General features: G+C 44.1%; 3 protein-coding genes across 6 annotated transcripts; 2 read left to right on the top strand and 1 right to left on the bottom strand.

Annotated features, from left to right (window-relative positions):
* Window positions 1–20,200: 20,200 nt before the first annotated feature.
* Window positions 20,201–38,031, top strand: ADSL (adenylosuccinate lyase). The gene is made up of 13 exons (XM_080810185.1): window positions 20,201–20,429; window positions 24,505–24,708; window positions 26,364–26,408; window positions 27,428–27,507; window positions 30,816–30,987; window positions 31,198–31,244; window positions 31,935–32,025; window positions 32,451–32,520; window positions 32,662–32,809; window positions 34,082–34,172; window positions 34,974–35,063; window positions 35,564–35,740; window positions 37,435–38,031. Exons 1-13 carry the CDS (start codon window positions 20,259–20,261, stop codon window positions 37,519–37,521), a joined length of 1,473 nt encoding a protein of 490 aa, XP_080666311.1. The 5' UTR covers window positions 20,201–20,258; the 3' UTR covers window positions 37,522–38,031.
* Window positions 38,032–53,613: 15,582 nt separating this feature from the next.
* On the top strand, window positions 53,614–97,690 carry SGSM3 (small G protein signaling modulator 3). 2 transcript variants are annotated; one of them, XM_080810319.1, is made up of 22 exons: window positions 53,614–53,736; window positions 87,967–88,086; window positions 88,563–88,648; window positions 89,115–89,181; window positions 91,078–91,286; window positions 91,391–91,498; window positions 92,128–92,271; window positions 92,523–92,718; window positions 93,100–93,245; window positions 93,496–93,720; window positions 94,106–94,160; window positions 94,370–94,497; window positions 94,610–94,765; window positions 94,905–94,959; window positions 95,145–95,194; window positions 95,331–95,483; window positions 95,640–95,710; window positions 95,823–95,871; window positions 95,949–96,034; window positions 96,579–96,701; window positions 96,817–96,877; window positions 97,121–97,690. In XM_080810319.1, the coding sequence occupies exons 2-22, from the start codon at window positions 88,080–88,082 to the stop codon at window positions 97,199–97,201; spliced, it is 2,256 nt and encodes a 751-aa protein (XP_080666445.1). In that variant the 5' UTR covers window positions 53,614–53,736; window positions 87,967–88,079; the 3' UTR covers window positions 97,202–97,690. The 2 variants fall into 2 exon arrangements, with proteins under 2 accessions (XP_080666445.1, XP_080666446.1); XM_080810320.1 differs by having other exon boundaries at window positions 53,621–53,736; window positions 96,669–96,701; window positions 97,121–97,689.
* A 127-nt stretch (window positions 97,691–97,817) lies between these two features.
* On the bottom strand, window positions 97,818–217,650 carry MRTFA (myocardin related transcription factor A; the record flags this gene model as incomplete). 3 transcript variants are annotated; one of them, XM_080811269.1, is made up of 13 exons in its annotated part: window positions 97,818–99,328; window positions 102,562–102,622; window positions 102,944–103,105; window positions 103,963–104,967; window positions 106,061–106,232; window positions 106,427–106,680; window positions 108,245–108,376; window positions 108,850–109,025; window positions 112,441–112,602; window positions 113,491–113,566; window positions 115,982–116,037; window positions 139,483–139,548; window positions 217,463–217,650. In XM_080811269.1, 12 exons carry the CDS (start codon window positions 139,487–139,489, stop codon window positions 98,814–98,816), a joined length of 2,778 nt encoding a protein of 925 aa, XP_080667395.1. In that variant the 3' UTR covers window positions 97,818–98,813. The 3 variants fall into 3 exon arrangements, with proteins under 3 accessions (XP_080667395.1, XP_080667396.1, XP_080667397.1); XM_080811270.1 differs by having other exon boundaries at window positions 97,827–99,328; window positions 102,953–103,105; XM_080811271.1 differs by lacking the exon at window positions 217,463–217,650 and adding an exon at window positions 158,705–158,912 and having other exon boundaries at window positions 97,827–99,328; window positions 102,953–103,105.
* Between the last annotated feature and the right edge of the window lie 34,146 nt (window positions 217,651–251,796).

Here is a 251,796-nt window from a genome sequence, read left to right as displayed (position 1 = left end):
TATGCCGGTAACGTGCTAGCACTTGGTGTGGACATCCCAGTCTGCATTATACTGTTTAACATAAAGTGCCGACATTCTGTACCAGCAAATACCTGCCCATTCCAACCCTTGGTGGGAGCAGACCTCTACTGTCCTCCGTAACTTGCTGCTAGTGAGGACAAGGGAGTTTTTCTTTCTTCAGCATCTTCAGTGAAGGATACAACAATGCCTAATGTATTTGACTTTTAGCTTGTGTCTGTGTGTAGGTGGGTGGGTGGGTGTGTATAGGAAAAGGCAAAAACGAATTATTTGCAATTGAAGTGGTTTTAGGAGGCAAAGAATGGGAATTCTGTAGTCCTCTGGCTTACCCCGTTGATTGTAAACCTAGCCTCAGAAGAGATTGACATGCATAATTCAAGTGAGCGTTGGCTCATCTAAGTCTTTATGCGCCCTTTGTGGGTAGGTGGTCAGACTTGAGTCTCCAGCCTTGGTTCGGTCCCATTGGATGCCTTGTAGAAAGCTAACTGCGCCCTCTTCCTGCTCTCTGGTTGTCATCACCACCACCGTGCCCCTTCCACCCCTGCCCATGTACAAACGTCTCCTTCCGGGCCCCTCCGCCTGCTCTCTGTGTGTGAGGGAAACCCTGTGGTGTGTGGTGATGTCCAGGTGGAGAGTGGCTGTGTTTAGCCATCTACAGGAGACGAAATCTTAGTGGCCCTGGGCCAGGAGCATGTCCTGAGGCCCCCCCACGAGCCCGTGGCGACCCTGTCCACTGCCATGGTTCCCTGCCATGTCCCGCCCCTGCCTCCCTCCTGCCTGCTGGTTCCTAGGCCTGCACTATGGGTTAGTTGGGTTCCTTACGATACTACGGTGAAAGCCGGGTGCTAGAGCCCCTCTTGTTTACAAGACATAATGAGGGATTTGAAATATGTAAAAATAAACACGAGAAGCTCAAATGTTCTTCCATCTTAAGCTTAAAGGGAAAAAATTAAAAACTTAAAAAAAAAAAGACCAAAAAGTGCGTATATATATACATATAAATATATATTTTAGATGAAGACTAACTCTGGGAGCATTTAACAGTGTTTTTTGTTTTTGTTTTTAACATTTATTTTCCTGCTTTAAAATTTGCAAGCATTCTCAGGAATTCTAGGGTAGGAAGCCAGTTTTTTGAAGATGGTTTATTTAACCGTATCTTATCCTAGATAGACGGCTGTTTCTTTCCTGTTAATAAACTTTTACAAGTTCCTGAAACTTCAAAAAGTTTAAACAATTTTTACTTAAAAAAATGTAAAAAGAAAAGTCTCCAAACATTATTGTCATACTGGGGATCACACATTTTAAAACACATAGAAAGAAATATTTTTTAAAAATTATGAATTTAGCAGCAACAGGTCAATTCGTTACCTTAAAAAATATGGGAGAAGGATTAGCTTTCTAAGAGCTTTATCACGGATTTATTTGAAATTGTGTGTCATTTAGTGGGAGTGTTTGGTTTGTATAAATGGGAATGCCATGACTTTTTTCCTTTCCATTTAAGAGTGAACTGACATCTCCCCTAAAGATTCTTTTGTTTTTTTTTTAAGGGAACCCTTCTCCCTGTCCCTCAAACCCCAGCAACAAAAGAAAGAAAGAAAGATAGAAAGAACAACTTAGAAAAACAGAAGTAAACTCTAATCTGTAAAATAGTACGGTTGGATTGCTGAGAATCTGTGTAAAGAGCTAGGAAATATAGGTTAATAATTTTTGGAACAAATTTTAAACATAGGCATTACTAGAGGAAAATATCTATGGACTGTTCTGTTAATGAAGAATGTCTGTCTTACCTCCCTGCTTGTTATGGGAGAAGGAGAAGATAAGCAGAATCTAATGAGGAACAAGTGATTTTACTTTTTTAGCTCCCAGCTACTGTTGTGCTCATTTTAATTGCTGTTTTGAAGATCTGCTGCTTAATTATCCCCATCCCTCAGCTGGAGATGTGGAGTATTTCCTTTCAGTTTTTCCTGATGTTGAATTCTCCTTTTGTATTCCCTCCTGGGGCCAGGGGTCAGAATTCCCAAGCATGACCATAGCTTCTTTTAAACATCTAAGCTTCCCAGTGGGAAAGAAACTCCAGCTCGACAGGTAATGGGAGTGGGTGGGGTAGCTGCCTGCAATTTCTCTAAAACCACTTTAGTGCCTTCGTACATACACCCAGACATCCTAAGCAGGGGGAGCTCGTGTGTATGTGCATGTGGTCCAGTCACTCCGCAGGCATTACCTACGCTTGCCCATTAAGGAAATCGGAGTGGTTCTGGACAGGCCCCAAAGGCAGTGGGCTAAATTTAAAATAAATAAACAGAAGTCAAGGAAGTTAAATACGCTTTCATGTCTGGATAACGCAGAATGCCAAGATCCTTCCTTGTGTTATTGCCCTCATTACTGTGCACTGACTTCTCCAGGTGTGTCATTGTGACAACTGCATACAGTGATTTTAAAGTCGGTTTGTGTTGGGCCAGTAGAACCCTCCACCACCACCCTCACCCCATATCTTTCGTCAACTTGCTGGAAGCTTTGCTTTATTGGTTGGCAGTGACCTAAGAACAGGATATAGTGAGGATATAATGGAAGAGAAAAACTTTTCTTTCCATGGTATTCTTTGGCAAGAGCCATGTCTGCTGAGAGGTTAGATTAACTTCCATAAGACTTAAAAAATTCGGTGGGAGTGGCCTCTCTCCACCACATTCTGGCATGTGTGCAGAGGTTTGCTGGTCACCTCTCCTTACATAGATTTATTTTATAAACACTTTGATCATGTAAATTTGAGCTTTCCAATTTTTACTAGTTTCCTTTATTTTTTTAAACACTTGGTTACTAGTGGCTGGAGGTGCCCATCTTTCAGACATCACAAACTTGGTTTCGGTCTACCACATGAGTAGCCAAAAGGAAAAAGCACTCGTGGGGAAGATGTCTTCCATCAGACTGGAGACCTCTACTGGCAATTGAAATCCAGTGCCATGACCTAATTTTAGGTGTTTAAAAAAACAAAAACAAAAACAAAAAAAAACAAAACACAAAAAAAACACACAAAAAAACACAAAATACAAAAAAAACAAAGTTCAGATCTCCGAGACACTGTGAAGAAATGGATGGCCCATATGGCATCTCTGATCCCTCCATACCTAGCCTTGACCTTTTCCATTCACGACATGCACAGAAGTTAACTTAGCAGTGCTACATGTTAAGGTTCCAAACCAAATTCTTTCACCAGTGTCCCCCAGTAAATCAATATTATCCATTGATTGCCATTCGATCAGTTTTACTTAGAGCAGCTTAATTTTCTAATCATATGGCTCCTGTTCTAAGAACTTTCCCAACTCTTCTGATATGAATGTAGCATGAATTAGCAATTGGTTCTTCCAAGTTCCTGTGAGTTGAATGTGGTATCTGAGATACGCAAAAAAAAAAAAAGAAAGAAAAGAAATTCCTACCTAAGAATTTGGAAGAGCTTTTATTAATATATCTAGCAGAAACTAGCATTTCACAGGCTATTGACTTGCTGCAAATATTCACTTGAATTTTTGCCATGGGGGCGGCAGTTTTTGTAAGGTTAACAGCCAGATTCCATATCGACCTCAGATGCTGTGTACTTTTTAATTTTATTTTTTTATAGTTTGCCATCTTGACTCTTCTCTTAAACAAAATGAAGATGTCTCTGTGCTGAGCAAAACGCTTGAGCCAAGCCTGTTTTCCTCTGCAGTATAAACAAGATGTTTTCGGCAGACTTGACTGTAATAACCATCTCTAAGATTAGGGAACAATTGAGTCTTTATGTAGGACAGGTCCCCTTCTACCCCTCCTCAGAGTTCAAATTCAGTATGTAACACGTTGTAGGATTATTGCTTGGATTCTGGGTTTTTTTCTTTTGTTTTAGCTATCTATAAGGTCTTTTACTAGGAGTAGAGGTACATTTTCAGCTGGTTGAAAAAAAAATCGAACTTTTTCTTCTCCAGCATTTTTGCCAAGTTTTGTCAATCTTCATGCCTGTGCGTTAACTCCGCATCTTAGCGTTGCTGCAAAAAGAAATCTTATTCTTGAGTTGCTTCCCTTCCTGTGAGTGTCCAGCTCGGTCTGCATGTGATGGTGCAGATGAAAATATTCCAGCCTCTGTGTCTGCGGTGAATTCTCAATCTGTAGACCTCAGAACCCATTCAGAAAGTAGGATGTCCTCCCCCTCTGCTGCACGCTGCACCACACCCTCTTAGCTTTCTTACCTGCAAGTGCAGGGTGTCCACACAGTCTAGAAACAGACAAGTATACATAATGTTATCAAGAACATCATCAATCTATTAAAAAAAAAACCCACATAGAATGTTCTCTGTGTTTCCAGAGTTAGTGCGTACCCTGTAATAAGCTCTGTAGGTTTACGGCCAGTGCCAAAAGTGTGTGTAATTTCCAGAGATGGTCCCTGCTTATTAATGATAGTGTTGTTTTCCTGACCCTGAATTAGACAGAAGAGGTACTGGCATCACATTCTTTAGATTTAAAATAATTATCAACTTCAAGAACTTATAAACATAGTAATAACCTAATAAAAATAGAACACTGACCCTCCCTGCCCTGCCTACAACACCTCCCTGCGCTGCCTGTGCCACCAAAGGAAAGAGGCCGTGAACATTCACAGGATAGCGGAGGCAACACTGGTCAGGAAACAGAACTACTCCCCACTGGCAGGGCATTCCTGCTGTCCTTAGGTGCGTGGTCACTAGGACTAGATCAGAAGGAATTACCAAGTATTCTAACATGTGAGTGGTTTCTAAATGGTCAGTCTCTTGTAGTATCCTCCTACCACCACCACTTAAAAAAAAAAAAGGCGAAAATGACAGAAGCTGCCAGTGTTCGCCACGCAGAATTTAGATAGTTCTTGTCAGTTAGCCACACAACTTGTTTTTTAACAAGACGCTCTGCACATCAGGAGGATTGGTACCACCCTGGCCGATGGGTCTCTGTCGGACCCATCATGGGGTCGTCATTGTGACAAATGCTTGTTTTATCCATGGGAGAGGAAAGGTCAGATGAAGGCAAGAACTGTTCTGTTTTAAATAAAAAAGAATTAGTGTTTCCCCAAAGCACTTTGTGCCTCGGTTGAGTTTTCCCAGTATCAGTCCTCACCTCCCAAGCCCCAGGCCCATCCAGAGTCAAGGTTAATACGTTGAGACTGTCTTTACAAAAAGAGAAATTCCTCTTTACTGCTAATGGAAACAGCAAAAGAAAAATTGTGAAGGTAGTTTACAGTATCATTGTAGCAGAGATGTGAAACAAAGTGCTTTTCTTTCCCTTCTCCCCTGCCTTCTGGGACCTCCCTGGGAATCAGGCACGCCTTCTCCCTGGGCTCCCGACAGGTGTGCAAGGTTCTCGGAGGGCTGGGTGGTAGGAGGTCACTGGGGGTGAGCTGGAGCAGCCTTACTGCGGTGCGGGACTAGCCTTACAGCAGAGCTTTATGGAAAGGAAGAGAGAGAGAGTCTTATCCTAAATGTGTTCACCAAAAATGAACAAGGGGAGGGGGAGGGGTCTTTATACAAAACAAAGCAAAAACCTTTGGAATCCTCCCAGAAGTTACGTACCTTTTAAAGGTAGTATCGTTTCTCACCAAGTGATGCATTCAGCATGACACTTCTTGCCAGAAATTTCAGGATAAGTTGGGATAAATGTATTTAAAACACCACCCCTACCCCCTCCCTTTTAATTTTGTCCAAGGAATTAATTACTTAAGTGTAGTATTTCTGAATGTGCCTTTGTGAGTACAGAGACCGTCTGTTTTAGGAAGAAGCTATCCGTGAGGATGAAACAGAGAGGCGGTCAGCGTAGTCTTTTGGGAAGTCAGCGATTCTCCCGGCGGTCCCCAGGGGCAGCTCTGGAGTTTCCATTAGCATCAATATTGCACAGTGTAGAGTTGTGTGGAAGACATCCTGGGGCTCGGGAGGGAGAACGAGGTGATGGTGCACAGCGACAGAGACCCAGGGTCGTCCAAGCGTGCAGGTCGAATTTATCTGCAGAACCTAGTTTCCTTCGTGCGTATATGTGTGTGTGCGAGCGCGCGCGCGTGTGTGGCTGTGCCTCTCTGAGTTTTTGTGTTTCTGTAAGCACTGGAGAAATACGGTGATGTTCGTGACCCATTCATGCATGTCAAGAAGGCGTTTTCTAGCTTCTGCCGTGTGCGGGGCGGGCAGCACCTGTTCCCCCTCTGAGTCTGTCCTGAGAAGGCAGTTACTTTCCTCGCATCCTCTGGCTGTTTATGCGAACAGGGTATTACACGCAAGGAAAAAGCTTCTGAAAGAATAAGATGGAAATGTTTGAGAAAGAAAAGAGAAAAGTCTGAAGTCATATTTTATTTCTTCCGAACTATTATAGTTAAGCATAGAAATCTGCAGTGTCTCTTCATTTGTTTTTGTGTTTGTTTTCAACGATTACACCTCTTCTCCCCATGCCCTCTCTTCTAAAGAAACCGCAGGTGAATGCTAAGGGCCATTTCCATGATTCCTCAGAACTCCCCAAAGAGGGAAACAATCCCTCCCGCAAGATTCCTTCAGCTTCATTCAGGAGACAAAGGGAGGAGAGATGCGGCTTTCTGTGCTTCTCTCTCATTCCTCTCTAATGGCCTTGAAATGTATTATTATGCAAATGTGAATTTTGATACTGAATTTAAGAAGAGGTTGTTGGATTTTTTTTCTTTTTTCAAAAAAAAAAAAAGGTCCCATATGTGGTCATCATTGCTTCTTTATTTTGTAACGTGAATTGTAACTATGCATTCTGCAAAAGGGGGGGGGAGGGCAGAAAGGGGAAGGAAGTAGCTTTGCATCCTTGTTCTACGGTTTCTGTGTCCATGGTATCCCCACGTCCTGGCGGGGAAGGGGAGTGAGAGCGAGAAGCAGTGGAGTCTGTACAGTGAGGTAGAAGGAGGCCTGGAGTCCTCCCTGGAGTCCTCCCTGGAGTCCTCCCCGCCGTCCAGGGGCGGGTGGGGGGTGGCAGGGGGGCGTGGAGCCTGCGGTTCCTGCCAGCTGCTGTGGTACCAGATTCTCCGCCCCAGCCGTGCAGTGTTAGCCCAGGGCGACAGGGGGCCCCCAAGGCCCTAGTGTTCTCTGGGACAAAGTACTCATCCTTTCCTGAATTCAGAACCCTTTCAAGCTCAGGAAACCGTGCCTCCCTCGTGCTGACCTTCAAGTGGATCTTTCTGTGGGATTTCCAGAACAACTCCTCCTGCTCCTCCTCCTCGCTCCTTTTAATTTTTCTTTTCTTCTTCTGTCATCCTTTTCCAGTGAGCTTATTTATAAGGAAACTGCCCTGCTCCGTGGGGAAGGGGACTGTTGCAGGCAGAAAGAACTCTCTTCCTCACCCCTACCCCTACCGCACGTCATCTCTCTGCGTCCTTGCATTCATTCCGCAGAGAGCTAGTGAGCGGCGAGGTGCGGGCCACGGGACCGCCCACGGCCTCCCCTTGTCCTGACAGAATTCCCTTGTTGATTCTGGCCTGTGGTGGATCCTGGCGCCCGCCTCGCTCTGGTCTAGGCCTTGTTTGCAGCCTACAGTATCGTCAGCCACAGATCGTTCTGCCCATTCTCAGTGTTTCCACGCAAGCAGTTCTTGTCGTCGATGTTCACAGTACTGTAACGAGTAACAGACTTGATCGCAGTCTCCTCGTGCCCGTGCAGGGCTGCCCAGGCACGATCTTATCAGGGTTCCAATCTGTTAGATTGCCTTTAGACAAAAAAAAAAAAAAAACAAAACAAGAAAAAAAAATCCTGACGTTTCAACTGTCTAACACAAAACGATACCTCGAGGTACATTTCTCCTGCAATGTAGACCCCTCACCCCTCCCTCTCCTTTTCTGACATCAGTGGGTTATCCTTTTTGAAATATGAATGTGTAAATAGTAAGATAACTTTTACAATTTTTTTCTTTGCTGTGAAAGTAGCCCTAAAATATGATATTTTTCCTTTTTTTTTTTTTTTAAGCCATCTGAAGTTCCAGATCTCCTTTCATGCTTAAGAAAAGAAAGCAGAACAGGTCAGGGGGAGCAGGCGTGCATTTGCGGGGGGGTGGTCTCTCCATTGCCTCCCACGCACAGTGCCAGCCGACCCGAGCCTAAACCCTGTTTCAGAGAGATGCCATCTACTCCAGATCTAGTTCCAGGGTGGGGCAGTGGCTGAATTTCTCTCTTCCAGAAGATCCATCCCCTCCAGGCACTCCAGGATGTTTTTTAACCTGAGACCTTGAGCTCTCAACCTTTCTTGCTTCACCTGCAGGCTCACTTTTTGAGTCCTGGAGTAGCATTCTGTAGTTCACAAAGGGCCTTACTCCTGGCATTTCAATCTGGCACTGTGGAATTCACAGGCTCGTCACTTTGCAGTGCTCTAGAAATGTATTGATGTCTTACCGAGAAGGAAGTTCATCTGAGACATGCAAACCACCTTCCTGAAAGGTGTGGGCCCCCTCAGGCATTTCTCTGAATGCCTCCCTACCTGAGGCTTGACGCTGACAGGATGGAGAAGTTAATAACGTTTTATCAAATGCTGCTTGTAGGATCTGTCAGCTACCGCTCTCCGGGATTTGGCCGCTCACGAGGCAGGGTCACAGTTTTGAACAGCTTCTTCACCAACACCTCTTTCCCTCCCCACCCCCATCTTGAAGATCAACCCTGTATCTGTCTAGAGGCCCTTTTTAGTTTGAGCCCCCGACCTTGTATAGTGACGACTTCCTTTGAAGGAAAGAAGCTTGAGAATAAATGCACATCTGCTAATTCACCGCCCACCTTCTGATTTGGGGCGCTGACCACCTTAGGATTTTATTTCTCTTGTTTGTTTGAAAGGTCCCTTTTCTGTCCGTCTCCTTCCTCTCATCCCCTGTAAGTTCTTCCTGCCCTCACGTCCATCCACGATGCTCCCAAAGGGCTTTGCTGATCTCTGCACTTCTTTCCTGGGACCCTCCCCCACCACCACCCTTTGCACACACCAGTGACCAAAGTGTGTCCAGTGATCTCACAGAAGTCATCAAAAATGGTGCCTGCACCACGAATGTGCTCACAGAGACACGTGCACAAGATTCTGCACCCTTGGCCTTAACCTCTGTATGACTTAAGGTGCAGGAACATTTTTAACAGGTTATTTAAAAAAAAAATCCTTCTGGGAGGGAAAAGCAGACGAAACAGCTCGATTGTGCCCACTCCTAACTCTACTATTTGCCTACAATTTCATTCTGTGCCCACCCAACCCATCCCTGTTTCGAGTAACCAAAAAGAGACAACAAAAGCAACCTGAGGAGAGGTTTCTGTACTATTTTATCTTTCTCCATTTAGCTGGAGATATAAATGCTGCTTTGGGTTCCATAATCCTAGGGGCTATGTTTACATAGTAAAATATATCCTACCAAATCAGGAAACAAGCATGGGGATCTCTGCAGTGAGAGAGAGCTAATGAGGTCACCGATGGTGAACAAGAGAAGTGAGGGGATCCGGTGGGAGGGGGACACGGGGAGAGGAGACGGAGAAGTGCTCCCCTCCTCCTTTCTCCGCCCTTGACTTCTCTCCTTGCCCCCTTTGAACAGAAGGCACAGGGAAGGGCATCAGAGAGAGGCTGGAGTTTTAAAAGGCAGCTTTCCAACTTTGCACACAAACAGGTTCACAGGAAGGTACAGCAAAAAATCTTCTCATCTGAAACACTCAGCAGAAACAAAGCCTCCCAACCCGACTCCACAGCCGCACATAGTGACGCTCTCTGCAAGTTACCTAGAAGTGTTTGGTTTTCTTATACTTGAAATAGCTTTGACGATGTTACTTTGGCGGCTTTCTTTTCTCTCTTCTGTTGGGCGACAGAGGAAGCGGACGATGGGATTCAAGGAAGTGTGAGGGGAGAAAAGGGAGGATATGGCATTGTCTTTGTGTGTGTGTTTCCTTAAACATGTAGAGGTTTAATCAAACTCCCATGTGTTGAAATTGCTCCTCATGTTACTGGTTTTACATGGACACAGAAACTAGGCACTTTAGAGGTGCACTTGCATGGCAGGCTGGGCCCCCCTTTTCTCTGTTTTATTTTACTTTTTTTAGTATAGTGGTACTTAAAATCACTGGTTCACTTAAAGAAAAAACAAACAATAAAATGTTAAACTCTACTAATGTACAAATAAGCTGAAAAGTTGCATTTTATGTGTATTTTTCGCCATAGCAGGTACTGTATTTCTCATGCTGGATTTAAAAAAAAAACAAAAAACAAAAAGAAAAAAACAAAAAAAAATCTCAAAAACCAACAAAAAAAAAAACTAAAGGGTGGTGTTTATTGGATTGTGACAGGTTGCGTACTGAGGAACTAAGTCGCCGTCATTTCATTAAAACTGAGAGATGATGTAATGCATATGTAAGAGTTTTCTGAAGGGTTTTTTTGGGCTTTTAAACAGCTTATTTTTGTTTTGTTTAGTTTTTTATTTTATTTTATTTTGGAAAGATATGATTGTATTATGTGCAACTCAGTTGCTTACATTATAACTACAAAATATTTTTGGGTTCCTGGAAAAAAAAAAAAAGAAAAAAGACTAATAAATGTGTTTGGCTGCTAAGCATCGATTGTGGTTTCCTGTTTTATTCCGCTGATTTAATTGGCTTGTTTGTGGAAGGTTTAGATTTTGTTTCTTCTTCTCTAGCCCTCGCTGCTCCACACACACGGAAGCTCCCCGAAAGTCAGCATCTGAACTGGGCCTCCATGGTGTCTGTCCTGGCTGTTGGGGTGGTCAGCGTGGCGGGTGGGCGGTGGCCCCGGCTCCCCGCTGCCTGCCTCCCCCGCTGCGGGGTCCACAGTCTCTAAAAGAAACTGATGTTCTCCTTCTGCCTCTTGTTGTTGTCCTGTTGAATCCCTACTTGCCTTTGGAGTGAGAGCCACGAGAGCGGAGAGAAGCGCCCGGTGGAGGCCGTGGCCGAGAACCTGCCCGCCGATGCCCGGCCCCGGCAGCCTCTTACCCATGCTTAGCTGCTCAGACAGAGACCTGGTAGACATGTGGCCCCGAAGCGCCTCTAGAATGGCAAAGGGGAGGAACGGAAGGAAACGAGCATTTTCTGATTCCCAGGTACTGTTGTCTGACTTAATTCTCAGGATGCTTTGCCAAACAGATGGCAGCGGACCTGTTTCGTGAGGAGACCGGCTCAGAAGAACTTAAATGAGCTGCTGATAGCGCTGATCGGCTGCTTACCGTAGACCGGGCGCTGCTCACAGAGCCCCGTAACGTACACTCACTCGCTTACCTGACCCTCGTCTCAGTCACTGGTGAAACCATTCCAGGATCCCAAAGTGACCGTGCCAAAACGCCCTCTGCGGGAAACCCCTGGGTCTCTGAGAAAGTGTTCTTAAGCGAGTCTGCTGTAGGAAGCAGTAGGCCACACACCTTCCAGTTCTTGTGTTGTAAAATACGTCAGCGCTGGGAAATGGGAGAAGAGGTGAAGGAGATGACCGAGAACATCCCCAGGGCCCGCCTGGTCCAAGCAAGTGCTGTCCTCCGCGGAGATCTCCGAAGACCTGTATTGCCAAGGACTTGGTTTTGAATCTGGGGTATTTTAGGAATGCATCGATGGCGAAGGGTGGGGATGGGGTTGGAGAAGGAGAGGTAGTGGTTAAGACTCATTGTCCGAATCAGCCTTCCTCACCCCTGTAAGGCCTGCCATCACCTTAGGCGACTCCAAGTGTCCACATGGAGAATCGCCCTAACAGCCCAGGCTGCTGCATTCCTTCCTCCAGGCCAACCCAGCCACACACTCCCATAGTCACCCCACATCGCTCCCCTCCACAATCACAAATTTCAGCATCCTTGACTTTGCCCTCGTGTCTTCCCAACTAGTTCTCTCTCCTCTCTGTTTTAAAACTCATCGGCCTCTCCTTCCTCTTTCCTAAACAGGTGAGGTTTTATAGCCCATCATTTCAATAACGTGATTGCAGAGTCCTTTAAATTCCCTTGCCGCTCCTGTGTTGACACCCACGTGACAAAATCCCCACTTCGGAAACCCTACTCTCTATTTTCTGCCAGTACCCAAGAGCAGCATTGCTCAGAAAAAAGAAAAAAAAAAGTCACAATGGGGCAAATAAGGACTCCTGTCAGTCTGTAACCAGCCAGCAGTGAGACCCTGATGCACGGAGAAAGAAAACGAGAGGTGTCAGAAAACCCCCTAAATCCCTGCTTGCCCCCTGCAAGTGCTGCTTCCTCTGGTGTGTGGGACCCTTTCCCTTGCAGCCCCCTTGGATACGTTTGACTCTCCATCATCCGTTCTCTCTTCACGTGTTTGGCTGGGAGCCCTGGCCAGTTGGCCGGCTCAGTCAAGTCCGTGCCATTGTAGACACCCTCCTGTGGGCCCCCGTTCCGGCTTCTGCCCCCCACCCCCAGCTGCTGTCCCATGTTCCTTCTGGAGAAACTTTCCTCCTCCTCCTCCTCCTGGGTCTCTGCCTCTAATGTTCCCCTAAGGTCACTAACAACCTCCCTAGTCCAGCCATTTACCTCTTGATACCACAGCCCCTGGATTTCCTTCTGTGCCCTAATATGTTCTTTACCTCCTCCATCTCTCCCAGCCTCTGTTGCCTTGGCCAAGAAATGTTGGATTTCATCAGTGCTCAACCCCAGCGTTCTCTGTGCCAAAATCCTAGATGGTGTCCTCCTGATGGGCTGCCTTTCTTAGTCTCCTTTTTCCTCTGAGCTCTAAATTTTAAATTTTGGAATGCCCCGGGCTCAGGCCCAGTGCTGAATTTTGCTCTCTAGTCACATTGCTCCTCCTAGATGAGATCAGCCTGCCCGGTGTTTTAAAATACAACACGTGTCCCCATCCTGCCCAAATTCTACCTCCAGCCTTGGCCTTTCTAATGTCCTGTCTATCCACTGACACAATCAACATTATCGACAGCCAAGTCTAATGGACAAATCCCTCCACCTTCCTGGTCAAATCTGCTTTCCTGGTCTTAACCATCTCCGTAAATGGCACCACTGTTCACCTAATGGTTCAAACTCAAAGCTGCTTCACACCCCTGATTCAGCCATCAGGAAGCCCTTCAGCTGTACGTTAAACGTCCCCATGTGGTCCCCATCTCCCCACAAGCAACTTGGGTCCAGCTACCACTGCAGGAGGCCCTCCCCACCGCCCTTCCTCCCCTCACGCCCACCCCAGACTTCTCTGTTGGTTTATGTCACTACCCTCCAGGGCTTTCTCCTGAAAGTTAAAATCCAAACTCTATATCATGGTCCACAAAACCCATACTCGGTCTCATTCTCTGCGATTCTCAATCTCAATCTTACAGGACCCTTGTCAGCTTTCCTTTCTCTCAGTCACACCAGACTTCCATGCCCACCTCAAGGCATCGTATTTATTTTTCCACTGCCTGGAATGCTCTGGTCCCTGCGTCATTGTGTGATCTGTGGTCAAATGTGAGGTCTTAGCCTGCTTATCCTATCAAAAATAGATGTCACTGGGGCGCTTTCAACTGGTTCAGTTGATCTTGGGGTCATAAGTTTGAGCCTCACCTTGGGTGTAGAGATTACCTAAATAAATAGACTTAAAAAAATAAAAAATAGTTGTCACCCCCTCCATACTCACCCTAAGTTACTCTGTGCTCTTGTCCTGCTATATTTTCTTCCAAGAACTTAGCACTTTCCAAAATTGTCTTGTTTATTCTTTAACATCATCTCCCTCACTGGAATGTAAGCACTGCACAAAAGGCAGAATTCTTGTTTTTTTTTCTTTTTGAAATTAAGTAGGCTCCATACCCAACTTGTGGCTTGACTCAACGACCCTAAGACCCAGAGATGGAGTTCTATGCCAGGCAGGCACCCCAAAGCAGAATTTTTTCCTGTGTTGCTCATCAGCTTCAAGGCCTAAAACACCTATGGTTTTAATTACCATCTATGTGCTAATGACCACTAAATTTATATTTCCAGCGTTTACCATTGGCCTCCAGACCTGGATGTTCAACATTTCTTTTTTTTTTTTTTTTTAAAGATTTTATTTATTTATTTGACAGAGATCACAAGTAGGCAGAGAGGCAGGCAGAGAGAGAGAGGAGAAAGCAGGCTCCCCGCTGAGCAGAGAGCCTGATGCAGGGCTCCTCTCAGGACTCTCGGATCATGACCTGAGCCTAAGGCAGATGCAGGAGTCCCAAAGGCACCCAGGAGGCACCCAGGAGTCCCAAAACACCTAGATAACAGCACTGTTAACACATCGATGACAGAAGTCCGTCCTGCCTGCAGCCCCTCCTCCCTACCCCATGGTATGTGGCATTATTATCCATGCAGTGATAAAACCTAGAGACCCAGAAGCATCCGTGACTCCGCCCTGTCCCATACACCCCAGAACTAATCGGTCACTAAGATGGATTGAGTGTACCTTTTAATCTCTTCCCATTCTTTAATTCTTCTGCACGCACTTCTCTTATCCAAGCTAGATTACCCATACCCCTAGGTCTTAGCTAGTCTACGGCATTAGCCCAACTGGCTTCTCGTGTCATTCACCCCAGTTTCCCTGCCCCTGATCCATTCCATACATAGCCAATGGGATATTTTCAAAACACAAATCTGATTAAGTCACCCTCTGTCATTAAAACCTTTCAATGATTTTCCATGGGTTAGAATAAAACCTCCAAATATCCTTGTTTCCAACAAGGATCTCCTGGTCTGGCTTCCATCTACTTCTCCAAATTTACCTCCTCCTCTCACCTTTGTCCTCTCCACTGCAGCCTCATCAGCTGACCCCTGTATCCCAATGCCTAGTACAATGCCTGGCACACAGTATGCACCATTGTGGAATGAATGATCCTAATGGGTAACAGGACATTACATGAATAATTTGTTTAAGAAAGAAGGACAGAGGGGCACCTGGCTGGCTCACTCGGTAGAGCATGCAACTCTTGATCTCAGGGTTGTGAGTTCAAGCCCTATGTTGAGTGTCGAGCCCACTTAGAATAAAAAAAAAAAAATTTTTTTTAATGTAAGACTCCCGGAGCGCCTGGGTGGCTCAGTGGGTTAGGCCTCTGCCCTCGGCTCGGGTCATGGTCTCGGGGTCCTGGGATCGAGCCCCACATCAGGTGCTCTGCTCGGAGGGGAGCCTGCTTCCTCCTCTCTCTCTGCCTGCCTCTCCGCCTATTTGTGATCTCTCTCTCTTTGTCAAATAAATAAATAAAATCTTTAAAAGAAAAAAAAAAGGTGGGGTGCTTGGGTGGCTCAGTGGGTTAAAACCTCTGCTTTCAGCTCAGGTCATGATCCCAGGGTCCTGGGATGGAGCCCCGCATTGGGCTCTCTGTTCAGCGGGGAGCCTGCTTTCTCCTCTCTCTCTGCCTGCTTCTCTGCCTGCTTGTGATCTCCTTCCGTCAAATAAATAAAATCTTAAAAAAAAAAAAAAAAAAGAAAAAGGTAAGACTCCCAATCTAGAGATGTTGATTTAGGTAGCCATGACAACTAGCTGGAGGTGGCTTTTTTTTTTTTAAATTTTTTTTATTTATTTGACAGAGAGAGAGAAATCACAAGTAGGCAGAGGGGCAGGCAGAGAGGGGGAAGCAGGCTCCCTGCCAAGCAGAGAGCCAGATACGGGGCTCGATCCCAGGACCCTGAGATCATGACCTGAGCTGAAGGCAGAGGCTTAACCCACTGAGCTACCCAGGCATCCCTGGAAGTGACCTTTGAAGATCAAGAACCAAAGCTCTGGAGAACCTGCAGACTCAGAAGGCAAGCCTTGCGGATGTGCAACCCGTTTCCAGTGGGCAGAAAGGTGGGTTAAGTCTTGCAGAAACTCCCACTGCTTCCTTTTCCAGAAGTGAGAAGGGGAAATGTTAGCGAAGAAAGAGCAGTCAGAAAGGGAGGGGAATCAGTACAGTTCTGTTTTCAAAGCAGGAGGGAGGGAGGGCTTGTCAAAATTGCTAAGCACTTCAGTCTACCAGGAGGGGTGATTTAATATAGGAAACAAGAATAATTGTTGGACTCGAAAATGAAACTGACATAAAGACGTACATTAGGAAAAGAAAAAAAGGTGGCTCCAGTTCTTTCCCTGCTTATTTCATTCCGTGCATGTCCCCCCAGCACACAGATTTTATTAGTGATCCTTTATTTTTTTTAGTATTTTATTTATTTGACAGAGAGAGACACAGAGAGGGAACACAAGCAGGGAGAGTGGGAGAGGGAGAAGGAGGCTCCCCGCTGAGCAGGGAGCCCAATGTGGGGCTCAATCACAGGACCCCAGGATCATGACCTGAGCCAAAGGCAGATGCCTAACAACTGAGCCATCAGGTGCCCCTAGTGATTCTTTAAAAAACAAAAAACAACTAATATGTAACACACAGTGTTACATGTTATTACATATTACATATATGTAACCACATATTAGTGGTTCTTCATGCAAATATAGGCAAACGAATATATTATGGGCAAGGGCCTTTTGATGTGTTTATTACAGGAAGTTCTCAGTGATGAATGAGTGTGGTTTGGAGGAAACCAGAGGGCAGAGGTTATATGAGAGTGCTAAGGAATAAAGTGGGCAGCGGAGCACATTTGTTCAATACAGGCGGATGCTGGACGGTGAGTGATCTAGGGAGTCAGCTTCTATTCTTGCCTTTGCTGGTCAGTCACTGTCCACCTGGGGATCATCAGCCACCTCCGGCATGGGGGAAGGCCCAGGTCCTGAAAGGTTAAACAATGGCAAATCACACCGGTGCCAGGAATGGTTGGTGAAGACACAGCCAGAAAGAGAGGTTCCCGTGTTAAAGAAGGAACAGGGCAAGTGGAAATGTTTCTATGGTGGGAGAGACCTGTGTTTCTTTCTTTTTTTTTTTTTTTTAATCACAAGAAGGGAGGATGAACTAGAGGGATAAAAGATTTGACATCAAGTAATTGAAAGAGCAAGATCCTGTCCTGAATGAGGATCTAGAAGAACTGGTGACAGAAACTCCTATGTTGAGGGGGGGCAAAGTGAGAGCAGAGTGAAGCAAAGGCAAGAGAGAGAGCTGGAAGACGGAGGGGACACTTGAGTTTGCAACAGTCACAGTGGAAAGTGAGAACAGGACACTCGTCACTGCACATCAAACCAGTGACAGCACTGCCATACTCTACAAAGAGCGGGAATTGTCCCAGAATTGTCTGCCCTCACCCCCAACACCGAGCCTCGGCAGCTCCAGAAGGGACGCAGAAGACTTGAGTGATGAGCCCAGGTAACTGATGGGCCCTCGGACGGCCAAGGTATTCGGGAATTAGTGCTTCGGTCAATTCTGGCTGCTAATTCTGAGGTCCAGGTGGAGGCACGAAGGATCCGTGGAATGGGGACATGGAAGAGATGTGAGAGGCGGGGAAAGAGGAAGTGTAATGTCAGGATCTAACTTGAATCTTGCCTACTGTGGGCCTTGTTTCTCTCTCTCTGCTAGACTCCTTTGGGCAGCATTCATTCATTCATCCAGTAGACATTTACTGAGCACCCATACTGTGCTAGATAGATCCTGTGCTAGGTTCCAGGGACATAGTGACTGAGATGTCATGATCTCTGATCATGATGAGATGACATCTCTGCCCCCACCAAGTCTGCCATCAGTGGGAAAGGCAAAAACACTGAACTCTGGGGACACCTGGGTGACTCAGTAAAGTGTCCGCCTTTGGCTCAGGTCATGATCCCAGGGACCTGGGATCAAGTCCCACATGGGGCTCCTTGCTCAGCAGGGAGTCTGCTTCTCTCTCTGCCTGCTGCACCCCTGCTTGTGCTCTCTCTCTCTGACAAATAAATAAATAAAAGCTTTAAAAAAACAAAACCAAAACACTGAGCTCTGGTGAGAGTTATGAGAAGCCTATAAGAAGCCAGGAGGTCAGGGCGCCTGGGTGGCTCAGTCATTCAGCGTCTGCCTTCAGCTCAGGTCATGATTCCAGGGTCCTGGGATCAGGCCCCGCAGCATCAGGCTCCTTGCTCAGCTCCTTGCTTAGCCTGCTTCTCCCTCTCCCACTCCCCCTGCTTGTGTTCTCTCTCTTGCTCTGTCTCTCTCTGTCAAATAAATAAGTATTTAAGAACAACAACAAAAAGAAGCCAGGAGGTCATTTGTCATCTAGGAGATACCACAGGTGTGGCCCATAGGGTTTTGAGTGAATCCATGAATAAATGAAAGCAGAAATGGAAAGGTGACAGAAAAAGGAACTATTGTCAAAAGTTAAGATCTTGAAGCCTTGAGACCTAATCCACAACTTTTTTTTTTCTAAAGTAAGTTCTACACCTGGTGGGGCTTGAACTCACGACCCTGAGATCAAGGGTCGCATGACTGGGCCAGCCGGGCACCCCTAATCAGCAACTTTTAATATCCCTGGAGTATCATGGTTACCGACAAAGGGGAGGTCACCTCAGCAAACAAGCTGGGACTTCAAAATGGAATTCCCCTGGGAGGTCTCCTTCTACTGAGGAACTCGGAAATAGGTTATTTCAAAGCAGCATAGTGCCTGCTACTGCAGCATGAAGGAAGGTGTGCACTTGGAGCTGCTAAGAACCAAGTTTCTGGAGCCTCTCTGCCTGCATTTAATGCCTAGCCTTCCCCCCCTCCACATAAACACTCTCTAGAGGCTCGACCTGCCCACGCCTTTGTTTTGCCACCTGCAAAATGGGGATCGTAACAATGGCTGGCATTTACTGAACACTTACTCTGTGCATTGAGACAAGAACTTTATTTGGGTCTCAGAACCCTGAGATCATGACCTCAGCTGAAACCAAGAGTCTCATGCACTTGACTGACTGATCCATCCCGGTGTTCCTAAGATTTTATTTTCAAGTAAGTTCTATACCCAATGTAGGACTTGAATTTAACACCCTGAGATCAAGAGTTGCATACTCCAACTGAGCCAGCTAGATTAAATGAGATTGAGTGTAAAAACCTACTGCCTGTAGGTAAGAAAAACTTACTAAGACCTCCACAAATGTTAGAGGTTGGTTTGTTTGTTTTTAAGATTTTGTTATTTATTTATTTATGACAGAGCGAGCGAGCGAGAGAGGGAACACAAGCACAAGGGAGCTGGAGAGGGAGAAGCAGGCTCCAGGGCTTGATTCCAGGACGCTGGGATCATGACCTGAGTTGAAGGCAAACTCTTAAGGACTGAGCCACTCAGGCGCCACAGTGTTCGAGGTTTCTATTATTATTGGCCAACCAGAGGAAAGAGTGGGATCATTAGGCAACATTTTCTGGACTGAGCCTTAAGCAGAAGGTTGTGAAGAAAAGAGAGAGAGGTGCTCCAGACTGTGAGGAAATGCCTTTACCAGGGGTTGACAGGGCGTGGTGTGTGCTGGAAACCATACAGCACAGTGGCTAAGCGTGAAGAATCTGAAGTGGGGTGGCTCCACTTACTAGCTGGGTGGCCCTCAGCAAGTCACTCGGCTTCTGGAGTCTCCGCTCCAGCACTGGCCGAGATGCATTCTTACTGCAGTTTCGTGCAAGGGGCTCACTTGGATGTCAACAAATGCTGATTTCACCTGGTCATCATTTCTCCTCGGAACTGCGCTGGTGCCAGACAGGCAGTGGCAGTGAAGCCGGGCTGGGCGGCGGCTATAATGAATAACAGCCAACACAGGAGCATCTGCGTGGCTCAGCCAGTTGAGCGTGGGCTCTTGATTTCGGGTCAGGTCCGGATCTCAGGGTCCTCGGATCGAGCCCCCCATCCGGCTCGCGCTTCGCGGGGAGTCTTCCTGAGATTCGCTTTGTCCCTCCACCTGCTCGTGCGCTCTCTCTCATTCTCTCTAAAATAAATAAATATTTTTTTTAAATAATAGCAAAACACATAGAGGGTTTTTTTTTTAAAGATTTTTATTTATTTATTTGACAGACAGAGATCACAAGTAGGCAGAGAAGCAGGCAGAGAGAGAGAGAAGGAAGCCGACTCCGGGCTGAGCAGAGAGCCCGATGCGGGGCTCGATCCCAGGACCCTGGGATCACGACCTGAGTTGAAGGCAGAGGCTTTAACCCTCTGAGCCACCCAGGCGCCCCTCACGGTAGTCTTAAAGGCAGGTATTAGTGTACCTTTTTTCAAATGGGGACACTGAGGCACAGAGTGGCTAAGCAACCAGTGAAACGCTAATCACGTTCCTTGTCCACGAAGAGACACCCGCCAAACCTCACCGGCAAGCAGCCCAAGCCCGGCAACCACGCGCGCCGGCGTCTCCCGGAACCCCGCCGGGACGGGACCACGTGGAGGAGGTCCCGCCCCGAATGGAGGAAGTCCCGCCCCCGGACTTCCGCTCCAGCCCTCGCTGGCCCTCCCTTACCTAGTAGGGTCTCCCGGTCGGGATGGCGGAGAGCGGCGACCGCGGCGGGCCGCAGGCGTCCTGCGGGTACGACAGCTACCGCTCGCCCCTTGCCTCCCGCTACGCCAGCCCGGAGATGTGCTTCGTGTTTAGCGACAGGTACAAATTCCGGACCTGGAGGCAGCTCTGGCTGTGGCTGGCGGAGGCCGAGCAGGTAACGGGCCACGGGGATAGGGGCCGGGCTGGGAGAGGCGGGCCCGCTCCGGCACGTGCGCGGCTCGGCGCCGGGCCTAGCCCCTGGGGGCAGCTGCCCCGCTATTTTCGGCCGAGTGTCCCTTTCCTGAGGCGCTATGGCCCGAGGAAGGTCAGGGCAGGAGGCCCAGGAGCGACACCTGTTGCCTCCCTAGTTTAGACTCACGGAGGGTTAGAGACGCGGAGGCGGCGGCGAGAAGTGCACGCTGTGGTTTTAAGGATTTGTCTTGGCCATTCCTGCTGGAATACTCCGCTGACCACGGACACTGAGCGCTCCTTACGTGCTTGTGTGCTGTTCTCATTTCTTCACACATCTTTTCCCGTTTAACTCGCAAAGACTTCGCAAACGAGGTGGTGCTTTTTCCACGTTATATGTGGAAATGCCACATGATATGGGCGAAATCAAGCCTCAGTGATAGCCAAGCGCGTTATTGGCTCCTAACCATTAATAGCGGAACCGGGATGTTAACTTGGGTTCAGTGCAGAGCCTGAGCACTCAGCCACTTTGTCTTCCACGGTGCCTCGATGGAGTTAGGGACAGGAGTGTCACTACAAAATTCGTATTTCCTAGGCCGCTATTTCCCGTCCACTCGGCTGCGTTTTGCCTTTCTAAGGAGGAAGAATCGGGGTAGGGGATTATTAGATGGGATTTCTGGTGTCTTTTTTTAAGAGCTGCATATAAAGCTGTTCACCTCAGCGCTTTCAGAAATAGCTCCAGAGAGGCCTTCCCAGAGGAGTTGAAGGAAGCTGAAGGTGATCCAGAGAGCTATAAAGTTTCGGAGGAAAATGCCACAACAGGCAAGATGGCAGTGCCTTCTCGAAGGGCATCAGTAAATTTGGAAACAATCTGAGCACGTGCCTGGGACCAAGGTATAGCGGAACTCCCCAAGCAGAAAACTCACTAGATTTTCCACTCCCCCTTCATTGTGCTCAAGAAAATTAAGTGACATGATAATAGAAGACACATTTATTATGTGTACTGTGTGCCAGGCACTGTCCTAAGACCTTGCGTATTAATGGCTCATTAACCCTCAGAACAATCCTGTATGGTAAGTACTATTTTACAGATGTTTGACAGATGACAGAATGGAGCACAGAAAGACTTCATCAACTATTGGCTCAGATGACAGTAATGGGTAGAAAAGGACATTAATAGGGTGTTGTGATTTATCATGTACTGGCATGTACTCTTTTCTCTTTCATATGATACTCCATTATGTAGATGAGGGCAGTGGCATTCAAAAACGCCAGGATCACCATAAGTAGGAAATGTCTTCTAGCTGGAATTGAAATGTAGAGTCATCTGAATATGCATTCAGATTTCAGATTCAGATGATGCATTTCCTCTGCCGAGTCAGCGCATTGCCTGAAATGCATACACTTCTGGTATAATCTGAGTTTGGAATATGTTAGCGTGTCGAAATTAGCATAAACTCCATAGTAATTTTAGTAGCTAAGAAGAAGATTGAATAAGAGATCCGGAGGAATGCAGAAAAGCAGGGGTGGGGAATGAATTTCAACAATATGTGTTGCTTGGGGGCAGGAAGCAGTTCGGCCACACTGCCCCCTGCTGCTTTGCTTTGGGAGAAGACCTGAGATATTCTCTGTTGTCATAAAGCTTGGCCCCTATGGCTACCTGAGCTATCGAAATTTGGCTAGTGTGACTGAGGAACTGAATTTTTACCTTTTAATTTCAATCAATTTAAATGTAAATAGCCATATCTGGCAAGTAGCTACCGTCTTAAACAAGATATGCCTTCGATGCACCAACCTCCCCTGGGTCAAGGCTTGAGAGTTTCAAGACAGGTTTGAGTGAATTTCACCAGTCTGTGTATTCAGCACTTGAATACAGGATTCTGAGCTGCCTGTGGGCTGCAAGCTGTTTTTCGCCAGCCCAGTTTTTCCAGTGATGAATGAATGTAAGATGTTTATGTGTTTATTTTCTCAATAACTTCCTGTAGTGGTTTTCAGTTTTACTGAGTTTGCTGTATGTAATTTGTTGGCAAAACCACTTGCAACATTCTTAATTCTCATTTCTCTAAGTAAATCCATCTGGGTCAAATGTAAAGTTTTGGCCTGGATCCCTCACTTTGGGCACTTACAGGCCAAGCACTAAGGGGTAAGCAATAAAGACAACAAACTCTCCTCTTATGGAGTATACATTCTAGGGGGAGGGACAGGCTAATGCATTTGTAAAAGTGTCATGTGGTGTTAAGTGCTGTAGATAAATTTAGGTAAAAGGGGTAGTTGAGGGGCGCCTGGGTGGCTCAGTGGGTTAAAGCCTCTGCCTTCAGCTCGGGTCATGATCCCAGGGTCCTGGGATCGAGCCCCGCATCAGGCTCTCTGCTCAGTATGGAGCCTGCTTCCTCCTCTCTCTCTGCCTCCCTCTCTGCCTACTTGTGATCTGTCTGTCAAATAAATAAATAAAATCTTAAAAAAAGGGGGGGGGATAGTTGAATGACGTATAAGAAGGATGTTTCATTTTGGACTTGGGAAAGACCTCTTTGAGGAGATGACATTTGAGCCCAAAGACCAAAACATGTGAGCCAGGCAGAGAGAACAAAGATCAGCATGTATTGTTACGTATTTTGGCATTTACTTAGAATGTAATTTACATTATTTAAGAAAATCATGCCCTCGGGTGCCTGGGTGACTCAGTGGGTTAAGTGTCTTTCTTCCACTCAGGTCAGGATCCCAGGGTCCTGGCTCATTGGGGAGTCTGCTTCTCCCTATGCCCCCCGCCCCCACTTGCTGGAGGGCGTAAGCTCTCTCTTTCTCTCAAAAATAAAATTTTTGGGGGGACGCCTGGGTGGCTCAGTTGGTTGAGCAGCTGCCTTCGGCTCAGGTCATGATCCCAGTGTCCTGGGATCGAGTCCCACATCGGGCTCCTTGCTTGGCGGGGAGCCTGCTTCTCCCTCTGCCTCTGCCTGTGCTCGCTCTCTCTCTCTCTCCCTCTCTCTCTGACAAATAAATAAAATCTTTAAAAAAATTTTTTTTTTTTTTTTTTTTTTTTTTTAAATCATGCCCTCCAAGGAGTCTGGGTGGCTCAGTTGGTCAAGCATCTAACACCTGGTTTTGGCTTGGTGGTGATCTCAGGGTATGGGATCAAGCCTTGCGTGGTGCTTCCCACTCCAGGAAGTCTGCTTGGGATTCTTTTTTTTATTTTTTAAGATTTTATTTATTTATTTGACAGATCACAAGTAGGCAGAGAGGCAGAGAGAGAGAGCTAGGGAAGCAGGCCCCCCTCTGAGCAGAGAGCCCGGTGCAGGGCTCAATCCCAGGACCCTGGGATCATGACCTGAGCTGAAGACAGGCTTTAACCCACTGGGCCACCCAGGTGCCCCTAAGCTTGGGATTCTTTCTCCCTCTGACCCTCCCCGTGTGTATGCATGTTCCCCCCATAAATAAATACAATTTTTTTTTAAGATTTTATGTTTTTGAAAGAGTGAGCAAGAGAGAGCGAGCGAGCGCGAGAGCAAGCGCATGTGCATGAGCATGAGCAGAGGGAGGGAGAGAAGTAGACTCCCTTGCTAAGCAGGGAGCCGGATGCAGTTCTTGATCCTCGGACTCTGGTATCCTGACCTAAGCTGAAGGCAGTAGCTTAACTGACAGAGCCACCCAGGTGCCCCATAAATAAATAAAATCTTGAAAAAGAAAACATGCCCTCCTCCCCATGTGCTTTTCGTTGCCCCAAATTTTTTTATTTTTTTCTAAAGATTTATTGATTTATTTTCGAGAGAGTATGTGTGAGAGAGGAAGGGGTAGGGGCCAAAGGGAGAGGGAGACAAGCAGACACCCCGCTGAGCAGGGAGTCTGTGGCAGGGCTCCCTCCCAAGACCTTGAGGTCATGACCTGAGCTGAAATCAAGAGCCCGCATGGCTCAACCAACTGAGCCACCCAGATACCCACCCCAAATTTGAATTTAAGAATTGGGAGGTGGAGCCTAAATGCTAAGATGAACCATTTTTTTTTCTCGGTGTCACTTCAAGTCGTTGTGACATTTGCGGTTATTTTATTTTGTTTTGCCTGTTCTGCAGACATTGGGTTTGCCTATCACAGATGAACAAATCCAGGAGATGAGGTCAAACCTGGACAACATCGACTTCAAGATGGCAGCTGAGGAAGAGAAGCAGTTGCGACATGATGTGATGGCTCACGTGCACACGTTTGGCCACTGCTGCCCAAAAGCTGCAGCCATAATCCATCTTGGCGCCACCTCCTGCTACGTTGGAGACAATACAGTAGGAGCCTCTGTTTTGTTTCCACTTAGGATTTATGAATTTTATGTGATTTTTGTCTAATTTTAGGAAGTGATTCCATAGATCATTAGCTTTAGGGGTATCATAAACTTGGGAATTTTCTGCTTTTGTTATCCTTCCAGTCATAATTATAAGCCCCTAATGACTTCCATAATATAAGACTGGCAAATACAGTTTATGCATTGGTTGGCTGGATGTAAGTCAAGGTCTTAGTGTTTTAGTGGCAAGGTAATTGTCCAGAGGGGTTTTCTTTCCAAAGTCCTTTATAACTCTTTGTTGTAACTTCTGGGGGGAAAAGAAAGGTTTGCATTAGGATTCTTTCACAAAACACTTAATTGGCAGACTAGCCTATCGTCAAACATGAAAAAGTAATACCACGTTTTCTTAAGAGTTCACTAGGCGCTTGTCCGTATTCTGACCACTTCATATGTCTTACTTCATTTATTCTTCACAACCATAAGAGAGGTGCTTTCATCTCCATTTTTCGACGGCTTCTTGAGGTGTAGTTTACATACCATAAGTTTCCCCATCTCAAATGTGCAGTTCAGTGAGTTTTAGTAAATTGTTACAGTTCAGCCTTTGCTGCAGTCCGGTTTTATGGCACATCATCACTCTAAGGAGTTCTTACGCCTGTTGGCAGTCAGTCCGCACTCCTGTTCTCCAGCCCAAACAACTGTTGACCTGCTTTCTTTCTCTGTAGTTTTGCCTTTCCTGGTAATGTCCTATAAATGGGATCAGAATGAGTAGTCTTTTGGATCTGGCTTTATGATTCCTGTCTCTACGGATGAGGACACTTAGGTTGAAGAACTTGCCTCATGTCACACCGCTAGAAAGGTTACAAGCCCGGGGAGAATGGCTCCAAAGCTGTGCTCTGGATCACACTTTGCTGGGGGGACCAGAAGTTCCATTCCAGATACTCCTTCCAAGTCAGAAAGAAACCACTGATTTTTAAGTTGCCCCAAATACTCATAGTCTCAAGTGGTACGTAATTAAAGGCATCTGTGTGTAATTGGTGACTCAAGTAATGGAAGAACAACAATCCCTTCACTTGGAATATACTTTATTTTTTTATTTTTTACATGTACCCAGTGTGTAGTTGGGCTCAGCAGTTACTGTCTCATGTGAGTTGGCCTGAAATGCATCTCCTATTTCCCTCCCGACAGCTTCAAATTTCCTAAACCTTGATATTCTGGTTCGTGTCTTTTTGTTGTCGTTAGCAGTGGTAGATGTGGACAAAGGAGGGGAAACCAATGGAATGTTCCCCCTGAAAGCTTCTCCGAGACTCAGGCATTTCTCTTTGGGAGCTCGGTGACCTGGACATCTTCACAGTATTCAGGATGGAAGTTTGCCCCGTGGCTATTTTCCAGTCATTTTAGATACCGTGTACACTGGCCTTTGGGGGTATAAGGGTTTTGTTCCTTGGAGATCGCAGAAGTACTGCTCTCCAGGTTGATGTGCTTTTAAAACAGTAACCTGAAAAGAACAACTTCTGTTAGGATCTTCTGGTTTACACCGAGGGTAGCTAATAGTGAGCTAGGTGGCTAGCTGAGAAGCCCCGCTGTGAGGGCTAAAAGGGGTTATGTAATATTGTTTGGGCCAAGCTATTTAATGTGAGACCACTGCATTTTCCTTTGCAGGACCTGATTATTCTTAGAAACGCATTTGACCTCCTTTTGCCAAAGGTAAGGAATTGGCAGCAGTTTCCTGTCAGCCCTGGTTTCCCCAAGATAGGACGTGGCACCACTTTCAAATAAATCAACACAATGTGAATGTAAATAGGTTGTTTTTTACTCAGGCGAACGATCCTGTATCTGATCTGTAGAACTAATTGTCTCTTTGGGTTAAAATGTTCTAAGCAAATGTTTTTTAAAACATAGCCTTTAAAAATAAAATAAATAGATAAATAAATAAATAAATAAATAAATAAAGAAAAGAAAACATAGCCTTTTAGGAGCACTGGGGTGGCTCAGTGGGTTAAGCATCTGCCTCGACTCAGGTCATGATCTCATAAGAGTCCTGGGATCAAACCCCCTGTGGGCTTCCTGCTCAGCTCGAGCCTGCTTCTCCCTCTCCCTCTGCTGCTCCCTCTGATTATGTTCCCTCTCTCACTGTGTCTCTCTCTGTCAGATAAGTAAAATCTTTTAAAAATAATGAAAATAAAACATAGCCTTTTAAATGAAGGAAGTTAACCACCTGCTTGTTGTTGGAATATGTGGGTCAGATTTGTGATTTTATCCTGTTTTTTCTGCATGAGCACATAAGTGGTCTTTAAATTGTGCAGAAAAAGTTCATGACTCTAGGTAGTCAACTCAATTTTCTTTTTTTTTTAAAGATTTTATTTATTTATTTGACAGATAGAGATCGCAAGTAGGCAGAGAGGCAGGCAGAGAGAGAGGAGGAAGCAGGCTCCCCGCTGAGCAGAGAGCCTGATGCGGGGCCCGATCCCAGGACCCTGAGATCATGACCCGAGCCGGAGGCAGAGGCTGTAACCCACTGAGCCACCCAGGTGCCCCAGTCAACTCAATTTTCAAATAGTGGTTGCTTTGAACTCATGAAGGCACTTTGGGATACAAAGATGAAAAGATATGCCTCTGCCTTCCACAGGCTGGAGATCTAATTTTATATTGTCTAAAAGTTTAGCTCCTGATTATGTAACGAGCTCACAGTGAACTCATTCTTCTCTACGTGGTCTTTCTTACAGCTTGCTAGAGTGATCTCTCGGCTTGCTGACTTTGCTAAGGAACGAGCTGATCTTCCCACCTTAGGTTTCACACATTTCCAGTAAGTGATATGATTACTTCTTGGGACTTGGGCTAGTTTGTGTGCATTTGGCTTTCATTTCTTTCTTCAGTTTCCCTTCTCCATGGAAGCCTGGGGGTGAAGAATCTCAAAACATAGTTCAGCAGATAACTTGGGATGCTTATGAGGAATGAACCTTGTCCCTACCATAAAAGCTAGATTCTTAAGAGTTCATTGGGGGAACACTGGGAAATCTGGATCAAGAGCCGTAGAAAATATTCATGCTCCTTGATTTAGTAATTCCATTTTTAAGACTCTAGCCCAAGGAAGTAATCTAAATTATGCAAAAAGCCTTATGTACATAACAAAGATCTTTGTTAAACTGTTGGTTTGGGTAGTAAGCATTGGAAATAATCTAAATGTCCAGAATAAGAGAATAATTCAACAAGGTATAGTATATAGTATATTGATAGGCTAGAATAATACACAGCCATTAAAATGATGCTTGTAAGTCTAATACCATGGAAATATGCTTAGGTTAATGTTGTAGAATAAAGACAGTGTATAAATTGTATAAAGATTGGAAGAAAATACACCAAGATATAAATCCTGATTTTTCTCGTTTGTGGCATAATAGGATAATTACATTTTCCCCCTATATTTTGTTTTTTTTTAAGCGTGCACATATTTTTATGATTATCAACTAAAATCCTTTTCAGAAGCAGACAATGTCATTTTTGGAATGCTAGTAGCGAACTTCTAATGATGACATTCCAGTAGTGGCGTGTTAGCATTTGCCTTACATTTTGGTGGGGTATCCAGTGGCAACAAGGATATCATCTCTTATAACTTAGGAGAGGCTGTTGAGTTTAATCTTTTCGAAGTTCAGGTCTGCATTTCTCGGTAGCAGAAAGCTGAGGGAATTGTCATGAGGAGTCCGTGTGTAGTATGTGGGGTGGCCATGACGAACTTGGCCTTCTGTCGGCTCCTGGGCTTTACCTGACTTGCAGCTCCTCTTCTGCTCCTGTGAGTAGTGGAGAGTGTCCGAGAACGCGTGCATCCCGGTGTTCCTGTGCGCGGAGTGTGATGAGGGCACCTGCTGCCCCAGTTAGCAGCATTAGGCGCTCATAAAAGTGCTGGTGCGTAGGTCAGTTCCTGCACTTACAACGCAGCAGCTCTGGGGCACCTGGCCAGCTCAGTCAGTCGAGCACGTGACTCTCGATCTCAGGGTTGTGAGTTAAAGCCCCATGTTGCACATGAAGCCTACTTAAAAGGGGAGGAGTGGGGCGCCTGAGTGGCCCAGTGGGTTAAAGCCTCTGCCTTCAGCTCAGGTCATGATCTCAGGGTCCTGGGATTGAGCCCCACATTGGGCTCTCTGCTCAGTGGTGAGCCTGCTTCCGCCTCTCTCTCTGCCTCCCTCTTTGCCAACTTGTGATCTCTGTCTGTCAAATAAATACATAAAAATCTTTAAAAAAATAAAAAGTGGGGGGTGCCTGGGTGGCTCAGTCAGTTAAGCGGCTGACTTGGTTTTGGTTTAGGTCATGATGTCAGGGTCCTGGGAGCCAGCCCTGCATTGGGCTCCCTGCTCTCTCTTCCCTTCCTCTCAAATAAATAGATTTTTAAAAAGGGGGGAAAGTGAAGCAGCTTTATTTTTTTTAAAGATTTTATTTATTTATTTGACAGAGATCACAAGTAGGCAGAGAGGCAGGCAGAGAGAGAGGAGGAAGCAGACTCCCTGCCGAGCAGAGAGCCTGATGCAGGGCTTGATCCCAGGACCCTGGGATCATGACCTGAGCCGAAGGCAGAGGCTTTAACCCACTGAGCCACCCAGGCACCCCAGGAAGCAGCTTTATTGAGATAAAATTCACCCTTTTTAAGTCTGCAATTAATTATGTGGGTTTTTTTTTTTAAAGATTTATTGATTTTAGAGAAAGAGCATGAGCCAGGGGAGGTGCAGAGGGAATGGGAGAGACACTCTCAAACAGACTCCCTGCTGAGCACAGAGCCTGATGCAGGGCTTAATCCCATGACCTGAGATCACGACCTGAGCCGAAATCAAGAGTTGGATGCCCAACTGATGGAGCCGCCCAGGCGCCCCTAATGTGTGTTTTTTAGTGCATTTACAGAATTACATAGTCACCAGTACATAATTTCAGAATATTTGTATCACCGCTCAAAAAAACCCATACCCACTTAGCAGTCACTCCTATTACCCCCCTTAACTATCCCCTGGCAGTCACGATCTATTTTTCTGTCTATGGATCTCCTGCTTCTGGATGTTTTATTTAAATAGAGTCACGCAGTATTCCTCTTATTATGACTGGCTTTGTTCGCTTAATGTTTTCAGGGCTCATCCGTATTGTAGCATGTAGAGTGCTTTGTCTCTCTTTGTAGCCGAAGTGGTGGCTATACCAGATTTTGTTTGTCCATTCTTCCACTGATAGACATTTGAGTTGTTTCTACTTTGTGGCTGTGATGCGCAATGCTGCCATGAACAGATCCAAGCAAAGCCATCCGTTTTTCCTTGTAGCAATAATCTGCTAGCGAGAGTTAGCTAGAAAACACCGTGAGATTAATGGGGGACATACTGTGGCTCATGGTTTGCCTTCATGGTGCCAGCTGTTCATGTCATCAGCCTGATGGTTGGAAGAAAAAATCCATCTGGGATGAGCTAGACCATCTATTAGAACTCCAGCCTTAGACTGATTTAGACTTAGGATGGGGAGCAAAGCCCTCAGCTGTTACATTAGAGTCCGTTGGTTATATGTGTTTCAGGGCTGTTCTCCACAGCATGGCTAGCTCCTCATCAGACCTTGTCTCACAGAGGCCTGCCTTTGTTGACAGTCTAGAGTAGCATTCTCCAATGTCCTCCTTATTTTATGTTTTCACATTTCTGACCAAAAATCAGTAGTTACTTTGTTTGCTTGTTTATACCACAGTGTGAGCTCCATTGGACAGGAACGTTTTTTATGTTGTTTGCTGTATTTTCAAAACCAAGAACACATTGGATATTTGGCAAGTGTTTGTTACATGAGTCTACTTGACTTGCCAAAGTCTGGGAACAAACAAAACAGACATTGTGCCTGCCCTTCTATTGCCTCTTGATGATAAAGAACTATGTTAGAAGACCTTTAGTTACATAATCATTGAATATTTATAAATGACATTGAATTTCCTTAACCTTATTTACTCAAACTTCTTAGCTCTGGTTTTGTCTACACCGTTTTCTCTATCTCTTCCTTTCTTACTCTTTCCAGGGATAGCAGTAATTGTTCAAAAAAGGAATGAAGCTTTTATGAAGTAAGTCCTTGGTTTGAGACTTCTGTATGTCCTTCTTGGGTCATTTTCAGGCCTGCTCAGCTGACCACAGTTGGGAAACGTTGCTGTCTTTGGATTCAGGACCTTTGCATGGATCTCCAGAACTTGAAGCGGGTCCGAGATGACCTGCGCTTTCGGGGAGTGAAGGGCACCACTGGCACTCAGGCCAGCTTCCTGCAGCTCTTCGAGGGAGATGACCAGAAGGTATTCTGAGAGCAACTGGGGGACATGGAAACTCAGTGGTGAGAACACCAGAAACAAAGCTGACCTCCAGGATGAGAGGAGGATTGATCTTGGGATGAGTGGAGTCTTTGGACCAGAAGGAGTACCAAGGGTTGAAACCTGGGCAGGATGTTGAGATGTTCTCATACTGGTCACAGCTGGATTTCTACAGGGAGGTCTTTTTCTTCCAAGGTAGAGCAGCTTGACAAGATGGTGACAGAAAAGGCAGGATTTAAAAGGTAGGTAAATGGGAAAAGTGTTGGCTTCCCTATTCCCTGTTAAGTGGTGAAGGGCCTGTGTTCAGTGTACCTCTTGATTTGACCCTAATTTTTTCTTCCTTCGTTCTTCTGCCCATTTCCTTTTATCTCTGGCCTGGGTTTTTATTTTCTTATAGTCTAGATTCTACTTTTTTATAGTCTATAAGGAAAAAGGAACGTGTTTACTTCTGAGATTTTTAGAATAGTCTCACCCACATTGAGGTCCTCCTGTGGGTTCATCTAAATCTGACCATTTCCACTGAGGGCCCCCAGGCTTCACCATGGCTGCTCGTTCCACGCATTTCCATCAGGTTATGACAAGACACGGGTACCCCAGGCCCACACTTCCTCCTCGGCCTGTGTGTTAGGAAAAAGGGTGGAAGAACAGTTTGTTTCAGAAGCATATTATCAGAGAGGTCGTGGGGGCTCAGTAGGACTTAGTATACCAGTGAGACCAAGCTTTGGCTTAAAGTCTGTTTTTGCTCATTTGTTTGAAACAGTCACATTTTGAAAAAACACTTTTTTCCCCCAGATTTTATTTGTAAGTAACCTCCACACCCAGTGTGGGGCTCGAAAAACAACCCTGAGATCAAGAGTTGCATGCTCTGCCCACTGAGCCAGCCAGGTGCTCCTGGAATATTTCACTTATGATTCTTTTCCATTTATTTCTAGGGCTTTCATCATCACAGGGCAGACCTACACACGGAAACTGGATATTGAGGTGCTGTCTGTGCTGGCTAGCTTGGGGGCATCTGTGCACAAGGTGAGTGGTAGAGGCAGTTTGTGGGAGTGGGGCTGAGAGCTTTGCACACCACAGAGAGATGGAATTGGCCTCAGACTTCTGTCTAGAATTACCTCTCAAGAGATGTCAAACTTCATTTTCACTCTCTGGGGTCTGCAGGTGACAGCTCTTAAATTAAGGTGTGTTGCAAGACGGGACCAGCTCCAGCGTTCTCATTAAAGCTCGTCTTGCCTTGTCTGTCTTGCTGTTGTTCGGCAGCGGTCCACACCGTGTTTGCGTGCTCCCTTCCTTGCGATCCGTGCTCCTCGGGAGCCAGGAGTCTGAGCGAGATCTTCTCCAGGAGCTCTTGGAGAGGTCGTGCTCACCTCCTTCATCAGTCTAGCCCCTGCTCCCAGAGTCCTGCGCACCAGCAGTGTGGGACGATGCCCGTGGCCCTTTCCCCCCAGATTTGTACCGACATACGACTCCTGGCAAACCTCAAGGAGATGGAGGAACCCTTCGAAAAACAGCAGATTGGTGAGTATCCTGGGAAGATGTGGGAGCGCCGCAGAGATGCTGGGCGGCCGGTGGGCATGTGTTAATAGCTCACCCAGCAGTGTGCTCGGGCACTCGCTGTCCTCTGAAGTCTCTGACTTTGCTTCTCCTTGTACGTGGCAGGCTCAAGTGCGATGCCATACAAGCGGAACCCTATGCGCTCAGAGCGGTGCTGCAGCCTTGCCCGTCACCTGATGACCCTTATCATGGACCCACTGCAGACGGCATCTGTGCAGTGGTTTGAGCGCACGCTGGATGATAGTGCCAATCGGTCAGTAGAAGGGGGGGTGCCGTGTACAGCAAGTTGGGGGAAGGACCAGCAGAGGAGCCTGAAGGATGTTTTGAGCATCTGTGCATTTTCTCCGTGTCGCCACAGAGCCTGGAGGGGTCTCCTTGTCCCCACAGATCCTGAAAGGGTCTAGCAGGGAGGCAAGAACACAGAACAGTGTGATGCATGTTAGGATCGTGTGTGTACAAGATAATCTCTGTGGGAGCTAAGATGGGGGAGTAGTGGTGGAGGAGTCAGGGAAGGCTTCACAAAGGAGGTGATGTTCTAAGACTCAAGAAATACAGACTTTTTTTTGAGATTTTATTTATGTATTTGAGGGAAAGTGAGAGAGCACAAGCAGATGGAGGGGCAGAGGGAGAAGCAGGCTCCCTGCTGAGCAAGGGTCCGACTCAGGGCTCGATCCAAGGACCCTGGGATCATGACCTGAGCCAAAGGCAGACGCTTCAACAACTGAGGCAGTCAGGCGCCCCATACTGTACTTTTTTAAAGTAGTTTCACATGACTCTGGTTTGCTTGCATTGTACTAGGATCTGAAAAAAAAAAAAATACATAGTTAAAGCTAACTCTCTGGGATCTGTGTGTAATCCAGGGAATAAGACATTGATGGAAATAAAACGTGTGAGCTCATTCAGAAGTCAGCCGTTGCATACTTCTCACCAAGGTGTGACCTAATCAGATGTGCCCGCTCAAACACCCTGTAACAGTTTGGAGAATCGGATGTAAGGGGACATGGATCTGGTCAGAACACGTTAGGAGACTACTTTAAAAAAATCCACGTGCACACTGGCACAGTGGCTGTGTGATCAGAGAGGAGAAGGGTATGGGTCCAAAATCGGGGGCAGATTGGCTGACCTTGGTGGCAGAGGAGTGAGAATTAAGATCATGGTGCGGTGCTAGTGCCATTTACTGAGCAGGAGCCACAGGGAGAAGAAGAGTGGGTGTGACATGTGAGCAGGAAGCAGTGGAAAAGTGGCTGAGTGCAGTTCGGGGTTTGAGGTGCCTACAGATCCACCAGGTGGAGCTCTCCAGTGGGGTGTCTGATTGGCATGGAAGCAGGTGGCCTGGACAAGGGGCGATAGATTGCAGGGTCATCAGGATATATGGGGTAGCTGAAGTCACGAGATTAAACGAAGTTGTCCAAGTAGTACATGTGGCGTGACAAGTCAGTGAGGCAGCTTCTTGGGACACACCCTACGTTTCACTCAAGTTAGTATTTGTTTAAAGAGATAACTGAATTGGCTGTTTGTTTTCCAGACGTATCTGTTTGGCTGAGGCATTTCTCACTGCAGATACGATACTGAATACGCTGCAGAACATTTCTGAAGGATTGGTGGTGTACCCTAAAGTAAGAAGCCTCCATTAAACAGCAAAATGTTTGGCGGGGGGTGGGGGTTGAATTGTGGGAGGGGGAGTGTAATCTCTTCCTGCTCTGGAGTGAAATGTTTGGGGAGCTGCATCCTGGTCCAACCTGAGCACATTCCAAAGGTTATGACGTAAACTCTAGAGAACTAACCCTGGGATCCACAGACATGTTTATAGAAGAGAGAAAAGGAACTCCTTTGGCTTACACTGTTGATGAGCATGAATCATCAGCTGTGGCGTGACTGGCAGAGCAGACGATTTCCTTTGCCTGTTTTTAAGTACCTGAGGCAGATGGGTTCGTTTCCGTTACATACTTGGCTCTTCAGGTTGGGCATAGAAATTTCAACAAAGTTCCAGTTTCAGAAATCTTTCCAATGAAGCAATTTTTAAAAATTTATTTAAATCAGTATTCCTTTAAAAAATCAGAATAATAACTTCGAGGAGGGTAGCAGGGATGGGAAGGATGGGGTGGCTGGGCGATGGACATTGGGGAGGGTAGGTGAAGTGGCGAGCGCTGTGAACTGTGTAAGACTGGTGAATCACAGACCTGTACCCCTGAAATAAATAATATATTATATGTTAATAAATATTAATAATAATACTTTGGATTAGAAACAAAACTGAAAAATACAGTATTGATGAAAATGATCCATTCTACTCTCTGTCTTCACAAATAACGATAGTTCACGTCCTTGTGTGTGTTTTGCTGGTCACTTGGATCTCTTACTGTGTGTGTGCGACTTTGTAGCTTTGAGCCATCTTAGGCCTGCATTCATTCTTCTAGGTAATTGAACGACGCATTCGGCAAGAGCTGCCTTTCATGGCCACAGAGAACATCATCATGGCCATGGTGAAAGCTGGGGGCAACCGCCAGGTTTGTTGATCCCTTTTGGTTCTGGCTGAGTGGAAAGTGCACCTTTAGTCCTGTTCTCCCTTAAGGAGATTGAAAACATTTCTGGTAGTGGTACAGAGCAGTAACCGTATTCTGCCATAGAACAGGCTTGTCTCTGGAAAGTGATTGTGGTGAACTTGGGTTGTTAAAAGTGAATCACTTAGTCACCTGTGGAAAAGGTCCACTCCTAGTGAAGGAGTTAGGTCTGAATTTCCAAACAGGAAATGGTGGGGAGTGGGCAGGACAGAAGAGCACACAGTTCGTGAGGCTTTAGAGGAGGGAGTGCAAGTTGGGCATTTACTTCAGGTTCAGCCTAGGATAAGGGTCAAGATCTTGGAGTCAGACTATGAGGGGAACCACCTCAGCCTAGAAGGGCTTTGTGTACCAGCCACAGACAGCATGGATGTGATGTTGGATGACTTCTTAAGATGTTCAGATGCCCTCTTAGTAAATGAGCCAACAATACCTCACTGTCTCCCCAGGACTGCCATGAGAAAATCAGAGTGCTTTCCCAGCAGGCAGCTGCTGTGGTCAAGCAGGAAGGGGGTGACAATGACCTCATAGAGCGAATCCAGGCCGATGCCTACTTCAGTCCCATTCACTCCCAGTTGGACCATCTACTGGATCCTTCTTCGTTTACAGGTCGTGCATCCCAACAGGTAAACACCGGAACACTTCCATAGCGCTGTAAGCCTCCCCAAATGCCCTCTTTTTAAAAAGTTTTTATTTTTTATTTTTTTAAAGATTTTTATTTATTTATTTTGAGAGAGAGAGAGAGAGACAGAGTGAGAGAGAGCATGAGAGGGGAGGTCAGAGGGAGAAGCAGACTCCCCATGGAGCTGCGAGCCCGATGTGGGACTCAATCCCAGGACTCCGGGACCATGACCTGAGCCGAAGGCAGTTGCTCAACCAACTGAGCCACCCAGGCGCCCAAAAGTTTTTATTTATTTATTTATTTTTTGAAAGAGCCTGTGCAAGTGGGGGCTAGGGCGCTGGGGGAGGGGCAGAGGAAGAGGGAACGTCTTAGGCTCCACACCCAGCATGAAGCCCAACACAGGGCGTGATCTCACGACCCTGAAATCATGATCTGAACTCAAATCAAGAGTTGGATGCTTAACCAAGCCATCCACGTGCCCCCCAGATGCCCTCTTTTTACACTGCTGGGCTACAGAACCTAGAATACTGTCTTCAATGTTTCTACTTTTATAAGAGGTATGATGAGAATGAGGCTAGTCAGAAAGCATTCAGAGCAGGCTAATGTGATGATTTGGTTGTTTTGAACTATCTTAAGTATTTCTCCCTGTGATTTCTCTGAATTCTGGTCTGGAGCATGTGGTATAATGGACAAAGTTTGGGTTTTACCTTCAGGCAGATCCGTCAGGTTCGTTCCTGACTTCTGGCTTTCACTGGCTGACAGGATAAGGATACATATCTCACAGGCTGGTGGTTACATGGATTAAAAGGCCTAGCACAGTGCTTAGTGCATAGTAAGTATTCAGTAAATATCATTTTCCCTCTTGGTCTTTTAGAGACTACAAGAGCTAATTCAAAAAGATGTATGAGTGTGGACTAGGTGCTGAGTATGCATTCGGATACTGTGCTTCATTCCGGGGGTCAAAACTTGGTGGGGAAGTCTTATAAAGAGGTCATTATAACACTGAGGCGTGCCTACAGGATTTGCGGGAAGCACATCCTTTGGGATCACAAAGGAGAAATAGAACAGCTCGAAAATAGGAGAGGTCCGGAAAGGCTTCCTGGAAGACTTGACATCTGAGTTGAATCTTAGGGACAAGTAGGAACTGGCATATGACATAGTTCAACGTGGGAGAGAAACTACAATCATTTGAGTGTTGCTGGAGCAGCAGGTGCCCAGAAATAGTTACAGGCTTTCAAGTTGGAAGACAGACTGGAGGCAGGAGACCAGCAAGGAAGCTTCCACAGGCGGCCACGCAGTAGATGACGAGGGCGTTGAGCCAAGGTGGTGGTGGTAGATACAGATAAGGGGAGAGATTGCAGGGCCGGTTAGGAAGTTAGTCATTTGGCAGCTGGTTGAATGAGGAGGAAAGAAGCAGTGATGATTTTAGCTTGGGGAACTGGGGGGGGCAATGGGGAGACCAACGGAAAGAACAGGCTGGTCTGCTTTGTGGGGACGCACATGGGGGCCGGGTGGGTTGAGCTGCCTCGGTCTAGGGCCAGATTTCTGACAGGTGGTTGAGAAAAATGGAAGTTCAGTGGTGGAGTAAGAGCTTTATCAAATTATTTCTCAGTGATATAAACGGACATTGAAAAAAGCGTTATCAAATTTACATCTTGACATTTTCTTTTGTCTTACATTTGCTTTCCTTTTTGGCAGGTGCAGAGATTCTTAGAAGAGGAGGTATATCCCCTGCTGAAACCATATGAAAGTGTAATGAAGGTGAAAGCAGAATTATGTCTGTAGCGTTGGAAAAAATTAAACAAGAAGTCGTTGGCTTCATTAACTTTTATTGCCGAGTCTTGGAAAATGTTATTCTGATGCCTTATTTTACCTTTTACCCGTTGCCTTAAATTGATATGGCGCTTTTTTTCCTTGCATGGTGCCTTCAAATTCTCAAGGTTTACAAAGCAGAAGTAAATCATGTTGGGGTGCCTGGGTGGCTCAGCTGGTTAAGCATCTGACTCTTGTTGATTTTGGTTCAGGTCGTGATCTCAGGGTTGTGAGATCGAGCCCCACATGAGGCTCAGTGCTGGGTGTGGAGCCTGCTTAAGATTCTCCTTTTCCGGGGCACCTGGGTGGCTCAGTGGGTTAAAGCCTCTGCCTTCGGCTCAGGTCATGATCTCAGGGTCCTGGGATCGAGCCCCGCATGGGGCTCTCTGCTCAGCAGGGAGCCTGCTTCCCCTTCTCTCTCTGCCTGCCTCTCTGTCTACTTGTGATCTCTCTCTCTCTGCCAAATAAATAAATAAAATCTTTAAAAAAAAAAAAAAAAAGATTCTCCTTTTCCCTCAGCCCCTCCCCTCCTCTCCCTGCTTTCCCTCTCTCTTAAGAAAAAATTATGTTGAATCAGACTCTTGTTTTCTACAGCAGCACAGCCTGTAGTTCATAGTTCGCTCTGTTTTTTCAGGCATGTTGTCCAGCTAGCCTAGTCTGTTTCACATGCACACTTGATCATGAGCAAGTAAGCAAACTTCTGGTCCTCTCTTCTGAAGGTAAATTTGATCTACGTCTAGCAAAGTAACCTGGACCCTGATTCAGTATGATTGGATACCTTTGGTATCCGGTTACGTTTTGCCAGAATATGTAATGAAAGTCAGAGGTACAGTGAACTTTCAGGTTTACTCGCCTGACCTTGTACCCAGGCTGACTTCATCTTTTGGTAAAACTTACATATCAGAGAAATGCTAATTAGGTCTATTGATTTCATCAGGGCTTTTGACAGTCTTTAATCCTGGTTATACAGATCGATAGGTGATTGAACCAGCTGTAGCCAAAGAAGATCATTAGGAGCTGCCCCCCACCTGGAGGGGGAGCACTGGTATTAGTCTGCAGACCTCCATTTGTAGCCCTGTCCAATTCCACGTATGGTTTCAGCATAGATGAAAATGAAGAAAGTGTTTTTATCAGATTTGCGGATAACACAAAAGTAGGACAGTTAACCAATACATGTATTTGGTAAGATAACTAAAATTTTATCCAACCTGAAGTAGATTGAAATGATGTTGCCAAAACTAAGAAGAAAAAATTAAGATAAATGTAAGTAAATTCAGCTTAAACTCCACTGTAGTCTTAACTGTTCTACACCTGTGGCATTATGTTCTAGTTTTTTTGTTTGTTTATTTTGTTTTTAACATACAATGTATTACTTGTTTCAGGGATACAGGTCTGTGATTCATCAGCCTTAACCAATTCGCAGCGCTTACCACACAGCACGTACCCTCCCAGTGTCCATCACCCAGCCACCCCATCCCTCCCACCCACTCCCCTCCAGCAACCCTCAGATCGTTTCCTGAGATTAAGAGTCTTTTAGGGTTTGTCTCCCTCTCTGGTTTCGTCTCATTTCATTTTCCCTCCTTTCCCTTATGATCCTCTGTCTTGTTTCTCAAATTCTTCACATCAGTGAAATCATATGATAATTGTCTTTCTCTGATTGACTTATTTCGCTTAGCATAATTCCCTCTAATTCTATCCATTTTGTTGTAAATGGCAAGGTTTTATGGGTGTAGTTTTTTATGGCTGCATAATATTCCATTGTGTGTATATGTGTGTATATATACACACACACACACATACATACCATATCCTTATCCATTCATCTGTTGATGGACATCTAGGCCCTTTCCATAGTTTGGCTATTGTGGACATTGCTGCTATAAACATTCAGGTGCATGTGCCCCTTCGGATCACTACATTTGTATCTTTGGGGTAAATACCCAGTAGTGCAATTGCTGGGTCATAGGGTAGCTCTGTTTTCAACTTTTTGAGGAACCTCCATACTGCTTTCCAGAGAGGCTGTATCAGCTTGCATTCCCCACAACAGTGTAGGAGGGTTCTCCTTTCTCCGCATCCTCACCAACATCTTTCGTTCCCCGACTTGTTAATTTTAGCCATTCTCACTGGTGTGAGGTGGTAAATATCTCATTGTGGTTTTGATTTGTATTTCCCTGATGCCAAGTGATGTTGACCAATTTTTCATGGGTCTCTTGGCCATTCGGATATCTTCTTTGCAGTAATGTCTGTTCATGTCTTCTGCCCATTTCTTGATTGGATTATTTGTTCTTTGGATGTTGAGTTTGATAAGTTCTTTATAGATTTTGGATACTGGCCCTTTATCTGATATGTCATTTGCAAATATCTTCTCCCATTCTGTTGGTTGTCTTTGGTTTTTTGACTGTTTCCTTTGCTGTGCAAAAGCTTTTTATTTTGATGAAGTCCCCATAGTTCATTTTTGCCCTTGCTTCCTTTGCCTTTGGCAATGTTTCTAGGAAGACGTTGCTGTGGCTGAGGTCGAAGAGGTTGCCTGTGTTCTCCTCAAGGATTTGGATGGATTCCTTTCTGACATTGAGGTCTTTCATCCATTTTGAGTCTATTTTTGTGTGTGGTGTAAGGAAATGGTCCAATTTCATTCTTCTGCATGTGGCTGTCCAATTTTCCCAACACCATTTGTTGAAGAGACTGTCTTTTTTTCCATTGGACATTGTTTTCTGCTTTGTCAAAGATTGTTGACCATAGAGTTGAGGGTCCATTTCTGGGCTCTGTATTCTGTTCCATTGATCTGTATCTGTTTTTGTGCCAGTACCATACTGTCTTGATGATGACAGCTTTGTAACAGAGCTCGAAGTCTGGCATTGTGATGCCACCAGCTTTGGTTTTCTTTTTCAACAGTCCTCTGGGTATTTGGGATGTTTTCTGGTTCCATACAAATTTTAGGATTATTTGTTCCATTTCTTTGAAAAAAGTTGATGGTCTTTCGATAAGGATTGCATTAAATGTGTAGATTGCTCTAGGTTACATAAACATTTTCACAGTATTTGTTCTTCTAATCCATGAGCATGGAATTTTTTCCATTTCTTTGTGTCTTCCTCAATTTCTTTCATGAGTACTTTATAGTTTTCTGAGTATAGATTCTTTGCCTCTTTGGTTAGATTTATTCCTAGGTATCTTATGGTATTGGGTACAATTGTAAATGAGATCGACTCCTTAATTTCTCTTTCTTCTGTCTTGTTGTTGGTGTATAGAAATGCAACTGATTTCTGTGCATTGATTTTATATCCTGACATCTTACTGAATTCCTGTATGAGTTCTAGCGGTTTTGGGATGGAGTCTTTTGGGTTTTCCACATAAAGTATCATATCATCTGCAAAGAGTGAGAATTTGATTTCTTGTCAGTTCAGATGTCTTTTATTTCTTTTTGTTGTCTGATTGCTGAGGCTAGGACTTCTAATAATATGTTGAATAACAGTGGTGATAGTGGGCATCCCTGCTGTGTTCCTGACTTTAGAGGAAAAGCTCTCAGTTTTTCCCCTTGAGAATGATCACTGTGGGTTTTTCATAGATGGCTTTGATGTTATTGAGGTATGTACCCTCTATCCCTACACTGTGAAGAGTTTTGATCAAGAAAGAATACTGTCTGGGGTGCCTTGGTGGCTCAGTGGGTTAAAGCCTCTGCCTTCGGCTCAGGTCGTGATCCCGGGATCCTGGTATCCGAGCCCCGCATCAGGCTCTCTGTTCGGCAGGGAGCCTGCTTCCCTTCCTCTCTCTCTGCCTGCCTCTCTGCCTACTTGTGATCTCTGTTAAATAAATAAAATCTTTAAAAAAAGAGAGGGAGAAAGAATGCTGTACTTTGTCAGATGCTTTTTCTGCATCTATTGAGAGTATCATATGGTTCTTGTTCTGTCTCTTATTAATATATTGTATCACATTGATTGATTTGCGGATGTTGAACCAACCTTAAAGCCCAGGAATAAATCCCACTTGGTGGTGGTGAATAATCCTTTTAATGTACTGTTGGATCCTGTTAGCTAGTATTTTGGTGACAATTTTTGCATCTGTGTTCATCAGGGATATTGGTCTGTAATTTTTTTTTTTTTTTTTAATTTGACAGACAGAGATCACAAGTAGGCAGAGAAGCAGGCAGAGAGAGAGGGGGAAGCAGGCTCCCTGCCGAGCAGAGAGCCTGATGCGGGGCTCGATCCCAGGACCCTGGGATCATGACCTGAGCTGAAGGCAGAGGCTTTAACCTACTGAGCCACCCAGGCGCCCTGTAATTTTTTTTTTTTTAAGGTTTTATTTATTTGACACAGAAAGTACAAGCAGGGAGAGCAGCAGGCAGAGGGAAAGGGAGACACAGGCTCCCCACTGAACAGGAAGCTCAATGAGGAGCTCGATCCCAGGCCCAGGGATCATGACTCAAGCCGATGGCAGACTCCCAACCGACTGAGCCGCCCACATGCCCCTGTAATTCTCCTTTTTGATGGGGTCTTTGTCTGGTTTTGGGATCAGGTAATGCTGGCCTCATAAAATGAGTTTGGAAATTTTCCTTCCATTTCTATTTTTTGGAACAGTTTCAGGACAATACGTATTAATTCTTCTTTAAATGTTTGATAGAATTCCCTTGGAAACCCATCTGGCCCGGGCTTTTGTTGGGAGATTTTAGAGGACTGCTTCAACTTCCTTACTGGTTATCAGTCTGTTCAGGTTTTCTATTTCTTCCTGGTACAGTTTTGGTACTTTATATGTCTCTAGGAATGCATCCATTTCTTCCAGATTGTCTCGTTTGCTGCCATATAGTTACTCATAATATGTTCTTATAATTGTATTTCTTTGGTGTTGGTTGTGATCTCTTCTCTTTCATTCATGATTTTAATTTGGGTCCTTTCTCTTTTGCCAGGGGTTTATCAATCTTACTGGTTCTTTGAAAGAACCAGCTCCTAGTTTCATTAATCTGTTCTACTGTTCTTTTGGTTTCTGTTTCATTTTTTCTGCTCTGATCTTTATTATTTCTCTTCTGCTGGGTTTAGGCTTTATTTGCTGTTCTTTACCTCCTTTAGGTGTAGGCTTAGGTTGTGTATTTGACACCTTTCTTGTTTCTTGAGAAAGGCTTGTATACTTGCTATATACTTTCCTCTTAGGACTGCATTTGCTGCATCCTAAAGATTTTGAACAGTTGTGTTTTCAGTTTCATTTGTTCCCATGAATTTTTTAAATTCTTCTTTAATTTTCTGGTTGACCCATTCATTCTTAAGTAGGATGCTCTTTAGCCTCCATGTATTTGAGTTCTTTCCAACTTTCCTCTTGTGATTGAGTTCTAGTTTCAAAGCATTGTGGGCTGAAAATATGCAGGGAATCATCACAGTCTTTTGGTACCAGCTGAGACCTGATTTATGGTTCAGGATGTGATCTATTCTGGAGAATGCTCCAGGTACACTAGAGAAAAATGTGTATCCTGTTGCTTTGGGATGGAATGTTGTGAATATATCTGTGATGTCCATCTGGTCCAATGTGTCATTTAAAGCCTATAACTTGTTGATCTTTTGCTTAGATGATCTGTCCATTTCAGTGAGGGGGTACTAAGGTCCCTTCCTATTACTGTAGTATTATCGATGTGTTTCTTTGATTTTGTTATTAACTGGCTTATTAACTGGCTTATGTAATTGGCTGCTCCCATGTTGGGGGCATAGGTATTTTAAATTGTTAGATCTTTTTGTTGGACAGACCCTTTTAAGTATGATATAGTGTCCTTCCTCATCTCTTATTATAGTCTTTGGTTTAAAATCTAATTGTCTGATACAAGGATTACCACCCCAGCTTTCTTTTGCTATCTATTAGCATGGTAAATGGTTTTCCACCTCCTCACTTTAAATCTGGAGGTGTCTTTGGGTCTAAAATGAGTCTCTTGCAGACAGCATATCAATGGGTCTTATTTTTTTTTATCTATTCTGATACCCTGTGTCTTTTGATTGGGGCATTTAGCCCATTTACTCTCTGGGTAACTATTGAAAGATACAAATTTAGTGCCACTGTATTGTCTGTAAGGTGAGTGTTACTGTATGTTGTGTCTGTTCCTTTCTGTTCTATGTTAGGCTCTCTCTTTGGTTAGAGGATCCCTTTCAATATTTCCTATAGGGATGGTTTGGTGTTTACAAATTCTTTCAATTTTTGTTTGTCCTGGAAGCTTTTTCTCTCTCTCTGTTTTCAATGACAGCCTAGCTGGATACAGTATTCTTGGCTGCGTATTTTTCCCATTTAGTGCTCTGAATAGATCATGCCAGTCCTTTCTGGCCTGCCAGGTCTCTGTGGATAGGTCTACTACCAGTCTTATGTTTCTACCATTATAGGTTACAGACCTCTTGTCCCAAGCTGCTTCCAGGATTTTCTCTTTGTCTCTGAGACTTAAAAGGTTTACTGTTAGGGACGCCTGGGTGGCTCAGTTGGTTAAGCGGCTGCCTTTGGCTCAGGTCATGATCCCAGCGTACTGGGATCGAGTCCCACATCGGGCTCCTTGCTCAGCAGGGAGCCTGCTTCTCCCTCTGCCTCTGCCTACCACTCTGTCTGCCTGTGCTCGCTCACTCTCTCTCTCTAACAAATAAATAAATAAATAAAATTTAAAAGAAAATAAAAAAAAAAGTTTACTGTTAAATGAAGGGGTATTGATCTATTTTTATTGATTTTTTAAAAAAGATTTTGTTTATTTATTTGAAAGAGAGAGACACAGCGAGAGAGGTAATACAAGCAGGGGAATTGAGCGGGAGAAGCAGGCTTCCCGCTGAGCAAGGAGCCTGATGTGGGGCTTGATCCCAGGACCCTGGGATCATGACCTGAGCTGAAGGCAGACACTTAACGACTGAACCACCCAGGTACCCCTGTTTTTATTGATTTTGAGCGGGGATTCTCTGTGCCTCCAGGATTTGATGCCTGTTTCCTTCCCCCAGTTAGGGAAGTTCTCTGCTATAATTTGCTCCAATATACTTTCTGCCCCCCCCCTTTCTTCTTCTTCTTCTTCTGGTATCCCAATTATTTCCAAATACTATTCTAATATTGTTTTGTCTTACATTATCACTTATCTCTTGAATTCTTCCCTCGTGATCCAGAGTGATTTATCTCTCTTTTTCTCAGCTTCTTTGTTCTCCATCATTTGGTCTTCTATATCACTAATTCTCTCCTCTGCCTTATTTATCCTAGCCATTAGAGCCTCCATTTTTTATTGCACCTCATTAATAGCCTTTTTGATTTCAACTTGGTTAGATTTTAGTTCTTTCATTTCTCCAGAAAGGGTTTCTCTGGTATTGTCTATGCTTTTTTCAAGCCCAGCTAGTAACTTTATAATCCTCATTCTGAACTCTAGTTCCGACATCTTACTAATGTCTGTATTCATTAGGTCCCTGGCAGTTGATACTGCCTCTTGTTCTTTTTTTTGAGGTGAGTTTTTCTGTTTTGTCATTTTGTCCAGAGAAGAAGAGATGAATGAGAGAACAAAATGCTAAAAGGGCAACAATGACCCCAGAAAAATATGCACCAAACGAATAAGAAGAGACCCCAAACTAGGGGAAAAAGAAAAAAGAATATGGTCAGGCTGGTGAACAGAACAGAGCCCACCCTAGATTTTGGGTATATTTTGGTCTGTTAGAAGAACATGTCTCCCAAAATCTTAAAGAAAGAAAAACATATATATGCAAATGCAAAAATAAGGGTAAATATGATGAAGGGATGGAATATGACTGTAAAGATGGAAATTAAAATAGATTTTTAAAAAAGAATTGATAAGAAATTGGTTGAAAAAAAGAAAAAAGGAAGAAGAGAATGTGTTCAAGTGGGAGACTAGAACAAAGCCGTACAGTAGATTTTGGGTATATTTTGGTCTGTTAGAAGAAACCATCCCAAATTTTAAAGAAAGAACATACATATACAAAAAACAAGGTTAAATACAATGAAGGGATAAAATATGACTGTAAAAGTGAAGATTAAAAAAGATTTTTAAAAAGGAATTGATAAGATGTTGGTTGAAAAGGGAAAGAAGAAAAATTCAAAAAAATAGGAAAAAAAATGAAGAAAATTTAAAATTAAAAAAATTAACTTTGAAAGACTAAAGAATCATGGGGGAAAAGCCATGAATTCTACGTGCTATATTCCCTGAACACTGGAGTTTTGCAGTTTTCATTGACTGGTAAACTTGGTCTTGGCTGGATGTTCTTGCTGATCTTCTGGGGGAGGGGCCTGTTACTGTGATTTTCAAATATCTTTGCCCGAGGTGGAATTGCACCGCCCTTGCCAGGGGCCAGGCTAAGCAATCTGCCCGGGTTCACCCTGGGGAGCTTTTGTTCCCTGAGCGCTTTCCACAGAGCTTTGGAGGACGGAAATGAAGATGGCGGCCTCCCAGTCTGTGGCCCCGGAGGAGCCGAGAGCTTGGAGCCCCCTGTTCAGTGCATTCTCAGAGAGAAGCAGTCACTCACGCCTGTCTCCCTGTCTCCGGCTGTACTCCGAGCTCACCCAGCCTGTGACTGAGCCTGTGACCGAGCATTTCTGTCTCTGGAACACGACTCTGTTTGGAGTCTCCAACCCAGCAGATTTCTGTGGTGTGCTCCCACGCCGCTCCTCCTGGGGGGAGGAAGGTGAGTCTCCCCAGATCTGCCACTTGTGGGGTCCCTGCTTGAAGAGTAGTGGCCGAACTGGGCTGCAGGTCACGGTTTATGACAGCCCCGAGCTGAGAGCCACGCCTCAGCTCTGCCTCTGCAGCCCGCTTCCCTGCTTTGATACCTGGGAGCTCTGCCACCCTCAGGTACCCCTGGTCCTTCTGTGACCCCTTCACTGTCCCTGCAAGGGCTCACCCCCTGCTTAGCCACTGGAGCGACGTCCCTCAGCAGAGCAGATTTCTAAAAGTTCTGATTTTGTGCTCTGCTGCTCTGTCACTTGCCAGGAGCCAGCTGACAGAGGCTGCCTCCCCCCGCAGTCTGTCTTCCCTGTATCACCTCAGATTCACTTCTCTGCACATCCTCCCTTCCAGAAGGTGGTCGCTTTTTTGTTCATAGAGTTGCTGCTGTTCTTTCCTTTGATCTCCTATTGGGTTTGTAGGTGTTCAGAATGGTTGGTAACTATCTGGTTGAATTCCTGGGACCAGACGAAATTTAGGCCTCCCACTCCTCTCCCGTCTTGCTCCATTATGTTCCATTTTGGAAAGCCAGGCTGAGGAACAGAGATAAACTAGAGAGCCAGCCTCCAAAGGAGACCTTGTCCTGTGTTGTGCTGTGAGGAGTGGTAAAGGAGTGTTAGGGCACTCGATCCTATAGGAGAAAACCTATCAGTGCTTCAAATACCACTTGGAAGAAGAAGAGTGACTTAAGTAGCTGTTGCCCCAAGAGACACAATTATTTTTCAAAGACTATTTATTTGACAGAGAGAACAAGCACAGGAAGCGGAGGCAGAGGGAGAAGCAGGCTCCCTGCAGAGGAAGGAGCCTGATGTGGGATTCGATCCCAAGACCCTGGGCTCATGACCTGCGCGGAAGGCATATGCTTGACCAACTGAGCCACCCAGGCAGACCCCAAGAGACACAATTGAGACCCACATCCACTGTTGAGAGTCAGGCCGATTTGGGCCCATACAGTGAAGCTGTTCTGAGGTAGTGATTCTCCCTCTGCCCTACCTCATTCTTTCTCTTCAGTTCAGTCAGAAGCCAAACTGCCTAGTTGTCAGGAATGGGAATGTTGAGAGGAAAGAGGCTGAGTTGACTCCAGCCATATACAGTCAAAGGTAGTCCGGAGTAAAGAGCTCAAGTTATTAGAAGGGAGAATAGGAGACAATCCTTGAAACCAGATTCTAAATGCAGTTCAATGTGGTAAGCAAGCTTGGAGCCATAGAAGGTCTCAACTCTTTCAGAAACAGTTTATTATTATTCTCTTGTTTTTTTTAAAGATTTTTTATTTATTTGACAGCACAAGAAGGCCCAGCGGCAGCCAGAGGGAGAGGGAGTGGGAGAAGCAGGCTCTCCACTGAGCAGGGAGCCCGGTGCGGGACTTGATCTGACCTAGCCGAAGGCCGCCACTTAACCAGCTGAGCCACCCAGGTGCCCCTCTTGTGTGAATCTTGAGGGGACGTTTGAAACTGCTAGGTCTGGTGCAAGGAATTAACTCACTGGGCTCTACTTCTGTCTCTAGTCTGGGTCACCTAAGAGGAAGTGGCTTCTGTCGATGTGTCTTTAATCTGAGAATTTAGGTTATACACCAGACACACGGGATACTGCGTACCATGGATTTTACTTAAATTTTCTCACAGAAAAATAAGGAAGTAAGGTGACAGTCTTGTGATGATTGTTAGACCTCTGATCTTTAGTAATTGATGATTTGGCTGCTTTTTCTTCCTGGGCAGTTTCAGTGGGTTTATTGTGTCTTCTTTCCTTTTCTAGTCTCTTTTGCGTTTATATGAACATACTTAAGTTATACTATCAAATGTAATTTTGTTATCTGCTCTTATTTTCCCATTTAACATTAAAAGTTTTTAAAAAAATGTTTTTAAGTAATCTCTGTGCTCAGCATGGGGCTCAAACTTAGGACTCTTAAGATGAGTCACATGCTCCACTGACTGGGCCAGTCGGGCCCCCTGCCCCCCATTTAACATTAATTAAGGGCATTTGGGTGGGCCTGCAGGTTGGCTGAGAAGAGAACACTCAGGGCTTCTCAAAATTAGATTGAATTCAGTTAACCAGTGATCTGAACTCCAGGATCTAAATCATGTAGAAATCAGGATCTGGGCAGCTGTGGGGTAACCAGCTTCTGTTCAGCTGCAGTCAGATACCCGGTACTTAACTGCTCTATTCCCCTGGCTGCCGGTAGATTTCATCTGATAACCCGGAGAGTCTCATGTCCTTAAGTGGAAGCACAGAGGGTAAGTGCCTCCAGAGTGGTGATGTAAATCCTGGATGGATGTGAGGACTAGCTGGCTGAAGTTGTGTAGCATAGGGTCTGACATTTTTGATGAAGGTACTCGGGAAATGATTCTCCTTTCTGAGCCTGGGAGAGTTCACCAGCCAGGCAGGGAGCAGGTTAAAATTTGAGGAGGAGGCTGTTGTTTGGTTTGCCTGCCATGGAAGAGAGTACATTCTGAACTTGAACCAACCAAAGAATGGGGAATGAGTCAACATAAAAAAATAGGAAAAAGCTGGGGCACCTGGCTGATTCAGTTGGTGGAGCATGGGACTCGTAATCCCGGGGTCATGAGTTCAAGCCCCATGTTGGCATAGCACTTACTTAAAGAGAGAGAAAGTAGAAAAGATAATAATAAAGTTATATAATGAAATACTGTGTGGTTTCTTGGGTGATGAGTTTAAGGTGGTTTTAATTTTCTTTTAAGTTTTGTGTATTTTTTCAAGGTTTTTTTTCTTTTTAAGATTTTTATTTATGAGCACAAGTGGAGGGAGGGGCAGAGGGAGAAGCAGACTCCCCACTGAGCAGGGAGCCCGACATGGACCTTGATCTCAGGACCCTGGGATCATAGCCTGGGGCAAAGACAGACACTTAACCAACTGAACTACTGAGGTGCCCCCTTTTTCATTTTTTTTTTTAAGACTTTATTTGTTTGTCAGAGAGAGAGCACAGGCAGGCAGAGTGGCAGCAGAGGCAGAGGGAGAAGCAGGCTCCCTGCTAAGCAAGGAGCCTGATGTGGGACTTGATCCCAGGACGCTGGGATCATGACCTGAGCCGAAGGCAGCCGCCCAACCAACCCAGCCACCCAGGCGTCCCAGAATATTTTTATATTGTAAAGATAATACAAAGTTTCCATATACCCCACACTTGATGTTCCTTATTAACGTCTTGCATTAGTATGGTACAGTCATCACAGTTAATGAACCAATATTAATATGTTATCAAAAAAGTCCTTAAGTTTTTAGCTAATGTCCTTTTTTTGTTCTAAAATTCCCATTTAGAACAAATTACATTTAGTCATAATAGCATTTTTAAGTGCTGGGATTCGTATATATTGCTTACAAGCTATATTCTTTATCAGAGGTGTGGTCTAATGGACACAAATTTTAGCTCAAATTTAGCTTATCTGGAACATAACCAGAAGTCAAGACAGAATTTGGGGAGCATGACTGACCCGAGTGTTTCTATCCATGAATGATCTAGCCTTTCATTGCTGTGGCTCTATGGTCCTGAGAAGTTTAAAACCATGAGATAATGTCATACCTCTCCCACGGCTTTAAACACTAATTGTTTAAATTAGTAGTTTTCCTTTAAACTTCAAAAAGCTGTAATTAGGGTAATGCCAATTGTAGAGCACAGGCCAGGTGTACTTAAAATTATTAAAGCAGGGGCACCTGGCTGGCTCAGTCAGCGGAACAAGTGACTCTTGTGATCTCAGGGTTGTGAGTTTGAGCCCCAAGTTGGGGGTAGAGGTAACTTTAAATCTTTTAAAAAAGCAAAATAGAGGGGCACCTGGGTGGCTCAGTGGGTTAAGGCCTCTGCCTTCAGCTCAGGTCATGATCCCAGGGTCCTGGGATCGAGCCCCACATCGGGCTCTCTGCTCAGCAGCGAGCCTGCTTCCCTCTCTCTCTCTGCCTACTTATGATCTCTGTCTGTCAAATAAATAAAATCTTTAAAAAAACAAAACAAAAACCAAAATTTAGGACACCTGGGTGGCTCAGTGGGTTGAGCCTCTGCCTTCCGCTTGGGTAGTGATCCCAGGGTCCTGGGATCAAGCCCTGCATCGGGCTCTCTGCTCAGCAGGGAGCCTGGCTCCCCTTCTCTCTCTGCCTGCCTCTCTGCCTACTTGTGATCTGTCAAATAAATAAAAAAAAATCTTTTAAAAAAACAACCAAAAAGCAAAATACATGAAGCAGAAATGCAAACATAAAGAGCAGATCTCAGAGGGGTCCATTCCGTAGTTCCTAAATAAGTTGCTCATTTCTTTCAAGAAAGGGGTTAAATCATACCTTACACTTAGAAAGCATTTCTTTAGTGATAACCTGGAGGAACTAGGTATTTACAAGGTATTTTTATTCTGTTCCAGATGTCATACTTTAAGACTCATTAGAGGGACGCCTGGGTGGCTCAGTTGGTTAGACGGCTGCCTTCGGTTCAGGTCATGATCCCAGAGTCCTGGGATCGAGTCCGCATCAGGCTCCCAGCTCCACGGGGAGTCTGCTTCTCCCTCTGACCTTCTTGCTCATGCTCGCTCTCACTGTCTCTCTCTCAAATAAATAAATAAATAAAATCTTAAAAAAAAAAAAAAAAGATTTGTTAGGAGGAGAGAAGGAGACAGTCCTCAAACAGACTCCCTCACAGAGCGTGGATCCTCATGGGCTCCATTCCAGAGATCATGATCTGAATCAAAATTAAGAGTCAGCTGCTTGACCAACTGAGCTACCCAGGCGCCCCCAGATTTCATGGTTTAACACGTTTTCTTTTTCAGCACTCTGCTGTGTACTGGGAGTACAGTGGTGAATGTCAGTCTGCCCTCCTGGAGCTTATGGAGCTAAGTGCTGAACGGCACCTCAGTAGTGGGACATACACTGTTTAACATCTGAACACATGTAAAGTTCATTAAAGCACCACTGAGAAAGGCGCTTTTGAAATGTAACTTCAACAGATCCACACTGCTTCCCTTGGTTTTTATCACCTTGTAAGCCTCCCTTCGTCATGATGCAGATACTGCTTTTCCCACCAGCCTGGTGCCTGGCAGAATTCCTTCAATATACTTGGCTCTATCCACTCTTCCCGTGGCACAAATTGAGAAGGGCTTTGCTTTGAGTGGCTTCCTAGGAAGCTTTTAAGACTGGCATTTTTCTTTTTTGTTGTCTGACTAATGGAGGTGAAATGTGTCTATAGAATTCTCATACAGCACTTACAAATAAGAAAGTTTCATAGAACCTTTAGGTCATCTACCAGTTTTTAAAAGCAAGTACTGGTTTTCTATCTCCTGTGGCTGTTGGACGTACCTAGTATTTTTTTTTTTTTTAAATTATCTCTACACCCAGTGTGGGGCTCGAACTCACTACCCTCTGCAGAATGAGCCAGCCAGGTGCCCCTGGCCTACCCAGTATTGATCTTTGATAAATGTTCCACTGGAATGCCAGGGGGGAGGGCTGGAAGCTTTATTTGGCAAGTGTTGACAAGTCCTTAGTTCCTTTTTTTTTTTTTTTTTAAAGATTTTATTTATTTATTTGAGAGAGAGACAGAGAGAGAGAGCATGAGAGGCGAGAAGGTCAGAGGGAGAAGCAGACTCCCCATGGAGCTGGGAGCCTGATGCGGGACTCGATCCCTGGACTCCGGGACTGTGACCTGAGCTGAAGGTAGTTGCTTAACCAACTGAGCCACCCAGGCGCCCAAGTCCTTAGTTCCTTATTAAGTGTGTAGGGAAGGTTAGCAAAAATGAAATGCTAATGACTTATTGCAAAAACCTGAGGGGCCCATGCTGAAGCTAGCGTTACTTAACCATTGAGTTTTGACACCTCAGCTGGCGTGACAACTGTCTCAAGAAATTGTGTTCTCCCATAAAGATAAACTTAAGAAACATAGCCCCTGCAACAGTTGTGAGATGAGAAAAAAGGATGTTACATTAAAAAGGATGGAATTCATTGCTCTAAGACAATGGGTGTTTCTGGGGGCGGGGGTGTTTTAAGAAAGCAGAATTTGGGAAGGAAAGTGAAGAAGGTAGCCCCAGAAACAGGGTTCAGATCTCTGCTCTGCCACTTACTGGTTTTGCCAGTGTACTCTGTAAAATTCAAATGATAAAATTCACCAAGCTTTCGTAGGGATGTAAATAACATGAAATTGCTTTGCAAAGTGAGCACAATACAGTGAGGTCGCAACTGAGATTGCCTTGCTATCTGTGTAGACTTTGCCGATGGTCCATCCCTTCACCCAGGCATCACCCCCTTGGAACACCATTGGGAACCCATGCTTAGGTTAATAAGAAGCTCTAAAACTAAATAATCTCTTCTGGGTAGGGAGAAAATTCTAGGAGAACACTCCTGAAATACTATTGTAGCTTTTGATGACTGTCTTTTTCTTTTCTTTTTTTTTTTTAAATGTTAAAAAGATTTTATTTATTTATTTGACAGAGAGATCACAAGTAGGCAGAGAGGCAGGCAGAGAGAGAGAGGGGTAAGCAGGCTCCCCACCAAGCAGAGATCCCGATGTGGGGCTCCATCCCAGGACCCTGAGATCATGACCTGAGTGGAAAGCAGAGGCCTAACCCACTGAGCCACCCAGGCGCCCCGATTTTATTCTTTTTAAGTAATTTCTACACCCGCCATGGGGTTCAAACGTCAACCCCAAGATGGAGTGGCATGCTACACGGACTGACCCAGCCAGGCAGCCCAACACATTCTCTTCAGGATAGAATCTACCGTCTACTAAGACCTGGATATCAAATGGAGATGGGCCCGCTACCTTCCTGGACTGTTCATTCGTACTGTGCCTTGACATTTTTTTGAAACAACCTCTAGTTCTCACAGCCATAGGTTCACATTCTCATTTCATGGATGAGCTAAGTGTTAGCGTGGTTGAGTGACCCAAACACAGCTTTCTGACTATGCCCACCGCATTATATATACATGCCCAGAGAGTGAATTTTTCTGGCATGCCCTCAACCAAATTTTCCAATTTGTGGCTCCTTGCAGGGCTTGTGAATTGTGTAAGAGTGGTTCAGGCTGCTTTAGGGCTGGTTCTGTACACCTGTGAAGAAGGCACGTAAATATTTAGAAAATGAACACCAAGTAAGCGCCGCTCTTTTCCGGAGTCCTGCCTCGTCTATTCCGCATCTCAACTGCTGGTCTACCCCATATTGCCCTGAGCTCCTCGGGCTGCAGTGAAGACAGACGAAGGCCAGTGGGTATCGCTGAGCTAAAAAAAAAAAAAATGGGCTTTGAAGGACTTCTGTGCGCCGCCTGCCCCCTTCGCCGTTCGCCGGGGGACCGGGTCTCAGCTCGGAAAGGAGGCTCGTGTGTGGGGTCCGGGAGCGCGCAGACCCCAGTGCCGCTGCAGTCCACTGTCCCCAGAGGACTACAGTCCCCAGCATGCTCAACGGCACCCCCCCCTTCCCCCCGCTCGGCCCGGCGCGCGTGCGCAGTGGCGCCACCGAGCGCTGACTGGGTCCGAGCGGTGGAGCGGCGAGCCGGACCTGGGTTGGCACTGAGGTGGCGGGGGTTTGGGGCGGCGGGGCAGCTGGACATCCCGCGCCGGGCAGGTGAGTGCGGAGGGAGAGGTCGGCGGTGCCTCGCTGGGTCTGCGAAGCCCGGCGCCCACACCTGCCCCTCAGGTGGGGTCGCGGGGGCGGCTGTGGAGCGACCGACTGAAAGACTGAGGGGCAGACGGGGCAGACGAGGGGGAGAAGCACCGCCCGCGGCCGGGGGAGCGGCGGGGCCGGACCTCGCAGGTGCCCGCGTGGGTGGGGGCGCCGGCCGGGGGCGCCGGGCGCGGGCTCTGGGGAGCGGGTGCGGGGCCTGCGGGGCGGCGGCGGGGCTCGGACCAGCGTGTCGCTGCGCCCCCGCATCCCTGCGCGGGGCGGGGGCGGCCTCCCAGCGCGGGCCGCGGGAGCGGGGGCCACCGGCGCCGGAGCCTCCGAGTCCGAATAATACCTCCCCCTGAGCAGCTGCGAGCGGGTTTACAGAAACCGCACCTCAGGCCGGGGGTGGGGGGGCACGTTTTCTTTTTCTTTTTTTTTTTCCTCGAGCACATTTAAGCTGTTGGCTTCCTCAGGTGTAATCTGTGACTTGACGTTGAAGAGTCAGGTCCGGGGTCAGAACACAGGCTCAGATTCAGGCGGAGACTCGCTGTAATGCGTGTGTTTTAACTTTGGGGAAACTGAGGCGTGTATTAGCCGAGATCACTCAGCGTGGTTAGGATTGGAATTCCGAAAATTTTACTTAGTTTAGTGATCCAGGATGCTTTTTCTATGGAGGATGAAAAGACGTTTTAAAGTTTCTTTTCTGTGACGGGTGACTGTCGTAGGTTCCAGTCTCGTGCTGCACGTGAAATTTGTGGTGGGTTGCTGGCTCTTTGGGTTTTGGTGGGTTGTCAGAGGTGTCCTGAACTATTCTTTGCCCCTCTTTCTTACTTTTCCTTGGTAAATTCAAGTTCCTAGTAAGACTCTGATTCACGAAAACTGAATTTCCAACCTTGACTTGTTTACTTGTAGCTTTTATTATTTTTTTTAAGGAAGATTTTATTTAGAGAGAGAGAGTGAGATGAGGCAGGGATGAAGAGAGAGGGAGAGAACCCGAAGGCGACTCCGTCCTCAGCATAGAGCCCTATTTGGGGCTTGATTACCCCCTCCCCAAGACCACCACCTGAGACGAACGGGATCACACGATTAACCGACTGAGCCACCCAGGTGCCCCTACTAGTAGCTTTTAGTGATTATGTTTGTGATTAAGTTTGTAGATAACACGTATATTTCCTGCTTCTTTTCTTCCTCATCTTCTTTTCCTTATCTTCTAGTTTTCTCTGAACTCTAATCAGTAATTATATCATCTTTGTTCTACATGTTAATTTCTGTTCTCCATGATTAATTTGTAATCCAATTCTAAATGGAAGTCAGTATCTTTCCTGTCTTCCCATAATCCTAGCTATATGTAGGCTTTTCATCACTAATTGTCCCAGTAGCCTGGGCTTTAATCCTCTTCCCTGCGTCCCTTTTTAAGCATGGAGATGTGTGATATGGTTAGGAGGAAGGGCGTGAGGTATTTCTGTTCATCAGATATGGGTAACAGGTGAACATGACCCATGGCCAGACCATTAACTTTAGTATATGTGCTGCTGAAGTGAGCATGAGAGCACTAACTTTAAAAGGCTGTGAATAAAAATTACTTAAATATTTTTTTTTAAAAAGCGTGCTAATCTTGTGAATTTGGAAACTTGTCAGATGACAGAAAAGTTGGTGAACGGGAGTAGCAACTTATAGGAATGACTCTGACATGAGGGTGAAATATTGAGAAAGGAACTCAGGAGAGGACCCCCTGTCTCTCTCTTTTTTTAAAAGATATTATTTGAGAGAGAGAGAATGTGAGGCAGACTCTGCACTAAGTGCAGAGCCCCACATGGGGCTTGATCCTGTGATTGGGACATCAGAACCTGAGCTGAAACGAAGAGCTGGACGGCTCGGCTGACTGATCCACTCAGGCATCCCGAGAACCATTCCTTTTATCGTACAGCCATCTTTCTGGGCCTGGGGTGGATGCTGGGAACACCTTGTTGGCTTAGGAAGTTAAACAATGTTCTGTGTGTTTGTGTTTTCGGTTTCTCTCTTCCTAGCTCTCAATGAGTTTTGGCAGGAGCCCAGAATCTTGTACATTTGATGATTTAACATCAGTTTTATCTGCTTCTTTTCCAGATTGTCTCTTTTTCCTCAGCTGATGACATTAGTAATTTTCCATAGTGGCCATTCATGAGCTCATGCAGACTGTCATGAAGAAATGAAATAGCACAGAGGGTGGTACACACAGAAGAAATAAGGATCCTGTTTCTTTGCCATCACATATTACACATAGACGGGGATAGGAAATCCACACTGAAGCACGAGCTGTGTGGGAGGGCTTAGAAAACCAGAGTCCAGGCTTCTGCATCCAGTAATAGTCATTAATAGCATTGATTGGATTTCTTCTGTTTGCCACAGGCTGTCATTGTCGCAGTGAGGTGTAGGTATATCATTCTCTTTTTATGTTTAAGTTGAAGTACAGAAGTTAAGTAATTTGTCCACAGATGTAGTAAGTGACAGGGCCAGATTCAAATTCATGCCTATCTGACTCTGTCATCCCCACTCTTTCTACTGTGCTGTACCACCTTACCAACAGATATGCTCAAATCTTTCTAATTCTTAAAAAAATATAAAACTTTCCTGTGATCACATATCTCCTTCAGACTACTTCCATTTCCCTCCTTTTCCTTTCTTGACTTGTTCTTGAAGAGCAAACACTATTCCCCTCTCTTTCTTTGACTCCTTCATTCATTCCAATCTAGCTTCCACCCTCTACTCTGTGGAAATGTTCTCATGAGCTCTACTCAACTATTTATTGAATGTTTGCTGTACCATCTTCTAGACATATAAAGAGGCTAAGACATGGTCCTGGCCCTGAGGGAGTTTAGGGACTAATGAAGGAGAAAAAGAATGGGGTACCTGAGTGACTCAGTGGGTTAAAGCCTCTGCCTTCGGCTCAGGTCGTGATCTCAGGGTCCTGGGATCGAGCCCCGGATCGGGCTCTCTGCTCAGCAGGGAGCCTGCTTTACCCCCACCCCCCGCCTGCCTCTCTGCCTACTCATGATCGCTGTCTGTCAAATAAATAAATAAAATCTTAAAAAAAAAAAAAAAATTTCACTCACGTCAGTATGATGTGTTAAACTGCTGACCAAGCAATCTTTGCTCTTGGGACTTGGAAGAACACTTCACTGAGAAAGTGACACTGGACTGCCAACAGAGATGAACCCTAAATTGTTACAGGGCTGTCGGGACTGCATGGTTAGATGTGGACTTTTAGGAGAAGCAGTATCTTGCCTGTGGGAGTTGATACCATCAAAATATACAGTGTAGGTTTTAGAGTCTAACAGACCTGGGAACTGAGCCTCAATTTCTTTTTTATAATACCTGCTTACAGTGTAAGCTCTATGAGAGTAGGGCCTTTATCTTATTTACCACCTCACCTCTGTCTCCTGGAACAGTGGTAGGTGATCAATAAATATTTGATGGATGAAGACCTCTTAGGATATTGTATTCAGAGCATGGATAGTACTCTCAGCACCCCATGACTGAATGAAGCTTACTGTTAGTGTGGCTTATGAACTGATTTTGAAGACACCATTGCTTGAACAGTATACATATAATCACCTCTCCTTCTTTTTTTGAACATTAGGTTCCTTGACGGTCGTATTCATAAATGAGGAGCGACATTTACCTTTTTTTGGTAGGCACAGTTAACTGGGTCTTCTAACATTATGCCTCTCACAGTTATAAACATATTTCTCCTACTTCTCAGTGTGATGCAGGTGTTCTGTGGGTGTTTCTTTTCCTCCGCTAATGTGAATTGTTTTGGGAAGTTAACTTCTTTGGAATCATTAAATAACTTTGTCAGTAAGAGTAACATGAGAAATGAGATTAAGGGATGCCTGGCTGGCTCAGTTGGAGCATGCAACGCTTGATTTTGGGATTATAAATTCAGGCCCCATGTTGGGTATAGAGATTACTTAAAAATAAAATCTTTTTTTAAAAAGAGAGATTGAGGGGCCCCTGGGTGGCTCAGTGGGTTAAGCCTCTGCCTTCGGCTCCAGTCACAAACCCAGGGTCCTGGGATCGAGCCCCGCATTGGGCTTTCTGCTCAGCGGGGAGACTGCTTCCCTTCTTCTCTCTCTCTGCCTGTCTCTCTGCCTACTTGTGATCTCTGTCTGTCAAATAAATAAATAAAATCTTAAAAAAAAAAAAAAAGAGAGGGATTGAAAGCTCTAATCAGAAGGCTTACACTTGGGAAGGGCTTGATTTCCAGTAGGGCTAAGAGAAGACTTTTTCTTAACAAAACGATAGGCGTATTCCTGGTTATCTCTCGATATCTGGTTAGGCTTCTAACTAATATTCTAAAGATATGTATCAGCAGTTCATTTCCCTCTTCTTGTATTTGAGTTTCGAGTTTCATTTGTAAATACCCTTAATTTGTGTGACTTGAGTTTAGGGTTAAAGTCCAAATACCACTTTTTTTTTTTTCCACTTTCAAAGTCTGTTGTGTACAGTAATTAGGAGTACCTACAACAAAGTTCAGATTCTGCTCTACCACTTTAAACTTTGTAAACTTTGGGGCACCTGGGTGGCTCAGTTGGTTAAGTGGCTGCCTTCTACTTGGGTTGTGATCCCAGAGTCCTGAGATCAAGCCCCGCGTGGGGCTCCCTGCTCAGTTGAGAGCCTGCTTCTCCCTCTCCCTCCATCTGCCACTCTGCCTACTTGTGTTCTCTCTCTGTTAAGTAAATAAATAAAATCTTTAAAAATAAATAAATATAAAAAAATAAAATAGTTCAAGCCAAGACAAGATGGTCACTTGGGAAGAGTAGTATGGGTTTAATAATCTAATGGGTAGTTGTATTAAATGACCTATGAAGTTCCCTTCAATTCTGAAATCTGTGTTTCCGGACTCTGAGACCTAGAGATCAGTCTAGAACAAACCATTCTTGCTTTTCCCTACTCTCCCACCTTGGTCTCCTGTGTTCCTGCCTCACTACAGCTCTCTGCTGCTCTTAGCTCCGTCCCAGACCTCTGCTTCACTCAGCCCCTCACTTTCTTCAGGTCTTGGCTCAGATTTCATCTTCTCATTGAGTCTTCCCTGAACCCCTCATTTATTATTTTTTTATAAAGATTTTATTTATTTGAGAGAGAGACCCACACACAAACACATGCACACACACACAGAGGGAGAAGAAGCAGGGGGAGGGGCAGAGGGAAAGGCTTCTGCCAAGCAGGGAGCCCAACATGGGGCCTCGATCCCAGGACTCTGGGATCATGAACTGAGCTGAAGGCAGACATTTAATTGACTGAGCCACCCAGGTGCTCCTGAACCCCTCATTTAAAATAGCCACTTTCTGAAACTGCCTATCCCTTTCCCTGTTTCATTTTACTCTGTAGCACTAATCACCTGGCATATAATATAGCATCTTATTTATTTTTTTAATTACTTGTTTCCCCTCTAGAATGCCAGATTCTAGAAAAAAAAGAGGATTTTTAAAATCTGTTTTGAGGGACGCCTGGGTGGCTCAGTTGGTTGGGCGGCTGCCTTCGGCTCAGGTCGTGATCCCAGCGTCCTGGGATCGAGTCCCGCATCGGGCTCCTTGCTCGGCGGGGAGCCTGCTTCTCCCTCTGCCTCTGCCTGCCACTCTGTCTGCCTGTGCTCGCTCGCTCTCTCTCTCTAACAAATAAATAAATTTAAGAAAAAAAAAAAAAAACAACTTTAAAATCTGTTTTGAGCACTGTTGTATCCTTATCACTTTAGAACAGGTAGCTGGCACATAATAGTTACTCAGTAAATGTATGTTGAATGAGTGACTGTTTCCTCAACACAAAATCACCATTGTGTGTGCTTTGTGTTCTGGGAGCACACCTCATTCTCTCAACTTTGGATCTTTTTCAGTTGCTTTCCTTACTCTCTGGTGTCTTTTTCTTTTCTTCTCTTTGGATGATAGCACTTTAGGACTAGAAGTCTGAGATCGTCCCCTCATAAGGACTAGAGATCCCAATATCATACAGCTTAGTAGTGACAGAAATGGGGAGAGGGTGGTGATTGACAGTTAATCTCCTTGTCAAACTGTAGTGTCTCTGAATCTTGCTTAGGTCAGTTCCTTATAGTGCCTAGTGCAGTGTATACATATCCCTTAATGAATTATTCAGCCAATAAATAAATATCTGTCTCCTTTATGAAGGCTTTTCCATATCAACCTATAGTTATCTCTTTGTTTCTTTGAAACTTGATTAATATTTGTGGTTTATTCTCTTATTTTTAACTGGCCTTGTGTTTGTCATTTCATGTGTGTATATTTGCCTGGTCAATGGAATTGTAATCTCGTGGACAGAGACCAGATGTATCCACTATAAAACCTAGTCCTGGGAGGCAGTGTAATAGTGAAACACAATGTAGTAGAATTTTCTGTGATGATGGAAATGTTTTTGTGTGATTGTTAACATTTTCTTTATGCGGTATGTGTGTGAGTGAGAGAGAGAGAGAGAGAGATTAAGTAATCACACGAGTGGGAGGGACGGAGAGAGAGGAAGAAAGAATCTCAGGCCGACTTCATGCTCGGTGTAGAGCCCACAGTGGGGCTCAATCTCGTGACCCCAAAATCATGACCTGAGCTGAAACCAAGAGTCAGACACTCAACCAACTGCACCACCTAGGCACCCCTATTTATTTTTTATAATCTCTGCACCCAGCTTGGGGCTCGAACTCATGGCCCCAAGATCAGGTGTCGCATGCTCCTCCGACTGGGCCAGCCAGGTGCCCCTGGGCATTCATTTCTTTATTCACTTGTTAATTGTGAATTGTCCAGCTTTTCCACAATGAGTATCTATGACTTTTATAACCAGAAAATATATTAGTGGATTTGTATGAGTGGTGTTTTTTTTGGTGTGTTTGGTTTATTTTTATTTTGAGATTCAAGTATAGGTAGAAAATGCTATAGGCAAATAAACAGAATAGTAAACTTTGGAAGTGAGTTAAAGTTCATTTTTTAAATAAATGTAAATCACAGAATGGAAATGTATTTAATTTTATGAGGTATGTCTGTTCTTTAAGAGTTGCTACAACTTTTATTTTTGTAAATTATATTTTCTTTTCACATTGATGTAAATAATACAAGCACATTATATTCATCCATATGGAGAAGAACCAAGTGCTTGGGGAAAAGTTACAGGAAAATTTTACTAATCTATATAAACCATTAGGAAAAGCACAAGTATTTCAACAACACAAGATAACTGCATTTAGGAACTGGAAAGTGTAAACTAAAATATATTAACTATACAACATTTAAGAGGTGAATCTAGAAGCTTACTGATACAACAAAAAAATTCCAAATTACTTTGTTGTTGTTTTTTAAAGATTTTATTTATTTATTTGACAGAGAGAGACACAGTGAGAGAGGGGACACAAGCAGGGGGAGTGAGAGAGGGAGAAGCAGGCTTCCCGCTGACCAGGGAGCCAGATGTGGGGCTCAATCCCAGGACTCTGAGATTATGACCTGAGCTGAAGGCAGATACTTAACAACTGAGCCACCCAGGTGCCCCAAATTATTTGCGAACATGAACAATTAAGATCTAACGGAGGGACCTGGAGTTTATAGATTTGCTTGGCCACTGTGGCCAGAAAGACCAACAAATGCATGGGGCATTGTTCAGAAATGTTTTGGAAACAAAACAGAAAATATTATTCCATCCTTTATTTTAAACTGAGATCGCTCTGAGTACTTTGTGCTTTTCTGATAGAATATAGATACGTTTAGCTTCTATAAGGACAAGTAATAAGCATGAGAACCCTTATCACTACCTAGCATTATATATAAATTACTGTGTAATTTACTAAATTACATTAATTGTTATTTGACATTATGGATTCATTTGGCTGTCTCTCTACCCGACTAGGCTAAAAATTTTACAAGGCAGGGATTTTGTTTTGTTCTCTTCTTTTCCAGAGTCTAAAATGGGATCTGACCCAGAGTATGCACTCATTATGTTAAATGAAAGAATGATGCTTGCCATGTGAGATTACAGTAAAAAGATGAGGTCTTGTCAGTTTGAAAAGTGAAGGGTGGGAGGAAACTGACTGGAATTTACAGTGACATTATATTAATAATAGCTGGATGTATTACCAGTTCTTTAGTTTATCTGTTGCTGTGTAACAGTCACCCCAGAACTTAGTGGCTCAAAACAACAATTTTTTTTTAAAGATTTTATTTATTTAGGGGCACCTGGGTAGCTCAGTCGTTAAGCATCTGCTTTCAGCTCAGGTCATGATCCCAGCGTCCTGGGATAGCCGCACATTGGCTTCTCCTCTTCAGCCCCCAGGCTTGTGTTCCCTCTCTCATTATCTCTCTCTCAAAAAAAAAAAAATCCTTAAAAAAATTATTTATTTATTTAAAAGAGAGACAGCACAATCCAGGGAGGGGATGTGAGAGGGGAGGGAAGAGGCAGAGGGAAAGGGACAAGCAGACTCCCCACTGACCATGGAGCCTGTCGAGGGACTCAGTCCCAGGACTGTGGGATCATGACCTAAGACAAAGGCAGATGCTTAATGGACAGAGCCACCCAAGCACGTTGATCTTTTTTTTTTTTTAAGATTTTATTTTTAAGTGATCTTGAAACTGGCTCAGTTGATAGAGCATGCTACTCTTGATCTCAGGGCCAAGAGTTCTAGCCCCACATTGGGCATAGAGCCTACTTAAAAAAAAAAAAAGAGCATATGGGATAGGTTATACTGTTGTGGCCCGTCTTTGGAAAATATTTTCTCTACGCTAAGTATGTATAACTGGTGAGGTTCTAAGTACTTTCTCTGTACTTCAATCGGTAGGCACTATATACTGTAATTTACTTGATAGGGAAGGTGAGGCTATGAGAGATTAAATATTTTACCCAAAGGTCACACAGCAGAACAAGTTGTCAAAATTAGGACTTCTTGCTCCCATGGTACCATGTATAAATAAGATGAACATAGATTTCTTCACCAAATCCAAAAATTCTAAGGAAGGTATATTCATGTCACGTGGCAACCATGTATTGAATCCCTATTAAGTACTAAATGCTAAAGAGGATTCAGGCTTGAAGGAGCTTCCAAGTTATTAGAGTTAAGGTAGACACACCTAGTTAAAAATGAGAGAGATGTAACTACGTGGCATTAGATGGGGACAAGTAAATGTTGAGAGGGCTCCAGAAAACTTCACAGAAGTGGCATCTGAGCCGAGCACTGAGAAAGAATCAGGACATTCAGAAATGGGAGGCGGCCTTTGAAGCAGGAAATAATCTGAATAAAGATCTGGAGACATGTTGAGATGGCAGTGAGTGGTCCGGTGGCTGAAGCATAGGGCACGTGCAGAGGAAATAGGAGCTGACTCGGAATGTAGATGGGGGCCGCTGAGGAAGATGGAGGAACCCTGTAATCAGAGCTGTGCCTCAGCAGAGATTCATCCAGACTTTGTTTAACGTGAATGGAAAGAGTCTGGAGAAACAGAAACCTGTCAGGAGATTCACCGTAGCCCAGAAAGGTGTCAGTGAGGATCTGAATTAAGGCAGTGGAGACAGAGATGGTTAGAGATACTTTTAAACATAAAATCAATAGACTTTGCAACTGATTTAGTATGAAAATAAGACAAAAGTAAGATAGAAATTACGCTAAAAGCTTAGAATCTGAGAGTCTTAGAAAAAGAAATAGGGGGGCGCCTGGGTGACTCAGTGGGTTAAAGCCTCTGCCTTCGGCTCAGGTCATGATCCCAGGGTCCTGGGATCGAGCCCCGAGTCAGGCCCTCTGCTCAGCGGGGAGCCTGCTTCCTCCTCTCTCTCTGCCTGCCTCTCTGCCTACTTGTGATCTCTGTCTGTCAAATAAATAAATAAAAATCTTAAAAAAAAAAGAAAAAGAAATAGGAAAATCAAGAAAATCATCTGGGATAGAATAAAAATAGATTCATTTGAGGAAAAATAAATTTCGATGTGTAATGGATTAAGTCAGTTGGAGCCATCCAGCAGGAAGTTGGGAATCTCAGGAGTGTTTCCATGGCTAGAGGCGGAGATTGTGGCGTATCTGTAGAGCAGTAAGAACAGGAACAGATTCCCAAGTAGGAATCCATTAGGAGTGGACTGAAAAAGAGAAGCCTGATTTGGGGAATGTCTTTTTTGGGAGTCACGGGGGAAGAAGAGGAGTCAGCAAAGAAGCAGTTAAGTAAAGAAGGAAAACCAGTGGGTTCCGTGCTCTCAGGGTCGTGGAACAGTTTCGAGAAACCCAGGTAAGTCAGCAGTCAGATGCTGTGAGGAGTTTAAGGAAATGAAGCCAAAGGAAGAGGATTCCATATGGTGACCAGGAAGCCACTGGAGACTTCAGAAAGTCTTTGTGCAAAGGGACGAAGCTAGGTGGAAAAAGCCTAAGGAGCGAGTTGACTGAGGAGGTGTGGTTGCAGGATTCGACTCTGCCTTTGAAAACGTGCTGAGCAGAGGAAGAAGAGCTGGAGAGATAGGAGGTTTGAGTGGGTTCAAGAGGCTTCGTTTGGGTGTGCTATAATTAAGGATGGGGGGGGGGGTCGGAGCATGGGCACTGCGCTTGAAGCCAGCGGAGAAGAAGCTGGAGATGCAGTGAGGGAAATGGTGGAAGGTTATGAGTGGAGGACTTAGCCTGGGAAGGAAGGAAGGCTACTTCTTCCTCTGAGAGGAGGTTGGAAAGAAAAACTGTGAAAAGTTGGGGCAGTTTTGACAGGAGGAGGTGGAAGTTGAGGAAGCCTAAGCCAAATGACTTTAGCTTCATTAAGGTACAAACCAAGTCATCAGCTGGGAGGGAGTAAGTGGCAGCAGAGGACAGTTGGGGGTCTGAAGAAACAGGGGAAAAGTTTGAATGTTGCACTAAAGGAAACATGGTAGAAAGTCATTTAGAGAAGAACGAAAGTCCAGCTGAGCAACAGTGAAGGTAAATCGCTTGGAGCTTGTTTCCTGAGACTTTGTACTGGAGTCACGTGGGCTAAGAGCGCAGTGAGCAGTGAGAACTCACCTGAGGCTGGATGAGGCAAGAGCTTCAGTGGTTAGTTCAGAATCATAGTGTGATTCCTACAGTGTGGAGGTTTTAACTGTGTGGGCCTGATTGTTTAAATCAGCAGTGAAATACACAGAGCTAATCCAAAACAGTAGATTATCTAATGGAAGGTAGGTCCCCCCCCCAAAAAAAAAGTATGGTCTGCCTAACCCCAAGGTTACAACAGCAGGAGGACAACTTCTCGTAACATCTCCCCTGGGATTTCTGTTGGTAATGACGTTGGTCTGAGTGTGATCTAGTTTGCCTGTTCTCATGTTTTCCCCAAGTTTTTGATTCAATTTTAGGTTGGAATAGTGGAAATAGGAGATTTAGCTTCTGGTCTGGCTGTGTCCCCTGCTCACCGTTTAGCTTTAAATAAGCCTTTTTACTTCTTTGGCTTCAGTTTCTTTTTGGGGGGAAAAAAGAAAAAATGAGAGGGACGTACTCAAAAGATCCTTCTGTGTCATTCATGACTCTGTCATTCATGGCTGTGCTAAATGCCTTTGCACTATAGCTGGTATCAAAGAAGCTAATGATCTCTATAGGTGCAGGTCTGTTAGAGAAATTCCTTTGCTCCTGTAATATGGGAATTTTCTCCTGAGTTATCTGCTTAATTGGTCTGCAAAAATTGTGTTTCTTAATCCAGCTGCTTGTGTTATGTTTTAACTTGGTCTCCACTGGGCTTCATACCCCAAGCCAAGGTGTTTTGTTCTCACACACCCACAAGCCTCATGGGCTTCCCTGGAGATTGTGCTGCACAATTGTCAGTGACAGCTGTGCTGGTCAGTGTGGGACAGAGGGTCCGCTTAGCACTCGGTCCTGACTTGGTGTGTGACATGGGTGAGATGCTTAACCCTGAGCCCTGGTTTTCTAGCATATGGTAAACAGTCAATGAATGCATTATTCCTTCTTCAGTCAGCACCTCCCTTCTAATACCTCCGTCCGCTCACTGCCACAGAGTAAGGAGGAGTGGATTACCATCCTTCAGAGTTATTATGTAGGTATTTTTGTATCTGCAGATGAGAAATTCCCAGTAATTATTTAAATGGTCTGGCCAAATAAATGACTTAAAGATAAAGCAGTTTGTTGACCTCTGTGGTTTAACTATATGAGGAATAAGGACTTTGTTAACTCTGTCTTGTTCCTTTTAAAGTGCCATAAGCTCCTAAGTTAGTATAACACTTTATTTTTTTTAAAGATTTTATTTATTTGACAGAGATCACAAGTAGGCAGAGGGGCAAGCAGAGAGAGAGAGAGGAGGAAGCAGGCTCCCTGCGAGCAGGGAGCCCAATGTGGGGCTCAATCCCAGGACCCTGAGATGACGACCTGAGCCAAAGGCAGAGGCTTAACTCACTGAGCCACCCAAGTGCCCCAGTATAACACTTTAAATACAAATTTCTCAGGGACCTTTTTGACAGCCCTCGAGGAGCTTTATTTCCTCACAAACTCACATCACTATTTTTCAGAGCTACCCAGCTGCAGTTGGCAGTTGCTAACCATCAGTTGTTTTACTCCTGAAGGGGTTGTTGCCACCACCTCTGGTAGTGGTACTGACGGGAGGTCTGTGTAGTACCTTGCCTTTGCTTTCCTTCTCCTCATCTGGGCACTGCCGGGCTGTAGGTCTTAGGCGTATGCTCCTGGAAGGGACTCAGGGAAGTGACTGGACTGCCTCAGATGATTAATTATTTCATGGAAAGACCTAGAATGGCTGAGCATGGTCATGAGTCTGCACAGGAGAGCTGCGTTTAACTGAAACTGCTGTGCTGGATTCTGGGGGGAGGGTCCTGCTTGCACAGTCTGTGCTCAGCCTTGCACAGTCACACCTGTTGCCTGAAGGAGCACCCTCTCTCTCTGGTCACAAAGAAAATATTGATTCAGGGATGGGAAAGCAGTCCCAGCTGTAAGCCTGTGGGCCCAGGAGTAGAGAACTGATTACTGGAGTCACCATGCATCTGCTGATGGCAGTTTGGAGGAAAGCAGTTGAGGAGTGTAGATGATATAGTGGATTTTCACTTCAGATGTCTTTGGCACTAAGGGAGATAAAGGCTGAAGTGAATTTTAAAGATTTATTTGAGAGAGGGAGAGAGCACGCGCACCACTCGACAGGTGGGGGGAGGGGCAGAGAGAAAATCCCAAGCAGACTCCCTGCTAAGCACAGAACCTGATACAGGACTCGATCTCACGACCCTTGAGATCATGACCTGAGCTGAAATAACGTCAGAGGCTTAACTGTCTGAGCCATCCAGGTGCCCCCAGGGTGAAGTGAATAATACACATGTTTTCAACAAGAATGATTGGATGACTGGAGTGCGGAGCCAGTTTAAAAGATTAGCACCACCAGCTGCCTTATCATGGTGTTTGGTGAGGCCCAAGTTTCAGGACTTTTCTTTACATATTGCCAAGTACTTGTTTCATTTAGCAGCATGTTTTGAGAGAAAGCGGAGGGTTCCAAGGTCTGAGAGAAGCATGTTCTGGCTGGAGCACAGAGCATGTGCTGAGGGCTAGTGAGAGGCAGGTGTTGAGAAATGAGGCTGGAATGGTGAGCAGGGACTACTAGGTCATGAGGGTCTTGTACACCAAATTAACAAACTTGGACTTTTTCCTGAAGTCAGGAGGAAGAAAAAAGTGTTTATTTATTTTTAAAAGATTTATTTATTTTCGGGAGACCAGAGGGAGATGGAGAGATAGAGTCTCAAGCAGAATCTGTGCTGAGCACTGAGCCCATCGTATGGCTCAGTCTCATGACCCTGAGATCATGACCTGAGCCAAAACCAAGGGTTGGTTGCTTAACCAAGTGTACTACCCAGGTGCCCCAGAAAAAAGGTTTTAAAAGGAAGGAAATGACCAGTTGCACTTCAAAGATTTATTTGTTGGGGCACCTGGGTGGCTCAATGGGTTAAGCCTCTGCCTTCAGCTCAGGTCATGATCTCAGAGTCCTGGGATCGAGCCCTGCATTGGGCTCTCTGCTTAGCAGGGAGCCTGCTTCCCCCCTCTCTCTGCCTGCCTCTCTGCCTACTTGTGATCTCTCTGTCAAATAAATAAATAAAATCTTAAAAAAATAAAAAATAAAGATTTATTTGTTATACAGATGGGGAGAGAACAAGAGCATGCAAGCAGGGGGAGGGGTAGAGGGAGAGGGAGAAAGAATCTCCACTGAGATTCTGCTGAGAGTGGAGCCCCAGGCTGGGGTCGATCCCAGGACCCTGAGATCTCCACTTGAGCCGAAATCAAGAGTCAGATGCTCAACCAACTGAGCCATCTAGGCGCCCCTTACCAGTTGCATTTTTAAAAGGATTTTTCTGGCTGCAGAATAGAGAATAGATAGGGTGTGGGGTGCAGGGGGCAAGGCTGGAGGCAGAGATCCCAGTTGAAAGACTTGTTAAAAACCACATGATGACAGCCTCAACTGGGAAATAGCAACGGTTGGAGGGAAGGGGAAGTTTGAAAATACATCCGGAAAGTCCTAAGAGTTGAGGGATGGAGGTGGGAAGATGGAGAATCCGTTAACCATGAGGCCCAGTTCTGGCTGGAGAAGGTGGTAGGTAGGTTGTAATGCCAGTCTCCTGAGATAGGGACCATTGGAGGAGGGCAGGGTTCACAGTGACTTGATTTGAGAGCATGATATTTCCAGGAAATGGAGGAGCGGCCCAGGAGGCAGTTGGATGTGTCAGCCTGAAGTTTGGAGAGAAATAGGTTGTGGAGATAGAGATTGGATCATTTGCCTGTAGATATAAATTGAAGCCTTGAGAGTCAGTGAGAGTGCAGGGAACTGGAGGAGGAGCCAGGACAGAACATTAAGGCATTTTAAGAACCAGCAGGGGAGGAACTGGGAAAAGAGACTCAGGAGGAGCAGCCAGCAAGGCAGGAGGAGAACCAAAGGGTCACGACCCTTGCACACTCGTATGGTAAGAACTAGTGTTGTTGCTGGATGAAATGAACATCTGCTACGGACTGGCCTTTAGTAGACCAGGCATGTTTTGAGGGTACTAATAAAGCAGGGACAAAAAATACAAAGAAGTGGAAAGAAGTCGGTATTAGACATTTCATAGAAACATGGCAAAAATCATCATGGAAAAAATCTAAATGTTGTTGGACTTCCTCATTTTTATTTTTATAGTGATTAAATAGGGGGAACACCTAGTCTTATTATCATATGGCTTTCTGAAGGTCTTTAAATTTTTTTTCATGCTTGACTTTGTTTGAATAGGTAATGCATTCAAATACTTCAAAATTTAAAAGGTACAGAAGTGTATTAGGTAAAAAGTCTCTTTGCCACCCAGTTATTCTCACGTGCAGCCTTCTAAATTATATGTGAAAACTTCCCCTCTTTGTGCAGATGTTTACTATTCTCGCTGTTTTGCTCCTTGCTTTTTTTACTTAGCAATATATCTTGGAGATCATTCCGTATCAGCACATTAATAACTGACCCATTGTTTTTTGACAGTTGTACACTGTTCTATTATATAGATGTTGTGTAACTTATATAAGTTCCCTACCAGTGGATATTGAGGTTTTCTAATATTTTGCCATCACAAACAATGCTGTAGGGAGTGTCTTTCTACAGGAGTCATTTTGCTGAAGCGTAGGATAAATTACCAGAAGTGGGAATGGCTTGACAAAAGGACCTCTAAAGATTATTTTTTTCCCCAAAGATTTTATTTATTTATTTGACAGAGAGAGAAAGCACAAATAGGGAGAACGGCAGGGAGCCTGATGTGGGGCTGGATCCCAGGACCCTGGGATCATGACCCGAGCTGAAGGCAGACACTTAATGACTGAGCCACCTAGGTGCCCCAGGACCTCTAAAGATTTTAATCCAACTCTGCTTATTAGAGTTCCTGACATTTGGAAAGCCTGCAGTGAATGGTAGCTATTATTAAGATAAATATGTTATGGATAGATGTGTTATAAATAGTTTATTAATGTTTTATGATAGGTTATAGACAGGAAGAGGGGCACCTGACACAAACCTAAGGTAAGGGGGTGTGTCAGAGAAGGCTTCCTCCAGAAGGAAATGCCTGGGCTGAACCTGGGGAATGAGAAGTCAGGTAAAGTAGAGGGCCTTTCAACCAGAAGGAGCCTGGCACAACAACTTACAAAGGAGCATGTTGTACATGGGGATTTCAGGAGTGTGGTATGCCCTCCTCATACAGTCAGCACCTGCCATGGGTCAAGCTCTAGGCTAGGTACCAGATGTAGGGCAGATATGTACATATGCAAATTACAGCATAGTATGAAATAAATAGTAGGAGCATGTACAATGATTAGTTTTATCAGAGAAGGGAGGTAGGGGGCATGGAAGTTGGAAAGGGAAGGTGTTCCAGGAGGTCACATCTGAACTAGAATTTGAAAGAATGGTCAAAGGGTGGTTTACCCCAGCGTTTCCCAAAGTGTGTTCCCTGGACCATAGCATCAACATCACCTGGGAACTTGTAAGAAATGAACAGTCTCATTCTACTCAGACCTTCAGATTTAAAAATTCAGCTTTTTAGGGGGCGCCTGTCTGGCTCAGTCAGTAGAGCATGCAATTCTTGATCTTGGGGTTGTAAGTACAAGCCCCGAGTTGGGTATAGAGATTGCTTAAAAATAAAATCTCAGGGGGCGCCTGGGTGGCTCAGTGGGTTAAAGCCGCTGCCTTCGGCTCAGGTCATGATCCCAGCGTCCTGGGATCGAGCCCCGCATCGGGCTCTCTGCTCAGCAGGGAGCCTGCTTCCTCCCTTCTCTCTCTGCCTGCCTCTCTGCCTACTTGTGATCTGTCTGTCAAATAAATAAATAAAATCTTTAAAAAATAAAAAAATAAAAAAAAATAAAATCTCAGGTCGCTAAGTGGCTCAGTTGTTAAATGCTCTGCCTTTGGCTCAGGTCATGATCCTACAGTCCTGGGATCGAGCCCTGCATCGGGCTTCCTGCTCCGCAGGAAACCTGTTCTTCTCCCACTCCCCCTGCTTGTGTTCCCTCTCTCGCTATGTCTCTCTCTGTCAAAAATAAATAAAATCGTAAAAAAATAAAATAAAATCTCAGGGTGCCTAGGTGGTTCAGATGGTTAAGCATCTGCCTTTAGCTCAGGTCATGATCTCCAGGTTCGAGGATTGAGCCCCATGTTGGGCTCCCAGCTCAGAGGGGAGTCTGCTTCTTCCTTTCGCCTGCCTCTCCCCCTGCTTACATGTTCTCTCCCTTTCAAATGAATAAATAAAATCTTTAAAAAATAAAATATTTTCTTATTTTCATTTTTTAAAAGATTTTATTTATTCATTTGAAAGGGAGAGAGACAGAGGGAGCACAGGCGGAGTCGGGGGGAAAGGCAGAGGGAGAAGCAGACTCCCCGCTGAGCAGGGAGCCTGACATGGGGCTCCATCCTAGGACTTGGAGATCATGACCTGAGCTGAAGGCAGAGGCTTTAACCCACTGAGCCACCCAGGCGCCCCTGAAATCCCTTATCTTGAAATTTTAATAAAACGGATGCAAGCCCTTATAAGCCCACATTATGTGAAAATTCCAGCACCCTCCCCCCAGATTTTTCAAATTTAATTCATTTAGTCCTCATAACATCTCTGTACTGTAGGAATTATTATCCCTACTTTTAGACCTTTTATTTGGTTTTCCCCCGAGCCACTTTCAAGGCTCTTGCTAGTAGGGCAGGCTTTACTGAAAATAGGAGATGGCAAAGGGATTTTACCCTGCAACAACACAACTTCAGTTGGGTTTTGGATTGTCCTTTCCTGAAGAGAGGCATTCTGTCCCCTCACCCTTCAGACCTCCACCCCCAGGCATATTGAATGTTAATGTCTCATAGGTCACGTTGTTCCAAAGGATGCAGCTCCTCACCTTGGTTTTGGACTTCTCTTCCCTTCCTTTTTATGCTCTGGGCCACTTCTAGTTCTCTTCTCCCCTGCCTCCAAATTTTTATTCGTTTCTTTTGCTAGGCAATTGATAGATCACTTCTTTCTTCTATGCCTTTAAGGTTTACCTTCCGCCTTTAAGGAGCTTATCAAAATATTTTCCAAAGCAAAGATAAACCCCCTCTCTGGGAAGCATTCTGGAGCCAACTATTAAAATAGTAATTCCTTGGGGCGCCTGGGTGGCTCAGTGGGTTAAGCCTCTGCCTTCGGCTCAGGTCATGGTCTCAGGGTCCTGGGATCAAGCCCCGCATCCGGCTCTCCGCTTAGCTGGAAGCCTGCTTCCCCCCTCCCTCTCTGCCTGCTTGTGATCTCTGTCTCTGTCAAATAAACAAATAAAATCTTAAAAAAAATAGTAATTCCTCACTGTACTATAATGATAATATTGTAAAATTTTAAGTGTAGGGGTCATTGGGTTAATTACCTTGCTACAAATGGCACCATATTAAACTCTAATATCAATAATCTGTTATTAACCTAATCTCATCCTTTGATTTCTTTTTATAAAGCTGACACCTGAAAGTAGAAAAAGCAGATTTTCAAAAAATCCAAGTCCTCTCCCAAATAAAGATTTTCTTAAAATCTTTTTTTTAAATCTTTTTTTCTCCCCCCAAAAAGATTCATTAATTTCATTTAAAATTTTTTTCAAAGGGAGAGTTCCTCACAACATTGTTTTTAATGCAGATATTGCTCCTAGGTGCTTAAATGTATCAACAGATGACTAGATTAGTCAGTTACAGACTGTATCACTATAAAAACTGCACGGTTACTGGGGAAAATGCTGATTATTTAGTGTTCAGGAAAATATAGAAAAATATTTTAAAATCTATAATGTGGCCCTATAGCTCAGGGGTTAGAGCACTGGTCTTGTAAAATCTATAATGTTAGATTATATGTGTATATATATAGGGAAAAACCAAAAAAAAAATAGAAGGGAAGAAAATGATTTGTTGAGGTGGCAGACTTGTGGCAGAATTTTTTAAAATTTTGATTTCCACTAATGTTGTATAAGTACAAAACTCAGAGAAGATTGCAGAACTTCCCTTCCCATGAGAAACCCAATAGCTGTGTCTGTACCCCAGAGATTTTCCTCTGACCTATCTCAGATTTATCCTGCTACCGTTTATCATGTGTTTGTATCTTACTGTGTTCTCAGTGGAAAAGAATGATCTTATGCAAAATGCCCAGAGGAGATGGAAAGAAGTGCTCCTGAGCCTTGGGCTCTAATCCCACCTGACCCCAGCTCAGGTTACGGTGCCTGAACTGTGGAGAAAATTCAGGGTATAGGGAAATATCTCTGTAAAAGTTTTGGATGTGGAAATAGCATTTTTCCTTTACAGCCTATCTTTAAATTTGCTGTGCTTTTCTAATTTCCTGGTTTATAAGCATCTTTTGTCCTTTAAACTGCTTTCAGTGGCTTTGCCTTTGGAAAGTCTTGCACTTGAATGTAATAGAAAGCTAGGCAGTGCAAGTGAAGTCAGACCCCTGGGGATTTGGTTCAGCCTTCAAAACAAAACAAAACAACAAAAACCTGGTGTCTTGGAAATACGAGTTTTAAACTATTGTCAGTTGTTTTCCCAGTGATTACTTAGATTGTTGGGGGGAAACTTGCTGCAGTAAGTTGAAGATGACAGACTTTACCTTTTAGCAACTTAGGCAGTTCCTAACTTCACAGGTTGCTAAAATGCTAAGATGTAAAATTCATGCTGAGCCGTGTTAGTAAAGTGTTAGTTACAAATGAGAGAGAAAGGGATCCTTTTCACAGTTATAGATAAGCTATTTCTAATAGTTTGCACCTTTTTTTCACTTTTGCTTTTTATGGTTTTGTGTCAACATTAAATCCCTGCAGAGATGGATAGTTGAGGTAATAAGTAGTATTTCTGTTGGAGGAAGAGAAAGGCAGGATTTAGAGTATCTGCATAGCTGCTGTGAGTTCAGGGCTTTGTTTGTAGACCTCGGAGCTCATGGAGGACACTTCCTTAGTCCTCAGGGTTCCACTATACGAAACTGTAATTTTTAAAATTGAGATATGATTCATGCACCATAAAAGTCACTTTAAAAAAAAAGAATTTAGTTTTTAAGTAATTTCTACATGCAGCATGGAACTCGAACTCACAACCCTGAGACGGAGAGTCATATGCTTCACCTACTGAGCCAGCCAGGTGCCCTAAATGTCACCCTTTTAAACTGTCCAGTTCAGAGGTTTGTAGTATATTCACTGTGACGTGCAACCATCACTGTTGTCTAGTTCCAGAATATTTTCATCACCCCCAAAAGAAAACCCACAGCCGTTAGCAGTCCCTCCCCATTACTCCCTCCCTCCAGCCCCTGGCAACCACTAATCTACTTACTATCTCTTTGGATTTACCTATACTGGGCATTTCATATAAATGGAATCATACAGTACATGGTCTTTTGTGACTGGTGACTGGATTATTTCACTGAGCATGTTTTCAAGTTTCATGTTGTAGCCTGTACCAGTCAGTACTTCATTTCTTTTTACGGCTGAATAGTATTCCATTGCATGGATATATCCATTTTGTTTGTCCGTGCATCTGCTGATGGACATTTGGATTATCTCCACTTTTGGCTGTTACAAATAATGTTGCCATGAATGTTCAGGTACAAGTTTTTAGGTATTAAAATTATTTTTAAGCAATACCTCTGTATTTTTTCAAAAAGGAAAACATTAAAAATCAAGACCAATAAGCCCCATCCATACTCCTATCACCTAACCCAGCAATTTCCTTTTATTAGTACCTCCAACATGTAGGTATTGTATTTCAAATGGGTGCAATCATGTACTGTCTTTATGCTGATGACTCCACTTTTCTGTTCTCTCTACAACTCACTCCAGTTGGATTTTCACCTTCAGCATTAAAATTTAAAACTCTTGTCAAGATTACAAAAAACCTCTAGCTGCAGAACCAGCAACCCATTCTCTGACTTCATACCACTTGACCTCTAGGTAGTGCATGGCACTGATGATCTCTTCTTCCTCCTCCTCTTGATTTCTGTAGCACTACACACTACTAGTGTTCCTTCTACTACACTGGCTACCCCTCAAATTTTATTTCCTGTTCTTTTCCTGCCTAACTTCTAAGTATTGGAATGTTCCAAGATTTGGTTCTAGGCCCCCTATTCTGCATTCTCTCCTTGACCATGACATCTAGTCCTAATGATTCCCAGATGTAGTTCTGATTTCTGTGAACTTTATATTCATATATACAGTTGTCTACTTGACATCTCCACTTAGAGGTCTAATAGGCATCCCAACTTAGCATGACCAAAGCAGATCTCTTGATTCCTAACTCTGAAACTTGCTTTCCCCCGAGTCTTCCCTCATCTTCGTTATAGGACCTACACAAAACCCAGAGGTCATCACTGATTTCTTTCTTTATTCTTTATTTCTGTTATCTACCTCTGTTCCTCCAGATTATATCCAGAATCTACTTAACTTGTCACCACCTCAACTACTTTGGTTGGAGATACTGTCTCTCACCTGGACAACTATAATACCTTCCATCCTTAATCCATCTGTAGTTCATTCTTCACACAGCAGCCCTTTTGATTTCTTTAAAACCTAAGTCAGACCATCTCATGCCCCTGCTCAAAGCTCTCCAGTTGCTTTCCATTAAAATAACATCCAGCATTTTTGCCGTGGGTAGTAGGCCCTCTGAAGGTGAGTTCTTTCCTGTCTCTCCAGTGCTGTCTGCTATGTTCCCCTCATCACTCTCCCTCCAACGCACTGGCCCGTTACTTCTCCAGTGTAGTAAACTCTTCTTGTTCTTTAAGACCCTTGCACAAGCCATTTCTTCTGCTTGGACTGTCCCTCTCGGTCTCTGCAGAGCTGGTTCCTTACCATCTCTGTTTATCAGATGAAATGTCATTTCCTCAGGCCGTCTCTGACCACCCATCAAAAGTAGCCCTTCTGCCCCTATGTGTCACTCTGAAACCTATTAGTCTGTGTTATTTTCTTCATAGTATATACTATTACTCTGAAATTACCTTATTCACTTATTTACTTATTGTCTGTTTTCTGTCACCAATATTAATAGCTGGCATTTAGTAAGACATGCTATGTGCCAGGTATTGTGATAAGTATTTATTTACTTTTTCTCATTTGTCATCCCCTTTTACAATGAGAAAACTGCAGGTTCCCAGGAGCAAGAATTTTCTCTATCTTGTTTTACATGCTAGCACTTGTTTACTCCCTAGAACATGGAACAGTGTCTGGCACATGGTAGTTGCTCAAAAAAAAGTGGTTGGATAGATGAATGAAAGACTCCCAAATTTAATCTCTTTAGTTCTGACAGTTCTCTGGAGAAGTACACTTTTATATCCAGTTACCAACTTCTTGCCTGCATTTGGATATCTAAAAAACATTTACATTATCCCTCAACTCATAATCCCTTCTTCCCTCAAACCTTTTTTTCCCCACCCTCCTCCATATAAGTACATGGCATCCTCATAATCCCAGGATTCAGACCAGAAACCTAAGCCTCACTTTTGCTTGCTCCCTTTCTTTGTTCATCGTATCCCATCCAGTGGCAAGGCTTGTTGGTGCTTCTTCTGATTCTATCCTGAATCCATTCACTTTTCTTCATCTCTACCTCCACTGTCACCGCTCCCATCACTTGTTTCCTGGATCTTGCCCTTCCTCACTTGTCTCCATGCACCTACACTTGTCTCTCTACAAGCCATTTGCCACACAACAGCCACATCTAGGGCCCTTTGTGGATGGATTCCCAATGTCCTTAAAATCTAAATCCTTTACCATGACCTATAATCCCTTGGTGATCTAGGTGCCTCTGCCTCTCCCATTTCCTCTTTTTTTTTTTTTTTAAAGATTTTATTTATTTATTTGACAGAGATAACAAGTAGGCAGAGAGGCAGGCAGAGAGAGAGGAGGAAGCAGGCTCCCTGTGGAGCAGAGAGCCGGATGTGGGGCTCCATCCCAGGACCCCGGGATCATGACCTGAGCTGAAGGCAGAGGCTTTAACCCACTGAGCCACTCAGGCGCCCCTCCCATTTCCTCTTATTGCTCCTCTCGTTCGTTGTGTTTCAGTTACACTGGGCTCCTTCCTATTTCTCCAAGGTCTTGCCCACATCAGAGCAGAGCATTTGGATTTGTCATTCCTTCCATCCATTCCTTCCTCCACTCCTAGATCTTTGCAAGGCTGGTTTCCTGTCCGTCAGGTATCAACCCAAATAGTACTTCCAAGATTCCTTCCCTGGATTTTATATCATGTCAGCCTTTTGTATTATTCAAAGTTCCTCCCACACTAGGGAGTTTTCATTTATTTCTCCATCTGTTTATTTGTTTTCTGTTTGATTTTTCCCCTCTAGATTGTAAATCATTGTTGCCCTAGCACATAATATGTATTGGAGAAATATTTGGGGAGTGAATGACTGAAGGATTTACACATTTCTGGGTGTCCATGCAGCATTATAATGTTTTCACTTAATGTTAGACAATAAATAGTGTACATATTTCCTTAGTCCCCACAACTGGAATTTTTATACTCTTGTGTCTGGTTTCTTTCACTAAGCATAATGTTTCTTTTCTTCTTTTATGTTAAGGTATAATTTACATATGATAAAATTCACTCCTTTTAGTGTGCAGTTCTGCAAGCTCTGGCAAATACATACAGTCATGTAATTACCAACAGTCAACATATAAAATTCTCTCACTTCCCAAAATTACCCTGGAGAGCTAAGTAGTTAACTCTTCCTCCTCCTCCCATCCTGTAGAAACCTCCGGTCTGTTTTCTGTACCTATAGTTTGCTTTTTCCAGGGTGTCCTAAAGATGGAATCCTGCAGTATGTATCTTTTTCAGTCTGACTTCTTTTCTTTAGCGTAATACATTTGAAATTCATCTGTGTTGTTGAGTGTGTCAGTAGTAGTTTCTTTGTTTTTATGTTTGTTTACTGATCAATCCATTATATGAATGTATCACAGTTCTTTATTTACCAGTTAAAGGACATTGGGTTGTTTTCAGATTTTGGCAATTATGGATAAAGCTGCTGTAAACATTTACATACAGATTTTTTTAAAAAGATTTTATTTATCTGACAGTGAGGAAGGGAGCACAAGCAGGGGGAGTGGGTGAGGGAGAAGCAGGCTTCCCGCTGAGCAGGGAGCCCAGTGTGGGGCTTGATCCCAGGACCCTGGGCTCATGACCTGAGCTGAAGGCAGATGCTTAAGATTGAGCCACCCAGGCACCCCTACGTACAAGATTTTGGGGTAATTTGGGGTTCATTTCACTTAAATATACCTAGGAGTAAAATTGCTGGGTTATGTAAGTTATGTTTAACTTTATAAGAAACTTCCAAACTTTCTTCCAAAATTGCTGTGCGATTTTGCATTCCCACCAGCACTGTAGGAGAGTTCTAGTTGCTCTGCATCATTGTCAGCATTTGATATTGTTGATGGTAGTGTTTGGTTTTTTATTTTAACTGTTTAATATTTGTGTGGTAATATCTTATTGTGGTTTTAATTTGCATTTCCCTAGTTTAATTTGCATTTCCCTCAAATAATGTTGAGTATTTTTCTGCATACTTGTCATCTGTATATCTAATTTGAAAATGTTTCTTTTTATCTATCTATTCATTTAAATAATCTCTACAACCATTGTGGGGCTCGAACTCACAACCTGGAGATCAAGAGTCTTGTGCTCTTCCTACAGAGCCTGCCAAGCACCCCTGAAAATGTTTCTATTTGAATCTTCGCCCCTCCCTTTTTAAATTTTTTTTTTTCTCACTGACTTTTGAGAATTCCTAATATTCTGGATACATGTCCCTTTACCAGTTATGTGATTTGAAAATATTTACCATCTGTGGCTTTGATTTGATGAAGTCAAATTAATCTTTTTGTGTGTGTATATTTCATGCTTTTAGTTTAAAATCTAAGGAATCTTTGCCTAACCAAGGTCACAAACACTTTTTCCTATTTTCTCCTAGAAGTTTTAGTGTTTAGAGCACCTGGCTGGCTCAGTCGATAGAGTATATAACGCCTCATTTCACGATCATGAGTTTGAGCCCTACATTGGGCTTAGAGCTTACTTTAAAAATAAATAAATAAATATATATATATATATATATATATATATATATATATATATATGCGCGTGCCTGGGTGGCACAGTTGGTTGAGCGTCTGACTCTTGGTTTCAGCTCTGGTCATGATCTTATGGTGGGGAAATCAAGCTCTGCATTGGATTCCATGCTCAGTGCAGAGTCTGCTTGAGCCTCTGTCTGCCCCTCCACCCTACACTCGCTCTCTGTCTCTCTCTCTGTCTGTCTGTCTCTAAAATAAATAAATTAAATAAATGAATAATAAAGTTTTAGTGTTAGGTTTTATATTTAGGCCTGTGATCCATTTTGAATTAATTTTTTTGTATATGGTGTGAGTTATGGAGTAAGGTAAATTTTTTTTGCCAATGGCTATCCAGTTCTTCTAGGACCATTTGTTGAAAAGACTATCCTTTCTCCATTATATTGTCTTTATATTTATTTATGTTTATATGTATATTTATATTTAATTTATAAATACTAATTTATAAATATATTTATATTTGTTTATATATATTATATATATTTATATTTATATATATTTATATTTTTGCTGAAAATTAATTGTAATCATTTCTAGGGCTGCCATAATAAAGTGTCACAGATGAGTGATTCAGAATGACAATAATATTATCTCACAGTTTTAGAAGCCAGAAGTCTGAAATCAAGGTGTCATCAGGGCCTTGCTCACTCTGAAACCTGTAGAGGAAGGATCTTTCCTTGCCGTTTCCAGCTTCTGCTAGCCCCACATATTCCTTGGCTTGTTACAGTGTAGTTCCAGTCTCTTCTTCACACAGTATTCTCCCTGCATCTCTTCCCACTGTCTTTCCTCTGTATATGTCTATGTCCAAATTTCCCCTTTTTATAATAAGGACAGCAGTCATATTGAATTAGGGCTCACCTGTTGGTTAAATTATAAAGACCCAATTTCCAAATAAGGTCACATTCTGAGGTACTGGGGATTGGGACACCAACATATCTTTTTTGGGGAACACAGTTCAACCCATAACATTAATTGGCAATATGTGTGGATCTATTTCTGTATTGCTTATTCTCTTCCATTATTCTATATGTCTGCTGTTATGCCAGTGCCACAATGTACTATAGCTTTATAGTAAATATTGAAATCAGGTAGTGTGAGTTCTCCAGCTTTCTGCTTTTTCAAAATTATTTTGAGTACTCTAATTCTTTCGCTCATTCATTTAAATTTTGGAATCAGCTTGGCCTACTCCTATCAGCTGCCCAAATGTCTCCATTCTTTAGTCTCTAATGGTCTTCTCCTTATTTGAGTCAGTATGAACAGGAATTCATACTGCTCAACACCTTGTCATAGAAAGAAGTCTTTTACAGTAGCCAGCCTCCAAGATGGCACCAAATGTTTCTACCTCCTAGTATTTACACCCTTGTGTAGGCCCTCTCCATAATGAGCCACAGTTAACCTCTGTGACCAATTATGGCAGCAGTGACCATGTGTAACTTTCAAGGACAGGCCATAAATTGCATTGCAGCTTCCATCGTCTCTTGAATCACTTGCTCTGGAGGAAAGTCAGCTGCCAAGCTGTAAGGACACTCAAGGAGCCCCATGGAGGGACACCAACTTTGCAAGCCACTTCAGTGAACCACCTTGAAAGTAGATCCCCTAATCTCAAGCCTTCAGATGACTGTAGGCTCAGCCAACATCTAACAGTAATGTCAGGAGAGATTCTCCTCTTTCATGAGCCAGAATCTCCCTACTGAGATGCTCCTGAATTTCTGACCCATAGAAACTAATAAGAGATAATAAATTATTATTTCTGTATTAAGCCACTAAGCTTTAGAGTGATTTGTTATGCATCAGAGATACCTAATATACCTTCATGACTCTTCTCTGCCTTGAGTTGAGGTTCTCTCCATATGTTCCTATAAAGTATTGTGAATTAAGTCCATCACAGACTTACCTCTTAGCATTTATTTTACTATTTTTTTTAAGATTTTATTTATTTATTTGACAGAGAGCATAAGTAGGCAGAGAGGCAGGCAGAGAGAGAGGGGGCAAAGCAGGGTCCTCACCGAGCAGAAAGCATGATGCGGGGCTCGATCCCAGGACCCTGGGATCATGACCTGAGCCAAAGGCAGAGGCCTTAACTCACCGAGCCACCCAGAGGCCCCCTCTTAGCATTTTATCCCTTTTTCTTTTTTGGCCAACTGACTCCACATGACTAGACTGCAACTTGTTTCCCTCCACAACCCTGGCACTCAGAAGTCTCTCAATAAGCTTGTGTTAGATAAAGTAGATGAATGAATGAACATCAGCAAATGAAAAAAAAAAAGTAAATAAAAGTCAAATTTATAGGTAATCACTAACTGGTGTTTGATTTACCCCATATTCTCCCTTCTGGGTGTGTGGAAAACAACAATCTCCCTACCACACTGAGCCCACACTTTTTTTTTTTTTTTAAGATTTTATTTATTTATTTGACAGACAGAGATCACAGGTATGCAGAGAGGCAGCCAGAGAGAGAGGAAGGGAAGCAGGCTCCCTGCTGAGCAGAGAGCCTGATGCAGGGCTTGATCCCAGGACCCTGGGATCATGACCTGAGCCGAAGGCAGAGGCTTTAACCCACTGAGCCACCCAGGTGCCCCTGAGCCCACACTTTTTGAGACTGCTTCCTTTACTCACTCTTTCTGACTACACAATTCTGGGAAGCTATTTACATGACTTCATTTCTCTGAGCCTAGTCAGTTGGTGCTGGGTGAATGCAGACTTGAACTGGACCAATCATTAACATTCAACAGCCACTGCCAAACATGAAAGAACAGACATGAGCACTTTTCCCAAAATGGCCTAACGAGTCCCTTCTTAGATGTATTGAATTTGAGATCTAGAGACCCATGGAGGTCAGCCCCTTTGGTGAGGGAAGCATTCATATATATACAAGCACAAATGAAGATATATATGTAAAATAGACAACCTCTAGGATCTGTAGTGGTATATCCTCTTTCATTCCTGATTTTGACAATCGGTGTTTTCTCACTTTTTTTCTGGTTCACTCTGTCAGAGGTTTATAGACTTTATTGATCTTCTCAAAGAAGCAGAATTTGGTCTCATTGGTTTTTCCTCTAGATTTCTGTTTCCACTTACCTAATTTCTGTTATCTTTGTTACCTATGATTTTTGTTGTTGTTGTTGTTTGCCTACTTTGCATTAAATTCAGCAATACATTCAACAACTTAGATAAGGGACAAATTCCTTGTAAGTGCACAAACTGCCAAAGCTCACTCAAGAAGAAAAAGACAATCTGAATTGCCTTAACTCTATTAAGTAAGTTATTTTTGGAAACCTTTCCACAAAGACAACTCCAGGCACAGAAGGCTGGTATCTCCCACTGCTCTTCCCCCATTTCGCCCACCCTCCCACCTCCTTTACCTCTGGCAACCATTAATTTGTCCTCTCTATGGGTCTGTTTTTGGTTTCTGTTTGTTTTCTTGTTTTGTTTTTTGGAATCTACATAAAAGTGAAATCATGTATTTGTCTTTCTCTGGTTTATTTCACTTAGCTTAATATTCTCTAGGTCCATCCATGCTGACACAAATGGCAAAATCTCATCCTTTTTATGGCTGAGTAGTATTCCATTTGTGTTTGTGTGTGTGTGTGTGTGTGTCTCTGTGGGTGAAGAGTACGTCACCTTTATCCATTCATCTATCCATGGACAGCTGTGTTGCTTCCCTATCTTGGCTGTTGTAAATAATGCAGTAAATATAGGGGTGCATATATCTTTTCAATTGAGATTTTTTTTTTCTGGATAAATACCCAGTAGTGTAATTAGTGGATTATATAGTATTTCTATTTGTAACTTTTTGAGGAACTTCCATACTGTTTTCCATGGTGACTACACCAGTTGCATTCATACCAACACTGCACAAGGATTCCTTTTCCCTGCATCCTCATCAACAGTTGTTTCTCTTGTCTTTTTTATTCTGCCCGTTCGGACAGATATGAGGTGATATTTCATTGTGGTTTTGATTTGCATTTCCCTGATGATGAGTGATGTGGAACCTTTTTTTTGTTTGTCTGTTGACCATCTGTATGTTGTCTTTGGAAAACTGTTCAGGTCCTCTGCCCATTTTTTAATCAAATTATTTGTTTTTTTTGGTGTTGAGTTGTGTAAGTTGTTTGTGTAATTTGGATACTAACCCTTTATCAAATATATCATTTGCAGATGTCTGCTCCCATTTAACTGGTTGTTTTCTTTTTGTTGATGGTTTCTTACCTCGCCCAGAAGCTTTTTATTTTGTATAGTCCCAATATTTCTATTTTTGCTTTTGTTTCCCTTGCCTCAGGGGACCTATCTACAAAAATGTTGCAAAGGCCAATTTCTTTCTTTCTTTCTTTCTTTTTTTTTTTAAAGATTTTATTTATTTATTTGACAGAGATCACAAGTAGGCAGAAAGGCAGGCAGAGAGGAAGGGAAGCAGGCTCCCTGCTGAGCAGAGAGCCTGATGCAGGGCTCGATCCCAGGACCCCGGGATCATGACCCGAGCTGAAGGCAGAGGCCTTAACCCACTGAGCCACCCAGGCTCCCCGCAAAGGCCAATTTCAAAGAAATTACTGCCTATGTATTCTTCTAGGAGTTTTATGGTTTCAGATATCATATTTAAGTCTTTAAGATTTTAATTTTTTTTTTTAAAGTAGGCTCCATGTCTAGCATGGAGCCCAAGTCAGGGCTTGAACTGACAGCCCTGCCTGAGATCAAAAGTTGGACACTTAACCAACGGGGGCACCCACGTGCCCCAAGATTTTAATTTTTAAAGCATTTATAGTAGTTCCATTATTATCTTACTCAAGCCTTTCCTGGGACTTTCCTGGCCTTGCACTTCTTTCTCCCAGTTAGTTTTTATCAATAGTTTTCTGTGTCCTGTCGTTTTCTCACAGAGAAAAATAGTCTTTAGGGTCTCAGCCATTTAGAATATTTGCGGAAACCCTGCATTATTGTCAAGAAAATTAAAATAGTAGGTCAAGAGTGGATGAAGGATAAAGTCTCCTTGATCTATATCAAGAGTGAGCCCCCCTTGTCAACACACACAGATTTACAGTGATATCTGACAGTCTTTGCTTTGTGAGCAAAATTTGTCTTACAGGAAATCATAAGATTGGCAGACTAGGGAGAAATATACTGGAGGCGGAGTAAAAAGATGCCTTTAAGCATGTAAATTTAATTTAAAAAATTCCTTCTGTAGCACCTCAAAGTTGCTTGCGTTTATCCTGGTTTTCAGAAGTTTGCCTCTCAGTACCCTTGTGACAACAACAGGGCCGCTGGTGACGTGGCTAACTTCTTAGCCGGTTTTTTCGGCTTCCAGATGGCTGCTTTCAGGAAGGTTTCCATAGCAACCAGAGGCTGGAAAAACCTGCCCGCCCAGCTTAGCAATATCATATCCGGCTCCTGCTGGGAACTTGGAGACTCAGAGCAGTTGGTGGGAGATGTGGCAAATATATATTGTTGCAGAGACTCTTTAAAACAGATCTCGAATCCGACCATCTCTTGCTGGTCCCATCATAGCAAAGCCAGTGTCATTCCCACCAGCGACACAGGCAAGCCTCCTGTTTGCAGCCTTCTCTGCACAGCAGCCAGAGAGCTTTTAAAACCCAAGTCATATTCAGGTTCACCTCTGCTCAGAACCCTGCTGTGATGCCCACCTCACTGAGAATAAGATCCAAAGTCTGCACACAGTGGTCAGGTCCTTCGTGACTCCTGCTGCGTCTCCCACCCCAGTTTGCTCTCTCTTTCCTCATTCCCAGTCCACTGGCCACCTTGCTGCTGTTCCAGCCTTCCAAGTATGTTCCTGCCTCAAAGGCTTTGTGCTTGCGATTCCTGCTGCCTGGATCCCTTTTTCCTCCGATGGCCACATGACTTAATCCCTCCCTCCCTTCTGTTTTGGACTTTGCTCACATGCCATCTTATCCTCAGAGGCTTTTCCTGACCATTTTATGATACATAACCCCGCTCTTCTCTACTCTCTAGTTTTACCTTCTTTATTTCTCTTATGGTACTGTAGTTATCATGATCTGACTCAGCTGTTTTTATGTTTATTGTCTGACTCTCTAATGTAATACCTGGGGCTTCTGACTTTCACCATTGCGTCTCAGCCCTTAGAACCATGCCTGGATTGTGGTGGCACTCAGTACATGTTTGCTGAGTGAATGAGTGGGAGGCAAGCCAAGATGAGAATTGTCTTCATGTTCCCCTCAGTTCTCCACAACCAGAGATAGCTCATTTCCTCCACTGTCAGCAACGCCTGCCTCCTTCACAGTTTCTGTGTCCCTCCGGAAGAAACCTCCTCTCTGGCGTCAATGAGGAGGACGCTGGTGATGATCTAGCTGGTGGCTGTGTGACATCTGTTCACCAGGCAGGATGGAGAGGTGGCATGGTTTTTTAGGAGGGTACATGGTTGGAGTTTATTTGGAAAACTGTATGTGGGTTTTCTTCTGTATAATGAATGTAGAGGTACCTGCTTCAAAATGTGTTATAAGGATTGAATGATGATGGGATTTTAAAACTTCTGGTTTATTCCCTTTAATGTAAAAATAGGTATTGCTCCATCCAGCATGAAATTCTCATTCAAACCTGGCCCTACATATCTGTTAAACTGAAGGAAAACATTCTTTTTATTAAGATTTATTTATTAGAGAGTGCATGCACGCATGCAAGTGGCGGAGAGGGGCAGAGGGCGTGAATCCTCGAGCAGACTCCCCAGTGAGCATGGAGCCCCATGCAGGGCTCAGTCCCATGACCCTGACATCATGACTTGAGCCGAAATCAAGAGTCGGACACTTAACCACTGAGCCACCTGGGTACCAGGAAGACATTCTGTTTTTAGTATTATCCTTATGCAGAATAGACAAGCTTAGGATGGCCAGCCTGTTAGGGAAGTGGATTCTGCCATCTGGCTCTCAGTGGTTCTTGTCTGGAAGCAGGACAGAGCAGCTCTCCTATTTGGGCAGCAAGGCCTCCCTGATGAGCAGTTAGTCCAAATGTGGCATGGTTGGGTTGTGTCTGAGGCAGGAGTAGAGGTTGGTCACGAGCTGAGCTGTGCCCTTATGAGCTACAAGATGACTGTTTTGCCCCCCCAGATTTGCAAATGTGTCTTTAAAGAGAACAGGGATTTTGTCACGTGCCCACTATGAACATATGCTCAAGGGTCCCTTTGATTTTTCTTTTTTGCTTCTTTGTCGGTCATCTGATACTTCTGGTCTACCAGAATTCTGTGGCAGAGGGTGTGGAGAAGGTGAGGCACTGCTATGGGCCAGAGCAGCAGCAGCCCCCTGGAAAATGGAAGGAGAAGACATTTCTTTATGTCTGGATCTGGGGGAACATAATTTCAAACCTGGAAGGCAGCTTGTCCCAAAATATTTCAGCTACCTCTCGTTTCTTTCACGGAGTCCAAGCCTTTATTCCCTACTTGGGAATAAAAGCCTTAATATTCAGAAAAGGCTGAGGAAACTGCTCCAGAAACTACATTTCTGTTGAAGCGCAGGTAATAATAGATTCTTTCTAGATCTACTAGGAGCAGGTTACAAATGAGAAGTTAGAGAGTTAGAGGACACCTCAAATTGATGGTTTTTTCTTTTTTAAAATTGAGATATAATTTACATGCTATAAAATTCACCATTTTTATTTAAAGTATGCAATTCACTGGTTCTCATATTTCATACTGTTATGCAACTATCACCAGCATCCCATTCTAGAACATTTTTCATCTCCCCCCAAATGGAAACCCTGTTAGTGGTCATTCTGTCTCCCCTAACCCTTGGTAGCCACTGGCCTACTTTCTACCCATGGATTTGTCTCTTTTGGACATTTCACTTAAATAGGATCATACAGTCTTCACCCTCTCATGAGTGGCCTCTTTCACTGGGCGTAATGTTCTCAGGGTTCATTGGCAGAGCCACACGTGTCAGTACTTCGCTCCTTTTTTCTTTTTTAAAGATTTTATTTATTTAATTTATTTATTTGACAGAGACACAGCGAAAGAGGGAAAACAAGCAGGGGGAGTGGGAGAGGAGAAGCAGGCTTCCCTCTGAGCCCAGAGCCCAGTGTGGGGCTTGATCCCAGGACTCTGAGCCAAAGGCAGATACTTAACAACAGCCACCCAGGTGCCCCTGGTACTTTGCTCCTTTTTATGGCTAAATAATTTTCCACTGTATGTATGGTCCAAACATTTTGTATATCCATTCATCAATTGGCTTGTTTCTCCTTTTTTATTATAATGAATAATGCTGCTGTGAACATCCATGTCCAAGTTTCTGGGTGGTTGGACATGCTTTCATTTCTCTTGGGTGAGCGACTACAGGAATGGAAGTACTGGGGCATATGGGAACTCCGTATTTACCTTTTTGACAAACGGCCAGACTGTTCTCAGCAGCAGCTTCTTCATTTTACGTCTCACACAGCAGCTGCGATGTAAGTGTTCTGCTCTCTCCATGTCCTCGTCCAAACTTACGGTCTTTCTGGTCACAGTCTTCCTAGCGGGTGTGAAATGGCACCTCACTGAGGTTTCAGTTTGCATTTCCCTGATGAATGATCTTTTTACCTGTTCATTGGCCGTTTACGTCTCTTTGGAGAAATGTATATTGTGGAACTTTCACCCATTTTGTCTTTTTATTGTCGAGTTCTCATTTTTTTGAGAGGACAAAAAGGGGACAGAGGCAGGAATTTCAGTGGTAATAGGAGAGATCTGGATTAAATTGCAGCCTCCTAGTTTCCCAGCTATGAGTTAGCGGAGAATGTGGTAGAGCGAATGGTTTGGTGATGGGGAAAATGTCAGTGCTGGGCTGAAGTCGAGGTACTGACTCAGAAGCTAAGTTGTATTCTGCTAAATGGTTCCTCAAAGATTCTAGCTCGGAAAACCTATTCATGGAGGTTTGGCTGTTTTGCTTTTGCTTTTGAGAAAGCATTTGCCTGAGCCTAGGGCATGAGGAAGCCTGTGTGTATAATTCTTTTCTTTAATAATGAACGGAGCAGGCACTCGCCTTGGCTCATGGAGCTGGTGACATCGGTTTTGTAGCTTCTTCAGAGTGTCTCATGTATCCTGTCCTGGACGAAATGTTCAGAATAGGAGGCGTTTATTTCAAGTGTGACTTTTCCTTCTCACTGCCCCTTGGCCAGCAAAATCAGAGTAGTGGGTGGAAAGGACTCCCAGGAGAAGGGCCGCATTATAATGACTTTCCCCTCTGCTCTCCTACCAGGGCAGATGTTTCTGGACCAGATGAAGCCCGAGGAACCTTCCAGCTGTAGAATAATAGGCCAGGAAGCCTTCTGAGTGTGGATTTGCAGAAGACTTGCCCCACTTCTCCACACAATGTCAGGTGGGAGGCAGGCCCTGGGCTGGAAATGGGTGAGAGGCTGTCCAGAAAGAGGGGAGGGTCTCACTCTGGAGGACTCATCCGGTGGAATGGAAGCAGGATAGACCTTTGAGGATAAGAGTGTAAAAAAGGAGGAGGTCCTCCTACCAGGCATCAGGGTTACCACAACTTTTCATGGCTCAGATCTCCAGGTTCTCTGAATCCCTCCCTCCAGCCTGCAAATCCTCACACTTGGGTGGGAGAAGAAGCAAGGAGATGAAATTTGGTTATGTTTTGTAACATGCTCCTTTTTTTCTTTTCCAGAGAGTTGCTCATTTTTAGGTCTCTTCCCTTCCCCCATCCATCCCACTTTCAATGGTGCAGTCCCTTTTCTGCTGAGGCCCTTGTTGGGGGTTAGTGGGGGATATCCCACCTTGAATTTTCCCCCTGAATGCCCTGCATTTGCTCAATTTCCTGTTCCTGATCCTCCTTGATTTTAGGAAACCACATACCTTCTGCCAGTGGCCCCTTCTCAGCCCTGACTCCGAGCATGTGGCCCCAGGAGATCTTGGCCAAGTACACGCAGGTACAGCTCTGTGCCCAGGCTGTTGCACCAAAGGGAACCCACTACTTTAGGCTTCCTGGGGGGGGCGGTAGGGGGTAGCCACCCCATCGTGTTCACTTGGGCTCAGCGACCATCCGAGATGGCATCTTAGTTCCATGTCCTCTGGGAATTAGTCATTAGGTTGGAGGAAAAGTATTAGGCACTGTGTGCTCAGTATATTATCGAGACACAGAAATGCATAAAATCTTTCTTACCTTGATCTTATTATCTTTGACCTCTGAGGAGAGCAAGGTAAGCGCTGGGCCGAGGAGGTGGTGGCCCCTGCAGCTGAGTGACGACCACGGAGGCTTCAAGGAAGGGGTAGCCTTTGATCCGAGTCTTGAAGGCTGGTGGGGTTTCATCAGGCAGCAGTGTGGGGGGCACCTTCCAGAGTCTGGGGTCCCGGACTAGTGGCCACACAACGGACTCTTCCTAACCCTGGTTTTAGAAGGAAGAGTCAGTGGAACAGCCAGAGTTCTGCTACGACGAGTTCGGTTTTCGCGTGGACGAGGAAGGTAAGATCGAGCCCCTGGTGTAACCCGCTGCTCTCCGCGGGGAGGCCTCTGGCGACTCCGCCTTATGCCGCTGCGACCTGGGCTCTGGGGGTCTCTCTTATCTGCTCCTGAAATGACCTAACAGTATCCCCCTCAGAGCAGCTCTAAATGTATGGAAACCTCTGATTTTTTTAGACTTAGGTAAATTTTACTGATCTTCATATGATAATAATAGCAATAGTTTTATTGTAGTGAAGTTGAAAAATACAGAAAAGTATAAAGATTAAAACAAATTAACCCATTATCCCATAACCTAAAGATAACTGCAGACATTTCACTTTATTCCTTTCTTGGCTGCGTGTGTGTGTACATGCGTGGGTGCATGTGTACTTCTCATAACTAACACGTTATCTACACATTTTTATACAGCTCTTCTGTCTCTTAACGTTATTTACCATGAGCATTTCTTCTGTCAGTTAAGACCTCTTTAAAAGCATAGTTTTCAGTGGCTGCATAATATGCCATTATAATGCATTGATCATAATGTCTTGTCACGCGCTTCTCTGAGTGGGCCTCCAGGCCATTTCCATTGTTTTCTACTCTAAATACTTCTGCTGGTTTCCACTCGGGCTGTCGGGAAGGCTGTCTGCCAGAACCAGGACAGCCCGTCACCGGGATACAACTATGACTAAAAGATTTCCACGGGCTAAAACTGGTCCTCTTCGGGTCACGCATATTCCGATTCTGATAGAAGTTTTCCTCACTCTCTGGTTTGCAGGCAGGTACTTGGAAGTTAAAAAGCTGGGCCTGTGAGAAACACAGGGAACTCTCTAGCATAATGGAAATATTCTCTATCTTGATGGGGACGACATTTAGACATTTATTTACGGATACTCGCCAGAGCGTACAGTTAAAATTTGTGCATTTGACTACATGTTAATTCACTGAAGGTGAAGTTTGGCGAAGTTGAGGCTGAGGGCGTGGATTTCGGACGAGTAAGGACGGGGCCATGTGGGAGGCTAATGCGCTCTGGGGCCGCCTGGTGGGCACCAGAGCTCTGGCGCGTGCTCGTGCCAGCACTTCGGGGACTGCCTGTGGGTTGTCCGCTCTGCACTGCTGCGTCCCCCGTGCCTCGAACAAACCTTAAAGTGGTCTTGGTCTTCTGGAATTCCCGGGCAGTGAACAGATACATGCTGGCGGCAGGAAGGGCCATGATGAAATTGGGAGCTGTGCAGAAGAGGGGAGGTGGGTTGCGTGCGAGGGGATAAAAGGGAAGGCCTCTCCTGGGAGACGTTTGGACGGAGACTAGGATGAAGCGAGGCGGTGAGCACAGCTGGGGGAGGAGAATAACCATAACCCAGGCCCAGGCCCTGGGGTGGGAGTGGGTTTGGCGAGGCACAGCTGGAGCCCGGGGAGCGAGGGGAGAGCAGGTGGCGGACGGAGGAGCCGGGCTGAGAGCACGTGGTGGCGGAGCCTTGTGAGGCCTCTCGTCGGGGAGCCGAGGGACCCCCGACTCGTGTCTGAGCAGGAGAGGGTGAGAAGGCTGGACGGCGACCCCGGTGGAAGCTGATGGCTTCGTCAGGGGCTGTAGTGGGAGGTGGTAAGAGCAGGGAGAATCTGCCAACAGGACTTTTCTGGGGGCTGAATGTGGGGAGAGCGGAGGAGGAGCCAGAGGCGCTCCCGAGCTCCCAGCCCGAGCAGCCGGAGAGTGGAGGTGGGTCTGCGGCTCTGGGAGGGACCGCGCGGGCCAGGTTTGGTTTTGCGTTTGCTCATTGGCTTGTCCGTGGGCCGTGCGGCTGGAGCCAGGGGAAGCTGTTGGCAACAGCTCTGGATTTCAGTGGTGAGGTCTGGGCGCCGGACGTAAAGGCCACAGCCTGCCCCTGCTCACCGCTGCGGCTCCCGGCTCTTTCCTGGCAGATGGTGCCCGCCCCAGTCCCAGCAAGCTGCCGGGCGCGGCTCTGCTGGAGGACCCTCCGCAGAGGCTGCGGTGGCAGGCCCACCTGGAGTTCACCCACAACCACGACGTGGGGGATCTCACCTGGGACAAGATCGCCGTGTCTCTGCCCCGCTCGGAGAAGCTGCGCTCGCTGGTGCTGGCCGGCATCCCGCACAGCATGAGGCCGCAGGTGAAGCCGTGAGGGACCTGCAGAGGGACCTGCGGGGCCCGCAGCGGGGAGGGGGGAGGGGGGAGGGGGCGGACGTCCCGCTGAAGCTCCCGCTCCCGCTGCAGCTGTGGATGCGGCTCTCTGGGGCCCTGCAGAAGAAGCGGAATTCCGAGCTGTCCTACCGAGACATGGTGAAGAACAGCTCCAATGACGAGACCATTGCTGCCAAGCAGGTGAGGCTGGGCCGGCACCGGGGGACCCTCAGAAAGAACTTTCTGGTCAGAAACTGTGTGCGCCTGCAGGAAGGCAGTGAGCCGCCTGGGGTTATAGGAACCTGCCCTTGTCGGTCTCTTGCGCGGGGGTGGCCTGGGAGAGCCGGCATCTGCTGCCCTCACAGGGCTCCCTTCCACTCACACGTGTCTGGAACATGCCTGCACTTCCTGGGTCCTCCGTAGGCAGCAGGGACAATTGTCAAAAAGATCACCAAACCTGGGTGCACATGAGGATCACCTGGAGATTTAAAATACGGATTTCCGGGCCTCATTCCAGAGATCGTAAATTCTGTAGTTCTGGTTTGAGGCCCAGGGAGCTGTAATTTTCTTTTCCTAAGTTACCCCTGGTGAATCTGGTGGCATCAGCTACACACTAGCTGAGCTCTAATCCTGAAGACAGGTCAGCTCTGACCCAGAGCTTTAGGAATCCTCATTCCTGGGTGAAAAGCCTGCCTGGGTTTTGTTCCGCACAGGGGCTCCCCAGCTTCCCTCACGGGGTGCCTCAAGTGTCACCAGTGTGGAGGGTGGTGTGGGCCTCCAGGCGTGCAGCTGTGTCTCACGGGGGCTCTTTATGGGTGGGCCGCCGGCAGATTGAGAAGGACCTGCTCCGCACCATGCCCAGCAATGCCTGCTTCGCCAACGTGAGCAGCATTGGGGTGCCCCGCCTGCGCAGGGTTCTCCGAGCCCTGGCCTGGCTCTACCCAGAGATCGGCTACTGCCAGGGCACAGGCATGGTGAGCACAGCCCAGAAGGGCAGGGGGTGTCCCCAGGGGTGTTCGCCAGGCCCCTGCGGGTGAACGGTGCCATCCAGGGCAGTAGGATGGGCGGTGGGGCTGGGGTGGAAACCCCGCGGCGGGCTGGGGCTGCCACATGCGTTGGTTCCACCAGAGAAGAGCACGTGTCTGTGATGTGACCTCCGGGGCAGGGGCGGGGGACCTCTTCTAATTCACTGGGTACAAGCCCCTTGTCCTCCTGCTCTGGCCAGGTGGCTGCCTGCCTCCTTCTGTTCCTGGAGGAGGAGGACGCTTTCTGGATGATGTGTGCCATCACCGAGGACCTGCTCCCTGCGTCCTACTTCAGCACCACTCTGCTGGGCGTCCAGACCGACCAGCGGGTCCTGCGCCACCTCATCGTACAGTACCTGCCCCGCTTGGACAAGCTACTCCAGGAGCACGACATTGGTGAGAGGCCAGCACCCACCCTCTTCTTTGGAGTCAGGGGTCCTGTGACTGTGGCTCGGTCGCTGCAGGTCTGAGGCCTCCGGACCTGGCCAGCAGGGGACCGGGCAGCTGGCTGTGTTGGGAGGAAGAAAGGAGCTCACCCGACAAGGGCCAAGCCCTGAACACAGCAGCACACAGAGTCTTTGTGGGGCTCTTGTTCTCTGATGTTCCCCGACAGCCTGTCGCCCCTCCTCTTGGAGCAGACAAGGCCACTTGCTGCTTTTTGGGAGCGACCTTCCCCTTTCTCCCCAGCTTGTGGACCTGGGGAATGCCCCCCTTTCAGGCTGTCCCATGCTGGCTGTCCCTGGTTCCAGCCACAGAGGCTTTGGTCTGTGTCCACAGAGCTGTCCCTGATCACGCTGCACTGGTTCCTCACGGCCTTCGCCAGCGTGGTGCACATCAGGGTGCTGCTGCGCCTCTGGGACCTGTTTTTCTACGAGGGCTCCCTGGTGCTGTTCCAGACCACGCTGGGCATGCTGCGGCTCAAGGTGCTGCCGGAGCCTTGTCCCACCTGGGGCCCCTCCTCTGGGGGGCTGCCGTGGGGTTCCGCCTTCAGCACCGTGTGGCCTGACCACTGGCCCCTCCTGGGAGGTCCACGGTGCGGTGGGGTCCCCCAGGGCCCGGAAGTCCTTGTGTCAGCTTGGTCATCCGGGAAGGTCACCGGTCCCCGGGGCCGCTCGCAGGCCTGGCATCTGGCAGTGACAGCCCCTCCCCTACTCCTTCCCTCGCATGGCCCAGGAAGAGGAGCTGATCCAGTCGGAGAACTCGGCCTCCATCTTCAACACGCTGTCAGACATACCTTCACAGATTGAGGATGCGGAGCTGCTGCTGGGGGAGGCCATGCGGCTGGCCGGCTCCCTCACGGATGTGGCTGTGGAGACACAGCGTCGCAAGCACCTGGCTTACCTCATTGCAGACCAGGGCCAGCTCCTGGGGACCAGTGCCACCACCAACCTCTCGCAGGTGGGCCCGTGAGGGAGGAGTCCCCACCTCACCCACAGGGTGGGGGGTCCCTGAGGAAGCCCTGAGAGAGGCTGCGGGGAACCCACCAGCCCTTCCTGCTCTGCTGCCCCCTCCCTAGCCCGGCCCCCCGGGGCCCGGCCAGACCACAGCTGTGCCAGGACCCGCCGCCCGGGCCTTCTGTGCATCGCTGCTGTCACCTGCCCTGTGTGGGCGTAGGACACACCTGGCTATGAACTGACCACGTTTCCGATGCTTGGAGCTGGCCACGGCCATTTCAGATGCGGTGGTGTGCGACCCCGGCCCCGGGAGGAGCTCTGCTAGTTCCCTGCAGTGCTGGGGTGCCTGCCGCCCCACCCGGCTACCCCCGACTGCTCCCACCCTGCAGGTTGTGCGTCGCAGGACCCAGCGGAGGAAGTCCGGCATCACCTCCCTGCTCTTCGGTGAGAACTGCTGTGGGAGCTGGTGCCAGGCTGGGTTCAGTGGCTCCTTCCTTCCCAGGGACCAGAGTGCTCCCCACCCCAGCCGGTGGGATGGGAGTGTAGACTGGGGGGATCCGTCCTCAGATCCCTGCACGGACCCTCAGCTTACTTGGGGCTGTAGGGGGAGGCTGGCGGGGGCCATGGCTGCCACAGTTCTCTGGGGCTTCCAGGGGAGGACGACCTGGAGGCGCTCAAGGCCAAGAACATCAAGCAGACGGAACTGGTAGCTGACCTCCGGGAAGCCATCCTGCGCGTCGCACGCCATTTCCAGTGCACAGACCCCAAAAACTGTAGTGTGGTGAGTTGTGGGCTCGACGTGGGGGCTCTGGCTCCTCAGCCTCATCCTGAGGTGCCCAGGCCCTGGCAAGGAGGCACCTCCCCCTTAGCAGGCCTTTCTGCCACTTGGGCAGGAGCTGAGCCCGGACTATAGCATGGAGAGCCACCAACGGGACCACGAGAACTACGTGGCGTGCTCACGCAGCCACCGGCGCCGGGCCAAGGCCCTGCTGGACTTCGAGCGACACGATGATGATGAGCTGGGCTTCCGCAAGAATGACATCATCACGGTGTGTGGGGCGTGGGGGGCAGGAGCCCCTGGGCTGTCCCCGCACTCCCCAGCTGAGGGTGCAGCTGTATGGCTGCGGGCACAGGGCCTGGGCAACCAAAGCTTTGCTTCCTCCTCTTCGCCGCCGGCCGAACACGCAGATCATCTCTCAAAAGGACGAGCACTGCTGGGTCGGGGAACTGAACGGCCTGAGAGGTGAGGCCTCTGTGTGCAGGAGGGGCGGGCTGGGCAGTGAAACCACGAGCCGGGCCGCCCTCCCCGCGACCTCCGGCCTCAGCAGGAGCTGCTCTTTCCCGGCCGGCAGGCCTGCCCTTAGGCCCTTACGGGAGGTGTGGGGACGCCGGCCGGCCGCTTCTCACGGGGACTTGCTTCTCCCACAGGCTGGTTTCCAGCCAAGTTTGTGGAAGTCCTGGATGAACGGAGTAAAGAGGTAAGAGGGTGCACAAGGCTTGGCTGCCCGTGGGAGCTGCTGCTGCCTGACCTTGGCACGTGCTGTCTTGTGACAGTGGCTGTGGGGATGGGAAGGGGGTGGCTGGCGCCTCTCAGACCCTGTCCCCCACTGTCAGTACTCCATCGCGGGGGATGATGCTGTGACAGAAGGGGTCACGGACCTTGTACGAGGGACCCTCTGCCCAGCTCTCAAGGCCCTGTTTGAACATGGGCTGAAGAAGCCGTCCCTGCTTGGGGGCGCCTGCCACCCATGGCTCTTTATTGAGGAGGTAAGTCGATGGCCGGACCCCCAACCCCCACCATCCTTTTCCTTGAGCTCCTGGGCCCTCTAGAGCTGGCGGGGGCGGCAGGATGCCCTCAGTCGGACCTTGTGGCTTTGGCCCAGTGCCTTCCCTGTTGTCCCTTACACTCACCTTGCCCCCCAGGCGGCAGGCCGGGAGGTAGAGAGAGATTTTGACTCGGTGTATTCACGCCTGGTGCTGTGTAAGACGTACAGGTAACGGGCCCCATCCCCTGCCCCGCGGCCTCCTGGCGGTCCCCGTGCGGGGAGGGCCCAGCCCGGGCCACGCATGCTAGGGCAGCGCCGGCAGCTTCAGTCCCTCCCTCAGGTTGGATGAAGATGGCAAAGTCCTGACCCCAGAGGAGCTGCTCTACCGGGTAAGCGGGGTGCTGGGTGGGACAGGCCATCTGGGTTGGCAGCTGGAGCCCCCCGAGTGACAGCTGTGCCCTCTCAGGCTGTGCAGTCTGTGAACGTGACCCATGATGCCGCGCACGCACAAATGGACGTCAAGCTCCGGTCCCTCATCTGTGTGGGGCTCAAGTGAGTATCTCTGCCCACTGTGGGCCAGTGACGGTCCAGTCAGACGAGCGGTAGCCTGGGCTGTGGCTCTGGGGGGCAGCAGGGTGCCCGTGAGCTGGGCCTCCTGGGCCCAGGACCTGGAAAGACAAGGCAGCAAGGGTGACTCCCAAAGGCCTTTCTCTAGTGCTCGACCGGCCGTTTTGTGGGCTGGGGAAGCCACTCACAGGTTTTAGCGAGGTGCCTGGAGAGGGGGGCGCCTGCCTGAAGGGAGCTTGGGCGTTTGCGGCCCAGACCCGGGCCCGCGTGAGCGCTTCCTGCGTCTGGCACCCAGCGGAGGGAGGAGGCTTCACTCCTGGCCCGACCAGCAGGGCTGAGGTCCCTGCGTGCAGCAGGTGGTGGCCGAGTGTCAGAGCAAAGAGCTGGGACGGGACTGAGGGGCCCGGGGGCCATGGGGCCACCCCCTCTGCAGAGACCTGGCTGAGAGGGAAGGCGCGGTCCGCTGAGGTGGTCGCGAAGGCGGGGCGGGGCGGCGGGGCGGGGCGGCCCACACTCCCCCCGTCCCCAGCGAGCAGGTCTTGCACCTGTGGCTGGAGGTGCTCTGCTCCAGCCTGCCGACCGTGGAGAAGTGGTATCAGCCCTGGTCCTTCCTGCGCAGCCCCGGCTGGGTCCAGATCAAGTGCGAGCTCCGGTGAGTGCCCTGCCACTGCTCCCGGAACCCCTGCCCAGTGCTCCGGCGGGGGGGGGCTGGGGGGGGCAGAGCTGACCTGAGAGCGACCGACAGCCTCCCCGCTCCCTTCCTCCAGCGTCCTCTGCTGCTTCGCCTTCAGCCTCTCCCAGGACTGGGAGCTTCCTGTGAAGAGAGAGGTGCGTGTGCTTGGGGTGGCTTCTTGGCCCTGCAGCCCGCCTTCCCCCTGTGGGCTCTGCCTGGGGCAGGGCGGGCCAGGCGTCTGGTGGCCGATCACCTGACGCTAGGTGGGTGGCCGAGGCAGGGCCTGGGGGGACCCCGAGTGCCGGCATCCTACGGTACCCGAGCCCCTCGGGCTTCCTCGCTGTGGGCTCCCGCACCCCCTGCCGTGCTGCACACGCAGAGGCTGTCCCTGTGTGCAGGAGGAGAAGCAGCCACTGAAGGAGGGTGTTCAGGACATGCTGGTGAAGCACCACCTCTTCAGCTGGGACATAGACGGGTGACGCTCTTCCTCCAGCGGCCTGGTCAAGCCCGGGCTTCCCCCACCCTGTTGGCTCCCGAGCAGCCCCTTCCTCAAGCAAGAAGAGAACAGCACAATCCGGGCCGGTCTTGGGCCTGCTTTGGGACGGGGTCCGAGGCGGCCCGGGCCCACTCCAGGCTGTGGGGGTGAAGGGGAGGCGACACTGGAGCTCTGGCCAGGCACGGTGAGCAGGGACACCACCTGGAATGCCCAGAGTGTCACTAGAGGACAGTGGGCGGCAGGAGCAGAAGGTGGGGTTGAGCGGGCTTCTCCCAGTGCCTAGGGGAGTGCTCTGCCTGGGTCTTTACAGAGACCCCGGGCCCCAATTTCAGAGTTTGTACCAACCAAAAACCTTGTGAGGAGGTGGACAGCCATCTCTGTTTTGTCCGCTTTTGCTCAGGAAGGGGATGGGGTGGCCCAAGGCTCCTTGGTCTCTTTGGTTTGTCAATAAATTGTGTCCTTGGGAAAGCCATCTCCCGTCTTCTGTCCAGCTAGGGCCAAAGAGCTGTGTGTCCAAGGTTCTGTCCTTCCTGGAATGGTCTAGAAAGCCTAGGACCCAGCCATACCCCCCGCCTTTTTCTATGGACTGAACAAAAATGGACCCAAATCAGTGTTTTTAAATTTTATTTTAAAAAGTCCACACAGCTTCCCAGCCTCTGTCCCAGCCCTGGTTTGGGGCTCCATCCCTAATCCCGTTAATGACAGTGACCGGCCAGAAGGGAGGCTGGGCCCCAGGGCAAGAGGAGGCCACAGCTTAAGGGCCGCCGCCCCTCCTATCCCAGGGCCGCGGTGGCTGCAGTGAGGCAGCGGGACGGAATGTGGGTGGGTGGCCAGGAAGCACCTCTGCCCTCGTGGCACTAGTACGGAGCAGGACACAGGTGGGGCACAGGCCGTGGCAGGGTGTCTACATGGCAAACGCGCGTGACGGGGCTGAGGTAAGCTGCGTCCAACGCGAGGAGCGGTGGTCTCCAGGCCCTTCTGTATTGTGCACAGGACGGGAGGGAGCGCCAAGCCCCCTCCCAGCCCCCGGGAGAGACGGACACGTATGTATGGCGATAGGGGGTAGAGCGATATATACACCTGTACAGAAACCGTCTGCCACCAGCCGCTAAAGGGTTACACTACACCAAGACACTACAATGGCAAGGGGCTCCCCTCCCAGGAAGCCTGGGACCCTGGGGTTGGCATCACGGGCAACGGGGAGGTAGAGGCCCAGGCCCAGCTAGTTTCTTCCCTCACAGGGAAGAGGGGAGAGAAGGAAGGAGATCCACCCCGGGCCTCGCGTGCCCGAGCACACGGCGGCCAGACTGCACCAGCGGCCTCACGGGAGGTCGGCAGAATGGCCCTGGCCTGTCCCGGCCGCCTGACCGCAGGCCGACCCCAGAGCTCGTCCCGGCGGCTTCCCTCCTTGGTGAGCCTGAGCCAGGCGGCGGCTCGACCTGCTCCGGCCTCCCAGGGAGGGGAAAGCAGGGCCTGTGATTGTCGGGACTCGTGACCATGTAGAGGCGGGGTCGGGCCGAGGGAGTGGGGCTCCCAGGAGTTCCCGAGGCTCCTCAACTTCCAGCCCCTCCTGGCCCGGCTCTGCAGCCCGAGAGCTACAAGCAGGAATCCCAGTGGAGTTGCAAGTCGTGACCGTCGAGGAAGTCTGTGGAGAAGAGGCTGGGCGCGGTGGTGCTGAGCGGGGCCAGGCTGAGCACGGGGCCGCCCGACGACAGCTCCAGCCAGTCCATGCTGTCCAGGTGGCCGTCGGCCAGGTCCAGGCCCACACTGCTGGGCTCAGGGGCAAAGTGCAATTCCGAGGTGTCCATGGGTGAGGGGGGGTGGTCCAGGATGGCAGAGCTGCTCAGCATCTGGCTGTGGAGGTCGTCGATGAGGGAGAGGGGCTCTGGTCCCTCGTGCCCGCCGGTCAGCAGGGGCAGCCCTGTGCTGCTCTCCAGGAAGTCCTCCAGGCGCCCAGGGAGGGCGGGTGAGCCCGAGGGAGGAGGCGGCGCCGCCTGGGGGAGCTCGGCAGAGGGCGGGGACGGTGTGGCCAGGGGCGACCCGCAGGTTGAGGGGGGCTTCTCTTTCCCTGATAGAGAGGGTGGTGGCTCCTTGAAATCTGCTGAGATTTCTGGCAAACGAGAAAGTGAATGGATGTCAGGAACCAGGCCGGAATAGGACCCGGGGCTGGCCCTACTTCACACCACACATACAAAAAGTGAACTCCAAATGGGTCAAAGATCTAAATTCAGGAGCCGAAACTATAAAACTCTTAGAGGAAAACGGGAAATCTTCATTGGATTTGGTAATGATTTCTTGGTTACGACACCAAAACACAGACAACAACAAAAACATTAATTGGACCATACAAAAATTTCCAAGTTTTGTGCACCAAAGGATGCCATCAAGAGCAAAGACAACCCGCGGAGAGGGAGGAAATGTCTGCACACCACAGATCTGATGGTTCATGTCCAGACTAAAGGGCTACAACTCAACAACAAAACCCAACAGGGAAAAAGGGAAAAGGATGCCACCATTTCTCCAAAGATCTGCAAACCCCTAAGGCCAGAAGATGCTCGACCTCGTTAGTCATTAGGGAAATGCAGATCAAACCCACAAGGAGACACCACCTCACTCAGTAGGGTGGCTTTTTTAGCCGTCTGTAATAATAGTTACCGATAATAGTATTGATAACCGTGCCTGTGAGGATGTAGAGAGATGTGAGCCCTTGCGCACGGCTGGTGTGAACAACACGGTGCAGCCGCCGCGGACGTGCAGGGGCTCCCAGCAGCTGCGAGTGCGCAGTCTTCACAGCAGCGTTAGGTGCAACAGCCCAAGGGAAAACCCGAGTGTCCCTCGTGGGGGAGCAAATCAGCACAAGGTGTTCTGTCCCTACAGTGGGATCTCATGTGACCATAAAAAGGTAGGAAACTGACAGCCGCCACAACGTGGATGAACCTTACGCATGCCGTGCTCTGTGAAGCAAGCCAGAAATCAAAGGACACAACAGGATTCCACTGAGCAGGCGGAGTCAGAGCAGGAAGTACGACGGAGGCTCCCTGGGGTTGGGGAGGGGAGATGGGGAGCTCCTGCCTAACAGGACCCACGTGTCAGTCCAGGATGATGGAAACGTTCCACTGACAGATGGTGGTGATGGTTGTACAACACTGAATGTATTTAACGCTACTGAATTCTGCATTTTAAAATTATTAAAATGGCAAATTTTCTGTGCATTTAACCACAATAAAAAAAAAGTACTGCAGAAGCAAACCAGGCTTGCTCCCTCCCTGGCCCTCTAGGGCCTGTCCTGCCTCCCGTTCCCCTCCCATCCCAGCCGGACACGCCTGCCCATCTCACCACGCTCCGTGTCCCCAGATGCCCACCCCCACTCAAATGGCTTCTCAGGACATTGGTGCCACCTCTCTGGCCAGTTCCGTGTTCCTTAGGGGGCGGGCAGCACCCCCCAGCTCCCTTTCTCTGCTATATCTTCAGGGCTGGCACTCAAGGCCCAGCGTGTGGGCCTGCTCCCTCTCTGCTTCTGGGGTCACCTTTTTTCCCCCAAGGAGCCCGAGCCCTCCCAGTTTGGGTTCCTGTCTGGACACCGGGAACTCCCCAAGTCTGCTCCCAGGCCTCTCTCCCCGGCTCAAGACTAGCCTTCTGGACTGCCCTCGAGCACCGCCCAGCCCAGCAGCCTCAGTGCCCACCTGCGCTTGTTAGAAATGGGCCTTAGGCTCCACTGCAGACTCTAGAATCCACAGAGCCTCCGTGAGGTCAGAATCCATGACCTTGGGAGTAACATCAACTCTTCAACTCTGAGGGATTTCTTTTTTGAGAGAAAACTCGCCATTTTATTTATTTAAAAATCTTTAAAAAATAAACGATCCCTACACCCTACAAGGGGTTCAAACTCACAATCCTAGTATCAAGAGTTGCATGTTCCATGGACGAGGCCAGCCAGGTGCCCCTAAAATTCACCGTTTTGAAGCGTACAGTTGCATGCCTGAGCTCTCGCTTCATCTGTACCGTCTTGCTAACCCCCTCCCTACCGCCATCAGCAAAGCACTCAGAGAACTTCCACACGCACTCCGCCTCCTTGGCTACTGCCGCCTATGAACTCCCCCCAGCTCCTCCCTGACGCCGAGCCCCGCCCACCTGCCCTGTGCCCTCCCTGCACTCAGGGACCCCCTCCGTCAGCATGCGGACAGGCCAGCTGCTTGGTCCCTTTGCAGGAAACCCTGTGCAGAGAGCTATCCAGGCTTGCCGGCTCCTACACCCCCAGGCCCTTACCCATGGCCCCACTGCAGCAGGCTGAGGTCACTTGTCCCGCGGCTGTCCAGTGACAGCCCCGGATGTTAGGACTTCACGGTCTTGAGGGCACCCTCCCACTCTGTCCACTGCTGGGCGTCGGCTGCTTGTGCCCCGGGACTATGCCTCATCCTCCCCAATCTCACCCAACCTCGTGGCTCCAAATGTCACTCTAGATGCCAACAACTCCCCAGCGTGCCTTCAGGTGACGCCCCTGCTTGGCGGTCTCAGGACACATCAGCCCGAGGCTGCACGGGCGCATCCCCAACGCACGCCCTGGAGCGCCCGGGGCGCTCTTGCAGCCGCATCTGGGTAATTCAGGCTGAACCCTTGGTGACCTCCACGGCTGCCCTCCTGCTGTCTCGCCACATCACATGCCTGGTCCAGAAGGAAACTGACTGGCGCTCCCAAGTATACCGAGACTCAGGTCCTTCTCCGCCTCCTGCTACGGGCTGGCCCAGGCCCCCTGGATCCCCAGAGCTGCCTCCCCTTCCGCCTGAACAACCCTCCACTCCAAGCCCTTCCGCCACACACCCACGAGGCCTCGTGATCCGCCCTGACCCGCGACTTCTCTCCCTCCTGTGCCCGCGCCACTCCTCCAGCATACCTGGCCCCACAGGCGCCCCCCGGGGAGCTCGACGAGGTCAACCCAAATGCCCCCGCACACCTGAGACCCTCCCCTCTCCCTTCCCAGCTTTCTGTAGTTACTCCTCACACATGGTAGAATCTACTTGTCTACTCCTCATTTCCTCACAAAACTGTGCAAAGGCAAACACCTGTTTTGCTCATCGCTACACCCTAGGCTGCGGGGACGGGGCCCACCACGCAGGGGGTGCTGGGTAGAGCAATCCCTGCCGGAGGGCCGCACCCCGACCGCTGCTCTTGTCCAAGCCCTGGAGACGGTGTACGTCTCAGCGGCTGCTACGTCCAAATGACAACGCCCCTTACGCGTTCCTTGACGGAACAGAAACCGATAAATCGAGCACCCAGGGCTGAACGCAACCTACGGAGCAAGGAGGAGGTCGGCTGGGGAGTCGGCTCAGGGAGTCTGGGCTTTACCTCCACTCTGAATAAGAATGTCAAACAGGTCATCCATCTGCTGGCTGGAGGAGCCGTTCTCCTGTAGAACAAACGGGGAATAAAGATGAAAATCTAGAACAGGAGGCCCCCAGCCAGGCTCAGGGCAGAGCCCCTTCCTTCCATCCTGGAGCTGAGAGCCGGACCTGCAGGGCCCACCGGCCGGGCTCGTGAGGGCTCCCAGAGCTCCTCCTCGGTCGGGCCGGGCTCTGGCCCATCTGCCCGAAATGCCCCCTCCACCCGCCCGGCCTGGCAAGGCCTCCCCTGCCCCCGTTTTCCAGCTGGCTTGGTGGGGGAAGGGGGACTGGGGGAGCCCAGCCCAGCAGCCTAGGCGAACGCCCACCCTGGCCAGGCCTCAGTCTACCTTCTTCACCTGCTGTCTGGGCTGCTGGCTCACGGCTTCCTCATAGCCAGGCGGCTCCTTCTTCAGCAGCAAAGCAGGGGTCCCAAAGAGGGGCTGTGATGGCTGCTCTAGGTCCATCTGGGCGGGTGGGCCAGGGGCTGGAGAACCAGGCTGGGACGAGGGCTGGACGGGAGAACGGGGAGAGAGCCGGTGGTTGGGATGCGGGAAGCAGGCCCGGGGCCCGGCACATTTCAGGAAGGCGAGGCGGGAGGCGCCCAGCTTCTGGGCCCGGACAACCTGCTGCGGCACTGGCTTTTAGGAAGCTTCCGTGGAAGCCACTGAGGAAGGAGGGATGCGGGCTGGGGGAGGCCCTGCCGACCACGGACGCTGTAGAGGTCAGGGCTGGCATGGGGTGACTGGCTGCCTGGATTTGGTACAAGCCACACGGGACAGGGCGGGGCTCTGGGTCCACTGTCCCCTCTCCTCCCTTCCTGCTGGAGGCCGCTCAAGGGCCATGGTCTCCCATCCTGAGGTGCCCGGATCCCGTCCCAGTCCACTGTCCCCTCCTCCAGCCCCGAGCTCTGCAGGGCTGAGAGGCCACACAAAGCCTAAAGTAGCCTCACCTCTGGCCCAGGCTGGGCGGAGGGGTGGGCTGTGAGGGTGGCAGCAGCAGGGAGCCAAGTGCCAGTGACGCCTGGGTTGGGGACCGCTGGCCTCTCCCCGCCCCTCATGGGGCCTGGCCCACCCCCACGGCGCGGAGGCAGTAGCTATCCGGGGGCCCTCCGCCCGGGCACAGAGATGGGCAGTCCCTGATGGCTCCACCTCATGACCGCGGGGCCTCTGGCGGCTCTGTCCATCCTCCTGAGTCTTACTAATGTCCCCTGGTCGCACGGGGATGGCGAGCCCTCACTGGAGGACTGAGCGGAAGGTGACAGGAGTGAGCACAACCTGCCCTGCCACGGGGCGACCCGGTCGAAGGGGCTGTCACCCTCAGCGTCCTCACGCTCCCCCGCGGCCGCTGCTCCCCCACACCCAGGTACCTGCTGGGGGCTCCCGCTGGCCAGGCCGGGGCTGTCCGCGTTCTTATTGGTCACGGTGAGGACAAGGTGGGTCCCTGCGGAGTCAGTGATGAGGGCGGGAGGCGTGACCCCCTTGATGAGGCCGGGGCCCTGGGGGCCCAGAAGCAGCTGCGGAGCGGGGGCGGGCTCGGGCTCCGGCGGTGCGGCTTCCTGCTTCACGACCACGGCCGGGGGCGCCGGGGGACAAGTGTCTGCGTGGTGGGCAGTGGGGGCCGCCAGGCTGGGGCTGAAGGGGTGAACGGGACCCGGCGGCTGCCGGCTCCGCTGGCAGCTGGAGAAGCTGTTCTCCTGCTTGACGGGGGTGCCCAGCGGGCTGGGGGCCAGGGCCGGCTGCTGGGCCCGCTTCTCCTGCTCCAGCTGCAGCCGCAGCCACTCCACGAGCTGCTGCTTCTGGCGCAGCATGCGCGTCAGCTCCTCGATCTGCTTGTCCTTCTCCTGCAGCATCTGGTCCTTGTCCCGGCCCTCGAGCTCGGCCCGCACGCCGGGGCTCAGGCAGCAGGAGCCGGCCCGGGGACTCTCCTCCTTCACGAGGATCTGCAGTGGCGAGGCCTGCAGGGTGAGCTGGGTCAGCGGCGAGGTCACCATCTCGCCGAAGGCATCCCCGGGCGTGGAGTTCTCGTCGCCCGTGCTGAGCAGGGAGCGCTCCGAGGGGGTGGGAGACACGGGGGGCGTGGAGCCCGTGCTGCCGAACTTCACCACGCCGTTGCCGGTCACCGTGGCCACCACCACCTCGGCTGGCGCCAGGCCTGCGGCCACCAGGGCAGGCCCCGTGCTTAGCCGGGCAGCCGGGAAGGCGACCACCACCTCCCCAGCCTTAGGCAGGATGGAGGGGGCGGCAGGGCCCTTGGGGGCTCCCGGGGCAGGGCCGACTTGCTCCTGGTATGCGCGCAGACGCTCGATCAGGTCCGTCTTGGTGCCTGAGACGGGCAGTGACCGCAGCTTTAGCTCCTGCTTCAGCTCCGCCACCTGCAAGGGGCCGAGAGTCAGGGGGGCAGGGCGACAGGGATAATTGGGTCTGGGCAGGAGGGCAGCCCCGGAGGGTGGGACGTGTGCACCCTGAGCCTGGCCTCCCACCTCTCCCCGTCCTCACCACATGAGGGGCCTGCCTGGAATGCCCCCCCCCCACCGCCACCCTGCTCTGGGCATGACATACCCTCAGCTGTCCCCAGCCCCAGCACGACAACTGGTGCTCGATTACTTAAATACTTAATTGAATCAACCGGATTTTGCAGATGAGAAACCCCAGCTCACAAAAGTCAAAGAACTTCAGGACGCCCCCTAGCGAGCAGCAGAGCTGGACGTTAACCCCGGTCTGATGGGCTCTGAAGCCGCACCCGGCCACACGCACAGGGGCTGCGCCTTGCTGGGGTCGGATCCTGACTCGGGGGGGCGGTCTGCTCCGGAGCACAAACTCTCCAGGGAGAACTTGCTCTGTTCCACCTTCTGATTGGGGCAGAAGAAACAGGCCAAGCGCCGGACAGGACCCACCCTCCAAGGCCGCAGGACATGAGCGGGGTCCGTGCCCCAAGAGTGGGCCATTCTTTTCCCGAGGAGATGCAGCAGATCCAGTGGGCGTCAGTGGACGAAGTGGAAAAGGCTGGGGAGCCGAAGCGGACAGCCCCAAGCGTGACTCCTGACTACCACCAGCCCGCTCTGGGACCTCCGGCAAGCCCCTCGGCCCTCAACACTCCGCCTGCTCGCCCTTCAGCAGGGGCGACACTCCCTGTGCCTCACGCTGCACAGCAGAGACCAAGGAAGAGAAGCCGTGCAGAAGAGGTCGGTGGGCCCCAAGGCCCGAGGCGCTGGCTGCGCGGTTGACGGTACCGACCACCACGACAAGGCAGGCGTCGTGGAGGGCCAGGACCAGGCAAGCCACGAAGCAGGCTCCAGCGGCCTCTGCCGGAGGAGACCAGAGTCCGGAGCTCGGCTCTGCCTTCCATGGCCGCGGGCCTCGCACCAGCCGCTCTCCCTACGGACGAACACTAAGCCGGGCCCCGTGGAGATGAGGCTGCCGGCGGCTCCCGCGGGAAGGGGACGCGGGAAGGGGGCGCCCATCTACCTTCATGTCGTCCAGGTTGGCGGGCAGGGCTCCCGGCTTGCCGGTCAGCGAGGTGCTGTTCTGCCGCGCCAGCCCGCTGGGCCCCGCGGCGCCCGAGCTGGAGCCGCTACTGGGAGCGGAGAGGCTGCGTATCGGGGGGCCCCCGGCGCTTCCGGGGGCCTCGCCGGCCGGCCTGAGAAAAGAAGGCAGACGTGAGCCCCGACGGGCAGCGCCCTTGGGGAAGAGATGGGCGTGGGGCGCGGGGCAGGTGGATTCAGACCAAAGGGTCCTTAAAGGTCTGGGGTTCACCCGACCGGGCCTGGCACCGGCCGCTCAGGGCGCCTCTGGGCGGGCCGGGGGGCGGGGGGGCGCCGCGGGGGCACGTACTTGGGCGGCGCGGGCAGGATGGTCTGGTAGTTGTAGTGCTGCTGCTGCTGCTGGTTGAGGATCTGCAGCTGCAGGAAGAGCTGCTGCTGCTGCAGGATGCGGGCGTAGGAGGAGTCCATGGGGGGCGCCCCCTTGTCCTGCTTCTGGTCCGGGGGGATGTACTGGTGGTACTTGAGCTTCTTCACCTTTGGCTTCAGCTCCTTGGCTTTCTTGCTGCGCTGCGACTTCTCGCTGGCAGACTTGGGTTGGCTTTGCTGGGGACACAGGAGACGGGGGGCACCGTCAGGGGGCAGTGAGGGGCTTCGCAGAAGGCCCCCGTGCTCCGCCCGCCCCGGTGCCGCGCTCTGCTCCCGGACGGCTCCTCTGGCAGCAGCGGCCTCGTCAGCGCCCACGGGCATGCCAGGGACGGGGGGTGCGCGGCCGACGGGGGGCGTGCTGTGCGCAGCCCCACTGACTTAAAAGAGCCTCTAGCCCGGAGAGAAAAATCGAGCAAATGCCAATGTCACCATGACCCGGAGCAAAGCGTGAACAGGACGAGGCAGCAGCAGCCGACTGACGGGGCTCCTGCCCTCCGCAGCGGCAGCTCAGGGCGTTGGAGGCTGGGGGAGCCGGGCCGCAGAGGCCGAGGCCTTACCCAGAACAGAGGAAGGGTCCACGATCTAGTCCCACCAGTCTGTCAAACATGCAGTGGTCAAAGAAGGGCACCAGTTGTGTGACAAAGAGCAGAGTTGAGGAAGGATTTTGGGGGGAAACACTGTGACCTCGGTGGCCAGCCAGGAACACACCACAGAGGCCGAGACAGGGGCCCTTATGAAGGACGGCCTGGGCACTGGACCCCAGGGTGGCTCACTGCCTCCTCTGGGACGGGGAAGCCACAAAACCTGAAGTTTCCTGCCAGCAGCAGGGCCTCAGGGCCTCGCAGAGATGGTGCAAACAGGGAAGGCCTGGGGGTGGGGGCGCCACCCAGAGGGGCACCAGGGAGCCCCCCCACACACAGAGGCGGCAGCCGGAGGCACCGGGAGGGCTTGGCTCCAGCAAGGGAAGGGGAACCAGGACGGCTCCCAGGCTGCGAGCAGCCACAGAAGAGGCTCACGGCTGGCTGGATACTCCCAGCCAGGCCACGGTCTGTGTCGGGGGCTAAGTCCCAGAGACCCTGGAGGCAGGCGGCTGAGGGCAGGGGACCCCGGCCACTGGGTCTTGGTGCTGCCGCACTTAATTCGCCTCAGTGCCTGACACAGTGTCCCCCACACGAAGGTGGGCCTCTCATGGGCTGGTGGTGAGCCTTGCCCCTCAGACATGGTCTGTTAGGCCTTGGAGAATAAAAAATGCCCAGGGGCACCTGGCTGGCTCAGTCTGATCTTGGAGTTCAAAGTTCAAGCTCCACGTTGGGTGTAGAGATTACCCAAAATAAAATCTTTCAAAAAATAAAATGCCCAAAGTGGCCCTCCTGTGACCTCAGGCCCATCATTTCCCTTCTCGGTTGCGTCCTTCACAGAGCAGACCACGACTGCCTCGCGGGGTCAGTGGACCCGAGGTGGTGTACTGGGGGTGGGTTCACGGGGGACGGTGGAGGAAGAACCAGGAGGACCCGTCCAGATCCAGGCCCGCCGTGCCCAGTAAGCAGCGGCTGTGTGACAGCCAGCGGCCGCAGAGAGAGGAGAAACTCCCACATCACCTCAGTGACCTTCGCCAGTCCCCGACCCAGGGGGACATAGGCACCCCACTCCCTGCAGTTGTCCCCTGCACTGGGACAAAGTCACAGCAGGGCCTGGAAGTTTCCCGAAAGGGGAGGGAGGGCAGTCGGCTGGAGACCTGTACCTTAATGAGCGTCGGGGTGGGCTTGGCCGCGGGGGCTGTGGTTCCGTTGGTGAGGCTGGGAGGCAGAGGCAGCTGCTCTGCCAGGAAAAGTGTTTCTCCGGATTCCGGGCCCAATGGGAGTTGAGACACAACCTGACAGAGGAGGAGGCGGCGTGGCCCTATCAGGCAGGATGGCGCTGCAGGCATCTCCCCCAGCACCAGCACTGCTGGTGGGGGGGAGCAGGTGGCGCAAACGGTGGGCAAAGACGAGGGGAGGTGAAAGGAGCAGTCCGGGGAGGGGGGCAGGGCAGAGGGAACTGGAACACAGAGACACAGAGGGCAGGGAACAGGTCACTGAACTGTATGAAGGAGAAGCGGGCAGGTCTGGGTGGCCGCAGGGACAGGCCAGGGAGCCTCAGGGATCTCACCGGGAGGCAGCCCCAGGCAGGCGGGCTGACTGAGGTAGCCGAAACGGGGCCCACTGCCAACATCTCCGGGACCCAAGCAGCCGAGGCAACACCCCAGCTTCCCCGTCCCACCCGGCCCAGGTGAGACCTCACTCTGGGCAGCTCCAGCAAGTCTGGGGCCCTCGGGGAGCAGGGAAAGCATCAGAGAGGCGAGCTCACCTGAGTAGGGGATACAGAGGTGGCACTGGGCAGTGGCTCGCTGGCTCGGGCTTCCAAGGGCGACGGCACGGAGCCCTGGGATTCATGGCTGGCAGGCTGCTCGGGGGATAAGGCGTCACTGCTGTCCTCGTCGAAGGAAGAGCTGTCCGCTACTTTCGGGTAATTCACCTGGCCCACTGAAAGCCAAAGCCCGCGTAAGACTCCTCCCCCAGCCGGGCCTGTCCCAGCAAGGGGCCTGCCCTGTCCCCTCCGCCCCCACCTCCACTCCAGTGAGGCAGACAGGAGCAACACCGGCAGCAGACGGGCTTGCTGGGTCCGAAAGAGCTCCAGGAAAGCAAGCTCCTCACGACCGGGAAGCACCGGCAGGAGCGCGCTAGCTACCGTGCTAAGTGCTGCCTCGTCCCGGACTCTGCACTGTGTCCACTCCTCGGAGTCAAGTTCCACGCTCCCTCCCTGTAGCCTGTCACCTCCACCATCTCATCTAGATGTTTCCCTGCTGTTAAAGGCACTTCATGTCCATCCTGTGGTGGCACAAACTCTCCTCTTCCCTCAGAGGCTCGCGGACCCTGCAGTGAAGGCTCAAAGGCACCAACAGCCCGAGAGCCCGGCCCCTCCCCCAGGCTGCCTCAACCCCCTGAGAGGCAGGGACAGGCTAAGGGCCTCCAGGAAAAGGTACGCCTCCCCAGATAGGTGGAACAGGGTTACTGGATGAGTGGTGACTTCCTTTTAGTGGCCTGTGACTCCCGGATATCGAAGGCCCGGCAGCGGCAGCCACCAGAAGGAAACCCATCCCGCTGGCTCCAAGCGCCCCGCCCGGCTGCACGGCCAGAGTCCGGGCTGGGGCCAGGCCGGGAGGGAGGAGCAGAACGGCCAGGGCCCTGGTGCGGACATCCCAGGACACAAAAGGAAGGAAAGACAAGTAGGGTATTTCAAAACCTCACATCACAACCACCCGCACGGCACTGCTGGGGAAAGAAGTTCTGCTCGGGCCCCACTGTTCACACGGGAGGAGTGGAGGCGGGGGTCAAGGCCAAGGTTAGCTGTCTGATGCGCCGGGGAAATCCACAGCGGTGCGAAGACCGCCGATAGGGAACAAGAACAAACCAGGAACTCTCCCGGTAGACTCTTCCTCTCCAGAGCCACGACCCGAGGCTCTTCCCTCTCCTGGGACCAGGGAAGGACATATCTGGGCTCGAACCTGCACTAGCTGGCGGTGGCAAGGGCGCCAGTCACACCCACTGCCAGGGCTGGCTCCGGTCCTCCGGCACGGCTGGCTCCTACACTCCCTCTCCTCCGTCCCGTCAGGGGCCACGCACGCAGCGCATGGGGGGAACGGAGCGCCATTACTGCCGTGTACCCCAGGCCACGGACACATCTGGGTTTCTCCCAGCATCTCTTCCTCCCAGCAAGGAGATGTGCCGAGGGACGGCAGCCACGTGGCTCCCAGCAGGGGGTGGTGGACCCTGGGCCGGAGGGGCTCCTCCCCGGGCTCCTCCCCAGAGGGTGGTCCAGCCGGAGCCAGCGGCCCAGCAGAGTCCACTTCCCTCCCTACTATGACCAGCTTCGGGCCAGGGGCAGGCTGTGGAGAGACAGGGTCCCGGCCCTCTGATTTTGGCCCAGTCCCCTCTGCTCAAGGGGAACACAGACTCTGTGGAGATGCTCAGGGAAGACTTTTTGGAGAAGGGGCCTTGACTCGAATCTCCAGATCAGCTGGGGGAGGCCTGGAGGAGAGGGCGGCGGCGTGCTGTGGGCGGCTGGGGGGAGCATGCGGGGAAGACAGCGGGAGGTCGGCCTCTGCAAAGCCCCCGTCATGCCCCCATCTTTATCAGGGCTTAGGACCGCCTCGGCCCCCTCCCCCTCCTCCTCAGACCTGGCCGAGTCTCTCCCCTCCCAGGACCCATCTCCTCCTCTGACTCCTTCCTCTCCACCACAAACCTGCATTTCTCCTGGCCTGAAACTCCTTTGCAGACCACCATCTCCCTCGCTCTTCCTTCTCCACTCACTTCTTGAACAAACGGCCCGCATCTGCTGTCACCACCTACTCGTTCCCCAACCCGCAGGATCTGGCTTTGGCAGGCAAGTGCTCCTTTCCCTCAGGTCACTAAGGGTTAACATCCCCCTCCTCAAACAACTCATGCTCTGCTGCACCTCCAGGCCACTGCCCACACAGTCCCCTCTGCCTGGAATGTCCTTCTGTACCTTCTCCATTGGGCAAGGTGGACCCCACATGTGTCATACTGTCTGCACTACTTCTCCGGGCCTCCCCACCATACCCATCTCTGAGAGATGCCTGCGCGGACCAGGCTCGCACTGTACCTGACACACCATTACCACCACCCCCCCCCGCCGTCACCACAGCACCTGTCCCCTGGTCTGTAACGAACAAGACTGCTGACGGCAGCAGCCCTTCTGTGAGTCTCTCAAGACGCCCAGGACCGCCGGGCCCTTTATACCCATTACAGCCCGTGGGCCTGCAGCCTGTCCCGCGAGCCAGGTGACTCAGCTACTATGTCACAGGACCGTGGCCTTCTTAATACACAGTGCTGGCATCTGACCAGGAGCCAGGCTCGGAAATCGCATGTTCCTACGTCAGTCTTCTTGCATCAGACTGAATTCTTGGAGGGCAGCGTCATACCGTGTTCATCTTTGTAAACTGCGTGACTTCACACGCAGGGCCTGGCACCATGCCGACTCTCACAGTCTGGGTGGCTGGAGAGTCCAGAACCGACTTTGGACTAAACGCAGGCCCGGCATTAGGGGCTGCTATGGAATTCAGTGAGGACCAGGGCAGGAGAACACGGAGACGTGGTGGGATGAATGCCAGGGAGAAGGCGGGAGCTAAGAGGGCTATGCGCCCCAACTGACAGAGCGGCTGTCAGGGCACACTGGGTGCCTCCCACAGCGCAGAGGCCCTAGAAACCAAAGCCCCCTCTGACCCTGAGCTCACGGCCCCACTTGGCCTGCTCTGGGGTCTGTGGTTCCCCCCTGGTACTCTGCCCAGAAGATCTAACTCCTTACACTGGAGGGAGTAGGTGAGCCTCATGGCGACCTCCCAGGGGCAGGAACGCACAGCCTTGCCCAGAACCAGGTCTTAGGCCCGCTGGGGCCAAGAAGACATGCCTGTACTAACAATGACCAAAGTCTAAAGGAATCAGGTCCGAACACCTACCTGTGGCACCCAAGGCCCTGGCACGTCCTGGACTCTGCCCACCTCCCACCTCCTTCCAGCTCCACGCCCAGGCTGCTCCTCGCCCTGAGAGGCTCCCCGTCCCTGGAGCCCATAGTGGACTTGAATTCCAACTCATCCCGCAGCCCCAGTCTCAGCCATCATCTCTCCTGAACCACCCCCCTGGCAGGGCCGGGGGGTGTGCCCAGAGCAGTTGGGGATCCATCTGGCACAGCTGTTGCCTCTGGCATGGTCCTTGAGGCCGCTGGGACTGTCCCAAGCTAACACAACCTGCTTCTCCGGCTCTCACACTGTGCGCCTCAGTTCCCCAAGTTGAAGCACGAAGTCAAGCAGCGAGAAGCCCAGAGCCCCTTCCTCCTGCATCCGGCCCGCACGTCCACTCAGGGTGCCTGGGGCCTCCTCACCAATGATGGCTTCTTTCAAGCTGGACTCCACAGGCAGAATGTTCTTCTCAACCAGCTCCATGGGGCCCGGCCTCTGTGCAATCTTCTCGTTGAGGTCATCAGCCAGTCTGGCTCTCTTCAGCTTTAGCTGCTTGGCCTGGAGGGAAGGCTCGGCCGAGGTCTCTGCCCGTGGGAGAGAATGGAGTGCAGGAGGATGTAGGAATGGACCTGGCTCTACCCTGGGAACTCCAGAGCAGCTCTCCTTCCCTCTGGGGAAGGAGCAGAAGCCATCAGGATGCAGAGAGTGTCCCAGGCAGAGAAGAGCGGCCCAGCCTTAAGTTCTACAGGACATAGAAGGGGCCCTGACTGCAGACAGAGCGTGAGCACAGCCAGTCAAGGTCACTGGGCACGGGGGCTACAGAGCCGAAAGCACAGCAGATGATGGAGCCCTCCTCGCCCTCCCTCAAGCCTTCTGGGTTACAAAGGCAACTCAGTCCCTGCTCTGGTCTCAGCGTCTCTGTCTACACGATGCGGGGCTCAGACTAAGGAAGTTCTCCTCCAGACTCAAAGCTGACTCAAAACTAAAAACAACAACAAAATGGATACATTCACACTGCTTTCAGCAGCCAAAACCGTTCCTTCACTAGAATGTGGACAGAAGTGTGTGCCGGGCCAGGTGGACACACCCAGGATGCGCTCGCTCGGGTGGCGCAGGTGCTCACGTGAATGCGGAATGGACGTGGGAGTGAAGGAGTGAATGAACACAGAAAGGGACTGCGCTTTCAGAAGATTCCGGAGAAAAGGCTTTCATACCAAGGGATGACAAGATCCAGGGCCACCACATGGCCAGAGGAGAAAGGGCAGGGCAACCCAAGAGAATGTGACTGTGCCGCTCTGGGAATTTGCGGAACCAGCGTGGCAACACGGCCCTGCTGTTCTACGGTGTAAAAGGCCCGGCTTATGCGCCGGCCACAGAAATGGGAGCGATAAGGAAGAAGGACAAAGAAATGTGGGGCACGCACGGTGGAAGCGGCAAGGGCACAGGGAGAAAGCATTTCCAACCTAACACACCTTCCAAAATATGCATCCTGACCAGCTCCGATCTCTCCGGCCGGGAACGAATCTTCCGTTTCAGATAGTCCTCTGTCTACAGAAAAAACACACCAAGAGGATCTCAAATCCAGGATATAAGTTATGACATGGAACCCCTGTGGGCTCCCCCCGCCCCCCCATCTTAGCTGGAGCCTCCAGGGTTCTGAGGCAAGGGGAGGTCCGGGGGCACTGCATCTACTTCCAGTGCACCTGCCTACCCCTCCCCGCGCCGGCAAGACTATTTGTTTCTCTGAGGTTGAATTACTAATGTGTTTCTTAAAAATCTATTACTTGGGGGCACCTGGGTGGCTCAGTGGGTTAACGCCTCTGCCTTCAGCTCAGGTCATGATCCCAGGGTCCTGGGATCAAGCCCTGTGTCGGGCTCTCTGCTCAGCAGGGAGCCTGTTCCCCACCCCCGCCCCGCCTGCCTCTCTGCCTACTTGTGACCTCTGTCTGCCAAATAAATAAATAAAATCTTTAAAAAAAATCTATTACTTGTACTATCATAAAAGTAATACATTTTCATTAAAGAAAATGTAGAAAATCACAAAGTAAAACAATAATAAAAACTCAATCACTCACTGTATTTTGGGATATTTATTTCTAATCATTCTTCCATGCAGATGTCTCATTTTGCAGAGTTGTAATCATAGTGAACATAATTTTATATCTTGTTCAAAAACTGTAATGTATGATCTCATGAGCATTTTCCATTCATTTTGAATGGCTGCCCAACAGAATACTAATTCTGACACACGGTGTCATAGGTGTAGTTCCTTCAAATCCAATGCCCTCATTTCTGCATTTCTGAGATGCCAAGTGAACTAAAGCGTCCCCTGACCAGGCTCAGCGCCAGCCCACTGCTGTAACACCCAGGCGGCCCCAAGTCTGTCTGACTCCAGAGTCTGTGGCTCTTAACTACAGCACCAGAATTTTTCAAACGATAGGTCAAGACCATGAGTAGGTCAAAGCCAGCACAGAACAGGACAGGACAGGATAGGACAGGACAAGGTAGACTAGCGTCGAGCAGAAATAACAAGCCAGAGCACACTGCCTGTGGGAACGGTAAAGCCGTGGCGCTCGCCTGCTGCCTCGAAGCCCTGACCGGGCAGCGTGGAACCCTGCAGGAGACGGCTCTGTGTCTGTCACTCTGCCCCACCTGCAGAGGGCACTGGGATTGCCACGGCTGCTACAGAAGATGGCAGAACAGGAGTCGGACACCACAGGTCTTCACAGGCATCAGAGGGAGCCGTATTTTCTAAGCCACCCGACATTCTGAACTGTGGACGAGCTAGAATGCAGCACTTATTAAGAAAATACCTGAAGCCCACAGACCAAGCTTTGAGTCTCAGCTTTGCCACTTACTAGCTGGACAACTGAGTTAACCTCTCCCAGGTGCAGCTACGAAATGAAGAGAAGAGCACCCAACCCCTAAGAGCCCAAGGGAGCAGAACCAGGAGGACGACATCACTCGGCACGTGGAAGTAATCGGTAAGTAAGAGCGGTTCGACCGAGCTCGTTAGCTGCTTGCCGACTCGCGAAGCAGGCCAGGTAACGGCACCAAGTCTTACAGCTGGGTCGGGGGCCCAGACGAGCCCCACCGCCCGCTGGATTCTCCACTCCTCCCAGTAACTACACCAGCGCAGCTTGTTACTGCTTTGGTTCCTGGTGTATGACCTCATTCTTCCCACTAACTCTAGGAATTAGTCATAATTTTCCTTAGAAATTTTAAAGAAATAAAATAAGAAAGACAGAAAAAAGTCTCAGAAGTAAGTATTTCAGTCTCTGCAAGAGCTGTGGGTCTTAGGGAGCCTGACCTGTATGGCCCTCCACCGGGGAGGTTCTCTTTCCTTGTCTTTTATGTAAAAGAAAAAAGTGAAGGGGGTAGAGGGGAAGCATGTCTGGCGACTTCCCCATCTCTGCCCACACTGGGCAGCAGAATATCCCCCTGAGGCCCCTGAGGGAACTGAAACCAAGGGGGGACAAGGCAGCAGGCCAGGTGCTGTAGCAGGAACCAGAGCTCAAACTGGGGCGCAGCTTCTGCATTCACTGCCTCCAGTGGACGCTGGCTACTCAGGGCACATGGAGACTGGTGAGGTTTCCTGCCCCTCGGAATGCCCCTCCTAGAGAGGCGTGGGCACAGCAGCCAAGGACGTGGAAGACCAGTCCTCAGCAGGCTTTCCCGTGGCTGGTGTTCGCACCCCGGCATCTATAAAAGGGCAGGTGGGATGAAAGATGGGAACAGACCAGCGGTCCCCAAAGCAACAGGAGGGAGGACTACTGTTACACCCTTAAATGCAGAAAAGGAGAAATCCTGATCACGTATCATTTCATGCTGTGAGACGGCTGGGGTGGGGACGGAACAGAAAAAGGCAGCGCTTTGTGTGTGGAACTGAGGTGTGGGCTGGCTGGAAGGAACACACCAGCCATGCCTTGGGCTCTGCAGGCCCTCGGGGAAGAAAGGTCTTACCCTGGCCCTCTCCAAGCTCCTTCTCTGTTCATGAAACGCAGCTGGACTTTTCAAAGCTGTTGGGAAAAGAATCATAAAACAATTACTTTTATGAAGCTCATGTGTACAGCTATAATTTACGCTGGAGAAAGCATCTTAATTCAAGTTAATTTTAGCAATACTAGATCTTATCAGCGGAAGTGAAGAAGAACATGGCACCTGAGTAAGCACGTATCTTTCATGGTTCAGCTACCCCATTACAACCGTTTTGTTTAGTTCATTCCTAATGAGAACAGTCACTCCCTAAGCTCGGGCTCTATAAAGTGCACAAATGGAATGCAACGTAAAAAAATATCCTGGACCCAATACTTGACCATTAGCTGCACAATCCTTATTGACCAGTCAACCCTCCAAGAATGTGTGCTGGGCCCCAGCTCACTCTGGTAAAGACAGGGACACAGAAAGGACCACGGCTGCATGTCGGGTCCACCTTACTTCTTCGACCTAATTCGGAATCACAAAGTGACCAAACTTCCACCAGAAAGACCTACATCTGCTTGGATGCCATTTCCTTCTTCACTTCAGCTAATATAACAGTGTCGCTAAAATTACCTTGAATTTCATCTCTGAGGGCTAAAAGAACTTCACAGTAAGTGTATGGTTGACCCCAGTGCACACAACCAGCAGCTGACAGGAAGGGCTCCCTACAGACCCTGAAGCCTACCGCTACATAGACCACAGCTCTTGAGGCAGCAAACCAGACCAAACCAGGACCAAATCTCAAATGTGGCACAATGAAGAGAGTTTTGTATCAAACACTTGGCTATAAAGACAAAGGATGAATTGGGACACCATGAGGATAAGAGGGGAAAAGGCCTGACTCACTTCAAGTAGGGAACAAGAGCAATAAGAGAGAAATTTACAAGACAGTGGTCAGTTTCACTTCTGCTGCCCTAGAATTTCAGAACAGCTGTGAAACTGTGTGTGGCGATAACTTTTGAGAGGCTGCTGGCTGTGGTAGGAGCACAGGGGAGAAGCTAAAAGTAGCAAAAGCACAGATATGACCCTGTCCTGCCTGGGCCTTTGTGCTTCCTCCCCCCATCCACTCCTGGGGGCTGGGCCTCAGCAACAACAGTGGCAGCAGAAAGATCGAAATGTCCCCGCACTCCTTATTTACCAAACAAACATTTCTGAACCCTTAGGATGAAAAATAATCATTTTAAAAGATCAGTTGAGAGCCCTCCCTGTCTTCTAACGGCAGGGGGAGCTCTAGATTTAACAAAAAGTCTCTAAGAAAAACCAGCACGGCCTCCCTCCCCACCTACCACAGCATTCCAAGGCATTATCCAGGCTATCTCTGCCCTAAGCTGGGGAGGTCTTGGGTAATTCAGTGGGTAAGCAGACAGCTCCTGCGCCTGCTTCTACTGGGTAAAGCTGGTTCACCTCTTAAAACCAGTCTCCAAAAGTCCTCTGATATGCCGGAATCTGGGGATAGGGTGTGACAGACCACTCTCACAGAGCAGACAGTACAAAGAATCAAAGTGAAAACTCAGTGCCTGCCCCATCCCACTCCCAGCTTCCTTTCCGCCTTATTCCCCTGCACCACACTCATCACCACGGACACTCTTGAATTGGCTGATTGTCAGCCTCCCATTAGGACACACTCCATCAGGGCATGACTCTTTTCCTTTGTTTCTGACAGAATCCCTGTTGCCTACGGTGCCCAGCACATAATTCATTCAATAAACTAATGAATAACCCGTAAGAAACGGAACAAGGTGTACACTAGTGACAGCAAAGCAAGAGGGTTCTGTGGTAGAGCCCCACACCTTCTAAACTTTCACTTGAATGGCCAGAATTTGGGCTCTCACCTGGGTTCAAAACTTCACAGAAGTACCAGATAGAAAAATCAAGGCAACTGTGATGTCTTTTGGGTTCTGCCAGTCATTACTAGTGTGACACAGGGGACTGCGTTCTGGGTCTCATTTTCTTTTTCTATAGAGTGAGAATCTGCCTGCCTCTCAGGACTCTTGTAAGAGCTGGATGGAAGCAAGCGGAGCACACACAGATGAAAGAGAAGTGCTGCTGTCACCGGAGGCAGTGGTGTAGCTGAATCATAGGTTCGATTCCCACACATGTCTGCTAGCGTTGGTACCACGCTACCAGCCACACACCTAACTAAAACCCCGGTTAGTTTGCTGCCTCAACAACCTACCTCGGCTATCCCAAGGGGTAAGGCACAAATCCAATTTCTGGAAAAACAACTCACAACGCACAGCATTTCTAGACGGAAGGGGAGTCCATCAAGGATGATGCAGCACGAAGGGGGATAAGAGGCAGGAGAACTGGCTGTCGCATACAGGACTTCCTATTTGGAAAGGGAATTTTCACGTCACAGCAAAGGAGAAATGAGTATTTCCGGAGTGCCCACTTATGTGGCCAGCCTGTTCCAGATATTTTAAACATATTATCTGATTTAATATTCCTAACGATCCCATGTGGTAGGTAATACTCCACTTTCTAGATAAGGATACGCTCAAGAGGATAGGAAAGGCCAGCAGGTGGCAGTTAGGATGACAACCTCACTCTACCACACCCTCCAGCAGACTTCCCACTCCTCTGGGTCGATTTCTTAACTTGAGAAGGTAGAGGAGGACGACCCTATTGGATGGGGAGGCAAGGAGGCTTCAACTACGTGGACTGCCTGAGCGGAGGGCTGAGTACAGGCAATTGGAAAGGTCAGCTTGACCACAGTACTGAGCACAACAGGTGTGAAAAAGGGTTCAAAGCGACCGCAGGCACAGAAAGCCACGGTTTGAAGCCTGGGGCTCACCGTGGGGCTTCGGGGCAGCCTTTAGTACTGATACCAGGAAACAAGTGGGAGGCGTAAGGAGAGACCAGAGGAATTTATCAGCTGCTCAGGGCCTGATCAAGAAAACCAGAAATCAGGACAAGAAAAGAATTCAAGACAGTAATTACCAACCCCACAAGACTATTTCACTTTTTAGCATTATAAGCACACTGAATCCTCTTACCAAGCCACGAGCATAGGACCCTTCTTCTAATTTTATGTGGCAGAGCTAACAGCACAGTCACCTGCACGGTCACTCATTGAGTGGGGGGCCCCAGCCCAGCTCTAGTTCTGTCCGCCTTCTCTTCTCTGGTCTCAACCTTCTGACACATGCGCTGGTTCGTCCCAGTCCGGGAGCAGCCCATACTCGCTCTGTTATACTCTTTCCCCATTGTTAACCCTGCTCTCTGAGAACAGGTTCAGTAACTTCCAGAGCTATTTCCAACAGAAGAAGGAGCTATTCCTCCTCCAGGTCGTTGTCAGGATTCCTGTAGGATGCTCCTCGGGCTCCCATGGGGAGAGACTAGAGTTGGGGCAGCCAAGACACAGGGCTGTAAAGGTAAGCCCTGGGCTTCCTGGGAGGAGTGAGTGGCAGTGTGTAGTCAAAATCACCTGGGGCTTCACAAGCCAAGTGCAACAAAGCAGAAAATAGTTTTTAAAGTTTAGGCCTCTGCTTGTGGAAAAACCGTAAAAGACTCAAAGTTAACCCATAAACGTGTGTCCGATGAGGAGGGCTACATTTGCCTTGAACCTCCATCTCCCTCCTCCTTGCTGTCTTAACGGCTTTGCCACAAGAGCCGGGATGTTACCCAGAAATTTCATTTCCCCAGAAACTCCTAGAAGGCAGTCTTTGAGAGAAGCCCCCAAAACCGATGCATACCCAAGAACTAATTATGCATGTGGCTTGTGACATGTTTGGGTGGGAGGGCACTTCTTGACCCTTTACTCCCACCGTCTGGAAGCTGGTTCCACTGGGACCCTTTACTGCTTTGTGTGCACAAAGGGAAGTGTGCAGCACATACTGGAAGGAAAAATAACCAAGCTCCTCACGGAAATAAAATGAACAGAAGTGGCTAAGAGGTGTGACGTTCTTAATCACAGTTTCAGTTCTAGATGTGGGTCTCACCCCTGGCTGGCTATAACACCAATTTATATTCTATTCCCTCTCTCCAATGCTCATTTTCTTTCTCTCCTTACATGTTTGCTGCCTTAATTAAATGAGGGCCTTGTGAACTAAAAAAAGAAAAACGGTTTAATTTTTCTTTAAAGATTTTATTTATTTGAGAGAGTGAGTGAGACAGAGAGCATGAGAGGGGAGAGGGTCAGAGGGAGAAGCAGACTCCCCGCTGAGCAGGGAGCCCAATGCAGGACTCGATCCTGAGACTCCAGGATCATGACTTGAGCCAAAGGCAGTCGCTTTATCAACTGAGCCACTGAGGCGCCCTAGTTTTGATTTTTTAAAAAATATACTGCCATCAGCTTCCAAGGGGGAGTTCAATGCCATGCTCAGTGTGTCTACTGAGCTTTGTGACCTACAGTGCAGGAGCACAGGAATTGAGCAGTCCGGATTTAATCTAGCACTTAGAGAGGGAGTATAAGGACCCTTAAAAACCAACCTATAGCATCAAATTAGGACATTAAACAGCCTGAGATTTACTTAAACATGTAGGCAAGTGAAAATCTTCTAGGATCCACAAAACAGTTCTGGGAACAGTTCTGTTCTTTCCTTGCATCTTAGCAAGGAAAGACAGCAATTAGCCATCAAGACTCATTTCCTCATTATCATTAAGGAGTGTTTACTAAGTGCCTGTGTCAGAATGTCACTTTATTAGGTGCTGGCGTAATAAAAATGATGGTTCCCATCCTCAATAAGATACTTTTGCCAGAAGCGCACCACTAAGTCTACACTCACAGGAACTCAAGAAGGCTACACAGTATAGCTAACAGCAGTCAATGGAGTGCCACGGTCTGAGGAGGCCTTCCTTCAGGAAAGCCTGCTGGATTTCTTCTTCCACTGTAGAAGCAGCAGGCAAGCACACAGTGGATATGTAAGCTGGGGGCTTGGGCAGGGGATGGGGTGCAGGAGATAAATGCATTTAATAACCTGGGAAGGAAATTAAAAATATAGTCACTCATCCACCCATCCAATAAACAATTCTGAAGTATTATGCTAGTCACTGAGGGTAAGGATAAATAGAATAGGGTCCCAGCCCTCAAAGGCAGTTCATGGTCTGGTTAGAGAAAAAGACAAATAATTACAACACAAGATGGAAACACAACTATAGAGGTAATTTAAAGTGCCACATAGGACAGAAGAGGCAAAATTCAGCCCAAGGCAAGAGTGTATGAACTGTCCAGGTAGATTTCACAGACAAAACCCAAATGAACAAAACAGAAACAATACAGATAAGAAAGGGAGTTGGTGGGGGGGCGCCTGGGTGGCTCAGTGGGTTAAAGCCTCTGCCTTCGGCTTGGGTCATGATCCCAGGGTCCTGGGATCGAGCCCCGCATCGGGCTCTCTGCTCAGCAGGGAGCCTGGTTCCTCCTCTCTCTCTGCCTGCCTCTCTGCCTACTTGTGATCTCTGTCTGTCAAATAAATAAAATCTTAAAAAAAAAAAAAAAAGCAAGTGGGGAGGTCATCTGGGGCTAAAGAACACCCAAGAGCATGAAGACACAAAGGAGCACACCAAGTTCAAGGGGCTACAAGTAGTTTGATATGGTGGGACCAAGGAGGAGGTCATGTGGCGACAATGAGTTTGGAGAGGAGGCAGAGCCCAGCCCACAAAGACCCTTCATGTGCTACTGCAGGGACTTCTGCATCTGGGAAGATGGAACAGAAATACTGTTCTCTATTCCCCCCACTAAGTAAAACTAAAAACTCCAGATGCTATATATAAAACAAACATAAGTAGGGATGCCTGCCTGGCTCAGTGAAGAGTCACAAGATCATGTGACTCTTGATCTTGGGGTTGTGAGTTCGAGCCCCATATAAGGGGTAGAGTTTATTTAATTAAAAAGATAATAATAAAACAAACCAACCTAAGTAGGTTTTGAAAGGCGAAGAGAAGAAGGCAAGCCTGGCTAGAGACCTTGGGACCCGAAGAACGATGCAGTGGTGAGTTCCCTGGGTTTCCTCTTTATCTCATACATCCCAGACTTGGAGCTGAAGAAACCAACAATCTGGAAACACCAGTGGAGGCAGACAAAAAAGCTGCAACAAAACCTACTCTCGCTGCCCAAAGGACCAGAAAAAGGGCAACCTCACGAAACAAAACTTTTAGACAATAATCGTTCTATTCCAGACAGACAGCACAACAAACACCTCATCTGCCACCAGGAGTCTAGACTCCCCTGCCTTGCAAGGCTATTATAATATAGCTCTCCAATTCCCTGCCCAAAGGTGTCAAAGAAGGCCAAGTACAAAGCTGGGGCTTTCATTCTCACCAGCCAGTAACAAATGCCTTCCCCACACCCCAAGGAATAAGTGGAGACCAAACAGGGAGCCTGGACTTGTAACCCACCTCGGAGAAATAAGACACCTTTCCCCTCCCTGCTGTCAGGGGAGGGCTGAAGAGACAGGACTTTCACCATGGCTCAGGGATAACAAGGTCACCCGTACTCATAAAAACAAACAAACAAACAACTAACATCATATCATCCAAGCCCTGGATGAAGAAGAAAAAAGGTGGGTTGAAAAGTACTTAAAGAAATAAATGCTAAAAACTCCCCAAATGTGGCAAGAGACCTAAGTCTACAGATTCAAAGGATGAGCAACCCGGAAGAGATAAACCCAAAGAAATTCATGACAGGATATATTACAATTAAACTTTTGAAAATGAAAAACTTGAAAGCAACCAGAGGGAAAACAATTTCAAAGACAGCAAATTTCTCATTAGAAACCAAGGGGGCCAGCAGAAAGTGGCATGATATTTTTCAAGTGCTATTAAGAATTGTATCTGGGGGGCGCCTGGGTGGCTCAGTGGGTTAAAGCCTCTGCCTTCAGCTCAGGTCATGATCCCAGGGTCTTGGGATCGAGCCCCGCATCAGGCTCTCTGCTCAGCAAGGAGCCTGCTTCCTCCTCTCTCTGCCTACTTGTGATCTCTGTCTGTCAAATAAATAAATAAAATCTTAAAAAAAAAAAAAAAGAATTGCATCTGGGGGTGCCTGGGTGGCTCTGTTGGTTAAGCAACTGCCTTCAGTTCAGGTCATGATCCTGGAGTCTCGGAATCAATTCCTATATCGGGCTCCCAGCTCTACGGGGAGTCTGCTTCTCATTCTGACCTTCTCCTCACTCATGCTCTCTCTCACTGTCTCTTTCTCAAATAAATAAATAAATAAATATTAAAAAAAAAAGAAGAAAGAAAGAAAGAAAAAAGAATTGTATTCAGAGGGGGGCACCTGGGTGGCTCAGTGGGTTAAAGCCTCTGCCTTCAGCTCAGGTCATGATCCCAGGGTCCTGGGATCGAGCCCCGCATCAGGCTCTCTGCTCAGCAAGGAGCCTGCTTCCTCCTCTCTCTGCCTACTTGTGATCTCTGTCTGTCAAATAAATAAATAAAATCTTAAAAAAAAAAAAAAAGAATTGTATCTGGGGGTGCCTGGGTGGCTCTGTTGGTTAAGCAACTGCCTTCAGTTCAGGTCACGATCCTGGAGTCTCGGAATCAATTCCTATATCGGGCTCCCAGCTCTACGGGGAGTCTGCTTCTCCCTCTGACCTTCTCCTCACTCATGCTCTCTCTCACTGTCTCTTTCTCAAATAAATAAATAAATAAATATTTTTTTTTTTAAAAAAAGAAAGAAAGAAAGAAAGAAAGAAAAAAGAATTGTATTCAGAGGGGGGCACCTGGGTGGCTCAGTGGGTTAAAGCCTCTGCCTTCAGCTCAGGTCATGATCCCAGGGTCCTGGGATGGAGCCCACATCAGGCTCTCTGCTCAGCGGGGAGCCTGCTTCCCTTCCTCTCTCTCTGCCTACTTGTGATCTCTGTCTGTCAAATAAATAAATAAAATCTTAAAAAAAAAAAAAAATTGTATCCAGAGATCCATATGTGGCCACCACATTAACCAAGTGACATAAACAGATCTGCATGGAGGGTGGGTGGGCGGTACTTCTTACTTGATGTTTTATTTTTTAAATATATATTTTTTTGTATTATCTATGCTGACCTTAGACAACTTTATTTGAATAGACTTAAATTTTTTTACAGCAATTTTGGATTAATATATTTTTTAAAGATTTTATTTATTTGACAGAAATCACAAGTAGGCAGAGAGGTGGGTGGCAGTGGTGGGGCAGGCTCCCTGCTGAGCAGAGAGCCTGTTGCGGGGCTCAATCCCAGGACCCTGAGGCCACGACCTGAGCTGAAGGCAGAGGCTTAACCCACTGAGCCATCCAGGCACCCCTTACTTAATGTTTTATATGAAAAAAATAAAATGAGCAGAAACACAGCTGGTAATTGGTACACACTCATTTCACCCCCCATGTCTACATGCCCCCCTTCCCTGTATCCCCTTTTAATTCTGAAACTACGAAACTTACAAATACACCAAAAGAATAATGAATAGCCATGTAACTATGACCTAGATTCACCAGCTTTTAGCCATATTTTTCTCTCTCAAGCATATACGCACAAGCATATACACACACGATTTTTGTTTATAGAATCACTTGAAAGTTGCAGATACCGAGACATTTCATCCCCAAATTCTTTAGTGTGCATTTCCTGAGACTAAGGACATTCTCCTACAGAACAAAAATACCTTTATCACACTCAAGAAACTTAACACTGATTCAATAATATAATCTAATTTACAGTACATATTTGAATTTCCTCAGTTGCCCCCCCCAAAATGTCTTTTATAATCTTTTAGATTCCCCCCCCAATCCAGGATTTAATTGAGAACCATGCACCTCATTTGGTTGCTCTCCCTTCAGTCACAACCTAGAATAGTATGTCTTTGCCTTTTTTTTATTTTTGTGACACTAACCTGAGTATCTAAGCCATCTGTCTTGCAGAAAGAATGTCCTATATTCTGAATTTGTTTCCTCATGATTAGATTTAGGTTAAACATTTTTGGCAAGGAGACTACACAGGTGACGTGTAACTCTTGGTTTAGAAAACACATAAAACCATGTTGCCCAACCACTGATGGTGCTAAAAGTTCGAAAGGTGACAGGAGATGTCTCCATCTTAAAAGTAGCACTTCCTCCTTTGTAATTAATGTCATTTATGGCCATGTGAAAATCCTGTTCCCTAACCACCACTTACCTCATTGTTTCAGCATCTACTGATGACCCCCGCCTGAAATCAATTATGACACTGGGAACAGCAAAACAGTAAGACCTGCATCTTTTCAAGATCGTGCAGTAGTGATCAAGAGGACATTGGGAAGAATCAAGTGGAATGACTGGGTGAAAGGTTATGCCATTAACACTCTCAGACTACAGGAGGAGCAAGCTTGGGATAGGGTGGGGGACTGTTCAGTTAGGGGCAAGCTGGTACAAGTTGATCATGAGACATCCTACCAAGAGATGTGCAAGTGTGTGCATGTGTATACACGTGTGCGTGTGTGATATCATTCAAAGATAATCTAATAAGTTATGTAGAAACAGAAGAAAATCCTTGCCAGTGCTGAATCTTAAGAGAATCCCAGAATTTAAGTGATTCAGTTCATCACTAATGATGAAGAGAGCCCAGCAAAGGAACCAGAGGTGGCTCTCTAAGGCAGAAGACAGCTACGCAAAGCTGCTCTCAGGAGTCAGCCTCAAGAACGAGAGTAGAAGAGAGACGGCAGCAGTGGGCAGGTTAGACAAAGTAAGGCTTACACAGTGTCCACAGGATTACTGACACTTAGGAAGCGGCCGCTGGTCTCGGAGCCAGGCCAGTGGGCTGCTGGGGCACACTATGCACCAGGTGGAGAAGAGGCGAGGAAGTAGGGTCCAGAGGTTTATGTCCCCTAAGAGGTTAGGATGTACTAACAGTTAATTACTCATTCTCCCAATAAATATTTACTGAGAGCCCACGCGTCAGACTCTGTTTTGGTGCTAGGACAGCCATGTTCTCCTGCAGCTTACACTCTAGTGAAGGAGGACACAGAAAACAAATGAACATCTAACACTGCAGGAGGTGATACGGGCCTTGAAGAAATATAAAGCAGGAGTTGAATGACAGAGTCATTCTGTGGGGGCAGGAGCATTTCACTCTCCGGAAGGTCAGGAAAGACGCTCTGGTGTACCGTCTGAACAGAGACCCGAGGAAGGAGTGAGCGCCACAGGCATCCGTGGAAGAGCGTTCCAGGCAAGGAGAGCAAAGGCCCCGGGTGGGAGCCTGCCTGGGTGACAGAGGGTGGTGAGGCCAGGGCAGCAGAGCAGAGTGAACAGGAGCGGCAGGAGATACGGAGCGAAGGCCGAGAGAGGGGCGACCACCAGGGCTTTGTAGGACTTCGGCCTTTACTCTGTTTTCAAGTGCTACTAGAGGAAATGACATGGGGAGAAGAAATAAAGTAGAACTGTGTCTGCCAACCTAGCGATGGACAAAAAGGCTCCCAAGAGTAACGCAGAGTTGCTGCAAACGGCTTCCCCGTTCTCCCTGATGTTTGTACAGTGTGTTGGGAATTACCTTCCTTGAGCTTCTTGGAACTTATTATTTTCCACAGTTCATACTGGAGACCTGACTTGCCTGAGATCACATCCTAACCAACTATAGAATGGAGATTAGACTTTGGTTCTTCTGATTCCAAAATTTATATCTTTTTACTTGTCTCTATTTCAGCATAACAGAGGTAGGAGGAGGGGATGGGGATCGGGGACACAAAGATAATCTCTGATCAAGTATCTACTCCCCCCCCCAAATGTGATAATTACAAAACAAAACAAAAACACACAAAGAAACAAAAACCTCGATGATTTTAACCTAACCTTTTGCATTTTGCTTTCATCTCCCAGCTAGTCCTCTAAGAGATGCTGCCTTGTCCTTTTCTCTAATACTGGCAATGGGACAGAGGGAGGACTTCAAATGGAACCTCAAAAAATGTCAAAGTGGACACACATTCTGCCATTCCTCTTCCCTCCAGACCTCCCTGAAGGGGCCAACATAGCAGAAGGGGTCACTACATAAACAAACTCCTTCCAAAGTTAATGGAGCCTTTTGTCACATCCCTTGGACTAGCACTAGGCTGTCACACCGCTCCAGGCAGTTTGTAAACTTGGTCAAAGGGACCACTGACATGGTATGGGGTCCCCAGCCCTGGACACAAGGGACTCGCAAGCTGTCCAAACTGGGTCATTCCATAAGCAGCAGCCTCAGCTGTCCTAGAAATTTGTCATCACTCTTGAATCACACAGACAGGCTATCCTCTCCTTGAGAATTAGTGTGAGAAGACAGTGACAGTGATCTATCCTGCCACTAAAAATGAAAAGGGAAAAGATCAGCAGCCTGTGGTCCAGTGTCCCTCTGGGTGCAGCTGGACAGTCACTGGCATTAGCTTGACTCTGGAGTGCAAGACTCTCTCTGGGATGCAGATTCCTGGGCTTCAAGACTTTCACTCATTAAGCTCTTTGAGGATTCCGGTGCCACTAAAATTCCAAACCCATTGTTTCCCTAAGTCCAAAAGGCAGAGGAAAGGTGTCAGCACAGACGAGAAAGGATTTTCATTTGCTCACTCTCCAACACCAGGGGCTAAGTGACCATAAAGTACACCTAGTAAGGACTTGATAACTCTTTTCAACAGCTTAGTTCCAAATTTCAGCTCTGCTAGCTATGTAGGTGCCCACAAATTAGTAGAGTTTAATCTCCTGAGCCCTTTTCAGGTTCACCGCCCTGGGTTGCAAAGCATGCATTTTGAATAGCCAAAGGATCAGGTCTTTTTGCAATTCCCCTCCCACCCCAGTGAGGGCCTAGTTCAACTGAGATGGATTCCGTACCCTACTGTTTGTATCTGGAGCCTGGCGAGCACACTCCATAGAAGGCAGCTACAGAAAGGAAGTGTGAGGAGCCCAGAGGACTGCTGGAACCAGGGGAGGGTCACTTACACACCTGAGTGATGAAAGCACAGAGGTCAGCCATGGCACTGGTGAGTAAGGGTTTCCACCACCTCCATGTGTAATCAGAATCTAAGGGCTCTGTATCTGGGCAGAGCAGGGGCTTCTAACCTGGGGCACACTGTAGCGCCGCAGAGCATCTGTGAAGCCCCACAACTGTGCTGAACCTCGAGAACCCAGGCAACTGTGCAGCGAAGGGACAACGTAAGATTGTCTAAGGAGCATCAATGGCATCAGAGAAAATCAAGAAGCTCTGACCTAACTAAAGGTTATTGTGACAGAAATGGAAAGATGCCCCTGGGCCTTCAAACCTCTGCCTTCAAACAGCAGGCAGAAAGGGACAGCAACTTGGAAGCGATTTTACTGCTCCTCTCACCACCCAGTACCAACTTTCACCTTACCTCACTAACTGTGGGTCCTGATCTGATGCTGTTTTCAACTTTCACTACTGAAACTGCGGGGGTGGGCGGCGTGGGGGAGTACAGCAGGCTATCACCATAAAATTCCTGTCATTAAGAACCATTAGTCTTGGGGCGCCTGGGTGGCTCCGTGGGTTAAAGCCTCTGCCTTCGGCTCAGGTCATGATCTCAGGGTCCTGGAATCGAGCCCTGTGTCGGGCTCTCTGCTCAGCAGGGAGCCTGTTTCCCCCCTCTCTCTGCCTGCCTCTCTGCCTACTTGGGATCTCTCTGTCAAATAAATAAATAAAATCTTTGGGAAAAAAAAAAAAAGACCCGTTAGTCTGTGACCTTCAGGAGTTAGGACTTTGGAGCTGGGAGACCAGACTGGCTCCGCTTCTGTCTTTCAGTGGTGGCTGCATGGCCCCTCTGAGCCTCAACGGCCTCACCTACAAAATGGCAATTGTACGAACCACTGCGCTGACGGCCGTTAGTACTAATAAAGTGAAAGTGCTTTGCCGGCTGCTAGAGGCTCTGTTAAACTTGAGGCACCGTTACCGGTTCAGCTCTTCTCTGGGCCATCCTCCTGCAGGAAACAGCATGCATGTGGAATCCAATGCTGACAGCTAACTGGGCCCGACTTCCAATTTCTGTCTTACTGTTTTCAGCTGTCATACCAAAATGCCTATGGTATTATCCGGCAACAAAGACATTAACTAAAGAGTTGTGTCGACAGTTTCAGGGGCTGGCCGTGACAACAGAAACCAGAACTAAATCCATGTGAATCGAAGAAAGCGCTGGGTGGTGGCATGTGTGCAAGCGAGAATCCAAACAGTCAGAAAACGTGCTGCGTGCACATCCTGTTTTGGTTCTCAGACTTGCCACCACCCCTGTTTTGGCACCTGGGCTGTCACCGCCACCCAAACCAGCAGGAAAGCCAGCAACCAAGAATCAATGTAAAAGAGGAGACTCGGGATGCCGAATCTTTTCCTTCCCAGAAACGCAAGCTGTTCCAGAGTCTCACAACCTTGACCCCAGTGAGAGAGACTGAGACTAGGGAAAGAAGGTCAGTGTGCGATCCTCGATGGCATGAGTATCAGCAGGTTCACTGAATTCCAAAAGGTTAAAATATGAGGGGCTAAAGATGGTTAACTTGGTCTTCGGAGTCTCCCTTTGACATCTACGGCAAGCACGTTCATATCCAGCTCTCCCATCACAGCCCGGCCTAATGTTCTGGATCAGTCAATTATCACCCCCGGCGAACGCTCCCCGCTCCCCGGATGAAGCACACACGCCCGCAAAAGCCACTGCCTCTTACTGAGTCCCATTATCAAGAGGCTTAAGTCATCTGTGTAGATAAAAACTCCAAATCACTTTTACCCTTCTGCAGATCGCATCCCAGTGGGCTGAAAATGTTAAATCACCACATCAGCAGACGCTATGAGGACCCCCCCTTCGAGTATGTGATTCTTTAAGTCTGTAATGGTGCAGGTGAAATCTGTGAGTAGTTTCAACAAGCGACTTTATAAACTCCCTCACTCCCTTTACTACCTTGAAAAGAAGTTGGCCTTGGATATCTCAGGTACTTTGAGAATTATTTTTATTTTTAAAGATTTTAATTAATTAATTTATTTGAGAGAGAGAGAGCAAGCAGAGGGAGGAGCACCAGGAAAGGGACAAGACAACTGCTGTGAGCACAGAGCTTGAGGCAGGGCTCAGTCCCATGACCCCGAGATCATGACCTGAGCCAAAATCAGGAGTCAGACACCCAACCAACCGAGTCACCCAGGTACCCCCACTTCAAGAACTATTAAATAAAACTGAATACCTACTGAACTTTTTAGATATCAAATTTTATCAAGAACTCTTACCAAGAAGACTTTTTTTTTAAAGATTTTATTTATTTATTTAACAGAGATCACAAGTAGGCAGAGAGGCAGGCAGAGAGAGAGAGAGGGAAGCAGGCTCCCCGCTGAGCAGAACGCCCAATGTGGGATTCGATCCCAGGACCCTGAGATCATGACCTGAGCCAAAGGCAGCAGCTTAATCCACTGAGCCACCCAGGCACCCCCTCCAAGAAGACTTTTGATGGCCTGTTCAACAGGGCTCCCTATTGGATTCTTCTTCTTCTTCTTCTTTTTTTAAAGATTTTATTTATTTGGCAGAAAGATAGAGAGCACAAGTAAGCAGAGCGGGTGGCAGAGGGAGAGAGAGAAGCAGGCTCTCCACCAAGCAGGGAGCCTGATGCTGGGCTCGATCCCAGGACCCTGGGGTTATGCCCTGAGCCAAAGGCACACACCTAACCAACTGAGCCACCCAGGCACACCTCCCCCTCTTTTTTTGGATTCTTCTTTAAATTCAACAATGAATATGCTGAGAACATGAATATACAACTCACTCTAGAGTCCTATTTTGGGATTTGTTACCAACTGGTCAAGGAGGATGTACAGTGCTAGTCACTGACCACTGAGTGAATATACCTTATGATAGCAAGGAAGAGGTCGTGGTATCTATCAGAAATGAAACATATAACACCCCGGAGTGACACGATCAGCTGATCTCCTGAGATGAAAGAGAGGACTCCTGAGTCCACGTGCCTGACACAATTATCTCTGGGCTTCAGATCTAGGGTCAGGTTAGCCCCAATCCTAGGACACACAGTTTACAATGTTATTTCTCAAACGCCATGTCACCTTGGTATTCAACTACAGAGAAAGGGTCACATTTCTGGGCTAAAGAAACATCATCTCAATTAGGCAGGGTTCTCTGCATCTTAAAAAAAAAAACAACTATATTGTACAACTGAAACTAATATGTTATATATGATTTTATTTTTTTTTAAGATTTTATTTATTTGTCGGAGAGAGAGAGAGTGGCAGGCAGAGGGAGAAGCAGACTCTCTGCCGAGCAAGGAGCCCAATGCGGAACTTGATCCCAGAACCCTGGGATCATGACCTGAGCCGAAGGCAGACACTTAACTGACTGAGTCACCCAGGCATCCCTAAAATTTTATTTTTAAAATATTTATTTAAGTCATCTCCACACCCAGCATGGGGCTTAAACTCACGACCCTGATATCAAGAGTCACACACTCTTCTGACTGAGCCAGCCAGGTGCCCCAATTTTACCTCAACTTTATTTTTTTTTTAAATATTTTTTTTAAAGATTTTTATTTATTTATTTGACAGACAGAGATCACATGTAGGCAGAGGAGACAGGCAGAGAGAGAGGAGGAAGCAGGCTCCCTGTCGAGCAGAGAGCCTGATGTGGGGCTCAATCCCAGGACCCTGGGACCATGACCCGAGCCGATGGCAGAGGCTTTAACCCACTGAGCCACCCAGGTGCCCTTACCTCAATTTTATAAAGAAAACAGGCGACTAGCTCTCTCATACAAAGATATCAATGTATCCAAAGGAGCCAGATGGACTACAGGAACATTTGTGAGGGTCAGCATCTAGAAGCATGAGCCTGAGGGCATGACCTGGACCGGAGGCAGCAGGCAAACTGTGGGGTTTAGGGGACGCCTCTTCTGGGCTCCTACTGGAAAGGGACGAGGGCCACAGAGACTACCAAAGAGCTTCTAGCAATTCCCAAGTGGACTGGAGCAAATGGGAAATGATGGAAGCCTGGGTGAGCATCTGCTCTCACCCCAGCCCCCACCTAGACTAAGCAGCCGCTGGGACTAGCCTTGAACACTGTAACACTCTGCTTTAAACTAGACAAATGACATTTCCTTGAAGCCTATGCTTTTGTCATCCTAAATTTAAGTTTTAAAAGAAAAGAGCAATTCAGCCTCAAACCAGACCCTCATCTGCCCTGGAATCACCACCGGTGAACATTTCTGTCTCTTGGCAAGTTGCCCAGAAATTTAAAAAAACATTTCCAACCCAGACACTTAATTGTTTTGTTTAAGAGAGGTTAAAGAAGAAACATCCACTGTCACAAGAGAGTAAGCTCATAAAATGATAGTCCTGCTAATATAGGACCAAAATAGGACCAATCTTAATAAAATAGTCTTAACAGAACACCATGTTATCCAGTGGTTCTTTGACTCTTTACAATTTTTAGCAACTGTTTTTTAATCTGTGGGTAGGAAGAAAAATGGAAGAAGGATTTATTGAAAATTAGTTCCTATTCCCAAACACTGGTTTTAAGAGCAATTAATGAGATATATGTGTGTGTTGGGGGTGGTAGATCCAAGCTAATGCTCCTCTCATTCTTTTTTTTTTTTTTAAATAAAGATTTCATTTAAGACAGAGAGAGAGAGAGAACATGAACAAATGAAGAGGGACAGAGAGAGAGGAAGAGCGAGAAGCAGAGCCCAGTGTGGGACTTGATCCCAGGACCCTGGATCATGACCTGAGCTGAAGGCAGATACTTAACCGAATCAGCCACCCAGGTGTCCCAAATCCTCCCATTCTTAACTGAGAATAACACTGCCTATATTTCAAAAGCATGAACACCTCATTTATTTCCAAACTAACTTTGTTGGGTAGGTGAGAAGGCTTATTTCCTTTTTATAAAAAGTAGAAGTTGAGTTCAGAAGTTAACAGAGTTGCCCAAACTCACCTTGTTCCTAAGTGGCACAATAAGGTCTAAAACTTCACTAATACAATAGCCACCAGTCACATGTGACTATTTAAATTAATTAAAATTACATTAAATTGTGAATTCTGCTCTTCACTTAAGCTAGCCACATTTCAAGCGCTCAAACAGCCCAAATGGCTAGTGGCTAGTGTTACAGAATATTTCTATTGTTGCTAAAAGTGCTATTGGATGGGGCTGGTCTTATGGCTAGTTCTTTTGTTTTATTTTTATTTTATCTTATTTTGCAGGGTCGGGGGTGGGGTGTGTGCACAGACAGAGGGAGAGGGAGAGAGAAAATCTTAAGCAGACTCCACACCCAGTGTGGAGCTTGACGCGGGACTTGATCTCACAACCCTGAGATCATGACCTAAGCCGAAATCAAGAGCCAGATGCTTGGGGTGCCAGGATGACTCAGTTGGTTAAGTGTCTGCCTTCAACTCAGGTCATGATCCCAGGGTCCTGGGATCTAACCCTGCACAGGGCTCCCTGCTCAGCAGGGAGTCTGCTTCTCCCTTTCCCTCTCCCTCTGGCCCTCCCCCAGCTCATGCCCGCTCTCTCTGTCAAATAAATAAAATCTTAAAAAAAAAAAAAAAGTCAGATGCTTAACTGATTGAACCACCAGGCACCCCTGTTTGCTTTTAAAGATTTTATTTTTCTTATTTAATTTTTAATTTTTTTTTTATAAACATATAATGTATTATTAGTCCCAGAGGTACAGGTCTGTGAATCGCCAGGTTTACACACTTCACAGTACTCACCACAGTACATACCCTCCCCAAAAGATTTTATTTATTTTTTTTAAAAGATTTTTATTTATTTATTTGACAGACAGAAATCACAAGTAGGCAGAGCAGCAGGCAGAGAGAGGGAGAAGCAGGCTCCCCGCTGAGCAGAGAGCCCGATGCGGAGCTCGATCCCAGGACCCTGGGATCATGACCTGAGCCGAAGGCAGAGGCTTTAACCCACTGAGCCACCCAGGTGCCCCATTTTTAAGTAATCTCTACACCCAATGTGGGGCTCGAACTCACAATTGGGAGAAGAGTTGTGCACTCCACCAACTAAGCCAGCCAAGCAGCTCCGTGGCTAGCTCTTCTGAATTCTAGTTATGGAGGGAAAAGATCCCATGCTATGTCTCCAAGTCACTAGATGACAAAATTAAATTATAGCTTCCCTCTCATTAGAAGAAACTCTGGGGCTTTAGGAAGTTGGTTTATCATTGCAGGGGTTACAAAAACAAAAATCAGGCTTGTTTGTTTTATTTATTTATTTTAAAGATTTTATTTATTTATTTGACAGAGAGAGAGAGTTCACAAGTAGGCAGAGAGGCAGGCAGAGGCAGAGGGGGAAGCAGGCTCCCCGCTGAGCAGAGAGCCTGATGCGGGACTCGATTCCAGGACCCTGAGATCATGACCCAAATCAAAAGCAAAGGCCCAACCCACTGAGCCACCCAGGCACCCCAAAAAATCAGGTTTGTTTTTTTTTAAAGATTTTATTTATGTATGTGATAGAAATCACAAATAGGCAGAGAGGCAGGCAGAGAAAGGGGGCGAAGCAGGTTCCCTGCGAGCAGAGAGCCTGATGCGGGGCTTGATCATCCCAGGAATCTGAGATCATGACCTAAGCCGAAGGCAGAGGCTTAACTGAGCCACCCAGGCACCCCACAAAAATCAGTTTTAAAAGAGCTTTACAAAAATGGATTTGATCCACATATACTAAGGAAAGAGAATATGCAAACTCAGTTTGTACATTTGGTGAAGAATAACATAAGTACTAATTCCTAAGTTACAAATAAAAATATTAAGAAGAAATTTAGCTTCAGAAGGTAAAAGATCGTAGTGCTCAATCCTAATACTTTAAGCCATTAAATAACCTCTTGTCAGAGTTTGAAAGAAATTTCTTCTTGGTGCAGAGACTGCTATACTCAGATGAACAGGAGGTTTCCAGCTAACCCTGGGGCCCCGTAAAATGACAGACTAGCCATGAGTGCTACAACTGGGCCACGCTGTCTCTACATAGATCACTGAGCTAACGCTGACAGCTGAAACATGACAAAGGAAGGGATCAGACTGCAGAACTAAGGGCTAGGGAGTCAAGATACAGCCAAGTTTATTAAAAATACAGAGTGGTGGGGATTCATTACATAAAGCCATTCTTTACAGATTCAATCTGAGATATGCAGCACCCATTTGCAGACCTATGAGCCAGTCAAAACTAGCTGACCAATTTGTTCACTTTTTCACCTAGCAACACATTTGAGTACCTCTCAGGGGCTAGGCGGTTTTTGAGTCTTCTGGATTGACAGCAACCGGCTGCCCTCTCTGAACTGTGATACCCTCACACTCTTGGGATTCTTCTAACTATTCAGTGGTTAAGGTCACCAACGGCACCCACTTGGTGCACAGAAATGCCATTTAAAGTGAAAAACAAACAAACAAACAAAAAAATAAACAAGCTCACTCAAGCAATGGACCAAGGTCCTTAGAGAATCTACTGGACAAAACTAATGATTTCTTCACGTGCTTGCCAAGGTGTCAAGGTGTTTCCACTACACACGGGCAAACAGTGAACTGAGGGTTCACAGTAGCACAGAAACATGCAACTCTACGTTTTTCTCAAGAACCCACAAGAGAATAACAGAAGGCTGAGAAGGAAGAGACAGACAAGGTTCTTCTTTCAAATCCAGAAAGATTACAGGAGACTTTTTCTCATTTGTCTGGGTCAGAAGAACTTCAATGTTTTCCTTAAAAAGGTTATTCCTCTGCAGCAGTGCTCAGAACATTTTTCTTCATTTTCACCTAAACCTTATGACCTAGTACACCTTTAAATGTCAAAGAGAAAGGCTGTGGGGAAAGCTCTGTTTGAGAACAGAGTGTACCACACATGACCTGCGTTTTCTATGAATCTTCACTCTGGGTACAGCAGCATTTCTGGTCTTGATCTTGGACTTAAGCACAAGCTTCCTATCTGTGCCATCTTTCATCTCCCTCAAGATATGCAGAGCTTCAGACATTATTACAGAAGGCTCAGGGCCTGGCATATGTAATCCTTTGCTATCTGCCACTCTGTATTTGGTAGGGTTTATATAGCGTTAAATTTGAGACACATGTTAACATGAGGAGAGTGACAGATGCTGGGAAATGATCCTGTTTAAAAACACATCAGAAACGAACTTCCATACCCCATAGTTTAGATGCCATGAGCAGAGCATATCAAGCAGCAGAGAGAGGTATGTAGGAATTGGGAGATGCTTTAATCCCCTGCACTTTATGAAAGGCCATACCTCAGCTCTGAACGATATGCAGAACACGAACAACCCTGAAGGTAAGGGAGCCATTGAAGACATGGTGTCCTACAGATTATGCTATCAGAACTGAAAGTCAGTCCTACATGGGAACTGTGTAGGAGTATTCTGGAAGATGAGGTGGGTGGGTTTTCTTCCCAGGGCTATAAATAAGATGAAATGAGAAGAATTTGATAAAAGATATAAACAGAGAAATGATGAGGCAGAACACAGCCATGACTACATCACTCCCTTCCCCAGTACGAGGGCGTACCTACTTCCTCAGTTGTACAACAAACTTACGTATAAATGCACTTTAGAGAAATCCCTCAGCAAGGTTGCCAGCAAGATGGGAATGGAAATGGACCCTTCAAACCAGATGTCCCTTTTTCAGGCCTCCGAATCTCCAACAATCAACAATTTGCTGGTCACTTACAACCTGCTTCCAATCCTGCTCTATTTTCTTTGGCAGCTGTGGCATGGAGGGTGAGAGGTAGGGCTGGCAGAGGATGGCAGGTGGTAGGGAGGTCAGGGTGGCCGAGGGTGTTGAAGTCTGCCACAGGATAAGGGTAGAGAGTGCAGGGCTGTGATGAGGAAGAATTCACTCACAGCATGCAGGGCTGACAGCAGGGCGGAGGGGAGAACCTCAGGACCCTATCCGTGTATCACCTGGTATGTAGATGAATGTATGTAGTTTCACACCTGAAACTATTGCCAGGCATTAGCAATCTCTCAGAATCTAAGATTGTGACCTACTTCCTTCACTAAAAAAGCTGAAAACCAAGACTGTGTCCGTAGCTGAAGGCGACTCTTTGGTAGGAGGAAGATGTGGTGTTCTCACAGAAGCAGGTAATTCCTGTTCCTATAGGAAGGGCAGCTTCTCTCACTTAACAGATACAGAGAACAGTGCAGAGGATACAACCAGGTATTCAGAACATCTTAGAATCTGGGCTTCTAACAGAACAGAAGCATTGTTCCAAATTCTATGTCTAGAATTCCAACAAGTTTGCAAGAGAGTTGTATCTGTTCCTGTCTGTCTGTCATTCACATACACACACACACACACACACACACACGCACGCACGCATATCACACTTTACAACCGGCTGTTCTGAGTCATTCATTCAGTGCCCAGTTCTGGATAAGACATTTTCTCAAGGAGCTCAGAGTATGGCTGGAGGGAAATGTATAAGCAGGTGACTCCAGTAACGGAAGCATCACCTATCTTTAAACAACACAGAACACGACAAGAAATGCTGAGCAAGGAGACCGTACTCCATCAATCATATTGAGCAGTGAGCTCTAGTAGTCCCTGGTACCAAGTATGAGACAGGCACAGGAATGCGGGGCCCTCATCCTCTCTGCAAGGCTTTCAGACCCTAAACATCTCCCGGATCTTGAGAAATAGCATTATGCTCTCAGAACTAGTACTGTAATTAGTCAGCACCCCCACAGGATGCTGAAGTGCTCTTTATTTTGTATATGGTTAAATTTTAGCTACTCAAATAAACTGTTAAACGTCTGAGGGCAGGTACCTTGCTTGATATTTCTTTAATCTCTCCAGGACTAACTACCCTGGGCACAAAGTAGACATTAAACACATGATGTCCCTGGTGAAAGGGACAAGGAGATGAGAGTCTGGGTGACTTGTTCTTCCAGAACAAGGCAGATCTGGAGTGCTCTGTAAAGCACAGTAGCGCCCTACGTGATCATATCACTGACCCACCACACAAGCAGTTGCTCTATCTGATTCTTAAGGGCTGCGGGTGGGAAGTCCTTCACTGGAAAGCCAGAGAAGACAGCAGCATAATGTGAGTAAATGGTTTGGAAGTTAACTGCCGTAAATAAAAAGCTGAATTTGAGACTTAAGTTCCTGGCTGATGCCTAGGATTAAAACAGACCTCAGATTCCTTCCACCTGCTATATAGTTCTAGCCCTTAGAAACAGACCTGCCATCACCACGACATGAATCAAATCCCATTCTCACTTGCTTAAAAGGCTTCAAGGCTTCCCATTGTACCTAAAATAAAATCTACCTCTTCGCGTAGTTGAGAAGCCCTCATCCTAGCCCCGCCCAGCCTGCCGATCTTAACTTGGCCCAGGCTCCCCTCACTCACTAGGCCCCAGCCATACCTACTTCCTTAATGTTTTCAGACATGTCAGGCTCTTACCTGCACTAGGCGTTTCCATTTGTTCCCGCTTCTCCCTGACCCCCTGCCTGCTTCTGCATGGCTGACTCCATCTCATCCTTCAGACCCCGCTCAAGCATTTCCTCCTCAGGGAGGCCTTTCCTGATCGTCCTATCCAAAGAGACCCCATCTCATTCCTATTTCTTGTTAACACAGGCCAACTGGTTAATTTACTTTGTAACATTTACCGTACTCTGAAAGTATCTTATTTGTCTCTTTGTTTATTATCACTATTCTCCTTTTAAACATAAAACTCCTGAGAGCAGGAGCTCGATTTTTCTTGCTGCATCAAGGGCAGACACCAGGTTCTCAAATATTCTGCATGAATAAGTGAATGAGGATTAGGAAAACACAGTGGCAGTAGGTCAGCGCTGAGTTGAGAAAAACATCGGTTCTCTCACTCTGAGGCTAGAAGTTGTTGTAGGACCTTTCCCCCCCCCCCCACTTTGTAGGGTGTGTCCAAGTAGCAGTAAGGCTCAAGAGAAAAGAAAGAAGAGGGAGAGCCTAAGCTCTCTGCTGATGACTTCAAAAGAAATGTCAAAAAGTGCAACACCTTGCTCTCAGTGGCTCCAGCATCCACTCAGTTTATAACGCTACTGGTATTAAAACCAAATCTTCGTACTTCTAAGAGATTCCAGTGTTGGTTTCATTTCTCCCCAAGTGTAGTTGTGCACCTACTAAGCCCAGCTTGGCAGTAACCCCACCAAGCACACTCACACCCATGCCGCCACAGGGATTGGAGAATCTCACTCTAAATAAAACTGCAGTTGATTCAAAATACCAGGTGGAAAAGGGTTTTCTCATCCCAAGAACCTGAACACAAAGGCAAAACACGTGCAAGATGTGGGTTCTTTCTCTCAATACCCCAGCTCAAGATTTACTCCTCCCGTAAAGGGAAGTGAGGGTAACAGGGAGCAGAAACCCCTGAAAGGAGCAATTCAAAAGGGGAGGATGGTTCAACGGCACCGTTCAACCCAGTGCCATCTGTTCCACTGAACTTAATATGGGCAGTATCTTAGCATTCAGCGATCGAAAGTCCTTGAACTTGGAAAAGCACAAATAAGAGAGGGACAAATGAAACCTGTTGCCCCTGTTTTCTGTTAGATACGGCCCACGGCACAGCAGGCACACACGCGCTATGGACCCCGAGCTCCAGCAGACGCGGAGCGCGAGGGAGAGGCACTTACGCGGCATGATCCCTTGGCTCACCAGTTCTTCTCGCGTCCGGCGCTGCTGGAGCTTCAACTGCAGCACTGCAGGGCGGCAAAGAGAGAGGAGAGACCGAGGCTCAGTTGGGCATTCCACCATAAAAGACACATTTTCAAATACAAAGAGAGTCTCAGAACAGAAGGGTGTAGTGTGAAAGAAGGATCCCTTTAATCGTGACTGTCTGTAATTGCAGAAGTGGCCTGATACAGCAGGGTTTCCGTATTCTGCTGTGGGCGGCGAGAGGAAGTTGCGAAGGGTCTTGCAGGGCGATAACAATCCACAAAGTACCCAAGTCTTGTCTCTTGCTCAAAACCTCCTACAACACTGTATCCTCCTCCAAAGACTAAAAAAACACAAGTTCTTAACTCAAAGGAAATATAATGAGGACCAACACCCAGCAGGAAAAGCTTTCTAGATGTTCTGCACTGTCTTCCTGGCAGCACGAGTTTACCATCGTGAGTGTCGTGAATGATACCGTGCTCACACAGATGAGGAAGTATAGGTTATCTGCAAAATCTTGTCTTTTGTACCTAAAAATTACACCTATTTTCACCAAACAATGCTTTTCTCTATACCAGAAAACATTTTACCATCAATATAACTCTCTTCTTCGAGCTTTGTCCTGTTGGGGTGAAACCACCAAGCGACAGGAGTCAGAGCACACCCGGGACAGGGGAGGGTGACGAGTATGTCTCCCGTTTCCACTCTGACAGCACTACCTAACGAAACACCCGAAGGAACTTTTCTAAAGTTAAAAGTCAGTGATCTCTAGTTCAAATGCCAATGAAACGTAAAGGGCGTTACCACGCATACCATGCGGAAAGACCATGGCAAGGCCTGTATACAGAGGCTAAGTAACTGAGCAAACATTTAGAGGAGGGTTAGGAGCCAGGGAAAGCCCATTTACGTGCTAAGTTCAATTATAAGGTCTCTGCAAGTCACATTTGAGGGAGACCTGCATCTAACAGGAATCCTATTATCTTAGGTTACCTGCGTTTTCCACTCCTAGAACAGTTTTTAGGAAGGCCTCCAGGAATGGCGGAACCATAACTAGGGTCCCGAATACATCTCAAAGTCAGCGGGTCCAAAGCAGAAGCTGTCTTTCTCCCAAAAACCTAACCCATGGAATCACAATCTGCAATCCCTGCACCTCCCCACCCCCAAACTCATATTAAGGTTTCTGAGGCACCTTCGACTCCTCCACCTGCCTCACGCTCCTCCTCTTACCAAGTTTCCAGCGCCGCAGCCTCGCCATGTTGCACAGACAGCCTCCTGGCTCACGACCTGACTTGTGGAGGACCCCTCCCGCTGCGAGTGCGCGCATCAAGCCTGTCTGACTACCCTTCCTCAGGTACCATGTACTGGCCCAACTGCTTATTCACTCACTTGGAAATGCCTACACTTTTCACCCACCTTCCTGACTCCCATGCATGCAGAACTACTCTAGACATCCTGTGAGCTACCGTTTATCTGTTCTAAAAAGTATAGTCGTATTTTACCCTATGTAATAGTTACCCCTGAATATAGCTCATCTCTCCTACCAGTTTATAAACTCCTGGAGGGCAGAGAATATACCTTATTAATATATGCCCTCCATATACACTCAATACACAGTAAGTATTTAATAACTGTTTCTTGAACTGAACTGTATCTCAACATGGTAATACAGTCTGAGAGATCTTATCAGGAAGTTATAACTTTTACTATTATTTTTACAAATTAACACTTAAAAGCAAAGACTTGCAGAATAAATGGATAAAACAAGAGAGACACTCGTGGCTAACATTTTATAGATGATGTGCTCAGTGCCAGACACTGTTCTGTGTACTCTCATATTTTAACTCATTTAATCTATCTAAGATACCTATGAAAAGAAACGGACATTACTAATCCCATTTTACAGGTAGAAAAATAATGCCCAGAGTGATCCAGAAATTTACCCAAGATTATCCCACTAATAAGAGGTACAACAGAATTTGAACCTAAACATTCTGATTCCAGAACATGGGATTCTTACTACTCTGCTTCTTCGGGGTCTTCTGCAGCCTGTACTGCCGAGACAACAGGCACGGAATGTGACCACCTGGGTTGGTTCTCTGGTGAGATAGACAAAGGGACTAAGGAAAAAGGATGTGGTTCAGGCCAGGGTGAAAGAAGTTTGAGTGATACTTAGTAAAATAAATTTAAACTAACCTACAAATGTGATTTCAGATAAATTAGAACCACAGATTAGCAGCAACACTAATAATAACAATAAAATGCAAATAGTTAACTTCTAGGAGTCACTGAATGTCACTATGTGTCAGGCCCAGTGTTAAGTGATTAACATACTTTTAACTTAAAAAAAGGGGGGGCCCCTTGAGGATGGTACAATTATTATCTCCATTTTACACATAAAGAAACTAAGGATCAGACCTTTAAAACTTTGCCTTGGGTCACACAGCTCAAAAGTGGGGGCATGAGAATTCGTACCCAGCCCTTTGTGATTCTAGAGTGTGGGGCACTTAATACTATGCCATATGCCTCCTTGGAGGAAGGAAAATAAGAGGAAGAAAGGGAAAATATTTGTCATCTTTTATATGTACTCTTTCTTTCTTTTTGAGATTTTATTGGACAGAGAGAGCATAAGCAGGGGGAGTGGCAGGCAGAGGGAGAAGCAGGCTCCCCGCTGATCAGAGAGCCCAATACAGGGCTCAAACCCAGGACCCTGGGATCATCACCTGAGCTGAAGGTAGATAATTAACCTACTGAGCCACCCAGGCGCCCCTATATATAGTGTTTCTAAAGCCCAGTGTAATATGAGTTATTAAAAAACAATTAAATACAACAAATTGATTTGATTTCTGAGAACAGAGAAACCTAAATACAATTTAGTAAGTCTGAACACTTCAAAGAAACAATAACTAATGAAAACTCTGGCCGTTATCCAAAAATAATTTTGAAATACCAATCAGCAGACCTCCTAAATAACCCATCTACAGATAGGGGCATAAGGGATGTTACGCAAACTTCTTGACTGAAAAGCTTATTGCCTCATGAGAGCAAACATTTAAGACTATGATTCAAGTTTTTTTATGAGAACACAGTAAAGGTTGATTTAGCCTTTCTTTTTCAACAGGTCTAGCTCAAAGAGGAAGGCTTATCTAACAAATCTTTCCATCTGTAAAACTAAATGAAATTAAAGTTCAGTTATCTGAAAATTCTATCCTGTGCCCTCTCAGCGGTGAACTCCCAACTCTGTGCTTATCTGAAATCCGACCAAGTTCCACATTCACATAATAGAATTCGCCCTTTATCAGTAGTATCTTGGGGTATTGCTACAACTTGACTGCAGGCATGTACTTTACACACTGCGAAACCCTCTCCTGCTAACTCAAACAACGTTTATAAGGAGGAAAAGAAAAAAAGACCTAGGCAGTAAACTCTAAATGATCATTGTCAGCTTCTACATCATTGTACTTTGGAGCTGATCTGTTTGGCTGTGTATACATGCAAGGACCCCACTTCTGAAACTTTCAACTACAAAGAAATAGGTATATATGAATTTCTGCTTTCCTTAGTCTATCTCAATTCCTCTTAATTCTAAACACTCTAAATGAAATGCCTTTATGTTTCTAGAATTCAGGGATTATTCATTTTATTTATTTTTAATTCAATTAGCCAACATAACTAACATCCTTTGTTTCAGATGTAGCATTCAGTAATTCATCAGTTGAGGGATTATTCATTTGAGAAGAAACCATTTAATAACTCACTTTCCGTACACAGCATAAGAGCCACATGGGCTGAGTCCCCTACAGAAGGTACTCCAGCCAGGGCTACATTTCAGAGGCCACACATTTAATGTACATCCACCATCACCAAGGAGTACCGGGCACTAGTTTCAGATGGTTACACTCCTCGACGGTGCTAGACCAAGGAGATTCAAAAGAGTAGGAATTCGACAAAATCTTTCTATTCATTATACTCACTTAGATTTCCTCTCCACTCCCCACGTGGATAAAAACTAAACAAAATACCTATTTGTGTACATGCACGAGTCTATACTTTCACTGTTATTGAATTCCACTAATTTAATATATCATGTTTCTAAGTATGTCTGTGCAGGCAGCCTATATATAGATGAACAGATGTCTTTAAAGCTGATGGATGGTGAATCGACTGAGCTGCCTGCCAGAAGAAGGAATGGAATAAAAAGAAACCAAACCAATGAAGTGGGGAACCCTAGGTTCCGCACTCCCCACAGAATTAATCAAATTTCCCACCTGTTTCCAACAAAGGTGACTGATCAAGTGCTGTCTGAATAACTGGCTTCTTGGGAAATCAAAGTAAAGGAGTAAACTTCATGAGCTTCTGCCCTGTAAAAACCATGGAAGTATGTTGACGGCATTCAAGAGGTAATGTGCCAAAGAAAAGGACACATCAAACAAACAAATCAATCAGGACTGGAAAGAAAAAGCCAAATATAAGTGGTATGTCCTCAAGCCCAGCTCTGTGGCTTCCACTGGTTGGTAGTCCTGGATTTCACTGGGGAGGGAGACAGACGTGCAGCTTGGCACGCTGTTCTCAGCTTATTGATACTTGTCCATTACTGATTCCACAAAGGCTTCTAGAACAGGGAGATGAAGTATTTATGAGGGAAGCAGAAAAGAACAGAAAAGAGATCAGTATGGGAACGATAGCAAAAGAACAAAAACCCTCCTTTGGAACAATCCTTTGCTCAGTAAGACCTCTTCAAAGAATATTCTAACGTCAAGGGCATTTCCAAAGCCTGATCTCCTAGTAACTCATCCATTGTTTTCTCCTTAATAACCTTTAGGTCCCAGTCCTAGAATAAATAAGCAAACACAAATTAATTCAGCAACAGACATCACTACCTCTACCTTCAAACTGGAGAATCTGTCTCATTCGGAAGTCAGAGAAGGAACAGAGTGGGTTTTAGCCTTAGGTGAAGCTTAGCATGCTAATAATTCAAATACTCATCTGTGTAGCAATGAATTATACCTATTGGTGTATTTTATACTTCAGTTTATCCTGTATGCCTTAAAAAATCATTTAGTGATTTTATAACTTATAAAAACACATCACCTATCACTTAGAACCAAAGGCTATATTCTCCAAATACTCACTAGTTTCATCCTTAGAATATAGGATTAAAAGCACGTGAAGGGTGCTCCCAGAAGAGGGGATTAGCCCACGTGTTCTGCTGCCTGGGTTACTCTATAGCATCACACCAAAATACAAACTCAGAGTTGGGATAGGGGGATGGTTCTCCATTCATCTAACAGATGTTTACTAAACAACTAATGTGGGGCACCTGGGTGGCTCAGTTGTTAAGCGTCTGCATTCAGCTCAGGGTCCTGGGATCGAGCCACGCATCAGGCTCCCTGCTCAGTCAGTGGGAAGCCTGCTTCTCCCTCTCCCACTCCCCCTGCTTGTGCTCCCTCTCTTGCTGTATCTCTGTTAAATAAATAAATAAAATCTTAAAAACAAACAAACAACTGAAGTACATCGGGCCCCGTGCTAGGTGCTGGGTACACCTGTGGTCTCTGCTACCATAAAGCTTTCAGTCCGGCGGGGAAACAGACAGCAAATCACATATAAATAAGTACGAGTTATGATTCATGGTTTACAAGAAAAGAATGAAGGATATGACAGAGGTCAGACCCTGGAATTCATAGTTTCTCCTTTATATGTTCTACAATAACTAGCTTTTCACATTTCCTCTTTACTACTATATATAGCCAATTGTTTAAGATACTAAAACTCCTTAAAAAACAGACACCTCGGGGTAAACTTATTAAAATAAGTAAGCTAAGGCACACAGTTTCATGTATTCACTTTATGCTTATTTACTCAGTTGCTTTACATTTCACATACCAGTGGGTAAGCACACCAATTCACCTCATACTCATGCCCTCTTCAGTTCTTCCTTAGTTTCTTGTCAAAACTCTCCTTATGCAGTCATTCAAGAAATATGAGGCTTTGCTATACATGCCAGATACTTCGCTTGCTGCTGGGGATTACAGCAATGACCAAAGTCGATGCCTTTGGTGGAGTTTGTACGAAAACAAACATCAAATACGTACTTGTAAAAGAGTATTTTCAAAGAAATACTCAGACACCACATTCCAACTAAGCAATTAGACTGCTGCCATTATTCAATACATCCTTTTGTGATCTTTTGCACTCTCAAACCCAAGGTTTCATACTAGAGTACTGGGTACTACATATGTGAATAAGACATGGTTCTCATTCTCATGAATTCTTAAGAGAGACTCAAAATGAGAAATATGATGCTATAAGAAATCTGATGCCTGTAATCTAGACTTTTACTTAAAAAGTCATAGGAAGGGGCGCCTGGGTGGCTCAGCAGGTTAAGCCTCTGCCTTGGGCTCAGGTCATGATCTCAGGGTCCTGGGATCGAGCCCCGCATAGGGCTCTCTGCTCAGCAAGGAGCCTGCTTCCCTTCCTCTCTCTGCCTGCATCTCTGCCTACTTGTGATCTCTATCTGTCAAATAAATAAAGAAAATCTTTAAAAAAAAAAGTCATAGGAAAATGCAACTTAGCCAATACATATGCCCTACTATATTAAGGGTCCCTATCAAATTCAGTCATCTGGTCTTATGTGTGATATACATGTATACATATATAATAAAAAGAAGCTTTGGTATCTTAAAAATAATAAAAATCCAAATAGTTTTATATATATATATATATATATATATATATATATATATTTTTTTTTTTTTTTTTTTTTAAAAACACACACTGAGAACACAAAGGTGACAGTGCCTACCACTGGAAGTCACGGAGAAATAAAATCTTTGTTATGTGGCGTAAGAAGAGTGAACACAACAAATGGGGCCTTAAAATTTTTTATCCTCTGCGGAGAAAGGGGAACCCTCCTACACTGTTGGTGGGAATGCAAGCTGGTGCAACCATTCTGGAAAACAGCATGGAGGTTCCTCAAAAAGTTGAAAATAGAACTACCCTATGACCCAGCAACTGCACTACTGGGTATTTACCCTAAAGATACAAACGTAGTGATCCGAAGGGGCACATGCACCCGAATGTTTATAGCAGCAATGTCTACAATAGCCAAACTATGGAAAGAACATAGATGTTCATCAACAGACGAATGGATAAAGAAGATGTGGTGTATGTATATATATATATATATATATATATATATATATATATACACAATGGAATATTATGCAGCCATCAAAAGAAAAGAAATCTTGCCATTTGTGATGACGTGGATGGAACTAGAGGGTATCATGCTTAGTGAAATAAGTCAGTCGGAGAAAGACAACTATCATATGATCTCCCTGATATGAGGAAGTGGAGATGCAACATGGGGGGTTAGGGGGGTAGGAGAAGAATAAATGAAACAAGATGGGATTGGGAGGGAGACAAACCATAAGTGACTCTTAATCTCACAAAAGAAACTGAGGGTTGCTGGGGGGAGGGGGTCGAGAGAGGGGGGTGGGGTTATGGACATTGGTGAGGGTATGTGCTATGGTAAGTGCTGTGAAGTGTGTAAACCTGGCAATTCACAGATCTGTACCCCTGGGGATAAAAATACATTATATGTTTATAAAAAAATAAAAAAATTAAAAAAAATTTTTTATCCTCATGATCAGTTTTACTAAAGTTTCAAGTAATTTCTTGAGATTGTTTCCAAAAAGTAAAACACTCTTCTAAGTCCCTATTTATTCTAATTTCCCACAAATCTTTCCTGAAAGAGATGAGAAAGATATAAAAAGAAAGTGAGGCATCCGCGCTGCCTTATTCCTTCCCATCACCTCTCCTGCATTCTGGTTCTCTGCCCCTACTCTGTCTTCCAGCGTCCCCGGGACTGTTCTCTTCCCCTGCACTTTCTCACCTCTAAGTTTCTCTAGACCCTTCATGACTAATTTTCTCCCTTCAACTTGGGGACCAGCCTGAATGTGTTAGCACAGTGTACAGTGCACCAAAAATTTGTTTCTGGCTTGTGCTTCTGATATAAACAAGAGCCTTTTTTTAAAAAAAAGATTTTATTTATTCATTTGACAGAGAGAGACACAGCCAGAGAGGGAACAGAAGCAGGGGAGTGGGAGAGGGAGAAGTGGGCTTCCCGCCGAGCAGGGATCCCGATGCAGGGCTCGATCCCAGAACCCCGGGATCATGACCCAAGCTGAAGGCAGATACCTGACTGACTGAGCCACCCAGGCGCCCCAAACAAGAGCATTTTTAAGGCCCCAGTGTATTCCAGAATTAGTCCTACCCTTAACCAGAAGGGTTTACTGTTAACCAAACTATAATTTCTAGGGAACGGGGCAAGCAATGCATACTGGGTTGGTTATATGAATATTTTATAAGTTGCAAGTGAATACAATACATTTACAGAACTGACCTATAAGGGAAGAAGAAAGAACATCAGAGAAAAAATCAGAAGACACAAGTTCTAGTCCTGCCTCTGTTGCTACCTAATCAAGTCACTTAACTTCTTTTAGCCTCAATTTTCCCTCTATAATACAACTCCTAAAAATAAGTCCCATGCTTTGAGCTAAAAAACAGAACACAAAAACAAAAACAAAACAAAAAACTACAACGTATGTGAAAAGTGCTTTGTAAAACCATAACATGGACTATAAACATTTTCCTAGAATATAAATCTTTATCTCAACTAGCTTTTCTTTAGGACAGGAATGGACACTGCTAGTAATTTGGTACCACACTTCCAATAACATGTTTTATTTTGCAAAGTAAAAGGGCCTTACATCAAAGCATCTTATTTAAAATCATATCCTATGTGTTCTGGGGCAGGGGGAACCAGGAGGGAGCTGCCGTTGTAGGGGAGGGGAAAAGGAGGGATGGGATTAAAAAAACTGAATGTATGATGATTGTTCAAAGCATGTTGCTGAAATTCCAAGCTGTCAATACAGAAATAGGGGTTAAAGGACCCAGAAAGGTCATTCATCTGTTGCCGGAGAAAAAAGGACCTGCAGATCCAGAGTTAAGACAAAAGGAGGTGGAGGTAAGAAAAGTAAGGTAATTCTCTCTGGGATCCTACCGATTCACCATTAAAAATCATAAGCAATGAAGTACCCTGGATTGGATCTTAGAACAGAAAAAGGAAATCAGTAGGAAGGCATATGAAAGCCACGAAAAGTTTGGAATTTACTTAGTAGTATACCAATGTTAACCTCTTAGTTTTGACAAATGTACCAGAGTTATATAAGAAGCTAACATAAGGGCAACTGGGTGAAGAGTATACAGGAACTCTCTATACTATCTGTGACTTTTTGGTAAGTGTAAAGTTATTCCAAAATAAAAGGCTTATTTAAAAAAATATGGATTTGCTCTCCCTTCAGAAAATTTATGAATCAATTACTAAAATATTTTAAGGGTCAGGTTTTTCAAACTGAAACATTACCATCTACTGGACAGAAAGAAATTATGGATTCATTCCCATACATGACTAATTATTAAGAATAATAATGGGGCTTCTAATAAATTCAAAATATAAAACGAATGTGGCATAAACAAATACAATGAACCACAATGTAATCCTGAAGAGAAAAATTCCTAATTCTAAAATCGCACATACGAGGAGTGCCTGAGTGGCTCAGTGGGTTAAGTGACTGACTTCAGCTTGGTCATGATCTCAGTTGTGAGATCAAGCCTTCCTTTGGTTCCCCACTCAGGGGGGAGTCTGCTTCCCTTCTCCCTCTCCCTCTGCTCTTCCCCAACTTATGTGCTCATTCTCTCTCTCCCTGAAATAAACAAATAAATCTTAAAAAAATAAATAAAATCACACATGCAAAAAACCACCTATGAGATTTCAAGTTGGATTGTTTTATCAATATCCTCAATTATTCAACCCTTTCACAATCCTATAAATTTCTCTTCTATCTCTGTATGTATTGTATAAACATGAGTTAAGTGATCTCTCAAATAATCTGCTTTAGATATCAGAATTAATACCAAAAAATGATAAATATTATCTATTTAACCTGAATACTCTGAGACCTTCAGGCAGAGAGATCAGGTATCTCCCTGGGGTGGCAAATGCAGGTTACTTGTGAATCTACCCTGACATGTATTTACAAAAGGATAAGCTTATGAAAATCTAACTCGAGCCACTGAACTATGTACAATATAAAAGGTCTCTGTATTATGAAATAATAAAATACTGAAAACATGCATGTGGCAACTTAATTTTTTTTTTTTTTTTTTTCCAAAGAGAGGGCTGGGACCTTGAGGAGCATAAGGAGAGGGAAAGAGAGAATCTTAAGCAGGCTCTGTGACCAGCTGGAGCCTGACATGGAGCTCAGTCTCACACCCCTGAGATCATGATTTGAGCCAAAATCAAGGTCACGTAACTGACTGAGCCACCCAGGTACCCCATCTTATTCAATTCTTAAAACAAAGCTATGTGGAAGGTGCTATTATTACACTATTTTGTAGCTGAGGAAATTGAGCGTAAGACACATTAAGCAACTTTGCCTGAGGTCATCCAGCTCCATTTCGATCTGCAGCCAGAGCTCTCAGCCACTATTATAGGTTATGTTTCTCTTCCTTCATAGAACAGACCAGTTCCTCATGTTTAAAAATGACACTATTAATAGTGCTTTCTGCATGATGTGGCTGGAAAAAAAATTATCTACTTACTAGTAGGGAAAATCCAGGTGATTTCAGTGAATAGCACAAGGCATTTCAGAAATCTAGAATCTAAAAGGCTCCTTATATTAAAATTCCAGAAGGAATAGAGACTAACAGGATGATAGTGGCCAACGTGTAAAGGTCATTCAAAGGGGCTCCTCCCAGAGACAGAAGGCGAAGGACACAAGAGAACTTCACAGGCCTACTTCCCATTTGGCTCTCCGTGCAGAGACATCCACACTGAAAAGCAGAGAGCACCTGCCTCCTGGTACAACTTCATTCCTGCATTCTGCCAGGGGTTTTTCCTGGTGTCGCAGAGATTCTGAGTTGATTCATTCATTCACTGAACTGATACTCAGTGTGCACTTACTATACGCTGGGCACTATTCCAGGTGATACAGCAGGAAAATGGATAGATGAAGTCCTTGCCCTCACAGACATATGTTCTAGTGGGAGAAACATAGTAAGTTATTTATGTTATAATTTCCAATGGTACATTATGTGAAGAAAAGTACAGCAGAATAAAAGAACAGAGAGTGACTGGGGGTGGTAATTCTACACAAAGTACACATGGAAGGCTTGTGGAAGAGACAGATGACTCTTACACAAAATCCTACATAATATGATAAACCTTGAAAAGATCTGGAGAGTGTTCCAGGCAGCAGAAATAGAACATGCACAAAGGCACTGAGTGAGAAGAGGCCTGTCTTGAGAAGGAAACTCAGATATAAGAGATGAGGAATCTAGTCTGTTGAACTCTCAGTGGGATATACCACTACAGTGACTCATTTCATCTCAACAGCTATGTGAGGTACATATTACCTCCATTTTACAGAAGAAGAAACAGCAGTTCGAAGAGGTTAAGTAACTGTGTGCACAGCTAGTAAGAGGTAGAGCCAGAGTTCAAACACAAGTTGGCCTGATATCAAAGCCTATGCTTTTTCTGCTACAACACATTTAATGCCAGAGGCATAACAAAAATAATACGCGTAAGTAAGTAAATAAATCAAACTCTTTCCCATATCCTCAAAATCTGGGGCTCACCATTTCATTTTGGGTAGCTGTTCATCTCCCCCGTGAAGTAATGTCCTTCTTTAACTGCAGCGGGCAGATCTCAAACTGCCTGCTACTTCGATGTCATCGGTCTCTCTCCTGAGGATCCATAACACGGTGCTCAGACAGCTAACTCCATCACACAAGATCTGAGCATAACACGTACTTGCACCAGGCATCTGAATGGGGTGAAGGTACACTGGGAACGTGCTTCCTTTAGACTGGCAGGACCATCTGAACAAACCCTTCCGAAGTTAAAGGCACCAGGAACAGTGTTTTCCCTGCAGCATTAGTTCTGCACGTTCACCCAGGAAATGTGGGCAGCCTTGAATCTCATCTGCTATTCTCTGAGTGTATTACTGGTGCTGACATTTTGCACCCAACTTTGCTGAGGGTAGGTGACAGGTGAACAGATTCAAAACTTGGAACAGGGCATGGTTATTCTACAGCAAGCCAGAAGTGACAAAAATTCTTTCCCTTAAAACTGTATTAGAGTACTTATTCTTTCTAGATCTCTAATAATAATGTGGCCCTGAAAGACATAGCATGGTAGAATACTCAGGACTGAAATTATGAGGGAGGCCTATATCCCCATATATTTCTGTAAATATTTAGTAAGTTAGTTTTTTTCCTACCAAAGTACTTTAAACTCTCCCGACAGGCTTATTCTATTTAGCTTCTTCCTATTTTTGAAATTAACTTTCAAGGGTTTGCAGTAATTAATAACAGCTCATTTAACTGACATTTTGAGAAAAAAATTAAAAAGGTAAATCCTGATTTTTGTTGCTTTTGTTGTTGTTTGAGGAGACTAGATGTCCAGTGTGGAGCCCAGTGTAGGGCTTGAACTCACAACCCTGAGGATCAAGACCTGATCTGAGATCAATAGTTGGTTAAGTGTCTGCCTTTGGCTCAGGTCATGATCCCAGGGTCCTGGGACAGAGCCCCACACTGGGCTCCCTGCTCAGTGGGGAGCCTGCTTCTCCCTCTCCCACTGTTGCTCTCCCTGCTTGTGCTCTCTCACTCTCTGTCAAATAAATAAAATCTTAAAAAATAAATAAATAAAATAAATGAAAACAAATTTCCTCTAGGGCAAGGATTAGGAAACAGGTGATTAGAAATGAGAAATTTGGCCACGTGTGCTAAAAATACACACACAAAATCTGAAAGTTCTTAAAATTTATATGTAAATTTCTCTATGGGTACTTAAGGGAAAAAAATGATAGCTTCTCTCCTTAAGTCCTAAGCGATGTAAAATTGTAACTATTTGTCTCAAAAAAAAAAGTATTTTAAAATTAACTTTGGTAAAGCTACAGCAAAATTGTTCTTTTCTGTAGAAGACGGAAAGGCAAAAAAGAGGGAGAGTTAAATTTCATGCAGCATGTGAAGTATGAAAGCTATAAGTCTATCAGCTAATATTGTTGCAAGAGTTACAATTCTCAAGATCAAATACATAAAGGGAAAGCCAGTCTATTAAAATACAGCAGCCCATTTAACTACTGAAGGATTTTCCTACTCCCCATTCTCTCGTTTAGTGGAAACATCTCAGAAGTAAATGTATATGTAACTGTGAGAGAGTTCATGTTGTTTGAAGAACTGCAACTTTGTATTTCCTGAAGTTTGTGTGGTCAAATTTGCAAGTGGAACATGTCATTACTACAGGTTTTGCACAAAATTTTACGAAACAAACCTACATTAAGTTAAAGCAGAACTGAAATCAATGCCTTTTCTGGCCACTTCAGGAATGATTTCCATACATTTGCCTATCACAGAATCCTTTGGCTTTAGATGTTTGATTCCTTCAACACAGACCAGGGGTGGAGGGGGCATTCCAGCTCCAAAGCTAAAATGGAAGTAGAATGCAGAGTAATGAAACAATTACCCAGTTACCACATACCACATTTTTCTAACATAATTTTGAGGGATGCAGAAGGTGCCACACCTATCAGCAGAATGCTTATTTTTAAAATGTCCCGGAAAGACTAGCTTGTAATTTCCCTCCTCCCGCATTTTCGAATCATCCCAGTATTAACAGCCTTCTTTAAGAAGCCTCGCCCTAGTTGTTTTGGGAAAAAAAAATGCATTACATTTGTCTCACACTCTGTGTGATACCCAAGAAAGACCCCTCTTTTTCTGGTTCTTCTGCCTCATCAAAGCATGAAAACAGCCAGAACTACAGCAACAGCTGGAGATCATTAAACCGACAGAAATAGCTTAGGAGACTCCATTGGTGTGTGAGTGGGGGGAGGAGAGGCTCAGTATCAGATTAAAAAAAATCAAAAGGGCAACAGGAAAGGGGGGGGTGAAGCTTAAGAAGTGTATCATACCCAATTTCCTTTACACAGCCAAAGGGATGCCCTGGAACCAAAGAAGGGACGGCCGACTGCAGCTTACCTCGCCTAGCCCCCACCTATCTTTCCTATGAAAGGCTTAGTCAAACCTAAAAATGTGAGTTACTCAAGACTAACTCAAGTCAAGGTAGGAAGGTAGAGGAGTCAATTCATCTCAAAGGCTAACCCTGGGTCATCCCCAGTCTGGAGGAATCTCTCAGAGGATATGAGTCATTTCTGGTGCTGTGCTGACAGTAAAAGTCGACTCCAAGAGGGACAGGGGTACGAAAATACAGGCCAGTCCCTAAGTGGACTCGGATACCTACCCAGTCCCAAGGCATCCCTTCAACTGGGGAGGACCAAATGCTAGATGAAATGCAGGCTGTCGGGGCTGTTCGTGCCAGAGCACAACCACGCCTCCAATGCTAGCTTTGTAATCTGCCAGGCCTCCGAAGGTCAGTACAGGAATGTGCCATCTGCCTGGCCCGCTGCCCGAGTGTGTTCAGCACATATCTGAATGCCCTACAGAAGCTTTATTCAGATCCCTCCATGGGAGTGGGTCTGCATATCCTGATCTCCATGCCTTGGTCTGGTTAGTTGTAGGATCCCGGGGTACCCTCTTCGCCCTCACACTTGCTAGGTTGTCATTTAATGTCAAGGCCTATCCCACCAAGGCATCTTCTGCATAACTAATCTCACAGGACTGCAGTTTCAGAAAGTTCCCCACCTGCAAGCCCGAACAGGAAATGATTCGATTGCAGATATTTTGACTGCAACTCTCTTTAGCAAGAGTATTTGGTAACTGTGGGATTGCAGGAACTTCAGCTGAACATTTTATTTGATGCATCTAATGATTTACTAGAGAAGGCTCCATGCTGATGCCTGTTCTCAACAAAAGCACCCCTACACTGCCCTCTTCTAGAATAGCTTCTTTTCTAACTCACAAACCTGTAGGAAAATATGTTCATGTGTATTTCCAAACTACATCAGTTTTGGCTAAATAACTGTATTTGAACAGGGTTTTCTATGGTTTCAAAAACCCCCCCGCAATAATTGGCTTATTCTGAGTATTTTAACTAATATTAGGAAGGGTAGGACATCTACAAAAATAAATTCACTAGAGAGGAGACTAAAAAAAGAGTTTATATACATATTTAGTTTATACACACCCATACAGATCTATCTCACATACAGCTCATTTTAAGGCTGCATAACACCAAAGGACAGGATATGTGTCAACCAAACTATTGTGACTATAGTCACTTCTCAGTGTGCGCAGCCTAGGTGGGAGCAAATGCATCTCTCATCAGCCTTTACAGAGTATATTCTTTACAAAAAATATTCAAAAAGATGTCATAAATATTTATAATCAATCATTTACTATGTACGTGCCTTGGTACTAGGTTACACAGTAGGAACTGAGAAGAAAAATAAAAAATATAATAAAAATAGCTCATAAAAATAATATATAATACTTTACAACGCTACTTTCATACATATGATCTTATTTGACTCTATGAGTTAGGATAGCAGACATTATACCCATGATACAACGAAAGAAACTGGTTCGCCAAGCTTAGAGTAATTTAGCCAAACTCACATTGGCAAGATCGAACCAAGAACTTCAGGTTCTTGACTATCAGTTCAGCGCTGGAACACAAGCTGCCTACCACAAAAAGGCTTTCAGCCCTCAAGGAATTATCTCTGACACCTAATGCCTTGGCCAGTGTTTCTCAGATGTACCAAGTTTCTTCCCAGTGAGAATCTCACCAATCTCCTGGACCAGGGTCATATTCTAAATCTAATTCAAGACAATTGTGGGGAAAGGTTATTTATTAATATCATTGACAATTAAAAGATCTGAGGGGCGCCTGGGTGGTTCAGCCGGTTAAGCATTTGCCTGGGCTCGGGTCATGATCTCAGGGTCCTGGGATAGAACCCCACGTCGGGCTTCCTGCTTGGCAAGGAGTCTGCCTCTCCCTCTGCACACCCCCCAATTTGTGCTCTCGTGCATGCGCTCTCTCATTCTCTCAAATGAATGGATAAAATATTTTTTAAAAGGATCAGAGTTTCTTTTGAAGGCCAGAATTATTAATATGAGATACTGAATAAAACTCAATTAGGATGGAGTGCTCAAAATGTATCTCATTTAGGATAACACATTTTTGCTTATGGGCATGATACTGCCCTCTAGTGCCAGGAAGCACAGTACCCTCAGCAGACTAACTCAGCTAACGCATTATTAACCACCTACTGTGTATAAACACACTTCATTAATGAGCACTTTAAAAGGGGGAAAAAAGAGAAAAGGGTAAGCCAATTACATACATACAACCATAAAACCTAAACCCCTCAAGGAATTTATAAATATAATAATATATAAATAATATATATAAATAAAATATAAATAATATAAATAATATAGAAATAATCTTCTCTATCGAGGATAAAAAATGTGAAATAAATCACTGTAATCAAGGACAGTGTTATAAGTGCTATGAGTTTGCAGAGAATAAATCACTAGAGTACAAAAAGGATCAGGCAAGCTTTGTAGGAACAGCAGCATATAAACCTTCTCTGGAGGACTTTATACACTAGGTATGAACAAAACCCAAAAACTAGCAAGGAGCCAAGACCCAGAGGTAGGAAATACTACAAGGTTAAGAATATAACTAAGGTATTCCAATTTAGATGGAGAACAAAGTTTGTGAAAGGGGAGTAGAAGGTAGCCAGAAAGGCAGGTGAAGGTCAGGCTGTGAAGGGTCTGAAATTATACTATCCAATATGATAGCCACTTGCCACTTGTGCTCTTCAAATTCAGTTAAAATTAAATAAAACTAAAAATTCAGTTTCTTAGTCAGTCCAGCCACATTTCAAGGCTCAACAGCCACATATAGCAAGTAGCTACTGTATTGGACAATGCTGATACAGTACTGGGCAGTGCTGTACCAGAAAGCTGCATTAAACTTCAAGACATCAATCTTTCAAGGCTTCTAAAAAAAAATACAGTTCTGATCCTTGCCAAAGTCAAGAAAACCACAGGTCCTAATGCCATAAGGGGTAAATAAAAGTGTGGTCCCTATCCTTGTGCTGTCAACTGAAACAGCAGGAAAAGTATCACACATAGCCTCCTATGGTCCAAAGCAATTCTCTTGAGAAATGTGTAATCCCCCCCCCTTTTTTTTAACTTGGGAAAAATAAAAGAGCTAAGAAAAATATGAAAGAAGGAAAAGATTATCATCAGGCATTTATCTATAATAATAAAACACAAGACTGAGAAGAGTCGCTTCCTCTGGGTAGTTTTGTGTATCTGAAGGAAGAACTGTCTTTATCCCTCAAACACCTGCTTCAGCCAAAAAGGAGTAATTCTGGACATCCTTTATACTTTCGCTATCTAATGCACAATCTATTTCTTCAGTGAAGCTTATAAAATGACAATCTTTTTTTTTAAAGACTTTATTTATTTATTTGACAGAGAGAGAGATCACAAGCAGGCAGAGCAGCAGGCAGAGAAAAAAGGGGAAGCAGGACCCCCGCTGAGCAGAGAGCCCGATGTGGGGCTCGATCCCAGGACCCCGAGATCATGACCTGAGCTGAAGGCAGAGGCTTAACCTACTGAGCCACCCAGGCGCCCCGACAATCATTTTTAAAAAACAATGTATACTGGTAGAAAACTTAATGTGAGTTCTCTCAAGATCCAACAGACAAAGAATTCTAGATACAAAGTTCCAAGTACAGTATAAAATCAGAAAAACATATAGTCAATTGCTTTGGCTAGCTTTCTAAAATGGCCATTCTGATCCTACTTATGCCAAGTCTGCATTTCTATTTCCTATACACTGATACACTTGAAACAAAGCTATTCTTAATATTCATACTGGGAATCTGAAACACTATAATCTTCTGGTTACAAAAAGTCAACAGTGGTATCCCAAAGCTTTAGGTCCTAAGCTATACTGTCTTTCCCTTTCAAATACCCTTCCCTGAAATGTTACTGTGGTGTTTCTTTGACATTATAACACTTTTAGATATTAAAAAAAAAAAATCAACTGCCTCTCAGTCTGTTTTTTAAATCATTCTCTTTGCAAACTGGGCACTGATAATCACTCATCTCCTCATCAGTGGATTCATTCACTGCTGATACCACAAGCTCAAACCGTCCTGTCAAATGTTAGTAAAGTCTCAAACAGATCTTAAGAAATCAAAAGAAATGTCTAAGTTTTTAGAAAAGTAGCAGTTATATAACCAATAGTGGAGAAGTTTCCCAAGCTAGGAGAGAGAAAATGTTGACAATTCTTCTCCATTCATATCTGTTAGAATTTGAATGAAGTCTCTACTCCCCCCCCCACATTTTTTTCCATAACTCAAGAGTTTTTCCTGAAAGAATTACTGAACTTTTTTTGTAGAACTCAAATGTGTCCATTCTACTCCCAAACAATATTTTCCCAGCAGTTTCAAAACACAAAAGAGGGATGTTCACAGAGGAAAAATCCTTCATGGGTATTAACCTAATAAACAATTTCCTGCTATCTTTCATACATGTGGATGTAATTCTAATACAACTCTACAATTACTAAAAAGATTGGTAAGGCCAGCCCCAACTGTTCCCACAACCCAAACTAACACTCAGTATAAGTAAAAAGAAAAAGCCTTCCAAATATTATTTTATTTTAAATTCTGGTATCTTAGTGTTATGAGATCTCAGAGGTTATCTATCCACTTTCAGTATTTAACAGAAGAAACTAAAGTCCTCATCACTAGCTCCCTATTTATTTGTCTAGAACCTATGGCGAGAGTATGTTTTATTGATAAAACACTGCATTTGACTCACATAAAGGGGAAGAATCCCACCTTATAAAGTTTTTTTTTCTTCCTTCTTCCATAATCTGGGCTCAGTACGTGAGCTGTGCAAGGGCGGAAGGAAGGGAGCAAGAAAAACATCATAAACATTGTCCCCATCAGGTCATGAAGTGTGCCCTATCGTACCATGCTCACTTGTCTACCTGCTGAGGGCTCAACAACAAGCTTTAGTAAAAACTCTGGGAGAGTAAACCACCCAGAGTCAAAGCTTGGCCAGCTGCAGAGGAACAGGGACGAGATAAAAAGCCTACAGTGAATTAAGGAGGAAACAAAAGCATGCAAATCCCAACAGGATAAATATGCCAACCTTCCCGAAAACTGTGATAAGGGGCCAGGCGCACTGCAGAGCAGCTGTCCCTTCCGGGCTCCAGGACAATCCATGAGAACGGCAGAATCCTGCAGGTGGGTTGATGAATCTTGGTCTTCTCCTCCAGCATGCTGGGGGAGATGTGAGGCCCCAAAGGCCAGTGTTGCAATAAACCTGTCTTCCTTACCTCACTCCTTAAAGAGGCCATTTATTATTTGCTGAAAATCTGATTAGCATTGTTCTTTAGCTTAAAGTGGGCACTTCGTTTCTGCAGTGCTGAGGGTATAAGAACAGCTAGATCCCAAGTTTACTTAGGGAGCGGGGCATTAGAAGCAGTGACAGCAGAAGGTCAGAATCAGTAAGTCTCCTGGAAAACATTTCTTCCTGTCAGCACTGGGCCTCGACACAGACACCTCCCTCCTCTACCCAAATGCCAAAAAGCAGGACTGGGATGATTTCAATGTGTAGAGCTGGAAGAGAAGAGGGTTCCCTTAGAGAAAACGCTCGTAGCAACCAACCAACCTCATTCACCCAAAATAGTAAACAGTTGGTTTCTCTGCTCAGAACCAAAAGGCTTCTGCCAGACAAGTGGTATCACATGACCAGGTTCCCTCTTCTCTCCTCTGCCTCCCTCCCTTCCTGTGCAAAGTCTGCACCAAAGTGGAACAAGGACCTGTAACACTGTACTATTTTATTTCACTTGACATTTGTTTTTAAGATGTTTACAGATGAAAGATACCAAATTGGGAGGAAGGGCAGTACCAAGGGAAAAACTCGGGAAGAATTTACTTTGAAATAAGCCACATCACAGCATCAAGAAGCAGTACCATAAACGTAACGGTTAATTAGCAAATGTGCTCAATGAATGAATAAATGAGTGAACAGACACTTCTTGGCAATTTGCAGATATTTTAGCGACAAAGTCTCTAAAAAAAGATACAGCTCAGTACATATTTGACTTTTTCATTTACAATAAAAAAATAATAAAGGCTCTTAAGATGGTAGCTAGTGTCAGAGACAATATACTGTAACGGCAAAAATTTGAGATTCACACCCTTATCCATCTCAACTCAGCTCACCATTTGATTCTACTCCTTAGATGTCATAACCCCATCATTCAGATCACTGGGTAGAAAATCAGGGCAGCTACACCAACAGACTAAACTGAAAAACCTACACAGCTAATTATGGGAAGAGCTGCCATCCTGACACTCGTGGGCATTTTCCCCTAAGGTGGTCAGTAAGGCGGGCGGCACAGCTAGGGCCAGATGGGCCACCATTTTCTTCTCCCCACAAGGTTCCCCAGCACTTGAAAGCTGAGCAAGGCATAAAACGTAGAGGCATGGAAGCAAAAACCTCTAGTGGAGCAATCTGTTCTGGGGGGAGAACAGGTGTCTCCATCCTCTGCCATGGCCCCTACCCATAGGGCCAACCAGGGGGCTTTGAGGTAAGAGTTGCACATACTCATCCATCCCCTTGCACTGTAAGATGTTCAATAAATATTTGTAATATGAAAAGGAAAGAAAAAGAAAAAAAATATCAGAAAGCCTTAACTTAAGCAACACCTTTTCCCCCAAAAGACCATGTGAAGATAATAATTTGGCCAATGTCAGAATACAAACACTACCAATAAAGAATTTGCTGGTGAGGATGAGGAGCAACTGAAACTCTCAGACATTACTGGGAGAATACAAAATGGTGATCTGGGAAAACAGTCTGGAAGTCTCTTACAAACTTAAACATGGATTTACCATACAACTCAGTAATCCCATCCCTGAATACTTACACAAAGGGAAATGAAAACATATGTCCACATATGGAGCTGTCCATGAATATTCATAGCAGCTTTATTTTAACGGCCCCAAATGAGAAACAACTGAAATGTCCTTCAGCTTATGAAAGGAATAAAAAATGGTGGTACATCCATATGAAGGAACGTTCTAACAGTGAGGAAATACATGAACTACTACAGACAACAACATGTACGAACCTCAAAAGCATTACGCTAAGTGAAAGAAGGCAAATGCAAAAGGCTACAACACTGAATGACTGCGCTTACATGAAATTCAGGAAAAGACAAAACTATAAGGGCAGAAATAAAATCAGTGGGTACCAGGCTGGGGATGGGGGAGGAGACTGTCTACAAAGAGGCATGATGGGACTTCTTGATGGACCTATTCCCTGTATCTTGATTATGGTGGTGGTTTACTTTTTATCAAAACTCAGTGAACTGTACCTGTAAAGGGATTACTTTTACTGCCTATACACTTATCCCAATTTTTAAAAGAAAGCAGATTGCAAAATAACATGCATAGAGGCAGAATGGAATAGCAGTTAGGAATACAGGGTCTGGAACTAGATAGCCGGGATTTAAATCTTGGCTCTACCACTTACTAGCTGAGTGACCTGAGATCCTTAACATGCCTGTGCCTCCATTTCCTCATCTGTACAGTGGGGATAATAGTATTTACCTCATAGTGCTGCTGTAATAAATGAGTCGACACACATAAGGCACTTAGAACAGTGCCTATCCTCCAAGCATTCACTAAGTGCCAGCTGTTGTCATCACCCATTTATGTAATGCATACATACACGTCACTGTGCACAGAAGTTACTGGAAGGATAGTTACCATCTGCGTGGTGGGAATATGCTGATTTTATTTTCTCTTTTTCTCCCTTCTGTTTATCTGTATCTTCCAAATATTCTACATTAAACAACTATTGCCTTTGTAATAAATTAAAAAAAATTTTTTTTTCCTCAAAAAACCATTTTTTCAAAACGAAAGAAAGAACACTGGGCTGGGACTCAGCAGTTCTGTTTTTCAGCTGTGCTAATTACTTCATTGTATGACCTCAAGGTGTCACCTTCATCTCTAAAAAGGAGGGGCTAGAGCAGATAGGGTGTCCTCCATCCCTAAAATGGAATGGTTCTCTTAAGATTTATGGTGGGACTGGGCAAGCTACATTTCATTTCATTTTTCTTTCCATATTTACTGTCTGCTTACCATGTGCCAGGCTGTATGACACAGATGAAACAGCCAAGCCCCTGGCCTCATGGGGCTTACAACAGGCTCATAAACAGAGACAGACTTGTACCCAATCATACAATCTGTCAGCATGATACATGCTCTGATGGGAACTCAAAAAGAAGACCTAGCTGGGTTTGGAGGAGTTAGAGAAGACACCTGACCTGAGACCTGGCTGGATTAAAAGAGGAAAAAAAAAAAAAAAAGTCAAACTGTGGGGAAGGAACCTGCAACCAAAGGGAGAAAAACACACAAAAGCAAAGGGTGTGAAAATAACAACTTCTTGGGGAACAGAGGATAGAGAGAAAAGAAACAGAGAAAGGGCATTTTGACAGCAGTATGGAAACAAAGAGGGCCAATCCCAGCAAGGGGAGGTTGGTCAGGAAGAAGGAAACGGGTACTCAGACTGTTGATGATTTCCAGAAATCATATGGAACTGTGAATCGTTTATTCTTATTCAAATGTCTATATATGCAACAAAGAAACCCGGTAAACATGAGTCTAAGACGTACTTTACTATACTCAGAAATATAGCATACACTTAGAAAAATTTTACAAATAAAAAAAGTCAGTTCACTCCATAATCCATGGTTAATTGAATATCCTTGTTTATTCAGTCAATAGCTATTGTGTGCTCTACATATGCTTGGTGCTGAGGAAGAAGGGAGACACAGACAGAAAGCAAGAGCACCAGATTCACTTTTTCTTCTACCCAGGACCCACTGTGATCTTCCACCTCTCAGAAGCAGGACCGGGGCAATGTGCTATAGTGGCTGAGAGCTCTGACTTGGTAAGAGCTCTCAGCCACCTTACCACCTTACCACCTACCTCCAGTCTGGGTTTGGGTAAGTCACTTAACCTCACTTAGCTTTCATCTCACCTGAAAATGGGCATAACATCATCAAATTAATTATGGTTTAGGATGAATTTAATGAAATAAGCAGTAATCAGTATATCAGCCATCCAGAAAACGTTCCGGAAGTGGTTCCTTTTACTAATTTTAATTTTCCATCTTGGGACAGCTCAAGATCTCCCACTATATAGACACAAATATACTAATGAGGTAGAAAACAGGGGGAGTAAGGTATAAAGGTGTATTTAACATTACTGAATTTACATTTCAGTGAATTCACAACTGTTTTCTCATAAAGGTGTCACGCTTGGAACTAACATTCCCGAAGGATTTCTCAAACTGTTAATATCTGCCTGTATTACATGACCTAGGAAATTAAATAAAAACCATCACCCAAAATAGGGAGCCAGTCACAATCTCTTCTGGGATTCCTCGTTCTGACTCTGACTAACAATGAGTCATTTAAAGAACGGAGACAACGCAGAGTCCTGACAAGCAGTCTGAACACAAACCCGGAGCAGGGGTGCCGGGCGCACTGCAGACCGACGCTTCACTGCAAGCCAACTTTCTGAAACAGAGAAACTAACATGGAAGGAGAGTCTTCTACTGGCAGCACCTTTTAGTAATCCTGTCTTTCAGGAAAGCGATTAGTTTCTCAACTGCAGCCTCCCTATAATCACATGTACTCAAAAATACTTTACCTTTTTAAAATGTTTATTTCTTAAAAGATGACTTCCAGAACTAGAGTGGTCATTTTAAGATTTTAAAAGCAGAACATAGCACACATAAAGAAAATGTCTATGTGATATTAGAGCTTAAGAGTCAAAATGGTCCTATTTAAACTGCCCCCCATAAAGTTCCTTTCACAATGAAACCAAGCAGTGATAATTCAGTCCAAACAGAAGATTTAAGAAGCAGAGGAGAGGAGCACCTGGGTGGCTCAGTGGGTTAAAGCCTCTGCCTTCGGCTCGGGTTGTGATCCCGGGGTCCTGGGATCGAGCCCCACATCGGGCTCTTTGCTCAGCAGGGGGCCTGCTTCCTCCTCTTTCCTCTCTCTCTGCCTGCCTCTCTGCCTACTTGGGATCTGTCAAATAAATAAATAAAATCTTAAAAAAAAAAAAAAAAAGCAGAGGAGAACCTGGGTAGGATTTTCAAGTCTATAGTTTCTTATATGTAAATAAAGTCTATGCCTATAAGCAAAAGAATACCATACTTTTTTTTTTAAGATTTTATTTATTTATTTGACAGACAGTGATCCCAAGTAGGCAGAGAGAGAGGGGGAAGCAGGCTCCCCGCCGAGCAGAGAGCCTGGTGTGGGGCTCGATCCCAGGACCCCGAGATCATGACCTGAGCCGAAGGCAGAGGCCTAACCCACTGAGCCACCCGGGCGCCCCAAGAACACCATACTTCTGTATCTTTCTCTTATTAGTGTACATCCAGTCTCTGTAGAGAATCCTCATGCTACCAGGGAACCCCAGGATCTTTCTGCCTACCTAATCCCACAGAGGACACCCTGTTACTCCCCTTCACTTTCCCTCCTGTCATCAGTGCCCAAGGCAAGCTGGCAGCTAGTGAAACTTCTGAACCACCCAAGCTCCCCTGCTATGCTCCACTCTGTTTAAAGGTCCCTCGTACTATGTACTGCCAAGAAGAACCTAAGGAAAACACAAAGACAGGTTCTTCCTTTTAGATGCAAGAAAGCTGAGCTAATGAGGGGATCTGTTCGTCAGGGCTTCCCTATAACTGCTTGGACTAGGTCCAGAACATACTACCGTTTGCTCTTTTTCAGTGATCCAGGTGTCACCTGCCAAACAAGCTCTCTCCACATAATGAACTGGCAACAAAAGCAGAAGCTCGAAGAACTCCTCTAGCATGAGGCTGTCTCCCCTCACTCATCTCCTCTGAAGCAAGAGTACTGCAGGCGAATTTTTCTGCCAATCTAGACAGTCTCCCTAGAAATCAGCTTGCCCAGCAGTCACTGACTCACCAGGGTTACACATGCTGCTTCACAGACATCATTGCTCTAGCTCACGTAATACAAAGAAGCTCCCATCTCAAAACAGTACAAGCAGGAGAGCCACTTACCTACACACTGTCTGCAATCTGGGAATCTGCAACAAGTTTTGGCCCTTTAAGATAATGAGTTTATTGAGCTCCCTAACATGTACTCAGAGACTTGGTTCCTTTGGAATGGTTCATAATTTTTAAAAAAGTGATGTCCTTTGTCACACGTCTTGAGACTCTGATACTATTCAACAACAACAAATTTTTTTTAAAGTAGGCTCCAGAGCCAGTGTGGAGCCCAATGCAGGGCTTAAACTCACAACCCTAAGATCAAGTCTTGAGATCAAGAGCTGGATGCTCAGGGCACCTGGGTGGCTCGGTTGGTTAAGCGTCTGACACTGGTTTCAGCTCAAGTCATGATCTCAGGGTTCTGGGACTGAGCCCCATGGCGGGCTCCATGCTCAGCAGAGTCTGCTTGATAGTCTCTCTCTCCCTATCTCTCTGACCCTCCCCACCCCCACTCACTCTATCTCAAATAAATAAGTGAATCTTAAAAAAAAAAAAAAAAGTCAGATGCTCAACCAACTGAGCCACCCAGGTGCCCCCCCACCAATTTTTTTGATCAAGACTGTACTACAAAGAAGGTACCAACATTTCCCAGGATACTTTTCTTAAAAAATAAAACATCTAAGGCTGCATAGGCCCACTGTAAAGATTCAGTGAAATTTAGATAAAAATAATACATTTCATAGCTTTAAATGTAAATGGTGAAGAACTCAAAGTTGGACTGGGGATAATGAGCCTTCTTTGTAAAAGTTCAATATTTAAGAAAACAAATATACTCGGGGCGCCTGGGTGGCTCAGTCATTAAGCGTCTGCCTTCAGCTCATGAGCCCGGGGTCCTGGGATGGAGCCCCATATTGGGTTTCCTGCTCAGTGGGAAGCCTGCTTCTTGCTTCTCCCTCTCCCACTTCCCCGGTTTGTGTTCCCTCTCTTGCTGTCTTTCTGTCAAATAAATAAAATCATAAAAAAAAAAAAGAAAGAAAGAAAACAAACATTATTTTATAATTGAATATTGATTTTAAAAATTAAAAAAATGACCACCACTTGCTTTGTAATTTTAAAAGATTAATTTAGATTTCTCAGATTTCTTAGGTCTCAAATTCTTAGATAATCTCAGGATAAATGCTGCATCTGCTCAGAATTCAGACCATGGTTCTGAACATATCAACACATCAGCCTTTCTATTAGGAAACAGTAACTTTTCAATTAATAAAAATAGGTACATGGTGAGAAACAATTAAAATGATCTTTAACCCTTTTATTTTTATGAAAAGCAACAGAGAACCAAAAATCATTTTCTGAATCCAGATCCTGTATTCAAACTTCATTCCCACAAATTTAAGCAATCAAAATGACAAGGGGAAGCATAGCAAAGCAGTCACTTAAGCAAGGAAAACCTTAGTAAAGGGTCTGGTCAAACAGAATCTTCAATTTAGAAGTGTAAGATGTGTGATAAAGGACATTCCCCTCTTTTCAAAATTATGAAATATTCCAACTTGGAATTGACTCTCTGAGTATAATATCGTTTAAGAAACACAGATCTGCCACCTGTTCATGTCCATCATCTTAAAACCCTGGCTCAAAACTTAACTTCTCCAAGAAACTTTCCCTAATTAACCTCAAAAAACTCTGGTCACTCCACCTGCTATACTTTCAGCATAAAATTTTCTTTTATTTTGTAGCATGACAACATCTATTTCCAACTGAATGCTAAGCTATTTGAAGAAAAGGATTAGTATCTCCTTTCTTTTCTTATTTTGCCACAAAATAGGGCTCTACCTACCATAGGGCTCGACCCAATGGATACTCAATAAACATTAGCAAATATCCAGAGCTTCCAGTCTACTATCTTTCAACCAATGCTCACCAATTATTAAACATTTGGTAATATTATTTCATTGTCAGAGTCTAGGGAAAGGGAAGTGGAAAAAGATCATATTCAATTAATTCAATTAATCCCTGGGTACTGATAATGCCTAGCCTGTGATGGTCTATATTTATGTTATAATAAAGCTTAAAAATTATCCATGAGTCTTATCCCAGCTCATCCATACTGTATCTAATTGAGAGACTGCAGAGTATTAATAGGGAGGTGCTTTGAAGTCAAAGGTGTGACCTCTATCTCCAGCACTTAAAACGAGGTTCCAATTTCTCTCAAAGTACTTAACACGCAGGATTGCCATTAAATGAGATAACTAAAGTACCGACTACAGGGTGAGAGGGGTGTTAGTCAATATGGGGTAGTTATAATACTGTTAAAATTATGACTAGTTATAAGGCTAAGAAAAATTATTCATAATATGAACTGTACTGCATTAAAGTGTACTCTGGCATCAATTTTCTGGTTAAATATGGTCCATAAAATGTAATCCCTTCTTGAATGTGATCTCCTTACCATTGTGATAAACTTCCACAGAAAGTGATCTTTGCTACATGGTAATTTGCCAAGGATTTGGGGAAGAAGGTTTTACATAGATGCAAAGACATATTTCCCAGCAAAACTCAGTTTTATGCAACATTTTCATATTAATAGATGCCTTAAAATCTGAATGCCAGCTTTTCACTGTTAACAAACTACTGCATTTGTCCCCTGATCCCTCACAATCCACATCTCTCCAGCATTTCAAGATGTGGCCACAGTGTCCAAAGAGCTTTCATATGGCTTATTCAGCAAACTTATTCAGAATCCTAATTAAAGGGCCGCCTGGGTGGCTCAGTGGGTTAAGCCTCTGCCTTCAGCTCAGGTCATGATCTCAGGGTCCTGGGATTGAGCCCCGCATTGCATCGGGCTCTCTGCTCAGAGGGGAGCCTGCTTCCCCCAATCACTCTGCCTGCCTCTCTGCCTACTTGTGATCTCTTTGTCTCTGTCAAATAAATAAATAAAATCTTAAAACAAAAAAAAAGAATCCTAATTAAAGTCCTGATTGGAAAGAGAGTAAAGTTAACAATGAACTATCACTCTCCACCCATTAGACCAGTCAAAAATTTAGAAGAATTTATAGCAGAGAGATGGGGAAAATGGTACTCTCAAACATGACTGGTGAAAATGTGAAGTGTCACAACCTTTTAAAAAGTAATTTGGTAATTTGGCAGGGCACCTGGGTGGCTCAGTGGGTTAAGCCTCTGTCTTCGGCTCAGGTCATGATCTCATGATCTTAGGGTCCTGGGATCGAGCCCCGCATCGGGCTCTCTGCTCAGCGGAGAGCCTGCTTCCCCCTCTCTCTCTCTGCCTGCCTCTCTGCCTACTTGTGATCTCTGTTTGTCAAATAAATAAATAAAATCTTTAAAAAACAAAAAAAGTAATTTGGCTACGGCATATAATGAACTTGAAAATACATATTCTCCTTAACTCATCAGTTTCATGCCTAAGAAAACGCACGACAGAACTAAATACATAAAGCATATGTAAAAAAGAAGTTTATTGTAGTGTTTTTCATCACAGCAAAAGAGGAAAGAAGTAAAATGAATATATTATCCATAACTAACATATAGTCATTTAAAAGAACTAATTTGAGCTACGTCAGATGATGTAGGATCTCATGAAGTATTGTTGAGTGAGAATAATAAAGGTTAAAAAAAAGGCATGTAATTTCATTTAAAAACAAATCAATAGCAATAAAAGAAAAAAACACTGTATGTATTTGTACATGCATATGGATCTGTAATAGGATTATGTGTGTGCAGAGAAAAATATGGAAGGATATACACTAGGTTGTTTACCTGGTTTGGGGGTAAAGATTCACCAGTGTGCAGGGAATGGCGAAGAAGTGAGGGAATGCTAAGGGGAAAAAGTCTGCACTTAAAAAATAAGGATGCAAATTTTCAGATTTATGCATCTATGTAAAATTGTTTACACGCAGATTGAGGTATAAGGACTTAAGCCAATTTTAAAATTTTTTTTAAAATTTAAAAAAAATAATAATCATGACTTTATTATTTTTTTTTAATATTTTATTAATTTATTTGACAGAGAGAGAGATCACAAGCAGGCAGAAAGGCAGGCAGAGAGAGAGGGGGAAGCAGGCTCCCTGCTGAGCAGAGAGCCCGATGCGGGGCTCGATCCCAGGACCCTGGGATCATGACCTGAGCCGAAGGCAGAGGCTTAACCCACTGAACCAACCAGGCGCCCCTAATCATGACTTTAAAGAATTTATCCAATTACCTCATTCTGATTGCTGCATTTGTCAGGTGATGGTTTTTATACCATGTCTCTAAAATTAATGAACCCCCCATCTATCACCCCTTCACAGCTTCCCGAGGTAAGCACCACTTGCAAACAGCTAACACACTGCACTAGCTACCAGCAAGCACAAGTGATACACAACAAAAATTTACTTTATAAAATATAACCATGAAACACTGTTGAGTACACTATTGTTTCAGTTCTTGAGTGGCAAATACAGTAAATACCGATCACATTTATTACGGTTGTTGAGTTCTGACTAGAATAGATGTTGGCCTCCCTCAGCACCTTGTTGAAACCTACCACGCACCCGAAGAGAAGCATACTCTTAGGTACAAAAACGTGTTCCCAAACCCCAGTTAGTATAGAAAAAACTATCATGAATGTTCCTCCACCTTAAATAAACTTCCAGTTGAGAGATATCGGAAGATCCAAAGAAAGTGGCAATGTGTAGAAATAAATTTATTGGGAATAGACAAAACCATTTTTTCACACTCCATCAGCAACTGTGCCTTAAGTTTCTCTTACTAATCAAATGGGAGTTGAAACTGTCCTCAGCCGCTGCTAGGAGAAACACTCCTAGAAGCCACTACGCTCAAGTTAACAACAGTCCATGTGCCGGTTACCGTTCTGTGTGCTCTATAGGTATCAATGCCTTTAACCCTCACAAAAGCCCAGTGGTTCTTGACCCAGGGCAATTTTGCCCCCAAGGGGACAAATGGCAGTAAGTGGAGACACTTCTGCTTGTTACGGCTGGAAAGTCGCTACTGGCATCTAGGAGGCAGCACCAGGTAATTCTGCTAAATACCCTGCAACGAAGATGGCCCCAGACAACACCCCAAATGTCACTAGTGCTTAGGCTGAGACACCCTGCAGTGAGGCCATGAGGCAGGTACGACTGTTGTTCCCATTTTTCAGATAAAGAAACCGAGGCACCGAGAAGATAAGTAACCTGGCTAAGGTCACAGATCTAGCAGACGGCAAAGCCAAAATTTGAACGTAATAGTGTAGCTGCTCCAGAGTCTATCTTCTTATCCTTTCAAGAGAAATAAAGATGCTAGATAGGAAGCTTACCCACAACTTTCTCTCCCCTTCCTAGATGTCAGGCTTGTTTGGAAGAATGAATGATTTATCTGTACATTCATTCTAAATTCTGTCTGACCATCAATCCACTCAACAAGTATTCACTGAGCATCCACTATGTGCCAGACACTGCTCAGAGCAATTCTAGGTGCATAAGGTCTCTGTCCTTGGGATACATATGTTCCTCCCTCATATTCGTTCCCCCACCGTCCTTATTAGACTCTCACCACCCATGTCTCTTCCCTTTCTAAGATTTTATTTCATTTATTTTTTATTAACATAGACTGTATTATTAGTTTTAGGGGTAGAATTTAGTGATTCATCAGTTGGGTACAACACCCAATACTCATTACTTCAAGCGCCCTCTTCAACACCCATCACCCAGTTACCCCGTCCCCCACCCACCTCCCCTCCAGCAACCCTCAGTTTGTTTCCTACAGTTGGAGTCGCTTATGGTTTGTCTCCCTCTCTAAGATCCTTTTTTTTTTTAAAGTAATCTCTATACCCAATATGGGGCTTGAACCTACAACCTGAGATAGAGTCGCCCACTCCACCAAGTGAGCCAGCCAGGAACCCCTCCTGCTTTATTTTTCCTAATAACACACATCATTCCTAATAATATGTTAATACATTTGCTTGTCATTATTGACCTCCCTTACGAATAGAACTCCACGAGAACTCCACGTGCAGAATTGAGAGGTCTACCCGGCACACAGTAAGCATTCAATAATTAGGTGTCAAATGACTGGAGGAACAAATGTCTTTTCAATCTAACCATTCGTCATGACTGCCACCTCTCACCTGCACTTCTGCAACTGCCTCTTATTTGGTCTCCCTGCCCCCTTTCCTACCCCCCTTCAACTGATCTTCTACACTAAAACCAGAATCATCTTTCTAAAATGCAAATCTAATGCCACATCTCTACTCCAAACCCTTTAGTGACCTCCCACTATTAGGATAAAGTCAGAACTCCTAATGTGGCTTTTAAGGCCCCCTTGAATCTCAAAATTATGTTCTTACCACTTATCTTCTCAAATTTAATTGCTATAGTCATGGAAGTAGCAGTCATAGCTAACATGTATCGAGCACCTGCTGTGTGCCAGGCACTAATCTAAGGGCATTATATATCCTAAATAATTTACTCCCAAATTGAGGTAGGAGTTATGTCTATTTTCAGATGGGGAAACTGAAGCATAGAGAAGTAACCATCCAAGGGCAACTACTAACTGGTAAGGCCAAGATGTAAACCCAGGCAGTCAGGTTACTGAGCCCTCACTCACATCCATGATCCTATGTTCTCCATACCAATTGTAACAAAAGTCCCTCAGCTCCTCAAATGCACTATTTCACCTGACACCTCCAGGCCTTCACATCTCTCTCTCTGCTAGAACATCCTTCAGGTCACAGCGTAAACATCCCATCCTTTGCAAGGCCTTTCTGTGATGTTCCCCAGCATTGTTTGGATCGTCCTGCCCTGTTCTCCCATGGCATTCTGAATTTCCCATTATAACCCCCATTCTGCTTTATTATGATTACTTGTCTGTTCTCACCAGTAAATTTCAGGCTGCATAAGGACACAGATCATGTCTGTCTTGTTCACACTGTATCCTTAGCATCTGGCCCACACCCTGGGACACACGAGGGGCCGAGGGAACAATTCCACATGGCGACGGCACTATGAAGCCTTTCCTAACCACCTTTCAAAAGTCACTCGTTGTTTCTCTTAAGAACTCTGCTCATACGACACAAGTTTTATGCATCATATTTTGTCATATAGCTATTAAAAGGCACATATATACATATCATTTTTCTGTATGCTTGTGAAAAGTAGGTTATTGGGGTGCCTGGGTGGCTCAGTTCGTTAAGCGACTGCCTTCAGCTCAGGTCAGGATCCTGGAGTCCCAGGATCGAATCCTGCATTGGGATCCCTGCTTGGCGGAAAGTCTGCTTCTCCCTCTGATCTCCTCCATCTAATGCTCGCTCTCTCTCTCATTCTCTCTCTCTAATAAATAAAATCTTAAAAAAAGAAAAAAGAGGGCGCCTGGGTGGCTCAGTGGGTTAAAGCCTCTGCCTTCGGCTCAGGTCATGATCCCAGGGTCCTGGGATCGAGTCCCGCATTGGGCTCTCTGCTCAGCAGGGAGCCTGCTTCCTCCTCTCTCTCTCTGCCTGCCTCTCTGCCTACTTGCGATCTCTGTCTGTCAAATAAATAAATAAAATCTTTAAAAAAAAAAAAAGAAAAGCAGGTTATCTTATACATTGATGAGAACTTTGAAGTGACTTTTACAAACTTAGCACTTAAAATATTGTGTACAAGGGATGACTATTATTTCTTACAACTGCCTATAAATCAGCAATTATCTCAATTAAAATGCCAATTTAAAAAGTAATTATGGAAAGAAATAGATAAATAATTACTCAGGAGCTTAAAATGACCCCCACTATCTCCTGGTGAAGGACAAACTCTGTGATTTAACATTCAGGGCCCTCAATAATCCAGCTCCTTGTTACCTATTCAACCCAATCTTCTCTTGCAACTACCCTACAGCTCCTTTTCTAATCAAGTGAAAACTTTACTCTTCCTCACACACCATGCCTAGTCTAGTTTCCACATTCTGTCTTAGGATACTCTTCCTATCTGAATACCATCTGATTAACCCTTTCCTCCTCTGACTCCTCTTGCCTATCCAAACTGCACTCTTCCCCCTAAGGTCCAGCCTTAATCTCACCTCCACTGTGAAGTTTCCTTGACCTCATTGATATCTTTTTTCTTAGGAACTTACAATCTTCTCTAACCCCCATACCTCCAATAAGCATATAAATTTCCTGAGTTTCTGAATCATTCCTTCCACTTCTTGGGAATCCCCCAAGAGTACCCATCAGAGTGTTAAGTATATGATCAACAATTAATAAATACTTGCTGATTAAAGTTAAAGGTTCACACTAGTCATGCATATTATCAACCCTCAATCATACACGCTAACAGGAAAGCCACTGCACAGAAAGACAACCTGCTGGAAGAGTCCAACTATCTTTCAGGGTGGGAGGAATGCCTGTATTTGAATTAAGTACTGTGTACTTGTTTCCAATTTCCCAGGAAGTTGCAAAACTGCCAGAAATGGTCTAACTGCACAATTCTTCTCTTGTCAGGGCCCAGAGTCTGCTCAGCTTATCATTCCATACTGGCAAACAACTGTATAACTTTTCCTCATCTGTGACACAAAGATAAAAATAAGCAGAGGTAGTCATATTCTAAACATTTGCTGGTTCACACCTTCTCCTAATAGGGAGATCATTGTTTGGACACAAAAGATCAACTATTCTAACTCTTACTGGGCAAATATCTTATTTGTATCAACAAAATGCTTTTGTAAATAGAACACAGTGACAATACCAATAAGAATTTTAAAAGAGAAGTTTGCCAAAGAAAACCCCTGTGATGATCTACTATTAGGATAATTCAAAATTGATAAAAAGCCAAATTCTTCCCGTAGTCCATAGAGATTTGCCTCAGCCTACAGCTGTTTTCCCTAAGTGAGAGTTTCTGAACTAAAATTCTTTTCGGTTTGCTTCTCTTTCTCATCCAACTGGTCAAATCTTCTTATAACAACATATCCACAACTGAAAAGCTAAGTTTCTCAGACTGAATTTTTGTTTATACCTGGTAGAAGCTACAGTTTTGTCCCAGAAGGATTTTAAAATGCCTGAGCTTATCTCCTGAAAACTCTTCAAATACTTTCAATAAACTAATGGCAACGGTTTTGCTACTAAAAAAATTTCCCAACGTCTTCCTCTTTTGGTAGGCTCTGCTGAAATCCCCCTCCCCATAAGGGGGAATCTGAGTAAAAACACTGCCTGCTTCAAGTTCCCTTAGGCAAATTTCCAGCCTCAGTCAAGGCCATGAGGTTAAACATTTCTCAATGACGCAGGCTCCCTCAGAGGGAGAAACAAGAAAAAAAAAATCAGAACTTATTCTTCCCAGTGCAGTAAATCAAGAGGCAGTGCCAAGTCCTGAAAAAAATGAAGTGTAAGTTAAACTACATACTGTTTGCTCTGCTAAGGCCCCCCAGGAGAAGCACAGAAGTGGGATGAGAGCTGTGGGCTGGGAGAAGAGGCAACCGCAGAGCCATCAGTCCAGCCAGATCAACAGATAAACCTCTAGGTTCTCTAGGGAATCTCCAGAATATTAATAATGCGTACGTTTCCGGTCATGGTATAACTTATGATAACTAGAGCAGCTAAAGCAAAGTGACTGAATTGGTGGTGTGGGGTAAGGAAATGGAGTCCCACATGACACAAGTCATCATTCAGGATTCAAATGTGTATTAGGTAGAAGGCGGGGAAAACTAAAGAAAAGAACACTTGGGAAAGGACTATAGGGCTGATCATAGAGAAGGCAAGCTCATCTGAGGGGCTAATGGGGCTCTTGGACCTCTGGCCACCTGCAGAGATAAAAGAATGAAATAAAATCAGAACTGATTTATAGATCACCGAACTTTAGAGTTAAAAAGGGTCTAATCCTTGGGCGCCTGGGTGGCTCAGCTGATTAAGCATCCAACTCTTGATTTCAGGTCAGGTTTCGATCTCAGGGTTGTGAGTTCAAGCCCCCTGAGCTCTGCACTGGGGGTGGAGCCTACTTTTTTTTTTTTTTTTTTTAAAGGTCTAATCCTTATAAGAAAATGCCAATGATGAAAATACTGTTAACATTTGTACAGTGCTTTACTTTTTTTTTTTTTTAAGATTTTATTTATTTATTTGACAGAGAGCGAGAATAGGAACACAAGCAGGGGGAGCGGGAGAGGGAGAAGTAGGCTTCCCGCAGAGCAGGGAACCCTATGCAAGGCTCGAACTCAGGACCCTGGGATGATGACCTGAGCCAAAGGCCGACGAAGGCTCCACGACTGAGCCACCCAGGCGGCCCTACAGTGCTTTACTTCTCAAAGTGCTTTCATGCACTTAGTTCTTAAATAAAAACTATCTTGTACCTGCTGTGTGCCAGGAACTGGGGATACAGAATTAAGACACCACCCCTGCATTCAAGGAACTTATTTCTAATGATGAGACCCACTCGGAATAACTAGGTAATAGTCACTCTGATGATCTGTTCTAAATACAGGGAGAACATAGTTGAAGGAGCACCTCAGTCCGTCTGGGAATAAAAGACCACATGCATCTCAGAAGAGGCAGCCCTTGCTGGGACTTGAAAGAGGAACAGCTGGTAGGCTGGCAAGCAGAAAAAGGAATGGTCAAGGCAGAGGGAAGACTATATGCAAAGGAATAGAAAATTAAAAGAGCACAGAATGGTCTGGATGCTAAAAGCAGTTTCAGCATTGCTGGAGACTCTGAAGTTGGAAGTGACAGAAGATGACTGAATAATTAGAGGCCAAAGATACTAATGCAATAGTTTAAAATTTACCCCATAAGAAATGGAAGAAGGGGCGCCTGGGTAGCTCAGTCAGTTAAGAGTCCGACTCTTGATTTCAGCTCAGGTCTTGATCTCAGCGACATGAGTTCAAGGCCTGTGTTGGGCTCCACACTGCACATGGACCCTACGAAAGAAAGGAAGAAAGAAAGAGAAAAAGGAAGGAAGGAGGGAGGGAGGGAAGGAATGAAGGAAGGAATAAAAGGAAAGAAGAAAGAAAAGAAAAGAAAGGAAAGGAATGGAAAGGAAGGAAGGAAGGAAGGAAGTCTGAGAAGATTAAAAATGATTCGAAGTGATTATTAGAAAAAGCATGTTGGCAACTATATGCAGGATAGGTTTGAGAAGAGTCAAACTACAGGCCGGGAGACCAATCAGAAGGCTACTGAAACCACAGTGAGAAGCGAGGGGAATCTGATGAAGGAGAGTGAGACAAAATATGAGAAGTCAAAGCAGAACTAGCATCTACAGAACTCAAGAAACCAAACAGATGTGAGAAATATAGGAAAAGAGGAATTGAGAATGACTCCTAATTTTCTGCTTAGGTAACTGGCACCAAGTTAGGAGATGCAGGGGCAGTCTTGGGGAATGGTGACATCATCTTTAAATATGTAAAAGTCTGAAGTACGTGTGAGTCACCCAGATGTCCAGGTAGGAAGAATGAGTGGATTAAATGAACCCAGAGCCCAGGAAGTAAGCTGGGGTTAGAGATATAGATGCAGACATTCTGAGTAAGTGGTAGCTGAAACCACATACTGGGATGAGATTGCTGGGGAGAATGTGCAGACTGAGGAGAAAAAAGGGTCAAGGACGAATCCTGGAAAATACATTTGAGGGACAGGAAGAAGAGAAGAGTGCAAAGAGACCGAATAGTATACAGAGAGGCAGAAGGCAAGCTGGAGAAAGAACAGTATCTATAGTTTACCTGCCCAGGATCTGAATACCTTTCCTATTTGGGGGAAATTCCAAGATCGGGGAAGGCAGGCCCTCTTCCTAGTACAGAAACTGAAGAGGAACATCCCTCTCAGCATCTTGGCCTCTAGCTCACAAATATGACCCAAGTCTGGCCAAACAGACCCTCCCCATCTAGAACTCTGAAAATTGGGGGAATGACACAAAGGTCGAAAATACAACCGGAAATTATTCATGGCACAGTGGCAAATGTCTACTTGGTGGCAGTGCCAGTGGCACCAAGTGTTTGTGGGACATCAGGACCAGCAACAGTAGCAGAGAAGGTCCAGTGAGCAGAGCCAGAGTGAGTCCTCAGCAGACTGGTCCCATGACACGTTTTTCTCTGCGTGCTGCCTCAATTTCTGCTCTTTTCTTCTTAAGACTGTGTGGTACACAATACTCCTCCCAAAAATGTATTTTATGCCTAAGTTAGCCAAGATTACACAAAGAACCCTGAACACAGAATGAGGAGAGAACATCAAATAGAGTCAAATGGTAAAGAAAGCCTAAAATGGTAAGAGGAAGCCTAAAATGGGCCTACTGCATAGGCTAACTAGCAGCTCAGCTGGTGATCTTGGTGAAACTGTACACATGTTATTTCATTCTATCCTTATGACACCTTCTGTGGAAAATAAAGCAAGTACTACATCTTTATTTTAACAATGAAAAAAATGAGGCTAAAAGGCACTAAGAGGATTGCTTAAGGTCAGAGAGTTCTTACTATCTAAGGTTGACCTCAAGAAAGTTACTTTATGAATGTTCATGAAAGGAGATCTTAAATGTCAATACTAATTCTTTATACCATATGTCAACTGAAACTGATGATGACCACATAGACTTCTCAATCCTAGACTTCCAGCTTCTGTAATTTTGGTAATATAAGAGGATCTTAGTAAAAGCACTAGGATCAATGTAGACAACCACCCAGAAACACACTTCAAGGAGCATAAGGCTCCTTGCCACCAACCTTCCACAGCTCATTTGGGGTGCTGTGGTCACTACTTAAAGAATACATCATCAGCAACAAGAAGTCCTCAAGTGGAAGAAGGGACCTTCTATCCCTGACCATGAGAACCACTGTGGGAATGAGAGGCTGAGAGCTTTCAAAAGAAGATGATTATTTCTCAACTTCATTCCTTTGGGATATGTCACAGCCAGGAAGGGAGAAATTGGAAAAAGCAGCTTTCACAAGCTGCCAAATCCATGTCCTAGTCCCAGGGGATAATTAGCCAATGAGGTTTTGTGGAGTTGATGTAATGTTGGCAGAGGCTAATGTTTTATGGTTGAACATGTAGCCTCTTGATATTTAGCTACAGGGCTGAAAGGATGACATCCTGAAAGGCCAAGAAACGCAAACATATAACACCACCACTTAGCAATTTGCATCTTAAAAGTAATTTGTAAATTTTAACGACCCATCTTTTTCATGAATAGTTTACAATAGTATTTGTTAAACTGTAAATTTTCTGAACCTAAATTTCTCAATCTCTTTTACTAGAAAAAGAAAATTTTAAGCACCTCCAACGAACAAAGACAATTTAGAAAGCTTAAAGTAACAAAAGAAAAGAAATCAGAAGAAAGGGAAGTTTTCCAAGAAATAAAGTTTGTTTGTGGGACTTTAATCCCACTACCAGCATACCAAGTTTAAAACTGTCTGACGTCTTTATGAAAACAATTTTTGAGACTGAGATACTAAGCCAAGAGCTTTCCGGAGTACCACATATCTCACTGAAAACTGTCAATCTTCACCTTGAAAGTACTCTGAGATGCAGAAGGGAAGAAAGCAGTGGGCAGGGAACAGAGCACAGAGACACTAACACTCTTGGTTTGAGCTTGAGCTATTAAATTTCAAAATGAACACCTGCCATTTTAATGAAAATTGCTAAGTCCTTTGATTGACTTAAATATGCCACAATCTTCCAAAGCCTGAGACAAAACTGTATATTAAAAAGAGAACATTTAAGTCTCTAACTAATGAGCTGAACCATACAGTGCTCCCAAATATGTACTAGCTCCTTACTTGAAACAGGAAAAAATTTTTGGTTCAACCCCAGACAGACATATATCCAGTGACAGGCACAGAATACTCTCCCTAGTTTATATAGCTCGACATTTCACAAAAATTGAGAATGAGTTTTCTCAAAATGAATGAGGGAGAGGGAGAGCTGGTACAAAAAAAAGATGACCCTCTACATTTTATAAAGGAACCAGAGGGTCATCCATTAGCAGGATGGTTTGTACCTGCTCTACGAGAAACAGGGTTGGAGCACCTGAATACTGAATGTTCCGGGAGTGGTTTTCTTCTTCCCAGTCTCTCCAGTATTTCATGTTCATATCAGTCATTCATCAGCATACATTTAATCAGTAATTTCGCATCAAGCTAAACAGATGCTGGATGTAAAATAGTAAAACAAAATTAACAATAACAGGGGGAGGCTGGCTGCCTCAGTTGGAGGACCATGCGACACTTCATCTCAGGGTCTATGAGTTTGAGCCCCATGTAGGATATAGCAATCACTTCAATAAATAAAAAAAATTAAAAGCAAAAAAAAGGGTAACAGGCAGATACATTCTTCACAGAGTTTATAATCTACTGAGGGAAATACACACTGAACAAAAGAATCCCATAAATAAACATATAATCTCAAAGTATACACACATGAAGAATGAGAAAAAATGAAAATAACCAGAGGGGAACAGGGTGAGGTGGCTGAAAAGGGGAGGAGGGGCAGGGTATTCTCGGAGACCTGTGGATAATAGGATAATAAATAAAGCAGATGGGAAATAGGAGGGAGGGAAGGAAGGAAAGGTAGATAAAACCCAGGAAGCCAAAAGGAAAAGGGTGGCAGAGAGGGTGATTAAGGAGGTAAGCTGGTAAAACTATGCACACTGGGAAACTTACTATTCCAAGAGTACGAGTGTTGACTGCAGAACTGGATATTACCTAAGCTCTTACTCTAAACTACCTAAAATGAAATATGATCCCTATGCAAGTGGGGACCTTATGTTTTTCAGGGTTCTCAAACACCTTTCAAGTAATACCTGGAAAATTCTATGAGTACATCAAAAATATACTTCTTTTTCAAATTTATCAAGGTTTTTCTAAAAACATTCACCCTGCCACGTTAGTTGGAATTAAACTTAAAGTTAGCAACACTGAGTGAGTTGACCAAAAGCCTAACTGCAAGGGGATCTTCAGGATAAAGTTAATGGAAAAAATAAATAAAGTTAATGGAAGATTATTTGCAAACATCTCATGGACAGACTTCAGCAGACGTAAAACTCACCTTTTAAGAAGTCCTAAAAGCTCTGTACTACAGAGCTCAGCAGGAAAGGAAGAAGGAGGCAAAGGACCTTTTTCTTAACAGAGCCAACAAGGACCTTCACATGGAAAATGTTCCTACTCTAAAGATATACAGGTTTAAATTTACTTCCTATCCACAGAAACTATTCGCTACATCGGAAAAAATTTCTAATGCACATTTATGGCAAGACACTCAAGAGGTTTTGCTTAGTTTCAAACATATGACACTACTTTTTTGGCCATGGGTATAGAGTCAGAAATCTTACTACGCTGTAATTCAAAACAGCATCCTTTCTAATCTTTGTGAACAGGTACAAGACTCACTGTTAAAAGCACAGAAACTTTCTAAATAGGGTTAAGTGTAGAGAAAAGGAATGCAGAAAGGAAGTCGAGGACAACAGAATTTAAGACAAGCATTACAGGGGCGCCTGGGTGGCTTAGTTGGTTACTCATCTGCCTTTGGCTCAGGTCATGATCTCAGGGTCCTGGGATCGAGCTCTGTGGCTGGTTCCCTGCTCAGTGGAGTCCGCTTCTCTCTCTCCCTCTGCCCTCCCCTTCCCTCACTCATGCTCTCAAATAAATAAAAATCCTTAAAAAAAAAAAAATACAAGTATTATAAAGGACAAGGAGGTTAAAGGTATTTTGTTGTTGTTTTTAATGGTTATGTCATAGAATTCTGGGGAGAGGGATAAAGAAGGAAGAGAAGGGGGCAAAAAATATAGGTAGGCCAAGTACTCCAAAAACAGGACAAAGGAACTTAGATAAGTTAGGTAGGCTGTCAGGAGATACTATATACACTTGGAGGATAAAAGGATTTGAAACTCCCGTGGAAAACAATATAATGTGGTGATAAAGAGCAGAGTTTCTGAAGCCAGACCAACTAGGTGCAATCTAAGCTCTACCACTTACCAGGTATGTGGCACTGACCGTGTTCCTTATCCACTTTGCCCCTCAATTTCAGTATCTGTAAAATGGGATAGTAAGAGCATCCATCTTACATAGTTGCTGCAAACATTAAAAGAGTTAATATATGTAAGGAGCCTGGAACACTGTGGCACATGGTAAATCCTACTTGAGTGCTGGCTACCATTGTGTTATTTTAAATATATTTTTATATTTGTGTTGGAATTCTCACAAAATCCACTTAGAATTCCATACTCTAGAAATATGCCTCTGAATGTTTTGGGATTTGTTTGTCTTTGCATTTTCCTGTTTGGTCTCTACTAGTTTTTAATGGTTCATTTTTAAAATATAAGGCTGTCTCACAGCAATCAGGCAAGAAAAAGAAACAAAAGGCATCCAGATCCGTTAAGGAAGAAGTAAAACTTTCACTATTTGCAGATGGCGTGATACTACACAAAGAAACCCTACAGACTCCACCAAAAAACTATTAGAACTGATAAATGAATTCAGTAAGGTCAGAGGATACAAAATCAATATACAGACATCCGTTGCATTTCTATACACTAATAATGATGTAGCAGAAAGAGAAATAAAGAAAACAATCTCATTTACAAGTGCACCAAAAATAATAAAATACCTAGGAAGGAACTGAACCAAGGAGGTGAAAGATCTGTACTCTGGAAATTATAAAATACCGATGAAAGAAACTAAAGATGACACAAATGGAAAAATATTCCATGCTCGTGGATTAGGAAAACAAATCCTATTAAAATGTCCATACTACCGAAAGCAATCTACAGATTTAATGCAATCCTTATCAAAATACCAACATTCTTCACAGAACTAGAACAAATAATCCTGAAATTTGTATGGAACCTTTAGCCAGAATAGCTAAAGCAATCTTGAAAAAGAAAAACAAAACTGAGGTATCACAATCTCAGATTTCAAGATACACTATAAAGCTGCAGTAACTAAAATAATATGGGGGCGCCTAGGTGGCTCAGTTGGTTAAGCATCTGCCTTTGACTCAGGTCATGAACTTGGGGTCCTGGGATACAGACCCACATTGGGCTCCCTGCTCAGTGAGGAGCCTGCTTCTCCCTCTCTCTCTGCCTGCTGCTGCTCCTGCTTGTGCTTCTCTCTGTCAAATAAATAAATAAATAAAATCTTCTTTAAAAAATGAAAAAAAAAAAAAAAAAGTATGGTCCTGGCACAAAAACAGAGGCATAGATCAATGGAACAGAATACAGAACTCAGAAATAAATTGACAACTATATGGCCAATTAATAAAGGAGGTAACAATGCAATGGGAGTGGTATCAAATAAAGCCTTGACAGGGCCCTGAGCCACTGCTGGTTTGAGGGGAAAAAAAAAAAAAAAAAAAGAACATGCAATGGGAATAAGATAGTCTCTTCCACAAAAGGTGTTGAGAAGCCTGGACAGCTACATGCAAAACAATGAAACTGGACCACCTTCTTACACCATACACAAAAATAAACTCAAAATGGACTAAAGACCTAAATGTGAGACCTGAAACTATAAAAACCCTAAAAGAGAGCAATTTCTCAGTAATTCCTCTGACATCAGCCAGGGCAACATTTTTCTAAATATGTCTAAGGCAAGGGAAACAAACGCAAAAATAAACTATTGGGATTACATAAAAATAAAAAGCTTCTGCACAGAAAAGGAAACAACCAATAAAACTAAAAGACAACCTGCTGAATGGGAGAAGATAATTGCAAATGACATCTCCAATATGGAGTTAGTATCCAAAATATGTAAACAAAACAAAACAAACTTATAAAACTAAACACCCAAATAATCCTATTAAAAAATGGGCAGAAAACACAAATAGACATTTTTCCAAAGAAGACATGCAGATGGCCAACAGAAAAATGAAAAGAGGCTCACTATCACTAATCAGGAAAATGCAAATCAAAACCACAATGAGGCATCACCTCACACCTGTCAGAATGGCTAAAATCAAAACACAAGATGTAACAAGTGTTGGCGAGGAGGTGGAGAAAAAGGATCCCTCATGCACTGTTGGTGGGAATGCAAACTGTGCAGCCACTGTGGAAAACAGTATGAGGTTCCTCAAAAAATTAAAAACAGAATCACACTATGATCCAGTAATCAGACTACTGGATATTTACCCAAAGAATACAAAAACACTAATTCGAAATGATATAAGTACCCCTATGTTTATTGCAGCATATTCAAAAATAGCCCAATTATGGATGCAAGCGTCCACCGACAGATGAATGGATAAAGAGGATGTGGTATACACAGATACAGTGGAATATTACCTGTAAAAAAGAACAAAATCTTGCCATTTGCAACATCATATATGGATCTAGAGGGTACAATGCTGAGTCAAATAGGTCAGTCAGAGAAAGACAAATACTGTATGACTTCACTCATATGTGGAATCTAAGAAACAAAACAAAGAAAAAAAAGGGACAAATAAAAAAATGGGCTCTTAAATAGAGAGAACTGGAGGTTCCCAGAGGGGAGGCTGACAGAGCGATGGGTGAACAGGTGAAGGGGATGAAGAGTACACTTCCCGTGATGAGCACTGACTAGTGTATAGAATTGCTGAATCACTGTGATGTACACCTGAAGCTAGTACAACACTGTACGTTAATTGTACCGGAATTAGGAAAAAAATATATATGGCTATCTTGGTTATGTTTAAGGGAAATAATAGAAGATCTGTCCACCTGTAGGGCAGAATTTTCAATAGGAAACACTCTTCCCAGGGTTAGGTATTGTCAGGCCCAAGAACTGAGTGAGGGCAGGGGAAGGAAACCTCAGGCAGAAAATTCAGAAACCAACGAACAAAGCTGGTTTTTCTAACTTAGAAATTATCTCCCAAAACTGTTCCCTTGAAGGGTTTTGTGCAATATAGCATATTTCCTCACAACAGATCAGGGGCTGGGAGACAGGGATGGGTACAGGTGGGAAAGAAGTTCACACGCTTGTTGTTTTTTTTTTAAAGCATTACCTAGCAGTGCTACCAGCTTTTCTCCTTTTGCTTACTTCCTTCAAGAGTGATTTTAACTCCAATCCCCTGGTGCCCAAATTAGCTCTGGGTACTCCAGAGTGGAGGTGAAAAGCAATCAATCTGATATGTTATACCCAACGGAACATTCTTCTGTTGCACATAAAAGGAAAACAGCAGTACAAACCAACAGAATGTTCCATAAACTTAACAAAAATTACAATTACACCCACTCACAGTTTTGAAAAGAAAAGCAACAGAATCATACTAATTCAAAAGCACAAGAGTGTAGTATGACTGAAACCGATCAATCTAATTTCACTTCGTAAATTGACTAGGTGGAAAAGAGTGAGAGAAATTAGCAACAGAAGTCAGAGTCCTGGGGTTAATTTTTCTAACAGTTGTTAAGCCTTATATTATAAGAGATAAGCTAAAGATCACTTTAAGCTTATAACAATTAGAGATAATTTTGTAAGTTTTAAAAATCAATTTTAGTTTAATTTATATATAATAAACTTCACCCATTTTAAGCATGCAGTTCAATGCGTTTTAACAAATGCATACACCTGCACAACTACTATGACAATAAAGACATACAATATTTTCACCTCTTCAAGTTCTCTTATACCCTTTTGCAGTTAACTTCTCTACTTCCAGCCCCAAGCAACAACTGATCTGCTGTCTGTCACTCCAGAGAAACCTGCGTTTTTTTCTTATACAATTTTTAAAATTGAGACAGAATTCACATACCACTCAATTCACATATTCAAAGTGTATAATCCAGTAGTTTCTAGTACACTCTCAAAGGTGTGCAACCATCACTATCTAATTCTAGAACATTTTCATTACCTCCCCCCAAAACGCCTTATCCGTTAGCAGCCAGCCAAACCCCAACCCCATCCCATCCCCCCAACACCAGGCCCTGACAACCAATGGTCTACTTTCTATCTCTATGAATTTGCCTATTCTGGACATTTCATATAAGTGCAGTTTTACAGTATGTGGCCTTTTATGTCTCTCTTCTTTCATTTGGCATAGTATTTCCAAGGTTCACCCATTTTATAGACTTTATCTGTACTTAATTCCTTTTTATGGCTGAGTAACATTCCATTGTAAAGATCTAGCACATTCTGTTTATCCATTTATCGACTGATGGACACTTGTGTTGTTTCCATATTTGGCTAACACCACTATGAACACTCGTGTACAAGTTTTTGTGTGGACGAATGTATTCAATTTTCTTGAGTACACATCTAGGAGTGGAAGTGCTGGGTCACAGGGTAATTCTATGTTTAATTTTTTGAAAAGCTGCCAAACTGTCTGCATTTTTCAAGTAAACTTTCTATGTTGAAGTAATTATAGATTCATATGCAGTTACAAAAAATAATACAGAGAGATCCCATGTTTCCTTTACCCAGTACCCTCCAATGACAACTTCATGCAAAACTATAGTGCAACATTACAACTAGGATACTGACATTGATAGAGTCAAGATACAGAACATTTCCAACACTACAAGGGTTCCTCACGCTGATCTTTTATAACCACATCTACTTTCCGCCCAGCCCCCCCGGTCTTTAGCCCCTGACAACCATCAATCTGTTTTCCCCACACATAATTTTATTATTTCAAAAATGTCATACAAATGGAATCATACAATACATAACCTTTGGGATTGGTTTTTTCACTCAGCATAACTCTCTGGAGAATCACCCAGGGTGTTTTACGTATCAATAGTTGGTCTATTATTATTATTATTATTATTATTACTGAATAGGATACTAGAGCCTGCATTTTTAAGATTACTATATAAATGCTATAAGCCAGTATGTACTCATTTGAGTCTAGCTTCTTACATTCAGCATGTTTTTGAAATTCGTCCATGTTTTAGAATATATCAGTAGTTTGTTCATTTTTATTGCTAGTAATTTTCCACTTTATGGATATACCACAATTTATCCATTCATCTGTTGATGGACAACTATGTTCTTTCCAGTTTGGAATCATTAATAATAAAGCTGATATCAACCTTCATGTGCAAATGTGAATGTTTCCATTTCTCTTGGGTAAAGACTTAGGAGTAGAACTGCTGAGTCATGTAGTAAATACGTTTAACTTTGTAAGAAATGCCAAATTTCTTTTCCAAAGTGTTTTCCAAAAGTGATTATACCATTTTACATTTCACCAGCAGTGTATGAACTCCCACTGCTCTGTAGCCTTGTCAAGACTTGGTATTGCCAGTCTTTTTAATTTTAATCATTATAGTGGGTAGGTACTGGTGTCTCACTGTGGTTTTATTTTTTTTTTAAGATTTTATTTATTTATTTGAAAGATAGAGATCACAAGTAGGCAGAAAGGCAGGCAGAGAGAGAGGAGGAAGCAGGCTCCCCACCGAGCACAGAGCCCTATGCCGGGCTTGATCCCAGGATTCTGGGATCATGGCCTGAGCGGAAGGCAGAGGCTTTAACCCACTGACCCACCCAGGCGCCCCTCACTGTGGTTTTAATTTGCATTTCCCTGATGGCCAATGATGTAGAGCATCTTTTCACATGCTTATTGGCCATTTCCATATTTTCTGAAGTGTCTGATCAAGTCTTTTCCCATTTTCTTTCTTTTGGGGGAAACAGCGCAGGGGTTGTCTTGTTATTTGAGTTCTAAGAATTCTTTATATATTCTAGATACAAGTCCTTTGACAGACACACCTAAATATTTTCTCCCATTCTATGGCATGTCTTTTAATTTTCTCAACAACGTACAAAATGGAATTAAACAAAAATTAAAAAGTATTTAAACCTGATAAAGTCCAATTTAAGAGTTTTTCTTTTGGGGCGCTTGGGTGGCTCTGTGGGTTAAAGCCTGTGCCTTCGGCTCCGGTCATAATCATGGGGTCCTGGGATCGAGCCCCGCATCAGGCTCTCTGCTCTGCGGGGAGGCTGCTTCCTCCTCTCTTCTCTGCCTGCCTCTCTGCCTACTTGTGATCTCTGTCAAATAAATAAATAAAATATTTAAAAACAAAAAAGAGTTTTTCTTTTATACTTCATACCTCTTGTGTCCTTTAGCTTTCACATTGAGGCCTATGACCCATTTCAAGTGAATTTTTGCATATGGCATGAGATAAGGATCAATTTGGGGGGGGGTATAGAGTTAGCCCAGTTCTTTCAGCATTCTTTGTTGAAAAGTTTCCTTTCCTGATTTATAAACTTGTATTTAAATGAGAGATACAAAGAAAAATAACATTACTTTTAAATACTCAAAACCACTGTCACCTCGGCAGAACAGAAGATTCCCACACCTTCCCCCACACTCCTGTGCCTTCCCACTTCAGGAAGCACAGGCCTATTGCAGCAAGCTCCCCTGGTTCAGAGAAGCAGCAGTTTAACTTCCAGACAAGTAACATCTTCTTCTGAAGCTATTCATGAGCTCACAGGAAGGAAAGGAGACAGTAAGTCCCCACCATTTTCCCACAATGTTGTGAGGCATATTAGATATATTCTCTTAACTGTTCAGTATGATTTCAACCAACATCAACAGAAACAACTAGCAATATAGCTTTCGGCAACACAGAGGGGTAGCACAGGAGGTATCAAGAGCAGCACTTTGAAAGTCAGGACATGGGGAGTCCAAGCTATGTGATCTTAGCTTGCTCATCTGTAAAATGAAGAATCATCTCCAAGATCCCTTTCCAGGTAAACATTCTAGAATGCCAAGGAGAAACCTATTTGTTCTTTCTCTCAAAAGTCAAGGAAAAATGGCTAAGAAAGTGGCAAATTGTGAACATTCTCAAATGCAGAATACTGTACGAGAAGCAAGTTTTCTTCTTTTTTTTTGTTTCCTATTTTATCCAATGCTTTCATACTAATTACACAGCATACAAATTTTTCAACCACTGCATTATCATCGTCTCATTTTTATCATTTTGAACAGTGCTTCCTATCCAGGAAATACACCAACAAGTCAAAGTCAATAAAAATGTCTGTTGAAACAATACTTCTCAACTTTGACATGCACCTAAAGACCCTGTTCAAATGAGGCTTTGGACTGAGACTGTGCATTCCCTAACAAGCTCCCAGGTGATACAGATGCTGCTAGTCCTTGGAACACACTTTGAGTAACAAGGTGTTAGAAGATGGAGGTCATGGTTTCTGTTTGGGCAGCCTAATTAATGTTAACACTGTAAGTTTCACTACACAACCAAATATTTTATAAATTAGTCTTACAGTACTGATTTGAGGAATATAATTTAACTGATTCTCAAAAGAGTAAACTAAGATAACAGTTCACAAAATCAAGGTCCACTCAATTAACATTTTAATTCTTCAACAGGGGCTCCAGGTCCTAATTACAAGATAAAGATGAAGCAACAGGAGTTTTGCCTTTCTGATAAAGAACAGATATTGTCAAGAGGATTTCACATGTACCCTAGGGTCAAAGAACAAAATACATAATGAAGATGTACTATCAAAAAATTAAAACATTTTATTCTAATGCCATTATTAAATGCCTAGAGAACTCAGATTCTTCTTACCCATCAAAAACAAAAAAATGACTTAGTGTGTTTTTGGTTTATAAAAACTTCAGAAAGGTTCAGCAAATTGAGAGTAATTAAGCATGCACGAGAAGGATCTATAGCTCTGCCAAGAACATGGCCTAATATAAACACTGCAAAGATAAATTTCAATAAATCTTACAAAATAGAAACAAAGACAAAGAATGTAAAAAGGATTTATACAAAGTAGACTGGTCACAAGGAACAGTTTAATGGGAGGTAGTGCCTCCTTAGCATGTACTGTTTGGTCAGTGCAGTGCTCTGACTGCAGAAGTCCCAAATCAACAGTTTCAGCTCCAAATCCAAGATACTACACTTTCAGCCATTTTCTCCCTCTTATAACTAACTGTACCTACATGTACACACACACACACACACACACACACACACACACACAATTAAATATGGCTTTTATCTGAATACAACAGAAATGTATGTTTATGGTAGAAACTCACAGAGGAAAACAAAGAAAAAAAAAACCCTTATTAAATCTTATTACTCAGTGACAGCTACTAATATTCTAGTATATATCCTTACATCCATTTTTTTAAGGATTAAATGGATAAATAGTAAATATTTTCCCACATCTTTAAATAATCTCATGACTACATTAGTTTCCAATCACATGAGTGCACTGTAAGTTATTTAACCAATCTCCTACTGTTAAAATTTTGGTTTCTGTTTGTTTTAGGTTTTTTTACTACTATAAATAATACTGCTATAAACATCCTTATACATAAATCTTATATATCTTCTATAATTTCCTTAGAACAAATTCCCAGAAGTCTTTCAAGGTTAAAGAAGAAACATTTTTTTAAAAGTTCCTAAGAGTTGCCAAATGTCAAACATTTGTGGCACGTTGTCAGAATGTACAGGAAGAAATAAAAAAACTAGGTGCATTTAAAAGTATTCAAAATCCCAACAACAAAAGACAAAAATAACCACAATAACATAAAAACATAAAGCACTTACTACGTGTCAGAACCTTTATAACCATTTTACAGATATTAACTCATTTAATACTTATAACAACTATCTAGGGTTGGCACAATTACTGTTACCATTATCATTATTATTATTACTATTTTACAGATGAAATAGCAGGCACAGGCAAGCTAAGTAATTTGTTCAAAGTCACACAGTTAATTAGTGGCAGAGCTAAGAAACCTGGGTTCCAAAGTCTTAACTCTTAACTCTCAAACACTATACCTACTCTTCTCAAACTCTGATGTCACAATCCCTTTACCCTCTTACAGTTACTGAGAACTTCAAAGAGCTTTTATGTGGGTTATATCCATCAGTATATTTCAGGTAAGAAATTAAAACTGAAAAATTTTTAAATATTTGTCACTTCTTTACAAATTTTTAAAAAGATTTATTTATTTATTTGAGGTGGGGTGGGGGGAGAAGGAACAGAGGGAGAAGGACAAGCAGACTTCATGCTGAGCTCAAAGCCCAAAACAGGGCTCGAGGATCCCGAAATCATGTGTGAACCAAAATCAAGAGTCAGATGCTTAACTGACTGAGCCACAAGGAGCCCCTGAAGTATTTATTATTTCTTTAAAAAATAACAATAAACCTACTACATGTTGACATGCTTCTTTGAAAAATATGATTTTCCAAACCAAGAAAAAGTAGTAAAAAGAGCACAACTGTTTTACCATTTTTGCAAATCTCTCTAATGTATAATTTACTAAAAGACAGCTGAATTTTCCTATATACTGCATTCAACCTGTTGAGATATCATACATCATATAGTTCTGGAAAACTACAGTGTTCACTCATGAGGACAACGTACAGGTAAATAATATTTTAATATAAATATATAAAAAGCCTTCTTCTTGCACCTACAGAAAAGGTCTCAGGGACACCTAGGGGTTTCCCAGACCACACTCGGAAAACCAGTTAGTATAGTGCCTGCTACACAAAACAGGTGAAAGGCATGGTCTCGGGAACATAGCTGCCTAAAGGCACTCATGGAAGGCCCAAGTAAGTGACGTCTCAAGATCTGAAGGACGTGAGGGAACAAGCCATGAGGCTGCCCAGTAAAAAGTGCCCCAAGTGGAAGGACTATCATCAAGTACAGAAGCCCTGAAACAGGAGCATTCCCTGAGGTATGCAGGGACAGCGAGGAGAGTGGTAAGGCTGGGACAGGTCAAGCGAGGGAAGGGGAACAGATGTGGTCTGAGAGTTAGAGAGCCGCAGACAGATCACATAGACTCTGCAGGCACTACAAGAACTTGGGCTTTTCCTGTGAATGAGAACCACTAGAAGGTTTTAAGTGAGAAGGGAGCTGATCTGACTTTCATTTTAAATGGAAAATATAAGTCACTAGGGCTTAAAGTAAAAAACCTGAATAGAAACATCAGTTCCATCTCTTACTGTGTGTCCTGAAGCCTCTCTGAGCCTCAGTTTCCTCCTTTGTAAAATGTGAAGATACAGAGACCTCAAAGAGGTGCTGTCAAGATCAAATAAGGTAATACACATAAAACACTTGAAAATTATAACACACTACAAACACTCCATGACTAAGTTTATTTTCACTATGTAATGGCCATGTATTCCTCTTTGCTAGCCCCTCTATACCTACCCAATTTCTGCAGCCACCTCCCCATTTATGTGACTGCTGTGAGATTAAGGATGCCCCAGACCTCTGACACTGAGTTCTGCCTGAAAATGCCCTTGAGCTTGTTGAGAGAAAGGCAGAGAAAGATATTTCTTGTTGTTAGTGGCAAAGCAAGGGTTTTTAGTCTTTTTTTCCATGTTATTATAAAAGAAAATCCTTTCAAAAACAATGCATGTGGTAATCATAAAAACGAAGTTCCAAAAAAAACAAGACTGTATGAAACTCATCTTTATTTCATTTGGCACTGATTTAATAAAGCTAAAACTGTGGCTCATGGTCTTGACAGTGTGCCTCATACAAAAGGAAACAAAAAGGAGGAAAAAAGATAGAGACAGACAGATGAATTCAAATGCCTTTGATCTGGGTCCTAACTCTAAGGGGATCCCAGATAAATCAGTGAGTCAGAGAAAAGACAGTAATAAGATGTAATCCAGAATACTGATGACAAAAGCCGTCTGTCTGCCTACCTGTCTTCTGAGATCACCATCAAGGTATGAGATCATCAACCAGGCCAGAGAAGAAAAAGCCAAGATGGAGACAACCACTGGGGCCTGTAGTATCTGACTCCACTCCTCAGGGACAGGTGCTAGACACTTAGGCACTGGTTTTTATCTCCACCTCTTAAGATGCAAGTCAATCTGAGCAGTGATAGAAACCTGCAATGGAAAAACCCAAGGAAAACCAAGATCTCCAGGGAAAATTATAAACAATCTCATATATCAGAGGTCTCTGATGGTTTCTTGTAAGTATATTACAGCACAAAGAGCACAGTCAGGGGAGTAAGGAAATGAATTCTCCTTCCATCTCTGTCACTAATTAATTATGTGGCTTCAGGAAATAAATTATCCTCAATGGACTAATTTCCTCACCTGTGACACCTAAGGGTTCCTCAAGCTCTAAAATCCCTTGAATATAAACAAAATCACGTTTTTTAAAAGCCCACACTAATATTTAGATTATTAGGAGATTCAAAAGGATCTTAAAAGTTCTGAGGTTTTTCATCAGCTCTATAGATCCCTGAATGACATGAACCCAAACAAGGGGCCCTTCCTTGTGAATAGGAGTTAACCTATTGCCAAAAAGGGCAAAAGTTATTTGTCTGCCATCTTCCTTCAACCTTATTTTTATGAATTACTACTCCCCTCCTTCCAACCCGAACTATTATAAAATACACAGTTTAGAGGCAAATGAGAATGATCAGGGATCTAGAAGTTAAAGAAATATGGAAGAATTAAGTAGGGGCACCTGGGTGGCTCCACTGGTTAAGTGTCTGACTTCAGCTCAGGTCATGACCTTGGGGTCCTGGGTTTGAGTCCCGCACCAGGCTCCGTGCTCAGCAGGGAGTCTGCATGTCCCTCTCCCTCTGCTCCTCCACCCCCCCCTCATGTTTTCTCTCTCAAATGAATAAAATCTTAAAAAAAAAAAAAAGAATTAAGTATATAAGCATCACGTGATGAGGGAGTAAATGGACTGAGGAATGCTTTTCAATTATAATAATTTTAAACAGATAGCTTGCATGGGTATAAAATATGAAAGATTCAAAAGGCAGATACAGCTAAAAACAAAGAAAACAGTTTTCTAAAGGATAACTCAAAAAGGGCACTAAGAGGACTCCAGTGTATATTTTGCTCCGTTTCTAGGGTTGGGTAATGTGCCCATGGGTTTATGTACTCTAAATGTTGCTAATACACACTCTATATGTTCTTTCAATTTATGCGGTATTCCATACCATAATAAAATTAGAAGAGAATTCAACTGTTTTGTGGAACAAAAAGAGTCTTCCATCCCAATTCTCCAGCTCTCCCTTCCCCTGCCTTAAAGTAGTTAGTCACTGTTACCAGTTTCTTATGATCCTTCCAGACATAACCTATACACAGACAAGCATTGGGGTTTGTCTGGGTCCAGTGTATGGGGGTTGTTTGGGGGGGGGGGTGCACACATATGTGCACAAAAGAGAAAAAACAGACTCCCTAATTGTGCCTCATCAAGATCAAGTGTATGTCAAGGGACTAATAAAAACCTAGGGAACTGCCTTAATCCCCTTCTCTACAAGGGAACTCTGTCCCACTGTTGTAGAGTTAGAAACTAGGAAGACCACACTGGCTAGATATAGGGACAAGGCCTGCCTGGTCAAAGTCTTACATATTCATTGGCAGGAGCTGAGCCCCATCATTCCTCTGTTGTAAACTACATCAGTCGGTGCTATGCCCCAACACACCCTTACTAAGTCTTAACTTCAAAAATCTCATATATCTATCTCAGATCATTAGTTTTCTAATCATGGTCTAGACAGGTCTGCACAGTGGATAGAGGATTTAATCCTCTAATCGTGGCTTGATCACAACAGTTAGATTTAACAATACATATCAATTTAACAATACATATCACATAACATACGTATTTAACAATACATGTGTATTGTTAAATACAATTTAACAATACATATCACAGACAGGGCACACTGCACATCCAGAGATGTGGAAGATTTTCAGTTTTGAAAGCCACGCTTTCAACAGGACCAGCTCTGGGCAAGGATTGGCTAAGGTATGAGATGGTAGTTGGAGGATTCTTTTCTTTTCTAGGATTTTATTTTTTTAAGTAATCTCCACACCCAATGTGGGGCTCAAGCTCACCACCCTGAGATCAAGAGTCACCTGTTCCACCAACTGAGCCAGCAAGGTGCTCTGGAGGATTCATTTCTTTCTTTTTCTTTTTTTTTTTTAAAGATTTTTATTTATTTATTTGACAGACAGAGATCACAAGTAGGCAGAGAGGCAGGCAGAGAGAGAGGAGGAGGCAGGCTCCCACTGAGCAGAGAGCCCAATGCGGGGCTCGATCCCAGGACCCTGGGATCATGACCCGAGCCGAAGGCAGAGGCTTTAACCCACTGAGCCAACCAGGCGCCCCGAGGATTCATTTCTTAATGCAAAACAGATTTCAAAAATTTCTGATAAAATCTTGATTTAAAGGCTTATGCCTATTTAATGGAAGTATGCCAAACGAAATTTTTTCATTTATTAAAAAAAAAATACTTACTGAGTGTCTACCATGTGCCTATATACAGATGAATATATTGCATTTGAGAAGTCAATAATCTAATTAGAGAGACAGCTAAAAATGATAATTAGTCTACATTGTAAAGATGGTGCTATAGGAACAGAGAGAAGGAAGGGCTGACTCTATTCAGACAGGGGTCACATAAAGGTAACATCCGAACTGGATCTCAAAGGGTCAGTAAGAGACCATGAACAGGGGCACCTGGGTGACTCAGTTGGTTAGGCGTCTGCCTTCCACTCAGGGCAAGATCTCAGGGTCCTGGGATCGAGCTCCACATTGGGCTCTCTGTTCAGCAGGGAGTCTGCTTCTCCCTCTCCCTCTGTACTCTCTTTCTCTCTAATAAATAAAATCTTAAAAGAAAAATGAAAACCGTTAATAAATAAACAACGTCCCTTGAAACTTTGCTACCATATTCAGTAGCCTAATGTTTAATATAGGGTAAAGACTGCATCTTGAATCTTGTCCAAAAGAGTTTATTTTTAAAATCTCATTAAATTGTAGTTTCACCGGGGCGCCTGGGTGGCTCAGTGGGTTAAGCCGCTGCCTTCGGCTCAGGTCATGATCTCAGGGTCCTGGGATCGAGTCCCGCATTGGGCTCTCTGCTCAGCAGGGAGCCTGCTTCCCTCTCTCTCTCTCTCTGCCTCTCTCTCTGTCTACTTGTGATCTCTCTCTGTCAAATAAATAAAATCTTTAAAAAAAAAAAAAAATTGTAGTTTCACCTATAAAGTACATATTCATGGAAATCCAAATATTGTATGTATTGCTAGAATAACCTACAGCTCATATAGTCTAAATGTCTTGACTTTTTAAAAGTTTTTTTTTTTTATTAAGATTTTTATTTATTTATTTTACAGACAGATATCACAAGTAGGCAGAGAGGCAGGCAGAGAAGAGAGGAGGAAGCAGGCTCCCTGTGGAGCAGAGAGCCCGATCTGGGGCTTGATCCCAGGACCCGGGGATCATGACCTGAGCTGAAGGCAGAGGCTTTAACCTACTGAGCCACCCAGGTGCCCCTAAATGTCTTGACTTTTTAGAAAGAATGATTGGCTTCCAGCTCATCAAGTCTTCATAGTGTGCTTTTTCATTTATCATAAATATAACTGTCACATTACTGTTGCAATACAGCATAATGACTACAGCTTCAGAAGAAAACAGTAACGATTTTACAAAAATTTTGAGCATTTCGGAAACACATACTAGAGAAATCAGTTTGCTGTACCCAGTTTCTCTTCTATGAACACAGGCAAAAGACAGAGGTACACATACATGCTATTTATTCTCTGCAGATCTTTCATTCTACCTGTACCCAACACCCTTGTCAATTTTATCCATACTTGTCTTACATACTATTATCCTCTGAAAGTTTTATGAAGTAGTTGGTCCAACAGATGGGTGGCTAGCCCTGCCCAACATATGTCATATGAAAACCAGCTCTTAGGCAAGACAAGTAAGTCCCTTTCCCTTATCCAGCTGGGAACCAGTGAGATCCCCTTAGGGGAAAGCAAATAATCTTTTAACCTTTATTAAGAAAAGTTACTGGACTGAGATAATCTGTAAGCAAAAAAGGAATGAAAGAAAGGAGAGAGAGTTCAAATGCTAGCTTATATTCCCTAAGATAAAATATCCACTTGCCCACATACAACAAACAACTAGAACACAGAGAAGGGAAACAAAACAAAACAAAACAAACCCCGAGAGTCTGTTTAACTGGGAACTATTTCATCAAAGACAGGTAGGAAACAGTCAGATAATACTATCTTGTTTAGAACACAGAGCTCAACAGATCCGGGAAGAAAAAGGAAAGGCAACAACCTAAAAAGTGTAGCATATATGAACAGAAGAACTCAAATAATAAATGACTCATCATGGTCTTATTTGTAAAACCAGACAGAACAGAATGGTAGCAGTATCTTTCCTCTTTGCCCTTCCCTGTCCATAAAGCTTCAGCTGATAGCATCTGATCCTGTCTTCAGATGGGTATCTGTCTCTTTCAACATACTATCTAAGTGTTCCCCAAGGAGAACAGTAAGACCAATTCTGCCAGAGACAGTATCTGCCAAAACTAAGCAGCCTATCTCATTCCAGTGAGTGAAAGCCAGGGGATGGGAAGAGGTCCACAAATGCCACTTGTATGAATCTTTCAAGATATGCTCTGAAACAGGAAAACACTACAGACTACATTTTAGCAGAAGTCTAAAAATAACAAAAGAACATTCCCTATTTTTAGATATCTAACTTACAAGTTTCAAAACACTAAAAGTAAAGGAAACCATTAAAAACAAACTGGAATTTTAAACTGTTGTAAAAGATACTTCTGAGTTGAGAAAACTGTTTTTAGAGACAGAATTTTAAAAATCCTACATTTTTTCTTTTGACTACTTTCTTGCTCAAACTTCTCCATCTCCAAAACTTAGAGTCTCAATCTTCTGTATTATCAAGAGCATTTCCAAGAACCAAAAGATGATTCAGAAAGGTTATACCACAAAATGAGAAAGAAGGAACATTTTAAAAACATGCTGTCACGAAGAGACATAAAAATAGTGTGTGGATTAGTGATTAAAGACAGTAATGTATAAAACAGCAAAAGCAACTTAATTATCCTACATTAAAAGCAGTGCTACAGATAATAATAAAACACTTAACTAAAGGGAAATGTTTTCTTCCCCTCATTGAACAGTCTTAAGTCAGTAAACATCTAAAGCAAAGCTATGTCTAAATAACTAGAGTAACTAGAGTTCGCAGCTAGAAAAAAATTACTAATTTTTTTTTACAGTAGAAACATGAACATGCAGTACAGTCACTGGACAGTGTATATTTGCTCCCATCTATCTTCCTCCCATCTCTATCCGATCCTAGTACAGATATACCCAACCTTATTAAAGAAACCTGTGGCAAAATAGAATCTGCAGGAAATACGGAATTACCGGACTGCACAGCCATCATTAACCTCTCGGGTTCCAGTAGAGTCATGACAGATTCTTCTCAGAAACAGCGGCCCACAAATACAATGAAAAAATTCAAAGTCACAGAAGATGTTGTCTTCAGAGGCTACCAAAGCTTTCATAAATTCAGTCTCGCGCCTTATGCTCAGACTGAGAACTCACTCCTCTTCTCAGTGCAGTCACCAATTCACGCACCCTTCAAGCAAGTCAAGATGGCACAGAGTTGAATTACTGCTGACAGGAAACCAAAAGGCGCTCAAGCTAAGCCCTGTGAAGTGTGGTCAGAACAGCCAGTGAGCGCCTCCTCCTTGCTGTTCCTCTCTGGGGGGAGGGGAGAGACAGAGAGACCTTCAGAACACAGATCAACTGCTTTTTCCCCCTCTTTTCAGGAAGAGAAGATGAAGTTTTGTTCTAAAGCTTCAGTATAAGGGACTCTGCTGCTAATGCAGTTTAGAGCAACAGATTAAACACAATCTAAACTCAATCTTTTGAAACAAACAGCCCAATTACTGACCCATTACTGGGAGGCGGGGATGGGACTTAGGCACATACACATACATGCATACAGATGAGTATGGACGGTGACTTAGTTTTCTGAAAAAGAATTCTAGGGGCTTTTTCAGCTGTGATATTTATAGATAACAGGCTAAGGTAGTTGAATATTTAACTACAGAAGCGCAATTATTTCTCCACCTGGACTTCAATTAAAATATCTGTTTCAAAAAGTCATCTGAATACATTCTGGAGCTGTAATCTGTCTTTCAGATCTGCCAATCCCCTGAAAGAGCCCCTTAACTTGTTCCTCTGTGAGACATGTGGGCTGTCAACAGTTTACTGATGCTATTTGACTTTTCTAAAATGCGTTATGACCTTGCTAGACGTATGGAACACATAAGACAACAGTTCAAATATATAACAATTTCCCTTTCCTGAGAAAGAAACTTCAACTCTTTTTCCACTAGCACAGAGCAGGCTCTTCTGAATCAGAACAAACACGGGCATTTTACCTTCCACTGCAAAAACAAAAACACACCAAAATCCTTTCAAATCACAGCAATTTCATTTATCTAAAGTGAAAAGCTCATTTGTTTCCTTTACAGTCCTTTTTACTAACTGATCATCATAATAAGGATATAAAGATGCCTTTTGGCATATCTGATTGACTTCTAAACATCTGAAAACTAGAAATCCATGTTTGGTATGTTAGAATTCCTCAATCTTTCTGGTTAAGTAGCAGCCTGTGTCTGGAAAGCCTGCTGCTGCAAACGCAGCCCAGCGAATGCCAAAACACTCACAGAGTCAAACCAACGATAAATGAGAGCACCAAGAGACCTCAGAAGAGAAAACAGCCTCAGAATGATTGAGGGCAATATTCTGTTGTTAGAAAAAAGAAAGCAATGCAGATCTGGGGTGGGGGAGATTTTGTGGAGGAGAGAAAAACTTCCTTTCTTTCTCACTCCAAGAACACCATGTTTAAAAGAAAAGCCAGAAAAGCTCTATACAACACTGTGGGAATGACTCAACAGGCAGCCGAATGGCAGCCAGTGTGGGCTAAATGCTGCTCTGGGAAGACAGAAGCGTTCTCACTGGCCCCTTCTGGCAACCAAATTCTCAACTGTCTTATGAAAAATGGGTAAATTTCAGTTCTCGGGCTACATGGTACTCTGGTCAGAGGTTAGCAACTAAAGTAAAAGCATCTTTAAAAGGGTGAATCGTTCTATTGTCCCTATGTGGGCTGTACCGTTTGCTGTGTGAGGGTTTTTCAAATGAAACAAGTTCTCACAGTTCTGTACTTACTGGAAAATAAATATAAATTATAAGATTCCTGTACAGAGGATGACAAGAAGGGCAGAGGGCTATGTCCTTTCTGCCAAAATGTCTCGCTTGGCTGTAGAAGAGTGCCAGAAGGCCACGACTGTCAAGACTGCAGCCCGACAGAGACGCTGACAGTCATACCGTGGTGGGAGCAGTGAGACATCAGTACAACTGACGGCTAGCTTTTTCCTGGCAAGTCCACTCCCATTTTCTCCTCTGCAATGTGGGATAAAAAGAGCTAAAGAAAAGGAAAACAGTTTTAAAGACAGAAATCTTAAAAATTAATCTTTAAAAAAAGTAAACAAGGCACATAATCTTTGCCTACTGCTAAGATTTTGCACTTACCCTGAAGAGTATCCGCGCAGCACCAGAAAATGGCTTTAAGACAGGTTCACAATTCTAAGTCTGAACTCCCATGACAACCTCAGTGCCATTATCTTTTGTGCCAATTAGCAAAGTTTCATATAGAACTAAAGTAAACTTTGATAAGATCTTTGAACAAGCGAACGTGATTTTCAAATTAATGGCATTAAGGGAATGAAGGGTAATGATCTTAATTTCCAATTAAATAAAAACTCTTCTGCTTTTAATCATAACTCTAATCAACACAAATATGCTACAGTCTCTATTAATCCACAGTAAAGGGACTTGATAACTACAGAGTATCAATATAGTATATTCACAAAGCTTCCCCTCACTCCTGGCTCCCCAAAGGCCTTTAATGTCCATGATTAAGAGGAACTGGAAAAGTTCCTATCCTACTTGACTTCCTACTGGATTTGTCATAGTTCCTATACTCTTCTTAAAACTTCCTATTTCCTTGATTTTCTTAAAAATCGTACTTCCTTCCCTCACTGACCTCTCTTCTCAGAATCCTAAGTAGCTCTCTCTTTTTCTGCTGCTATCAGGGGCATTCCTTCCCTCTTTTACATATTCTCCCTGGGCAATCTCATCCTTTCTTAGGGTTAACTAATACCCACATTCTCATCCGCATCTAGCTCTGAATTTACTGTGCATCTCTACCTGGCTATCTGAAACTCCGTATGTCCCAAAACAAGCACCCAATACCACCCTGCACCAACCACTCAAGATACATCGCTTCCATTTTCCCTATGTTAGGTAACAGTTCTCAGGTCCCAAACCATAAACTTAGACACCCCTCCCTCCAGCCCCAGGCATCTAAGTATAACTAATTGTCTCATAACTTATTTCTCAAACCTACCCTTTCTTTCATCTTTACAGCCAGTGCTTTATTTCAGGTCCTTCAAATTTCTTGCCCAGAGTATAGCAACAGCTTTAAAAAAAAAAAAAAATACAGAAACATTCAAACACAAAGGTGGGAAGAATGGCATAATAAGCTGCTTATGGACCTCCATCACTTAGCTTCAAAATTTGTGGCCCTTCTACCCTCTCTACCCACTCCCATCACACACAGCACCCAACCCACACTCAATCTCTCTGGGGCAAACTCTAGTCATCATCTCATTTCATCTTTATTCTGTACACCTAAAAGAACTATTTTTTTAACATAACCACAATATTACTGCCACCCAAATTTTTAAAAATCCCTTAATATCATCAACTATCCAAACAATGGTCAAATTTTCCCAACTGTCTCATAAATTTTTTAGTGCTGATTTATTCAAATGAGAGTCCAACAGGGACAATATACTGCATTTCACTGGTGTCTCTTAAATCTCTTTTAGTCCATAATCCCTCCCTTCTTTTTGTAGTTTATTTGTTGAAAAACCCAGCTTGTTTTCCCATATTGTGGACTTTGCTAACTACCCCCATGGTATCATTTAATGCTGCTCCATACCCTACATTTCCAGTAAATTAGTACGAGTTAGATACAGAGGCTTGATCCACTTTAGCTCAAAGCTTTTCACAAGAACACTGCAAAGGTAGTAGTGTGTACTTCAGCAATAGCTTCGAAACTGTGCTCTGTCTCTCCAGCCTTGCCTTGATTAAAAACCATCCCTGTTACCGAATAATTCTAATTCATCTTTCAAAACTTGGTTTAACCTCTGCTTTCCAATGATCCTGGCACTCTCCCCACCCTCCTCACACTCTCCATGGATAGGCTAAGTACCCTCCATCTATGCTCCCCCAGAACCTGTGCCCACCTCTATCACTGCTCTTTACGACATGGCTTAATACCTCTGCATTAATAGAGCATGGTGTCTGACATGTGACAGCATTCATAGATGCATGCCAAATGCAATGAAAAGTCCTATATAGCGCAGAAAATTCTAACAGTATGGGAAAAGTTCATAACAACTAAAGAATCCCTATTTACCCAGAAAAGGCAAAGTTGCCTTACAATTTTCAATAAAGCACATGCTGAAGGTGCTACTATTTGGAAAACTGCATGAGGAAGACAAAATTATCCACAGCATGAAGTCTAGAGTTAACATAAATAACATAAATAAGGCCAACCACAGTAATGCCCTTAGGAATATTAAGTGCTCATGACAATGAAAATGCCCAAACTGTAGAGAATGAGTGGAAGAAACCAGAAAAACAGCCTAGCTCCCTACAAAATAAGCAATTCTTTAACCATCAAAAACTGTCAACTTCACCAATAACTGGTATTAATTTCTATGATGGAATGTAGCATACACAGGTACTATACACAGGTACTATACACAAAGTAACAAATGCCTTTTATGATCACTAACATGTAATCTTGTTCCTATGTCCATATCTGAATTCGATTCTCCCAAGGGCATGCTGAGGTTCTGCTCTACAGAAATCCAATCATCATAATGAAATTGTACAGGTCCCAAACAGTTCAGTCTCTCCCCCAGATATCTGGTTTTGGGCAAAGTGATAATACCCAATGATAACATAACCTAACACCTAGGCAAGTCACTACAGGTCCTGGGCAGCTTCCATCTCCTGTGACCAAGGTCTACTACTGATGGAAAACCCAGTCGAGACCCGCAACCCTGGGAGGATCACACATTACCATAGATATGTCATTCCCTGGCCTCAGGATGCATGGAGGCAGTATTTTCAGGTAACTTTTCAAAGAACAGTAAATGTTAAGGGCTATCATAGCCATAAATATAAACAGCCGGGTCCTTCACATTGTATGTCTGAAATATTGTCCTCAAGCTAGTGGGGGCACAAAGACAGGGGTGAATCAGACTGACACTGCCTCTGCCCTTCAGGGCCTTCCTTATAAAGAAGTAGGACAGAAAATCTCCAACCAACAATTTAAAAAAGAAAAATGAAAAAATGAAGTACCAAATAAGAGTACAAACGAGTTGCTAAACAAATGTGAGAGAGGCAGCAATTGGTTCTGGTTACAAGAGACTTGGATTGCTTCTTTCTTAGGGAAAAGATGATGTGAGCTGGTTGCTTAAGAAAATTAAGGGACCAGAGTTTATTAGTTTCTTTCTTTTTTTTTTTTTTAAGGTTTTATTTATTTATTTTAGGGGGGATGAGCGGGAGGGGCGGGGGGAAGGGTGGGCAGCAGGGAGGGAGAAGCAGGCTCCCCCCTTGAGCAAGGAGCCAGCTGGGTGTGGTGCTCCATCCCAGGACTCTGGGATCATGACCTGAACCAAAGGACCCTGGGATTAGGACCTGACCCTAAGGCAGACGCTTAAACGACAGAGCCACCCAGGCACCCTATCAGTTACTTTTGGAATTCCCAACTCCACAGACGTATACCCATGAATCATAAAATGACAAAGCCAAAAGAAACCCAGTCTTGACCTGATCCAGCCCCTCATTCAGAGTATATACTAAGTGAGAGACATGTAAGAAACTCTTCCAAAATTCCCAAGTGGTCCCCCATCTGTTAAGACAGTATTTTTAGAAAAACTTTATAAATACTGTTTTCATGGACAAGGAGATGAACTGAATGGTCAAAAACAATGAAACACCCACTGGCTACAAATGGGGAATGGTTCTTCCTCACTAGTAATCAAAGAAAGATGAACTGAAATGAAAATATTTCACTTATCACATTAGTGAAGTCTTTTACGAATGAGATAGTCAATGCTAGTAAGTGAACCAGGCACTCATGCACGGTTGACAGAAGTATAAACTGGCAGGCCGCTTGGAAGGGAACAGGACAAGATATTTCCCAAGAACCTCAATTCTTCACAAGGCCTACAAAGGCCTGGGTGATCCGGCTCCTATCTCCCTACTCATTTTGCATCTCCTTCTCCCCTGTCCAGTGACACACTGGTATTCCTTAAGTTCTTTTATGCCGGGTATTCCCCAACAGTCCTCCCCTGTCCCCTGTCCCTTTTCCTACTTCCCGATACCCCCGAGCCTTAACACAAGCTATTCCCTCTTTCCTTTGTTTGGGCAACCACTACTTGCGCTTTGTCTGTTAGCTTAAATATCCCTTCCTCAGAGGCCTCAACCAACTCTCCTCCCTTCCCCCACCTAAATTAGAACCATCTCTATGAGATCTGCTATGCTGTTATAATATCTTGTGCTCCCCCCACCAAAGCACTTATCAAAGTTTTTAAACTTTGAATTAACTTATAACTCTAATCTTTCTTTCACTAAATACAAATTCCATGACAATGTGAACTTTGTCTTATTCCTTACTGTCTCGCCAATACTTAAAGTACAGATGGTACTCAATAGACACCAAATAAATTTTTCAACACTGAAATGGTGGAACTATTTAAGACAATATTTCCACTTTTAAGGAAATAATCCAAAATGCAGAAAAAGGTTTTTAAAGAATTTTCATCTGAATACTAGTGTTATGTGTGAAAAATAGAAAATGATTCAAATGTCCGGTGAGGGGAAAAATTAAGTAAGTGATGGCACAGAATGTAATGTCATACACCCGTTATAAAGGCTAATTTTAAAAACATTTCAATGACATCTGAAAAATCTTAAGGCTGTAACACTAAATGAAAAAAGCATAGTATCAGTTATTTTTAAAATGTACATTTGGCAGAAGATGAGGTAAATAAGCTATAGGCTAATAGCTATTTACTCTGCGAGATGAGATCCATTCATTTTTATTTCTGTCTCACTGGTTTTTTTTGTTGTTGTTTTTTTTTAAGATTCATTTATTTTTTTTGAGAGAGAGAGAGCACGTGAGCAGGAGAGGGGCAGAGGAAGAGGGAGAATCTCAAGTTGACTCCACCCTGAGTGTGGAGCCGGACACGGGGTCCATTTCAGGACCCCAAGATCATGACCTGAGCCCAAACCAAGAGTCAGACACTTAACTGACTGAGCCATCCAGGTGTCCCTCGGTTTCACTGTTTTAAGATGGAGATTCTACCTGGTATCTGTTTTTCTCCAGGAACCTAGAAAAACATTTGATGAATGCCTGAGAATGAGAAACTATTTCAAAGTGCTGAGATGAAGTAGGTTGAGAAATTCTCTAAATCACATTTTAAACAATCATTTAATGAACTGACATACTTAAGATTTGGGCATTTTCACATTAGCTGGGAGACCTACTCTAGAAAATTCCTGACAACTGGGCATCCTGAGGAGCATAAGTAACAAATCTCTTTCCTTTCCCCACAAAAATACTGTAATTTAGATCAGAAACAGCCCACTCAAAATTTTTACTTCTCTCAGCAGTTAATTAGTATCTCCTGGCAACACTGAAGACTGAAAGGATACAGTGCGTACCCTTACAGAGAAAGAATACATGCTCTGCCCTTTCTTCCCCAGGCTATAACACTTATGGAGAACAAATGAGTACTTCCTAAGCTTTACACAAAGAAGGAGAAAAGCCTATGAAGGGGGACCTAGTATGTCTTTCCCGGCCATTCTCTCCTTCTTACTTTCTATCCCACCCAGCATGGCAGAAAACAAATACAAACTCTGTTATTCCTTTTTAAAAAAAGGGGGTGGGGGATCAGCAACAGTGAGAAAATAAAAATGTTTCAAGGGTAACACAAAAGCATTAAAATATATGAAAGCTCTAAAAATAAACCTAACAAGATGTGTAAGATCAACATACAAAAAAATTATCAAACCTCATCAGGAGACCTCATAGAAAATCTAAATGAATGGAGAAATATATCATGTTCATAGTGTAATACTCCGAAGATATTAATTCTCCCCAAATTGGTTTATAGAGAGAGTGCAATAAATCCTAATCAAAATCCCAGTGATTTTATAATTCATATGGAAATGCAAAGGGAAAAGAATAAGCCAAGAAAGACACTATTGGAAAAAGAATAATGTGAAAGGACTTACTTCTCCCATATAACAGGGCTTATTGCGTAATCATCGCAGTTAAGACTGTGAGGTCCTGGTGCAGGCACCAACACACAGACCAATGGAAACAGTGAACTCAGAAACACACCCACACATGAGGTTAAGTCCTTGGTATACGAAAGGGTAGCTTTGCTGATCAGTGGTTGAAGGAAGCGGGGGTATTTTCAATTAAGGAGAGCCCATTTAGGAAAAAAAAAAATTAAGGGGCACCTGGGTGGCTCAGTCAGTTAAATTCTTGGTTTCAGCTCAGGTCATGTTGGGGTCCTGGGATAAATCCTGCATTGGCTCCATACGCAGGATGGAATCTGCTTGAGAGTCTTTCCCTCTCCCTTTCCTCCTCCTCTGCTCCTCCCCACCACCCCACTTGAATGCTCTCTCTCTCTCTTAAAAAAAAAAAAACTAAAATCTTAAAAAAAAAAATTAAGTTGGGCCTTATCTTAACCCCATACAAAAAAATTAGAACACAAAACTTACCATGAGACTCATAAATCAAATCAATTACATTAAATTTAGAAATTCTTCATCAAAAGATACCATAAAGAGAATAATAAAAACAAATCACAGAGTGGGAGAAGATACCTGTAACACATTTAAGCAGCAACAAACTAGTATTTAGGATACACAAAGAACATCTATTAGTCAACAAGAAAAAAATGACAAAGATTTCACTAGACACTTCACAAAAGAAGAAATCCAAATGGCCAATAAATATAAGAAGAGATATTTAATCTCAATAGAAAACAGCAAAATGAAAATTAAGAACATAAGATATTTATACAAATAGCAAATAGTGAACATTAAAAATCTAACAAATCCAAGTGCGGGCAAGAATATGAAGCATAAGAACTTTCATATATTGCTGGAAGATATATAAGCTGGGTACAACCACTATGGAAAACAGTTTAGTATTACCCAATACTTTATATTACTAGACATATTATAGGAAATTCCATTCCTGTGTATGTATGCACATACTGATGTACCAAGATAGCTGAAGAACATTTCGAGCAACACTGTAATAGCCTACACCTGGAAACAACGCAAATGTCCATCAGCAGATTAGATTTCTTAAGATTATGGAGTACTTTTCCACAGCTGCAGCCACTATACAGGAACGAAAATGGATGAACTAAAACCATATACATAAATGAACACCACATATGTTGAGCAAGAGAAGAATAGAGAACTCCATTCATATAAACTTCAACTAAACTATGTTGTTTAGAACTACAAAATTGGTAAAAGGAAAGATGGGGTTGTGTTCAGAGAGGAACATATAGGAGGCTTCTCTGAGGCTCACAATGAGCTGCTGTTGAGTAGTGGTTACACAACTCTTTCTCTGCTTCATGGTTATTCTGTAAACTATCCTATGATTTACATACTTTTCTCTATATATGTTATCTTCCCCCCCAAAAGAAAAAATACTTAAATGGTAAAATATATATCACCAATCTAATTTCAAGGTGTGTGATTAGTATAAGAAGATTTTTCAGCTCCGAAGACATAATTTTGAATGTTCTATCCCATTGTTCTCTAAATATATTTGTATCTGTAGGATCATGCTTCAGAAATTAAGGTTCCTTTAAGTAAAGATACATGCAATTTTTTTGTGGGCATTATTTCAAGTCTTTATTTATTCAATCCTTGGTGAGTTGGAGAATGAGAATGAGACCTCCTTCAAAGTGCAAAAATTCAAATCCTACAAATTTCTTATCAGCTTTAATATCCAAGCAAGGATTCTTTGGCCAGAACATAAGAAGTGCAAGATAGCTGCCTATGGGATGCTTACGAAGGGGACAAGACAGCACAGTGGAAAGGTAAATTTCATCATTTTCAAAAAAGGTTGCTTGGTAGTCAACCGCTATCCATGTCCCAAAGAAATTATCCCCCATAAACAGACCACTAGCCTCAAATTTAGTCTGTAGCACAAAATGGCCACAGCAGGGGCAGGGTGGATCTCACACTGATTAGCTCTGATAAAAGAGCTACTGGTTTGTTCATTAAAGGAACAGGAGGGAATAGAGCAAAAACTGGTAACTGGTACAACTTACTCCTCTTTATACCTTTGAACGTCTTTCTCAGTGTCTCCCTTAGTATAGGCACTTTATAAGCATCTGCTGAATACTAATTCCCATAGTGGTCATGGCAGTCAACCACAGCAGAATTGTAGGAAGGTACAAATGACTGTATGAGGGACGCCTGGGTGGCTCAGTTGGTTAAGCAGCTGCCTTCGGCTCGGATCATGATCCCAGCATCCTGGGATCAAGTCCCACATTGGGCTCCTTGCTTGGCGGGGAGCCTGCTTCTCCCTCTGCCTCTGCCTGTGTTCGCTCTCTCTCTCTCCCTCTCTCTCTCTGACAAATAAATAAATAAAATCTGAAAAAAAATTTTTTTTAAAAATGACTGTATGAAATAAAATTTTAAAAGTCAAGGACAAAATAAAAGGTCAAGAATATAATCTCCCAAACACGAGCTTTCTCTTAGAAACCTTTATGAACTTATCATTAATTTATCTAACTTTTGCCTGCAGTGCCTTCTGAGTAACACATTCCAGCTAATTATTATTCACTGTGTCTTAAGTCTACGATTCCCAAACTTGAAGAGGCACATCTCTTAGGATATAAGGAAGTCCTCAACTTATTAATAGATTATATTCCAAAAGTCCATTTGTAATTTGATCATGTGGAACATGGAATGCACTTTCCAACAGAAGCCCTGAAATAAGAATTCTGGCAAAATTCCCATGCTTGCCCACAAAAATCTGTAAGATAAGTGAAATGCAATATATTTGTAATAAGAAAAAGAAGCAAAAGCTATCTCAGCTCCCAACCTAGAGGCTCCTGAAATAAACCTTACACAGACTCAGCCAGGTCTGAAACTATCTCATACTTAAAAAACCAGTAATATCAGATTAGTGTTGAGTGGATATGTAAGAATAGCCAAAGAGCACCATGCCATTAAAGGAAGAAGCAAAGTGAAACTTAAATTTCGCTTTGGATAAACTCATTTAACATTGGCCAGAACTCATAGTTGCAGCCAATGGGATTAATCATTAAACAGGTACTTCCAGGCTTCTCCAAATCCAGATTGGAGAGGATCCACAGGTAGATCAATTTTACCTTTTTTTTTTTTTTTTTAAAAGCGGGCTCCAACATGGGGCTTGAACTCACAACCCTGAGATCAAGACCTGAGTGGATAAAATCAAGAGCTGTGAGTTTAACTGACTGAGCCACCCATGCTCAATTTTATCTTTTAAATGTAACTGCTCAGCCTAGAAGATGACAGAGGAATAATCCTAAAAAAATATACCTTGAAGCTTCTCTACTAACTTTTTCCAATTAGGCTAATAAGGGCTGAGTTAATGAAAGGCTCCTCTTCTCATTAGGGCTCCAACTTCCTCTGTTCAAGAAACAGAGGCATCCGGACCGTCACTGCCTAATGCCCTGCAAGGACCCTTGCTAAACCACTGAATTTTCATATAAGATACGGTTCTAACTTATCATGTAGGAAAAGAAGAGACAGAAAATTTCAGGTCAAGAAAAAAGGAAAGGTATTACCAGAATCTAAACATCTTTGGCAGGCCTTCTAAACAGTAAGTGAACTATATATCCAGAATAAATGAGACTTCATGGAAACACGTCATCTTCGTCATTAGAAAGTAAAGTTGTACTTAGATTAGATTACCATATACATATTTACAAAACTTTTGCTATTAAACATTAAACATTAAACAGCCCAGAAGCTGGGAGAAAAAAAAAAGATACGGTTCTAAATGAAATTGATCTGAGAAGAAAGAAATTTTTCACTCCATTCTTCCAATACACAGTACACCATCCATGAAAAAGCACTTCCTAACTCTAGAATTTATTCTGGTCTAGAACTCTACACTTTCCAATTTCACAATCTTCTCAAGGATTTTCCATTTCTCCTCTTGTCTTTACCTTCCTATAAACAGCCATGTAAAGAACACTTGGCGTAGAATATAGTAATGATCTCACTGGCACATACAGCAGTCTCTTACCCCTCTATTGATAGGAAGAAGCACCATTAAGGTGCACAAGTAAAAGGCCCCGCAACTAGACACTGACAATATTGCCCCTGTCCAGACATTTAACTTGTGGCTGCTGGATGGAATAAAAGAGAAACTTGATCAATATTTCCTATTTTTTCCCTATAGTAACAGAATCTTATTTTGGTAACTACTGATTTTTTGTTAAGCAATTAGTATTTCTGGTCACTGGCATACATTCTATCTTATAAGTTATTTTGTAGTCATTAACCTTCTTATAGAGTATTTTCCTAAAAGATTTATTGGGGCGCCTGGGTGGCTCAGTGGGTTAAAGCCTCTGCCTTCAGCTCAGGTCATGATCCTAGGGTCCTGGGATCAAGCCCTGCTGAGCAGAGAGCCTGCTTCCCTTCCTGTCTCTGCCTGCCTCTCTGCCTACTTGTGATCTCTCTCTGTCAAATAAATAAATAAAATCTTAAAAAAAAAAAAAGATTTTATTTATTTATTTGACACAGAAGAGACAACGAGAGAGGGAATACAAGCAGGGGGAATGGGAGAGGGAGAAGCAGGCTCCTTGCAAAGCAATGAGCCCTGAGCAGAATGCAGACGCTTAATGACAGAGCCACTCAGGCGACCCTAGAGTATTTCTTTATTAAGCCCCTTTCCTCCCCTTCAATATTGTTCTGATTATCAGTTTCCCCCCACTATTTCTTTTCTAATGTTGAACACAATTTCACTTTCTTGGGTTTCTTTTCTTTTGCCAAAATGATAATTATGTATACAACGTTATATGTCAGTTTCACGTATCCATATTCCCTTCTAAGCATGATCACAAGTAATCAATTTGGGATCCCTGGCAGTTAGAAAACCATTCTAGCAAGTGGAACTGTCTCAGACACAGCTCAAATTATAAGGGATATGTGACCCAGATCAGAAGTTTTCAACTGGTGCTTTTTCAAGAGTTTCCTGAGGGGCAAGAAGGATGACAAGTAAGTGGGGGTCTGGCTTCTCCATTCAGGTTTCTTCAACCAGAACAGCTATTTTTACACACTAGGATTATACTGAAAATTTCAAATTTGGGGTGCCTGAGTGGTTAAGCAACTGACTCTTAATTTTGGCTCAGGTCATGATCTCAGGGTACTGAGATCGAGCCCCACATCAGGCTCCAAGATCATCAGGGAGTCTGCTAGAGACGCTCTCTCTCTCCCTCCCATTGCCCTTCCCTCCACTCGCAAGCTTGCTCATGCTCTCAAATAAATCTTTTTTAAAAAAAGAAAATTTGAAATTTATAGAGATCAACTTAAAAAATATTTAAAACTTGTGATCTAAATGTTCTATCACTAATTAAGAGAATAAAAGAATTATTCCACAACATATTTCACCTATATAGGAATGGATTCTAAACCGTGAATTGAACTGGTTTTTCCCCCTCTGTCCGCAACAGAGTCAACAATCACCTTCTTAATTGCTTAAATCTAAAAAAAAAAATCAATGTTTCAGTGCATTAATAGTTTCAGTTTCACCATTTATTCATTTGCTCATACATTCAACCAACATTCATCAAACTCTGATCACATTCTAAGACTGTGCTACTCCAGAGTGTGGTCCTCCAGACTGACAGTACTGGCATCACCCGCATGCTGGTTAGAGACGTGGAACCTCAGGCCTCTCCCGGATCTACCCTGGAGTCTGCAGTTAATGGGAACTCCAGCTGATTCATCAGCACACCAGAATTTCTGACTAGGCACTAACGATACCACAATAAGTAAAAACAGACATAATCCCTGTGTTCAGAAAGCTTCTCTTCTAGTCAAACAGAGTAACAAGTAGATATTACACATAAGGTAGTTTGGAAGAACACTGTCAGAACAAACCCTCAGCCCTAGCTGGCAGTGGGAGGAAGAATCCTGAAGGAAGCGGCACCTTCCCCTGATTCTTGACTACGTGGAAATGTCAGGAAGAGAAAGGTCATTCAGGGAAGGGGGTGGGGGGGGGGCGGGGAGGACATGAAGTGAAACTGAGATATGAAAGTCTATCTCTTTGGGAAATCCCAAATCTTTTAGTGTGAGTGGGAAGAGATAAGGGGCGGGCAGAACCTGGTTCTGAAGGACCTGGTTTACCATCCTGAGGAGCATAATTAGCTTTACCCTGGAGGAAAGGGGAACCATGAAGTGATTTCAACCTGGAGAGCAGGAACCTCATGTATCATTTAGAAAAAATCATGCCAGTGGCCACAGGGTCAAGATTAGAAACAAGGTGAGACCAGTTAAAAGGCTGTCATTGCAGTAATCCAAGAAAGGCATTATCAAGAGTCTGCACTAAGTGGCAGTAATATAGATGGCAAGAAAAGAATGAATTCAGTAGTTACGAACACTGCAGAATGTAAAAAAGGTGGTGACCGGTAGCTGGGAAGAAAGATAGCGGAAGCAGGTAGAAGGGCGATGGAATAAAAAAATTACTTCAAAAATTAGCATGCTATCATCTTTCTGCAGGACAGTTTGGAAACAGTGACTTAAAGAAAGTAAAAACTTCACACTCAAACATGTTACTTTCACAACAAGAAAGGGAAAATGTTCTTTATGTCCATATCTTGTCACCCACTTCTGAGAGTTTGTTCTTCAGATACTTACACCAAAATTTATACACCAAGATGTTTCTTGCAGTATTATTTAGAACAGAAAAAAATAAAAACAATTAGGGGTCTCATAATAAGAGACTGGCTGTTATAGATACACAATTCAACACACAATTCAAATATGAAGCAGAGGAAAAAATGTTTTTTAAGACCACTGAATGATAAAGGAAAATCTCGTGAAATAAAATCACACGAAAGTAAGTTATACAGTGTATATGTGTGTAAGAATAAATAAATGAGCACACAAAAGCTGACAGAAAAATATATTAACTGCTGCTACTGGCTCTCACTGAACTGTGTAACTAGGAGGGAACTTTCTGTTTCCTACATTTTATCTGATTATAAAACAAAACTCTTAAAAGTTTCCATTTAGGAGGAAAACAGAACAAAACAACCCCGTATCTGAATGTCCAAGTGGAGGGAGGTGCCAACTCCTACAACAGAGAACCCAGCAGGAACAGCAGGTAGATGAGGAGTCAACTGTGAGCACCGGGAGTCTGCGGCCTGTCTTACGGAGGGGCTGGACTGCTGAGCACAGGAGTCCGGAGCTCGGGGGCAAGACAAAACAGGCCTGGAGACGTAATACGGGCATCGATCAACAGCATACGATGGTGGTTAGAGCCAAAGTTCTGGGGGGAATCATTCAAGATAAAAATACAGAGTAAGAAGTAAAAGAGCCCTAGAGCCCAACAGTGGGGAATAACAAAATTTAAGAGCAGGTAGAGAAAGCTGGCAAAGGTCTGAGCAGAGAAGAGTGGCTATAAAAGCAGACTTGAAAAAGTCAAGAAGAGCGATGTCACTGATGTCAGCGGAGGAAAAGCTGCAGGAAAGAGGGAGTGGCCAATCAGGTCAAATGCTACGCGGAGGTCAAACAGGGTGAGGAGCGCCTATGTGATCTAGAAGAACACTGACGACTTCGGCGATGGCAGCTTCTGGAGAGAGAGATAGGGACAGAAGCCAGAACAGTGAAGTCTCTAGAATGTGGGAAAGCAGAGAAAGTGATATAAACTGCTCTTTCAGGATCTTGGGAAGGTTAGAGAGTTGTTCAAAATGGGGGGGGCACCTCAATTGATTTATATGCCAAAGAGTTGAGAGAGAAAGGCCGAAGAGGCACCAACACCTCTGCCCCGACGGCAACAGCTGCTCTTGACTCCCCTGAGACCATCACAGCTGTCAGCATCAATTTCCTCCACTTCCTGCCCAAGATTTTAGCGGTTTGCTGTTTGCTGTCTGTCATCACCTTCACTGCCATTGCTCCTATTCCAGAGGAATCATGGGCCTTACCCCCGCTCAAGGCAGAGCCAATACCTTTAAATCCCATCCTCTCATCCTCTCACACATCTCCTCGTTTATCCTTTCTCCTTCTCTGTCTTCAGCTTTCCCTCCCGACTCTTTCCCCTTAGCGTATAAATAAGCTGAAGTCTCTGCCACCCTGGGGGAGAAAAACAGAAATTAGAAATGGGAAAAGAGGGGCACCTGGGTGGTTCAGTGGGTTAATAAGCCTCTGCCTTCGGCTCAAGTCATGATCTCAGGGTCCTGGGATCGAGCCCCGCCTCGGGCTCTCTGCTCAGCGGGGAACCTGCTTCCCCCTCTCTCTGCCTGCCTCTCTGCCTACTTGTGATCGCTCGCTCTCTGTCAAATAAATAAATAAAATAAAATCTTAAAAAAAAAAACAAACAAAAAAAGAAATGGGAAAAGAAGACCAAAAAAATGCTTGAGTGTCCATTATTTCCCAAAATAAAAACTTTGAGTTTCCGTTACATTGCCCGCTATGGATGTAAAAACAGAATTCTTGCCTCTAGTGGAACAAACAAGTAAACCATTCATCTATTCATTTGACAAATATTTATTGGTTGCCCAATGGCCTCCTGAAACATACTATCAAAGGCAGGAGAATACAGACAATAAACATAGACATACATATACAAACATACACACATATCATAATCGTAAGTGCTCAGAAAAAAACAGAGAATAGAGAGTAATGGGAGGTAACATTTTAGGTAAGACAGGTAGGAAGGCTTCCCTAAGGAAATGACATTTGTGCAGGAACTTCGGTAAATGCACAGCAAGTACCAAGGCCCTGGGACAGGAAAATACTTGATGTGTTCAAGAAAGTCAATGTGGCAAAAGCAGAGCAGAGCAAGGGGACAGAGGTAAGAAAAAAAATCAGGTCAGAGAGGATACCAGGCCCATGTCATTAAAACTATGATACTGGGGTGCCTGGGTGGCTCAGTTGGTTGAGAGGCTGGCTCTTGATTTCAGCTCGGATCGTGATCTCAAGGTTGTGAGATCAAGCCCTGCGTCAGGCTCTGCACTCAGCGGGGTAGTCTGCTTAAGGATTCTCTCCCCCTTCCTCCCATCCCCCCCTTCCCCGCTCACATGTACACAATCTCACCTTCTCTCTCTCTAAAATAAATAGATGTATCTTTGAAAAAAAACAAAAAACATGATTTCATCATAACCCTCACAGAAAGACACTGAGGATTGTGACAAGCATAAGAGGGTCTGATTTCAGTTTCCAAAGGCTCACTTGTGTTGCTGACAAGAGAATTCCAATTACAATAAAGTGATGAAGTATACCGATAAACAGTAATTTGTCAAGTCAAAAGAAGGACACCAAACACTGACTGAGTTAGGATGGGCTTCTCAAAGGCAGTGATGCCCAAACAGAATACTGAAGGACAGTAGAAGAAGAGTAGGGACAGAGTGATACCTCAAATAGAAGGCACAAATGTAGAAAGTCACAGGAGTTTTTAAAAAGTTTGGTATTTCAATCCCTAGCATCAAACAGTCAGAAAATATTTTATAAAAATATACCACTGATAATGTCTACCCCCCAAAGAAGATACCTGGAATAAACCTAATAAAATATTTGCATGATCTTTATGGAGAAAATTGCAAAGCTCTATGTAAAGACATCAAAGAAGACCTAATTAACTGGAGAGATAAAACTAACAGATAAAACTAGTACCCAATATGTAAAATGTGTGTTCTCCCCACTAACCTACAAATGATGTGTTCCAATCAAAATCCCAAGAAATACACCAAAAGGCATACAAGAATTTTGTAGCAGCATGATTCATAATAGCCCCAAACTAAAAAAACCCAAATATCTACCAAAAGTAAAATAGACAAATTCCACTATAATCATAAAACAGATGAATTATATATCAATGAAAACAAACTAGAGCCACACACAATTCAACACAAATGAATTTTAAAACAAAATAAGCCAGGGACGCCTGGGTGGGTCCATGGGTTAAAGCCTCTGTCTTCAGCTCAGGTCATGATCTCAGGGTCCTGGGATCAAGCCCCAGAGAGACTCCCGGGGAGCAGAGAGCCTGCTTCCCCACCCCATCTCTCTCTGCCTGCCTCTCTGCCTACTTGTGAACTCTGTCTGTCAAATAAAATAAATAAATAAACCATTAAAAAAAAAAAAGCCAGCAACAGAACACATATAGCATGATTCCATTTACATGAAGTTTAGAAACTAGCAAAACTAATTCATGGTGTTATAAGTCAGGATGGTAGTTTGCTTTGGGCAAAAAGAGGGAATACTTTGAGAAGAAGCACATGGGGTGGTTTTGGGGTGCTGGGAATATTTCCTCACAAAGTAGCAATTATACACAGTATTCACTCTGTGACAATTCAACAACCAGGACACTTATAATTTGTGTGGTATTCTATACTAAAGTTATATACTTCAATAAAATTATAAACAAAAATAAAATAAACAAATAACAATAATAAATATAATAATAATAAAAATAATAAATACTTAATTTATATATTATATGTTATCATTATTTATAATGTTATATTATTTATATTAATATATAATATATAAACTTATATAATTCAGCAAATATATCACTATATTATATATTATATATTAATATAGTGATATATTTGCTGAATTATATATTATATATTATATATAAATATATAAATAAGTATATAATAAATATGATAAATAAATAAAATATAATAAAAATAAAATAATAATAAATAATAAAAATAAAACAGCTAGTGTCTGCAATTTCCTTGGAAATGCATCCAAAAATACGATGGATTGATAGAGGGATGAATACACATGTGACAAAGCAAGTATAACAAAATGTTAGTGGCAGAATTTAAGAGGCAGACATAAAGGTCTTCATTATAAAACTCTATCATTTATTTTGAAACTTTTCATAATAAAATGTTGGAGGAAAAAAAAAATCCCCATGAGGTTTCTGGTTTTGTTTTATTTTTGCATAACTCCACAAGCTGGTTCTAAAGTTATGAAAAATTAAAGGGGCAAGAACAGTCAAGACAACTCTGGAGACAGAAAAGGCAAGAAAAAGACTGTCCTAACAAATAACAAAACTAATCATTAAGTAGTAGTAACTAAGATGACTAGTTACTAGTAGTAACACAGATGAACAGAGACCAGTGAAACCGAACAGAGGACATAAAAACGAACTCATGCACACTGAGAAACAGATCAGGCTGACACTAAAGATCAATACAGACGGGCGCCTGGGTGGCTCAGTTGGCTGAGCCCCTGCCTTCAGCTCCAGTCATGGTCTCGGAGTCCTGGAATCCAGTCCCATATTGGGTTTCCCCTACTCCGCAGACAGCCTGCTTCTCCCTCTCCCTGCTACTCCCCCTGCTTGTGCTCTCTCTGTCAAATAAATAAAATCTTAAAAAAAAAAAAATCAGTAAAGAAAAGTAAGACTTTTTGATAAATAATGATTCATAGATTAGATGAGATGCACTTGTAGAATACTTATAATAATAAACAGGAAAATATTGAACAAACACAAGTTGCAGAAGAATACACATAATTCTCTCTTACAATAAATATTTATGTGATATAAAAAAGGAGAAATAATATTTTACAATTATTAGGAATATATTCATATGTTAAAAAATACAGAAATACTTGGCAATAAAATATCAAATTCAGGGCAGTAGTTACCCCGGGGATGGGTGAAGATCCATGGAGAACAGTACGTAAGCCAGATGGCATGTGCGTGTATAAATATTTGCTATATTACTATTCACATCTTTTCTGAAATCTTGTTTTTATAACAAATTATAATTTTTTTAACTAACAAAAATTTGAATCAAGAGTGCATGCTTTGTAAACAGTACTAAAAAGCAAAAACTGGGGCACGTGTGTGGCTAAATGTCCAACTCTTGGTTTTGGTTCTAGTCATGATCTCAGGGTCGTGAGACTGAGCCCCACGCAGGGCTCCACACACTCAGCTCAGAGTCTGCTTGAAATTCTCTCACTCTCCCTCTTCCTCTGTGTCACCCCTGCCATGCTCACATGCTCCCTCTCTATATCTCTCTCAAAATAAACAAATGTTTAAAAATAAAATAAAAAGCAAAAACTACGGGTGCCTGGGTGGCTCAGTCGGTTAAGCATCCGACTTAATTTCAGCTCAGGTCATGATCTCAGGGTTGTGAGATCAAGCCCTGAATTGTCAGGCTCGGTGTTCAGTGAGGCGTCTTCTTGAGATTCTCTCCCTCTCCCTCTGCCCCTCCCCCTGCTCACACATAAGTGTGTGTGTGTGCGTGCACGTGCGCTCTCTCTCTAATAAGTAAATAAATAATTCTTTTTTAAATTTAAAAACCAAAGACTAGGAATGGGGGAATGAAAAGAGAAGCTAATGAAACTGAAAGAGACCAGACCCTGCAAGCCTTGTAAAACATGGCTTTTGTTTTTACCCCATAGAGCAGTCACTGAAAACTATTAAGCTAGGGAGGTCTAAAAGATTACTCTGACAAGGTATAGGATAAGTTTCCTAATGACAAAGGCTTATTTATCATTTAACTCCTAATCTTAATACAGTTTATGATAGTGATGTTCAATAAATATTTGCTGAATTAATAAATTTGTGGAAGGGGCTGGGAGGTAGAAGCAGAGAAGTAGAAAGACAAATCAGAAAGCAGTTCTAATAACCCAGGCAGGAAATGCTGGGCTTATAATGATCACCTAAACTTACTACTTCTCTATTCCACAAGAATAGTAAGAGTAAAGAAACTTTCAAGAGACATGAAATAAAGTAATGATCACGAACATGAAGACCTTGGCTCAAGTTAGGCAATGCAATAATTCCATATGTACTCACCATTCTTGCGCTCACTAAGTGGAGGCAAATTGGGATTCCTGCCAGGGTGGAGGCCTAGGGTCAGCTCGGGCTGCAAGGAGAGCTCCTGCAGTTCATTGGCAACAGCTTCGCTCTGGGGGCTGGGGGCCGCAGACAGGGACACCAGCACCGGTTCATCATCATTTTCGCCAGCCCCTCCTCCGTCCAGCCCATTCACAGCAATGACGGAAGGGGGCAGGCACACTACACTGGAGAAATCCACTTTGGCTTTCGTGATGGCAACCTGGAAACGGAAGGGCAGACAAGAGTTGAGATGTCACTGTGAAGCGACAGACTCTTGCACCGGACATATGCTGAATACTATTCTAAATTATACTACTGGCAAGCGACCACTGATCTTAAGCATTTTCTCAAAAGTAAGCCAGAATCATTTTTAAATTAATGTTTACTGGGGTGCCTGGGTGGCACAGTCAGTTAAGCATCTGAAAATTGGTTTCAGCTCAGTTCATGATCTCAGAGTCGATCATAGGGTCGTGAAATCAAGGTGGGCAATGGGCTCTGCGCTCAGCGGGAAGCCTACTGCAGATTCTCTCTCCCTCTCCTGTCCCTCCTGCTTGTGCTCTCTTGGTCTCTCTCTCTAAAATAAATAAAATAAAATCTTTTTTAAATTAAGTAACTGATATTTACTACGCTCACAGAGTGCATGTGACTTCAAGTCTGATACTGTCCTCAACTGTATCTCTCAGGAGGACAACATACAAATGTAATAAAAGCAGCACACACAACCTCTAATGGGATAAGAAGAAATAGTGAGTGGCCAAGCAGAAATAGTTATGGAATAAATGTTATCCTCCAACTACCAAGGGGAAGTACCTTGAGAAATAATCCTTTTAATGAGTATCCAAAAGGTATTAAAGTCTTATAGTGTACCAACATTATCTGGGGGAGAAAATTTCTTTAAGAAAACAATTCCCGGGGCGACTGGCTGGCTCAGATGGTACAGCATGTGACTGCTGATCTTGGGATTATGAGTTCAAGCCCCACACTGGGTGTATAGCTTACCTGGAAGAAAAAAACAATCTCCAAGCCATTAGATTTCATAAAAAAATATAGAGATGTATGTTTGATGATAAATATTTGTCCAAATATTTTAACTTACATGAATATTTAATCATAATATCCAGAAATGAGCTATTAAAAATAAAACAGCTGGCAATGTAAGAACAAGATCTTTAAAAATGATATAGAATACATTATAACATGAAAGTCTTTACTTTTTTTTTTGAAGATTTTATTTATTTATTTGGCAGACAGAGATCACAAACAGGCAGAGAGGCAGGTAGGCGGGGGGCAGGGGGAAGCAGGCTCCCCACTGAGCAGAGATCCCAATGCGGGGCTCAATCCCAGGACCCTGAGATCATGACCTGAGCCAAAGGCAGAGGCTTTAACCCACTGAGCCACCCAGGCACCCCGAAAATCTTTTCAATAGCATCTTTTCATTAAACCATAGCATGGACCTAAGTGAATTAGGAACTTATTCATTCACTGAATCCTACTATGCAGTTAAGAAAAAATTTTATAAAGCATTTAAAGTGTAGAAAATGCTGACTAATGTGTAAGAAAAGATATGAAAATGCATACTCATATATAAAAATATTATCCAGAGGAAAAAGAGATAATAGGGAAATACAACAAAAACACAAAATGGGTCTTGTCTGGACTATGAACAATTTTCTTTCTTTTTTACTTTCTTTCGTTTCCAAATTTTCACTAAAACACATATATATTGTTTGTATATTGAAAAAGCTATAGTTTTTTTTTAAGATTGTATTTATTTATTTGTCAGAGAGAGAGAGCACAAGCCTGGGGGAGGAGCAGAGGGAGAGGCAGAAGCAGGGTCCCCACCAAGCAAGGACTGGATCCCAGGACCCAGGATCATGACCTGAGCTGAAAGAGGACGCTTAGCTGACTGAGCAACCCAGGCATCCCAAAAACTTATAGTTCTTCATCTAGAAAAAGGACCTAGGAGTTCCCTGCAGACTTCAGTGAACACTTTAATTTGAAGATGAGGAAACCAATAAAATACTAAAAAACTATGAAATGAAGAAAGACATTAAAAACTAAAAAATAAAAAGACCATTACATCCTATCTTCATATAAGGCTACAGTGTGCCCAAATATGGTTGTAGTTCTGACCGATACACCTCATAAATATAAAATGAACTGGAAAAGATCCAGATTACAGCAATGAAGATGGCGGACTGACATTAAGAAGAGTGAAGATATTAAGAAGGACTCTACTCCAAAAAGGCTGGAAGAAGACTTGAATGAGGCAAGTTCAAGAGAAAAAATATTAGGGATTCAATACCAGGAACTTAATATTCTAAGCGGTAGAATGGGCAAACAATGGAAAACGACTTTTTTAGGGTTTGAACAATTTTAGGAGTTACAAAACAACAAATGTCTAAGCAAATTCAGAATCTAATCTTCAAAGAATTTTTTCCCATCCTGCCTGTGACTTAACCATTTAAGCTGTGTCTCTGTGTGCACTAGGGGAAAAACTGTTATACGTGATTAGTCCATCTGGCTCAGTACTCTGCAAAAGACTCCGAAAGAGCATGTTTGCTTTCCTTAACAGCAGCCTTTTTAGACTTAAAGTGATATGCAAGGATCCTCTGAGACCCAAACTCCTTAGGACTGCAGTCCTCAGGCCTCAATACCCTTCTCCGCCCTGATACACATGCACACGTGCTCACACATGCACACACACGTGCACATGGATGATGGCACTGAGACGTGTGTTCTTTTTTTTTTTTTTAAAGATTTTATTTATTTATTTGACACAGAGAGAGAGAGAGATCACAAGTAGGCAGAGAGCCAGGCAGAGAGAAAGAGAGGAGGAAACAGGCTCCCTGTCGAGGAGAGAACCCCATATGGAACTCAATCCCAGGACCCTGAGATCATGACCTGAGCCAAAGGCAGAGGCTTAACCCACTGAGCCACCCAGGCGCCCCAACGTGTGTTCTTTTAAAAAACAAGAACTCATAAGTGAGTCCTAAACTAAAGGAGGAGGAGGACAGTATCAAAACTTCAGCCCTAAGACTGAGGAAAAGGAGCTTCATATATAATAACAGGTTTTGTATAAACAATTGTTAATATACAACACCATTCAGCCGTAAGCAAAGAAGGAAATCCTGCCATTTGCAACAACATGGATGAACCTCAAAGGCATTATGCTAAGTGAAATAAGTCAGACAGAGAAAGACAAATAATGTATGATCTCACCTAGATTTATGGTTACAAGGCAGGGGATGGTGGGAAAACTGGATGAAGGTGGTCAAAAGTACAAGCTTCCAATGAAAGATAAGTACTAGAGATGTAATATACAGCACGACAACTACAGTTAACACTGCTGTATGGTATACCCGACAGTTGTTGAGAGAGTAAATCCTAAAAGTTCTCATCACAATGAAAAAAAAAAAAATTTTTTTTTCCTTTGTTTTTGTATCTGTATCAGGTGATGGATGTTAAAACCAAACTTATGGTTGTAATCATTTCACAGTATATGTAAGTCAAATCATTATGCTGTACACTTTAAACTTACACAGTGCTGCATGTCAATTCTATCTCAATAAAACTGGGAAAAATTATGAAATTATTCCTCATTAAGAGTTCATGCCTCTCACTAGAAAACTGAGAAATTTAGCTGAGATGGTAACAACTGCGTATGACAGACCTTGTAAAATAGTATTTGCATATTAACTAGCACTCAATAAATACTTGTTGGGGGCACCTGGCTGGTTCAGTAGGTAGAGCATGCAACTCTTGATCTTGGGGTCATGAGTTCAAGCTCCATATTATGGACAGAGTTCACTTAAAGAAAAAAAATAAACTACCTTCAAAAAAATAAATAATATATACATGCACTAATACACACATACATACATACTTGTCTGAACAAAGACAGAAGCAAATGAAAGATACCTAAAGATAATGTGGGGACCAAGACAGGGAGGTCTTGAGGAAAATCTGAATGGTATAAGAAAGAATGCATGAAAGATATGAAACATTAAAAATAATTTTTGGAACTCAAGGGGAGGAACTCCTGTTAAATTTCTGGGCTAGAATCATAGTTTCATATAAAAAGTTCTTCACCAAAGAGCAAAACCCCATGATTTCAGACTTAACTAATATCTGTGATACTATAACTTGAGACTAAGCAAAATTTTACACTATTTTCTGGGAAGGGATGATAGAATAAAAGAGTGCCAGCAGTTTCATAGTTTTTACCAGATTAAGAGAAAAACTATGGGGCACCTGGGTGGCTCAGTCATTAAGCGTTTGCCTTCAGCTTGGGTCATGATCCCAGGGTCCTGCTCAGCTGGAAGCCTTCTTCTCCCTCCCCCTCTGCTCCTCCCCCTGCTCATGCTCTCTCTCTCTCTAATAAATAAATAAAATCTTAAAAAAAAAAAAACTGCTCTAGCAAGTGATGTATTTTTAAAAAAAAGATAAACTGGGGCGCCTGGGTGGCTCAGTGGGTTAAGCCTCTGCCTTGGGGTCGGGTCATGATCTCAGGGTCCTGGGATCGAGCCCCGCATCAGGCTCTCTGCTCAGCAGGGAGCCTGCTTCCTCTCCTCTCTGCCTGACTCTCTGTCTACTTGTGATCTCTGTCTGTCGAATAAATAAATAAAATCTTAAAAAAAAAAGATAAACTAAAATACTGCTTCATAATATATAATTCTTCACCTGATTACAAAGGAAATGAACATACTGAACGTTATTACGTACATTTAAGTATTTTTTATTTCAGATGAGTTATCAGTTCATTAAAAAAGGTCTGACACTAGTACTTACTGGATACAGAGTCTCAGTCCTTTGCAAGATAAAGTTCTAAAGATCTGTTGTACAACAATGTGAATTTACGTAACACTACTGAGCAGTACACTTAAAAATGGGTAAGATGGTACATTTGATGTTATATGTATTTTACCACAATTATTTCAAAATGGTCTGGCAAGATCTCTCCTAAAAAAGTAATTTATAAGGCTAATTCATATTATTCACTGAGCTTGAAAGAATAAAACATCTATTCTTTAATTTAGGTCTCACTGATTCAGAACGTTCCTCCTATTCCTTTGAATTAGATGATTATTATTATTAAGATTTTATTTATTTATTTGACAGAGATCACAAGTAGGCAGAGAAGCAGGCAGAGAGAGAGGAGGAAGCAGGCTCCCCGGTGAGTAGAGAGCCTGACATGGGGCTCGATCCCAGGACCCTGGGATCATGACCTGAGCCGAAGGCAGAGGCTTTAACCCACTGAGCCACCCCAGGTGCCCCTATTATTATTATTATTATTATTATTATTACTGACATTCAGAGATTCAATATTTATGCATGTTACTACTCAAGGGACAATAAAGATCTATCAGAGAATACCAAGCTTTTTTTAAATGAAGCCTGAATTTAAAGTGCTGTAATTTTGGCATGCACTTAATGCACATAACCAGTACTTGCAGAAAATATAAAAAAAAAAAAAAAAACTGAAGTGTGGAAAATGGCCCCCCAAAAAAGTCAACCCAGGTCTAGAGTTAGGCATGAAGGGAAAAACTAAGTTTAAAAAGTGATTTTCTTAGAATACATACATTTTTAGGGATGCCTGGGTGGCTCAGTCGGTTAAGCGTCTGCCTTCAGCTCGGGTCATGATCTCGGGGTCCTGGGATTGAGCCCCACATCAGGCTCCCTGCTCCATAGGGATTCCGTTTCTCCCTCTCCTTCTACCCCTCCCCCTGCTCCTGCTCACATTCTCAAATAAATAAAATCTTAAAATACTTATCTATTTATTTACTTTATTTAACAGATTAAAGAAAGGCATGTCACATTCTGTAGTGATGCAGTTATGTTTGTGCCTGTCAATGTCTGGAATGAAAGAAAAAGCAATCTGAAAAACCACTTTATTGAGAAAATCTGAAAAACTGCTTTATTCCATTCAGAATTTATTTTAATAGCTTAGTAACTGATTAAGTTCCATATTTATGGAATCATTAAGGGCTTGGAGATCACTTGAAATTTTCATATATATACTTCACCACATAGTTTTATTGGGTAAATTACATGCTATGGTGGTATCTACTAATGTTTTCAGTAATTACTATTTCAATGATTTCAAAAGCTTCAGGATATATACTTTTTAAATACCATTATTAAACAGCATTACAACAAAATTCTTCCATAAAAGCATGGGCCAGGGGATGGGGGGGTAGGTGAAACAAGAGTGGCAATGTTGGTATCCGCTGAGGCAGAGCACTGGGTACACGGAGACTCATTAAACTATCATTCTCTCTGTATTTGTGTATGCTTGATAACATGCTTATAATGCTAAAAAAAAAAAAAAAATAAGGCTATTGCATAGAACAAAGTGAAGACCTGGTAAGACATAAAGCAACATGTCCTCAATCTTGACCTTAGAAAATAAGCCAAAGTCAAAATCAAGCACTGATAAAAGAAAAGAATATTTAGCATAAAATATATACATATATAGAAGATTTATTTCTCTAGCAAACATATTACTTCTACTCATTTTTAAACAGCCCACAGAAGAAAGTCCTAGTAAATTCTGACAATCTAGAGACAATATCCAAAAATGTGGAGGTATACTCACTATGGATTAAAATGTCTCCTCTACCAATTCCTAAATACTCCTAAAATTTTATTTACTGTATAACCTACATGAAAAAGAACCTAAAAGCGTAATATTTATCTCAGACAATATGTATTATGTTATTTAGAAAAATGTAAAAGTTGTATCTCAAACAAAATACTTTCTGAAATGTCTCAGAGGAAAAGTAATTAAAATAACCAAAAGGAAAAAAATCCACATCATGTTTTGGTGTTGTAAATTTGTAATTCCACTCAGTCCGAGATCAAACTTTCTTTTTCATCATAGGATCACCAACTCCAGTTTCTTGGCTGCTGACTCACATACGATCAGTAGCAGACAGAACAAAAACAACATGGGACATGGGGGCAGGGTCATCTCCCACAACCCATCTGTTTCACTCTCTTGCTGGCCTGATGCCGCCTCATCTTTTCTCCACCCCACCCCCTTTTGGGGCTGCATGCCTTCTGCTGGTGCTGAATGGCATATGTAACCAGAAGCAACAGCACAAAATGTGTTAGAGAAATGGAAGAGCTCAGGCAGACAGCTGATAACTCTAAAAAAGTATGTATTGGCAGGATTTTTAAAAATTATGATCCATGACAGAGTTCATTTCATGCAACTAAATGATAGGTTCTCCTGAAAAAAAATTTTCTGTATATAAACTGTTTTCAGGGGCGCCTGGTGGCTCAGAGGGTAAGCCTCTGCCTTCAGCTCAGGTCATGACCTTGGGGTCCTGGGATCGAGCACCGCATCGGGCTCTCTGCTTGGCAGGGAGCCTGCCCCCCACCCTGTCTCTCTCTGCCTGCCTCTCTACCTACTTGAGATCTCTCTCTCTGTCAAAAATTTGTTTTAAAAGCTGTTTTCAGGGGCGCCTGGGTGGCTCAGTGGGTTAAAGCCGCTGCCTTCAGCTCAGGTCATGATCCCAGCGTCCTGGGATCGAGCCCCACATCGGGCTCTGCTGCTCAGCAGGGAGCCTGCTTCCTCCCTTCTCTCTCTGCCTGCCTCTCTGCCTACTTGTGATCTGTCTGTCAAATAAATAAAAAAATCTTTAAAAAAAAAAAAAGCTGTTTTCAATCAATTAATGAATTCCTTTTAGATGGACAGGTTATTTTCCTTGATTTATCTTCAATAATAGAGAAACCAAAATCTTAGCAGACATATATATACATATATACAGATGAATTTGACACAAAGGAATTCGAGAACATGTACTCTCTGACAGCATACTATGTATGAACTAGGCCCTGCCCTGGGTCCTACAGGAAGTGAGGGAAGTATCAATCTTGCCCTTATCTCTGTCACTACCACCCCATCATCTTCAGATGTCTTAAAAACTACTTAGATGTTTAGGGATGGCAGATAAAAGGCCTTTCTGTTCCCTCTTCATCATAGAAATCATCTAAAACCAAGGAATACAAGAAACAGAAAAATACAACATCTGCCTAAAAACAGGAGAAGGCACACACAGAAGAGTGGTATGGCTGCAAATTCTCTGACATTGTCCCATTGGTAGAAAAAGGTCTATTTCCCCTACACTGAAAGTGAGCTGGCCTAACTGCTTTCACCAACAGAGTACAGTGAAGTGATGCTATGCCAGTTCCAGGTATAGACTTCTGAGAAACTAGTAGCTTTTGTCTTGGTCTCTTGGAGCCCTGTGTCCCGATACAGAAGTCTAACTACTCTGCGGGAGAGACCATCATAAGAAGTCTAGGGGCACCCCAGCTGGCTCAGTCAGTAGAGCACACAACTCTTGATCTTGGGGTAGTGAGTTCAAGTCCTACATTGGATATAGAGATTACTTAAAAATAAAATATTTTTAAAAAAATTTTTTAATGTTTTTCTAATCTTAAAAAAAAAAATCTAAAGACTATCCTAAAATGAACAGGGATCCAGTTGAGACTAGCTTTCTAGACATGCCCACCAAGGTATCAGGCATTTACACTCTTGGTCTGTCCAGACAAGCCCAGTCATTTGCTGAATGCCACCACGTGGACCCAAGTTAATACCATGTGGAGCTGAAGAATCCCCAAGCTAAGCCCTGCCCAAATTCTTTAACCACAAAACTGGGAGATATAATAGTCATCTATCACACTGGAAACAGATAGTAGAGTATGCCTTCAAATTCTGAAAAGAATAATTGAGAATGAGAATTGCTTATACAGCCTATCAATCAAGTGTGAGTAGACATTCCAAGCAACAGAAGTTTTATCTCCCAAGTAATTTTTTTCAGGAAGCTCCACGAAGCTATGGCCTTTGCTCACTTCAGGTTTTCAGCTCCACCTGGTCGTTCTATAGGGAATCAGTCATCCAAGTTTTCCCTCTTCTCCCAACAAAATGGATAATGGTAACAATATAACATTGCCTCTTCCTGTAAAACAGTACAAGCAACAGTAGTTGCTTCACTTCTCACCACTTCTCTCAAGCTCCAACCATATGTACCTGTTATGAGGCTCTTTCCATGTGACCATCTAGAATTGTCTCTTCCTCCACAATCTACCCTCACCTCCCTATTATCCATCCCCTTCTTACAGGTCGGCTTCCATAAGATCCCAGGCTCGCTACTGTTACTGCTTACTTTGACTACTATTATAATGGATTGATCCTCCACTAAACGGTAAGTTTATTGAGCAAAGGAATTTGGTTCCTTTGTCTTTTTTAACTCAAGTACCCAGATAGGATATTTGACACAGAACAGGAACTCAATAAATATTTGTTAATTTACTGACTGTATTATCCTTACAGCAACCACATCACATACACGATCAAAGTCAGCACTAATACAGAAAAAAGAGGGAAGAGGGGCGCCTGGGTGGCTCAGTCAGCTGAGAGTCTGCCTTTGGCTCAGGTCATGATTTCGGGGTCCTGGGATCAAGCCCTGCATCGGGTTCTCTGCTCAGTAGGGCGTTTACTTCTTCTTCTCCTCCCTCCTCACACTCTCTCTTTCACTATTTCTCTCTCTCTAATAAATACATAAATCTTAAAAAAAAAGAGAGAGAGAAAAGAGGGAAGAAAGTTTTGTCACAGGTGGTTATTCATGTTTAAATAGAAATATACAGAAGATCAGAAAAGGCTTCCTAAGAGAGGTAATATTAATATTTGAGAATAACCATAAAAAATGAATAGGATTGGGGCGCCTGGGTGGCTCAGTGGGTTAGGCCTCTGCCTTCGGCTCAGGTCATGATCTCAGGGTCTTGAGATCGAGTCCCGCATCAGGCTCTCTGCTCGGCAGGGAGCCTGCTTCTTCCTCTCTCTCTCTCTGCTTGCTTCTCTTCCTACTTGTGATCTCTCTCTGTCGAATAAATAAAATAAAAATCTTTAAAAAAAAATGAATAGGATTGACAGGTTTCACTTAATTTTCATTTACTTTTTTTTTTTTTAGACCATTTATTTTTTCAACAAATATCTACTGAGTCTGTACTACGTGGCAGGTATTATTCTGGGTTGTAGAGATACTACAGTGAATAAAACAAAGCTCCTGTCCTCAGGGAGCTTATGTTATCCCAGGAGACAGAACAGCATGAATAGAAACATCATGTGAGAAAGTGTGTATTTATGTTCTAGAAGGGCAGTCCAGTTCAAGTACAAGTTATAGGAGATGTACCTGGACCAGCAAGCTGGGTTTAACATCATCAAATCTGCTTTAGAGAATTAATGTGGCAGTGGGATAAACACTAGGTTGAAAAAAAGGAACACAAGACTGGGGGGAAAGTTCCAAAGCTACTTCATACCTGGCACAGAACAGGAACTCAGATCTTTGTTGAATTCATGTGGAATGAATAAGATAGAATTTATATGTGACAGGATATGTTTGTGTTTGGTTGCAGAGGGTGAAGGAAAGGAAGGTGTCAAATAGGACTTCATAGTTTTAAGCCAGAGTGACTGCTAAGAGGGAAGAAAGGAGAAGGAATTTTATCTGACGGGATGCACAATTTGATTCTGGATGTTGGGTTCAGGAGCCAAACCCAAATAAGGGTTATCTCCCAGCTTTCAGAAGTTTCATTATGACACCTGCTTTCACAAAAAACCTACATTAGTTCCTGTTTTTGCTGACCAAAAGAAATCTGAAGAGGAATGTTGCATTTTGGAAAAAGGTGAAAACTGAAAATAGCGCTCAGCATTTGTTCTCCAGGTAGCCCATACTCAAGCGGCGAGAGCAGCAGGCCAAGTTCCTTCCCTGGGACCACACTGAGCATCTCAGCATCCAGCTGCCACAGCTAGAACTCTGTCTGAGCACTTCTGTACTTTACCACAATTTATTTTGTGCATCCATTGGTAAAATGTGTCCTAAGGTGTCAGAAAAGCCTAAGTAACATTATTTTTGGGGTCTGGGAATGCTAAAAAAATGTTCCTATATAAATAAATTGTTTCTTCATTATATGTTATTTCAGCTTACAAAAGGTTTCATAGGAACGCTCTACTTCCAGATAGCCTGGGAAATCTGTAATGGAAACGTATGTGAGTTTCCATTAGGTACATGGGAAGGAAAACATGGAAATGAAAGTAGGACGGGAGAAACAGAAAAGGATACAAGAATAGGAAGAGAAGAAAAGGAAAAAAAGTAGGGAGAGTAAGAGAAGAGGAAGAGGTACAGATATAAGGGAACAATAAATTGCTAGCACACCTGACACCCTTGGTAACTCAGGAATTTCTAGTCTCAGATTGCCTACTCTGAGTCTTAGACCATCCCTCTGACTACTAAAATTATCATATACAGCTGAGTATCTAATTATGTATCAGTACTTTCTACTCCTACTATTTTAGAAGAAGCTCAATAAAGCTGTAACTTTATAATGCAGAGGGACAACCAGCTGTCCCCAAACTTAAAGACACAAGTAGGCTCAAGGGCTTTTATGAAGGGACATGAACTTACCAGCTGGAAGCAGCAGAAATTAAAAAAAAAACAAAAAACAAAAAACACAGAAGATAAATAGAATACATATAATAAATATACAACAGAATAATTTGAGATAACTAAGTATCAAGTGTTAGGGCCAGGATGGCTAATTTTGATGAAATGGTCAAGACAGATTTCACTGAGGAGGGAGTTATCTGAGGTGACTTATTAATAGCCAACACTTAATGAGCTCTAAGTGAGACTCACTCTGAGACTCACTCTAAGTGAGACACTCCATGTGTATATATTCAATTTTTAAAACACCAAGATGGATTTACTTTTCTCAACCAATTTTTAACGAAGAAATGAAGGCACTGAGAAGTCACATAACTTGAAAGTAGGCAAGGGGTTTCAGAACCTATGCCCCTAGCCACCACACAATCTGACGCTCCCGGAATTTGATAAGCGGCAGCTAGCCATGCACAGGAAATAAGTTCAAAGGCCAGGAGGTGGGAATGAGCTTGGCATCTTCAAGGAAAGACCAGCATGGCCAGCGAGCAGAGTGGGAGGGCAGAAATACAGTCTTCAAAAAACTGGATGACTCTGGGAGGTTTTTTCTAAGTAATAAAGTGATAGGACCAGAAGTCTATTTTTAAAAGATCACTTTGGTGGCTGTGTAGAAAACCACAGCCTGGGGGCGCCTGGGTGGTACAGCAGGTGAAGCATCGGACTCTTGGTTTCGGCTCAGGTCGTGACCTTGGGGTCCTGAGATCATGCTCCACATGGGGCTCCCCACTCAGCTTGGAGTCTGCTTAGGATTCTCTCTCCCTCTCCCTTTGCCCCTCCTCACCCACAGGCATGTATGCTCTCAAGTAAATAAATCTTTCTCTCTCAAGTAAATAAATCTTTAAAAAGAAAAGAAAAAGAAAACCTTAGCCTCAAGTAAATAAATCTTTAAAAAGAAAAGAAAAAGAAAACCTTAGCCTGCTGCCTAACTTTGAGTTTGGTATATAATTTACCATTTTGCTGGGCCCCCTAGTCATTACTGCAATAATGTTGTTTTTGGGAAAAGTTACGACATGTGATCTGTATCTTAAAACATTGTATTACTGGGGCACCTGGGTGGCTCAGGCATTAGGCGTCTGCCTTTGGCTCGGGTCATGATCGTGCGGTCCTGGGATTAAGTCCCGCATCTGGCTCCCTGCTCAGCGGGAAGCCTGCTTCTCCCTCTCCCACTTCCCCCTGCTTGTGCTCTGTCTCTCATCACTCCCCTGATTGTGTTCCCTCTCCCACTGTCTCTCTCTCTCTCTCTGTCAAATAAATAAAATCTTCAAAACAAACAAACAAAAACATCGTATTACTGAGTTTGCTGATATGACCTTGAGCATATAACTCTGAATAAAAATTAAATTGTCGGGGCACCTGAGTGGCTCAGTGGGTTAAAGCCTCTGCCTTCGGCTCAGGTCATGATCTCAGGGTCCTGGGATCGAGCCCTGCATCAGGCTCTCTGCTCAGCAGGGAGCCTGCTTCCTCCTCTCTCTCTCCCTCTCTGCCTGAGTCTCTGCCTACTTGTGATCTCTCTCTGTCAAATAAATAAATCTTCAAAAAAAAAAATTAAATTGTCATGCCATCCTGTTATCTTAAAGGGTCTTATGGGAAGTTACTCTTAAAAGTACAAAGAGTTTAACTACAAGGTGGTATTTTATTAGAAACATTTAACAGAAATTTGACAATATGCCTTAATGCCTAACCCAAACTGCCCCTTCACCACTAAAAGTCTGCTTGAAATTGAAAGCACTATTTTGACAAGGTGATTTGTTATATTGCAACACTACAGCTTCCCTTACAATTCCTAATCCCACTTCTGTGGTGTTCAAATGCACTCCCATCTTTAAATGTGGAATTATATTTTAGAGATTCCTTCTGTAAGAGGAATGGATGGATGATGAACGATGTGTTTATGAGTCTACAGGCTACGTATAAAAGATCAGAATACATTAAAACAGGATCTGAACGTATCTTGTGCAGTCACCTTCAACATCATGTAATTCATCATGAGACAGGCCAGGAATTTTTTTTTCCCAAGCTAGGAATTCTTTGGTCACTTCCACTCTTGCAACAAAAACATACTCCAATAAGCCAGGACAACCTGAAACATTGCCAGGCCACAATGTAGAAAATCGCCGTAGTTATCCTGTTCAGGTATGAATAATATGAAAAAAAAGCTACAATTGACTGTTGAACGATGCAGGGGCTTGGGGTGCCATGCCCTACATAGCTGAAAATCCACATAAAACTTCTGATTTTCCAAAAACTCAACTACTAAATAGCCTCTTAACCAGAAGCCTTCCGGATGACATAAATAGGTGATTAACTCATATTTTATATATTTTATATACTGTATTCTTACAATAAAGTTACAGAAAATATTATTATGAAAATCACAAGGAAAACAGAGTACATACTGTATTTATTTTAAAAAATCCACATGTAAGTGAACTTGCACAGTTCAAACCTGTGCTTTCAAGTGTCAATTGTAGTTATTTTTGAACATACTAACTTTGGAATGAAAAACTTGTTGAGACAAACCTCACCTAGGAAGAAGACATGCAGCAGATGGGGGAAAGGAAAGACATTTACAGTATTGTGCTTTGTTTCCACACTACAATAGAGTATTTGAAGAGAAGCCCTATTTTCCAGTGCCAGAGCCTCATATCCTTGGGTTTCCCAATGTGCTCTCCCCCTATATATCGATAAACTTCCTCTTTGTAAAAGGAGCCATAAAACATCTTCCTGAACCCTTTATCAAATATTTTTAAAAGATTTTATTTATTATTTATTTATGTACTAAGATAGAGCAAGAGAGTGGGCATGCAAGTGAGGGGAGGGTCAGAAGAGGGAGAGAGCACGGAGCCCAACATGGGGCTCCATCTCACAACCCTAAGGTCATGACCAGAGCTGAAACCAAGAGTGGGATGATACACCAAATGAACCACCTAGGCACCTCCAAATATTTCTTAACACTGGAACTGAACTAGCTTGCCACAGAAAAGAAATCCAGAAACTGTCACAATTTTTAGGAAAATCCAAACACAAACACAGAAACCCGCACTCTGAGAAAATGTATACTTAAGACTAGCATGTCTGTGAGCTAAGCAGAAGAGGCCAGGCTACAACACCTAGGCATATACTGGTGCCACAGCGAGGGACCCTTAGGACAATGCACATACCTATGAAAGCAGCTTAGAACTCAAATACCAACGTATATCACCAGCATACTAATCAATTATTTTTCTGAATAATTATAAAAGCATCCTTATTAATTAAATTAATCTACTCTAGGGGCACCTGGGTGGCTCAGTGGGTTAAGACCTCTGCCTTCGGCTCAGGTCATGGTCCCGGGGTCCTGGGATCGAGCCCCACATTGGGCTCTCTGCTCCTCAGGGAGCCTGCTTTCTCCCCCCCCCCCCACCGCCTGCCTCTCTGCCTACTTGTGATCTCTGTCAAATAAATAAATAAAATCTTAAAAAATAAAATAAAATAATCTACTCTGGCAAGATCCATTACCATACAAAAGCACGGACTCATTACATTACATTCAGGGTCTACAGTGCAGAGATTATGTTTTAAAATGTATTTTGGGGGGCACCTGAGTGGTTTGGTCAGTTAAGTGTCTGACTTTTTTTTTTTTTTTAAGATTTTATTTATTTATTTATTTATTTGACAGAAGGAGAGATCACAAGTAGGCAGAGAGGCAGGCAGAGAGAGGGAAGAAGCAGGCTCCCCGCTGAGCAGAGAGCCCAGTACAGGGCTCGATCCCAGGATTCTGAGATCATAACCTGAGCCAAAGGCAGAGGCTCAACCCACTGAGCCACCCAGGTGCCCCTAAGTGCCTGACTCTTGATCTCAACTCAGGTCTTTATCTCAGGGTCATGAGCTCAAGCCTGGCACTGGGCTCCACACTAGGGGTGGAGCCTACTTAAAAAAAAAAAAAAATGAATTTTTAGATTCTCACAGTCATAAAAAGATTTCAGTCAAGGTAAAATCTCTGGAAACATAATGAATCTCAACAAAACTTAAATAAAAACAGTTCTTAAGAGGAGCCTGGGTGGCTCAGTGTGTCTGGCTCTTGGTTTTGGCTCAGGTCATGATCTCAAGGCTGGGGGATCAAGCCCCACCTTGGGCTCTGTGCTCAGTACAGAGTCTGCTTCAGATTCTCTACCCCCCCCCAATAAACAAAACTTGAAAATTAAAACAAAAACAAAAACAGTTCCTAAGTCATAGGTCATTAATCTTCCCTTCCAAATAGCCTCTTGCTTCAAAGTGTATTACTCTCAGTCAATTGTTATTTCTAAAAATGTGCTGAGAATTTCTGATGGAGTAAAATATAAAACATAACTAAATACAATTTTAACTTTAATACAATTATATCTAAAGCTTTAAAATAAAGGAGAGAGAGTAGACACAAGGAGATTCATTTCCCAAACAAAGCAAATAATAACAAAAGTTTTCTCCAAAGCACTGCAGGAGTTTCCACATTACAACTACATGAAAAAGCAATTTTGGGAGAATTTATAAAACGCTAAGACATACAGCAGCAGCAGTCAGCGCTGCACATTTTGAAGGCATCTGTACGGGCAACATGCACAGTGTGGGTAGCAGAAAAAGAAAACGTAAATGCACACCAGCATGAAAACCTTCAAATATCTTTGGTGTATCTTAAAATAGCAAGCTTCTAAATCAATCAAGGAGAAAGAAAGCACACTGGTGATCTGTATCTCAAAGAGAAGAAATCATCTGAATATAGTAACTCAGAAGTCTTAGATGACATGAAAAGAAGAATACAATGGGAAGAGAATTATGAGCAGTTTTAAATATCAGAAACTGCCAATGAGCAGGAAGTAAAAGAATCTTACCTGAATGATTATGGCAGGCACTGGAGATTGTTACCCAATAGCCACTTTCCCCTTCCTAGCAGCAGATCACCTGAGCTTTAGCTAAGTGCATGCCAGAATAAAGACTGCAATTCCCAGCCGCTCCGCAGCGAGGCCATGTGACTGAGTTTAAGCAATGGGACAGTAAGAGTGAAAGTATTAAGTGTGATTTCCAGGAAATGTCCTTAAAGAAACCATGAACGATATTCTTTGGCCCCTCATCCTTCCTGCTGGCTAGAACATGGATGCGGTGCTGGAACAAGCAGCCGTTCTAGATTATGAGAACGAAGCCACATGTGAGAACGGCAAGGCAAACTGAGAAAATAGGCAGAAGATGGTTCCCTGACATTAGAGAGCACCCCACCACCCCTGGGCTACCCACCTCTGGACTCCCTTTACAAAAGAAAAAAATAAACTTGTATCATGTTTAAAACCACTACTGTTTTACTTTGGGGGGAGGGTCACAAATGGTTGGATATAATCCTAATACAGAATCTGGTGCTATGAATGAGATGCTTCATGAAAAACAATGTAACATATGTGGCACTGCTTCATAAAATAGTAAGTGTGAGCACTCACAACTGAAGACTGAAAAGCTAGTGGTCATTGTTATGCAATGGCAAAACACCTGGTTAAACCACTGCCCAATTATTTATCAAATAAATAAATAAAATCTTAAAAAGAAAAAAAAATGTTCTGGAACAGCAAAGTAGTAACAGCTACACAACCTCGTAATATGATAAAAACCACTGAACTGTATGTTTTTAAAAATGTACCAGGTCAAAAAAAAAAAAAAAAAAAATGTACCAGGTCACCTGACTCTTGATCATTGGGTTGTAAGTTCAAGCCCCACACTGGGTGTAGAGATTACTTAAAAGTAAAATCTTAAAAAGGAAAAAAATGTGTATAATGTGTGACTTATCTGTATGTGCAACTTACATCTCATTTTTTTAAAAAACATGTACACTACAGAATCCAGATTTCATAAAAGTTTTTACTGCTGCATCAAGGACATCTGTAAAATGAAACTACTTTTTTTCCACACTGCAAGCACAAGGTGGCAAAAAAATCCAATGACTCTTGAGTGCAGTCTGGTGCCACTCCCTCAATTCATGTTAAGGTACCAGCAATTTTTCCCACCACTGCTTTTGCATTATCAGTACATATATGAACACAGTAAAATGAACAATAACATCTTAGTATTATTATAAAAATCATTTTGAACTTGTGACTTTCTGCAAGTTAAGCCAGGGACTTCCACCAGTCCATCTACATACAGAATCCTCTTTGTGAACCCTTGGACTAGATTATACACTCCTAGAAACAGGGAATACATCTTAAATTTACACAAAAGAAAGCACAGATGAGGGGCGCCTGGGTGGCTCAGTGGGTTAAGCCTCGGCCTTCGGTTAGGGTCATGGTCTCAGGGTCCTGGGATCGAGCCCCGCATCGGGCTCCCTGCTCAGCGGGGAGCCTGCTTCCCCCTCTCTCTCTGCCTGCCTCTGTCTACTTGTGATCTCTCTTTCCCTGTCAAATAAATAAAATCTTTAAAAAAAGAAAACACAGATGAGTCAGAAAAGGAGCATAGTCTTTTTGTCAGGCGGACTTGGGTTCAAATTCTACAACTGCCATTTGGGTTACAAGAGTTTAAGTTCTCTATGCCTAAGTTTCCTAAAATGAGAATACCTATCTAGCTGAATTACTGTATGGATTAATGAAATGAAGATATAACGTAATCTAAAACCGTCTGAAATATAACAGGCGTTCAGTAAATGTTAGTTCCCTTCTCCATCTTGCTCCCAACCAGCTACTACAGTTCCTTGTACACAGATGCTCAGTTGCTCAGTGAATATTGGTAGAACTTAATTTACCTCATAATTAATTTACCTTAAGTTACCTCATACAGATCTATATACATCAAAGTTCTAAGATGAAACTTAAATGCTTGATTTAGATACTTGGAGATATATTCAGATATTTTTCACAAAAATACTATATTCATCTTACGGTAAACTGAAAAAGTATTCCTCTTTAAAATTAGTCCAATTTTGGGGGGTGCATGGGTGGCTCAGTGGGTTAAAGCCTCTGCCTTCGGTTCAGGTCATGATCTCAGGGTCCTGGGATCGAGACCCGCATCGGGCTCTCTGCTCCATGGGGAGCCTGCTTCCTCCTCTTTCTCTGCCTGCCTCTCTGCCTGCTTGTGATCCCTGTCAAATAAATAAATAAAATCTTTTAAAAATAAATAAATAAATAAAAATAAAAATTTAAAAAAATGCCTACTCTTTAAAAAAAATTAGTCCAATTTTTAAAATTAATTGTTCTCCAGGTGATATAAACAATCTACGATAACTTTATTAAGCCACGACGGTGAAGAAGAGCCTAAGTACTTTAGTCAAAGAGCCTGATTTTACATGCCTACACTACTACTTACCAGACTGTGTGACCTTAGTTTAATTATTACTCCTCATGGGGATAGTAACTCTTATGGTTACAGTGAGGATTAGATGAGATAACACATGAGAAGTACTCATAACAATGCTGACATAGAGTAAGAACTCAACAAATATTTTTAAGCAATTTTTTCTAATTTAAGTATATTATAATCCAGTGATACTCTTTTGCATAATTCTTATATAGTATCCTGGCAACATATAGAGATGTAATTTAAAAAAAAGAAAAAAGGGGCGCCAGGGTGGCTCAGTTGGTCGGTTAAGCATCTGTCTTGAATTCAGCTCAGGTCATGATCTCAGGGTCCTGGCACTGAGCCCCATGTCAGGCTCTATGCTCCGTGGAGATTCTGCTTGGGATTTTCCCTCTTCCTCTCCCTCAGTCCCTCTTCCCACCCATGCTCTCTCTAAAAAAAAACAAAATCTTTAAAAAATAAGAAAAAAAAACAACAAGGTACTTTTTGGTAAGTTATGGATCTCAGTAACTTTTGGGTGAATGCTGATAAACCTTTTATGGTATAAAAGTTTTCCATCTATACCATAAACTTACTTTCCCTGCCTTTCAGTGGAACAATCCAAGAGATTCTAAATGATGGTATTAATCTGGAATTCCTTAGATTACTCCTTTAAGAAGAGAACTATGTTCCCAAATCAGGCTTTGGCTGCAACTTCAAATTATTCCAAAAATGGAGCTTGAGGAGATTACACAAATTTTCCGTGCACACCAACAGATCCCTACCTTCAATGCGTCAAGTGTATCTTTAATTGTCTACTTGGAAAAACACACTCCAATATAACAGTCAACTAAAGTAGTTTGTTTTCTGTCACCATTAAAATCATAATGAAACAACACTACAGCTCAGAAGCACAAACATTCCGGACATGAGTATGGTTCCAACTTGAAGGACCTGATTTTGGAGTGAGAAACAGAACATCTTTAAAGAACATTATGTACATAGCAGACATTAGCCATTTCAGTTGATAATGACTATATCAGGAAAATGCATGCATAAATAAAATACCACCTTGGCCCCAACACGGCATGTTTATGGAAACACTTCTAGACATCTCCAGGGAAATCAGACATCAGAAATGTAATTTCTAGACATCAGAAATTACCCATTTCTGACATGCCTTCAAAAGCTAGATAGAAAAGGAAAGAACGGGGACAGAAAATCCCAGTTCAACCTAAAACTGATTTCTTTTCAGTTACAGCCCTGAGAAACTACTCAGAGTTCATGATCTTTCAATAGGACTACCACACCCCCACCCACACACCCTAGCCCCAAAACACTGCTCTAAAGGAGCCGACAACATACAGTGAGGAAAGAAAAGTCTCTTCAATAAATGGTACTGGGAAAACTGGACAGCCACATACAAACGAATGAAACTGGACCACTATTTAACATCATATACACAAATTTACTCAAAATGGAATCAACGTGAATTAAGACCTGAAACGATAAAACTCCTAGAAGAAAACATAGGCAGTGAACTCCTTGACATCAGTCTTGACAATTATTTTTTTTGGATTTGACAGCAAAAGCAAAGGCAGTAAAAGCAAAAACAAACATGTGGAACTATATCAAGAGAAAAAGCTTCTGCACAGCAAAGGAACCCATTAATAAAATGAAAAGGCAACCTACTGAAAGGGAAAAAATCGCTGCAAATCATATATTTTACAAGGGTTAATACCCAAAATATATAAAAACCTCAGTCAGCTCAAAAAAAAAAAAAAAAAACTAAACTAAAAATGGTTAGAGAGGGGAAGCCTGGGTGGTGCTGTTAGTTGAGCACCCAACTCTTGGTTTTGGCTCATGTCGTGATCTCACCATTGTGGATCGAGCCCCACATCTAGCTCTGTCTGAACTCAGTGTGAAGTCTGCTTCAGATTCCCTCTCCCTCTCCTTCACACTCTCACCCTCTCTCTCAAATGAATAAATAAAATCTTTTTTAAAAAATGGGAAGAGGGGCACCTGGGTTGCTCAGTCGTTAAAATGGCTGCCTTTGGCTCAGGTCATGATCCCACCATGCTGGGATCAAGCCCTGCATCTGGCTCCCTCCTCAGCGGGAGGCCTGCTTCTCCCTTTCCCACTCCCCCTGCTTGTGTTCCCTCTCTTGCTGTGTCTCTGTCAAATAAATAAATAAAAATCTTTTAAAAAAAAATGGGCAGAGAATCTAAATAGGCATTTTTCCAAGGAAGACATATAGAGAGCCAACAGGTACATTAAAAAAAAAAAAAAATGTAAGGGCGCCTGGGTGGCTTAGTGGGTTAAGCCTCTGCCTCCGGCTCAGGTCATGATCTCGGGGTCCTGGGATCGAGTCCCGCATCAGGCTCTCTGCTTAGCAGGGAGCCTGCTTCCCTCTCTGTCACTCCCTGCCTCTCTGCCTACTTGTGACCTCTCTCTCTGTGTCAAATAAATAAATAAAATCTAAAAAATTTTTTTAAAAAAAAGACAAGAAAAAAACAAGTGTTGGCAAGGATGTGGAGAAGAGGGAATGCTTGGGCACTGTTCATGTGAATATAAACTGGTGCAGTCACTAGGGAAAACAGTATGGAGGTTCCTTAAAAAATTAAAAATAGAATTACCATATGATCCAACAATTCTACTTCTGGGTATTTATCCAAAGAAAATGAAAACACTAACTCAAAAAGATATATGCATGTCCGTGTTCACTGCAGCATTATCTGCAATAGCCAAGACAGACAAACACCTAAGTGTCCATCAATGGATAAATAAAGAACATGTGACACACACACACACACGAATATTATTCAGCCATAAAAAAGAATGAAATCTTGTCATTTGCAACAACATGGATGGACCTTGAGAGCATTATACTAAGTGAAATAAGACAGAGGAAGACAAATATCATATATTATTCATAGGTGGAATCTAAAAAGTTTTTTTATTTTTTAAAGATTTTATTTATTTGAGAGAGAGAGGGGAAAAAAAAACTATATATATATATATTTTTTAATTTTAAAAGGAGAGGGGCACCTGGGTGGCTCAGTCAGTTGAGCAGCTGACCCTTGATCTCAGCTCAGGTCTTGATCTCAGGGTCATGAGTTCAAGACCCATGTTCAGTGTGGAGCCTACTTAAAAAAAAAAAATTTTTTTTTTTTAAAGGAGCTCATAGATACAGAAAACAAACTGGTGGCTGCCCGAGGTGGAGGGGTGGGCCAAATGAGTTAATAAGGGGGTCAAAAAAGCACAAACCTCCAGTTATAAAATAAGTCATGGAATGTAATGTATAGCATGGTAACTATGGTTAATAATACTGTATTATAGGGGCACCTGGGTGGCTCAGTGGGTTAAAGCCTCTGCCTTCGGCTCAGGTCATGATCCCAGGATCCTGGGATCAAGCCCCACATCGGGCTCTCTGCTTAGCAGGGAGCCTGCTTCCCTCCTCCCTCTCTGTCTGCTGCTCTCCCTGCTTGTGATCTCTATCAAATAAATAAATAAAATCTTTAAAAAATAATAATAATACTGTATTATATATTTGAAAGTTATTAAGAGAGTAAATCTTAAAAGTTCTCACCACAAGAGAAAATACTGTAACTATGTATGGTCACGGATGTTATCTAGACTTACTGTACTGATTTTTTAAAAAAAGATTTTATTTATTTATTTGACAAAGAAAGACGCAGTGAGAGAGGGAGCACAAGGTGGGGGGGGGGGGGGGGAAGCAGGCTTCACGTGGAGCAAGAAGCCCAATGTGGGTTTCGATCCCAGGACTCTAGGATCATGACCTGAGCCAAAAGCAGACGCTTAACGACTGAGCCACCCAGGCACTCTATACTGATCATTTTACAACATTCGTAAATTATGAACTCATTATGCTGTGCACCTGAAGCTAATATAATACTAATGCCAATTATACTATAATTTTTAAAAAACTGCTCTAGAGGAAAGTCTACCTTGAAAACTCAATCTAAAATACAAAGACTCAATCACTTCTTGGGAAAAAAGGAAACTAGGAAGGGAACATTTTCCATAGTAAACAGAAGAGATCCTAGTAACATTCTTTCCTCTAAGAACGACAGAAAGGAAACTGACAGTATTCAGAAAAATATTCAGAACCAAGTCTGCTGTTTAAAAGATAAATACTAAGGAATTCCCAACTCTTATAAAGACATGCATATCTTGTGCTATCTAAGATTTGTTTAAGATGAGTAGCTAAAACAAAATATCATCCTTCATTCCATTGTTCAGTTCTAAAAAGTTCTACTCCAAGAAGCTCTTCAAAAAGCACACTTCCAAACGGTAATTTACACTTTATTATAAACAATAAATGTTTATTAAAAATATTAGTAGCAATAAACCTCTAAGTCATCAAACAATTTTGTAACTGCCTGCCAACACCATACTAGTGTACAGCCTTCTTTAGAATCAAAGTGTGTGAAAGAATTTAAGGGCACACTTGCTAGCAGCATTCTCACACCACCAACCAAAAGACACAGGGCTCGCACAGAGGAAAAGCCAGGTCCTAACTATAAAACATAAAAACCTGTGTGGGGGTGCCTCGGTGGCTCAGTAGAGCACCCTTCCTGCTCAGCGGGAAGCCTGCTTCTCCCTCTCCCATTCCCCATGCTTGTGTTCCCTCTCTCACTGTGCCTCTCTCTGTCAAATAAATAAATAAATAAAATCTTTAAAAACAAACAAACAAAAAACCTGCATACATTTAATAAGAACTCAATTATGCCAATAACACAATAAATGTGTTCTTGCACTGATCAAGCATTTTTCAATCAAGAAAAAATATGGATGTGAAGATTTTAAAATAAAAATATGATATAATCCACAGCACTTACACTGCACTTCTTCAAAAACTAATGTTCATGACCTTTAGGATGAATTATTTCTATGACAGTAAATAAGAAAATATCTGAGGAAAAATGTATAAGCTGATTAGTTTTTTAAAAGCCAATGCCATACAATGTTCCCACTTTTCTTTTTCATTTTTAGTTATGAAAGAATTTAAAATTCAGAAAAGTGAAATGATACATAATCCAAATGTAACAATTATAACATACTGCCATTTTTGCTTCAGGTTTTTTATGAAACAGAAAATTGCAAGTTAGTTGATTTCCCTGCTCATTCCACTGTCTTCTCTCCCCTTTCAGAAGTAAAATTCCTACTGAAATTAATGTATCTTCTTCTAATCCATGGGTTTTTATAAATAATTTTGCAGCAGTGCCTGGGTGGCACAGTAGTTGAGGATCCAACTCTTGGTTTTGGCTCAGATGGCAATCTCAGGGTTCTGTGATCAAGCCTCACTTCAGGCTATGTGCTCAGCACAGGGTCTGCTTGGAATTCTCTATCCCTCTCCCTCAACCCCTCCAGCTCGTGCAAATAAATCTTTAAAAGTAGTATTTTGCAGCATACATGTATGGATCCATAGACAACACAGCACTATTTTGTTTTAACATTCAGAAGGGGTATCACATTCAATTTCTTGTAACCTATTCTTTCCTTGACAGTTTCCAGGATTTATCTGTGTAGACACACAAAAATCTCATTTGTCCATTCTGTTACAGTAATAAATTGCATTAAAATACTACTGCTTGCTTATCCATTCCTCTACAATTGGACAGTTTCCAAATTTTTCCCCTTACAAATATAACTGAAGGGGCGCCTGGGTGGCTCAGTGGGTTAAGCCTCTGCCTTCAGCTCAGGTCATTATCTCAGGGTCCTGGGATCGAGCCCCGAATCGGGCTCTCTGCTCAGCGGGGAGCCTGCTTCCCCCTCTCTCTCTGCCTGCTGCTATTTGTGATCTTGATCTCTCTCTCTCTCTCTCTGTCAGATAAATAAATAAATAAATAAATAAATAAATAAAATAATCCTTTAAAAAAATACATAACTGAAATAAAAAATGCTAGTACATGTTTCCTGTTGTATAAATCCAAGGCACAGGGCACCTAGGTGACTCAGTCGGTTAAATGTCTGCCTTCGGCTTAGGTCATGATCCCAGGGTCCTGGGATTGAGACCCACATCAGGCTCCCTGCTCAGGGGGAAGACTGCTTCTCCCTCTCCTCCTCGCTTGTGCTCTGTCTCGCTATCTCTGTATCTCTCTCAAATAAATAAATATAATCTTCAAAAAAAAAAAAATCCAAGGCTCCACCGTAGGGTATATATACCTCACAAAATCCTGCCAAAAATTACACACCCTTCAACAGTGTATTAGGGTTTCTCTTCCCCACAGCCTTAACAATTGATACTATTAGACTTTATGAAATTTGCACAAATTGAAGTGCTTGAAATAGTATCTTGTTATTTAAGAATGACCCAGTTTTTATAGTTTTATTAGACAAATGGGCTTTCTCTTTGTCATATTTCTATTTCTAGATTACAGATATCCAATATGCAATATAAAATTTATTCCTCTTGTGTTCACCCATAAAGTCATATACTATAGAATTTTAAATTTCACACTCAATCTTTCAACAAAACAAAAATTTTTCTTTATAATTATGATTTTCAAGTTGGCGTGAGCCTTCAGGAAAATGATGATACAGACTATCTTTAATAAATGCATCCCAGGGACACTGGGTGGCTCAGTCGGTTAAGCATCTGCCTTCAGCTCAGGTCATGAATCAAGACTTGAGTTGGGTATAGCAACTTGCTCAGTGGGGAGTCTGTTTGTCCCTCTCCCACTGCCCATCCCCACGCTTGTGCTCTCTCTCATTTGCTTGCTCCCTCTCTCACAAATAAATAAATAAAAAATCTTGGGGAAAAAAAAAAGACATTCCATGTTTCAGATTTTCATACTGTTCTAGGGCTCCTGGTTTGTTTAGTCAGTAAGTTCAAGCCCCATGTTGAGTACAAAGATTACTTAAAAATTAAAAATCTTTTTAAAATTTTTTCATATTCTTCTACTGAACAAAGGAGGTAAATATCTTACTGAGACAAATAACTTGGTCCTATCTTTTTAAAATAACAGTTTGGGGGGGATATAAATCACATACCATTAATTCTACATTTTAAAGTGTACAATTCAGTGGGTTTTGGTATAGTCACAAAGTTCCACCACTATCTAATTCCAGAACATTTTCATTAGCCTAAAAGAAACTCCATGCCTGTTAGTAGTCACTCTCCATTATCCCCCTCTTCTAGCTCCAGCAACCACTCATCTACTTTCTGTACAGAAATTCATCAGTATATTCTTATTCATAGTCTTAAGAAACTTCTTTGGGTCATTTCCTTCAATTAGCCACTGACTAACACTTTTAACTGTTACACACACACCTTTCTTTACTATGGAAGGCTGTCTAATAACTTAGACTCCGTGAGGAAAAGGCACAATTTGTTCTAAAATCAGGGGTAAAACCTACCTATCAACATATGAATACCATTACCTCCTTTGCTATTACAATTATACTTGCCCAAAATTCAGTTCATTAGTTACACAGCCACAGTATGCACATCACTATTCTTTCTCTCAAAAAAGGCTGACAGTAATCGGGCCACTCGTACAAAGGCATGAGCTGAACACAATGCACTGCAATGCCCAGTGTCTCGCCGGACTGAAGCAGCTCAGAGAGTTTAGGACACATATTCTATCTCTTTTACCAAATGAGATTTTTTTTTTAAATGCCTTTAAGAAATAGTGCTGCAAAAGAGCCTGAAGAGTCTAAGGGCCACTGAACAACTCACCCGATTAAAATACCAGAGCCTTGTTTTGCCTATTTTCACAGGACTTTAACAGATGCCTACCAGTGCTCCCAGTAACCTGAAAGCAAACATAGTCACGAGACAGCTTACCAGCATCTCAGAAAAAGAGCTACAATGTCTAGGGAAGAACAAAATGTGTAATAAGGAAACCACAGCTCTCTCCATGACACCAGGGGCCCAGCTCACAAACAGGACAGCCATAACGTTGGTAACCTTATCTTTTCTGGTGCCTAATTTTCCTGCAAAAACTGCTTTGGGGTGAAAGAGGAAGGCTTCCAACGTCCAAAGCAATGAATTCTTCAGCTGTACTACCTCTGGCTGAATTACACACACTCTAGGCACAAAATATAATACAAAGAGAATACTGCAAGAAACTAGTCTTGCAACTCAAGGAAAGCATAGTGAAGTCCCGGAAGCGCTCTAAAGTGGACCTTACAATTGCAACCATAGAGCAGTTCACAGAAAGTACACAGGAAGGGACTGCTTATCCACATTTTTCACTAGGGTGATATGTAATCGTCTGTCATCTGCATAGTACTTTATTATATGCCCAGACTATTTTATGATCATGATTCTGGAGTTACTTATCATAATAGCTGAGTATGACAGATTAAAATTTATTTTCCTTTTTCTAGGTATTTGGATTACAACAGATAGGAGAACATCAGCATGGTAAAATAGATAAAGAAGACTTCCTTTGTCTCAAAACCCTGTCAAAAAGATGGCAGAATTGCTGAATTTTAGGGTTTGAGGAAACCTAGAGTATCCAATGATTTCAGATGATGAAGAAAGTAAAAGCGCCGAAGAATTATAAATAATTTCCTCAATGTCAGCAAATTAGGGGCAAAGGCAAGAGGAAAACCCCGGCCTCCTGATTTCCAATTCAGGATTTCTACACTAGCATATTCCTTTTCTGTATATAAGAGAATAGGTGAGGAAGACTCTGGGCTGTTTGGTTCAGCACACTACCTTTTGTCTTTTTTTAAAGTTATATTTAATTACAAATCTCTACACCCAACGTGGGGCTGGAACTCATGACCCTGAGATCAAGAATTGCATGTTCTTCCAACTGAGCCAGCCAGGAGTCCCAGGCTTTTAAAATGCCAAATCTTTCCTCATATTGGCTTACCAAAAAAAAAAAAAAAAAAAAAAAGTTACAACAAAATCCAGACCTGTTATCATTTCTGCCAATCTGAAAGGAAGAGTAGCTCAATAAAACAGGCCAGGCAACGCACTGGAATTACAATGAATACAGCAGGATTATACAGAGAGCAAATGAAACAGAGATGAGAGATTCTGTTTAGGCCTCAATACCACTGAGCAAGAGAGTTCCATAGTCTAACTTGTTCTAGATATCTGAGGTCAAGGATTATTACTTTAACTTTTGATTTTTTAATTTTTATTACAATATTCTATAAACTTTCTTTAATCATACAGGCTCAATTTATAACAAGAAAACAACAGACAGCATTTTTTTAAATTTTTTTTTAATTTATTTATTTGTGAGAGAGAGCGAGCGAGCACAGGCAGACAGAGTGGTAGGCAGAGGCAGAGGGAGAAGCAGGCTCACCGCCGAGCAAGGAGCCCGATGTGGGACTCGATCCCAGGACGCCAAGACCATGACCGGAGCCAAAGGCAGCTGCCCAACCAACTGAGCCACCCAGGCGTCCCGCATTTTTTTTTTTTTTAAGATTTTATTTACTTATTTGACAGATGGAGATCACAGACAGGCAGGCAGAGAGAGAGGAGGAAGCAGGCTCCCTGCTGAGCAGAGAGCCCGATGCGGGGCTCGATCCCAGGACCCTGGGATCATGACCTGAGCCGAAGGCAGAGGCTTTAACCCACTGAGCCACCCAGGCGCCCCAACAGACAGCATTTTAAACCATCATTTAGAGCAGAAAGGACAGAGCTGGGTGGGAACAAAGCATGAGAGGAAACCAGGAGTACAATCAGAATCCTATTAAAGAAGTCTGAGAGAGAGGTGAGGGTGGCTTAGCCAAGGGCAATAGTGGAGGAGATAGTCAGAAACAGTCAGACTTGTTTATCTCTGTGATGCAAAAATGGTTCAACATATGCAAACTATTTAATATGATGGACTACATTAACAGAATGAAGGGTAAAAACCACATGATCGTCTTGGGGTGCCTGGGTGGCTCAGTCTGAGCATCCAACTCTTGATTTTGACTCAGTTCATGTTCTCAGGCTACTGGGATCCAGTCCCAATGTCAGGCTCCCCAATCAGTGAGGAGTCTGCTTTTTCCCTCTCCTTCTGCCCCTCCCCCTGTTCACATACAGGCTCTTGCTCTCTCTCTAAAAATAAATCTTAAAAAAAAACACAAAAAAACCCATATGATCATCTCAATAAATGCAGAAAAAGCATCTGATGAAATCCAATACTCTCTCATGATAAATGTTCTCAACAAGGGGTGCCTGGGTGGCTCAGTCGTTAAGCATCTACCTTCGGCTCAGGTCATGATCCCCGGGTCCTGGGATCCGGCTCCCTGCTCTGCAGGAAGCCTGCTTCTCTCTCTCCCACTCACCCTGCTTGTGTTGTGTTCCCTCTCTTGCTTTGTCTCTGTCAAATAAATAAATAAAATCTTAAAAAAAAAAAAAAGACTTAAATGTAACACCTAAAACTATAAAACTCCTAGAAGAAGACATAGGGGAACAGCTTCATGACACAAGTCATGGCAATGACTTCACAGACATGATACCAAAGCACAGGTAACAAAAGCAAAAACAGACCAATGGGACTATACCAAACTAAAAAACTTCTGCACAGCAAAGAAAACAAGAGAGGAAAAAGGCAAGCTATAGAATGAGAATAATGTATCTATAAATTACATATCTGATAAGTGGTTAATCTTCAAAATATATTAGGAATTCCTACAACTCAACAGCAAAAAAACTAATAATCCAATTTAAAAATAGGCAAAGGACTTGAATAGACAGTTCTCCAAAGAACAGCATAAAACCACAATGAGTTATCACCTCATACCTGTAGGGATGTCTATCATCAAAAATACAAAAGACAACAAATGTTGACAAGGATACAGAGAAGCTGGAACACTTCTACACTATTGGTGGGATTAAAAAATGCCAATATGAAAACAGCACGGAATTTTCTCAAAAAATTTAAAAACAAAACTTCTATATGATCCAGCAATCCACTTCTGGGTATTTTTCCAAAATAACTGAAGTCAGGATTTTTTTTTTTTTTATGAAGTCAGGATTTTGAAGAGGTAGTAGCATTACCATGTCAACGCAGCACTGTTCACAATAGGCAAGATGTTGAAACAACCTACAGATTAGTGGATTTTAAAAAGTGGTATGTACACACAATGGAATATTATTCAGTCTTAAAAAAAGAAGGAAATCCTATAATATGCAATGACACAGATGAACCTTGCAGTTTATGCTAAGGAAAATAAGCCAGTCAGTCACAGAAAACAAATACCACCACAAATACCATGGTTTCACTTATATGAGGTATCTAAAATTGTCAAATTTGGGCTCCTGACTGGCTAAGAGCATGCACCTCTTGATCTGGGGGTCATAAATTCGAGCCCCACGTTGGATGTAGTGATTACTAAAAAAAAAAATAATAAACTTTTTTTCTTTTTTTCTTTTTTTTTTTTTTGAGAGAAAGAGAGAGAAGGAGAGAGCATGGGAGAGGGAGAAGCAAACTCTTTGCGGAGCAGAGGGCCTGACGTGGGGCTCAATCCCAGGACTCTGGGGTCATGACCTGAGCAGAAGGAACCGCTTAACCGACTGAGCCACCCAGGAGCTCCATAAATAAACTTTTTAAAAAAAATTGTCAAATTCAGGGCACCTGGGTGGCTCAGTGGGTTGAAGCCTCCGCCTTCGTCTCAGGTCATGATCCCGGGGTCCTGGGATAGAGCCCCATATTGGGCTCTCTGCTCAGCAGGGAGCCTGCTTCCTCTTCTCTCTCTCTCTGCCTGCCTCTCTGCCTACTTGTGATCTCTGTCTGTCAAATAAATAAATAAAATCCTTTAAAAAAAAATTGTCAAATTCATAGAAGAATAAAACAATGGTTGCCGAGGGGCTATAAGGAGAAGGTTAAAGAGGAAGCTGCTAATCAATGGGTATAAAATTTCAGTTATGCGATATGAATACGTTCTAGAGATCTGCTGTACAACATTGTGCATATAGATAACATTAATGTGTTGTACACTTAAAAATCTATTAAGAGGGGGCGCCTGGGTGGCTCAGTGGGTTGGGGCTGCTGCCTTCGGCTCAGGTCATGATCCCAGCATCCTGGGATCGAGCCCCACATCGGGCTCTCTGCTTAGCAGGGAGTCTGCTTCCTCCCTTCTCTCTCTGCCTGCCTCTCTGCCTACTTGTGATCTGTCTGTCAAATAAATAAATAACATCTTTAAAAAAAAAATCTATTAAGAGGGCAGATCTCATCTTAAGTGTTATCATAATAAAATATAATTTTAAAAACAAAAACAAAATGTCACAAGTGGGATATATTTTAAAGCTTGGGTTAGAATCTCATGAACATATATCCTAAAGCAGTATTTTTCAAATTGCAATTTGTAATATCCTGGTCACATAATCAATTTAATAGACTAAGATCAACATTTTGCAATTAAATAAAATAAAAACTATCAGATTGCACCACATGTAGTAAGGGTATTGTTTCATAAAACTTTTGTTTCAGGTATCTATATATTTATGCATACAATTGGGTACCGATCTAAAATATGTCTCTAATTATGAGTTATAGCCCAAAAAAGCTTGAGAAACTTTGCCTACATGCTGAGAATACTTATCTTCCCTAAAATCTCTGTCAAAGTCCTTCATTAGGCTCAAGTAAAACAAGCTACAACAAGTTTAATTACATTCCTACTATAATCTTATTGATCTGCCAAAAAAAATACATCATTTGGTCTTTGGAGGAAAAAAAAAAGAGAGAACAGTACAATCAATATTCAAGCATCACTGGAATGCCAGGCATAAATTATGTTATTTCTACCCATCATGGAGATACACAGATAACTAAAGAAACAGAACACCAATTTTCTTTAACCACTACACAATTTTAACCATTCAACTACTCCTAATTTTAGGGATTAAACATCACCAATGTATACTTACTTTCCGAATTTTCAGGAAAATACCTTACTCTCCCAAATGAGAAAATATGACCTAATTCTCCTTGAAGAATACAGAGTATATACTATAGCTCTGAAATATTCCTTCGGAAAACTTCCTGCCTTAAGCAATAATCTTTTTTTAACAACAAATAAAATAAAACTGTATCTACCAATTCACCAAGTCTTTAGGTTTTGAGTAGTTCACTCTCTGAGCAATATTATTGGCATGTGGGGTGGATAATTCTTTGTTTTGGACTATTACTCTTGGTCCCTGACCACTAAATGCCCGTGGTGTATCCTCCCCTCCTCTATAGTCACTGCAACAATCAAAAATGCCCCCATACTTTTCCAAATACCCTCTGGAGATACAGCACCTCTGCCATTAAGAACCCCTGAAAAAGGGGCGCCTGGGTGGCTCAGTGGGTTAAAGCCTCTGCCTTCCGCTCGGGTCATGATCTCAGGGTCGGGGGACTGAGCCCTGCTCTGTGCTGAGCATGGAATCTGTCTAAGATTCTCTCTCCCTTTGCCCCTCCCCCACCTAAAAAATAAATAAATAAAAATAATGAATGGGAAAAATAACATAAATAAAAGCAGGAAATAATTTGTCTGAAAACTATGAAAAATATTAATACTCCACTACAGTGCAACTATGAAAAGGTTATCAGCAAAAATTCCTATGACCCAAAAAGCTAGATTTTCATCCCAAGGCTCTTCAGCAACAGTATTTAAACTCTTCACTTAGAAGTTCATATTACAGGGTGCCTAGGTGGCTCAGTGGGTTAAAGCCTCTGCCTTCAGCTCAGGTCATGATCCCAGGGTCCTGGGATCGAGTCCCACATCAGGCTCTCTGCCCAGCCGCGAGCCTGCTTCCCTTCCTCTCTCTCTCTGCCTGCCTCTCTGCCTACCTGTGATCTCTGCCTGTCAAATTAAATAAAATCTTAAAAAAAAAAAAGTTCATATTACAAAGAAGCTCAAATTAAATGAACTGTGAACTCCATTTCTTGGAGTTCGCCTTGCACATAATACTCAACTTTAAAACACCGTTAGCCTGTTTAGTTTGTTGCTTAGGTGGCATTTCTATTGTGATAACCACATGGTACTTCTGTACAAAAGATATTTAAAAAATCAGTATTACTCTGATCAATTATATATTACAAAGGGGAAAAGGCACCTACACAATGGGCAAGTCTGGCAGACAGGAATTTAACCAAATGTGAATTTAACATCACCATTAATGAAACTACCATCATGGGCCTCCTGATGTTTAGCATCAAGAAAAGACAAAACATCCTGCCCACAATATTTATCCTGAAGCAATGCAAGAGGAAAAAGATATATTTAAATTGAAGGATAGTCTACAAAACAATTCATCTTTTTTTTTTTTAAGATTTTATTTATTTATTTGACAGAAATCACAAGTAGGCAGGGAGGCAGACAGAGAAAGAGAGAGGAGAAGGCAGGCTCCCTGCTGAGCAGAGAGCCTGATGCGGGGCTCGATCCCAGGACCCTGAGATCATGACCTGAGCCAAAGACAGAGGCTTTAACCCACTGAGCCACGCAGGCGCCCCACAATTCGTCTCTTAAAATGTCAATGTCATGAAAGACATCTTCCTTCCTAAAAGCGGGCTTTAGGAACTGTCTTGGGGTAAGAGCCAGGACAACTAAAGGACATTATTAAAACCAAGAAAATACACAATAGAGACGGTATATGAGATGATATGTCAGTACTAAAGCTCCAGAGTATAAAACTGTATGTGGTTGTGTAGGAGAAATCTCTTTATTCTTTGGAAATGGATGCCAAAATATAAGTAAAGTGTCATGATGTCTGCAAGTAACCCTTACATGTTTCAGCAAAATATAAACACACCTGCGTGTGTGTGTGGAAAGAGAACACAAAAATGTGGCAACATGTCCAAAACTGATCAATTTAGTCAAAAGGGTATAAGGGTAACCACTGTACCATTCTTCACACTTTTCTGAAGGTTTAAATGTCATCAAAATAAAAGGTTGGGGCAGAAATACTCCAAGACACAAAACTCAGGAATCTTAATGTAAATATTACCTAAGGGTTAAGGCAGAATAAGAGAATCATTCTTTTTCGTGAGGCACCTGGGTGGTGCAGTCAGTTTAGCACGGGACTCGGTTTCTCTTGGTTTCGGCTCAGGCCGTGATCTCACTCAGTGAGATTAAGCCCTGCATTGGGCTCCGTGCTCAGCAGGGAGTCTGCTTCAGATTCTCTCTCTCCCCCTCTCCTTCTGCCCCACACTTGTGCTCTCTCTTCCTCTCTCTCTCTCTAAAATAAATAAATCTTTTTAAAAAATCATTCTCTTTGGTAAAAGTAAGAAAAGCAGAGAAAGGAGTCAAGAAGCAGAAGTCATGAAGCAGGAGAGGAATTCAGACTACTGTGACTCCAACCTCTATCTTCCTGTCCTTGTAACCCCATGGACAAACACCCTATTGGCAAGAATCAATTAAGCAAAGCTCTGTGCGCAGAAACAGTGGGTATTCACTCACCCACCAATATTTACTAAATATCTATGTGTCAGATTCCGTGGCACAGCAGTATTCTTATTTATAAGAATTCCAGATCACAGACTCTGGAATCTTATTTATAAATAAGAATTTATTTGTAAATAAATTCTTATTTATAAGAATTCCAGATCACAGACTCTGGAATCA

Source organism: Martes martes (genome assembly GCF_963455335.1).
Source record: "Martes martes genome assembly, chromosome: 8".
In the NCBI taxonomy this organism is placed as follows: domain Eukaryota; kingdom Metazoa; phylum Chordata; class Mammalia; order Carnivora; family Mustelidae; genus Martes; species Martes martes.
The sequence above is the reverse complement of the archived record's forward strand: the minus strand, read 5'-3'. Positions and strand labels throughout refer to the sequence as shown.

Excerpts from the sequence above, each read along its gene's own strand:
- ADSL (XM_080810185.1), top strand. The coding sequence starts at position 20,259 with ATGGCGGAGAGCGGCGACCGCGGCGGGCCGCAGGCGTCCTGCGGGTAC. Across the intron at positions 27,508-30,815 it reads TTAGGTTTCACACATTTCCA|GCCTGCTCAGCTGACCACAG; the intron begins GTAAGTGATATG and ends GGTCATTTTCAG. Across the intron at positions 32,810-34,081 it reads CTGGATGATAGTGCCAATCG|ACGTATCTGTTTGGCTGAGG; the intron begins GTCAGTAGAAGG and ends TTTGTTTTCCAG.
- SGSM3 (XM_080810319.1), top strand. Across the intron at positions 94,161-94,369 it reads CATCACCTCCCTGCTCTTCG|GGGAGGACGACCTGGAGGCG; the intron begins GTGAGAACTGCT and ends TGGGGCTTCCAG. Across the intron at positions 95,872-95,948 it reads CAGAGGAGCTGCTCTACCGG|GCTGTGCAGTCTGTGAACGT; the intron begins GTAAGCGGGGTG and ends GTGCCCTCTCAG.